This window comes from Delphinus delphis, chromosome 5 (assembly GCF_949987515.2).
Source record: "Delphinus delphis chromosome 5, mDelDel1.2, whole genome shotgun sequence".
Classification (NCBI taxonomy): Eukaryota; Metazoa; Chordata; class Mammalia; order Artiodactyla; family Delphinidae; genus Delphinus; species Delphinus delphis.
In genome coordinates, this window is record NC_082687.1 from 101,248,375 (window position 1) to 101,536,732 (window position 288,358).

Below are 288,358 nucleotides of genomic sequence, written 5' to 3' on the forward strand. Positions count from 1 at the left end.
GAAAAGGTTTGGCTGGTATGGAAAACAGTATGGAGGTTGCTCCAAAAATTAAAAATAGAATTACCATATGATCCAGCAATCCCATTTCTTGGTATAGATACAAAATAATTGAAAACAGGATATTGAAGAGATATTTGCACATCCATATTGATTGCAGCATTATTTACAATAGTCAAGAGGTGGAAGCAACCTAAATGTCAATCAATGAATGAATAAAGAAAGAAAATTTGGTATATCCATACAATGGAATATTATTCAGCTTTAAAAAGGAATGAAATTCTATCATACTATATGACATGGATGAACCTTGACAACTTATGCTAAGTGAAATAAGCCAGTCATAAAAACACAAATAATGCATGATTCCACTTGTATGAGGTATCTAAAGTAGTCAACCTTGTAGAAACAGAAAGTAGAATGTGGTTACCAGGAGCTGAGAGGAAGGAGGAAATGGGGAGCTATTGTTTAGTGAGTACAGAGTTTCAATTTTTCAAGATGACAAACTTCTAGAGATCTGTTGCACAAAAATGTGCAAATAGTTAACATCATTGTGTGATATACTAAAAAGTGGTTAAGATGGTAAATTGTACATTATGTGTATTGACAAAATGTGTGTGTATATACATATACATGTGTGTATATGTGTGTGTGTATGTGTGTGTGTGTGTATAAAATGGTGAGAATCTCACGACCAAATAGGGTTTACCCTAGGAATGCAATGTTGAGATAACATTTGAAAATCAATGTAATTTTCCACATTAACAAATTAAATGAGAAAATTATTTGATCATATGAACAATTGCAGAAAAAGCATTTGAAAATAATTCATAATAAAACTATTGACAAGCTAGAAATAGAAAATTTACTCAGTTTGATTAAAGGGATCTACCAAAGAAAACCCTTCAGCTAACATGATACTTAATCATGAGATATAGAACACTGAAAAGGAAAGGAATAAGTGGCATCTTTAATCCATTCTTCCCTGTTACCTGGGAGAAGCCCCTGGAAAAGACAGAAGACAGGTGACCTAATTCAATTTCCTTGTAAACATAAAATAACAAAACTCCTGACAAAGAATCTAATGGTATTTGCTGACAGGGAAATCCTTACCTATAGAATACATTTTGAAGGATGGATAGTGGTTTACTACTAGGTTGTAGTAAACAGCCTAGAGCCTATGGATTTATGGAGCATTGCTCTCTGGAAAATGTCATATAACTATCTGAGTATAAAATAGAGATGTTTCTCACAGCAATATCTTTTTGGATCCCCCTCCTAGAGTAATGAAAATAAAAACCAAAATAAACAAATGGAGCCTAATTTAACCTAAAAGCTTTTGCACAACAAAGGAAACCATAAACAAAATGAAAAACAACACAATGGGGGAAAATATTTGCACATATTTCATGACTTAAATGGCGCACTGATGTGTAAGTAATGTGAATGGCACTCATTACTTTAAAAAGCACAAGAGGAAATCTAATGTGGCAAAAAGTACCTAGAGGGCTTCCCTGGTGGTGCAGTGGTTGAGAGTCCGCCGGCCGATGCAGGGGACGTGGGTTCATGACCCAGTACGGGAAGATCCCACATGCTGCAGAGCAGCTGGGCCCGTGAGCCATGGCCGCTGAGCCTGCACGTCCGGAGCCTGTGCTCCACAATGGGAGAGGCCACAACAGTGAGAGGCCCGTATACCGCAAAAAAAAAAAAAAGTACCTAGAAAATTCTGTCAATGTTTCTGAAACTGTGCTTGCTTCATTCATGTAATTTGACTACTTGTAGCCTTTAAATTATTAGTAAAGTTTAATACTGCTTAACATTTCTGATTTGGTGTGTCTGCTTTGATAATCTGATGTTTGTGTTACCTCAAATATGTTCACACTAAAATCAGAAACAGGCAAAGATGTGTGCTTTCACCACTTCTATTCATCATTGTACTAGTGGTTCTAGCTAGCACAATAAGACAAGAAAAAGTAACAAATATAAGGCATAAAGATAAGAAAGGAGGAGGTAGATCTGTCTTTATTCAGAGATGACATGCTTCTATATGTTAAATAACCCTAAAAGATCTATAATACAAACTATTAGAATAATAAATTTAGCAATGCCAAAAGATAGAAGGTCAATATACCAAAAGTAATTGTATATCTATATCTTAGAAACTATTGATCGGAAAATAATGTTCAATTCCATTTTGAATAACATTAATATATTTAGGAATAAACTAAATAAAAAATATGTAGTATCTCTCCACTAAAAACTAAAATAATTATGGAGAGAAATTAAAGAAGACTTAAATAAATGGAGAGAGGTGCCATATTCATGAATTAGAAGACTCTATACTGTTAAAATGTCACTTCTCCCTATATTTATCTAAAAATCCTAGCAGACTCCTATAGAAATTGAAAAGGTGATTCTAAAATTCATATGAAATTGCAAAGAATTAAATCTAGCTAAAATAATCTTGAAAACGAAGAACAAAGCTGAAGGACTTACACTACTTGATTTCAAGGCATTATATTAAAGCTACAGTAACCATAAATAGTCTCATATGTATGGTCAATTATTTTTGGCAAAAGCACCAAAGTTATTCAATGGAAAAGGATAGTTCTTTCCGTAAATTGTGCTGGAAATACTAGATATCCATATCCACAAAAAACAAAACAAAACAAAACCCTCAATCTCAAACCATATAAAACAAAACAAAGACATAGAAATGAATCATAGATATAAATGTAAAAGCTAAAACTATAAAACTGCTAGAAGAAAACAGGAATATACTTTTGACCTTGGATAGGCAATGATTCTTTGTTATGACACCAAAAGCAAATAACCATAAAGGAAAAAACTTGATAAACTGGATTCTATTTTAAAAAAAGAAGTTGGGGGCTTCCCTGGTGGCGCAGTGGTTGAGAGTCCGCCTGCCAATGCAGGCGACACGGGTTCGTGCCCCGGTCCGGGAAGATCCCACATGCCGCGGAGCAGCTGGGCCCGTGAGCCATGGCCGCTGACCCTGCGCGTCTGGAGCCTGTGCTCCGCAAAGGGAGAGGCCACAACAGTGAGAGGCCCGCGTACCGCAAAAAATAAAATAAAATAAAATAAAAAATAAAAATAAGTTGGATTTCATCAAAATTAAAACTTTCTACTCTTCAAAAAAGACTGTTAAGAAAATAAGAGGCTAGAGTTCCTTAAAAAACTAAAAATAGAGCTACCATATGATCCTGCAATCCCAGTCTTGGTATATATATGGAGAAATACATAATTTGAAAAGCTATGTGCACCCCAATGTTCATTGCAGTACTATTTACAATAGCCAAGACACGGAAGAAACCTAAGTATCCATCAACAGAGGAATGAGTAGAGAAGATGTGGTATACATATACAATGGAATATTACTCATCCATAAAAAATAATGAAATAATGCCATATGCAGCAACATTGATGGACCTAGAGATTATAACACTAAGTGAAGTGAGCCAGGCAGAGAAAGACAAATATCATATGATATTGTTTATATGTGGAATCTACAAAAAAAAAATGATACAAATGAACTTATTTACAAAACAGAAATAGACTCATGGACATAGAAAACAAACTTATCATCACCAAAAGAGAGGTAGGGATGGATTAATTAAGAGTTTGGGATTAAAATATACACACTACTATATATAAAATAGATAACCAACAAGGACCTATTGTATAGCACAGGGAACTCGACTCAATATCTTGTAATAACCTATAATGGAAGAGAATGTAAAAAAAGAATATATATATATATATATATATATATATATATATAACTGAATCACTTTGCTGTATACCTGAAACTAACACAACATTGTAAATCATCACTTTAATAAATATTTTTTAAATTAAAATTGAAAATTTTTAAAAAATTTTAAAAAGAGATACTTAGGCTTGAAACTGTCACATAATGAAAGCAAATGTATTTTTCCTCGACTTATTAAAATTATCAGAATAACAAAACAGAAGAGGCAAATCTCAGGTGGGGAGAAAATATTGTACATATATTAGATATATATTTCTTATCTAGAAAATATAAAGAACTTGTACAAGTCAATTATAAAAAGACTTGAATAAACACTTCACAAAATAAGAAATATATAAATGGCCAATAAATATATGAAAAGATGCTTGACATTATTAGTTATTAGAGAAATGAGAACAGTTGAGTATGGTTGCCCCTGGAGAGCCAAATTAGAGAAAGGAGATAAGGAAGAAGGAAGATGACTCTTGTTTTCCATTGTAAATGTTTAGTACTATTTGACTTTCCAAAACTAGGGGACTTTTTAAAGCAAACATTATTTTTTTAAATGAGCACATCCTATGAATCCAATGTATTAGTCTGGTCCTTATAGGAAACAGAACTTATCCCAAATGTTCAAACCAAGAGCTTTTCATGAAAAGAATACTTAAGAATAGGCAGGGAGAAGGAAATAATGGATGGTGAAATACCCATAAACCAGAAATAGTGGGAACCTGTTACCTTGCTTTGGGCTGATTGGAAGAGAGGAGGAAACAGAGGTGCTGGAGCCGTCAGACCTGGAACAGGGGAGGGGGAGTGGCCCAGATGGAGCTGCAGTCATGGAAGGACGGGGCTACTGCCAGATATATGGCACTGTAACAAATGGGAAAATATCCAGATCCCTCAAATCTCCTGCCAGGGACTCTTACTGGCCAAACCCAGTTTAAAGGCAGTAGGTAGTATAGTCCACAGGTATCAGCATCCCAGAACAGAGCAGTCAAATAAGGATGGAGAATGGGTTGGAGAACAACCAGCAAACCAACAATTCCACATTTTAGATACCCCCTTGAGAAATTCTTGCACATTTGTGATGAGATGTGCACAAAAAGACATGAACAAAGATGTTTTCTTTAGTATTGTCTATATTAGCAAAACGTTATGTTCCCTTGGAAGAAAACTATACACCCATGAAGAGGAAAGAGCTAGATGCTATCTTTCAAACTAAATAGGTCTCAAGAACAAATATATAATATTCTCTCAGTAAATTTTTCGACTACATAAAACAACACCATATATTGTTCATGGGTACATGTAAAAAGTAAAAAGTATGACTCATGGATTGTGTGTGGACACATTACATATATGATATGGATACAAGGAAATGAGACTGGGAAGATCAAATGATACTAAACTACATTTCAAGAATCCTAATATATGAGCAGTAGCAAGAAGAACTACAATCCTGCAGCCTGTGGAACAAAAAACACATTCACAGAAAGAAAGACAAAATGAAAAGGCAGCGGGCTACGTACCACATGAAGGAACAAGATAAAACCCCAGAAAAACAACTAAATGAAGTGAAGATAGGCAACCATCCAGAAAAAAGAATTCAGAATAATGATAGTGAAGATGATCCAGGACCTTGGAAAAAGAATGAAGGCAAAGATTGAGAAGAAGCAAGAAATGTTTAACAAAGACCTAGAAGAATTAAAAAACAAACACCTAGAAGAATTGAAGAACAAACAAACAGAGATGAACAATACAATAACTGAAATGAAAAATACACTAGAAGGAATCAATAGCAGAATAACTGAGGCAGAAGAATGGATAAATGACCTGGAAGACAGAATGGTGTAATTCACTGCCACAGAACAGAGTAAAGAAAAAAGAATGAAAAGAAATAAAGACAGCATAAGACACCTCTGAGACAACATTAAACATAACATTCGCATTATAGGGGTCTCAGAAAGAGAAAAGAGAGAGAAAGGACCCAAGAAAATATTTGAAGAGATTATAGATGAAAACTTCCCTAACATGGGAAAGGAAATAGCCACCCAAGTCCAGGAAGGGCAGAGTCCCAGGCAGGATAAACCCAAGGAGAAACATGCCGAGACACACAGTAATCAAATTGACAAAAATTAAAGAGAAAGAAAAATTATTGAAAGAAACAAGGGAAAAATGACAAATAACATACAAAGGAACTCCAATAAGGTTAACAGCTGATTTCTCAGCAGAAACTCTACAAGCCAGAAGGGAGTGGCATGATATATTTAAAGTGATGAAAAGGGAGAACCTACAACCAAGGTTACTCTACCAGGCAAGGATCTCATTCAGATTTGAGAAACAAATCAAAAGCTTTACAGACAAGCAAAAGCTAAGAGAATTCAGCACCACCAAACCAGCTCTACAACAAATGCTAAAGGAACTTCTCTAAGTGGGAAACACAAGAGAAGAAAAGGACCTACAAAAACAAACCCATAACAATTAAGAAAATGGTAATAGGAACATACATACTGATAATTACCTTAAATGTGAATGGATTAAATGCTCCAACCAAAAGACACAGGCTCACTGAATGGATACAAAAACAAGACCCATATATATGCTGTCTACAAAGGACCCACTTCAGACCTAGGGACACATACAAACTGAAAGTGACGGGATGGAAAAAGATATTCCATGCAAATGGAAATCAAAAGAAAGCTGGATAGCAATACTCATATCAGATAAAATTGACTTTAAAATAAAGAATGTTACAAAAAACAAGGAAGGACACTACATAATGATGAAGGGATCAATCCGAGAGGAAGACATAACAATTATAAATATATATGCACCCAACATAGGAGCACCTCAATACATAAGGCAACTGCTAACAGCTATAAAAGAGGAAATTGACAGTAACACAATAATAGTGGGAGATTTTAACACTTCACTTACACCAATGGACAGAATGTCCAGAAAGAAAATTAATAAGGAAACACAAGTTTAAATGACACAATAGACCAGATAGATTTAACTGATATATACAGGACATTCCATCCGAAAACAGCAGATTACACTTTCTCTCAAGTGCTCATGGAACATTTTTCAGGATAGATCATATCTTGGATCACAAATCAAGCCTCGGTAAATTTAAGAAAAATTGAAATCATATCAAGTACCTTTTCCAACCAAAATGCTATGAGACTAGATATCAATTACAGGAAAAACATCTGTAAAAAATATAAACACATGGAGGCTAAACAATACGTTACTAAATAACCAAGAGATCACGGAAGAAATCAAAGAGGAAATCAAAAAATACCTAGAGACAGATTACAACAAAAGCATGATGATCCAAAACCTATGGGATGCACCAAAAGCAGTTCTAAGAGGGAAGTTTATAGCAATACAAGCCTATCTCAAGAACCAAAAAAACTTTCAAGTACACAATCTAACCTTATACCTAAAGGAACTAGAGAAAGAAGAACAAACAAAACACAAAGTTAGTAGAAGGAAAGAAATTATAAAGATCAGAGCAGAAATAAATGAACTAGAAACAAAGAAAACAATAGCAAACATCAATAAAACTAAAAGCTGGTTCTTTGAGAAGATAAACAAAATTGAAAAACCATTAGCCAGACTCATCAAGAAAAAGAGGGGGGCTTCCCTGGTGGCGCAGTGGTTGAGAGTCCGCCTGCCGATGCGGGGGACACGGGTTCGTGCCCCGGTCTGGGAAGATCCCACATGCCGCGGAGCGGCTGGGCCCGTGAGCCATGGCCACTGAGCCTGCGCGTCCAGAGCCTGTGCTCCACAACAGGAGAAACCACAACAGTGAAGAGGCCCGCGTACCAAAAAAAAAAAAAAAAGAGGGACTGGACTCAATAAAATTAGCAATGAAAAAAGAGAAGTTACAACAGATACCACAGAAATACAAAGCATCCTAAGAGACTACTACAAGCAACTCTATGCTAATAAAATGGATAACCTGGAAGAAACGGACAAATTCTTAGAAAAGTATAACCTCCTAAGACTGAACCATGAAGAATTAGAAAATATGAGCAGCCAATCACAAGCAATGAAATTGAAACAGTGATTAAAAATCTTGCAACAAACAAAAGTCCAGGACCAGATGACTTCACAGGTGAATTCTATCAAACATTTAGAGAAGAGCTAACAACCATCCTTCTCAAACTCTTCCAAAAAATTGCAGAGGAAGGAACACTCCCAAATTCATTCTATGAGGCCACCATCACCCTGATATCAAAACCAGACAGAGATACTACAAAAAAAGAAAATTACAGACCACTATCACTGATGAATATAAATGCAAAAATCCTCAAAAAATACTAGCAAACAGAATCCAACAACACATTAAAAAGATCATACACCATAACCAAGTGGGATTTATCCCAGGGATGCAAGCCTTCTTCAAAATACACAAATCAGTCAATGTGATACACCATATTAACAAACTGAAGAAGAAAACCTATATGATCATCTCAATAGATGCAGAAAAAGCTTTCAACAAAATTCAACACCGATTTATGATAAAAACTCTCCAGAAAGTTGGCATAGAGGGATTTTACCTCAACATAATAAAGGCCATATACAACAAACCCACAGCAAACATCATTCTCAATGGTGAAAAACTGTAAGCATTTCCTCTAAGATCAGGAAGAAGACAAGGATGTCCACTCTTGCCACTATTATTCAACATAGTTTTGGAAGTCCTAGCCATGGCAATCAGAGAAGAAAAAGAAATAAAAGGAATACAAATTGGAAAAGAAGAAGTAAAACTGTCACTGTCTGCAAATGACATGATACTATACATAGAGATTCTTAAAGATGCCACCAGAAAACTACTAGAGCTAATCAACAAATCTGGTAAATTGCAGGATACAAACTTAATGCACAGAAATCTCTTGCATTCCTATACACTAATGATGAAAAATCTGAAAGAGAAATTAAGGAAACACTCCCATTTACCACTGCAACAAAAAGAATAAAATATCTAGGAATAAACCTACCTAGGGAGACAAAAGACCTGTATGCAGAAAACTATAAGACACTGATGAAAGAAATTAAAGATGATACAAACAGATGGAGAGATATACTATGTTACTGGACTGGAAGAATCAACATTGTGAAAATGACTACATTACCCAAAGCAATCTACAGACTCAATGCAATCCCTATCAAATTACCAATGGCATTTTTTACAGAACTAAAACAAAAAATCTTAAAATTTGTATGGAGAAACAAAAGACCCCGAATAGCCAAAGCGGTCTTGAGGAAAAAAACGGAGCTGGAGGAATCAGGCTCCTAGACTTCAGACTATACTACAAAGCCACAGTAATCAAGACAGTATGGTACTGACACAAAAACAGAAATATAGATCAATGGAACAGGATAGAAAGCCCAGAGATAAACCCATGCACCTATGGTCAACTCATCTATGACAAAGGAGACAAAGATATACAATGGAGAAAAGACAGTCTCTTCAATAAGTGGTGCTGGGAAAACTGGACAGCTCCATGCAAAATAATGAAATTAGAACACTCCCTAACATCATACAGAAAAATAAACTCAAAATGGATTAGACACCTAAATGTAAGACCAGACACTGTAAAACTCTTAGAGGAAAACATAGGAAGAATACTCTTTGACATAAATCGCAGCAACATCTTTTTTGATCCAACTCCTAGAGTAATGGAAATAAAAACAAAAATAAACAAATGGGACCTAATGAAACTTAAAAGCTTTTGCACAGCAAAGGAAACCATAAACAAGACGAAAAGACAACCCTCAGAATGGGAGGAAATATTTGCAAATGAATCAACGGACAAAGGATTAATCTCCAAAATATATAAACAGCTCTTGCAGCTCAATATTAAAAAAAACAAACAATCCAATCAAAAAATGGGCAGAAGACCTAAATAGACATTTCTCCAAAGAAGCAATACAGATGGCCAAGAAGCACATGAAAAGCTGCTCAACATCACTAATTATTAGAGAAATACAAATCAAAATTACAATGAGGTATCACCTCACACCAGTTAGAATGGGCATCATCAGAACATCTACAAACAACAAATGCTGGAGAGGGTGTGGAGAAAAGGGAACCCTCTTGCACTGTTGGTGGGAATGTAAATTGATACAGCCACTATGGACAACAGTATGGCGTTTCCTTAAAAAGTAAAAAGAGAACTACCATATGACCCAGCAGTCCCACTCCTGAGCATATACCCAGAGAAAACCATAATTCAAAAAGACACATGCACCTCAATGTTCACTGCAGTACTATTTACAATAGCCAGGACATGGAAGCAACCTAAATGCCCATCAACAGACAAATGGATAAATAAGATGTGGTACATATATACAATGGAATATTACTCAGCAGGAAAAGGAACGAAATTGGGTCATTTGTAGAGACATGGATGGATCTAGGAACTGTCATACAGAGTGATGTAAGTAAGAAAGAAAAAACAAATATTGTATATTAACGCATATATGTGGAACCTAGAAAAATGGTACAGATGAACTGGTTTGCAGGGCAGAAATAGAGACACAGATGTAGAACAAACGTCTGGCCTCCAATGGGGGAAAGTGGCTGGGGGGGGGGCGTGGTGTGTTGAATTGGGAGATTGGGATTTCCATATATACACTAATATGTATAAAATAGATAACTAATAAGAACCTGCTATATAAAAAAATAAATAAAATAAAATGAAACACTAAAAAGATGCACTTTCAGTCTGGTCTGGTTTAAGGGTACTTTGTCTTTATTTCATAGGAGAAAATTAATAAATAAAATCCTCTGAATAGTTCAGCCCTAAAAAAAAAGAATCCTAATATGTGTCAAATTCTCTTTTAAGCACTTTAGATGTACTGTTTCATTAAATCTTTTCAGCAAGCCTGTCAGTCAGTGGCCATTATAATCCCTAATTTTTATAAAATAAAAGTGAAGCACAGAAAAGGCCAACTGCCTTCCAAGGTCCCTCACTCATCCTTTCCTTAATTCAGAAAATAGTGAGTTCCGTGCAGTGTCAGCCACTGTTCCAGACAGTAAGGTGACAGCAGGGACAAAATTATTCCCTCCTCCAGCTCACCTTCCAGGGTGGGAGAAAGACAATAGACATAAATGATAAAGTCTAGAGATTATAAATTATAAAGTCTGTTAGAGGAAATTGTGTCATGGAGAAATGAATTAGCAGATTGTGAGAGTCCAATGGTGCTGGACTGTTGGCAATTTTAAATCGGGCCATCAGGGAAGGCTCTGCTAGAAGGTGACATTAAATAGAAACATGAAGAAGATGACATAAGACACGTGGATTATGCGGCAAGGGCAGTCCAGGCAGAGGGAACAGCTGGTGTTAAGGCCTGAGGGAGGCACGTGCCTAGGAAGTTCATGGAACAGCCAAGGGACCAGCCTGTCTGTCTGTCTGTCTCTCACACACACACACATTTCACCAAAATGTCCCAGGTGCCTCTAACAGTGCCTGGCATGTAGTAGGCACTCAATAGATATTTGATGAATGAATGAATGACTAGCTGAGAGGGAGAATAGTAGGAATAAAGACAGAGAAGGCATAAGAATTGGACCATGCAGAACTTGGAGCCATTGTAAAGGCTGGCTTTGACTCTGAGTGGAATGGGCAGTCCCTGGAGAGATTTGAACACAACCAAACTTCAGTTTTAAAAGGATCACTCTGGCTGCTGAGTTGAGAATAGACTGAAGAAGGATGAGGGCAGAAGTAAGGAAAGCAGTTAGGAGGCCATTGAAATAACCCAAGCAAGTGATGTTGCTCTTGAAGAGCAAGCCACTATGATGATGATGCACCAGTCATTAAAGAGGATGCTTGATCAAACTGGTCCAGTTCTATACCCCTGGGGACCAGCAAAAAAGGAAAAACAAACAAACAAACAAAAAAAACTACACTTCATATGGAGGATAAATGTCCAAAAATAGTTAAGAAAACTTTAGTGGAAAAAATAATAGTGGGGAGCAGGTAAGGAGGCAATTTTGTTTTACTAGATTTTCTAAAAAGCATAAAGCCACTGTAACTAAAACATATTAGAAGTTCACAAATAGGGAACTTATGCTGTGATAAGGATGGTATTACAAGTCAATGGGAAAAGGGTGGTTTGTTTAAATAAAGATTGCTGGAACAATTGCCAGTCAAACAGGGAGGGAAAGTTAGATCCTTCCTTTCATCTACATAAAAAAATAATTTCCATGAGGATTGAAATACTTAAAAATGTATAACAATAACTATTTAGAAGAAAACCTATGAAAATATTTGCATGCCCTTGGCATTTGTGGCAGTGGTATGTGGCAGTGGGTGGGTTTCTTATGCAAGACAGGAAACTCAAAAGAAAAAAAAGGAAATGAAGAAATATTTGACTATGTAAATATTTTAAATACAACAAAACGACAATAAGAAAAGTCAGAAAACAAAGAATAGACTGTGAAAAATCTTTAAAGCACATCTATCAGATAAATAATTCCAGCATATCCTATATAAATAGCTCCCGTAACTTGACAATATAAAGACAAAAAGCCCAACTAAAAAATTGTCAAAGGATAAAAATGTTATAAAAGGGGAAATTCTGATGCTCATAGATACATTAAAAAGAAGTTCAACTTTACAATTAGCAGGGACATTACAATTAAAGTAACAATTAGTTAACATTTTGCCAACAGGCGGCAAAAAGTTTAGAAGAATGTTACATCCAGTGCTAATTGAGGGGGTGAGGGGAGGGCAAGCCGGAAATTCTATAAATTGTTAATAACAATGGGCACTGGAATTACTGCCACTTTTTGAAAATTAATTTGGCAAACTGTGTTAAAATTAAAAATGTATGCATCCTTCTACTCACCGATTCTAGTTCTGGAAATTTATCCTACAGAATTAAATTGTATAGAATTAAAAGTATATTTACTAAAGTAGGAAGTATAAAGGGTATTTATTGAAGCACTGTCTGCCAAGCAACAAAGCAAAAAAATTAAAATTCATTAGTAAAAGGATGGCTAAAGTAACAGGATTGTATCCAGCCTGTGGAGTATTATGTAACTTTTTAAAAGAATGTTTTAGCACTGTATCAGTTTTCCTATTAGAATATTCATTATGGGTTGTAAGCGATCAAACCACCTTGCAGAGAAACACGAATAGAATTATTCTATGTCTATAAAAAACAACTACATCCCACAACATGTATCTGACTATCTTTTTATATTATGGTTATATAAGGATGCACTAGAGGTTATTAAAATCTGATAGAGGTGGTAGAGGAACATGTTTGAGAAAGGAGAGATGGTTTTGAGACAGATGAGAGAGGAAGAGACTACAACATAAAAAATACCCTGGCATTGTGCAAGAGAAAGAGTAAACTAGAAAATTCTATTACTAGAAGAGCAAATGTGTAAAACTAAATATGAATGTTGACAAGGCTAGTAGGTAACATGGAAAAATGGGAACACTATCTTGATTGGCTACAAAAAAAAAAAAAGCCATCCTTTGATACCAAACCTCATAATGCATCCCTCAAAATGGTGTTATGTATTTCCTCAACTTACTAACAGCAGCACCTCTCTGCAATGTCTCATGATACTTGCAAGCAATCACCATTCTTCACTTCCTGAATCTCTTTTCAAATCTACACACAGTGTATATCCCCCATATTTTCTTCTCTTAAAATAAAAATTTAAAAAATCTGAAACCTAAACTGCTAGCTCTTTAGCTTTATTTATTTATTGGCTGCACCACACATCTTGCGGTATCTCAGCTCCCCGATGGAACACTGTCCCGTGAGTGAAACTGCCGAGTCCTAACCACTGGACCTCCAGGGAATTCCCTAGCATTTTTAAAGACTAATTTTTTATGAATTTGGAGAAACTCAGCTTCAGTTTGAAACTGAAATTTAAAAACATTATCCAAATTCCTTAAAACAACCACATTTAAAATAATAGCTAAAATTGAAGTCTGTATGTAGAAAAATAAATAGGATTCACCTTTAATAATAAACTAAAATAACATAGTGAGCATCTGCTATTTATCAATGGTTTTATCAACTTGTTTAATCAATAAATAAGATGCAATGTCATCTTATTTACTCTCTGTAGATAACTTGTGGCGGTATCCGTGAGGTAGATTTTATAATTCCTGACTCAGATCTTATGATTATGGCTCCTTCCATGCTTATGGCCAAGTGTGAACAACTAGGAAATCTCTGTCCTTAAAAATACTGTAACCCTCTAATTAGAGGTCCCGGACTGATGGGTAAAATGTTGAATGGAAATGTTACTGTCCCTGAGACAAGTGTATACAGTATATATTTAGGTGGTTCACAATCTGAAGATGAAGCCCTTTCTATGTGACTGAAGAAGAGCCCTGGCAGCTGCTTCTGGAAGTCTCCAGCCTCTCTGTGTTTGCTTTCTCCTGCCCCACCACATCCTTAACCTTTATTAAAGCTCTATGTGAATATACTCTGTGGGGCCTTGGGAGTCCTTTCAGTTATCCAACACCACTGCACCCTGACTCACACTGAACACTGAGCTTTCACTCAACTAACTTGTGTGGAAACCAACCATGCCCCATTCTCACACAGTTATTGGAAAATGGTTGTCATAGCGGTTAGGAATGAAACCAAGCAGGACCCTGTGGGACTCCTAGGCACAAAAGGAAATAGACTTCATTCAGCCTCCATGACTTTCCCTGAGTTCCAAAGGGTGGGTTCAAACAGTTGCTAAACATGAAAGGGAGAGGATGTGGAGACAAGGGACGAACAGTCAAGAGAAACTACAGTGCAGCCTTGGGGCAGGGTCCTGGTTCCCCCTCGAGGCATATACATAACAATACCTTTGAGCTGTTTTGCAGATACTGAGACCCCCACCAGGTGGGAGGAATTAACTGTGTGCTGCCCACAAGCCCATAGATCCCAGACAGAAGGTTGGAACCAGAAGGTTGGTGATGCTGACTCCCGCTTACCTCACCACCAACCAGTCAGAAGAATGTCCACAAGCTGATCACACCCTCCTCTTTGAACCATTACGATAAGACTCCTCACTACACCCTCCAGGTTGGGACACAACAGTTTTAAGGGCATTTAGCCTGCTGTGGCCCCCTTTGCCTGGCTAAGCAATAAACCTATTCTTTTCTACTTCACCCCAAACTCTGTCTCCAAGATTCAGTTCTGTACCAGGGTACAGAGGCCAAATTTTGGCTACAGTCACATCCTTCAAGGGGTGGTTCCATCCTCAGGTTCAAAAGGTGGGTCCTAATGAGGACCAATTACAGAATTTTCAGAGTCCAATGCAAAATAAAAATGGGATCTTGTTATTCAAAAGTTATGAAAAATTTTGAAATGGTGACAGCACAGCATTAAACCAAGTGCAAGGCCCTTGTAAACACAGGATCCTATGTGACTGCAACAGGTCAGCAGCACATGAAGCCAGCTCTGGTCCTGATCTAACTACAATTAGGGATGCCAGACCGTTCCAAGTCATGAGGAGAAATCTTCCAAGAAGCTTCTAGGAAGTTTTTTTTTCTCACTACCAAGAGCTACACACATGGCCAGAGTCATGCTCTTTTCCCTTCAATCTTTGTGTTGTCTGGAGGAGGTAGCTGGGCTGTTGCTAGTAGCCTAAGGATGACACTGTCAAACCCAAGATGGGAGCAAGTAAAGATGGTGAGAACCATGCCCTTGATCATGGTCTAAAATCTGATCAACCAACCCTGCAGTTCCCCTTCCATTGGACCCCGTGATAGATGAGATTATCCATTTCCTTAGTGATTAAACCTACTTGAATTTGAGTTTTCTGTTCACTGGAAGTGAAACCATCCTTCTCAACTGAATCAAAGGCATCCAAAGTAGCTACTATTATTTCTCATTTTAGAGATGTGAAAACAAAAAGCCAGAGAGGCCATTCTGCTCTATATCCTAAAGTAGATACATGATAGAGCTAGGATTTAGTCCCAGCTCTGCTTTGTACACCTAATTTCATGTGAATAGTGTCACTGGACTTGTGCTATACAGCAGCCCTGCTCTAAAGATGGCTGCTTTTCAACTTCCAACATTTTCCCCTTATAAAGGCAGAGGCCATGTTCAATACTAGAAGTAAAGCAAAGTAATTTATTCAGTTGTGTGATCCCCTAGACTTCTTTTGAAACTTTCCCTATTGATAGAAAAATTCTTAATGACTGAAAATATAAGAAAAAGAAAGATACTCCCAAAACATAATACATCTTCCATTAGGACTGGCTCCATAAGTTACAAAATCCCAAGCAAAATGAAAGTGTGGGGCCCCTTGTTCAAAACATTAATCATTTTAAGACAGTGACAGCAGAGTATTAAGCCAAACATAGGGCCCTCCTAAGTGCAGGGACTCCTTTGACTGTTCAGGTCACACACCCCTGAAGCCAGCCCTGCCTTCGGTTAATTATTTTCATTGAAAAGACAATTGTATTAGTTTCCTATGGCTGCTGTAACAAATTACCAGACACTTGGCCACTTAAAACAACACACATTTATTATCCTATGGTCTGGAGACCAGAAGTCCAAAATGAGCTAAAATCAAGGTATCAGTGGGGCTGGTTCCTTCTGAAGGTTCCAGGAAAATCTATTCCTTGTGCCTCCCAGTTTCCGAAGGCTGCTGGTATTCTTTGACCCATTGCCCCATATCACATAGCCCTTTTCCTCTGTTTCCTTCATCACATTGCCTTCTCTCTGACTCTTGACTCCTCCTGCACCCCTCTCATAGAAACCCTTGTGGTTACCCCATCCCTACCTGGGTAATAAAGGATAATACCCCTGTCTCAAAATCCTTAACTTGGTCACATCTGCAAAGTCCCTTCTGCTACGTAAAGTTCCAGGAATTAGAACAGGATCCCTTTGGAGGGCCATATTCAGTCTACCATACCAATATAATCCGCTTTTTAAGTGTCTAGTGTGCTTCTAAAGCAGCCAAGACAGGTAGTATCATGAAATCATTGAGCTGGAAAGGACTTTTGAGTTCTCTAACTGCTGGAAATTCCCAACTAAATATCTCATGGGCACACAAACTATTTCCAAAATGGAACTTGCCCTTTTTTCTACCCATCAATAGTCCTGTTGCCACTTTGGTATGTGCTATCTCAGCAAATGGTTCAAAAATCTATACAGTTGTGCAAGGCAGAAACGTAAGAGTCATCCTGGATGATTTCCTCTGCCTCACGCCCCATTCCCACCCTCATTTCCAGCTGATCCCCAAGTCCTGCTAATATATAGCCTCAAAATTTTTCTAGAATCTGTTTCATCCCTGCCATTGTCAAGCTTAGGTCCTCATTATCTCCTCTAACTGCTGTCCCTGCCTCTATTTTCTCTCCATTCCAATACATCTTCTAAAGATCTGTAAAAGAGTATTTATTACAGCACTGTTAAAAGCACCAAATAATTGGAAATATCCTAAATTTCTGAAATTAGAGAGCCATATTCATGATATAGTCATAGAATGGAATCCCAGATGGCATTGAAATGGATAAATTGAGTTATGTGCATCAAAACAGATAACAAAACTATGATACTGAGATAAAGAGAGGTAGCAGAATATGTATGTTATGAATATATATACACCCAGATACATATATGTAACATATATACATATACATATGTGTATATAAAGTTAAACACATGTGAAACAGTACTCTGTATTATTTAGGGGTAATACATAAGTAGTAAAGGTACATAAACATTCATCAAAATGATAAACACAAAGTTCAGGATAGGGGTGACATTAGCAAAATGATGGAAGAGAAAGAGAAAGCTCTAGACCCTCTTTCCTCCAATAGACACATCATATAGACCAGTTCCCTTTGTGAGAAATCCAAAACTCGGGATGATATTTTCTCGAGGGAAGGATGGGGACAATGTGTATAGGGAAGGACAGAGGTGGCTTCAGGAATATCTGCAATGTTTATGTTTTGTCTTGTAGGAGGAGGATATCTGAACTAAATATAGTACAGACATTAGGAGTGTCTAAAGCTGGGTGAAAAATATGTGGATGCTTGTTAAGTATGCTTACCATATCTTGAAATATCCCATAATCTAAAAGGAAGTTGAAAGCCCCAAGAAGAAAGAAATTCACATTCTGGCTTTCATGAGTCTCCCAGCATAAATAACAGCTCCTACCCAATCAACCCAGAGTCATCAGGCCCTGCCACGTTCCCTAATCTTCACACTTCATTATAATAAATGGAAGACAATCAAAGATCACTAGACATTTGAGGAAAACTTCTCATTGAAAACAAGAGAATAAAATGATCCCCACCAAAAGAAACTCTTTTAAAAATTCTCAGTAGGGCTTCCCTGGTGGCGCAGTGGTTGAGAGTCTGCCTGCTAATGCAGGGGACACAGGTTCGAGCCCTGGTCTGGGAGGATCCCGCATGCCACGGAGCGGCTGGGCCCGTGAGCCACAACTACTGAGCCTGCACGTCTGGAGCCTGTGCTCCGCAACAGGAGAGGCCGCGATAGTGAGAGGCCCGCACATCGCGATGAAGAGTGGCCCCCGCTTGCCACAACTAGAGAAAGCCCTCGCACAGAAATGAAGACCCAACACAGCCAAAAATAAATAAATAAGCCAAGCATTTGAAGACCTTTAAAAAAAAAAATTCTCAGTAGTATAATCCTCAGAGAGATTAAAGAATATACTGCATTCATAACATTCTATAGAAAAAATTATATATATATATAGGAAGATAAAAATCTAAGAATTCTTCCAGAAAGTAAATAGAAAGGGAAAAAGGAAGAAAATATAAGAGATTGAGAGGCATAGCAGATCAATCCTGACGTTTCATTATCTGAATAATAATATAATAATGAAGATGATGACAGAAATAGATACTATAAGGAAAACAAGAATTTTTTTAAAAAAAAGCAAATTTTAGAATTGAAGGACATAAGTCTCTAGATTGAAAAGCTATATTAATTACACAGAACAATTGATAGATAGATAGATAGATAGATAGATATCTAAATGATAAAGAGAAAATTCTAAAGGTTCCAGAGAGAGAGAAGGGTAACAGTTTACCTATAAAGGAAATAGAAGTAGGTATCAAAGTTCTCATCCACACTGAAGCCAAGAAAACAATAGAGCTTATCATCCAAAGCTTTGATGAAATTTTATTTTCAACCTAGAATAACCCATTGGCATCATATAAGGGATGAAAAAGATAGCTTTAGACATTCAAGGCTTCTGAAAACTTACATCTAAAACTCTTTCTAGTAGGTTATTTGAGATCATCTCTGGCAAGAAAAAGAGTAAGCAAACAAACAAGCAAGCAACAAACAGAAAACTAAGGGATTCCAGTATCCAGGGTTTTAACAAAGGAAAAAGGAAAGAAATGAACTAAGATCAGAGGATGCCCAGTGGGAAGCAGGTATAGACACAAGTGCAGATTAGAACTGAAAGTCAAAAGGTGTCAGGAAGGAGATTTGGGAGTTGGGAGAGCGGGAGGGAACTTTTTAGAACATCCTATTGAATGCAGTGGTTGGAAAAGATTTAAAGTATATTTCTTTTCAGTAATGAAAGAAAACCTGCAAAGAAATTCCATGAAAATCAGAAACTCACAATCATGTAATCACAATTGTGTAACTACTTTGACTTTCCACTTGTAGAGTCCACCTAAAGGAAAGGGACAATGACACTTATGGCTACAGAACAGAATGTAAATGTTCAGCCTTGAAAATGTAAAAATGTAAAAGTTGAGGATGTAGAAACCAGAGGGGGGCATGGAGAGGAGGACAGAGGAAAGGCGCTGGGTGGGGGTGGGAGGCGGTTATCTCCATCATATAAAACTAGGAGCAAAAGTTCTGTCTCTATAGTGGAAAAACAAATTAAAGTGTAAGCACATTATTGCAAATTGCAAGGACAACCAAAAAAGAAAAACAAAGAGAGAAATGATTGTATACGATAATTCCAGGGAGGTGAAGTGATGATTCCTGTAAAAGAAGTAATTCCTCTTTTATCGTTGCAGAATAGAGAATTCCTAAAATTGATAAATCAAAAAAGAACATTATACTCCTGTTATTTAGCCATATGGAACTAATCTTACGTGATAGCCTAAAGAATTAGAAGTGGAGTTAATTAGAAGCCCCTAGAATAATATCTGCCTGGCATGTAGCCATCCTCAGTCAATATTGATTTACTAAATGAACAGTTGAGAAGGGATGGAGTAGTGTGGACCGTTGTATTTCTGTCTTTCTATTCCATTGGATATTTTAGCCATAAGCATGCATGACTTTAAAAGATACAGAGAAAGACAAACACTGTATGCTATCACTTATATGTGGAATCTAAAAAATAAAACAAACTAGTGAATATAACAAAAAAGAGGCAGACTTACAGATATAGAGAACAAACTAATGGTTACCAGTGGGGAGAGGGAAGGGGGAGGGTCACGATAGGGGTTGGGGATTAAGAGGTACAAAATACTATGCATAAAATAAATAAGCTGGAAGGATATATTGTACAGCACAGAGAATATAGCCAATATTTTATCATAACTGTAAATGTAGTAATCTATAAAAATTTTGAATTACTACACCTGAAACTAATATAATATTGTAAATCAACTATACCTCAAAAAAAAAAAACTAATATTATCACACTACATGCTAAAATTTCTATGAAACAAAAAAATGTTATCAAAATTTTAAGCATTAAGGATTTGAACATGAACCTCTCCCAAAGAAAAATAAATTCACTATGTTTTAAAAAACAGATATCATGTTTTGGTTTGAGAACAGTTTGTATAAAATACAGATCAAAATACAAAGTACATTCTGCAGTACTGAAAATACAGTTTTCATGAATGGATATTTGGAATTCTTGCATTTTTCACTTAAAATTAACTGACTTCTTATCTATAATTCTCACAGTTTTATTTATAAAATGATAAGAAAGAATTTCCAACTAGTATTTGCAAGTACTTCTCTGCAAATAACACATCCCTGGTGTGGGTAGTCTTTATTTCCAATTAATGTAAAGCCAAATTGGATAAAATTATTATAATATTGGATATAATTTTCTTTTTATTATTTTTAATTACTTGAGGAATCTTGATATAATACCTATGAATTTGGATCACATACCTGCAACTCAGGTCACTAGAAAATCTCATCTTGAGGCTTGAATATGTTGAAAAATTATAATTTTTTACTCCCATTTTCTTTCATTTCAACATCAGCATTCTCTTGGCCTTCTTATTTTGTCTGTTAGCTATTTTGGGTATTCACTAAATAATCTGCAATTATGAAGAAATGGTTCAAAACTTCATACTGATCACCATTCCGCTAGGGAGCAATATCTAGCTGAGTGAATGACCTGCCAGCTGACAGCTTGATTCTGACTGTGCTCATCTGACCATCAGAAACCACGATATGCATGTAGAGCTCTCAAAGTTGTCTGTTTTAAAGGCAGAAGAGAAGATATATCATCCTTTACTCTAAGATTCCAATAAAAATGGTGAGAGGGGCTTCCCTGGTGGCGCGATGGTTGGGAGTCTGCCTGCCGATGCAGGGGACACGGGTTCGTGCCCCGGTCCGGGAGGATACCACATGCCGTGGGGCGGCTGGGCCCGTGAGCCATGGTCGCTGAGCCTGCGCGTCCAGAGCCTGTGCTCCGCAATGGGAGAGGCCACAACAGTGAGAGGCCTGTGTACAGCAAAAAAAATAAAAATGGTGAGAGAATCCCAATGGTAGGAGATGCAATGGTGCTCAATTTATAGCTGGGAATTTTTGAAGGGGTTGGAATGGGAAGAGAAAGATCACTTCTATTTCTTCTGCAGACTTTTCCCTCTGAGTTGTTGCTTCTGCTGAATTATTTGAAAGTGTAGATCATGCAACACATACTGTTCATTCTTCATATCATGTTGGCTCATGCTTTGCCCATTCCCACCATTTACTTTTCCCAGCAACACTGGATGGGTTCACATTGGGTTTTGTTGTGAGTGACAGGAAATCCAAAACAGCAGTGTATTTCCCTCTTAAGTAAATTAAATTGGGATAATCACTGAATGGTAGGTATGGTAGCTCCATGATTGTCAGGAACCCAGGCTCCTTCTACCTTGTTGCTCCACCATCCTCAACAAGTTATATTTACTTTTATGGTCCATAATAGCTGTTAAAGCTCCAGCCATTGCCTCTTCATCCCTCTACTCAAGCCAACAGAATATAAAAAGGGGCAAAGAATTGCACTTGCCTTCCTTTAAGAACACTGCTAGATGTCATATATACTCTAGTTCTACTTGCTTTTCCTTGACTAGAACCTAGTAACATGATCATACCTACCTACAAGCAAGACTTGGAAATTTAATCTTTCTTTTGAGCAGAAAGAAATTGGAAGAGGCTTATTACTAAGAAAAAAAAAGGAAACAACTAGAAGACTCTGCTACCATTGTGATCTTAAACTGAAGGCAAGTGCCCGTGGGCTGCCTATGAATGCTTTATAGAGTGCTCCTAAGGAAAGGAGCTCATAAAAGGCTACAGGTTTACATGCCCAGCTAAAAGTAGGCTTCTTGTAAGGAAGAAGAAGAAAGCAAACATTGGGAGAAAACTGGCAGCTTCCAACATAACCATGAATGCTGAGTTGTGTGTATCAGACTTATCCTAAAGAGTCAGGGCAACAGAGGAAGTTTACATAAAACAGTGAAAAACACTGATTGTAATCTTAAAGTCTGTGACCATCCAACTCCTGGGAATTGATCACAGGTCACAAGGCATCTTAGGGTAAATTCTCCCATCTTCACCCTTTCTCACTTCTCTGATCTTTTCTCTCAAGTCTTCAGAACCTCGAATTCCTGGGAGCAACATCATTCTGCATAAGAAATCAACTCTCAGCTTTAGGTGTGGAAAGTGAGGTCCCAAAGTCAAGATCTAGAATTTTATTTTCCCTAACAAAGACAGTTTTTCCCCAAGAGGATTTCTAGTTCCAGTCGTCTTTGAAGTAATGTTTCCACCCAGTTTAACTTGTTTGTTAAATAAATGAATGGTCCAGATTTTTCTCTACAGGGTTCCTGGATAAAATGGAAAGATAAATTCTGGGTACTATAACCTCCATACTTGTATTCTCAGTATACAAAGGTGAGCAAAATAAAAACGATGTTTGTTCTCATGGGTCTTACCATCCAGTACCATCCAGATTTTGTGAACAAGTGGATCTCAAGACACCTGCCACCCACACATTTCTTAGACAGCAAGAGTTTGGGGCTATATACAAGAACAAGAAAAAAAAAATCCATACGTAAGCTGAGCCTTCCCAGAGTTTTGTCACTCGCGATGCATATGGACCTCATGTGTTTTAGTAAGCAGACTTCAGGAATGAATAACAACAACAGTAATAATAATAGCTATTATTGTCTAGAAAATATTTCCAGTTCCCCGAGGTGCATGGTAGAATAGCCCTCCTCTGTCTCTTGCAGCTAGGTGCGGTCACGTGACTTGCTTTGGCCAATTAAATGTGAGTGAATGTCATTTGCCACTTCCGGTTGGAAGTTTTAAGAGTCAGTGCTCAGGTAAGCCAAGCTTTCCTTCTCCTGTTTTGACAACTGACGGCACATCAGCTGGCGGCTGCTTTGTCAGCCTGGTTTGTGGACTAAAGATGTCAGGGAGCCGAGTCCTCAGCTAGTTGAAGATGGATATATAGTATAAGTGAAAAATAAACCTTCGTCTTTTTAAGCCACTGGGATTTGGGGGTTATTACTAGAATGTAACCTAGCTTATCCTACTTGACGCAATAGCCAAATTATCTATGCCTCTCAATATGAACATCGTTTAAAGTTTTTTACAAAAGTTAACTCATCTCATTCTCATATGAAGCAGATACTATTATTATCCCCATAATTTTCCCAGATGAGAAAATTTAGAGATGAAAGAGTGGATTCGTAATTAAGTGTCAATACTCTCGCACCTGAGGATTCTAAGTCTGCTTTCATGCTCTGGTCACTCAGACCACAGTTTTTCCCTCTTGAATTAATAAATAATCACTCAACTATCGTGGGTGCCTGTTAAGTGCCAGGGTCTCCACCTTGGGCACTGGGAATACAAGAGTGAACGAGACAGACAATAACTTATTTTGTAGTGGAGGAGAATGAAAAGACTCAAGTAAATGAATAAAAAGTAATTTCAGTTCATTATGAAGAACATAAAACACAGAGATGTGACAGAGTGAGGGGAAATTACAGTTCTGTGAGATGAAATTGTTAGAAAGGTGGTTTTTGAGTTGAAACGAGAGAGATGAGAGACGTGGCAGGCAGAGGGAACGGGGCAAGGGCCTTGAGACAGGAGAGGCAGGTGCATCAGCTGTGCAGAGGGAGGGAGCCAGTGTGGCAGACAGCAGAGGCTGAGGAGCGGGTAAGAGATGCTGCTGGAGGCTGTGCAGGAGTGGAGGGTCCCGCAAGAACTTTGCAGCTGAGGAGTGACTCGACCCCATCTGCTTTGTGGAAGCAGCACTCTGGATGCTGCAGTATGGTGAGCTCATCCTCCACCCCTACCCTTTTTGAAACTCCGGGCGTCTACTGCGTCTGGCTAGAACGCAGCCTGAGCCACGAGCGACCATGCGCTGAGTCTGAGAGTACAGCCCACCCGAATTACTTTACCCTGTTCCGCGGGTCACCCGCTCGGACAGTGCAGCCCTGTCCGATTGCTCTGAACGTTTCTCAGCTGCCCCCCCCCCCTTTCTGTACCCATCCCCTCCCCTAGGGACCAGCCCGCCTCTGCACCTTGCTTTGCCTAGGGCTGATCTAGGCCGGGGACGCTGACGACTCCACCCAGCTTCGTGTTGGAAGACGGGCCTGTTTTGTGCCCGGTGCCTCAACAACCTGCAAAACACCCGGCACGCGTGTCCTGGTGGGACTTACGGCCCAGAGGCGGCGGCGCACACTTATTTATTTGTAAGTCTAACAAAATGTGGGGGGTGGAGGGCTCATCAGGAATGCCTTTAACCCCGAGGCATTCTGGATCTTCCAGGGCGACATTTGCATTGGTTTAAATGCAAATGTTGCGATTGCTGCAAACCTCTGTCGGGAGAACTCAAGGGAGGCCTCACTAAGGCCGGCGCCTAGCGCTACATCGAGTCCTCGGAGATCTCGTCCAGCCCCCGACGCTGACGCTCCCACTCCCGGGACACTAAAGAAACAAAAGCAAAGCAGCACAGCGCGATTCTCTCAGGAGTGGGGTCAGGGGGGAGGGCGGTCCGCGGTCCGGAGGCGCCCGGGCTACTTCCCCGACGGCCTGCAGAGCGCTGGGCCGCCCGTGCGCCGGCGCGGGGTAGAGCTCTACACATGCAGAGCCACAGAGCAGCGACTCCACAGGCCGCCGGCAGTACTGCAGCACGGGGCGCTGGCGGGCTGGGCGGGGCGGGGCGGGGCGGGGGCGACGTCCCGGCGGCCTCCCAAGGCTCTACCGACCGCGCATGACCGTTGCGCTGCTCGCAGCTCCTGGCCTAGCCCACCGCGCTGTACCGCGGCTCCGGAGGCGGCGGCGAAGGCCGTGGAAGCCGGCAGCGCTGGGGAAGGAGGCAGCGCCACAGGTAGGCACGAGGCGGCTGGGATCTGAGCCTAACCCCAGGCGCCCTCCGCCCCGACAACCTCCATCAATGGTTGCCCCAGTTACTCCCTTACAGTTGAGAAAAGCGTCTCAGAGACCCGCAGTAAGTTGCCCAATGCCACACAGCCGTTACAGATGAGTAATGGGACCGGGATTCGACTCTGCAGCCTCCACTCCCTGCGCCCCAGGACTGGGAGGATAGCTGAATTTGGGTATTTGTGCTTGGAGACTTTGGGCAAGGAGGCCTTTGTCCCACTTTAACAGATGAACAAACTAAAACTAAGGCTCAAACTTACTAGACATTTTTGAAATATTTCAAAATGTTCAAAAACAAAAAAGCCGCTTCCTTGGGTCTCCTGTTTATTCATGGCCTTTATGTGCCTGGAATTTACATGTCTTTGTCCTCACCCCTCCTCCTCAAACACTAGCACGAAGTTCCTGACCCGGCTGTTAGAGACCTGGCCCTTTCCAAGGCAAAATGGGGTCAGGTACCTTTCTCTGAGACACTGGCAGAATCCGAGTTAATGGCTCCCTAAGATCCCAGGGTTTGTAAGCGCCTAGGATGATCTAAATCTACACCGCCCTTCCTTCTTTCTCAAACACCCCCAGCCTGTGCCCATCTCAGGGTCTTTGCCCATGCTCTTCCCTGTGTGTAAAGCTCTTTTCCATCCTCCTGTGCTGGGCCCTACTCATGGCTTAGAGTTCAATTTCAGAGCCTCTTTCATTGAGCCTTTCATACCATCCTCTCTCTTGCTTTGCACTCCCTTCCACATCACCCCACCCAGTTTTATTTCACCCCCGCCGGCCTCTAGCACTCCCTAATATTAATTATATATTCCATTAACTGTTTGAGATCTACAGCCCCCAACAAAATGAATGCTCCCAGAAAGCAGAGCCTTATCTTTTTCCTTACTCTATCCTCAGATGTAGCCTGCACCTGCACTAAATAGGCACTCAACAAATGTTTGTTGAATGAATAAGTAAGCTGCCAGCCCTTACCCTCAATGCCTGGTCTTGTTCACATGTCTTCCCTCCTCTCTCCTATATGTTAGGCAATCATATCTGGGAGCTTGTATTAGTTTCTTAGGACTGCTATAACAAACAAATTTATTGTATCACAGTTCTGGAGACTAGCAGTCTGCAGGGCCGGGGTCCTTCTGCAATCTATATGGAAGATGCTTTCTTGGTTTTATTTTTCAGCTCTGATAGCCCTAGGCATTCATTAGCTTGTGGCAGCATAACCCCAATCTTGGCTTGTCTTCACCTGGCCCTTTTCTCCCTGTGTGTCTCTGTTTTCATATGACCTTCTCCTCTGAATCTCTTCTCTTCTTTTAAGGATACCAATCTTATAGGATTAGGGCCCACCTAATGATGTCACCTTAACTACCTCTGCGAAGACCCTATTTCCAAATCAGTTGCATTCACAGGTGTGAATTCCCATTTCCATTCACTGGGCTTTAATATCTTTTGAGGGGATATAACCCAACCTATAACAGAGGGTGATCCATGGAACACTGAAAAGGGATTTAGGCAAACTAAGCTGGAGGATGGGGAAGAAGACAGGAAGGGTAGCCCTAAGTATAGGACTTCAAGGGTTTCTACAGGAGTGGCTTCTATCCCTCCCTGCTTGGCCCTTTTCCAGGCTGTAAACACCCCATTTCCAGACCCTCCACAAAGCATTGTACCTCACTGATTGGGCTCCTGAGAAATATAAATCTGTCAGAACTATGCTAAGCCTGGACCTGCCTTCTGCTGTTTAATGCTGACAATTGCTTGTGAGGTAGGTCCTATTCTTCACTGAATTTTACGGGAGAAACTGAGGTTCAGCCAGGTTAGGGAGCAAGCTCACAACTTGTGTGTGCTCGAAATGTATAACCAGCTCTAACTCCAGAGGCATTTCCAGGAGATCCAGAGGTACTCTTTTGTCAGTTCTATGTGACTCAAGAGGGCAGAACTGTAATGCATGAGTGTATGTTACACGGAGAGGCAATGATTTGGGCTAAATTTCAAGAAAAATTTTTCTAACGCTTAAAATTAACAGTTTTTCTGATTTGGCTCATTTTGCCACCAGAGATTTTCAGGCAGTGGCCATTTTAGATTCTCAATGCCCTTCCCAAACCCACCGCACTCTTGAGGGTGACTTTGAACTCTCTGCTCCATTCTCTCTGTTATGAACTGGACATAAGTGTAATTTTCCGAGAAGAGCTCCACTAGCTTCTCTGAGCCCTAGGAGATAGAGAACCAGGAAGCGCCCTTATCAGCAATGACTGTGGCAGCATAGCACAGGGGTTAGACCTCGTGTCGGTGTTCCATCCCTGGGTTGTCATTCTCTCTGCCCAGCTCTTGTTATTTCAGTGGTGGGCATTTTTGTCCACTGCTGGTCCTGTGGCTGACACTGTCATCCTGAACTCCACTTCTCCGTGTTGAAAAACTGTCCCAGCCCTGCATCTCCTTCCTGCATCTGGCCCATGTCTATGCACCCTGACCTCTGGCCTCCGACAGGAAGGTGCTGGAAACCAGCCTTGCTCCTTCCGGAGCCTTGAAATAAACTTTTGGCTGTTTTTCCTGAAGAAACTTCTCTCCTCTGCCATAATCTATTCTTAATAGGAAGAAATTGCATTTTGTAGGGAGCGGCATCCGAGTCACTGAGTAGGGGGACTCTAGCAATGCGGTCCACTTCTTTCCTTAGGGAGGGGTCTATTCTAGGTATATTTTCCTTCTGGAAGGTCGAAAGTGAGCAGGGGGGAGTGGTTCCCCCCACACACGGTACTAGAGTCCAAGAAGCAAGAGAAAATGGTGGCATTACGTAAGCTCACTCCATCTCCAGGTTCTCCCACAATCACTGTCTCGTCCGACCCTCGAAACAACCTACGTGGTAAATAAGGCTCTGGGCTTCAGGTCTGATCTTCCCCCACCTTTAAAAGTGAAAATATTGAGACTCCGAGAGGTCAGAGGACTTCCTCGCCCAAGGTCGCGCAGGCTTGTAAAGGAGTCAGGAGAGTTGGGATTCGAACCTGAGTCTTCAAGGTCATTTCGTTCACTGCTGCTTTCAAAAGAGAAAGAATTTGGACGCTGGAGATCTGAGCTCCTTTTCTGCTCCTGGACTTTAAGCTCCACAAGGGCAGGGAGCAAAGACCCCCTCCGCTTGGACCCAGCGCGGGCACACAGCAGGGGCCCACCACCGCTCTGCTGGGCCAACAATGGAAGCAGAATCAGTTCTTTTGCAGGGAGGCCCCGGAGCTTGCGGACATCCAGGCCAAGCATGGACATTGTGCGCAGTGGATGTGGACGCGTTCGGGCGAGCTCTGAGTCCAGGACCAGGGCTCGGCTGGGTCTTGGGCTCCGCGCCGCGCTGAAACCTGGTGAGGGCGGGCGCAGCTTTAGGGACCTCGGGCGCCAGCTGCGCTCCAGCCGAGCCTCTGCACGCACACTGCGCACGCGCGGCGCCGCCAGGCTCCGCCCCCCGAGTAGGGACCTACAGCGGGCGGCCGCGGAGGCGGCAGCGGTGGCCTGCGGCCGGCGGTGTAGACGCCCCTTCCCGGGACCCGGACCCGGCTCGGTGAGTGGCTGAGTGGGAGGACTAGGGTGCCGGGTCCGCGTGCGCGGGGCAGGCGGGGCCGGGCGGGGCCGGGGTGCGGAGGGGTGGCGCGGGGCCGTGCGGGGCAAGGACAGGACGAGGCCGCGCCGGGCAGGCAGCCGGGGCCAGGTGGTGCGGGACTCGGCCCCGCGTGCCCGAGCCGCCGGCCGGCGTCTTGGCAGGAGGCCCCGGGGCAGACGGGTCTCGGCAGCGGGCCCCGGGCTGGGTGCGGAAGAGAGGGCGGCGGCCTGGAGGGGAGGGGAGGGGGCGCCGGGCCGGGGGTGGGGGGAGGGGACGCCCGGCAGGGGGCTCTCGCCGGGCCGGGGACAGGGAGTACGGACCTCGGGGTCCGGGGGTGGCGGCGGGTGCGCAGCCGGCGACCCCCGCTCGGCCGCCTTTGTGCCGCGGCCGCGACCCTGTAGGCTCGCCCCGAATGCGCCGGGTCGCGACCCTTGGCGGCGGCGTCCGGGCTGCGGGACGGCCGGTGTGGAGCCGCCGAGCCCGGCCTCCTCCGCCCGCCCCCAGCGTTTTAAATGATGCATCTCCTGGGAGAGTTCCTACCGGTCGGCTCCGAGCAGGAAGTGTCGTCAGGAGGCCATTTTTAAAGCCTCCTGAGGGCCTAGGAGGTCAGCGTTGACGTGGTCCGGTTTTCAGTGGTTAGAAGAAACCCCTGCGATCCCTGGAAGGGGCCCGGACGACCCCTGGGGACGAGGCTGTAAACCCACTGTATCCGCGCCTTCCCTTCCTAGCAGCCGCGCTGTGAGACGTGGACGGCCTTGGATAACGTGTACCGTCGGTGTGTGTGCCAACAATAAACTTGAAAACCAGACTGGCATTGTCTTTCCTTGGGAGTTTTGGGGCATGTGCCCGGGGATGGGCTTGCCCATCTTTTGGTGGTGAGGGTGTAAAGGGAGGATAAAGATGAAGGTGTGACTCGGTTCTAAATGCTGATGTCACTCTTTGTGGGATCTCCCCCATCTCAGCTGCCCTTTTATCTTGTTGCCTTGGGGTCCTTGGGCAGTTTGAGGCCAGGAAACCACGCAGGGTGCAAAAGAATGAAAATGCCTAAATCGGAAAGGGAAAGCCAAAGGAGAGAATGAAAGAAAACACTTAAATTCCTCTATATATGTTGGTTATTCCGTGTATCCCGTGAAAATACGCTTGACTTTAAAAACTGGGATAATGAACAGTTGATCAACCTAACATGAAAAATTAGAAAGTGAAATACTGAGCACTGTGTCCTGATTAAAAACAAACGTCTACACAGCTCAACTGTTGTGTTGGATCCCTTAAACATTATCCCTTAAGCTTAGAATTGAAGTCACCAAGAGTGAGAAAACCGTGGTCTCCAGGAGCAGGCAGTACTTCCTATAAAAGAGCAGAGAGAATCAGAATGTATTTCTTTATCTCCGTCTGAGTCAGGTATGCAAAGTTCATTCCAACCCCTGATGTGTGTGCACAGCAGGAGATACTGGCCCAGCAATTGGCGATTTAAAAACCAATATCCCAATATAGTCTATTTAGGTAGAATACAAATGTTTGGCTTTTTTAAGTTATATCGACGTTATCTTTAACCTAGGATGCATTTTTTAATTTTTTTTTCTTTCTTAATCTTGGATCTAACATAGCCTTGTAAAATAACACTTTTGTAGGTGTCCAGTTTTGTTGTGCTGTTAAACATTCATTGTAAGGTGCGTTGTGAAAACAGACAAAGGAGGGCATTATTTTATTTATTGGGCCTCCTCCCTGATTTTTAAAAATCCAGTAATAGCAATTAAAAAACACACATCTGTCTACTGGTCTATTTGCTTTAAAGGAAGGGGATCTGGACCAGTTTAAGAGGAAAAAAAAGAACAAAGAACATTGTTATTGTCGCCAGGAAGGCTGATGTTTCTTTCATTCATTGACTCCATTCAGCCAGTGCTCATTGAGTGCCTTGTGTGACCAAGCCCTGTGCTGTTGACTGTGATAAACAGGGTCCTCACCGGTGATGTTTCTCAGTCTTGATTGTTCTCAAGCTGCCGGGCATAGACTGCGTTTTCTTTGTTCACATATTCAGACTTGGCCAGCTACAATCTCCATGTTCCATCCTGGGAGTGAAAGTGGCTAGAGCCCCCCAGATGGAGACATCCTCATCATAGGGTGGGGAGTGGGGAGGCATCAGAATCACCTGCGAAGAATTTAAGGCACAGGCCCTGAGCCCACCCCAGCAAAAGGACAATCTGATTCATTCATTCACCTGAGTCCTGGGAAGCCTTTCTGCCCTTTTCTTTTAAGCTCCCTTGCTTGAGAAGCACTTTGGGGGCTCATTCCCCTTATTTTCTAGAAAAGTGCATGAAGAAACCAAGGCTACACGGGCCCAACACTTAAACCCAAGTGTCTGGCTTCTGTTGCAGGGCCCTTTGTGCGCTGCCTTGCTGCCTCCCAGGGTTCTGAGCGTAGAAGCCTATGCCAGGGCCTGAGGTTGACACCGGCTGGGACTCGGTGCCTGAGAAGAGAAGGAAGAGCCCATGGGACTCTCCGTGCTTTTGACTCAGTCAGCAGCTCAGTGGCTCCGGGCAGGCAGTAAGAACAGTGCCCAACTATGACTGCAGTTCACAGCCCTCACACAGCAGGGTAGCAGAAAACACAGAATTTAGTCTAGATGCCAGCTGACCAACTCCATGACCTCAGAAAAGCCACAGTATCTCCAGATCTTACAAGAAGCAGGTAATTGGAGGTAATTGGTACTTTGAGGAGTAATGGATGTAATGTATGAATCTGCCTTCTCACACACCCCTTCCACCTGACTTGGGCCACGGTGCTCCAGGATTGGCAACACAGCCAGCCACTGAGAGCATCCCGATCAGGTCACTAGTGTAGCATTTACCACTTTACTGAAACCACCCGTTCCCCTCTCTCCATCTCCTGATCACACTCCTTAGAGACAGCAGCCTGCGGCGGGTGTCGGGTAAACAGCCCTGGCTCATGCCCATTGTACTCACACCATGCCAGGCGCATTTCAGTTTCCAAGAATCTGCAGAGTGGTTACTGCCCTTACACACTCCACAGACAGCATCAGTGATGATGTTTCCAAGGTCAAATGGCTAATAAGCAAGGGTAGGAGCCAGAGTCTCCCTGCCTGCTCACACCATTACAGTTCAAGGCAGTGGCCTTGCCTCCCCTCCAGGCACCCAAGGGTGGATTGGATTGGTATATAAAAGATTGCATAGGAGTGCTGATAATGGCCCTGGCCATTCCCCCATATGCTCCTCTCTACCTGTAATGTCCGGTAGTGATTCTCAACCTTGGCTGCACATTAGAACCACCTGGGAAGCTTTTAAAACTCCCAAAGCCTTCCACCCAACACAGTGGAGCCCAGGCATCATTATTTTTAAAGCTCCCCAGGTAAATTCTCTGTGCAGGAGGGTGACTAAACATCATAGGGACCTCTTTAAATAAGTTTAACATCCTGAACATATTATGACAAGTTGATTACCTTAATTCAGCCAAGGTTAAGAATCACTGATTTAGAATTATCTCAATTCTTCTTTGTTTAATTATAGTTTTTATTAAACTCTTGCTCCATTTCTTCTACAAAATTTTGATTTTAAGGCAAAAGTGGGGGGGTAGTACAAAGACACATTTGTCCTTCATTTTTATCACCTTTAGAGGCCTGAAGTTACTAGGTGTGTTTAATAACATAGAATTTTGTAATATTGCTTTTGTAGTACTACCTTGTTTTTACCTTTTTTCAAAAATGCTAACAAGAGCATATTTGCCTCTTAAATTTTTTTCCATGTATAGAACTGTAAGTTTTAGACTTTAAAAACTCTAGCACTAGTCATGTTCTTTCTTTAGAAATGTTGTCTCTTATTTAAACTATTAAAAAAAAGCTATAATAATAACTTCCTTTGTTCTCTGGTGTAGTTCCAGTTCACGTGCTCAGAAGTGTCATTCAGTCCCAAGGTAACTCCCTTTGTAGACTGGAGGGTGGGAGAGAAGATCCTCACCTCCAGCCAGAGCACTCAGCCAGAGAGACCTTTATCTCATTAGGCTCGTTTGTTAAACTAAGATTCTGCTTCTCTGGGATTACTGGACTCTTCTACATTGGAAGGAATCTTAAACAGAAAAATGTTGACTTATTTGTTGTCAAAACATGTAGTTTGCCTGCCCAGCATAAGGCTACCTGCTAGCTGCGTTATACCATTTCCTCACATCAGCCATGTAAATCAGGCATTATTCCCATTTTACAAGTGAGGAAACTCAGGCTCAAAGAGGTTGAGTCCAGAATGACACGGCTTCTAAGTCAAAAACGTTGGTTTCAAACCTTGCTCCTGAGACCCCAAGGTGATTGCTCTTTTCACTCTATTGCACTTTTCATCTGGAAAGCTGAGGAATCAGAACAGGGGCTCTTGTTCAGCCTTCTTGCCTCTTTGTGTGCTGCAAGCATTACACTTGGTTTCAGAAGGAAATCTAAGATCTCAAAGGTGTACATTTGTCAGCAACATTTGGAAGTATTTTTTGCCATCAAGACGGCCATCAGTTTTCAGTTCAGTCATTTCAAGTGCAAGATAGATTAGCAAAAAGAAAATACTTCATTGATGTTTTTCATTGTTTAGATCTCTTTACCATTCAGTTCAATTCTGATTCTTTGTAATTGTCTGGAAAAGTTCCCGCTGAGTGAGGCAACCGTTTCTTCTTAAATACTAACTTAACTGGAGAAACGTTGGCAGTTTACATACCTAATGTTGCATTGTTTCACTGATCAGGTATCACTCGTTTACATGCTAATGGTCATTTAGGGGTAGAATGTTTTAAAATTTTGGTTACTAGGAAACGTTAGTTAGACTAGCCTTTGCTATCTGTGGCTAAATAGACAAAAGGAGCAGAGAGAATTTTGGAGTGCATGTGCCACCAGACTGAGGGCTTTGCATGCATGATCCTAGTTTGCTTCTCCTGATTACCCACTAAGTTTGATGATATTAAAGCCTATTTCCTTTCCTGACGATAAGTAGAGAGAAATCACTTGCTTAAGGACCCAGCAAATAAGGGGCAGAATCAGAGTTTAAACGACAAACCTGCCAACTCCATTTTCCCTCTGCTCCTCATGGGTGGAGCAGCTATACATTCCTGCCCTAGCCGTGGATATGGTAGAAGCCACAATGCAAAGATTTCTGGAAGAGCTTCCTAAATTTGCTTCAATGTCCAGAAGATACAGTCAGTCAACTAAAATTTGCTGAGTTTGCTGGGCATCTCTCATGAACAAAAGCTGGATGTGATGATCCATGTAGCATGCACATGATTCAATTGTCCAGCCACTTTTTTTAAACTTTTCTCATTAACATCTGGTGTGGGGACACATTCATTTGCTACAGGGGTAATTCACAGTTCAACTGGGCTTGGAGAGGAAAAGGTCGTTCGGTAACTATCAGTAGATTATATGTAAACCTAAGTTGTAATGAGCACTCTTGTAGTTAAAGCATCTTTTCCATGGTGATTATAATCACCTGTTGGCCCCTTTGCCACTAAGGCAAGGTGGATGGTTTGGCCCTAGAGGTAAATTATCTTTTAGACTGTGCAGCCAAGCAAGTATAATTAAAATTATAAAATGAGATTCACTGTGTATTCCAGAAAAAGCAATTCCCAGGCAGCAAAGAAGCCTGTATTTTAGCCCCTTGGACTAATTATGTGATAGGCATTATTTCTTCTATTTTCTTCATAAAAAAGGGAGAAGAATACTCTTAATAGTTTTATGTGTAAGTAACTTATATAAGCACTTATAGTCACACTGTCCCATTTAATCCTCACGACAACCTTGTGAGGTAGGTGCTGTTATTGTCTGGTTTACAGGTGAGGATTCAGACGGTTTGCTCCAGGTCAGACATCTAGAAGGCAATGGGGCTGGGATCTGAAACCCTGTAATCTGACTCCGCAATCTGTAGCTTTAAACACTATTTTCCTGCTTACTGCTCTTCTGATTCTGTTGAGCACTTGATGTTTTCGGTATTTAGAAGTCAAATGCTTCCTTTTTAATAAAAACTTACACAACCTTCATGATTTTTATAGCCCTAAATGTCACTGGTTTCTAACAAACTGTTTTTCTCCATCTGTCCCCATGATAAATTTTTAAGAAACCAGGTCAGGTAAGCTCAGAGGCAGAAGGAAAACCCACCAGTAGTGGATGCTGCCCTTAGGCTTTTTCCCCAGAAAAGACAAGACTCAGTCTAGAGGAAGCACATTTGTCACACATTGTGCCCCTCCTCTCTGTGTGTGGAAGCTGCCTTTGTCTGATGCTGGAGATAATTCTGCGTTAAAAAGCTCACTTTTTGCTGTTTAAAAGCAGACAACTTAACATTAAGTAGCTATTTTATTATTGTGTCCAGAGTTAATAATATTAAGTATTTTCTGTGTTTTCGAGAACCTTCCTAAATGAACTTTAAAAAATGTACGTCTCTAGTTCTAGGAGGTCAGATGCAGAGGTTTTGTAACAGGTGTTGTGAGTGTGGAAGGTAGGTGATCACCGACACTGGTGTTAATCCTGATTGATTAGTGCCCCCAGCACCTCGCACACACACGGCCCTTTATCTACAGTGTTTCATGTAATCCTTGGTCATCAGTCCACTGGACAGTAATCTGCCAAGAGGACCCAGCTTCACAGGTGGTTGTACATGAATGTGAACCAGGGAGAGAAAGGTGTATGGAGGGAACAAGGTCTTGGGAGCCCATTTACTCAGGTGTGTCCAAGTATAAATGCCAACATCAAAGCCATCTGAGTTCTTATGTGCCACTGCGTCCATTTACCGCTGTCTTGGGGTGCTACATCTGAGATCTTTTTCACCCACAACTAGCTCCACATGTTGCAGTGGCCAAAGAGACCTTTGTCTGCTTGTTTTGAAGAAGCCTGACATCTTTGTCACCTGGACGGAGGGAAGTACCAAGGTAGAAACATGCGTTATTTTGAGAACGGTTTAAAAGCCAAGAAGGCACTTTCAAACAGGTGATGTAATTGGGTCATGGCCTAGTGTCTTGCCTCCCTGTTAAACTGCATTTGCTAATCACAGCCTCATGCTTCATATTGACACTTGTTTCTGTGGATTCCTAATTCAAAATAACTGCTGAGATGGTTTTGCAGAAGCACCACCAGGAGGCTTCTGCATTACCGAGGCACCAAGCAGGCTTGGTTAGTTCTCTAGAGAGAGTTCTCCTGCAGCAGGATGCTCTCCTCTTCTTGCTAAGGTATGTGATTTTATCGTTCAGTCTGAGATTGCAAGTCTTCAGTTCCAGGAGGAATGACACCTCCAAGTTTTAAAAGGATTTGGAGAGAAAATGGCAAAACTGCCTTTTGTGATTTTTTTTTTAAAAGAGCTGGTAAGCAGGTTGTACCAGGCAAGTAAGTTACTTTCTTTTCTTTCCTCCCCCTCTTTTCTTTTTCCCTCCCTCCCTCTTTCCCTTCTTACCTCTTCTTCTCTTCCTTCTTTTCTCTTCTTCTTCTTCCTCTTCTCTTCTTCTCCCTCAGAATTATGAGGCTGGTAGATCAGATGTGTACATATCGGCTGGTACGCACCTCTTGTGAACAGAATTGAGACAGGAAAGGAGCAGATTAATGACTGGTCTATCAGGGATTAAGTTGTTTGTAGCTCCAAGGTCAGGATATAAGGAAGTTACAAGAAGGTTGGTTTCAGTTTTATTTAAGGGTAAATTCTGGCCAGTAACAACTATGTGAAAATAAAATTAGCTGCCCGAAGAGAGAAGGAGTTTGGCTCATGGTAGTATTAGAGCATCAACTGCATGACCAACTGATGAAGATGTTTTAAAGGATTGAAATGTTGCTGGAAGTTTCAACCAGTGATTTCTGATGCTGGCTTTTCATCAGAATCATATGGAGTCCTTTTACAAACCATAAATGTCTCTTCTCCTTCCCTCTCCCACTAAGATTTAGATTCATGAGCTTTGGGATGAAGCCCAAGAATGTCTATTTTAGCTCTGATTCTGCAGCTCCTCCAGATTCAGGAACCACTGGACCAGATCCCCTTAAAGCTGCTTTTCAGCCTCTGCATTCCTTGGGCCAGTGGTTTTCTTAGGCTCTGGTTGCAGCCATTGCTTCTTCTATTTTAGCAGGACGGAGATGCCCACTTGAACATGTTGACAATAGTAGCATTTTTAGATGATAAAAAGTCTGCAACTTCAGGGCTAAGCATTCATCTATGTGAGCACAGATGAGTGAGCAGATAGAAATGGGCGGCTGGCTTGAGGTCACTTCATTAGTGCAGAAGTTCTGGGTATCACTTCTGTCTCCTTTCACTAAAGCCAGTTTACAAATCCAGAAAGTGAAGTGCGTCAGCTTCTCCCAGTGACTCATTTGAAAGCTCTGCCTGCTGTATATGTACCAGGAGTACAGAGGAAAATGACCGTCCTTGTCTTTGCCCATGCCTGTCAGTTTGCAGTTTGAGGCATCCACATGTCCTGTCCTGTGCACAGTCCCCCTGCATAGGTGTGTGTTTGAACATTGAGGGGATAGGTTTGCACCTTGCAACCCCACAGGCCTCTGCCCGCTTGGTGTGTATTACATACACACTTGGGTGGGGCAAGTCTGATTGTGTCCCTAGGTGCTTGTGATTGCATGCTGGGAGTTGTTTTTGAAAGGAGGCAACTGTCTTTTGCAAAAGCAAAATAGGAAAAGATACTACTGCAAAAGAAAATAAAGATTGTCATCAATGTGGTACGTTCTTACGGTGCTTTCCAAAAATGTTTTTAAAGGCAGGTTGTATGCTAGATCTGGATACGCAATAATTGTTTCTCTCCACCCCACAGCAAGACCTTCTGCTCCCCCAGGTCGGCCTTTCAGACTTACTTTGTACAGCTCTTGGCCTGTTAGCAGGGTGCCAGAAGGAAGCTGCTAATTCCCATTCGTATCGCTGCCCATCGTTGAACAAGCACTTACTGAGGCCTCTGTGCGCCTCTTGACATTCAGGGAAGTGTTTTAAAATTTTAAAAGTGTTGTCTTGTATTCTTTAGCGTTTTAGTCATCATGGCAGGACTGTGGAAGAGGTTAGATAAGTATCCGTAATTCTTATTGCCAGATGAAAAAACTGAGGCTCAACAGGTTGAAAGTGGTTTTTTTAAGGTCATAAAAGAAAGGCTTTTAGCAGGTCCCAAACTGGAATGGTTTTTGTTTAGTTCTGTGTATTCTGAAAAAAGAATACATAGTTACAGATAATTACCTATCTTTATGTACAAATCACTGCATCACACATATTGTGGTATTGGCTCTAGAAAACAGGAGCTGCATTCCAGGCCGCCTTTCTCCCTCCCCTGTGTCCTTGCTGCCATGGTTTCACCCTCTGAGACTCCGGTCCCTGTAGCCGCCGGAGGCAGTGGCTGGAATATAGATCAGATCATGTCATGTTCTGTTGCTGCTCCAGTCTCTCCCCGGGTCTCCTCCTCACGTGGGGAGAAGCCACATCCTTATGATGCTGCACCATAGATCTTCCCCTGACCAGTACCCTCCGCCCTTCCTTGCTCATTGCCCCCCAGCCTCAGCCTCCTTGCAGTTACTCAAGTGCTCCAGGCCCACTTCCCACAGAGCTTCCTCCTCCCTCAGCTTGAAACGCCCTCCTCCCAGGCTGCCCCGAGGTCTCTGCTCCAACATCAGCTTCTCTTGAGGCCCTTCCTGACTCTCCACGCCCCAGCCCTACAACTTCATCACATAGTTACACCCTGTCCCCCTTGCCTGGCTTTATGGTTTGTTTTCCCCAGTCACTTGCCACCATCTGCCAAATAAATATACAGTTTGTCTTCCCTCTCTGTACCATTGTGAGAGGAGGGACGGATTTGCTTCTGGTCACTGCCCTGTAGCGCCTAGAACAGTGCCCGACACCTGATAGATGCTCAGTAAGATGTTGAAGGAATCAGTATTTGTCTACCTAGTATTGTCAGGATAGTATTGTCTTCTTACCACTTGTGAAAGCAAATGGGGCACATGAGAGAGAGAGTTGGGATCCACCCCATAACATAGAAACAAATGGACACCTGAGTGGGAACCCTGGCTCTACCACTGGTAAACTTGTGTGTTTAGAAACTAAAATGCCAGCCTCCTAAGGTTTTAGTGAGGCTGTTATGAAATTATACCTGTGAAGTTGCTAGAATGCTCTCAGTGACCCTTAAAAATAACTCACTCAGCAAAGGCTATTCTGAATGACTGCCATGATTACCCCAGTATATCTATGTTTATGGTTGGCCTAAAGTAATGACTTTTAGAGGGGCGGAGTTTGAAAATGTTTTCAGTTTAGGCTGGTTATTTGCCAGTTCTGTTGTACTGTGTATCACTGTGTTTCAAGATAGTAGGTCAAGATTTAGCATAAAATCCCCAAGATCACTGAAATATTAGGGTAAATTTGGAAATACGTTACCTAAACCTTAAGTTCATGTATTAATGATGCTTTGTGATATCATTTTTTCCCCTTTAGTGTTGCCTGGAATATCAGAGAATTGGAAACAGTCATATTTTGGGATCATGACCTACTCTGGTGGTTTGTGAAAAAAGATAATACGTTCCTGGGAAGCCAGCTACAAAGTATACTGAAGGATGCTTCCTAAGAGTTTTATCATGTCTTTCTGGATTTCAATGGCCTCTTTTTAGAAATGCAAATGAAGAAGATGAAGGATAGTGGACAGCAGTTATGGACTACACAAGTGGATGACGGACACAGTTCCTTGACCATGTCGCCCAAACAGCCTAATGCTAATCGAGCGACTCGCCCAGATAGACAAGAAGCTCAGACTCTTTTGTATCAAGTCTCTGAGGCAGAGGCTGCCACGATGACCGTTGCTACATGCGTAAAGTGTAAAAGTGTGTACAAGATTCCGCTTCAGGATCTGAAAAAGGATACTGGCCAAAGCCAAAAGGAGGACAAATATGTTTGCTTCAAATGCAGCCTAGGTGTGGCCCCTCCCCATTTCCATTTTGTGAATAATCACAGTGCTACTCACATAGGAAATAAACCAGAAACCATCTCAAGTTCTGTCAATAACAAATTTAGGGTAAGGAACTTTAAGCCAGGCAAATACTATTGTGATAAATGTCGATTTTCCACGAAGGACCCTCTGCAGTACAAAAAGCACACACTTCAACATGAAGAGATTAAATTCATTTGTTCTCACTGCAGCTACATTTCCTACACTAAAGGGGAGTTTCAGAGGCACTTGGTGAAACACACAGGCATTTTCCCTTATCAATGTGAGTATTGTGACTATGGTGCTATTAGAAATGACTACATTGTCAAACACAGGAAGAGAGTCCACGAGAAGGCTGGTGGAAAACGGCTGCCCAAAACCATTGCCAAGCTGGAGCCAAAAAGAATCAGTGCCTCCAAGCAAAACCCAGAGCTTTTAAAAGCTTCCGGTCCAAGGACTGCGTTTCAAAATAACTTGTCAGATCAGCTTTCAGCGTTCTCCCTCCATTCAAATAAAGACAGAATGCACAACATAATGTTATTACCTGAATCAAAGGAGTACCAAAAAGATGTCGTGTGCATTCCAAATAAAGTGACGCTGTCAGAGCCCAGTGAAGTCAACCTGTTTGAGAACAAAAGTGTGGAGGTGGAAGTGTTATCCCCTGCAAAAGAGCCTGTTCAGCCGGGAATGCCATTAACGGTTGTGGCACCAGCGGAACTAATCATCCCTGCAAACTGTTTAGCCCAGTTGATAGATGTGAAGGTTGTCAATGGAACACAGCAGCTTGTGCTGAAACTGTTTCCTCTGGAAGAAAGTAATTGCCTTGCCGCTGGTGGGGGTGATGGAGGTAATTCTGAACATGTGACTAAAGAGAAAGATTCAGGCGAACAGGAAAAAATGGCTTCTGCAGAACAAACAAAGTCACTGATGATCGAAGGGAATGTTGGAAAACTTGCAGGCATCAATAATCTTCAATCATCAGTTCAGAAACAACTTAAAAACGTGAAGTGGGTAAGGTCTTATGACTTTTTCACCTCAAATTCTAGCATGTGCAGTGGTGGAGGATCCTTTCTCAACCCTGATAGAGTTGAGGGTTTGCAGAAAAAAGGTTATACATATCCACAAAGAACTGCTCTTCCTTCCATTGCCTTAAAAGGTCATTCTCCATCATCTCTAATAAAAAATGGTATTTTAAGTGGTCTTGGAACTACGTCAAACTCTTTTCCATATAAAGCTGCCTTTTCTTTTACTGAAGATAGAAGAAATTTACACAGTGACTCACAGCAGTTATTTCCTCTTGCTGCATCGCCTGCAACCATTTCCTTCTCTGGAGAAAAGGACTCACTGCCCCTAAGTAAAAAGGACGTGGAATCTAGAAATGAGATCAGTTTTCCTGTAAAAATGGTTCCCCCTAATAGGAAGCTGAAAGATAACCAGACACAGGAACACAAGGCAGTTTCAAATACTGGCCAGATTTCCTCTCAACATAAAAGTGAGTATTTACACATAAATGTAACGGGAGAAGATGGAATCAGACCTCAACAGTCTGGGGATAAACCTTTGGATTTAAAGAATTCTGTAAAGGCTAATGACTCCTTCGAAGGCCCAGTCATCTCATCAGTGTTTTCTCTGAGCTCTGGATCTGAAAACGTCCCTGAGGGCGTTAAGTGGAATAGTTCAACATCCAAAATAAAGTCAATTGAACTCTTGCGCAGAAAGATAGCCCAGTTAATTGAATCCTGTGGCAAGCCTTCATCTTTGGCTGCAAGTAATGCACATCGTCGTTCTGTAGGGAAGGCATCTAAGGTCACTTCGAAAGCTGCCTCTGAAGGTATTCAGGAAATTAACGTGTCATTTACCAGCACTGGCTATTCTGCAGGTACTCTCCCGAAACCTCAGGATGACGTTGGTATTAATGGACAGCTTACTCATCAGCAGATATATCCGCACCTTGTAGAAGGCAGCAGTGGGAAAACCGAAAGCGGAGTAGCCAGGAAGCCACATTTGGCTCCTCCAGTATTGATCCCGAAGGGGGCTGTGCTGAGGGTTCTTAATTCCTCTGAGAATTCCCACGTTATAGAGGCTACATGTGAAGCACCTGTCAGCATCCCCTGCAGTGAGACACAGTTAATAAAACCCATTCCGTTCTGCCCAGTGAAACAGACAGACTTGGACTTACAGTCTTCGACAAGTGAAAGTGGGCCGGTAGACATGTCCCAGAATCATGATCTATCTCTTTGGGCTAAATCAAGAAAAGAGAGTGCAAATTGTAGCACCATGGTTAAAAAAACTGGACTCCTGCATGGACAGCAAGGAAGCGGTGAAATAAGTAAGCAAGGGAAACTGTTTTCCAGAAGTCTTCCTGTAAGTAAAAATAAAACCAAACAAGTCAACTCATCCAAGAAGAAAAGCAAAATTCAGGCTGATCCCAGCCGCTGTTTCAAGGATCCTTCCATTTTTCAGGTTGCAAGACAACTTCGACTGATAGCAGCTAAACCAGACCAGTTGATCAAATGCCCCCGTCGGAACCAGCCTGTCATCGTGTTAAACCATCCTGATGTCGACTCACCAGAAGTATCCAATGTGATGAAGGTAATAAACAAGTACAAAGGCAACGTCCTCAAAGTGGTCCTATCAGAGAGGACTAGGTGTCAGTTAGGCATCAGGCGGCATCATGTCCGGCTGACCTACCAGAATGTGGAGGAAGCCAATCAGATAAAAAGGCAAATGATGTTGAAAATGAAACTTAAAAAAGTTCATAAAAACAACTACCAGGTGGTGGATTCCTTGCCCGATGACTCATCACAGTGTATATTTAAGTGCTGGTTTTGTGGACGGCTCTACGAAGACCAGGAAGAGTGGATGAGTCATGGCCAACGGCATTTAATAGAAGCAACTAGAGATTGGGATGTTCTTTCTTCCAAGGGCAAATAAGTGAAAAATTGCTCTTGGAAGAAAATTGTTTTTCTTACTTTTAATTGATTCTGGTTTGGTTTGCTTGGTTTTGTGTCCCTCCCTGACTCTAGGATAATACAGACTGCAGGGATGGGAGGTTGGTTCAGTCTTCAGGTCTTCCTGGGAATGTGGAGAGCCTGGCGTCTGAGCCTGGTGACTGGACATCAGAAGGTGTCTGTGGCCCCCGAGGAAGTGCACACAGATTCACGTGTGTGCATTTGTCTGGGGCGAAGGGAAACTTTGAACAGATTTTCAGTGGGATCTGAGACTTCCCTTTGGTCAGCAACCTTTTTCTGCATAGATAAAAATCATTTTAATCCATTCGGAGGGGCAAGTTTAGAATGTTTTACACATGCTCTTTATATAACAAAATGCTACTGAAGAATTAAACCCAGGTCTTGGTGTACACATCCACTTATTTTTTTTTTTTGCATTAACTCATCTCCTGAATATTTGGTACATAATGGAAAGTATATTTTCTACTTTGTTAGTTATCTTAAGTTTGGTTATAGAAAAGTGGCCCTTCTTTGAAATCCCTCACCCACTCTGCAGTGTTGCTAAGTGTTCTCTGTAGCACAGAGAGTTGGGCTTTTGTTGACCCTTTTAAAGAATAATTCCAAAGGTTGGCCTGAATTTACTACAACAGCAGGTGTTGTTAGGGGAAGAAAGGAACATTTTCAGGCTTTTGCTTTATTTTTAAATACCTTGATTTATGACAGCTGGGGAGGGAATGTGCCTTTTGGGGGGAAAAAAAGGAGAAGAAAGGGTCACAGAGGGAGAATATCTAAAATTATCTCCTGTTTGCCCTTACCACTCTCACAAAAGTCAAGTAAGTCATCAATTTAAAATGTGAATGAACAGGCATCTTTCAACAGAGATAAAGTTTGGGGAGACAAATCAAGATAGATAGGATTGTGACGAAAGTTGTAGCTTTAATGAGACTATCAGTTTTCATTTGGGAACTCATCGCAGACCACGGGTGGAACTTGCACACTGTTTTCTTTCTTCCTTCATCACCAGTGGATCACAGACACTGTTCCCCACCCCTGCCAGGTCTTATCCTGCTCTCCCTTGGTGGGTTTTCTGAACAGGCCCTCCTGTGAAATGAGATAGCTTCCCTGCTCACCTGTCCCTTTCCCTTGCTTGAGGCCCCTTAAGGTTTTCCCTGATGAAAATACTAAAAACAGGCAAGAATCAAGAAAATGAACACCTCCCACCACCTCTGTTAAGCTTATAGGAACACTGTCCCTGGTTTTCATCAGTGCTACCAACCTGCTTCTAATTTATCTCAGCCGCAGTCAGGCTTTCCCTGTTGCTCACCTTCCCTGGGAAGCAGCTCCAAGAACACTCCAGCTACCCCTCCGCCAGCAGGAGTCAGGACTGGTGCTGGTCTCCACAGCACCTTCCTGTGCACTAGAAAAAAGCCCACCCTCTGCACCGTTGCGGCTGCTTGGGCAGATGGATGGCTTGACAAAAGCAGCTCAGGCTGGGTTCTAGGCCTCCCTTGCCCACCCAGCGGGGAACCAACCATAACGCAGAGCACTCACAGCACAGCTACAAAGCAGCCCCAACTCACGTGTTTTCCTCCCTTTTAAAGACTCCTTCCTTAGGGAACTGAGGGCAGCGAATGAAACTGGGGGCTGTTACATCTGAGAAAGGCGTGAGTGAGATTTCTGTTGTGTTGGGTAGTCAGTTAAGAGACTTCCTGATTTTTCTTTCCACGTGGGAAAGTCTTAGATTATCCTCTGATACATCAGATTGTAATTCTTTGTAGTTGGTTCTCATTACAGATATTCAACGTGGCTTGTGTATAGTTTAATACATGATCATTAAGTTGATTAATTGGTTAGTTTTTATTGAAATTTAAAACTTGGGTTTTTTATATGTGTATATATATATGTGTACACATATATTTTTTACCATATGAAAACTTGCAGTAGCTAATTTTCTGATTTCCTATTTTATAATGAAGTTACGTGGGCTGGAAAAATATAAAACATTTTATATTCTAGAAATAATTTATTTTGGAAGTACATTTTTATAATGGTCTGATCTCATTTTTAGAAAATGAAAGCACAGTAAGTGATGGGTCTGATTTATATGAACAAATGGGAGTAGAAACCCCGGTGGATCATTGCAGTACAGTATTTAGTCCCGGTGCATTTCTAGATGGTGCTTTTTGGGAACTGGATTGTGTGTACCGCTTCAGTACATAAAGGAGAGCATTCTTAAGTTTTATCCATGCGTAGATCTGTTATTCACTCCCCACCCCAGCCCCCATCATGAAAGAAGGCTCTTAAGGTGTTGAGAGGTGAAGAAAAGGCTGTGCTTTATTATTTTTCTCCTTCTATACCTCACTGCTTAGTAGCATCTTTCCTGAAAGGCTAGACCATGACCTTTCAGGAAAGATAACCATGAATCAGGTCAGAGTGTTAAGTGTCAACATGAAACATTTACACTTTGCAGCATCAACTGTTTTTCAAGTATTACCTAAAACTCAGCTTATGTACTTGTACAGAGGAAAATTTTGTGAGTAGAATATGTAGCTAGGCTTTTTGAGATTTCCAGAACTACAGTACTTTGTAAGGAATTCAGAGGGCTCCTGGAAGTCATAAAAAAAAATGAGAAAGCAAAAAATGGCTGTCTTCCCTATATAAAGAACTTTAGAAAATAGCTTGTTAACATGTAGCTTAATGTCATGAAACGAACAAAATTGGAGAAGGTAGGGGCAGAACTGTGTTGAGTATTTGTCTACTCTTTCTTACCTTGATTTTGAAGGGTCTCTACTCAGTAAATGTTACTCATAGTACTTACTACTAAAATCATTTCTAACTTATTTTTTAAAATAGGTTTTCTTTGGGGGATAAGAAATGAGACAACATTGTTATATTTATGATATGACAGTGAATTTTTTTTAAAAAAGTATACTCAAAATAGATTCTGTTTTACTCAAGTTTTTATCCCCAGTCCAAAACACTTTGTGAGCCCCACTCATGGGCCAAGTGCTCTTGGTTAAGCTAAACTGAACACAATGTATTAACCCTCAAAAGTTCCATCCCTCTTTCTTAAGCCACCCCAGAAAATGAAGACGTGATGCCACTCAGCCTTTGGAATAACTTTTGAATCTGTTAACGTCAGTATGAGCAGAAAACAAAACATTGCATAACATGTTTTAAGCATTATTAAAAAGTCCTGCATTAACAGTTTGTGTGTCTGCTGCTCTGATTTTGAAACACGTATGTATATAGATAGAGAAGTTGGCATAAATTTTGTTAAATAAAGCAACTATAAAATTTTCTCTGTTCTTTCATTTCAAATGTTAAGCAAGTTGGCTATTAATTATACAGCCTGTCTTGTGTGATATATTTCTGAACCACATAAAGGCATCATTCTACATAATACAGGCGCTTTGAATTCCATAAAGGTATATTTTGAATTTGATGCACTGCTGGTTAACTAAGCATACCCTGAAATGAGGCCAGGTAACTTTGTTTTGCTTTGGCTTACATTCACAAGAGATGAGATGCTGGTTTGGGCAGCAGTGGCGATTTTCATGCCATGGTCATGTCATCAGAGAATGTGTGTGGGTCCTGCCCTCCATGTGTAGCCTCTCAACTAAGTGGGGCTTGGGTGGAAGAGTTTCCAAGTAGTCAGTGAGCCTGCTGGGCCATTTGAGTGTAATTGCATGGCTAATGCCATCTATCCAAATACCATTGATTGTTTAAATCTGATTCTACACATACTTCAGAAGAAAGAGTATGAGGATATTTGGAGAGGGGCATTCAGTCCCTCATCTCATTCCCAGCACCCAAGGAGTCCAAAAAAGAAGAGCCTTAGACTTCAGTTGAATATTGGCAAACCCTAAGGAAAAGATAAAGAGGAGATGATAGGAATTGCTGAAATTCACCAATTTGGCTTATTTAGTATCTGAGTTGAGATGAGTCATCCTCTAATCCTATAGATCTAGTCTAACAACTTGTCACCTTTGGCTGGTTATTTAGGGGAGTAGCAATCAGAGAAGGCAGCAGAAGCCTGGAGGGGGATTTGTATCGGCCTGGACTTCAGGGCTGGCTATAGTGTGACTAGAATAGGGGAGGGGCAGAAACTGACTTCAAGGCCAAAGAGCTGGGAAATAGCAGTCACTAATCCACCTTTTATCGTTAAGAAAACTTAAGCTCGGAAAGGTTAACAACACCTGATTCACCAGGTTTACATGAAGATGAGTAAAGTAATGGATAGGACCGTGTTTTGGCAGGAAGCACTGATACCCTTTGTATCAGTAAAGCTGATACAAAGGGTATCTGTAAAGCTCTTTGCTTTACAATATATAGAGCCTTTTCTTGCCACAGGTGAGGCTCAGCATGCGTTGCTTTCCTGAGGTTCCAACGTGTATCAGGCATATTCATTGGGATGAGACACCGTATTTGGAGTTAGTCTTAGAGCAGTGCTGTCCAAGAGAAATAATATCCATATATGTAATCTTGACTTCCTACTAGCCACATAAAAGAGTAAAAAGAGCAGATGAGATCAAATGTTTTATTTGACCCAATACATCTAAAATACTATTTAAGCATTTTTCAATCTCAACATAAAATCTATTGATATTTTCTCTAAAAACAGAGTGTGTATATAATATATATATATATTCTATATACACACTTTTTTAAAGTCTTCAGAAATCCGGTATATATTTTAAACTTAAAGCATTTTTCAATTCTGATGCTAAATTTTCAGTTAAAATGAGATGTAGTCCTACCAAAACACTTAAGTTGTGTTCAGTGGAAAGAATTTACACTGCCTCAGTTTTTTTAATTAAATTAGAAATTCAGGGAATTCCCTGGCGGTCCAGTGGTTAGGATTCTGTGCTTCTACTGCAGGGGGGAATGGGTTCAATCCCAGGTCGGGGAACTAAGATCCCACAAGCTGCGTGGTGAGGCCCCCCCAAAATTTTTTTTAATAAATTAAAAATTCAGTTCTTCAGTCACCCTAGCCACATTTCCAAGCGTTCATTACCCATATGTGCCTAGTGTTTATTGAATAGGACAGGACAAGGGAAAACATACTGTATTGTAAATATTAGCCTACTTGTCTGGTTTTCTTGATCAGAAGGATCGGGTTTCATTTATGTGTCTCTAAAACTAGGGCAGGACTTCCCTGGTGGCGCAGCGGTTAAGAATCCACCTGCCAATGCAGGGGACACAGGTTCCATCCCTGGTCTGGGAAGATCCCACATGCCTCAGAGCAACTAAGCCCGTGTGCCACAACTACTGAGCCTGCGCTCTAGAGCTCGTGAGCCACAACTACTGAACCCACATGCCACAACTACTGAAGCCCGCACGCCTAGAGCCTGTGCTCGGCAACAAGAGAAGCCACCGCAATGAGAAGCCCGCACACTGCAACTACAGAAAGCCCGTACGCAGGAACAAAGACCAAATGCAGCAATCAATCAATCAATCTATAAAATAAATAAATAAAACTAGGGTAGGCTAGGCTAGGTTTCACTCACTTTTAGGGAATGCCAGTTCTGCTCCAGGTTCTGTATTAACGCCCAGCAAGCAGTTTGATTTCTAGATCTATCTATACCTTAAAGAAATGGTTGCACATGTGACTTTTTGAGGTTATTATTTACTTTGCAACCTTAGTTGGTCAACCAAACAAACGTTTATTTCTCATTCACACTGTATCCACGGTCTGTCAGGGACCCAGTCTGCTGGAGGGGCCTCTCTTGTAGCTGCACCATCTGAACCACTTGGGCTTCTCCATCACCATGACAAGGAAGAAACAGGAGAGGGTCTTGCATGGGTGGAAAACAAGGCACAACACTTCCCCTCATAACCCACTGCCCAGAAGTGGTCACACAACCTTCCAAAGGGGCTATGCAGCCCCACTGTGCACAGAAGAAAAGAACAGCCTATCAACCACTGATGATTTCTGACCTGCTGGATTGTAGGGTGAGTGCTGGAGGTGTGTGAAGGGCAGCTGCTTATGCGGAAGGCAACCTGCCAATCTGATGGTTGTGAAATGGTAACAGTCTGCTAAAAGTTGGTGAAGGTATGGAGAAACAGGAACCTCAACATACTATTGGGCAATATCTAAACTTGAAAAAGCAGTGTATTGCTTTTGTTTGCATTTCCCTGATCCCTAGTGAGATAGTATACTTTTGCAAATGTTTATTGGACATTTTCATTTTCCATGTATGAACTGCTGGTATTCCTTACCATTGAACTATTTATTTTAAACTTTTAAAAGAAAATATAGACACTCCTAAAAATCCATAAAGAAAAAAAAATGGTTTCCTTTAGGTTTGGTGCTTCTCGTGCTTTATTTTAGAAATTCTTCCTTACCTTGAAGTCAAAAAGATAGTCTATCCTACCTTGAGGTCAAAAAGATAATAAATTTAATATTAAAAATAAACTTCCATACAATAGTGGACATAATAAAATACAAGCTGTCAGTTATAGAGTTTGTAAAAATCTTTTTCAAAAGGATCTAGGTCCAATTTTTTTAATATGAAACAATACCTGAATCCTATTAGATTCATATACTCAGAAAAGTCAGTTCCAGGTGAATTACTAACTCAGTCGTCCTAACACCCATTATCGGGAGTCTATGCTTGTCTCCCTGCGTGTAACACTCCCTCCATATATGCAGGTTCCATATCTGTGTGTTTCTATGGCGGGGTCTCTGTGCTGCTGCATTACACTGTTTCTTGTGATCTTCAAAGTTAATTCGAATGAGACGGTTTACCATTGACAGAGGTATATACAAAATGAGAAGACTCTTCCTAGAAGATATTCTAAGGCTATTCTTGGCTCTTTGCTATTTCATGTGCATTTTAAAATCAGCCCACCAATCCCTGTCGAGATTTTGATTGGAAAAGCATGGATCTTACAGATGCATTTGAGGAAGATTGTCATCAGTGGTAACGTGACTACCATTTAGTCTGATAATTGGTTTGAAAATGTAATAGAAATAAAGTTGTGCTGGACAATAATGTTTTATCATTTATTCCCTTTCTTTTTGAGAAAAGTTCTCAGTCACAGTAACAATAAGAACTATAGTTTGCATAATCAGCCATGAAGGAGGAAGAAAGAAAGAGAATTCTAAGAGGTTAGCAAAATTGCCAAGTGCAAATTCAATATTTTAAAAATCAGTTGGGTTCCTATACATCAGCTCTAATAGGAATGCTCCTCTCACCTCTTCTATTCAACAGTCTAAGAAAAGTCCTAACCAACGTAATAAGAAACTAAAAATTAAGATTGAGATCCTTGTATTTTCTACGTAAACAATAGATTGAAGCTTAAAAGAAAGACGTGGGAAGTGACAAAAGTTCTTTAGAGTTTCAACATTCCATTTAAAACATAATTTTTGCCTCAGGTTTTTGGAAGGTACATTTTATCAGCTTAAGGCAATTCCCTTCTAACCATAGGGATTTTTTCCAAAACTAAATTTATATAACATGTTTGAGTTAATTTTTTCTTTAAAATCCTAATGTCGTATATTATGACATTTTTCTCATGTTAAATCTTCCTCGTATCCCTGGGATTCTATTTACATGTATACACTGCTGAGTTTACAGATTTAATACTAGAAGCATTATATGAGTGATATTGGTCTGTAATTTCCTCTACAATTACTGTCCTTATACCATTTTTACTATTATAGAATGGGTTGTGTCACTTTCCCTATTTCTCCATTTGACGCAAATTGTCTCAGAGGAGAGAGATCAGTTGGTCCTTGAAGTGGTAAGCCATCTCACCAGTAAAAACATCTTGGACAGGCATCTTTAGCAGAGAAGGAAAACATGGATGGGAGAGGAGAAGTTTGGAAAGTCTCAATACTGACTTGATGTCTGTAATGATTATATACGTTTTCAGGTTTTCCATTTCTTATTAAGTTGACTGTGCTACTCCTTTCTGTTTAATTCCATATTCCTAGAAAAATGTAAACAGTAGTCATGTCCTTTTGATGTTTAAATGCAAGTAGAATGATGCATCTTATATTATTACATGGGACACACAAATCCATGTGCCATTGTGTACAGAAAGTGCATTCCCCATTTACGGAATGATTTAACAGAGGTGGTAAAGTCAGTCTCTTGAGAAGGTGTGCATTAAATTGTTCTAAAAAGATTTCATTCAGTTCATGAATGGAGCCCATGAAACCTCAAAAAACAAGGTTTTATTCATCCTGGCCATGCTTGAGGACATGTCTTTATATGGGTTAAGAATAGAGCTAGAAAGGAAATGGTGCTTTTCAGGGAATGAACCTTCACCAAGTTGTAGGGGACAGTCACTGTGCTGCTATTGTTAAAGTGTTCATGTCTTCAGATGTTTCTCATGGCAGTGGTCATTCATTTTTCACTGTCCCAGCACCTGATATTACCCAGGCTCAACCCACTGGCAGTACTGTGGCTTGCCTAATCTAGACTGTATTTGGAATATGCTCACCTTTAGGGGACCTAGGGTCCCAGACAAAAAGCCTATTATACAAAAGAGTTGGCTGATAGCAATACCAAGCCTACACTAGTTGGGATAATTGGATAACAAACTCAAATTTGTACTGGTTTAAATTCAGCCAAGATATATGTATCCTCATGTGAAGTCCACTGCAGGTTGGGCAGCATTCCTGCTCACCTTACCTTGGGGACCATATGTTTCAGATGACAGAGTACAAAATAGAGGAGAGAAGAGTAGAGGAGAGAGGGCTGGCTCTCAATTGCCTCAGCTAGGAGGTGACACATGCCATGTCCCCAGAGATCCATTGGGTAGAATTAGTTCAACAGCTTCACGTAACTGCAAGGGAGATTAGGAAATATCGGGGAGCGCCTGGAATATTTGGTAAGCAACAATTTACCACGATAACTGTGTGACTTGGAGCAAGTAGCTCAACCTCTCTGTGCATCAATGCATATAGCATTAGCCCCAATTTTACAGCCTAAACTAACATTTTGTATCTTGCAGGATTATTATGAGAATTCAAGCACCCAGTGTGGTGTCTCAGATACAAGTGTTTATGTACTTATCTGTTAAACATCTTTTCTGGGGAAGACTCACGTGATCCTGATATCACAGTGACTATCAGAGCAAGATTCTTGCCCTCACATTGCCTAAAACTTACTACTCAAACTCGGGTCCTTGGACCAGTAGCATCCGCATCACTTGATACCTTGTAAGGGCTATGGAACCTCTGGTACCATCCCTGACCTCCTGAATCAGAGTCTGCAAGTCCCTGGGTGACTTATGCATATGACAGTCTGAAAAGCACTGGTCTAGAGCACTGCCCCTTCATTTCTCCTTTCACCCAGCTCATTCTTTGTTTCCTTTTTCAAGAACACCTGCTCTGATTCTCTCATCAATCACACCCCCATCCGAGGTTAGGGATTAGGCGTTGCCATGGCATTGCTACTGCTCTTAGAATATGAAAGAGGGAAAAGTGCTCACAGGTCCAGCGTGGGAGAGACTTCCTCTACATTATCAGAGAAGGCAGCATATGCAGGGTTATAATTAATGGTAATATAAACCAGGGGTGGGGAGGGAGGAGCCAGCAGGGAGGAAGACAGCGGGGAGTTAAAGGAGAGGGTCCTTAGGCTGCACAAGCTGGGCCCTGAGTCACAGAGAGAAATTCAGGTTGCAAAGAGGTGACCCACGATGCTGTTGTGGTCCAGTTGGTTAAGAGCTTGCTCAGAACTCCTCTCCTGAAAGCTGACTCACTGTGCCGTCAACTTATGGCTGGTTTACAGGCTAGCTGTGACTGAGAGCAAGACTTCTCAGGGCCTGGTGAAGAGTAAGCTTGTGATTTGAACTCTATAGTTTGGTATCCTGTTCATACAAATCAAAAAGGATCTCACTAAAGTACAGAATCTTACACAGCAAGTCTCCCCGAGCCAATGCTGCTGTTCCAGGGACCACGCTTTGAAAGCCTAAAGTTCTCTTTTATAAAAACAGAACAAGCAACAGCTGTCGGTTCAAGCAGTTTAGAGCCTTGCTGCTCAAACATTCTTATTTATTCTATGAAATGATACAGAAAGCAATTGTATGCCTAACGTTGCAATTTACCACTCTTTAAGCACAATAGATCCAACCATAAATTCCTCGATTTCGTCTCAATCATTAAAGGATGAATAGTGAATCTGATTGTGGAGCAGCCAGCTCCCTGAGATCTCAGCAATGCAGACAGGCTGATCCTAAGAAATCTGTGCCTCATGCCTCCCAGTCCCCCACCCCCACCCCCGCCCTAAGGATTTTGGTCCTGGAGGCTCCTACTAAGGTAATTTGAATCACGGACCGGTCTCACCTAGGGGTTTTGAATAATACTTTATAATGAACTCCTAGAACCAGCATTGTGTGGCTGGGCTGCTCTTGGAGATCCCCAAGCTCATCTCATGGTTTTAAAAATCCCTAGAGAATTGGACTTCCCTGGTGGTGCAGCGATTAAGAATCCGCCTGCCAACGCAGGGGACACGGGTTCGAGCCCTGGCAGATCCCACACGCCACGGAGCAACTGAGCCCGTGCGCCACAGCTACTGAGCCTGTGCTCTAAAGCCCGTGAGCCACAGCTACTGAGCCCGCGTGCCACAACTACTGAAGCCCGCGTGCCTAGAGCCTGTGCTCCGCAACAAGAGAAGCCACCACAATGAGAAGCCCACGCATCGTAACAAAGAGTAACCCCCGCTCGCCGCAACTAGAGAAAGCCCGGGCGCAACAAAGACCCAACGCAGCCAAAAATAAATAATAAATTTATTTTTAAAAAAAATCCCTAGGGAGTCCGGCAGGTGCTTCAGGGCCAAAGAGAAGGCACTAGAGTCACCATCCCCTACCCACACTCCAGCCAGGACCTGCCCTCCTTGTCGCTGTTGTTGTTGTTCTTAATTTGTCTCTGAACTTTTTTGAGGAACAGAAGGAATTCGACCCTTTGAAAAACAAATTTCGCTTTTACCCTTTGTTTTAGAAATCATAAACCTGGCAAGTCCCTTCATTTTTTCCCGTCTCAATATCATACAAATTGCTGTCTTTGAAGGGGATGCATATTATATTTAGAAGGAAAAGGGAATGATTCTTTCCACTCTTTATTCCTTTTGGTAGACATTTCACTAAGAAATCCATGGAAGGAAATTATGATTTTTTTTTTTTTTTTTTTTTTTGGCTGCACCATGAGGCCTCTGGGATGTTAGTTTCCCGACCAGGGATTGAACCCGAGCTGTCAGCAGTGAAAGCACGGAGTCCTAACCACTGGACCGCCAGGGAACTCCCCGGAAATTATGATTTAGAACTCAGAGGTTTCTCAAATTAAATGAAAGAAGACATTGTTGGCAGTTATATTTGCTGGTAATTCACACCAGCGTTCCCTAAAACTGGAAGTTATCTGTATGTTCAAATACAATTAAAATTGAGATTTGAAGGAAAGCTAAAAATACTAAAAAGCTTAGCCATAGTAAATATTTAAATGGGACATTTATTTTAAGAGCACGATACTTTTGTTTTTTCGGTACGTGGGTCTCTCACTGTTGTGGCGTCTCCCGTTGCGGAGCACAGGCTCCGGACGGATCTCCCCGGACCGGGGCACGAACCCGTGTCCCCTGCATCGGCAGGCGGACTCTCAACCACTGCCCCACCAGGTAAGCCCTAAGATACATTTTTCACCTCTAAAATGTCGGGGGTGAACTAGATCATCATAATAATGCTATTTATCATTACCATTATTATTATCATAATTGGGTAGAGCTGGAAGGGCCCTTGCCACTTTCTGTACGTCAAAACCCGTTTCTCGGGCTTCCCTGGTGGCGCAGTGGTTGAGAGTCCCCCTGCCGATGCAGGGGACACGGGTTTGTGCCCCGGTCAGGGAAGATCCCACATGCCACGGAGCGGCTGGGCCCGTGAGCCATGGCCGCTGAGCCTGCGCGTCCGGAGCCTGTGCTCCGCAACGGGAGAGGACACAACAGTGAGAGGCCCGCGTACCAAAAAAAAAAAAAAAAAACCGTTTCTCGATGAGCTTTCTGCTGTGTCGCCCCCGGATTAGGCAGACACCTGCCATTCGCTGGCACAGCTGGGTAACTGCTGGCGTTTTTGCCTCAGAGCACACAGGACACGCCCCTCAGTAGGCAGGCGGGTACCAGTGAAAGAGAACCCAGAGGTGCTGATCCCCCTCCCTCCGCTTTATTCCTTCTCCCGAATTCACTCACTGCATAAATCATTTCTTTTCCAGCAGGGAGGAGTGAGTGGGGGGCAGGTGCGGAGGAAGACTGCCAGGAAGGGTCTTCGCTAAAACAGCGCTCAGAGACAATGCGAGGTTTCCCACTGTGCTAGAAATATTCCGGTTTGCCCCTCCACTACCCTGCTTTGTGTCCAGAGGGGCTGAGCTCTATGGATGGAAATAACTGGACTCCCTTACCCTCTGGCTTGCATTTGGGTTACGGGATAAAGAGGTCAGAGTATATATTCCTCCAGCTCCCTCACTGCCAAGTTCCCCTTTAGAAGTGCCTATGATTTTCTTCCCAAAGCCACAGCCAGGGACAGAACTAGTTTTGTAGGGTAGAAGTTTACGCAAATTTTGGACACTACTTAAGAAAAGAGTACGAAATTAGGTGTAAAATGATTATCTTTTTAGAATGAGAAGAGAAATTACAACTTTTCAAATCTTAAAAAAGTCTTAAAAGTAACACAAATTTCAAAAAGTCTATATGGATGAAAAACGTTGCCAGCAATCCAGTAAACAAAGGATGTTGCAGCCAACAAACCTGCAGCCCACTGTAGCCACCCCCAACTGTGCACCCTGAGGGGATTCAGGACGGAGAAAAGCAGGATACTGGCCCCAGATAGCTGAACTGCAGATCAAAGGCATGATTTCAGAAAGCCCAGACTCTTGCATCTTCCCATATGTAGAAAAGCGATAGATTCATTAACTTGAGATGTCTGGTTTTTCTCAAATTAACAGTAATCTGTTGATGTTCTGATTACCTGGTTTTTGTTACAAACTCCTCTATATCCTGGCTCCCCTCTTGCCTCTTTGGAGCAGTCCCTCAGAGACATTTGAGAGACTGTATTCCTGGCCAAAGTCCTCAGTTTTGCCCGCCAAATAAAACATAATTCTCAACTTTTAGGTTAAGTGTTTTTTTTTTCAGTCGACACGTACATACCTCCACAATACCTCTTCTGTAAGTTTTCATCTGCCTTCTCTTTATTACCGTGAAATTTCATTACCTTCGTAGTATTTTCAATAGAAAAATCCAGAAAAATAATTTGATCTATTTTTTAGCTGTTTGAATACTGTCATCAAAGCATTATTAACATGCCAAACTTTTTTTTTTTAATGGGACTAGAGTGAAATAGAATTTATTTCTGATAGGAGAATATTTCTGTTTAGACCGGGGTGTGGGGGGGGGGGCGGTCAATGCAAACTGAACCCTCGCTTATAATTTTACATGTCTGTTGGCTGGAAGAATTTTCACAGACTAGCATCTGGCTTTGTACATTTCAAATTCCCTCTGTCCCTTTCACCAACCACATGCTTCTGGTGGTGAGGGTCCGTCCATAGGACACATTCTATGGCCATATAGCCGTGGTCTTGCAACTTTGTGTCACAATAGCTGGGTGAGTTATCACCGAAGGTGCCAGGAGTTCTTCTGGAGGCCATTTCTATATGGCAATGCTTATAATAACTGTCCGTGGAAGTGACTGGGTCTGGTGAGATATAGGTATGCATTTCACCAATTAAACATACACTAGACTCAACATCTCCTTAGCTAAATTTAAAACACTCCACCCAACAGGAAGGGAAATGTGATGAAGGCAAAGTCCAAGTGGAAAGAGACAGAGATCTTAGCCAACTGTGGTTTAAATATCCCACTTTTGAAACGTTTACAAAAGCCTATGACCATGGGGAACACACTGCTAGCCTCACTCTCCAAGGCCTTAGAAGGGACTGAGGTCTTAAAGTTCAAATCTATTGCAGGCCCTGCCTACAACTGCACCTCCCTCTGAGTTCTGGTAATCACCACCTCCCTGCTCCTTTAGTCAAGTCTCCTCGATCATACTCTTAAATATGCCATCTGTTTCCTGCCAGGATCCATCCTAATGCACACCCCCAACCCTGCCCAACAGTGGTAACTAAAGAGTCAACACTTATCAAGTCTCCAACGTCCCAGTCACTGTGCTGAGACCGTGACCTGTATCGATACCAACCCAAGAACGTGCTACAAACACTGTCAAGACTTAAGCCTAGCCTGCCACTGAGGAGTTTTGTGACTTTGAGGCTTAGACAGTTCAAACAACTTGACCAGGTCCCTTGCAGGCAAAATCAGGATAATCTGTTACATAACTCTATGAGTTTGGGTAATATTAAATGGGGGTAACAATGTAAAGCACTTATCACACATATTAGAGGTGGGTGAGGAAATAGATCCAGTGAAGGAAGTTGAGGAACAGCAGCTAATGTATGAAAAGGAAACCAGGAGAGAAATAATGCCATGGGCAAAGAGACAAGAATAAGTATGGGGAGCTCTCTCCTCCGAGAGAGCACAGTGGAAGTCTCTAAATCCCATGAACCGGTTTCAATTTTCATTCATTTATTCAAGGTCTACTTATTGAGCGCCTACTAAGTCCCAAGCATTGCTAAGCTGAGGATCCAGTGGTGAAGTTCACACCCTCATGGTGCTCACATCCTGTGAGCAGGTATGGGCAATACATGCATCGATTTGTTTACTTAATCTCTCCTTCTTCCTAGCAGCTCTCCACCTGAAATTAGAACAGGGTAATGTTTGCAGAGGAATCAGGGAGAAGAGAGTGAATTATTTTCTATATGGTGTTCAGGGAAAGCCTCTCTGAGGAGGTGACATTTGAGCAGAGATCTGAAAAAAAGCAAGCAAATGAGGTACACAGATACCTAGAACGAGACCACCATTCCCAATACAGGAACAGCAAGGGACAGACTCCTAAGGCTGCTTCCTTTGCATCCTGTTGTCGACACACAATGAATAAACTTATAGGGAGGGCCTTTTCCAACTCTCTTTGGCCTTTTCCCTGAAAGTATCCTTTGGTGTATTATTCATGAATCACATTTTTTTTTCATCGCCGCATACCTTCTAGAAGAAAGAGCACTGCACCAGGAGCAAGAAACCCAAGCAGGGCCCTGATCCCATCAATAGCTCGATACACAGGAGAGGGTGTTCTTTTGGCCACCCCCTCCCATCATTTCCTGGGCACTTGGCAAAACTCTACCGGCCACTGTTTTGTTAGCTGTAAAATAGATATATTATGTGTTTCAGAAGGATTAGTGGCTTATGAACTGCACGACCTGAGTGGCTTAGCTGGGATATAAAGGATGGCTCCCTGTGTCCTTTCTGGTACCGTCACCTCTCTCCAACCAAGGGTCCCCAGTTTTCTTCCTCATCCACCTCCTCTGGTTCCAGAGAAGGAACAGAGGAACTTGCCTTCTGGGTTTTTCCTTTTGACAAGAAGACAAAATTTCACCATGAGTGTAAACCTTGCTCCAGACATCAGCTCTGTAAGACCACACTCTACAGAGTTCTAATTAACGTGGGCCAGGTGAGCTAACTATGGATGCAGGACCAGGCGACTAAGGATCCACTTGAAGGTTTTCATGTCAAACTTCTGCGCTGTATTAATTGGATGTGTCACTACCATTACTTGGGCTTATTAGTCAGACTGCACGTGTGCCCACGGGGAACAAAATCGGAGGCAATTATGTCCTTCTTTTGGTCTATCGACTGTGATGGGTTTTTTCCCAGCTCTCATACCAAGAGCTGTACAACCTTTACAAGTCCCTTCCTTATGCTCGTTCTTTAATATTTCATCTGTAATATGAGGGGCTGGATATGTTTGTCCCCAAGATCCTTGACACAGTTTAATTCCTCTTTCAGCCTATTTTTACACTTCATAATTCCATTAGCTTGTGTTTTCCAAATGTGGTTCCACTGTGTGATTTGGGGGCCGTCTGTCAATTCTCTTAGTATCCTGTTTTTGTTCTTGTTTAAATTTACAGGGGAAAGTGCATTTGGAGGCACTCAAGGATTTTGTAGACATTATTCTCAGAGTATGAAGAGCAATGCTAATAAAACCGCTCTTTGTATTAATCCCTCCAACAGCTCATTAGACATTTCTAACACATTAAATTAAAACTTGTTGTTACTCTTTCACTTTTCTTCACTATCCAGGCCCAGACTTAAATACTGTGAGTCTCTGGCCACACGAGGACTGAGTACTGAGGCTGGGCACTTCACACCTGGTTCAGGCCTATGGGTTAGTGGGCAGAGGGCTCTGTGGGAGGGCCAGTGGCTGCTGCAGAACTGTGATGGCAGAGGGTTGGTGATTCACTTATTCATTCAACGAACAGTATTTATCCAGTGTTTCCCCAAAGGGGACTCCTTTGTCATCATTTTTTTTTTTTTTACCAATTTTTGAGTCCTTAGGGACAGATACTGATGTGCACACCCAAATTAGGGGCAATTTGAGAGCGGATCACGAACAGTTAGGTCAGCTGCAGAAAGGAGACTGACCAAAGGACACGGAGAAAGAGAAAACACCCTTGAGAATTCCCTGGAGGTCCAGTGGTTATGACTCCGTGCTTTCACTGCCCTGGGCCCGGGTTCTATCCCTAGTTGGGGAACTAAGATCCTGCAAGCTGAGTGGAACAGCCAAAAAAAAAAAAGAGAGAGAGGGAAACCACTCTCTTCTTATCTCTGGATGAGTGGAGGAATGTGGAAACAGTTTTCCCCAGAAACAAGAAGGAAGGGCTGAGAAGATATTTCAAAGGGCTGAAATGAATTTTAACAAAGGGTAGAGTTCGTGAAGAATGTTCTAGACAGCAGAAACAGCATGAAAAATGCCCAGTGGTGGAAAAGTGATTACATGTTTGAAAAACAGACAGTATGCTACTCAGCTGCTAGAGGGTGGATTTATTCTCTCGAGATTTTCTGGAGATAAACATTGTCTTAAAGCATGTGTTTATTTCCAGATCTTAATGCCGGCTCATTTGAGATAAAAATACCTGATGCAATAAAGACATTGATTTGAAGTACATTTCACACTAGCAGCTATCTCAACTGCCAGGAAGGAATTAGAATCTTCTCCGGAGTCGTCCAGCTCTAGATGGAGCGTTCACTGCCGTGTGGCTGGAGAGGTGCTAACATTCCATTAATAAACCTCCTTCCTTCACCTGTAGCCCACAAAACACTTTTCCTTGCTTGCTCTTCTCCAGGAAGACAAGAAATGCAGATTAGGGGAGAATCAGCTCAAAACCCAAACCAAATAGTTAAGCTCTTGGACAAGTTCTTGGGTGACAGAGTTTAGTTAGGGTGGTCTAACCTCTTAGGGTGATCCAAGCATCACTTCTCAGGTACCCCTGTGAGCCACGGACTCCAGAACACAGGTGAACACGAGGAGAAACGGGAGTTTGAGGAAGTGGGCTGGGAACACGAATGCCATATTTTAACTTCATTCTCCTCTGGGTGACGGCCCACTCCCAAACTGGAGACCGGGCGTCCTATGTCTCCTGCTCTGGCTTCGTGGTTCATAACCTGCATCAGGTGAAAGAAGGAGGGATTGAGAATTCACCGCAACTAGAATCCGCATGTCCTGGAAGCCTGTCTCAGAGCCCCTTCTTTATTTACCCCCATCCCTATTTTCTAAGGACAGTGAACCCCAGGGAAATTCCTGTGTGTGCTGGGCTGGGTGATGTCTGGGAAGATGCAAACCAGAGCTACGGGGATACGAACTGCTTTACTTAGAAGGGGTTATGGTGAGAGCAGGGGAAGAAGAGGGGATTGGAGGAGGGGAGGGGAGGAGGGCTTGGTGTTAAGGAAGAGGTAGGATGGCTGGTTTGGGAGAGAATTTGGGGAGAAAGAATAGAAAGACTTAAAGGGGTGTTTGTGTGAAGTCTGTCACGTTATTTTTTTTTTAAGTTTCACTACTTCAGAGATCAGCTTTTTTTTTTTTTTTTAGCATTTATTTATTTATCTGTGGCTGCGTCGGGTCTCAGTTGCAGCGCGCATGCAGGCTTCTCTCTAGTTGTGGCGCGCGGGTTTAGTTGCCCCGCAGCATGTGGGGTCTTAGTTCCCTGACCAGGGATCAGTCCCTCGTCACCTGCATTGGAAGGCGGATTCTTAACCACTGGACCACCAGGGAAGTCCCTGTCATGTTACTTAGATTGTAAACCCCTTTCCTTCTTACCACCAAAATGTCGGTAAAGTTCTTACTGAAGCAGCATGGAGTTGAGGGGCCCCTTGTGAGGCACTGAAACGCTGAGTTTTGCTTTAAAGAAACAGCAAGGCCAAAGGAGGCTTCCCATAAGGACAAGGAATTATTTTTTACCCTCCCAGCATGGGCTAAATTACCAGCTGATCTCAGCTGGGATGAAGAATCATCCTGGATCCTGAACACAAGAGGTCTCAAGCCTGGGTAAGGTGTGTTGGCCGGGTTGCCTGTGGTTCTGGAGAGACATGAATTGACATGAAATCACCTCTCACTCATAACCAGTGCCTGGAGTGAACAACAGTGAAGACCTTTTCTCCATCCCCTTCCTTCCTACCGCCGGTCAGGACATCTGGGTGACTGCAAGCAACACCGACCCACCTGGTTCCTCTCCTGCAGGCCCACACGTCTTTCTGACCCCACCAGGACCACCCTCAGAACCAGACAAGAGGGCGCCTTCACTAGGACCTGGATTTCGGGGAGCCTCAAATATCACAAACACAAAATGTGCATGAATTTATTCACAGAACAAGCGGGAACCTCAGTCACTTGGAACCCAAGCTGGCAAAGTGTAACCCGTACCTCTCAATGTCCATTCTCATGACCAACACCATTCAGGCCCCAGGGAAGATGCCTCATCTCCTGCTTATGTTCTAAGAACAGAAGGTGGTTGGTCCGAATGCCAGGTCTGTGGGTTATTGCTTCGGAGACTACTTGAATGATGTGGACGATTTGAGCTGTGGATGCACTTGGATAACTTATCTAATTCTTCTGCTCAGAAAGCAGGAATGTAGTAAATTCTTTCATAACAACCAACCAGTTCCTAGGATTGTAGAACATCCATTTTATTGCTTCTCATTATGCATGTGATCCCAGAGGTATTCACAAATTACCACGGCACTTAGAGTTAAACATGGTGTCTGAAAAACATTTCCCAACATTAAACAATTCATTTTGCTCCTATATTTTAGTAGATATGGATCTAAACGTGACGTGTGTGAAGCATGATACACGTGCTATGCTTTGGTGACTAAATGGATGTTGAATATTAGATTTGCAGTTAGTTTTATTTTCATTAAAAAAAAGATTCAATTATATTTTTAAATTAAATATTTTCCTGCATTTAAGTAACTTAAAATTTTATCTTTTTATTTTTCATTTACTTTTATAATTAATATTTTTAAAAAATTTTATTGAAGTACAGTTGATTTACAATGTGTTAATTTCTACTGTACAACAAAGTGCTCAGTTATACATATATATATTCTTTTTCATATTTGTTTCCATTATGGTTTATCACAAGATATTGAATATAGTTCCCTGTGCTGTACAGTAGGACTTTGTTGTTTATCCATCCTATATATACTAGTTTGCATCTGCTCATCCCAAACTCCCAATCCTTCGCTTCCCATCACTCCATGCCCCCGGGCAACCACAAGTCTGTTCTCTATGTCTGTGAGTCTGTTTCTGTTTCGTAGATAAGTTCATTTGTGTCATATTTTAGAGTCCACACGTAAGTGATATCATATGATATTTGTCTTTCTCTTTCTGACTTACTTTGCTTAGTATGATAATCTCTAGGTCCATCCATGTTGCTGCAAATGACATTATTTCCTTTTTTATGGCTGAGTAATATTCCACGGTGTGTATATACCATATCTTCTTTATCCATTCGTCTGTCGATGGACATTTAGGTTGCTTCCATGTCCTGGCTATTGTAAACAGTGCTGCAGTGAACATTTGGGTGCATGTATCTCTTCAAATTATAGTTTTCTCCAGATATATGCTCAGGGGTGGGATTACTAGATCATATGGTAGCTCTAGTTTTAGTTCTTTAGGAAGCCTGTATACTGTTTTCCATAGTGATGTACCAATTTACATTCCCACCAACAGTATAAGAGGGTTCCCTTTTCTCCACACCCTCTCTGACATTTATTATTTGTAGACTTTTAAATGATGTCCATTCTGACCAGTGTGAGGTGGTACCTTATTGTAGTTTTGATTTGCATTTCTCTAATAATTAGTCATAATGAGCATATTTTCATGTGCCTATTGGCCATCTGTGTGTCTTTTTTGGAGAAATGTCTATTTAGGTCTTCTGCCCTTTGTTTTATTGAGTTGTTTGTTTTTTGTTATTGAGTAGAGTTTTGGAAATTAAGCCCTTGTCGTTCGCATCATTTGCAAATATTTTCTCCTGTTCCGTAGGTTGTCTTTTTGCTTTGTTTATGGTTTCCCTTGCTGTACAAAAGTTGTAAGTTTGATTAGGTCCCATTTGTTTATTTTTGCTGTCATTTCTATTGCCAATGATTAATATTTTTAAACTTTATTTGAAAATATGTGAAAATTCTTTTTTTTTAACATTGATTTTAATATGGTTAGGTCATTTCAGTCAACAGAATACAAAGTAGGAGAAAATCATGATTATGAAAGCATCACTAGCAATTTAACTTGAGTTGAAAGGGTGACAGATAGTATGGAATGCTACTTAATCATCTATAAGTCATGTTTATGTTTATTACACATCTGAACACTGGCAGATCATCAGCAGAAATGTAGACGTATGTGCAGAATTAAATTTGATTATCTTTGATATTTTGCTGCCGGTCATATAAAGCCATAACTTTTCACATATTTTTTAATTTTCTTGTTATGAAGGTATACTTGTCAAAATAGGAGGATAGAACACACCAATCGAGCTAACAAATTATTAAGTAAATAACTTTTAAACACTTGCACATGTGTATCTGAACCCCTCTTTTTCTTTTGTATGGGGACTGGCTAAAACTGGGGCAGACCAGTTTCCCCCAATCTGACCTGGAGCCTCCTTGGGCTGTAGTGGAGAGATCAACCTACAGCTGGTTCACTCAGTGGTCAAGTTCTTTGCCTAATGATTCGTTTGCTTGAACTGTAATCCTTCTTTGAGTGCTTTTGCATCTTTTTGACTTACTGCTCTTTCACAGGTGGCAAAACGAAATAAAAATATTCAGGCATTTAAAAAATTAAAGATAAAATTCCTATCACATGCTTCATATGATGACTACATGTGAGTGTGTATTTGTGCATGCATTAGTTTCCCGGGGCTGCCATAACAGTGCCACAAACTGAGTGGCTTAGAACAGAAATATACATTCTTTCACAGTGCTGGAAGCTAAAAATCCAAAATCTGGATGCTGGAAGGACCATTCTCTCTCTAAAGGCCCCAGAGAAGAATCCTTCCTGTCTCTTCCAGCTTCTGGTGGCTGCCAGCAATCTCTGGGGTTCCTTGGCTTGTAGATTCATGACTACAATCTATGCTTCAGTCTTCACATGGCCTTAGTGTCTTTGTCTCTGTGTCCAAATTTCCTTCTTCTCTTAAGGACACCAGTCATGACGGATTTCGGGCCCACCCTAATCTAGTATAGGGGGAACACAATTCAATCCACAATGCATATATGCAAAATGTGTGTAGTTCCTCTGGTATCCTTGAAACTTTCAGTCTACAATCTGGCTTTTAAAATAAACAGACAGTATGTATTCCCTTGCCTCAGTTTGGGAATGTTCCCCACCTCGCCTTCTGGCCAGGTTGTCTTATTTAGCTTTGTGTAAACGACATTAAGAGATGCATTTTAAGTTTAGTGTTGCTCAGCAGCATTTGAAAATTAATCATTTCAAGCTAGGGAAAACCCTCCTTTTCCCTAGCTTTTCCAAATCAGTTTTTTTTTTCCTGATTTTCCTTTTCTCTTCCAAGTTGTCCTTCAAGTCTCCATGTCAGGTTCTCCAAGACCACAGGTTCAGTGATATACAGTTGTATCTCTCCCTCTCTCTCTCTCTCTCTCTCTCTCTGTCTCTCTCTCTCTCTCTCTATATATATATATATGATTATATATCTCTATATCTATATATGTAGATGTATATATATGCAGTTTGACAAACAGTTGTTACATGGCCAAGATGTAATGCAGTGAAGAGATACAAAACAAAACCAGCAAAAGGAGCAGGCGCATGGGGCAAATTCCAGACAACGCCAGGCGGAAGCTCCCAAGAGTCTGCTGCTCACACAAGATACGTGTAATGCCTCCAGCAATGAGTTGTGACCACACACAGGGAAGCTCACTATTGACTCAAACACCATTCCTGATCAAAACCCTGGGCAGGGCTTCCCTGGTGGCCCACCTGCCAATGCAGGGAACATGGGTTCGAGCCCTGGTCCGGGAAGATCCCACATGCCACGGAGCAACTAAGTCCGTGCGTCACAACTACGGAGCCTGTGCTCTAGAGCCCGTGAGGCACAACTACTGAGCCCGCGTGCCTAGAGCCCGTGCTCCGCAACAAGAGAAGCCACCGCAATGAGAAGCCCGTGTACCGCAGTGAAGAGTATCCCCCGCTCGCCGCAACTAGGGAAAGCCCACGTGCAGCAACGAAGACCCAACGCAGCCAAAATTAAATTTTAAAAAAATGTGTATTGTAGTGAGTTGAATTACAAAAAAAAAAACAAAACAAAACCCTGGGCAATGAGTTGATCAGACAAAAACAGCTGCTCACTTGTGAGCAATGGAGAAATAAGCTCTCTGTCCCACCAGCTGCTATTGTATTAAAATCTAAGGTCTTACACCCTGGCTAAGCCCAAAGCCTTGACCTCGCTCCTTACTCACTACATTCCCAGCCACCAGAATTTTCATCTCAAAGTCCCTGGCTTTGAGGGAACTCTGAATCAAGATACTAGTGTTATTAATTGGCCTTCCTAAACCCCTTTTATCCACTCCCAAACTTGGAACCAACTGAGAGACAACACAGAAGTCAGACAGAGGGTGTGAAACACGTCAGCTTCACCACTGACACCACTAGATGGGAGACTGTGCTTCAAATGTGTGGTCACAATGGGCCTCCTGATGTTTGACATGATATAGAGATCGGACCCCGAGTCCCTGACTGTCCTGGATGAATACGGTCTTCTCGTCCAGGATGAGTCTGACCCTGTAAGGGCCCGGCAAGAAGAAGCAGAAGGTATGCGTCTGTGGGCAAAGGTGAATCAGAAAACAATGTGCATCAGGATGGTGACCAAACACGCTCAGTTCTCACCCTAAACATGACAGGACTGGCTCTCTTCCTCCTCTGGGCAAGGATGAAGGTCAAGGGGAAGAGCTGGAGGTGTTCCTCATACATTTCTGGGGAACAGAGCAGAAAATCCCTTCTATGTGTGGAAATGTGAGAAATGCGGGTAAGAGTGGCAAGATATCCATCTTAGGGGAAACACATATAATCTGAAAAGGGACATTGTAGGACCAATCTTTCCAGTTCCTAGGTGTTCAAAAAGGTGTTAGGCGTTCCTGGGAGCCAGCACTCTGTTAGATGTTGTATATATCTTATATACTTTTCTCCTCCCAACAGCCTTTACAGGAAATAAATATTAACCCTTACTAGGCGGGTGACCCTGGGAATGTTATTTAACCTGCCTGAGTCCTGGTTTATTCATTTATAAACAAGACAGACAGGCATTCAAACTCATTTCCAAATTCACTGCTTTTCTCTTTACAAAAGCCAAGCAGCTTTCAGAGGTTTGATGCATGAAACAAACTGAGCTCGTAAGACTTCTTCCCTGGGCATTCTAGTTCCAACTCAGTAATCCTTTATGTTGTTCTCACCTAGGAACTGTGCATCGACCCTCCATTCACTGAGGGTTAGAGAGGGATTGAAAGGCAGAGAAGTTGGCAGGAGCCAGTCGTGAACATTCCCCTAAATGCACATTTTTGCAGAAAGCTTTAGACTCTTCGGTCGGGCCTAGTAAATGCGCTGTAATAAAAGATGTTGATTCCCTGTTCACAATCCATTATTCCAAGGTCAATGAACAATGAGAAAAGAGCTGCTTTTATTGGAAAGAAAGGGGCTGTCTATCAAGTTAATTCCATTCCTCCATATTCACATGCCCTATCTCTTCCCATATGTCACCTGTCGAGCCTAATAGGGTAGAAGCAGACTGGTATAATAGCTCTAAATTATGTGTATTGGGAAAACAAGTGAAGAACAGCAAGTAAAAGGATCCAAGGAAATTAATATGGTTGTTGTTCAATTCTAATGCTCCCTGTCAGAGGCTGAGGAGGAAAATAACTAACATTTCTATTCAACTCAATTCAAAAATTGTTAGGGACTGGAGATGCAAAGATAAAGACACCATCTCAGCCCTCAAGGAGCTCAGATGAGAAGGTGAGTCTGATGATATAACGTATGCTCCGAAGTAACTCAGAAGCAGCCCCACCTCCAAGCCCAGGGGTGTTGGAAGGACTTCTGAAAGAGAAAGAAGAATTTAAATCTGAACTATTTGTCTTGTCTGTGGCCAAACACAAATGTGACAAGTTGTGGAATTCGGATTGGAACTTTCAGTTATGAGGCTCCAAAACCCATTCTACCCAAAAGAGTACAGAGATTCCCTACAGAGGTCCATAGGTCCAAGGATGTACACTGTTCCCAGATGTTTTCTCCTTGAAAAGTGGATTTCACTTTTAAATGCACACTTTCTTCTTTGCAGTAAGTAATGTCTTTACTCCATTAAAAAAAAAAAAATCATTAGAAATCCTCTTGTATGGGATCCAGCGATGGATTTTAGTGGGATCTAGAAACCCACGGAATTTAATACAAAATTACATTTGTGCATGATGGACTTCTCTTCTGAGAAGAGGTTTCATAACTTTCTTTGGATTCTCAAAGGAGTACATGAGCCCCAAAACCCTAACTTGGCAGATATATTTATTTATTTTGGCTGCATTGGGTCATTGCCGCACGTGGGCTTTCTCTAGTTGTGGCGAGCGGGGGCTACTCTTCGCTGCGGTGCACAGGCTTCTCATTGTGGTGGATTCTCTTGTTGCAGAGCACAGGCTCTAGGTGCACAGTCTCCGTAGTCATGGCTCAGTGAGGACACAAAAAGAAGTCTGCAACCAAGAAGAGAGACCTCACCTGACCATGCTGGCACCCTGATCTCAGAATTCCCGCCTCCAGAACTGTGAAAAATAAATGTCTGTTGTTTATAAGTCACCCAGTCTATGGTATTTTCTTATAGCTACCGCACTAAGACATTTTAAGTTCCCCAGAATCAGACCCTGCCACGAGGATTTGTGTGTCAGTCATTTATTAAAGATGTGCTCCCAAAAGAAACTGAAAAAGGGGTTGGAGAAGCAGGACATGGAAAGGAAGACTCAGGCAAGGTGTGATGTCAGGCAATGTCTTCTGGAGGGAGGCTGGTATGATCCACAGGGGAACTCTGGAGTATCATGAAATATATTACTAGTAATTCTATTGCTCATCTGATAATTATTTTTTAAATTTATTTTTTGGCTACGTTGGGTCTTCTGTTGCAGTGCACGGGCTTCTCATTGTGGTGGCTTCTCTTGTGGAGCACGGGTTCTAGGCACGTGGGCTTCAGTAGTTGCAGCACGTGGGCTCGGTAGTTGCGGCACATGGGCCCTAGAGTGTGTGAGCTTCAGTAGTTGCGACGCACTGGCTCTAGGGTGCACAGACTTCAGTAGCTGTGGCTCACGGGCTCTAGAGCACAGGCTCAGTAGTTGTGGCGCACAGGCTTAGTTGCTCCACGGCACGTGGGATCTTCCCGGACCAGGGCTCGAACCCATGTCCCCTGCATTGGCAGGTGGATTCCTAACCACTGCGCCACCAGGGAAGTCCCTGATTTGATCATCTAATAGCAAACACTGTCTGTGCATTTACCATGTTCCAGGAGCAGATCTAATGTGAATTTGCCTACTGACTCTGTGGATGAAAATGGTGCCTGCCATATGAGCAAACAAGAATGCTGCAGCCATCAGCCACTACCATCGGCCTGATGGTGAGCCAGAGGGAACTCAGGATGGAAACAAATGGGCTCCCTCACCCTCCCCACCCCCGCCCCTGCCTCTGAGAGTACACCCTGAAGGGACTCAGGATGGGAAAGCACAGGATACTGGCCCCAGATAGCTAAAGCACGTAGCAAGGGAATGATTTCAACGAGCCCACTGCAAAAGGCGCTAACCTGGTTAACTTGAGATATCTGGCTTTCTTTAATATCTGGCTTTGATGCTCCGACTACCCGTTTTTTATAGCAAAAGCGTCTATATATCCCTTACCTGGCTCCTCCCTTACCTCTTCAGAGCAGTCCCTCAGAGACATCTGAGAGGCTGCCTCCTTGGCTTAAGTCCTTAGAAAGTCCACTGAATAATATCTAATTCTCAATTTTTAGGTTGTGCATTTTTTTTTCAGTCGACAACTCTTTCCATCAAACCTCTGAAGTAGGCACCAATAGTATACCCACTTTACAGAGGAGGAAACTAAACAGAGGGAGGATAAATATCTTGTACAAGTTCATATACCTAGCAAGAGATTGTTCTAGCCCTCAAATTCAGACAGCCTATCTCTGGAGCCCATGCACGCTCTTCACCTCTGCGCTGTGTATTTGAATATTACAGACTGGGAGTGAAAGACCTTGATTTGTGCTCCAAGACCAACAGTTCATTTATCGTATGACTTCGAGTAGGTAACTTTTGAACAGATTGAAAATACAAGTAAGTTACCATCACTCTCTTTTGAGGACTCGAGTGTTCAAGAATCCAGGTGCAGACAGACCTGTCTTTCCTGTGTGAAGATGAGGCTACCAGCACATCATCACAATGGATTATTTTTTCCTAATTTTCACTATTCCTGGAAAAAGAATGCATAATGCATTCAAGTCACATATCAGTGTGTTTTGAGGACAATGACATCCAAACCACTTTCTGTACATCTCTTGGGGAACATGGTCTCCTTTTTTGTGTTTAACATCATTTGTTGCCTCAGATTCTTTTGTTGGCAAAGGAAGGCAGCTTTGCAAGTGGGGCACTCATCTCTTTCAGCAAAATGTACTAGGTTGTGAAACATAACTTTATTAACATAGTGAAGTTGATAGTTTCCATATAGACCTAAGTGAAGTAAATGTGGTTTAGGTTCTGGAAAGCTCTGGATAAATATTGAACGGGTTTTGGAATAATGGCTTTGTTTACGGGACTTTTATGCATTCATCTGACTTGTATTCATTTAAAGTCATTGCCATGAACCTTATGTCTTAGAGAAAAGTTTGCTCACCACCTGGCTCTGAATAAACCACATCATTAGTCTCTTGATGGAGGTAAATAGGTGATTATGGATTAGTCAAAGAGTACTGGTGTGCATTTCCTCACCCCAGCCTTTCACAGTAGACGGACACTATGAGGATTCACGAGGAGGAATGCTGATGCTTGATTGGGTCAGATTTCATCACTTGGTCCCTGGGATGTCTCTGCAGTCTATTGTTGATGCCGTTCTTGTTTGTAAACTGGTTCCCTGGCTCTAGTCTTTCACCTTCTCCTCTGCATTATGGCAAAGTCATCTCTCACAAGTTCCCCTTCCCTTCACCCACTACTGGCTCCCATTGGGCCAAGTCCTGGCTCCTGAGGGTAACCCACCAGACCCCTGTGTCATGGCCTTGCATCCTTGCAAAGTCTCGTTTTTCTTTTTGCAATGTTTTAAACTTATTTTGATATAATTTCAAAATTGCAAAATGTTGCAAAAATAAGGACTCCAAAGAGCTTTTACCCAGAGTCACCTATTGCTTACATTTCCCCCATTTGTTTATTTTCTCTGTGTGTGTATTTAGATACACATATATGTAAACATATGTGGATACACACATATGTAAATATATATGTGGATACACACATACTCTGAAATAGTTTAGAAAAAGATGTGTAAGTTGAAGACATCAAAATCCTTTACCCCTAAGTATGCCCATATGTATTTCCTAAGAACAGAAACATTTTCTTACATAACCACAGTACAGTGATCAAACTCAGGAAATTTAATATGGATTTATCTAATTTGTAGCCCATACTTAAATTTTCATCAGTTGCCTTAATGTCTATCAGGATCCAATACAGGATCACAGGTTATATGTGCTCTTCTTGTCTTATTCTTTCATAGTTTTGAAGAGTGAGGGTCATTTTTGGGGAGGTAGAGAATCTGTCAAAGTCAAAAAACACAACTTAGGTCTGAGGTTTATTCATGATTCAAGTTATACGCAGCAGGAATACGGTAAGAGCGATGTGGTGTCTTTCTCAGTGCCTCTCGTCAGAAGGCACATGACATTGCTTTGTCCCAATATTGGTAATGTTAGTTCTGATCAATTGGTTAGGAGGTGCCTGTTCGATTTCTCAACATTAAAATTACCATTTTCCCCTTTGTAATTAATAGGTAATTTGAGGGGAGACACTTTGGGACTATGTAAATATCGCATCAAACTTTCATCCATTAGTTCTAGTCTCCAATGCTGATTTTTGAATTCCGTTTCTTCTCCCACTCCCTCGTGCAAAGGTACCTTATCAGGGCTTCCAGAGTTCTGGCTGTTTCCTCCTTCCTAAGTTATAATGATGCCATTAATATGGCAGGTCGGCATGCTTTAATCTTTATTATTTCCTTCCTTATGCTCACTCTGGGCTTAGTTTGTTGTTCTTTTTCTAGTTCCTTGCGATGTAAAGTTGGGCTGTTTGAGACATTTCATTTTCCTTAATGTAGACATTTATCACTAAAACTTCTTAGAGCTGCTTTTGCTCTATCCCAAAAGTTTTGGTATATTGTGTTTCCATTTTCATGTGTCTCAAAGAATTTATTCTTTGACCCATTGGTTTTCTGGAAGTGTGTCATTTAATTTCCACATATTTGACATTTTCAATTTTCCTTCTGTTATCGATTTCTAATTTCCTATCATTGTGGTCAGAAAAGATACTTGATATGGTTTCAACTTTATTAAATTTGATAAAACAGGTCTGTGACCCAACATATGATCTATCCTGGGGAATGTTCCATGTGCACTTGAGAAGAACATGTATTCTGCTGCTGTTGAATGGAATGTACTATAAACAGAATGTTAGGTGCATTTGGTCTGGAGTATTATTCAAGTATGCTCTTTCCTTATTGACTTGCTGTCTGGATGATCTATCCATTGTTGAAAGTGGACTCTTGAAACCCCCTACTACTATTGTATTGCTGTCTAAATATCTGTTAATATTTGCTTAATACATTTAGGTGCTCCACTCTTGGTGCATAAATATTCACAATCATTTCATCCCGTTTATCATTATATAATGACCTTCTTTATCTCTTATCTGATATAACAACAGCCACCCCTGCTCTCTTTTGGTTACCATTTGTATGAAAATATCTTTTTCTATCCCCTCATTTTCAGCCAGTGTGTGTCCTTAAAGTGAGTCTCTTGTAGACAGCATTGAATCTTGTTTTTTTGTTCATTCAGCCACTCTGTGTCTTTTGATTTACATTTCCAGAAACTATTGATAAATTAGGACTTACTATTGCTATTTTGTTAATTTCTAGTTCCTTTGTTTTGTAGTTCCTTTGTTCCTTTCTTCCTCTTTGTCTTCCTTTGTGATTTGTTGATTACCAGCCCCCTGCCCCCCTGCCCCGCCCCCCCATGCTTCCATTCCTTTCTCTTTATCTTTTGCCTATTCACTAGAGATTTTCATTTGACCTTTATAGAAATTCTATGAGGTGGGAACTACTAGCATTCCCATTTTATATATGAGAAAATGAGCACAGAGGCTACGTATATTCAAGGTTATGTGGCTAAAGAATGACAAGACTAGGATATAAATCCATGGGATCTTGTCCCAGATTTCAAGTGCCATATGAACTACTGGAAACTAAACAACCTCCTGCGGAGGTGGAGCCAATACTATGATTACTGGAGTCCTCTCCCTGTTAAACTCTATGCAAATACGGAGGAAATCTATCAACACACAGTGACATGATGTCTTTGGCTTCTTTGTATCAAAACTGTGCTCATGGAATGAACTCCTTAGGATTTCTAGATTTAGTAAGTAAAAATACAGATGCCCAGTTAATTTTTTTAGTATAAATATGTTCTATACATTCTCTGGAACATGCTATGAAAAGTAGCATTTTATCTGAAATTCAAATTTAATTGGATATCCTGTAATTTATCTGGGAACCCTACCTTAGCTACATCTAGTAGGTACATCACTAAAAGTTACTCCATGCTTTTTCCTACTGAACACGGCCATATACCTGATAAGGGGCTAATATCCAAAATATATAAGAAACTCATATGGCTCACCAACAAAAAAATTAAATCCAATTAAAAATGGCAGAGGAACTGAATAGACTTTTCTTTTTTCAAAGAAAATACACAGATGGCTGATAAATGGAATGTTGCCTGCCATATCAGTAAACAGGATGTCACAGTCATCAGCAATTGTAGCCACAGTGAATGGTGAGCCGGTGAGTCCTGAGGGAACTCAGGAAGGAAACAAAGAATACCTGCCCTCTAGCAGCCATCAGACTGCAGCCACTCCCCACGGTGAGCCCTGAGGAAACTCAGGACATAAAAACGCAGGGTACTGGTCCCAGAGAGCTGAGGTGCATACCAAAGGAATGATTTCAGTGAGCCCAGACTCTTGCATCTTCCCATACACAGAAAAGTGCTAAATTCCTGAACTTGGGATATCTGGTTTTCTTTAATTAACAACCATCTTTTGAGTTCAGACTACCTGCCCTTTGTGACAAAACTTCTGTATAACCTGGCTCCCCACCCCTTCCTCCTCAGAGCAATTCTCTCAGGGTTACTTGAGATGCTGCCTCCCGGGCTTGAAGTCCTAAAAATTCCTGCCGAGTTAAAACATAACTCTCAACTTTTAGGTTGTGAATAATTTTTTAGTCGACAGCCAAGATATGGAAACAACCCAAGTGTCCTTCGACACATGAATGGATAAAAAAATGTAGTGCGTGAGGTTGTGTGTATATATAGTAGTGTATAAGGGTATACATACATATATATATATATATATATATATACACACACACACACACACATAAACATACACGTAATAGAATACTATTCAGCCATAAAAAAGGATATCTTGCTATTTACAACAACATGGATAAAGCTGGAGAATATTATTTTAAGTGAAATAAGACAGAATACTGTATGAAAATACTGTATACTTAAGATTTGCTAAGAAAGTAAATCTTAAGCGTTCTCACCACACAGAAAAAAGGTAACTATGTGAGGTGATGGATGTGTTCATTAGCTTGATTGTGGTAATCATCTCACAATGTATATATATTAAATCATGTTGTACACCTTAAAAATATTACATTATACGACCTAAGTATATGTCATTTTTATTTGTTAATCATACCCCAATAAACCTGGGAAAAAATTTAAAAGATTAAATGAATTAATACATGTAACACACATAGATCAATGCCTGGTGCATAGTAAATTCTCAGTAAGTGGTAGCTATTACTATGTTCTCTGTGTTTATACTCTGCCATGACTGGAGGAATCCTGTCACTTTTTTCACTTCCTTGCCTCAAATCTCTTTAGAAGAATGGGGTGGACATGGAATTGATTCCAAAGGTGCTGGTGAATTTAATTAACTTCCTTTATTTCTCCCTAGTCTAAAGGGCAAAATCATAATAACAGCTAATGTTCATTATATACTTACTGTGACAGATGTTGCACTACAAACGGTACATGGGTTGTTGGGAGGATTAGAGGCTGGTACCATTATTATCCCAGTTTTACACAGGAAGGGACCCAACCTCAACACCCAGCTGGGAAGTGGCCAAGCTCAGGAGTGCCCCAGCCCATCCACTGAGACTGAGCTTCCAACTACCATCCTGCCTTCCAGGACTCCATTGGTTTCCCCGCAACCCTCATCAGGTCATCCCTCCCTTTCCCCAAAAGGCCTATTCAAATGCTACTTGACCTCTAAAGTTTAGTTCTACCCTTTCAAGTTAGTCTTAGTGGCCTACGCAAGGCTATTCTGACCTCCTCTTTGATAATCTGAGTCTCGTCCTTTGCAAAATGAGGTTAAGGAGACAAGAATGAAAAGACAATGGTTTTGTTATTTTTAAGGACCTTCCTTTTAGGAATTTAATCCCTGCTATTTCCTACAATTACACACAAGATGGCAGTGTTCAATTAGTCTAAAGGAAAATCCTAGGCTCTGGATAGGCAGTATAGAAAAAGGCATTTAACCAATTCTAAATTGCTCTCAGACCCCTCAGAACTTCTTGGAGGTACTTGGTCAACAATTGTGGGACTTCCCTGGTGGTCCAGTGGTTAAGACTCCGTGCTCCCAATGCAGGGGCCCTGGGTTTGATCCCTGGTCAGGGAACTAGATCCCACACGCGGCAACTAAGAGCCCAGCCCGCGTGCTGCAGCAAAGATCCAAATAAATAAACTTAGAAAATCAACAATTTCAAGTGGTGCCGCTATATTCTGACAGCATTCCTGAGAGCTAGCGGGAACGTGGATTAGCTTCACAGGAGCGACAAGGAAATTCAAGCAGGGCAAGTGCAACGGGAAAGTCATGATCTGTAAGCGGCTGGCCTAGGACCAGAGCCCAGGTCTTCATGGTCACTTATGTAAACCTGTAACCTGAAAACTGGGTTAGCCTCTTGGTGGGGTTGAGCCAAAAGACACAACCAAGTCAAAGATTGGGAGAAGGAAGGATTTATTACTTGCAGCAAGTAAGGAGAACACTGGGGATCTTTCCCAGAGCAGTGTCTCCCCAACAGCAAAACTGGGGAAGTTTTAAGCCAAGGGCACATGTATATGCATGAAGGGGCTTGAGCAGAGGAAAATTCAGCATAAAATTGGGGCAAACTTTAGTTGAAGTCTCGAAGGTCAGAAAAGGTCAATATCATCATCTCTGAGGCTCCAGTTGGTCTGGTGGTTGGGAGGTGAGGGGTAGGGGTGGTGGTTAAATTCTGGAAAACAGCTCAAGAAAGTGCTTCAGGCTAATTTCAACCAGCAAAGCAGAACTGGGGGTCTTTACAAATGATTCATTATCTTTGCTACTGTTACTTCTCTTGCCTGTTAACAATCGTTTGTTCTTTTGTTCCCTCAAGATCTCTATTACTGAGACCTGTTCAAGGATAAGCATTGTGGCCCAACTTAGATCACAAAATGGCTTAGGCCAGAAATGGCTTCTCTTGTGTCAAAAACCTATAACTGGTTCTTTTCCTCTGGGGGGCCCCCTACCCTATCTGCTCACAAACTGAAGGAATATTAAAGATAGTAAATGTAGGGAGAAAAAATAAACAAAAACAAAAAACCATGTGTTCTGTGTGGTCAAAGTATCTCAAAATACCTGTTCTGAAGGCAGTCTGATGACAGTAGGTGGACATAAATAGAACAAACCCAGCAAAACCAGGGAGAAGTCAAGTCCTGTGATTCATCCACCACCATCCTTTTTTTCTATACTAATCATATGTATTACATAAACATACATTATTAACCTCATAAGAAAGTGAAATAGCTTAAAATACGTAGAACTGTTTAAACCAAAAATTGAGAGGAAAAATAGCCTTAAGTATTTATCTAAATGTAGGGTGAGGCCACTCAAGGTGGCTGTTCTCTTGCTCTCTGTACATCCCCTGCCCGACCAGTGCCTGTTTCACCTACACCTAAGCACATGACTGACCTTCCTACATACTTGCCCCAGGCCCCAGCCAGTGACTGTTCTCATCAAAGGGGTGGTGAGGGGCGTGCCCCTCTACTGGTTTCCCTGGTAACTAATGAGCCCACCTGACATCAATTCCCCTATAACCTGTAATCTCCCCTTCCCCCTGGAGTGAAGACTGCCACCATGTCCTGCCTGCCTTCTGCAGCACACGGTGGAGTGTTGCTCCAGGACCTTGCTTCAGACATGTAAGCTCCCCCATCCATTACACCACTGATGTCTCTGTTGCTGAGTCCAGGCTCTTTCTTCGGTCTTGTAGGTGGGCAAGCACAGGGCTAGTAGGCCTGCAGGGTGCAGCCCAACACTAAGTATTTACCATTTGCAATTATTCCTTCCTGAAGAGTCAGGTTCACCTTAGTGTTTTTTCTCTTCAACCTGAAGAATTCACTTTAGCATTTTCTGTAGCGTGGGAGTGTGGAAATGCTGACAACAAATTCTCTTAATTTTCTTTCATTTGCAAATGTCTTTTATTTCATTTCATCCTTGAGGGACACTTTTGCTTGATATGGAATTCTAGGCTGATAGCTGTTCCTTTCAGTACTTTCAGATGTTGTTCCCTTGTCTTCTGGTTTCTGTAGTTTCTGATAAGTCACTGATCACTTAAACCATCGTTCCCTATATGTATTATACATTCTTCTCTGTATGCTTACAAAATTCTTTTTATCTTTGGGGATCAGTAGTCTAAGGTGTGCCTAGCCCAGGTTTTCATGTGTTCATTCTATTTAGGATTTGCTGAGCTTCTTAGATCTGTACATTTATTTATATCTTTACCCAAATTTGAAAAAAGTTTGACCATCATTTCTTCAAATATTTGTCCACTTCTCTCTACTTTGCTTCTAGGATTACAATTACCTGTATATAATTGCTCTTTTGATATTGTCCCACAGGTTCCTAAGAAGCTTCAATATTTGTCAAGTTGTATAACTTCTATTGCTCTTTCTTAGAATCTAAGTTATTCACTCTAGTGGCTTTTACTGAGTTTTCTTTTCTCTGGAGGCTTTTCAATGGATTTGGTTGAAAGTAAAAAACCTTGACCCCTTGACCCCAGCTCATTATTCTGCATTGAGCCATTTCCACAGACCTCAGTGACTAATCTCAGAAGAAAACCAAACTAAACCAACCAAAACAAAATCAATACATGCCAACAGCTATTCACAAACTCACAGATCAACTTCAGATTCATTCTCAAGGAGACCACAATCATGATTGCAGCGGTTTCCAAATTACTGATCCCCTCAAATATTCCCCTCTCCACTAGGTAGTTAAGTGAGAAATTTGGATTAAAAAAAAAAAATCTAGCATACTCACCTTCTCTTACTTTCAATTGTCTCTTTAACTAAACCAGTTTCTGCTTTGATAACCCAGGTAAAATTTTAGTTTGTCCTCTTCCTGCAAACCTTCAAAAGAGAATCAGAAGGTGTGGACAAAGAATGTCACCGCCATATCAGTAAACAAAGGATGTTGCAGCCATCAAGCCCTCAGCCACTGCACCCGCCCAGACTGTACACCCTGAAGGGATTCAGGATGAAGAAAGGCAGGATACTGGCCCTAGATAGTTAAGGTGCGTATCAAAGGCATGATTTCATTGAGCCCAGACTCTTGCATCTTCCCAAACATAGAAAAGTGCCAAATAAATTAACTTGATATCTGTTTTTCTTTAACAGTAATCTTTTGATGTTCCGACTACCTGTTTTTTACAGCAAAAACTTCTATATATCCTAGCTCCTCGTTTTCCTCATTGGAGCAGTCCCTCAGAGACATCTGAGAGGCTGCCTTCAGGGCTAAAGTCCTCAGCAAGTCCACCAAATAAAATGTAATTCTCAAAATTTAGATTGTACTTTTTTTTTTTTTTCAGTCGACATAGGGTAGAATATAACTTCCACAAAGTCCTGGTGATGGAAGTAGGAGATACACGTTCTCCGTACTCTTCATGGTATCCTCTGGATTCTCTCTTAACATCAGAGTGATGGATCTGGGCTGCTCTCTGGACTGATGACCTCAGAGAAATGAATGGTCATATTGATGAGGGTTCCCCAGAGAAAGAACCAATAGAATATATATGGATATATACAGGAGATTTATTGTAGGAATTGACTCATGATTATGGAGGCCAAGGAGTTCCACAGTCTGCCACCAACAAGCTGCAGAATGAAGAAAGCCAGTGGTGTAATTCAGTCCAAGTCTGAAGGCCTGAGAAGAGAGGATGGTGTAAGTCCCAGTCTGAGTCCAGAGGCCCGAGAGCCAGGTGTATTGGTGTCCAAGGGCAGAAATAGATGGATGCCAATTCAAGCAAAAAGCAAAACTGCCCTTCCTTTACCTTTTTGTTCTATTCAGGCCCTCAGTGGATTGGATGATATCCACCTGCGTTGGTGAGGGTGACTTTTTAAACTCAGTTTACTGATTCAAATGTTAATCTCATCCAGAAACACCCTCACAGACATACCAAGAAACAACATTTCACCAAATATGTGGGCATTGCTTTGCCCAGTTGACACAAATATTAACCATCACACTGGTCCTGTCTGGATTTTTGGTGGACTTGATGCTCGAATGTGTGGTTCCAGGAATTCTCCTTTTGTTGAAGGCCCCTCTTACTAGGAACAACCACTTTATATCAAGCCTCGATCACTCTGCTTTCCCTGCCAGCTCTTCGGTGCCCCATCATAGAAGATGCTCTTTCCACGACTATGAGCTGCTAAGGTCATCAATTGGCTGCCTCTGTCCAACCACTATTCACGATTATACTGGAACTGGCTGCATGAGGTGCTTCCTCTAGGGTTTACAGCCTTCATAGAACTCACAGAAGTGAGTCACTTCCAACAGTTTGCCTTGCAGGTTCCTGATCAACCCAGGCCAGTCATTCCCCACTGCTCACGAGTCCATGTATAGCCTTACTTCAGGCCACTTCTCTCTACATCAAGTCATTGACCAGCTGCACAGGCTAATCTGTCCACTTTCAAAGGCCACCTCTGAGTGAGGCTGTGGCGCCCAGCAGTTTATTTTCCACTTGCACCAACATTCCATGCCGATTTAATCAAGGCTGAGCTTTTCTTCCTGCATTAGAAAGTCTGGGAGAAATCCCTCAAATCAGGTCAGAGATGTAAGCTGAGAGAGCTTATTCATGTCCTCTGGACCTGCTCGATCCCAATCCCATGTATCATTTTATTTGTTGTTCATTTCTACTAGGCCTGCCCAACCTTATGACTTAGCGTCTGACAGTGCCCATTGTGGGCATTTCTGACCACGTGACTGGGATTCACAAGACTCTTGCTCTTCATGGGATTTTGGTTAAATTTCTAGCTCCGATAACCTGATAAGGTGGTATATCAATGATATTACTCAGCAACATTGTTTATGGTAAGCATGACTTTGATTGGTGAACCAAATCTGGACTTTGAGGAACTATCAATTCTTGACAGGGATACCATAGTTTGGGTTTCCCTGCATGCAGGGACTCTTGTAACCAGCACATGGGAACCTGGAAACTATACCAGTGGTTTTATTGCAAGAGAGCTGGGATCCTGTGTAGAATGAAGCTTTTGAGCCTGAGCAGTTCCTGTTCTTGCTCAATGTGGATCCGAGTGTGCGAACCTGAGTTATTCCAGGTGGCTACATGGACTGCTCTGTGGAATATTAGAAGGAACTGCACTGGAAAAGGAATGCCTGATGCGGCTACCCCGGCAAGGTGTGGTTTCTGTCCCGTGTCCTTCTGAGTCAACAAAAGTGTGTGAGTCTGAACATTTAGTACAGCTCATCAAGGCCCTCTGGTGGACATGGCAGGTTACATAGTCACCTCGTATCCCACGGGGCCATGTATCGTGCTCAGTTGCTATCAGGGCATGAGCCCAGAGCCTCTCATGCTTTGCCATAATAGGAAAACACTGAGGATGGGGGCCAGGTTTGCACCATGTGTGAATTCTAAGGAAACTCCCCACAGCAACAGCTGGAACAAAATACAGGTGAGGTAGAGGGGATCTGAAGTGGCTAAAAAGTTTCTAGTTCACAGAATTATAGAAGTTGGACATCAGGGATTGTGTTAAATAGCAGATTAGATAAGGCTGAGAGAAACAGTGAGCTAGAAAATGAAGCTGAAGAGATTACAGTGTAAAGACACAGAGAAGTGGAAATATGACAGAGCCATCAGGAGACGTGGATGATTAAGTAAGAAAGTTTTAAAATGTCCCTCTGGAGCTACAGAAAGTTATAACTTAAAACACAGGGCAAAGGAAACACTACTTGATACTGAAGGGTTAATGACCAAGAGTTTTCACAGCTAATGAAAAACACCAATCCATACATTTGTGAAGCTCAACCAATCCCAAACAGATAAAGGAAATAGAAATTTATCACCTAGACACACCCTAATGAAACTGAAGACAAAGGAATAATCTTAAAAAAACAGCCAAAGGGTAAACCATTATTATTTACTGAAGAAATATAAATTGCTATTTTTAAGCAGCAATATTGAAAGCTAGAAAACAGTGAGTTACACCTTTAAAGTGACAAGGGAAAATAACTGTCAATTTAAAATATATGTTTACTAAAATCATCTGAAAAGACATGTTCAGATAAAAAATTTACCACAAACCTAACCTCACTAACACAAATTCTGGAGAATTCCTTCAAATTCTCAGAAGGAAGGTGACAGAAGAATGGTTTACAATACAAACAAGGAAAACGGCAATTGTACTGGTAAATTTAAGCAAACATTGACTATGTAAAATAGTAATAATGTTTAATCTGTGGTGTTTAAAAAAGTGAGATAACTAAAATAGGACATAGTGTCACATAAATCAGGAGGGAGTGATTGGAGTTAAAAATGCTCTCCATACCCTCTATGCTCCAGAGGAAGATAAAGATAACGGCTGATTTTAAGCATGTTCAGTTAAAGCATTTCTAGGCTACCCCCCCGCAAATTGAAATAGAATATCATGCTTCTGGTAGAAAGAAAACAATAGACTGAAGGGAAAAAAATTCAAAAAGGTGGCAAGAGGAGGGAAAACTAAAAAGAATTGAGACAAGTATGGAGCACAAAATAAGTATAAATGTATCATTAATCACAACAAATATGAATGGAGTAAAATCTCCAGTTAAGCTGGAGATTACTAGACTTGGGGGGAGGGAACCCAGTCCATGGTACTTTCCAGGCCTACGTTGTCTGGCGGTGACCAGGGCAAAGAGGGGCATGAGGCACAAGGGAAGAGCCAGGCACTTGGTTGCCAGAATAGTCAGGTCCCAGGGTCCTCTGTGTGGTACAAGCAACAGGCCTGGCAATTCAGGCCTCAAGGAAAGGACACTGCTATGGCTTCTGGAGAGTTCCTAGTCAAAGACTAGGTGAAAGGGAAGAAATAGCCCTGGCATTCCAGGAACTGCAGCAGCCCAGGTGGAAGTGATATATCAGTAGCCACTGATTAGCTATCAGAAAGTATGGTTTTATTCACCCACATGGCACTGGAGATGGTTCTTCTCCAACATGGGCACTTGTTCTGCCCTAATTAGAGTCCAAGACTTTTAGGGAGGAATTACATCTGCCTCCAGATGCAAAAGGCTTTACTACATTAGTACAGAAGGCCAGGAGGGGGCCACATTTGCAATTATGTTAAATTAAAAAAATAATAATAAATAAAAGAGGAAGGTGTTTGGGGAACAGAGGTACTCTGGGTACCTGAGGGGCTATTATAACCATTTCTATTTTCAGCTACTAAACAGGCCTTCCAGAGGCTTAAGGGTCCATCCACCTGTGGGAAAACCATGGTGATTACAAACTTAAAATGTTTTTTTTATTGTTTCAAAACACAAGAAAGTAGAAGAAATTAATATAATGTACTACTGTGTTCGTATTTAAATTATTTTGCTATCTTTATTTAAATATTTAAGATATAAAATAATTTCTATTTGTAAGATGTTCCCTTCCCTCACCTGTCTGCCCCACTGGAACCACCATTAAACACTATCTCAAGTTTATTTTAAGTATAAAATTTACATGATTTGTGTTCCACTAGGTAATAATATTATTTCATATATCTCTTTTATCCCCTCTTAGTGCAAGTTAATCGTATTGCTTTGGAACTCCCTAACTCTCTTTCTTGAGTTTCTGCAAGAGAAAAGGGAGAGACTTAGCTTAAACCCCTTAGCACCTGGGTCAGCTACTGGATAAAGAACACAGATATGCAAATGACCATCAGACCCAGTATTCATGATCCTGAAAGGCTGTATGGAACTCTTCAACCCAAGATTTAGCAGGCTTTAAGATTTTTAGGTGAAGGGAATCAAAATAATTACATTTTAATTCAACTTCACATAATAACATGGAATCCAATTAAAGCATTTGATAATTTAAATTGCTCTGTGAATTTGGGTTTAAAACATAGTTAAATGTGTTCTCTTCACAGTGTGAAGTGAAAATGGAAAAGTTTTAGTTTATTTCATGCAAGACTTTTTTTTTAAACAAAAAAAATGTTACATTAATTCTTAACACTTGCCTCATAAGTCAGATAACTATTATTACTTACATTAACCTTTAAGATTATATATGTAAACAGGTGTTTAAATTGAGTGTAATTAAAACTATTATCTTCATGAAATAAAAACCTCTTGGAAACTCATACTATACTGCAAATTATGTAGCTCTAAGAATTATTCCATTTACCTTAAAACTTAACTAGGATACTGTCTTATACTTCTGACAAATTCTTAACATCAGAGATTGTATTGTTCTTTAAATTACATTTATTTTCTAAAGTTCCTAGTTGACTTTGGTAACTCAGACTACTACAATACTGGAATTATCAGTTAAATTTGTTTTCTGGAGATTTCTAAAGAAATAATTCAGAGTAAGAGGAAATAACGTTCATAGCCATCACCCTATTTCCATGTGTGTTTTCATGCATTCTTATCCACATATAAATGTATCCTTTCTTCATAGCACTCAAGAGGATGAAAATCAGTGTGCTATAAACACTGACTTAAGACTATGTGTGTGTGTGTGTGTATTTACATCTATATCAAGGTACACTTAATAAAGTTAAGAAAACAATAATTATGTTCAATGGAGAAGAGATTATGGGTAAATCAGAGAAAAGAAATTAAGTTGGATAAATATACTTTCCCTGGAATTTCAATTTGTTTAAACAGTGGATGCCTTGGGCATTGTGTTTTTCTCTCACATACTCCTGATTTTTTTCTTCTGGGGCCCAATATAATGAACAAAGAAATCAAAGAGGTACCAAAAGGAACAAAGGCACTTGGATTCAGCAGGCAGTGCTAGGCTCCCACACACTGAAGGAGGAAAGGAATTTAGTTAAACTGGTAACACACTCAAATGAGCCATTCCTGAAAGGAGTACAGGAGCAGTTGAGAACGAGCCTTTAGGCATGTATATCACCACTGCTGGGAAGGTGTGGTGGAAATAGATGCTCCCCAAGGCCTGGAATGGTCAGAGGCAGAATTAATACACACAGCTATGTGACAAAAATATCAAAGGACCTGGTAGAGTTAGTTGGAGGGGGAGGTATAGACCATAGAATCTTAGGAATAAAAATGGTGATAGGATACTACTTGCCTGATCTGCTGAAGGAGCATGTGGCAAACACCCAAAATATGATTATAAGAACCCAAGGAAAATATACTCTGGGATGCTAGTGTGGGGAAAAACGTTTTAAATAACATTATTCTAACAAAGACTGGGATGCAGCTGGCTGTGGTTGCTCATGGCCAATTGTGTCTCTCTCTCTCTAACTCAATATTCAGTGCTATCACACTGGGAGCTTTCAATCAACCAGGGTAGGAGCATTTACACCATGCAAACTGGCAAACACTACAAATTAGAACTGTTTTTCCCTAGAGAGCTGCATCAAACTTACAAGCTTTTGCACAGCAAAGGAAAGCATCAACAAAATGAAAAGACAAACTATGGAATGGGAGAAAATATTTGCAAATAATGCGACCAACAAGGTGTTAATATCCAAAATATACAAACATCTCATACAACTCAATATCAAAAAAACAACCAAATCAAAAAAATGGGCAGAAGACCTAAATAGATATTTCTCCAAAGAAGACATACAGATGTCTAACAGGCATATGAAAAGATGATTAAATTGTTAATTATTAGAGAAATGCAAATCAAAACTACAATGAGGTACCACCTCACACCCGTCAGAATGGCTAAGTCTGCAAATAACAAATGTTGGAGAGGATGTGGAGAAAAGGGAACCCTTGTACAGTGTTGGTAGGAATGTAAATTGGTGCAGCCACTGTGGAAAACAGTATGGAGGTTCCTCAAAAAACTAAAAATAGAGCTACCATATGATCCAGAAATTCCATTCCTGGGTATCCATCCAGAAAAAACAAAAACACTAATTTGAAAAGATACATGAACCCAATGTTCATAGCAGCATTGTTTACAATAGCCAAGACACAGAAGCAACCCAAGTGCCCATCAACAGATAATTGGCTTAAGATGTGGTGTGTGTGTGTGTATATATATATATATATATATATATATACACACACACACACACACACACACACACCAGAATATTACTAAGCCATAAAAAAGAGTGAAATGTGCCACTTGAAGCATTATGGATGGACCTAGAGAATATTATACTTAGTGAAGTAAGTCAGATGGAGAAAGACAAATACCGTATGATATCACTTATATGTGGAATCTAAAAATAATACAAATAAATCTGTATACAAAACAGAAACAGATTCACAGACATAGAAAACAAACTTAGGGTTACCAAAGGGGAGAGGGAGGGAGGGACAAATTAGGAGTATGGGACTAATAGATACAAACTACTATATATAAAATAGATACGCAACAAGGATTTGCTTATATAGCAAATTAGGAAATTTGCTATAGCATAGGAAATTATATTCAACATTTTATATTAACCTATAATGGACTATAATAAAAAATAACTGAATCACTTTGCTGTACATCTGAAACTAACACACTATTGTAAATCAATTATACTTCAATTAAAAAAAAAAATCACTGGCTACTGGTTCTCTGAGTGGTTGGGCGTGGTAACTTCTTAAGGCAAGGACTTGCTTTTGCCCAAAGGCAGTTCTCTGGAGGAGGAGGCTTCAGTGAACCTTTAGCAGCCAAGGCTCCCAGCAGCAAGCAGGTTTATAGGATCTGGGAAGGACACCAATAGCATTTGCACCAATGTGTCTCCAACTTCCTGTAAACGGTACTTAAACCTAGGTGCTTGATCCAGATCAGGTTCTATCTTTGGTAAGACTACGTATAAGAGAGTGCTACGTGCTTCCTCCTGCACCACATCACAGGCCACCTTGTATCTGCTTATCTTACAAAAACTTAATGCACAACTCCGGTACTATTAAATATTTCTGCCAGAAGTCTATTTAATTATATTGTGAGATAAGTTGGTTTAACAAAGAGTTTGAGTGTGTGGTTTCACTTAATTTAATAGTGAAACCCAGCAGGACCCTGTGGGGCTCCTGGGGACAGAAGCCTTCCATTTCTTATTTGTAGGTCAAGGGATGTACATAACAATATCTTGAGCTCTTCTGCAGAACTAAAACCCCCAACAAGTGGAAGACACTAACTACTTAATGAAGCATTCCTCAGAGAAGATCAGGAGACCACCCGAAGCCAGATTAAAGGAATCATGGAGCTCATCAGGAGATCACCTGAGGCCAGATTAAAAGAATGAAGGCCCTGTACACACTCTGTTCCTTATCAGCAACCCCACCCTTGAGCCATTGCTATAAAACTCCTCATCAAATTCCCCCAGGTTGGGGGACACAGTTTTTCAGGGCATGAGCCTGCTGTGGCCCCCTTTGCCTGGCAAAGCAATAAAGCCATTCTTTTCTATTTCACCCAAAACTCTGTCTCTGAGATTCAATTTGACACCAGCACATCCATAGGGTATATGTTTTTATGTATATTTTATACCTCATTATAATCCATATGAACGTATAGTACTTGTGTGAGAAAATCTGTTTTCTAACAACAAAGCTGGAAAAGTGTGTGCATTCTTTCAGTTTCTTCCAGATGACTGGGAAGGAAAAATCTAACTGGCTTAAATAAAAAAAAATCATTAAGTCCCTCACTTAACTGGAGAGTCCAAGACAAAGTCTCCAGTGCAGTTGGATCCAAGATCTCAAACATGTCAGAAGTCATTTGTACTGGCCCCATATTATGTTTCCTCTTTCTGAGGCTGCATTGTCAACCAGAATCATGGCATTCGGGAGACTTTCAACATTATCAGGTTTACATCTTATTCTCCCTTCGATCCCAGCCGATTGGGTGTCATTCTTCCCAGAAGTCTAGTAGGAACTGAGTTTTGTTGCTTGTGGTAATTTGCATCTCATAGGATGGGATTATCAAAACAGCTTCACAAGAAGCTCATATCCAAGATCTAAAGCTGCATTAACAATTTCAAGGATAAGGAAAACCATGAGTCACGAGCAAAGCAGGGAGAGATTCAGGAGCACCAACGTCTCACCCATGTCCCTTCTTGCCACCTTAGGACCTTCTCTGACCAACATTTAGCAGGCGAGGTCTCTAAATGATGCCTACACTCATACAACTTACGCGGACAGGGGGTTTCATCATGAAATGTCTATTTTATATTCCAATATTTATGCAGCCTCCATGACACGTTTATATGCCCCATAGACTCACAGATTACCAGCTTTAGAATAAGCAATTCTAGATAGATTGAGAGTCCAGATAAAAATATTCTGTGGATAAGGAATCTCCTAGAAAAAAAATTAGTGGTTTTCCAGGACGTTTACAAAGATTTGACCAGCTCACTACCTTTTTTTTCCAGAGGTGTTTCCCCATGAAATAAAGAGAATGCTTTGCAGACCTGCTTATAACCACTTCCTTCCCACTAACATGTAACTGAGCCCATTGGTATGACCAGGAGCTAAGATGACCTGGTTGATCAGGACTAGATTCTTGACTTGAACTGAATCAGCTCAACCTAAACACATGGAATGAGAGAAAGCGGGGTGCTGGTACCAGAAAGAGGGCAATGCATGCTAAGGAGGCAAGAAGAAAAGGTGTCCCCCACCATGTCCTGACAAGGGTCCAGGGAGGTCTCAGTACACAGACAGATTTTCTAAGAAATCTTCTCTTTTGTCATGAGGATTTGCAAAAGAGCAGGCTCTCAAAGCTCAAGGATCTAAACTCACAGTTTAGAAAAGCGGTGTGAAACCCATGCTATTGATTTAATCCGTGGATGCCATGATCACAATCTCTCTCCGGCATCTCATTTACTGTAGGTTGGTCTCATGCTATGATGAGGCTGTATGGAGTCTGGTCCCAGTGGATCCAGCATACTGTAAGCCCTCAGACCAGCGTACCATAAGCTAGAGATGCTCCCTGGGGTTCTCACAGTAAAATAAAAAAAAAAAAAAAAAGCAAAGCCACACCTAGAAGAGGTGTCATTTGTGAGTATATACCACCAGACCTTCTAGGGTTGGGAGGGCCCAATGTAACAAGCTTACCACCACCTAGCTAGCTGGTTTCCTTGAGAAATGGTGTCATACTGCGGGGGCAGGGGGGGTGGCAGTGGTCAGTGTCAGTCTCCATTGTTGGCAGGTTGGACAGTCAGTGGCTGCGATTGCTAGACCAGCCTTGGGAAGTGGAAGCCTGTGCTGTTGAATCCATTCATAGATTCTACCTCTGTCACTGCAGCCACTTCGTTCATGTGCTCATCTTGCCTGCACTGGAGCGGCCAACACCATGGGGGACCTGAACCATTTTTTCTACTTCATTGTTAAGTGATGGATATTTTCTGGAGATTTAACATGCAGTTAAAACTCCTTTATGTCCACCAACATACCGCAACCCCAGACCTGCTTGTCCTCGATTTTCCAATCTTTCTCTTTTTAGGCCTCTGCCCAGATGACCAGGCCATATAACCCGGCTCAGGAGTCCATATATATGCTAACTTCAGACCACTTCTTCACAAAGTGAATGACTAAGTGAACCAATGTATATAGCCCAAGAGATAGAGCTGCTTGGACCCTAGCCTGGATCTTCTACAGAACTCATTCCTGCTCTGGGCTCCACTCAAAACGGGCAACTTCTCATGTCACCCAATGTCTGTACTTGGACAGTATTCCCATGGGTGTAATAAGCTCTCTCCAGAGCCCGAAGAGATCGATGAATCATTATACTTCCTTCTTTGCGATGGGATGTGAAAGATGGAACAATTTCATATTTTAGATGGTGTGGTGCCCATGGAAAAGGACCCACTGCAGGAAACATGACTGAAAGCCCCAGATACTGCCTATTTGGGCCCCCAAGTACCACGTTCAGACTGAGGCCATGCTTTCCACCAGCTGCTCCCAGCCAGCAACAGAGCTCAGTGAGATACTAGTGCTCCCCCGCCCCTATTCCTGCCCAATAGGAGAGTCCCCAGTTGGGACACACCTGCTTGGAGATTCCCCCATGGGCCTAGCCTGCAGTCTTAGGCTCTTCCCACCCCATCCTCCCTCCTCCCCTCTCTCCTTTCCTACGTATCGTACCTGCATTGAGGACTGAAGATGCTCCTTGCTTCCTCCTGCTTCCTCTTCCTCCATCTTTCACAGGCATTTCTCCCAATAAGTCTCTTGTACATATAACCCATTTTGGCATCTGCTTCTCAGAGATCACAAATTGTCACAACTGAAATAGTCTGGCATGTCCCTGACTACTAGCCCCCCTTTTATAGGGGTCTGTGATTGATGTGGAGAATCTTTGCAGTGATTATGTTCTATCCTCTGAGTGCACGTGTATCATCAAGGCCACCAAAGCACTGACCACTTCTAGCTCGTCGTAGGTCAGTGTGATGCTCTGCAGGATATCTGGACAGCCCAGATCCCTTCTGATTATGACAGAGAAATGAAATGAGATGCCCTTGAGATGAAACTGTAAACATATACTGCTGTCCAAGTGTTGGTAAACTTCAGCCCACAGGCCAATTCTGGCTTGGCATGTGGTTTTGTGGGGGTTTTTTTGAATTTTATTTTATTTATTTTTATACAGCAGGTTCTTATTAGTTATTTTATACATATTAGTGTATATATGTCAATCCCAATCTCCCAATTCATCCCACCACCACCACCATCCCCCACCACTTTCCCCCCTTGGTGTCCATATGTTTGTTCTCTACATCTGTGTCTCTATTTCTGCCTTGCAAACCGGTTCATCTGTACCATTTTTCTAGGTTCCACATATATGCGTTAATATACGATATTTGTTTTTCTCTTTCTGACTTACTTCAGACTGTATGACAGTCTCTAGATACATCCACGTCTCTACAAATGACCCAGTTTTGTTCCTTTTTATGGCTCAGTGATATTTCATTGTATATATGTACCACATCTTATTTATCCATTCATCTGTTGATGGGCATTTAGGTTGCTTCCATGACCTGGCTATTGTAAATAGCACTGCAATGAACATTGGCGTGCATGTGTCTTTTTGAATTATGGTTTTCTCTGGGTATATGCCCAGTAATGGGATTGCTGGGTCATATGGCAGTTCAATTTTTTTAGTTTTTTAAGGAACCTCCATACTGTTCTCCATAGTGTCTGTGTCAATTTACATTCCCACCAACAGTGCAAGAGGGTTCCCTTTTATCCACACCCTCTCCAGCATTTGTTCTTTGTAGATTTTCTGATGATGCCCATTCTAACTGGTGTGAGGTGATACCTCATTGTAGTTTTGATTTGCATTTCTCTAATAATTAGTGATTTGAGCAGCTTTTCATGTGCTTCTTGACCATCTGTATTGCTTCTTTGGAGAAATGTCTATTTAGGTCTTCTGCCCATTTTTTGATTGGGTTGTTGTTTTTTTAATATTGAGCTGCATAAGCTGCTTGTATATTTTGGAGATTAATCCTTTGACCGTTGGTTCGTTTGCAAATATTTTCTCTCATTCTGAGGGTTGTCTCTCGTCTTGTTTGTAGTTTCCTTTGCTTTGCAAAAGCTTTTAAGTTTCATTAGGTCCCAATTGTTTATTTTTGTTTTTATTTCCATTACTCTAGGAAGTGGATCAAAAAAGATGTTGCTGTGATTTATGTCAAAGAGTGTTTTTCCTATGTTTTCCTCTAGGAGTTTTATAGTGTCTGGCCTTACATTTAGGTGTTTAATCCATTTTGAGTTTATTTTTGCATATGGTGTTAGGCAGTGTTCTAATTTCATTGTTTACATGTAGCTGTCCAGTTTTCCCAGCACCACTTATTGAAGATGCTGTCTTTTCTCCACTGTATACTCTTGCCTCCTTTGTCATAAATTAGGTGACCATATGTGCGTGGGTTTATCTCTGGGCTTTCTACCCTGTTGCATTGAGCTATATTTCTGGTTTTGTGCCAGTACCATACTGTCTTGATTACTGTAGCTTTGTAGTATAGTCTGAAGTCCGGGAGTCTGATTCCTCCAGCTCCATTTTTCTTTCTCAAGATTGCTTTGGCTATTCGGGATCTTTTGTGTTTCCATACAAATTGTGAACTTTTTTGTTCTAATTCTGTGAAAAATGCCATTGGTAATTTGATAGGGATTGCATTGAATCAGTAGATTGCTTTGGGTAGTAGAGTCATTTTCAAAATATTGATTCTTCCAATCTAAGAACATGGTATATCTCTCCATCTGTCTGTGTCATCTTTGATTTCTTTCATCAGTGTCTTATAGTTTGCTAAGTAGAGGTCTTTTATCTCCTTAGGTAGGTTTATTCCTAGGTATTTTATTCTTTTTGTTGCAATGGTGAATGGGATTGTTTCCTTAATTTCTCTTTCTGATATTTCATTGTTAGTGCAAAGGAATGCAAGAGATTTCTGTGCATTAATTTTGTATCCTGCAACTTTACCAAATTCATTGATTAAGTTTTCTGGTGGCATCTTTAGGATTCTCTATGTATAGTATCATGTTATCTGCAAACAGTGACAGTTTTACTTCTTCTTTTCCAGTTTGGATTCTTCTTATTTTTTTCTTCTCTGACTGCCATGGCTAGGACTTCCAAAACTATGTTGAATAATAGTGGTGAGATTGGACATCCTTGTCTTGTTCCTGATCTTAGAGGAAATGGTTTCAGTGTTTCACCATTGAGAACAATGTTGGCTGTGGGTTTGTCGTATATGGCTTTTATTATGTTGAGGTAGGTTCCCTCTATGCCCACGTTCTGGAGAGTTTTTAATCATAAATGGGTGTTGAATTTTGTCAAAAGATTTTTCTGCATCTATTGTGATGATCATATGGTTTTTATTCTTCAATTTGTTCATATGGTGTATCACATTGATTGATTTGCATATATTGAAGAATCCTTGCATCCCTGGTATAAATCTCACTTGGTCATGGTGTATGATCCTTTTAATGTGTTGTTGGATTCTGTTTGCTAGTATTTTTCTGAGGATTTTTGCATCTATATTCATCAGTGATATTGGTCTGTAATTTTTTTTTGTAGTATCTTTGTCTGGTTTTGGTATCAGGGTGATGGTGGCCACATAGAATGAGTTTGGGAGTGTTCCTTCCTCTGCAATTTTTTGGAAGAGTTTGAGAAGGATGGGTGTTAGCTCTTCTCTAAATGTTTGATAGAATTCACCTGTGAAGCCATCTGGTCCTGGACTTTTGTTTGTTGGAAGATTTTTGATCACAGTTTCAATTTCATTACTTGTGTTGGTCAGTTCATATTTTCTATTTCTTCCTGGTTCCATCTTGGAATTTTTTACCTTTCTAAGAATTTGTCCATTTCTTCCAGGTTGTCCATTTTATTGGCATAGAGTTTCTTGTAGTAGTCTCTTATGATGCTTTGTATTTCTAAGGCGTCCATTGTAACTTCTTTTTCATTTCTAATTTTATTGATTTGAGTCCTCTACCTCTTTTTCTTGACGAGTCCGGCTAAAGGTTTATCAATTTTGTTTATCTTCTCAAATAACCAGCTTTTAGTTTTATTGATCTTTGCTATTGTTTTCTTTGTTTCTATTTCATTTATTTCTGCACTGATCTTTATGATTTCTTTCCGTCTACTAACTTTGGATTTTGTTGGTTCTTCTTTCTCTAGTTCCTTTAGGTGTGGGGTTAGATTGTTTGAGATTTTTCTTGTTTCTTGAGGTAGGATTGTATTGCTATAACCTTTCCTCTTAGAACTGATTTTGCTGCATCCCATAGGTTTTGGATCATTGTGTTTTCATTGTCATTTGTCTCTAGCCTAATGGCAGCCATTGCATGGATAGTTATGATCCCAGATCCAATCTCTAGCTAAAGAGGGTCAGTCCTTTAGAAAACAGGGCTCTGCAAAGCCACAGAAAATATATCCAATAAAGTCTCCAAATCCTTCCCCAAACAGACCTAACAAAATATTTCCTATCTTCCTAGGAAAGGATTTATTATTGATTGGTCATAGCAACAGTAACTACCAGAACAATTTTTAAATCTAGCCCAATAGATCCATGACAGTTTTGCATCAGGAACTACACACCTACAAGCCAGCCAACTGAAAAATAGTCCCCTGAAAGTCAGTCCATGAACCTCCTTCTGAAAGTCTGTCAATCACTCAACTTTTTTCAACCGCTGTGTAAGGTTCTCTCTCTGCTTATTTATGGAGACACTCCGAAGTATAGCTCTCCCTTGTTTAGCAAGCAATAAATTCAGCATTTTGGTTCAAATATTGAGTGGCAGCATCTTCCTTTGATAGGCTTTTTTCCAGAATAAATCAACACTAAAGAAAGGGAGTATGCAGACCTTCGAGGCCTGTTGGGTAAAGGCTCTGAATTGGCAATGATACCCAGGGATTCTAAGTACCATTAAGGTTCTCAGGTTAGAATAGGTTTCTGGAGCCCAGCACAAAAAATGAGTCATGGTAGTACTCGTTCTCATGGTGATTTCAATTGGAATGCAAAGCAAAGCCACCATGTAGTTATTTATACAGTCCCAAATGGATAATTAAGATGGTTATTCTTAATTAAGTTGTATAACCCTTTGTTTACCTAACTAGTAGAATAAGAGCCATCCTTGCAGTAAAGGCCAAGTGGAAGCCTTTGACACTTCCTCCATCCCCCAGGCCAAGATGATAATTCAGAAGCAATATTGCATCCCAAGAGTATATGCGAAGATTAATGCCCCATCAACTGCTTAAATGCTTCAGAGGTTACAGTCCCCATCATATATCCTTTTCAATTCACCTACATGTCCCTTGAAAAACAATAGTATAGATTATGGTGAATGGTGGTGGATTACCATAAATCTAATCTAGTTGTAGGCTTAATGGCAGCTTAATCTGAGTATTAATATGGTAAATGTGATTTTATTCCAATCCTCACCAGTAGAAAAGCTAAAAAGCAAACATACCATCTTGCCGAGATTTCCGTTGACACTCCTGATCTCAATCACAATGTAATCCTGCAGAAACCTGGATTGCTTGACATTCCATGAGATATCATGCAGGACCTTGAGTGCTGGATGTTAGTTGTCAGCTCTGCATTGCAGAGTAGAAGCCATGTGTACAGCAAAGACATTCTCAGAATGACCTTTTCCCAAACCTCCTGATATGGCAGACAGACTCCAAGATAACCCCCAAGCATCTCTTCCTTCTGATATTCACACCTTTGTGAACTGCAATCCCTGTGAATGTGAGTGGGGCCTGTGACTTGCTTCTAATAGAACACAGCAAAGGTGAGAAGTTGTACTTAAGATGGTAACAACCTTCTTGCTAGAACAACCTCTCCCATCAAAAAGGCTTTCATGGGCTTCCCTGGTGGCGCAGTGGTTGAGAGTCCGCCTGCCGATGCAGGGGACACAGGTTCGTGCCCTGGTCCGGGAGGATCCCGCGTGCCGCGGAGGGGCTGGGCCCGTGAGCCATGGCCACTGAGCCTGCGCGTCTGGAGCCTGTGCTCCTCAACGGGAGAGGCCATAACAGTGAGAGGCCCGCGTGCCGCAAAAAAAAAAAAAAAAAAAAAAAAGGCTTTCATGAAGCAAGCAGCTAGGTTGTGAACTACTCTACAGAGAAGCCCAAAGGACAATCAACTAGGAATTTCTGGCCAACGGTGAGCAAGAAACTGAGGCCCTCAGTCCAACAGGCCACAAGGAACTGAACTTCACCCACACGCACATGAACTTAGAAATGGATCCTTCTCCAGCCGTAACTTGAGATGAGATTGCAGCCCCTGCCAACCCCTCGACTGCAACTTTGTGCAATTCCAAAGCAGAGGACTCATATTCCTAATTCACAGAAATTTTGAGATACTGTGTTGTTTTAAGCTGCTTATACTATGGTAATTTGCTACACAGCAAGAGACAATGAATACACATGCCAGTATGGTTTGGAGTTGAAGTTTGCCGATGAAAAGATACGGAATACAAGAGGTGTGGTACTAGAGCCCGTGGTTTTGCAAACTTCTCCATGAGCTCCAGCTTCTAAGATCTCTTTGTAAACTTCTATCTGTCATTATGGCAGCCAGATGTGGCAGCACCTCAAAAATTCTGAGTTCCAACTTCTTCACCCTTACCACCACTTCTGGCTAAAGCCATTAGTGAATTTTCCCCCGATCCTCCAGCCACAGCCTTCCAGACATTCACTCTTCTAGTTCCTCCTATACTCATGTAAATTTTAGTTCCTATAGTATTCCTATGATACGGACAGTGGCTCTATTTTTTATCATAAATGCTAACATATACAAATAATTACATCAACTCAACCTATTTCTAACAAACTTTCCTTAATTATGTTTGCATGAATTAATGTTATATAAAATATAATGGTTTAGATATTAGCTATCAGAGGACAAGATGGCTTGACTTAAAGCAGGAATGGTATCCAAGGCTATTCACTAATTAGTGGGTAATCCCACAGCTTCCCTCCTTATGGCTCTAACCAGAAACCACTCAATGTTGGACGCAGTATAGACTTTGGATTACATCTTCGCCCTCTTGTGGCAATTGGTAGCATTGCATGCGGAGAATCTTCATTTTTCCTTTTTCTGTTTTGGGAACCAGACATTAAAGACTAGCACATTCAGAAGCAATTACATATTTGAGGAAAATTAGAAAGTGACCATGCATGCCTAGGGAAAGTCACAGGCTCAGAAAAGACCTTCATTTAAACCTTAAGCGGATCCTTGGCACAGAGACAGTCTATAATGATAAAAAAAAATGAACACACAAGAATAACAAAAACAGCTAACCCTGTGGAAGGGGGAGAATCAGAATACAGAGAATACAAACTTACATTATTAGATTGAAATGCTCAGTTTAACAACAACAACAACAAATCATAAAGCATGCCAAGAAAAAAAAAAGGCAATATGGCCCAAAGGGGGGAAAATTAAGCCAACAGAAACTACCCTGGAAAAAAGATATGAGGGCAGATCTATCAAAGGTTTTAAAACAACTGTCTTAATATCATATGATATCGTTTATGTATGGAATCTAACAAATGATACAAATGAACTTATTTATGAAACAGAAATAGACTCACAGACATAGAAGAAAAATTATGGTTACCAAAAGGGAAAGGTGGGGGGGAGGGATGAATTGGGAATTTGGGATTAACATATACACACGACTATATACAAAATAGATAACCAACAAGGACCTACTGTATAGCACAGGGAACCGTACTCAATATCTTGTAATAATCTATAAGGGAAAAGAATCTGGAAAAGGATACATATGTATAACTGAATCACTTTTCTGTACACCTGAAACTAACACAACATTGTAAATCAACTATGCTCCAATATCAAAGAAAAATTTAAACATCTTCTTTGACTTCTAGGACCATCTTTCCTCCTCAAAAAGAGCTGGAGCACATGGAAGTACAAGCAGCCCTTTGCTGGAATGTCCCAGCCCACCATAAACCTCTTAGAGAATGCATCAACAAATTCCAGCCCACTGGACACCTCTTATAAAATGCATCGACGAGAGGAGGTACAGTCCTCTTCTTTCTCTCCCATTCCTAGAGGTGGTTCCTTTTGGCCTCAACCGAAGGAGGACACTGAAAGGGGGAGGGAAGACCACTCCCTTTATAGGGCCATGTCCTGAAGGTCAAACACAGCTCATACTCCATGGCCAGAATTAACTATCTAACCTCAGCCAATGAAAGAGTAGGGAAATCAGCTTTATTCTCCTTGACCCATGAGGCACTAACCTCATTGGGCAAGACAAGTTATAGGGGTATATGCTCCTTTCTGAGATCCCCTCCTCTGAGATCCCCTACAATCTTCCCCTGGACCAGATAGTACAGGGCAGATTAATTACCTAAGGGCAGCCAAAGCAGAAATCCAACTGGGAAAGGACACCACACACGAGTCATCAGATTAAGCTGGAGGGACATACCCTCATTTCCACTTCAGTGTGGGACTGCCGTGCTTTTAAAAAGGAAGAATCGAGTCACCTCATCAAAACTGCTTTTAGCAAAAAGACAGTTTACCCTCTGCTCATCTTTATTACATACGTGCTGGGGGAGAGGCAGTGGCCCTCATAAACCATCTCTGACCAAGAAAGGATTCTAAGAATACTTTGCAACAGTGCTTGAGATCCCAAAGAGAGCTTCCTTCATCTAAGATGGCAGTAGGAAATAAAGAGAAACTTTTTAAGTCACATGAGAAGTTACTGCTTTGTAAAGAGCTGAGTGGGAAATAATCACACCTTCGGTGACTCACCTAACCACTTGGTGACCACAGCCAATGACTCGTGCCAGGAAATAGAGAGTTTACGTCCTAGGTCCTACCTATGGCCCCTTGGGTTTAACCAGGAACGCAGCTATCACCTCACTGCTCCAGACAGACCCACAGCTACAGAGCACATGAATCCCCAGATGCTCAGTGGCTGGAGAAACACAGGAAGGACCAGCCCACTTCTCTCAGGAATTAACAGGGAGCAGCTCCCATACTAAGCGCTTTTTCTGCTGAGAAGAAGAGGACTGTGTGTTTTGGGGAGACGGCCCACACAGGCTCCTGTGTGTCTGATATTTGCCATGTTTAAGTATTACAATCTGTTAAGTTTTTCTAAACCTGGATTTTGCTACTTTAAGAGTTGGTTTTGCATCTTGAAGGGACTCTTGGTACCTTCGCACTTCTTGGCCACCTCCTGGAAGAAGTGGCCCAATGCCTCTAGTGCCTCATCATCGCAGTCGAAATAGAAGCCCAGAGAGGAGCAGGTCCAGCAGGTTCGCAGATGTAGGACCAGGAGGTGGACCCCAGCCTCCACTTCCGTGGAATAATTCTGATGAATCTGGGAGTCATAGGTGATTGGCAATAAGGAACTAAGCTCAAAAATTGGTGTTGGCTGGTCCTAAAGGCAGGGGATAGCAGAGAGGATGGTTTTCAAGTTTGTGGCTGGAAAAGAGGTTGGAGGGAGGGGTCATAGGCTGGAACAAGGGGTGTCCCTGGTACTGTCCCATCCAAACACTACTGAAGGGTCCGATTGGACGCATGGCTATGCGTGATTCTTTGCTGACCAAACAAGCCTGTGTGAAGCAGGAACCTCACTGGCCTTCTGAAGTACAGAGCTGCCAGGAGAGGCAAACCCATCACCCTACCTCCTGATGGACGGCATGTTCTTTTTAAACAATAGTCCTCGCACTGTTCATTTTCCTCTTGTAACAGCCATTCCCTCGGGACCTCTGGGCCATTCTCCCCAGAAAATCATCACCAAGAATAAACCAGAAAGGGGCTAAGACCCAGAAGGTATGGCCAACAGCTGTTTCTCCCACCCAGAAAGTGTCTCTGGCTCATGGTTTGCAGACCAATATAAGTATTTTCAGCCACATGAGACCGTGGGACTGTGATGGTTTCAGCATCCTGCCCATATCTCCTGGATGAGTCTTAGCTGCCCACAACAGAAGGTACAATGTTGTCCACGATAAGCATGTGATATCCCATCAGTCTGGGACATTCTCGTTACTATTGGTGCCAAAGACTTTCATAAGAAAAAAAAAAAGAGCACCCAGCTCCTACCTTCTAGCATTCAGGTCTTCTCTTCCTGAGCATATATACTCACCAACATGCTAGATTTAAACTATTTCAATTTTCTAACTGATTGAGACGATGTCCACCTGGGTTGAAGAACTTTTGTACTGAACCTGGATGTCCTCCAAAGCCGGGAGCCCTCACGTTCTGCTCCTTGAAATTTCCCCAGAGGAAGCAGAGTCACCACAAGAACACAAAGTTCCAAGAAACTACATAAAGGGCACCAGATTCTAAAGAAAACAACCTATACTCTATAAAGAGATTAATAGATCAAGAAGTTAAGATATTCAATATTCTCAAAGACACAGGGGTGGATATTAGCCCAAAGAATTCAGACATAAAACATAAAAGGAAATATTCAGCATGAATACCGTATTGTGTAAAGCTATGTGGGATCAGTAATAGAATGAACATGGCTGAAGATCAGAGGAAGAACTCTCAAAAAGCGTCAGGAAAAGACAAAGGCTAAAGCATAGAAGACGAAGGGACAGAATGTTTTCATCTCTCTCACTCAAACATTCCCTTCCTCAGGGTCCCCACAGTGCAAGGGAGAGGGTAATAGAAGACATTCATGCATTTGGGTTCAGGGTCCCATCCATGGCCACGGATCGTGGTTAATTCACTGTGGCCCATGTTGGCCTCAGACAGCTGATCTGACTCTGAATTACACCAGACCTCATTAGGAGTAGAAAGAGGTAACAGATTATTTTCTAAATATATAATATACAGAAGAACTATTTCCATCAGCATAAGATGCCTTTCTTATTAATGAGAATGCAGATTTAGATCCAGATTCTACTGAGAAGTCAGGACTGAGTGTGGAACCAAACCACACTTAAACATAGGCATTTCTGAGAACTAAACAGATGACCTGGAACATTCAGGGTTCGATTCCTGATGTAGCATGGAGAATTGCAGAGAAGATCATAAAACCTTGAGAAATAGCTCCCTGTCTCTCCTAAAACCATCAATGCTGAAGAACCACAGGAATGGGTTTACAGATGGAAACCATTTTTTGAGAAGGCGGTACAAGGGGAAAACACCCTGTCACTGAAGGTGAGGAGGGTCCCCTGACAAGGGCAGGCACCCGCCACAGGATTTGCCTAGAGAGCAGAAAGATATAGACCTCGTCTCTGCATCACAAGATAGCATCAGGCAGGAGTTTTTCTAGTGGTTTAAGTCCTTCAATTCACCTTCAACCAACTCCCGCCAACAAAGAAAGTCAGGGCTGGTTCCGTGAAGGGGACACACCTGTGTCAAGACAGCCTGGCAACCAGGGTCAGAGCTCAACATGAGGTGATCAGGGCAGAGGGGGAAGTATAATATGCTCTATAATATTTTAGACCAGTTCATGATATGTAAGGGAGACCTGACATATAGGAGGATGTAATTTTTCATCCTTAAACAGTACATTCTCATCTGTTTTTTGAGGTTGACAGAGAATAAATTTTAAAAAGACATCATCCTTTCGATATCTGTAAGTCTCTTTTGTGAATAAATTCATTTGTATCATTTTTAAGAATTAGATTCCACATATGAGTGATATCATATATTTGTCTTTCTCTGACTTACTTCACTTTGTATGATAATCTTTAGATATCGAAAACAAACTTAAGGTTACCAAAGGGGGAACGTGGTGGGAAGGGATAAATCGGGAGCTTGGGATTAACATATACAGACGACTATATATAAGACAGATAACCAACAAGGACCTACTGTATAGCACAGGGAACTCTACTCAATATTCTGTGATAACCTATATGAGAAAAGAATCCAAAAGAGAATGCATATATGTATGTATAATTGAATCACTTTGCTGTACACCTGAAACTAACACAACATTGCAAATCAACTATACTCCAATAAAATTTAAAAAATCAACAAAACAAGACACCATCCCGTGAACATAATAAAAGTTAATTATTAAATTTGGCACTTTCAGCTATGTAATTCAGGAATGCCCTGCAGGGGGCGCAGGCGGGTTAAGACTGGATGGGATCTAGAGGGCATGTGAAAGATCTCTTGCCATGAGAGGGAAAAAGGCTTCTCCACAGAAAGACGGATGGGGGCTTCTTGTTTCAGTACGCACTGAATCTGCTCTTCTGCTAAAAGGGACATCCAGGAGGTTGGGCATTCTTCTGGAAAGATTGGGCTAGTGTGTGCCACACCCTCAACCTCTGTCCACTTGTTTTCACACGGAGCCACATCTCAGTTGCACAGGAAAATTGACATCTCAGGCTGCTAAGGTGACCACAAAGAACTTGGCGGGTAGAGTTGATGCATAGGGGGGACAATTCTCAGATTCGCGCTGCGTGGATCCTCGGAGGGCCCCCTGTGGCATTCGGCCCCAGTCACCACTACAGGCGACCAGCTGAATACAATACACACCAGTGACTGTTCCATCCTATTTCTGATTGACTACTCCCTTCCCTGGGTTTCCTGGGATCACTTCCAAATAAAGTTCCAGATGCAGGAGTTTAAAGGACTCCCAAAGATTGTCATATTCCAGTCCTCAGAAACTGTGACGTTGTTTTGTTATGTGGCAAGAGATAATGAAGATAAAGAAAATCCTGACTCTGAAGATCTAATAGAGGGGCCCAAGACAAGGAATACCGAAGGCCTCTAGAAAGAGGTTAAGGCAGGGAAACAGCTCATCTTCTAGAAAACAAGAAAGGAACACAAGCCTGCAAACACCTGATTTTATCCAGTTATGCCCATTTCTGACTTATCCTCCACAAAACTGAAAGATAATATTGGTTTTGATGTAAGTGGAAACTTGGTGGGGTTTTTTAATAGCAACAATTGGAAATTAATATAGTATCTATCCAAAATTCTTACTTCACATTCTTTATTGAGGGTAATGCATACTAACTCACTGGGGTTTGCTTCATACTTCAAATTTTAAGATTAACTATTCTTTCCCAGGCAGCATTGACAAAAAAATCATAAGTATACCAACATTTCCTTAGTATCCCAACGTATAGTATTGAGAGTATATTATAAACAGTGTTCATTTAAACTTCAAATGTAGAGCATGAATGCCATGGAAGACTTAAATTATTAAAACCTACCCAAGAAAAAGTAGATTTTGAATATCCAGGGTTTTTATGATAGACAGTACACATTTGAAACCTTCCCACAAATTTTTCTCTGGGCATGTCTACAGAGGCTGGGATGCTCTGTGATATATCTTATGGGACGCTTGTTTTTTTTTTTTTTTTTTTTTTTTTTGCGTTATGTGGGCCTCTCACTGTCGTGGCCTCTCTCGTTGCGGAGCACAGGCTCCGGACATGCTGGCCCAGCGGCCATGGCTCACGGGCCCAGCCGCTCCGCGGCACGCGGGATCCTCCCGGACCAGGGCACGAACCCGTGTCCCCTGCATCGGCAGGCGGACTCCCAACCACTGCGCCACCAGGGAAGCCCGGGACGCTTGTTTTTAACACAGCACAGCAGTGAGATATTTTAGTCAAAAGGAGACCTTGTGAATAAAAGTTGAGAATCACAGGAGAGAATGCAAACTCCATACCTGTCTTTGCAAAGTCTAGAGCCCTCTCCTGAATGCGGCTCTTCTCAGGCTAACTCTGGCCACACAGTGGAATGGAAGGTGACTCAGTGACCAAAGACAATACAGCCTGGGTCACATGAGAATGGGTGCTCTGTAGGGACAGACAGACACACCCAATGACAGGTCCATAATCTGGGTGTTTAGGAGATAATCTACCACCTCTGGGACCATCTTCTCCCTTCAAATGTAGCTCATGGTCACGAGAGGCAGAGTAGACAATTCTGGGATCTTAGTTCAGTCACATCACCTGGAAAATCCATCAGCAAGACCCTCAGTGGGCACTACTCTGTTTGCACTGACATTCACAGAGGGCGTCACACCCAACCTAGTCAATAAGGAGGACATTGGAAGAGGGAGGAGAGACTATCTCCTTTTAGAGGGAACAGTCATGAAGATGGGACGTCATCCCTTCACTCATGTGACAGGACCAGATCTTATCTACCAAACCCAAGCTGACTAAAGACAACAGGGACACCAACTTCATGCAAGTTCATTCACGAGGAACATCAGGACCCTGGAAGTTATAGGAATAGTCCCCCTCTTTAGTTCAGCTCGAAGTACAGCTGTTTTCTTCTAAATCATGCCACATAGGGAAGCTTAGAAAAAGTGAAACCAAAAAGAAATCCACTGGAGAATGATCACCACACCCCTGTCATCCCTCCTTGCTGACATCTCTATTCTTTACAGATTTCACTCTAAGCTAGTCGGCTAGAAATTCAGGTAAGGAATATACTTCTTATTTATAGTTTGGTGGGGAAGTGCTTTGCATAATTAAAAGAAAATGGATCTCTTCACTAATAATGTCTCCTGCAAGGACATAATTTATTCTCTTTATCTACATTATTTTCATTCAAATTTGGAGGTGGAGGTGGGCAGTGATCCTCATAAGCTCTCTCTTGCAGGGAAGACTCCTAGGAACATGCAGCTCATGGTCACAACCTAGGCTATACATAAAATCCTACATATCTTATTTACAGGTACGCTCACGGAACAGAGGGAGCAATGCAAGGATCATGTCAATAGAAAGCACATAGTAGTATGTAACCAGACTTGAGAGCAGCTACATCGAATTGTAAAGGTAAATGTATAATATCATCTGTGCTAACGTCTTATACGAGTGTTTGAGGTCATAAAGTTGGCCCCCTTAATAAGATGATACAGAAAGAAACTCTGAAGTTTCATAGGGAAGTAATGCTCTGAGAATAGTTGTAGTGGAAATCAGAAGCTCATTCAACCAAGGTGGACCATCCTTCAACAGGACTGAGATCTGATACATGTTCAAGTTGATCTCTTCCCCCCAAATATATTTTCAGACACAATAAAGAAAAATAATGGAAAATGGAAACCAGAGATCAAGGAAGGCTGTCATGTGTAGGTACCACTACATTAAGACATGGAACCCACACCAATGAAGACAGTGCACTGCCATGGGATCAAGGGTCAATGATTGAAGAGCCAACGATGAGAGCTCAAGGATATGAGTCTTGGGGAAAGACCTGAGTGGCCCAGGCCCAACATAAATACTGCCATGTAATCAGCATCCAGTGGATGTGTCCAGGAATAAATTAAAGCTGAACTTCCTTTCAGGACATGCAAAAGGTCAATGGCTTCACCCAGAGCTTCACTAATACTCATGGATGAAGAAGATCACTCTGACCCATAAGAAACAAGAGGTTCAGGCAGACAAGTGTTAAAGGATGGCCTAGACTGTGTCCAGCAGGGATGGCAGGATGACAACGACACCCCAAAATAAAACCTGGATGGGTGGAGCGAAAGCAAAATAGTTATGGAAGCCTTTACCGTGGTCAGTCAGCACAGTCACTAGTCCAAGCCTGCCCTCGGGTGAGACACTGCAGGCAATGCAGCAGCAGAAAGGTTTCAAACCCATCTCACACGTCCTTCTGATTCAATCCTAGGAGGTTAAATGGAAAGCAGCACCTCCTAGTACAGGCTTCACTAGAATGCTTGGGGCTGCAGGAGGAGGTGCAATGTCACAGTGTGGAGTAAACTCTTCCCTCCACAGATGAGCAATATTTGCTCATATTCAAGGGACTGACATTTCTTAGAAGCTCAAAGAGGGTGTCCAAGATTCACTTACAAAAACTTAAAGGTAGTGTCCTTTTTAGTCATAAACTAATATTAAATAAATAGGAATATAATGAATTGTACCTTTGGAAGGGGAAGAGGATGTCCATACACCATTAGAAATGTGGATATTTTAATATATCTGTCACTCATAGGAATGGAACCTGACACCTCACTATCCATTCCACTGCAATACAGGAATGAGATGTTGTAGATTTCTTCCACAATATTTTTCTTAGCAAAATTATATGAAATTTTAGCGAATATGCCAACATGGCCTTAGCTTATTGCATGGAAAGTGATGTTAAAAAGACAAAGCAGGGCTTCCCTGGTGGCGCAGTGGTTGAGAGTCTGCCTGCCAATGCAGGGGACATGGGTTCGTGCCCCGGTCCGGGAAGATTCCACACGCCGCGGAGCGGCTAGGCTCGTGAGCCATGGCTGCTGAGCCTGCACTTCCAGAGCCTGTGCTCCGCAGCAGGAGAGGCCACAACAGTGAGAGGCCCGCGTACCGCAAAAAAAAAAAAAAAAAAAAGGCAAAGCAATATTTCTCATAGAGATCAGGGTAAGAAAATCTAATTTATTAGCATTCCAGCGTACTTGATTCTGGATGACATTACTGAGAGACAGAGATGACAAGAGAATGGGATTAGGGATTGGATGTCAGAGACCTCAGCTATGGCATAAGAATAGCCTTGCTTGAGTAGACTTATGTGTCCCTTTTCTACTAAAGAAAACCTCAGGAGGTTGGCATTTCTTGAAATTGGGTGGGGTCTGTGTCAGAGAACAGGGTGCTCCATGACACATCCTCTAGATCCTGTTTTCAGCACATCTGTGGAGGACAGCACCACACCCGTTGCCCACATTTCACCAGGAGACCTTGTTGTGATGGGTCAGGTTCTGTCCTAAAGCTTTCCCCAAAGTCTTCCAAGAGAGCTCAACACAGGCACAAGGTCCTTGTTAGATGTGCAGGAAGGAAATTACCTCAACCAATGGGGTGGATGGAGTTGGTGGATGAATCCTTGGATTCCTGTCCTTCCAGGGAGGACATCCTGTAATATATTCTACATGGTTCTTCACAGTTCTTCACAGGGTTCCCTTGGGAATGCGACACCCACCGGGGGAGGTGACAGCTCAGTGCTGTGCCTGTTACTGGCCATTATCCCCATCCGGTCTCACATTCACACCTTCAAGCCCCATGTGTTACCTGGGATCACTTCCAAATAAAGTAACTGGCTCAAGTCCAGATCTCAGATTCAGGACTCCAAGATTCATACTAAGACATTCAGGTTTCACTTTCTATTTAAAAAATGAGAGCTCTTAACTATTCTTTCATCATCATGAATGAAGCAGCTAGAAGGGCCTAAAAAGGGGGCCCAAGAAATATTAGGAAAGTTTAAGGAAAATGATGAAAACAGACATGACAAAAACTTGGGAATCAGAGTAAGGAGAATAAGACTGATTTTAATCTCCCTTACTTGTCTGGGACAATCTGGAACTTTCTTTCCCAGACCTGGTTATTATCACTAAGTCTAAACCACTTTCCATTCCATCTGCATGACTGGTGTCTTAAGCCTATAAAACTGGGCACATAGGAATGGGTGCTCTGGAGGGATCAACAGACACCCTCTGACAGGTTCCTGACCTGAAGGTTTCAGACTTCCTGACTTCCACGACCCTCTCCCCTCCAACCCTCCAATGCAGATCAGTACCATAAATGAAAAAGTAGCTCTTTGATGGATTTCCCAGCACACTGGCTACTTCTTAGAAAATACAACGGCAATGATGCTTCAGGAACACCCCTCTCATTTTTCTCAGCCATTCATAAGGTGGTCACGCATAACCTCAGCTTTGAGGACACTGAAAGGGGCAGGGGAGACAGGATCTTGAAGGTCAGATGTAATGCATACCACATGACCAGAACTTAAATAAGTGACCCCAGCTAATGAGAAACAGCAGGGAAATCAACATCAGCCCCAAACACCAACCAATTCCTCACGGCAATTATCAGACATAAATTCTTCATATCCCATATTCATAATTCTTCTTATCCTATTAGTGGAGTACCCTAGTGAGACAGGAGTAAAGTCAGATACTTTAAAAAATGGCATAATCAGCTACATCAAAATGACAAATTCAAATGTATATTATCACTAGTACTACTTCTCTCTGAAGGAGTGGTTGAGAAGCCAAAGTGAGCCTCCTTCAACAATCTAGGATGGCAGTGAGAGTTGGAGAAATCTTTTAAGATACATTGAGGTTACAGCTTTGAAAAGAGCTGAGTGGAAAATAACCACATCTTGGGTGATTCACCTAACCACTTGGTGACCACAGTCAATGACTCACACCAGGAAATGGAGAGTTTGCGTCTTAGGTCCCACCTATGGCCCCGCGGAATTATCCAGGAACGTAGCTATCATCTCACTGCTCCAGACAGACTCACAGCTATGGAGCACGTGAATCCCCAGATGCTCAGTGGCTGGAGAACACAGGAAGGACAAGCACAATTCTCTCAAGAGTTAACATGGAATAAGTTCCACATAAAATGCTTCTCCTACTGTGAAGATGGGAGCTGTGTGTTCTGGGAAGAACTTCCCACACAGGCTCCTGTCTGATGTTTGCCATCTTTAATTGTCATACAATCGGTTAAGTTTTTCTAAACCTGGGTGTTTGCCACTATAATTGACAGACCACCTTTGTTCAGAAAAGAAAACCAGATACCCACGAATGAGTTTTCAGGAGACCTTCCCAGAGATGTGGGTTAGTGAAGAAAGATAGGAACTGGGGATGTGTTACCTGCTCCCTCATCTTCCTGCTGAAGGACCCACAGTCTTTCATGGTCATCTCAGCTTTGGACAAAGATGTAGGAGCTTTTATCTTCCACTGATCACGGTTTTTGAGAGCAAGTGTGAGAGGTTACAATCTTCTAGTTCATTTTGGCTAAGGCTTTCTTCACCCTACATAAGGAAAACTAACTTTCCATCCTGAAAGTGACACAAAGTGATCAGTCACCAGCAGTAGGATCAAGGAACAAGAGGCAAGTTATGACAAAGGTGAATAGCTGGAGTGGAAGTAGTATGAACATGCCCCATCTGTATCAAATAATGATAAGCTGCCAGCAATGGTCAGTATAAAAAAGAAAACTGAAGCACTTTACTGGGAGCCAATGGGGAGTCCATTGAATGAAGCCATAACATGCTAAGACAGCCCACTATTGAAGACTCAAATAGGTTGATAACTCTGCTCTCTCAGGCATGAGCAAGAATTCCAAATACATACCAGGAGGTAATAACAAGCTCAGAAATCTATTCCCATGAAATCATTAGGAACTGGAATTCCACCTCGGCACAACTGTCTAGGCTGAATTGGTCTGGTACCTTCGGTAGTGGGTGTCAGAACACAGGGTGCTCCAGACTCAGTGGGTTTGTCCCTGAGAACCAAGTATACTGAGTCCACTGGCTGAATTCTCACCAGATTTACTGCTAGAGGAACAAAGATTCATGATTCTTTGTACTTCAGACTAATGATGTCCTTGCTTCCCACAGGCTTGTTGTTGAGCAGAGCGGCCAGGAGAGGCAAATCCTTCTCCCTCTCTGCTGACAGACAGCATGTTCTTCGTGAAAAAGAGGCCTAGCATTGTTCATTTTATTATAGCCATTTCTCAGGACCTCTGAGTCATTTTCCCCAGAAAATCATCATCAAAAATAAACCAGAATGTGACTAATGCCCAGATCGTATAGCCAACAGCTGCTTCTCCCGCCCAGAAAATGCCTGTCTCTGGCTCACAGTTTTGGGTTAAAGGTCAGTTATTCCCAGCTGTGTGACACTTGGGATTGTGATGGTTTCTGCCCATGTCTCCCAGATGAACCTTAGCTGCACACAAAAGAAGGTACAGTGTTGTCCTTGATAAACACTGTTCCCCTCCTGTCTGGGACATTTTTATTACTATTGGTGCCAATGGCTTTCAGTAAAAAAGCTTGGGTGTCCAAGTTTCTAGCACTTATGTCTTTGCTTCTTCTGGGAAACTTTCAAGGAGCAGCACCCGAGACATTCCAGGGTCGGAGGACAACCAGGTACAGTACAAAATGTATTCAACATAGGTGAACATAACCTCAATCAAAAAAACTAGCATTTTAAATTGAGCCTCTCCTCTTATGTATTTGCTCAGGCAGAAGAGTCACTACAAGAATTTACAGGTCCAAGAAAGCCACCTTAAGGGCATCATTTCTTAGAAAGTTGAACCTATACTCCATAAAGAGATTAATAGATCAAGAAATTCAGGTATAAAGTCAGTGTCCTCAAAGACACTGAGATGGATATTAGCCCAACAAAGCAAGAATATAAACAAAAGGTAGATGGAAATATTCAGCATAAATATAGCACTGTGTAAAGACACATGGAATTATAATTGAATGAACATGGCGGAGGACCAGTTGAAGGAACTCTTAGCAAGGCATCAGGAAAGGCAAAGGCTATAGTGTGAAAGACAAAGGGACAGAACTTTTCATGACACTTGAACATCTCTCTTCAGGGGCCCCAGAGTGTAAGTTTTTTATCTTGTTTCTATTGAGAAGTTGGGAGTGAGTATCAAAGTAAACCACATGAACACTGGCTTTTCTAAAAATAAGGAGACCTGGAATATGCAGGGTTCAAACCTGATGTAGTCAATCTCGGAGCATGGAGGATCTCACAGAGGATCAAGAAACCCTAAAAAATAGCTCAACGTCACTTCTAAATCCACTGCAGAAGAACTGGGCTTACAGATAGAACAATTTCCGATGGAACCACCCAGTTTTACAGAAGGCAGTATGAGGGGAAAACACCCCATCATGAAAAATGAGGAGTGTCTATGGCCCCTGACAAAGGAAGGCACCTACTCTATGACTTGTCTGGAGACCAGGAACCTACAGAACTTGTTCCTGCATCACAGGAAATCATCAGGTAAGGGGTTTCCTAACGGGTCAAGTCTTTCACTGTCAACTCACCCCAACAGAGAAAGTCAGAGCTGGTTCCATTAAGAAGACACCTGTAACAAGACATTCAGGTAGCCAGGTTTGGAGCTCAACATGAGATGATCACGGCAGATGGGAAGTGCTTTCCTCTAAAATATTTATCTGGGAGCAATTTATGACATTTAAGGGAGATCTGACATATAGGTAGATCTAATTTTTCATCCTTAAACAATACATTTTCATCTCTTTTGTAGTCAAAAGAATGAGTTTTAAAAAGACAAATCAGGGCTTCCCTGGTGGCGCAGTGGTTGAGAGTCCGCCTGCCGATGCAGGGGACGCGGGTTCGTGCCCCGGTCCGGGAAGATCCCACATGTCGCGGAGCAGCTGGGGCCGTGAGCCATGGCCGCTGAGCCTGCGTGCCCGGAGACTGTGCTCCGCAACGGGAGAGGCCACAACAGTGAGAGGCCCGCGTACCGCAAAAAAAAAAAAAAAAAAAAAAAGAGACAAATCATCCTTTGAACACAATGAGAGCTCATTGTTTATTTCTGGCAATCTAAAGTATGTCATACAAGAAGCAAACCCTGCAGATGGAAGAGGTGGAGATAAGCCTGAATGGGGTATAGGGTGTGTGTGTGAAGGGTTTCTTCCCAGGACAGGTGAAGTCTTCATTACAGAAAGACAGATAGGGAGCTGCTTGTTTCAGTGGGCACTGTACCAGTCCCTCTTCTGCTAAAAGGGAAATCCAGGAAGTCAGACATTCTTTGGAAAGATTGGTTGGCCTCCTGCCACATCTTCACTTTCTCCATCCACTTTGATTCATACAGAGCCACATCTCAGGTGCACAGGAGACAACACAGGCTAGTAAGTTGAACACAAAGAGCTTGGCAGTGTTGGTGATTAAATGACTAGACTCTTGTCCCCAGGAGCGACAATTCTCAGATGTATTCTACAGGGATCTTCAGAGTGTTCCCTAGGGGATTAAGCCCCAGTCCACAGTAGGTGTCCAGCTGAGGCCTCCTTTGGTGTCAATTTCCTGTACCCCATTTCTGATTCATCCACCCTGTCACTGGGCTTCGTGGGCTCACTTTGAAGATTAACATTCTATCTATAATAACACAGTATTATATTCCTGGATCAAAAATAGTATTTGGAAAGACAAAGGAAAACCACCGATAGAATCCAACAAAAGCAAATTAATCTCCAGTAATTGGAATACTAAGATATTTGATTCTGTTAGGAATTACTGAGAAGCATAGACGGGAACAAGGAATCAGAGATATAAGGAATCTTTCTTAGGATAATAAGACACCATCAGTAGACGTATGTCAGAGACTTCAGCTATGGAGTCGGTTAAGTCTCACAGCAGTACGACTGATCTATACTTTTCCTACTGAGAGGAAAACCCAGGCATATTGGCGTTTTTTGTTTTTTTTTTTTTTTCTGAAATGGGTAGGCATTTCTCCAGCGTGTGCGATGACCCATGACAATTTCTAAACCTTGTTTCAACAAAGCAGAGCAGTGAGGCACACTCCTCTGCTTTTGCACTGACATGCCTAGAGAGGTCACACCTGGCTGAGTCAAAAAGACGCTGGAAGTGTGAGGAGAGACCATCTCTTTTCAAAGGGAAGGATCTTGACAGCATCGTCACAGACAGAATTGTCTATGCATAAGTTGGATCACTCATCTCTTCCAGGGAAGCTGTAGAGTATGACAACTCACCTGGACATCCCAGGTGTGCAGGGAAGGAAGTTCCCCCTTCAGATGTAGAAATAAGAATATTGGGTAGACAAAGGTAAAAGACCAAGGTCTTACCCAGCAAGGGCTCAGGTGGTGGGCATTACTGCCTATCTTCTTAGCCACCCACAGACTTCTGGACAGAAGTCAAAACAACATATCTTTGTAAGGATTCCCCTCTGAACATCAGTGCAGGATCTAATGAGGCCATGTTCTGGAATTAGGCTCTGCCAAGATTTGCAAATAAGGAAAGTGGTGGAAAAAACATCTCAGTCTCCCTCTGGAGGCAACCATGGGAGTTTCAAATGGGAAGACAGAATGGCTTCATTTGAAATAACAACAGCTGGAGAAGGTGGAATGTCAGAGGACAGATTATGCTATTTTGAAAGGAAAGCTTGGAAATGGTTCAAACACAATTTTTCCCAGCAAACAAGCAAGACAATGCAACCTCCATTCCCTGTATAAGCAAGATGAAATCTCTCCTTTGGATGTGACTGTTTCTCTTCCTAACACTGTGATGCCTTCAACTCAGCTGGCAAATGGTATCTGAGAAACATACATTTTGGGGTACATGATAAAGGGTGGGTGTTTTGAAGGAAACAAAATATACATAATATGGTATGTTTCTTTGCTTTGCAGATTACAAGCACCCTACCTACTGCCAGGACCATCTTCTCCCATCAAATGTAGCTCAGGTTCATGTATAGGAAGTAGCTCTTTGCTGGGATGGACTAGCCCAGTGGACACCTCTTAGAAAATGTACCAGCAAGAATGCTCAAGGGACACACTTCAGCTTTAGCTCTTCCATCCCTAGGGGGGTTCAATCTTAGCCTTGTTCAATAACAAGGATAATGGAGGATGAGGGGAGGTCACTTCCTCCACAAGGGCATGATCCTGAAGGTCAGTCATCTCTTTTGCTTACATTCAATGGCCAGTACCTAATTATAAGATAACAGCTAATAGAAATAAAACAGGTATATCACCTTTATTCAAGTTGACTCATGAGGAACACGTGTGCCTGTGTAAGTTACAGGCATACAAGTTCCTTCTCTCTGGCCCCTTCCTCAGGGCAGCTACCTCTGAGAGCTTCTCCTGGATCAGGCAGCACAGAGATTCGGAACAAAGTCATCCAAAGCACAAGTGAAACTGGCAACAAATGACACACCAATCATCCCATCTTCCAGACGTGCCCAATTTTTAAATAATTCATTGATAGTCTAAGATTTTGGGGAAGGGGTATAACCCCCGCAAGCCCTCATCAGTAGAAGAGAGTAGTGCTTATTGGACGAAGAAAGCAGGTCTCTTCACCAACACTTCCTCTCCATAAAAGCCAATTTTCTCTTCCTAAACTATGATATTTTCATGAAAGTTAGGTGGTGCGGTGGGAGAGGGGGTATCGAAAATATCTACGGCCAAGGGAGAATTCTAGAAACACACAACTTTCAGCATACCACCAAGATTTAAAGGCATAAAATTCCCCAGATCCTATTCAGTAGGGGTCCCTACTGAGACAGGAGGAACATCCCTAAGGTCCCTTCCATAATAAAGAACAAGAAGGATCTAAAAATAAAGAGCAGGCAGAGGTGAGGAAGGACAGCTAAATCAAGATAGGGGTAATATGGTTGCGCACTAGTGCAAACTGCTCCCTGTATGAGTACTTGAGGTGGAGATGGGTCTTTCTACAACTACCTGATGAGTGGAAGAGAGGAAACTCTTACCTCCTGAAAGATACTGCTTTGAGTTGGCGGTTTGGGAAACATCCAGAGACATGATGTGTCATATTCAACACTAGAGGAGACCTCCATTTGATAGCACATCCCGGGAAATGTTAAAATCCTGACGTAAATGTCAAAATCCTGACGTAAAACAGATGGTCCAGGATACCATATTACTGTTCCAACAGAAGCATGCCTCCTGGGAACATGGTCCCCAGACGCTCAGCGTTTGGAGAAAACAGTAATGACAGTGCTGGCATCATCGAACAGGAATAGGCCCCCCACACTGAACTCCTCCCCGATGGTGATGATCAGAATTGTGTGTTGTGATTCAAAACTCAGTGTAGTTCATCATAGTACTAAAGAAAAACTACACGATCATTTCAGTAGATGCAGAAAAAGCATTCAACAAAATTCAACATCCAGTCTTGATTTTTAAAACTGTCAGCAAACTTGGAAGGGAAGGGAACTTCTCCAACCTAATAAAGGGCATCGGTGAAAAACACACAGCTAACATATACTTAGCAGTATAAATACTTTTCTCTTAAGATCAGGAAAAAAAGCAAGGAAGTCCATTCTGGGGTCTCTAACCAGTGCAATAAGGCAAAAAAAAAATGAATAAAAAGGCCTCCAGACTGGAAAGAAAGAAGTAAAACTATCTCTCTTCAGATATCTCATTATTTAAAATATTGATTATATGCTGAAATAATAATGTATATGTTTTGGGTTAAAATATATTTTATAAAAGGATTGTATGATTTAGAGAGATGCCTCAGAACTGCTCTTATGAGTAATTTTTCATCAATAAGAGATACAGTCATTTAAAAAAATGTTCTGGGTGTCTCTCATGGTAATTGACAGACTCGTTTGTATCAGGAAAGAGAGAATAAACATTTCAGGAGACCACTCCTAGGGATGTGGGTTCATGATGACTGGAGGGACTGGAAATGAGCCCCTGCTCTCTTATTTTCTTGCTAAAGACAGCTGCTGATTGCATGCTATTGCCAGCTTTGCACAGAGGAACAGGGCTCCTGTCCTATACTGCCAGAGATCTCAGGAAGCAATATAGGGGGCAGTTTTATTTGAAGACATCTTTCAGCCTATGCTAAGGAAGAATTCAGTTTTCATTCTGATGGTGCACTGGTTTAAATATCATGGTGACCAGTTACTAACAATATAATGCAGGGACCAGTAATAATGAAAACGAAATAGCCTGAGTAAACCTAGACTTCACAGCCTCCATCCTTGAACATTTAATTTTGAGATGTAAGAAGTTAAGGTCAGCAAAATAAATGACAAAAATATCACTGGGAACCAGCTGACAGCACAGATAGGAGTATAGCCAGATGAGACATTATTCTATTAAGTCTAAACTCTCAGGAAGGAAGAGAAAGTCAGATTAGACATGAGGACACAATTTCACATCCAGACATTTATTTTCCTGACGCAAATCACACTCTCCCAGAAGAGACTCCAGGCTAGGAAAAAAAAAAAAAAAAACCTGTCTGGTCTGGACACAGAGTACCCTGGGCTCATCACTGAAGAGCAAGTAGACTGTCAGCTCCCCTGGGGGCTCCTCAAACTACTGTCAGAGAAGCCAAGGAGGGGCGGAACTGCTTCTGCTCAGAGTTGGCCTGTGGGCTCTCTGCTTCCCAGTAGCTTATGGGTCAGCAGGGCAGGCCCAGAGAAATGGAACCCTTCTCACCATGCACCAGCAGCCCAAGTCTATCTGACATACATTCTGAAAGTTATTTTCTCCCATGGCATCCATCCTCCAGGATCTCAGAAACATATTCCCCAGAAACATATCACCAGGCATAACCAGACAAGCGTTAAGTCTGGGAAGACAAGCATAGCACACATCTCAAGCTAGAAAATACACCAGACTCACGTTTTTACCTCAAAAGATACATTGAAGCTCAAGCAAGGTGTCATTGTGGTGGCTGGAACAGGTACAGAATTCTGCTCCACGTTTCCAGACTGGGTCCCAGCTAGGCAGAGCAGAAAGTGCAGCTACTGACCACCATGAGCACTCTCCCCTCAGCTTGTCTGGGTCGATCATGTTGCTGGTGGTGTCAAAAGCAAAAAGGTTAAGGGACGTCTAGCTGCAACCTTCCTGTATTCAATCTGCTTGTCCACGTGCACTTTCCAGCAGGAATACCCTATACCTTGTGGTCTAAAAGCAACCATCAGCTTAGCGAATAGGTTTACATCCAACTTGGGTGGACCACCCTTCAATAGGATGGAGATCTGATTCATGTTCTGGGATGATCTGTTCCCCCCAAATATATTTTTGGACAGAGTAATCAAAACCTGTGGAAAAAGGATCCCACAGATTAAGGAAGGCTGTCACCTGAAGGTGCGACCACATTAAGGTATGAACCCATTGGAAGATGATCTCATGGCAGCGTGAAGTGTCAGAGACCTGAGATCAAGGTGTGCACCTTGGGAGAGAACCTGAGGGACCCAGGTCGTAGTACAGAAAATGTGTCACATGAGGTACATCTAATTTTACATCCTGAAACAATCCATTCTCATCTATTATTTTGAGGGGTTAGAAGAGAATGAGTTTTTAAAATGGAAATCATCCTTTGAATACAACGAGGTAAATTATTGCTAATTTTCGGCAACCAAAGGTATATAGGCAGGCTTTGCAGAAGAGAGAGGTAGGGGTAAGTCTGGATGGGATCTGGGGACTCTGTAAAACTCTTCCTGTGGTGGAGGCTTTTCCCCTCTCCTAGGAGGATGGTGAAGGAAAGCCTGGCTTCTGTAGCCACCGCACCTGTCCTTTCTGCTCAAAGGGAAACCCAGGGGCTCCTGGAGAGATGGGCTGCCTCTCCCAACACCTTGCCTTCTCAGGCCCTCGTTTTCATACAGTCAGATCTCGGCTGCACAGGGGATAAATAGGAGGTAACCACAAACAAGGTGGCAGACAGAGGGTGTGTAAATGACTGGATGCTTGTCCCTCAGGTGAGTATTACAATGGTATTATAATGAGAGGTATATAATGGTATTGAGAGGTATTATAATGGTTCCTCAGAAAGTCCCCTGGATTGAGCCCAGTCACTTCTATGGTGACCAGCTCAGTAGTACCCAATCCAGTGGCTGCTCCTACCATCCCCCATCTCCGGCTCACTCCTCCCTTCCCTGGGCTTCCTGGGATCACTTCAAGTACCAAACAAAACAGACAGTGAAGTAGACTGCTGAAGAAGTTCACCCCCAAATCCTCAGACTCTTGAACATGTTATATGACAAGGGAGAATTAAGGCACAGATGGAATTAAGGCTGCTGACCTCAAATTAAGGAGATTATCCTGGGCACCATGTAATCACAAGGGTGATGAAGAGGATAAAGTAGAAGCAGGATTTGGGAGTAGAACTGAGATCTGTTTCAAGATGCAAGGTGAACTTTGATATTCAGAGTCAGGACTTCTTTTTCTTCAAAGATGGGGTCCAAGGTATGAAAAGCAGGAAAGCCTTAGAAGGTGGAAAAGGAAACAAAACATCTTCTAGAAAGCCAGAAAGGAGCACAACCCCAGCAAACCTGATTTTATCTGAGTCACACCCATTTCAGACTCTGATCTCCAAGACTGAAAGATAAAATAGATTTTGATTTCAGTGGAAACTTGGTTATTTGGTACAGAAGCCATAGAAAATACAGTACCTATCCACGTATCTTATTTCAGATTCTACATTCAGTGGAATCCATACTACCTCCCTGAGGTTTATTTTACATTTCAAAAAATAGGATTCATAAATATTGTTTCCCTGGCAGCACTGATCAAGAAGAATACAGTCATAGAAAGTGCAACATACCTTCTTAGCAGCCCAACCTCCAGTATGGAAAGGGTATTAACATTGTTCATTGAAGGCATTTATGCTTCTACAGCACTTGAAGTTTACATTCAAAGACTTAAATTACTAAAGTTTACCCATGAAAAAATAGATATTATCCAGGTTTTCTGTGAAAGGCACTAAATATTAGAAACCTTCCCACAAAGTGTTCTCTGGGTCTACTTAACTACCTTCTTGGATTCTGCCATAGGTTGAAGAAATATACTAATCATATGCAAATTATTCTTTTGAAGAGGAAAAGCCTGAAGAGTTTTCAAAAGGGCGCTTTTCCCTGATGACCAAGGGGACTAAGACGCTGGTCATCCTCAAGTTTTCCTGCAAGTTCTTTCTGACACATGGCTCTGCACCATCTCTATCCTCCCCTGGGACAGCCACCCTAAAGGCCCTCTGGATCACCTGGCCAAAGAAACATCACCAAACACACACCTGAAGGTGCTGAGCTCTTGGAAAGCAAGACCACCTGCTGTTTGCTCATCACACAAGGCAGAGCTGGCTCACAATCTGGTCCACTGGCCTGGCAGGCTCAGGATCTCAACACCGAGGTGACGGGATTGACTCAGAATCCTGCCCACTGGCTTAGAGAACATGAGCCTCCCTGCCCCCAGGAGAAGGTGCTGGTGTTGAGTGATCAGCACTGTCCCCAGACTTTCTGGGACGTGTTTCAGTTGGTACCGAAGGCACTGAGAAAGAAAGGCAAGGCTTCCACTGTGAGCTCCTTGCATTCAAGCCTTTGTTTCCTTTGGGCACATTTCCGAGATGCAGCACTTACCAGTGACTGTTCCGAGAAACGACGAGAACAGATTTAAATCTGGCCCATCAAGGAACACCTGCTGCTCACAAGTGGATGCTGTGACTCGGAGGAGTCTATTCTGCTCAACCGTCTGGAGGGAATTAGACAGCAGAGACAGAGCCCCAGTGCCTTTGTAGGTGGTCTAACTGACACTGATGACACATCAGCTCCCAGGCATCAGGGAACAGTGTCTCCTCCTGTCTGGAGTCTACAGGCTAGAAATAGGAAACACACTTCTTAGTGCTCCCTTAGTCTTGGATGCCCAGTGAGCAGGGGTCACATGGGGATTGGGAGTTGTGCACCAGACCTGCTACCACTGGCAAGGCAGCTGTTCCTTGTCTAATAAAAAAAAAATGGTTGGGTTTCAGGTCTCCATATGCAGCCACTTCCAAGTCCTAACGGAAGGGAAGGCCAGAGGGTGGGATGTGGGACAGGATGACCCTGACTGTAGTAAGTGGACTTCAGTTTACAGGGGCTCAGTCTCTGGCACTGGACTGAGAACTCTCCTGGCTCTAGGCTGTGGAATGACCCTGCATGTTGGAACAACCTGAAGCAAAGAAGGTGAAACTTGAAGACACCTCTCAGGACAGAGATGCTCTGCAGAAGCCAGGCAGTGATTGTATCAGGACCACACAGGATGCTCCATCCACGTCTCAGTGGCAAGCCTTCACCTGGCCCCGTGAAATTGAGCCTGTGTTACCAGCAGTTGCCAAAACAGTGTATTTTGGCCCCTATTACTGAAGCACCTTTTATATCTACAAAGATGTATCTGATTCTGTTAGGAAACTCTTAGTATATTGGATCCAATTTTACAGTTTTCATGGCCTGGACAATAAAGCCCTCAGCCCAACTAGACAGTTATGAACTACAGACATTACCAGAGGGCTATTGTCCGTTCAGTCTCAGTGCTCACCTTAAGCAGATGAATCACCATAGGAACCAGAATTGCAGCTGGAAGTGCCCCTCTCTGGGACCTCACCTTATGCCCTGAATGTAGCATGTGTGGGAGAAATGTAGATCTGGCTACACGAATCCTCTGGGGTGGGGGAGGCCCCAGTGTGCCAGGCTCCAGGAGGGACTTGACTGTGAGTCAATCTGGGAGGAACTCTGAGTGTGAAATGAGGACATTACCCCTTGAGCATCGGAAGAGAAGAATGCCTATACTCCAGATTATTAAGAACACTGTTTTCATACCTTCTTATGTGTCCACTCTGTAATTACTGGTGGAAAAATTAGAGAATGGTAAGGCAAAGGAACAGAAGGTTTTCATTTCAATCACTCAAACACCCCACCTCAGAGGCACCCACAGTATAGGGTGGAGGAGGTACAGACTTTCAGACTTTTAGACTCAGGGTTTCCTCCACGGTCTTGACTAGTATTCAAACACTTAATGAACCCACATTCTCAAATTCATCACTGCTAATGGAAAAAGGAATCCATATACCAAAGAGGCTGCCAGAAAGGAGAAGAGTCTTGGTAGATACTGGAGTCTCCACCCTCAGGAAGACCTAAGATCTCTTTAAAGGACTTCTAACTGTGGGATGAATTGGGAAATTGGGATTGACATATATATACTACTATGTATAAAATAGACAACTAATGAGAACCTACTGTATAGCACAGAGAATGCTACTCAGTGCTCTGTGGTGACCTAAATGGGAAGGAAATCTAAAAACAGAGGGGGTACATGCATAACTGATTCACTTTGCTATACAGCAGAAACTAACATAACATTGTAAAGCAACTATACCCCAATACAAATTAATTTTTTAAAAAGGACTTCTAACTGAATCGGGACCACCCAGAATAATCGCCCTTTTGACAGCTTAAAGTCAACTGATTTGGGACCCCAATTACATGTGAAAACTCCATCATGCTTGCCATGCATCATGCTTGCCATGCACTCCATCTAATTATGGTCCTAACACCAGGGGGCAGAGAGCCTGGGGCCATCTGAGAATTCTGCCCACAACAGCAAGTTCCCTGCTAGTACCATTTTACTTAAGCCACTGACAGCAGTGAAAACCACACTTTCTGCTCTCCAAGGGACACCAATTGAGGCAAGATGTGAAGTGTAGGAAGGTAGTGACTTCAGAGCCCACATGACAAAGGAAACTGAGGCAGACAGAGAAACTTAGAAGTGAACCCGCTGATTGAACTACTGTATACCCCAAGAAGTCTTCCCAGCTGTAAAGACCATGCAGCCCCAATGGGCTCACTGTGGCTTTACTGACAGCGAATTGAAGGATGTCTCCACCCAGATTGGCTACCAACCCTCAACCCTGATAGGCTGCTAATTCAAGCATGGCTGCATCAAATGGAGAAAAGAGTAGCACAAAATTGAGCAATGATCATCGAACGCACCAACCAGACAGTTTCAGAGCAGAAAGAAGAGGTTTCCTTACACAACTGCAAATATTTGCCCTGTGAGTCCTAGAATTTCTGATGCTTATGACCCTGATATGTCCACACTTCCGGCACCTGGACGGGCTGACGCCTCTATTTGGAATTCATCATGGGATTCTCTACCTCAGGATGACCAGCGGACACGTCTGGGGATCACAGGACCCTGATGGATCTCCATTTTATGAGACAGATCAACTTGCACAGCCCTACCCTCTCAGGGAAGATGATCCCAGCATCCTAGATAATATCTCTTTGCATTGTCCCACCTGATAGGAGGTGCCACCCATCTTCAGTATGGCTTGTGATCCAGCTATGCAAATCCTGACAAAGGACTGATCAATAGAATGACATTTCCAAAATCTTTAATGTGTACTTCTGAGTCTAAACAAAACAGAGCTCAAGAAATTATTTCAGTTTAAGAAAAAAAAATTCCCACCTCATCCCTTCTTCCATACACAGACCTCTGGACAGAAGTCAAAGCAACAGTGCTTTGGGAAGACTCCCTTTAGAGCATCAGCACAGGGTCAAGTCAGGCCATGCCCCTGGGCTAGGCTCTGCCAAGATTCCCATACAAGAAAAGTCTCAGTCTCCCTTCTGACTCAACCACTGAGTGTCCAATGGGAGGACAGGATGGCCTCATTAAAAATAATGGGAGCCGGGCTTCCCTGGTGGCACAGTGGTTGGGGGTCCGCCTGCCGATGCAGGGGACATGGGTTCGTGCCCCGGTCCAGGAAGATCCCACATGCCGCGGAGCGGCTGGGCCCGTGAGCCATGGCCGCTGAGCCTGCACGTCCAGAGCCTGTGCTCCGCAACGGGAGAGGCCACAACAGTGAGAGACCCGCGTAACGCAAAAAAAAAAAAAAAAAAAAAAAGACAGGCGTAACATTATCAAGGTCCCTTCCATAATCAATGGCAGGAAGGATGTACAAATAAAGAGTAGGCAGGTATGAGGAAGGGCTGCTAGATGAAGACAAGGATAATATGGCTGAGCACTGGTGCAAGCTGCTCCTTGTATGAGTAATTCAGGTGGAGATGGTCTTCCTGCAACCATCCAATGAGTGGGAGAGAGAAAACTTACCTCCTGAAAGACACGGCTTAGAGTTGGTAGTTTGGGAAATAGTGACATGATGTCATATTCAATACTAGAGGGAGACCTCTATCTGATGGCCCATCCCGGTAAATGTAAAGGGTTAAAACCCGGAGCACTAATGGTTGGACCCAGGGGTTTGTCCAGCACACATGATATCATCTTACTGCTCCAACAGACCTACTCCTTCTGGCCACGTGGTCCCCAGATTCTCAGTGTTGGAAAAACAGTAAGAACAGTGCTATCATCCCAACAGCTAACAGGAAAAGGCTCCCCCATGCTGAATTCCTCCTTCATTGTGATGATCAGGATTGTGTATTTTGGAGAGATGTCTCAAAACTAATCAATTAGAGATTTTTCATTATTATTATTTTAGAATTTTGGTTTTTTTTTTTTGGCTGTGCAGCTTGCCAGATCTTCGTTCCCTGACCAGGGATCAAACCTGGGCCCCGGCAGTGAAAGTGCTGAGTCCTAACCACCGGACCGCCAGGGAATTCCCTGAGATTTTTCATCTTTAAATGATAAAGTAACTTTTCCATTTTTTTCTGGTGTTTCCTATGATAAGGAACAGACTTCTCTGTGTCAGCTAAGAGATCCTCAGCACAAGCATTTCAGGAGACCACTCCTAGGGATGTGGGTTCATGATGACTTGAGGGGCTGGAAATGAGCCCCCTGCTCTCTTACCTTCCTTTGAACACACCTGCAGCCCCCATACCACTGCCAGCTCTGCAGAGAGGAACAGGGCTTCTGTCTTCTACTGCCAGAGATTTCAGAAAGATTGGTGTGGTCATACCTCACAGTGAATTTTGACTCACAGACGTCGTTCAGGCTATGCTAAGGAAAAATTCAATTTCCATTCTGACAGTGCACTGGTCTAAATATCATAATGACCAGTCACCAGCCATAGAAATCAAAACCAGAGACCAGTAATGACGATGATGAAATAACCTGAGCAAATCGAGACTTTTAACGTCCATCCTTGGACATTTAATTTTGAGCTGGTAAAGGAAAGGCCAGGAAAATAAAGGGGAAAAAACACACAGATTCAGCTGACAGCACTGATACAAGTTGTAACTCGATGGGACATTATTATAGCAGCCCACAATGAAAAAGACTGAAACACTATTAAGATTTTTTTGTCATTGGTGTAATGTTTTAAATTCTTGGGGCTGGTAGGAGGATCCAGTAAAGCAAAGGATGTAAAAAAAGAAAAAAGTTCTCAGGAAGAACACTCAGAAGAGACATGAGGACCCAATTTCAAACATTTTTGAAACATTTGAGGACATTTTCATGGTGGGAATCACTATTTCCCAGAGGAACTCAGCCCGGGCTAAAAGGATTACACTCCATTTCCAGGTGTAGTCTGAAAACAGAGCGCACTGGGTTCACACTGGCTTCACTACTGGAGACTAAGTGGACCCTCAGCTCCACTCAGGGCTCCTAGGATTTTACTGCCAGAGAATCTAAGATGTGGTGGGAGTAGTTCTCAGAGCTGGCCTGTGAGGTCTTCCCTTCACATCTGCTGATGGTCAGCAAGTAGCCCAGAGAAGTGGAACCCCTGCCACCATGCATCCACAAACAGCAAATCTGACACACATTCTGAAAGTTATTTTCTCTCATAGCATCCATCCTTCAGGACCTCGGAAACATATTCCCCAGAAAAAAATGTCACCACGCACAACCAGTAAAGGGATATGTCTGGGAAGGCACAAACATAACATATATCCCCGCCCAGAAAATATGGTAGACTCATTTCTATCTCAGAGGATACACTGAAGTCCAAAGAGGGTAACACTATGGTGACAGAAAGAGTTTCAGAATTCTGTTCCATGTCTTCAGACAGAGCCCAGCTACCCAGAGCAGAAAGTGTTGCTGCTGACCATCATAATCGATATCCTTATTTTGGCTGGGACAATGTTCTGGTGGTGCCCAGGGCATGGAAAGAAAACTTCAGGGGCATCTGGGTGCAACCTTCCTGTATTCAAGCCTTTACTTCCTATGTGCACTTTCCAGAAAGCATGTCTGACACCTCAAGGTCTAACAGCATTCCATCAGCTTACAAATAGATTTCCATTAACCCAGGTGGACAATCCTTCAACAAGATGGGGATCTGATACATGTTCATGATTGAGCTCTTCCCCTCAAATACATTTTCAGACACAGAAACCAAAACCAATGCAAAATGGAAACACAGATCAAGGAAGATGGCAGATGAAGGCCCCACCACATTAACATATGGAACCTATACTGATTAAGACAGTGCACTGCCATGGGGTCAAGTTCACAAGATTGAAGAGCTAGCTGAGGGGTATGAGCTATGGGGAAAGACCTAAGTGGCCCAGGCCTGTCACAAATGCTGCCATGTAATCAACAACCAGTGAATATGCCTGGGAGTAAATTGGAGCTGAACTCCCTTACAGGACATCCAAAAGGTTAATGACTTCACCCAGAGCTCCACAAATACTCATGAATGCACAGAATCCTTCTGATACATAAAGAACAAGAACGTCAGTCACACAAATGTTAGCGTACGACCCAGGATGCGTCCAGCAGGGCTGACAGGACGAGAATCACACTCCAAAATGAGATTCCTCAGGCAGCTGTGGAAGTCTTTAACCTGAGGAAAGGGTTGGACTTGTGACAGCGCTGATTAACAAAAGTAGACCCTGCAGGCAGTGCAGCTGCAAAAGGGTTTCAAACCCATCTCACACGTCCTCCTGATTCAGTCCTAGGAGGTTCAATGGGAAGGCAGCACCTCCCAGTCCAGGCTTCACCAGAATCCATGGGGCTGCAGAAGAAGATGCAAATGTCATAGTGTGGTATAAACAAACTCCTCTCCACAGACGAGCATCATTTGCTCATATTCAAGTGAGGGACAGTTTTGAGAAGCTCAAGGATTGTGGATGAAACTCCCTTACAAAGACTGAAGGTAATATGATTTTTTTATAATAAACTAATCCTAAACGAATAGGAACATGGCAAAGTGTGTTCCTAGAAGAAGATGTCTATGTAGTAAAGTGTATACCATTAGAAATGAGTCACTGATAGATTCCATCCCTGTGAGAATATTTCAGTATAACACCTCAATATCCATTCTGCTGCAATACAGGAATGAGATATTGTAGATTTCTTTCACAATATTTTTTCTTGGCAAACTCATATCAAATTTTAGATAATATAACAACATGATTTTATATTCCTGGATGGAAAATAATGTCTGAAAAGAAAGGAAAAGCACCCTTAGGAATCAGGGTAAGAAAACAAATCTCATTTATCAGTGCTCTAAGGTACTTGATCCTGGCTGACATTGTTCAGAGACAGAGATAACAAGGGAATGGGATTCGAGGTCTAGAAAGAATCTCATCTCAGGAGAGGAAAATAGATGCCCTCACAAGAAGATGGATGATGGAGACCTCAGCTGTGGTGTATGAATAGCCTTGCTAGAGTAGACTAACATGTCCCTTTTCTACTGAAAGGAGAACCCAGGAGGTTTGTCATTCTTCTGGAAAGTGTGGCTGGGGTTTGTGTCAGAGGACAGGGTGCTCCATGATACATCTTCCAGACCTTGTTTTCAGCACATCTGTGGAGGACAGCACCACACCTGTTGCCTACGTTTCACCAGACGACCTTGCTGTGATGGGTCAGGTTCTGTCCTAAAGCTTTCCCCAAACTTTTCCAAGAGAGCTCAGTGCAGGCACAAGGTCCTTGTTAGATGTGCAGGAAGGAAATTACCTCATACGGTGGGGTGGATGGAATTGGTGGTGAATCCTTGGATTCCAGTCCTTCCAGCGAGGACATCCTGTGATACATTCTACATGGTTCTTCACGGGGTCCCATTAGGAGTGAGACACAGGGAGAAGTGACAGCTCAATGCTATGTTTGTTACTGGTACTTCTCCCCATCCAGTCCCACATTCACCTCACTAACTTGTGTGCGACCTGGGATCACTTCCAAATAAGATATCTGGCCCAAGTGCAGGTGTCAGCTTCTGAACTCAAGGAGTTGAACTAAGACATTAAGATTCCACTTCTTATTTCTAAAACGAACACGCTTTCGTTTTGTTGAAATGAATGATGAGAACAGAGTGATGCGAAGAGGGGGGCAAAATGATGGAGAGTTTGAGGAAAATAAGGAAGACATGACAAGAACTTGGAATCGCAGGAAAGAAGATGACTAATTTTAATCTCCCCTACTGTCTGGGCCATGCTACCATCCTCTCTCAGACCTGGCTGTTATTAATTGAACTCTGATCTTCCCATTCCATCTGTGTTGACCTATAAAACTTGGGGCACATTGGAATGTTCACTCTGCAGGAACCAACAGATATACCTACTGATGATAGGTACCTGATTTGGACATCTCAGACTTCCTTTTCAACTCTCCAGGACACACTTATCCCCTCAAATGCAGATCAGGACCATAATGCCAAAATATCTCTTAGCGAGAATGTCTAGCCCACTGGATACCTCTTAGAAAATACAACAGCAAAAATGCTCCGAGCATGCCTCTCCCATTTTTCTCTGTCATTCTTAAAGTAGCCACTCATGGCCTCAGTCTTGAGGACATTGAAAGAGGCAAAGGAAACCACTAGCTTTTACAGGCAGGATCTTGAAGGTCAGATATAACTCATACCACATGACCAGAACTTGATTTCCCTGCTGTGATTCTTTAGCTGGGATCAGGGAACTATCTTTATCCTAGTTGACCCCAGAGGAGCTAATGTGATCCAGCAAGACAACTTATGGGGATAAAGGCTCCTCTGAGGTCTCCTCCTCAGGTCAGCTACCTCCACAGTCTTCCCCTAGTTTGGGCAACACAGGGTAGATTAATTACTAAAGGTGGTCAAAGCAGAAATCCAATTTATAAAAGACACCATAAACCTGTCCCCAGATTTAGAAGGAAGGGACATACCTTCATTTCTACTTCACAGGAGAATTGCTGTGCTTCATGAAAGAGGAATTTTGTCTCTTCATAAAAACTGTTTTTTAACAAGGAGACAATTCACTCTCTGCTCATCTACATTTTATTGGCACTAGTTAGAGAGCAGTGCTGTTGAAAAGCCATCTCTGACCAGAAGAATGCTAAGAAACACATCTTCACGGCCACCACCAGATCTAAACCCAAAAAAACACCTTATGGACATTATCAAACCTAAATTCACACCTAGAAGTGAGGGACCCCCATAGGACAGGAGTAAAGTCACCAAGATACCTCCTATTTATTATGTAAGATAAGGAAAAGTAGCTACATCAAAACGACAAAATGTACATTATCACTGGTGTTAACTGTTGTGAAGGAGTTGTAGAGATCTCAATGAGGTCCTCTTTATCTCACTGGCATCATACATTGTCAAAGTTTTAAGTCACATGAGAGATTTAAAAAGCTCTGAAAAGGGCTGTAGTGGGAAATAACCACACTTCGGGTGATTCACTAACCACTTGGTGACCACAGCCAATGACTTGTGCCAATGACTAGGCAGCAGAAATTTACATCCTAGGTCCCACCTATGGCCCCATAGGACTATTCAGCCAAGCAGCTATTATCTCACTGCTCCAAACAGACCCATGGCTACTGAGACCATGAATCCCCAGATGCTCAGTGGCTGGAGAACCCAAGAAGGACCAGACCAGTTCTCTCAGCAGTTAATAGGGAAAAACCTCCACATAAAATGCTTCTTCAACTATAAAGGTGAGGGCTGTGTGTTTTGTGGAAGACGCTCACAGGCTCCTATCTGATATTTGCCATCTTTAAGTTTTGCCACTATAGTTAAGACTATCTTTGTTCAGCCAAAGAGAATCAGACACACAAGCAAGATAGTTTCAGGAGATGCTCGTAGAGATGTGGGTTAGAGATGAAAGATAGAAATTGAAAATGAACTTCCTGCTCCCTCATCTTCCTGCTGAAGGATCAACAGCCTGTCATGGTCATCTCAGTTTTGGACAGACACAGGAGCTCTTATCTTCTACTGACCAAGATTTTTTAGAGCAAGTGTGGGTGGTTACAACCTTCCAGTTCATTTTGTTTCTAAGGCTTTCTTCATACTACATAATGGAGGACTCACTTTCCATCCTGAAAGTGGCACACATGAAAGTGACCAGTCACCAGCAGTAGGATCAAGGAACAAGAGACAAATGATGACAAAGATGAGTAGCTGAAGTGAAGGTAGTCTGAACAGCCCCATCTGAATCAATTAATGATGAGCTGCCAGCAAAGGTCAGTAGACAACAGAAAACGGATGCATAGTACTAGGAGTCAAGGTGAAATGCATTGATTGGACCAGACCATGCCCAGACCATGTCACAAAGCCCAACATTGTAGAAGACTCAAAACAGGCTTATAACTCTGCTCTCTATGTCATGAGTAAAATTTTGGAATACACACCAAGAGGCCATTACAAGTTCAGAAATCTGTTCCCAAGGACTCATTAACAACTGGAACTGAGGACCTCAGATATTTTCCCAAGGAAAGCATCAGCAAGAATAAACCAAATAGGCTAATGTTCAGAAGGTATGACCAAGAGCTGCTTCTCCCACCCAAAAATGTCTGTCTTATTTTTGTGACAAAGGACAGTTATTTCCAACAGTGTGGGACTGATGATTTCAGAATTCTGCCCATGTCTCCCAGACAAGCCTTAGCTGCACACAAAAGAAGGTACAGTCTTGTCCATGATAAGCACTGTCTCCCATCTCTCTGGAACATTCTTACTACTCTTGGTGCCAAAGGCTTTCAAGAAAAAAGGCTAGTGGGCATCGGATATCAACCTTCTAGCACTTATGTCTTTATTTCCTCTGGGAAAATTTCAAGGAACAGCTTTGAGAGCTGAGACACCACAGCTTTGGAGGACTTCCAGGTAGAGAACAAAATGTATTCAATCCAGGTGGACGTCACCATAGTCAGTCAGAAAACTGAAATATTTTAAATCTAGCATACCAGTGAATATATATGTTCAGGAAGAAGAGTCACCATAGGAACTCAAAGATCCAAGAAAGTACTTAAATGGCACCATATTCTAAAGAACACTATACTCTATCAAGAGATTAATAGATCAAGAAATTAACACAGAATGAACATCGTCAAAGACACAAGGGTGGATATTTCCCAAAGAATTCATGCACATAATACAGATAGAAATATTCAGGATAAATATAGTACTGTGTAAAAATACATGGAATCAAGAGTAGAATGAATGTGGTTGACGATCAAATGAAGGAACTCTGAAAAGGCATCAGGAAAAGATGAAGGCTAAAGTATGGAAGACAAGGGGACAAAATTTTTTCATGTCACTCACTCAAACACCCTCATTCCAGGGGCCGCCAGAGTACAGGGTAAAGAACACAAATGCATTCATGCGTTTGTGTTCAGGATCCCATCCATGGCCATAAATTGCTGTTAGTGCACCTAGAGCTCCTGTTGTGCTCAGACAGCTCATCTAACTGAGTTACAGCAAACTTCCTTAGGAACAGCAGGAAGTAATGGACAGTTGTTCTTTATATGTTTACAAAATATATTTCTATCATTATAAAATGTCATCCTTCTTAATGGCGGCATACATTTAGATCTAGATTCTATGGAGAAGGCAGGACTGAGTGTGGTACTAAATTAGACAAATTGGCTTTTTTAAAAACTAAAGAAACCTGGAACATCCAGGGTTGAATTCCTCATGTAGTCAATCCTGGAACATTGTGGATCATACAAAGGATCAAAAACCCTGGAATTAGCCCTTTTGTTCCTCTTCTAAATGCATTAATCCAGAAGAACCATGGGACTGGGTTTACAGAGGGAACAATTTCAGATGAAAAATCACCTATTTAGAGAAATTGGACCAAGGATAAAATAACCAGTCATGGAAGAGAAGTAAGGTTCTGTGGCCCCTGACGAAGGCAAGCACCTGCAACATGACTTGTCTGGAGGCCAGCAAGCTACAGTCTCTGTCTCTGCATCAGAAGAAAGCATCAGGCAAACTGTTCAAGTCCTTCAATTCACCTTCAATCAACTCACCCCTAGAGGGAAATTCAGGGCTGCTTCCATTAAAAGGACACACTTGTGTCAAGCGAGTCTGAGAACCAGGTGTGAAAAATGACAGGCATGAGTATTCAACACCAAGGGAAAAAAATACTTCAAATTTGAACTGCTGTAAAATTTCAGAATACCAGGAAGAGAACAGTTAATCCTAAGATGCGAAAAAGAGGCCACATGAAACATTCTTCCTATCTTCACTCAGAATGGTATATGGAGAAAGAGGGCTAGGGCCCCACAAGGAAGACTAAGGCCATAGCCTCCTAAAATTGTAACCACTTGAGATTTTGAACATCTAAATAATGTTGAGCATTTAAAAAATATATCCATGGAGTAGCCAGCAATGGTGAATAATAGTTTACTCAAAGCAAGAAGATGGAAAATGGACATTTGAAATGCCTTTCCCCGCCAAAGATTCCTGAGTCAGATCTAAAGTTCTGCAGGTGTCTGAGCATCAAGAGGAGAGGGAAGCCTTGAACAGAATTTGTAGGGAGCAACACTTTTGTAACCACAGAACTTTCCTGCTTTATACTCTTATTCCTCCTTTACCCTCACACCCCAACAAGATAATCAGGGCTGGTTCCATTAAGAATACACACCTGTATCAATACCTCCAGGAAATTATTTTAGGAGCTCAACCTAAGACCATCAGGGCGGAGAGAAAGTGCTTTCTCAGAGGTAAGGTCTATCAGTAGGCCAGTCCTGCACACAGCATGGGCATTCTGGGACTGAACCTCAGTCCTTCACCCCCTCCCCCTCCCAAGGAACCCCATGCCACAGATAGCTGAACTCCTGCCACTTAAGAGCCATGGGTGTGGGTGTCTAGGGGAGAAGATCTAGTTGACCCGGGCCCATGATAAACACTGCCCATGTAATCGACATTCACTGAGAACTGAATACATATAAATTGGAGCAGTCATCTCCTCTAGGGCAGATGTATAATAAGACAACTAACCAGGACCACTCCAAATATGCAAAAAGATAGGACCCTTTTTAGAAATGTAGGAACAAGAATATCAGGCAGATAAAGTTAAAGACCAAGTTTGTGTCTATCAAGGGCTCAGATGGTGGGCATTACCCCACCCACCCCAAAAGACCTGTATACAGAAGTCAAAACAACATAGTTTGCAAAAGACTCTTTAGAGCATCAGAGCACACACCCTGGGTTAGATTCTGTCAATATGAGGTGGTAAAGAGGGAAGAGATATGGGAACATATGTATATGTATAACTAATTCACTTTGTTATAAAGCAGAAACTAACACACCATTGTAAAGCAATTATACCCCAATAAAGATGTTAAAAAAAAAATGAGGTGGTAAAAAAAAATCTCAGTCCTTTTGTCTTAACCATGGAAGTTTCAGGTGAAAGAGAGAATGGCCTCATTAAAAATAATGGGAGGTGAAGGAGAAGGTGGAAGTTTAGAGGACAGATTCCAATCTTTCCTTTCCAAATAGCACACATGGTTGCAATGCCATTTAATTCCAGCAAGAAAACAAGGCAATGAACCTCCACTCACTGCCTGGACAGCAGGAAGCCCCTCCTAGATGGGGCTGTTTCTCTTCCTAACACTGTGATGCATTCAATTCCAGCTTGCAAATGATGTCTGAAAACCATCATCTTGGGGTACAGGGTAATGAGTGGGTGCTGTGGAGGCACGAGCACAGACTATAGTATGTTCCCCTGATTTGGAGGTGATAACACCCTAACTCCACCTCTAGGACCATCTTCTCCCGTCAAACGTGGCTCAGGGTCATGTATAGGAAGCAGTTCTTTGCTGGGATGGACTAGCCCAATGGACATCTTTTAGAAAATGCTCCAGCAAGAATGCGCAAGGGACACTCTTCTGCTTTAGCTCTGCCAACCCTAGAAGGGTTCAATCTTAGCCTCAGTCAATAACAAGGATAATGGAGGACAAGGTGATTCCACATCCATTAAAGAGCATGACCTGAAGGTCAGTCATCACTTCCATTTACATCCAAGGTCCAGTACATAGCTAAGTGACAACAGCTAACTGAAATGAGACATGGAAATCATCTTTGTTCAGACTGAGTCACGAGGAACTCAGGTGGGCCTGTCAGATAAGCTATAGGAAGAATACAAGCTCCTTCTCTATGGCCCCTCCTCAGGACAGTGACCTGTAAGGTCTGCTCTTGGATCAGGCAGCACAGGTCAGGTTACCTCCCAAGTACAAACCCAACTGGCAACAAAGCACACAATGGCCGTCCCATCTTCCAGTCATGCCCAATTTTTAAAGGTTTCATTCAAAAGACACTCTAAGATTTAGGGGGAGGGGTGTAAGCCCCACACACTCCTCAATGGGGGAGAGGAGTGCTTGAGGGAAGAAGAGAACAGGTGTCCTCACCAGTCCTACTTCTCCCCAAAAGCCAGTTTCCTTCTTCTAAACTATGGCATTTTCATGCAAGTTAGTTTGGGGGCGGGCAAGATAGCTATGGACAAGGGAGAATTGAGGAACAACTTTCAGCAAGTATCTGAACAGCACACCATTCCTCAAATTCTATACCGTGGAAGCTCCTAAGAAGACAGAAGAAATATCACCACGGTCCCTGCACACAACCAAAAAAGGCAACCCTACAAACACCCGATTTTATCCAGGTAACATCCATTTCAGACTTCTGATCTCCAAAACTGTTAAATAGAACTGGTTTTGATTTAAGCCAAAACTTGGTCATTTGTTACAGGAGCAATTAGGAATTAATATAGTACTGTTCGAAATTCTTACTTCAGTTTTTGTATTCAGGGAAATGCAGTGCTAACTCACTGGGATTTACTTTATATTTCAAATAATAGGACTTATAACTATTCTTTCCTTGGCAGCACTGATCAACCGACAATAGCTATAAAAATAGCAATTTATCCTTCCTTTGGTACTGAAAAGATTATGAACAATGTTCATTTAATTTAAACTCCTAATGTAGAAGCAGAAATGCCTTTGAAGACTTCGATTATTAAAGCTTATCCAAGAAAAAGTAAATATGGAATATCCAGATCTCCTATGAAAAAATTAAGTATACATTTAAAACCTTCCCACGAAGTATTCTCTGGGCCCAGATAACTCACTTCCTGTATTCTCCATGAGATCAGACAGAAATATACCAATCACGTGAAAATTACACCAGGTAAAAGAAAAAAGTCAATTTCTCCAAATAGCTCTCTTCCCTGACAAGCAAGTGGGTTGATGAATATGCTGGTCCCATTTTCAACTTCTCTAGCAAGTTGTTTCTGAAAACCAGCTTTGCACCTTCTCTACCTTCCCTTTGGAGAGTCATCCTAAGACCCTCTGGTTATCTCAAAGAAACACCACCAAACAAAACCTATGTGGACTGAAATGAAGAAAAAAAAAAACCTCTCCCTTCACAGGGGCCTCCACATGCAGGGTGGAAGTACATATTTTCAGGCTTTTGGGTTCAGGATTTCCTCCATGGTCTTGACATGCGATTTGAAAACCTATGAACCTACATTCTCTGTCAGAGTCACTACAACCAATGGGAAAGAAATGTACAGATGAAAGAGTCTATCATCTGACGGTTCCACCACTTTAAGATGCTGAACTTAGAGCATTAGTCTTCATCACACTGCCGTGGGGTCCTCCTTTCAACGTTTATCATCTTGTTACTAACAGTCCAGGTACGTCAGCCTTGGGGGCAAGACTGGATAAGCCAGGCTCCCAGTACACACTGCCAATGTAATTAGCATGGACTTGTCCAGGAAGAAATTAAAACTAAACTCTCTTTTTCAGCGTCCAGAAAGTAAGACCCTTGCCTGGTCAATCTCAAGTACTCTGGAAGGGAAGAACCCTGTTTCTGAGACATACAGAAGAAGAGAATCAGGCAGAAAAGTTGAAGATGTCCTAGGCTGTGACATGGGAGGATTGGCAGGATGAGGGTCAAACAAAACCTGCATAGACACCTGTGGGAATGTCAAAGCCTTAGCAGCCTTCACCTTGGTCCATCAGCACAGTGTCTAAACCACTGTGACACTGGGTTAGACACTGTAGAGAAGGCGGCAGGACAAGAGTTTCAAACACACCTCACCCCTGTTTCTGATTCAATCCTGGAGTTTCAAAAGAAAAGGCAGCGCTTCTTAGTCCAGGCTTGATTAGAATTCATGGTACTAAATATAATTCCCAGAGTTGGAGTTTAAGTACTTCCCTCCACCAAAAAAAAAGTAAAAAAAAGAAATTCTACCAATAAAATTTATACAATTAAAAAAAAAACCCAGATGGATCATATTTAAGAGAGAAGTAGACATTTCTTAGAAACTCAAGTTCTGAAAAGGGTCATTTACCAAACTTAAGGGTAATAGAACAGTTAGATAGTACTGTGCCCTAAGTGTTAGGAATATAACAAATTGTGTACCATTAGAAATGCAGTAATTGATATATTAAAATATTCATACAGGAATGGAAACCTAAGATCTCAGTATCCACTTCATTGTGATACAGGAAAGAGATATTGTAGATGTTTGTCATGGAATGTTTCTTAGAAAATTCATTATATCCAAGCCAGATTGAATTTTAGATAAAACAAGAACACAGTGTTATGTCATGGATGGAAAAGAATATTTATAAAGACAGACAAAACCACTTACAGGATCCAATGAAAGTAAATGAATCTCCAGTAATCAGAATTCTGAGGTATTTGATTCTGGCAGACATCACGGAGAGGCAATGATGGGACAAGGCATAAATGAGATTAGAGGTCTATAAAGAATCTCTTCTCAGGAGAGGGAAAAAGACACCATAATAAGAGTATGAATGTCAGAGACATGAGCTATGGAATCAGAATAGCCTTGCTTCATGTGGTCTGAGGTTTGGCATTCTTCTTGAGTGGTAAGCGTGGCAGAGACTGGTGACATCCTCTAGACCCCTTCTTTGAGCACAACACAGCAGTGAGATGATATTTTAGATGCAAGGAGACATTATATTTTGGAGATACACAAACAAAAATCTCTCCCACCTTTCCTGGCAAGCTGGGAGCTCTTTCTCCTGAATGTGGCTCTTCTTAGACCACCTTTGAGACACCATTTATTCCACGTGTGTGACCAGGGGCTGAAAGACAATATATCCTGGGTCACATGAGAAAAAGTGCTCTGTGGGGACCATACACACAATGATAGGTCCCTGATCTGGGTGTTAAGGACATCATCTTCAACCTCTGGCATCCTCTTCTCCCTTCAAATGTAGCTCAGGGTTATGAATGGGAGAACAGATCTTTGCTGGGATGTCTTAGTCAAATGGACATCTCTTAGAAAACCCATCAGCGAGAATGGTCACAGCACATTCCTATGCTTCTGCCATTCTTAGACAGAGTCACTTCTAGCCTAGTCAGTAAGGAGGACACCAGAAGGAGGAGAAAATACAACATTCTTTTCAAAGAATCTTGAAGATCAGAGAAGTTTGCTCAATCCCATGACCAGACACTCTTTACATGACCCCAGCTAACTGAGGACAACAGGAACTTAAACTTCATACAAGGTGACTCATGAGGAATGTACATGATGAACCTCTAAGTTACAGAAGTAGTCCTGCTTTACTGTGACCCTCTATCTAGGACAGCTTGATGTACAGCTGTCTTCTCAATTAGGTAGCATAGGAAAGTTTAGAAAAAAGAGGCTCAACACAAACGCGCTGAGGATAAACCACCACTCCACTGTCATCTTTCCACTGAAACATACCTTTTTAAAAAGTTTCATTCTGGGACTTCCTTGGTGGTGCAGTGGTTAAGAATCCGCCTGCCAATGCAGGGGACACGGGTTCAATCCCTGGTCCGGGAAGATCCCACATGCTGTGGAACAACTAAGCCCATGCACCACAACTACTGAGCCTGCGCTCTAGACCCCACGAGCCACAACTACTGAGCCTGCATGTCACAACTACTGAGGCCCGCACACCTAAAGCCCATGCTCCACAGCAGGAGAAGCCACCGCAGTGAGGAGCCTGCTCACTGCAATGAAGAGTAGCCCCAGCTCGCTGCAACTAGAGAAAGCCTGCGCCCAGCAACAAAGACCCAACGCAGCCAAAAATAAAACAAATAAATTTATTAAAAAAAATATGTACTATGTGAAGACAATTTTAAAAAATAAATAAAAAGTTTCACTCTAAGCTAGTCTGCTAGGATTTGGGGGTAAGGAATATATCTCTATCTTCCAGTTTGGTGGAAGATTGCTCTGGAAACATATAATAGGAAGTACTTCTCTTCGATACTGTCTTCTAAAGATACAATTTACTCTCCAACTCAACATCACTTTCCCTCAAATTTGGACGTGGTGGGGGTGGGCAGTGATCATCATAAGGTATCTTATTCAGGAAAGAATCCTAGAAAGAATTCAGCTCTTCATGGTAAACAACCTAGACTACACACATAAAATTCTCCATATTTTATTTATGGGGATCCTTGTGGGACAGAGGGAACAATGTCAAGGTCATACCTATAATAGAACAGCCACATGAAAATGGAAGGGTAAAATGTATGGTTTAGCATTGGTGCTAAACTCTTGCTTTATGAATGGTTGAAGTCAGCATGACGTCCTCCTTATTCTAGATGATGGGAAGAAATGGAAAAAACTCAAGTCCCATTGGAGATTAATGTTCTGAAATAGTTGTAATGGAAATTAACCACATCATGAGTAATTTTTCAAAATAGTGGATCTCCTCTAACTGATGACATATCCCAAAAAAAGAACAGGGTCTAAGTTCTGGAATTCCACATGTGAGCCCGTGAGATTATCCAGCATGAGTTGATGTCATCTTGTTTATCTAAGCCAAGGGGAAATTAACCCTCCATAGTGTTTCAAAATATAAAGTTGATCAGTCTTCTGTCTCAACCAGTAGAAATAAGGACCAAGGTCTTAAAGGCCAGAAGTCATTATATTACATCAGAGTAAACAGAATGTAGTTATGGACTCAGCTGCCTGAGAGACAGCAGGAAAATTAGATTTTTTCAGGTTGACTCTGGGAACTCATGGGCCCCTTCAAGACAAGTCATGGGAACACAGGATCCTCTCTGAAAACCCCTCCTCACATCAACTACCTACATATCCTTCATCTGGATCAGGCAGTACAGGGCAGGTTAGTTTAAAAGGACGTCTGAGCAGAAGTCCACCCAGGGAACAAAAAACCCACATAGTGGCCATCAGATGTACAGGGAAGGATACAGCCCCATTTTTCACTGTGTGGTTATTACACTCATCTAGAGCAGGAGTTGCAGAAGATGGTATTTGTAAGGAGACCAGAGAGAGATTTACCTTTCTCTTCATCTACCTATATTCATGCAAGATAGGAGGTGGGATGAAGTGAGAGAGTGGCATGGACATACATACACTACCAAATATGAAATAGATAGCTAGTGGGAAGCAGCCGCATAGCACAGGGAGATCAGCTTGGTGCTTTGTGACCACCTAGAGGGGTGGGATAGGGAGGGTGGGAGGGAGATGCAAGAGGGAGGGGATATGGGGATATATGTTTATGTATAGCTGATTCACTTTGTTATAAAGCAGAAACTAACACACCATTGTAAAGCAATTATACTCCAATAAAGATGTTAAAAAAAAAAGATAGGAGGTAGAGTGGTCATCATAAGCTCTTTGACAAAGGAATCCTAAGACCAACCAACCAACCAACCAGGAACTAAAAGCAACAAAATTCTCCATATAATTCATGGAGGACCCTAATGAAACAATGTTGATGTTGCCAAAATACATTCAACATTAAAGAGTGAAGGCAGATGAGGAGGAGAAGCTATATCCACATGAGAAGGAAAAATCACTAGCACTAACTTGTCATTATATGAGGGGTTGAGTCCCAGTGAAGGGCTCCCTGTGCAGTTATAATCACAAACACGAGGGCAGCGCCACCCAGCTCACTCCGCACATCAACAGCTCTGGGCTCCTGGGGTAGGTTAGACAGAGCAAGGTTTTAGGGAAGGGTGCTAGGTTCTGTTGCTCTATAGCAAAGTACCACCTACTTAGTGGCTAAAACCAACACTCATTCATTATATCACTGTTTCTGGAGCTCAGACATCTGGGCACAGCTTAACTGGGATTTCCTCAGGGTCTCACAAGAGTCAAGCAAAGGTCATAGCTGGACTGCATTCCCATATGGAAGCTTGATTAGGCAAGAGTCCACTTCCAGATCCCTCAGTTATTGGTAGAATCATTTCCTTGTGACTGTCACATTGATCAAAGCCACAACGGGGACAGTCTGCTCATACTGGAACCTCTTCCCTCAGGGAAGACTTAGGATCTCTTTAAAGAACTTAATTCGGTCAGGCCCACTAAGTATAATCTCCCTTTTGACAGCAAGTACAATACTACTGATTTTAGACCCCAGTTACATTCACAAAATTCCATCAACCATGCCATACAAGATAATCTAATTATGGTCATTTTCCCTGCTAAGAAGATCTTTAGTTAGCCAGTGACAGTGGTGAAAATCACATTTTCTGCTACCCAAGGGAAAAAAAAAAAGGCACAGGATATGTGATGTAAGAATGTTGTGACTCAGTCCACAGGACAGAAAATTGAGGCAGACAGAAACTTAGAAGTGACCCAGCTGAATTAACTATTGCACTCCCAAAGGAATCACATCAGCAAAGTCAAAGTGTGCCCTGATGTAGGAAGGTACCTGCCAAATGATGTGTCTTAAGGCCAGCAAGCCACAGACACTGTCCCTGCATCAGATGAAAGCATCAGGGAAGGAGTTTTCCTAACTGGTCAAGTCCATGGTGTTGGGAAAACTGGACAGCTACATGTAAAAGAATGAAATTAGAACACTCCCTAACACCATACACAAAAATAAAGTCAAAATGGATTAAAGACCTAAATGTAAGGTCAGACACTATAAAACCTTTAGAGGAAAATATAGGCAGAACAGTCTATGACATAAATCACAGCAAGATCCTTTTTGACCCACCTCCTAGAGAAATGGAAATGAAAACAAAAATAAACAAATGGGACCTAATGAAACTTAAAAGCTTTTGCACAGCGAAGGAAACCATAAACAAGACAAAAAGGCAACCTTCAGAATGGGAGAAAATATTTGCAAATGAAGCAACTGACATAGGATTAATCTCCAAAATTTACAAGCAGCTCATGCAGCTCAATATCAAAAAAACAAACAACCTGATCCAAACATGGGCAGAAGACCTAAATAGACATTTCTCCAAAGAAGATATACAGACTGCCAACAAACACATGAAAGGATGCTCAACATCACTAATCATTAGAGAAATGCAAATCAAAACTACAATAAGATATCATCTCACACCAGTCAGAATGGCCATCATGAAAAACTCTACGAACAAAAATGCTGGAGAGGGTGTGGAGAAAAGGGAACCCTCTTGCACTGTTGGTGGGAATGTAAATTGATACAGCCACTATGGAGAACAGTATGGAGGTTCCTTAAAAAACTAAAAATAGAACTACCATACGACCTAGCAAACCACTACTGGGCATATACCCTGAGAAAACCATAATTCAAAAAGAGTCATGTACCACAATGTTCATTGCAGCTCTATTTACAATAGCCAGGACATGGAAGCAACCTAAGTGTCCGTCGACAGATGAATGGATAAAGAAGATGTGGCACATAGATACAGTGGACTATTACTCAGCCATAAAAGGAAACAAAATTGAGATATTTGTAGTGAGGTGGATGGACATAGAGTCTGTCATACAGAGTGAAGTAAGTCAGAAAGAGAAAAACAAATACCGTATGCTAACATATCTATAGAATCTTAAAAAAAAAAATGGTTCTGAAGAACCTAGGGGCAGGACAGGAATAAAGACGCAGACGTAGAGAATGCACTTGAGGACACAGGGAGGGGGAAGGGTAAGCTGGGACAAAGTGAGAGAGTGGTATGGACATATATACACTACTGAATGTAAAACAGATAGCTAATGGGAAGGAGCCACATAGCACAGGGAGATCAGCTCCCTGCTTTGTTACCACCTAGAGAGCTGGGATAAGGAGGGTGGGAGGGAGATGCAAGAGGGAGGAGATATGGGGATATATGTATACGTAGAGCTGATTCACTTTCTTATAAAGCAGAAACTAACACACAATATTAAAGCAATTATACTCCAATAAAGATGTTTAAAAAAAAGAATGTATATACATATGTATAACTGAATCACCTTGCTGTACAGCAGAAATTAACACAACATTGTAAATCAACTATACTTCATAAAAAACTTTAAAAATTCTTTTGTTCCCTAAAAAACAAAAAAGAATGAAATGAATTTTATACAATTAGAAAAGTAGTAACTGACATTAAAATATTCACACATGAATGGAAACCTTAAATTTCAGCAATCAATCCACTGCAATGTAGAAAGGAAATCTATGGAAGAAATCTACAGTATCAATTTTTGGAAAACATTACATTCAAGTCAGACTAAATTTTAGATAACAGTGTTACATTCTTGGAGGGAAATGAAATATATTTGGAAAGAAAACAAAATTACCCAAAGAAGTCGAATGAGAGCAAATGAATCACCAGTAATCAGAATTCTAAGGTATTTGATTCTGGCAGACAACTGAGAGGCAAGATGGGGACAATTCTGAATAAGAAGAGGAATCTATAAGGAGTCTCTTCTCAGGAGAGGAAAAAGACACCATCACAAAAAGATGAATGTCAGATATAAGCAATGGAATTGGAATAGACTTACTGTACTAGGACTAGTCTGTACTTTTCCTGCTTAGTGGAAAACCTAGGAACATTGTCATTCTTCTGGAATAGGTGGAGATGTCAGCAGAGGCTGGGGTACTGTGACATCCTATAGAATTTTTGTTTAACACAATACAGCAGTGAGATATTTTACTTTAAAGGAGACATTACGTCTAAAATTTAAGATTTACAGGAAACAAGCAAGGCAAATCTCCCTACCTTTCTCGGCACACCTAGAGCCTTCTCTCCTGATGTGGCTATTCTCAGGCTAACTCAGAGCCACTATCCACTCCACCCTGTGGCCAGTGGCTGACGACGATCCATCCTGGGTCCTATGAGAATGAGTTTTCTGTAGGAACAGATAGATACATTCAATGACAGGTCCCTGATCTGCTATTAAGGACAATCTTCTACCTCTACAACCATCTTCTCCCTTCGAATGTAGTTTATGGGAGAGTAGATCTTTGCTGGGATGTCTTAGTCAAATGGACATCTCTTAGAAAACCCACCAGCAGAAATGTTCAAGACACACTCCTCTACTTTTGCTCCACCATTGCTATAAGGGATCACACATATTGCCTGGTCAGTAAGGAGGACATTGGACGAGAGAGGTGAGACCATTAAAGGAATAAAATCTTCATAATGGAGGTCAACAATTAGATGAAGAAAATTCAGATCTTAAGAAAGAAACAGAGAAAATTAAAAGAAATATTTCAAGAATACTCTGAAAAATAAAGGGCATGAGTACTCAACACCAAGGGAAAAAAAATACTTCAAATTTGTGTTGCTGTGAAATTTTAGAATACCAAGAATAAGAGAAAAGTTAATGCCAAAATAAGGGAAAAGACTACATGAAACATACTTTCAATCTTCAGACAATGGCATAGAAAGATGGCTAGGACCATGCCAAAAAGACTCTAAGGCTATATCCTCCTATAACATAGGAGGATAAAATAGCCTCCTATAAAATAACCCCCTGAGATTTTTACCTTCTAAAGAACATTGTTGAGCATGTAAAGAACATATCCACTGAGATGCTGGCAATGGTAAATGATTCTTTACCCAAAGCAGTAACAAGGAAAATGGACTTTTGAAATGCCTTTCTCCACCAAGGTTTCCTGAGACAGGTCTGAAGTTCTTCCCTCAAGAGAGGGAAGCCTTGAACGGAATGTGTGGAGAGCAGCACTTCTGTAACATTTTAGGTTGTCACTGCCCTGAATGACTGAAGAAACAGAGGTAATTCTCTCTAGAGACAGAATGTTTCCATTTTCACTCATCCCCCTGTTCTCCAAAGAGGCCCTTAGAGGGTGGTTCAGGACCCTCTGGCATTTCTGCCCAGTGTCCCCTCCAGGACACTAGGCAGGTGACAAGCACCTATGGACCTTGCTATTCTTGGCAGCTCATCTGTACATTCTGAGGTTATGACAGAAGACTTCATGAGGAGGAGCAAGGTGCAAGTGAGGAGACCCATGTAAATTATGCTGTAGGAAATATGTATGTGGATAAGCATCTCCAAGCTAATTGAGAATGTTAGTATCTTATATATTCAGACAATATAAAGGAGAAATCAGGGCCAATTTATCAAATATAGAAGGAAAGGTATACTTCAGGATCAATGGCTAGACTATTTTAAGAACTAAAAAATAAAATATGCAGTGTTGAGTTCCTGACCTAATCACTCCCAAGACATGGCTCACCCTGAGAGGATCAGGAAACCTGAAACATCTCAGTCTCTCACCTAAGGAAAGCCATTACTCAAAGAGAAGCCCAGGACAAGGCTTTTGGGTAGAGTAACTTCATGATGCAGCCCATTTACTTCTAGAAAAAAATCAGCTCAGTGCGACACTGCCCAATCAGGAAAGATGAGAAGTGGCGAGTAGTATCTACCCTGAGTTCTTCCTGGAGGCTATGAGCCTACAGAACTGTCTAAGTATCACAAGAAGAACATCTGTAGAGAATATTCCTGCTTTACACTCTCATTTCTCATTTATGCCTTCATACCAACAAGGAAAAACCAAGGCTCATTCCATTAAGAGGACACACATATGATAATACCTCCAGGCAATCAATAGCAGCTCAACTTAAGACCATCAGGGTAGAAGGGAAGATGCTTTGTCAGAGGTGGGATCTACCAGTGGGCCAGCCCTACACACAGCATGGGCATCCTGGGCCCTGAAGCCCAGCCCTTCACCACCACCCTTCAAAAGGGAGCCCATGGCACAGACGGCTGAACACCTGTGACCTAAGAACCATGAGTGTGGGTTTCTGGGGGAGAAGATCTAGATGACTCAGGCCCATAATAAATACTTCCTGTGTAATAGACATTGAGAATTTAATGGAATTTAGGTTCTTGTCTCTAAAAAACATAAGTGGATCATGTTTGAGAGAAGTAGATAGTTCTTAGAAGCTCAAGGAAGAGGAACCATTTCCAAAACTTAAAAGGTAATTTTAGATCATATTCTCCTCTAAACGACAAGAATATAGTAAAGTGTGAACTATTAGAAATTCAGTAATTGACATGTTAAGGCATTCACACAGGAATGGAAACCCAAAACCTCAGCATCCATTTCACTCTGATGTAAGAAACAAATGTAATGAATTTCTCAATAAAACTATTGTGGGAGAAATCTACAATAGCTAAGTCAGATTGAATTTTAGGTAATACATCAGTGTTCTATTCCTGAATGGGAAAAAATATTTGGAAAGAAAGCAGATTAACCCCCAGTTATTGGAATCCTAACTTGACTCTGGCAGATTACAGAGGTAGAAATAGGATTGAGGCTAAAGGGATTAGAGGTCTATAAGGACTATCTTTTCAGGAGAGGGAAAAAGACACCATCACAAGAAAATGGATGTCAAACCTCAGCTACGGAATCAGAATAGCCTTGCAGCAGTAGGGCTGATCTGTACCCTTCCTCTCGAAAGGAAAACCCAGGAGCATGGCATTCTTTTGGAATTGGTGGGCATTTCTAGCAGAGATTGGATTCCCATATGACACATCCTCTAGACTCCATTTTTTTTTTTTTTAGCACAGCACAGCAGTGAGATGCTATTTTAGTGAAAAGGAGGCACTGTGACTAAAAGTCGAGAATCACAGGAAATAGAACAGGACAAACCAAGGTATAGTAATACTCTTCCCTGACCATGACCCTCTCTTTAGATCTGAATCTGGATCAGGCATCACAGGGAAGCTTAGAGAAAAGGTGGCCCGCACAGAAAGCCACTGGGGAATAAGCCAACACAGTCCACTCATTCTTTCTTGCAGACATGTCATTTTTTTTTTTCTTAAAGGTGTCACTCTAGGCTAGTGTGCTGCGATTTCAGTTAAGGAGTATGTCTCTTTCTCACAACAATCACCCACTGAAGTAGAAATGAAAGTAGAAGAAGGAAATAGGTCTCCCCCCAAACTCTGCTCTCTGCAAAGAGATAACTTCCTCTCTCCTACTCTACATTAGCTTCATTCAAATTGGGTGGTGGAAGTGGTGGTCCACAATCACAAATGGTCTCTCCAAAGAATAATCTCAGGAACATACAGCAATTCATGGGCATCAATTTAGACTACACACATAAAAATTCCCATATACTATTTGTGGGGGAGATCCTCATGAGATGGCAGTAACAATGCCAAGGTCATACCAATAACAGCACAGGTAAGGTGTAACCAGGTGTGAGGGAACAGCAATGTCAAAGTGGACAGTAAAACATATGATGTATCCCTAGTTCTAATGTCTTGCTGTACAAGTGCTCAGGTCAACGTGCAGTCTTCAACCATCTATGATGAGAAGGAGAGGATAAGAAAACTTTGAAATCACATTGGAGTGTAATTCTCTGAAAATATTTGCAATGGAAACTAACCACATGTGTAATTTCTCAAAATAGAGGGTCACCTCTACCTGATGACCCATATCAGGTAATGCACAATTAAGTACTGGGAACCCACCTGTGGACCCATGAGACTATCCAGGACCAGCTGCTATCATCTTACTTTCCTAAGCCAAGGGAGAATTAACTTTCCATCCTGAGTGTTTCAAAATAAAGGTGACTAGTCTCAGTAGAATCAAGGAACAAGATTCTGAAGGTCAGATGTCACTACTGTTTACATACGAGAACCCCAGAGTAGGCAGAACTTACTTATGAAACCAAGTTGAATAAACCAGCTTTATATCAAGTGACCCCAGGGATACATAGGCCCCTGTAAGAGAAGTTTGGGAATACAGGCTCCTCTCTGTGGACCTTTCATCAGTCCAGATGCCTTCACAGTCTTCTCCTGGATCAGGCATCACAGGGCATATTAACTAAAGGGGGCCAAAGCAGAAATCCAACTGGGAAACAAGACACCACAGATCTGTCATTAGATTTAAGGTGGAGGCACACATCCCTCATTTCTACTTCAGTGGAGGATTGTTGCTCTTATGGAGAGGACGAAATCGGTCTCTTCACAAACACGCTCTTCTACAAAAAGAATTTATCCTCTCCTCATCTACATTATATTTTTGCAAAGTGGTGAGAGAAGGAACGTCATCATGAGCTATCTCTGGCCAAGGAAGAATTACAAGAACAAACTACCAACCAGAATCTAAAAGTGTAAATATCTTCATATGCTGTTTCATGGAGGACCCTAATGAGACAATGGTGATGTCTCCAAGGAACCTTCAACAACAAAGAGCAGGTAGGGAGAAAACAGTTAAGAGCAGCTACATTAAAATGACAAAGAAAAAGATGATTTATCAGTCGTGCTAACTTGCCATTGTATAGGTGGTTGAGGTCCCGATGACCTGTCCAACAATCTAAGTTGGCAGAGAAAAAGAAAGCTCTTAAGTCTCAGGAGAGGTTATACATTAAGAAAGGCTAGAGCAGAATATAACACCCTTCTGGGTTGTCTACTTAATTAACTGGTGCCCAACAGCCAGTGGCACATGCCAGCAAATGCACAGAGCTTAAATTATCACCCTACCTATGGGCCATGGTATTAAACAAAACCGAATGGCGTCATCTTACTGCTCAGAACAGACCCATGTCTACCAAGCAGTCTCCAGATGCTTGGTGACTAGAGGATGCAATGAAGAAAAGCTCAGTTCTCTCAGAAGCCAGCAGGGATTTTCCCACAATGAACTCCTCCCTGATTGAGATGAGACTGTTTGAGAAGAACAATCCTGAAAATTCCTGTCTAACATTTTCCATCTTTGGGTGACACACAATCTGTTGGATGTCCTCTAAGCCTAGGTTTTCCCCAAAATAACTTACAGACCCCCTTTTAATCAGGTACTTAACAGTCACAGGAATATGAGCATTTCAGAAACCCTCCTGGGGCTGTGGGTTAGTGATAATGTTTGGGGTAGGTGACTGGGAATGAACTCTCTGCTCCCACATCTTCCTGGAACACCCATGGTCTTTCATACCCATCTCCGCTTTGGACAGAGACACAGGAACTCTTCCTTCTGATAAATTTCAGAGAACAAGATGGGTGTGGTTACAACCTTCCAGTTAGTTATGACTTTAAGATTTTCTTCTACCTATACAAGACTAACTTTCTATTCTCAATGTGATACAATATCAAGGTGACCAGTCACAAGCAGGAGGACCAAGGAACAATAGACAAGTGATGATGAAGATAAAAGAGCCAGAATAAAAGTAGTCTGAATGTGCTCCCATCCTTGGATGGGCAATGGTGAGCTGCCAGCAAAGTCAATATGACAAACAAAACTGGAGCATCTTATTTTGAGCCAATGTGGACTCCATTCATCACAACAACCCAACCATTGAAGACAGACACAGAACTCTGCTAAGGAAGGAGGAAACGTTTGGAATACACACAGAATGCAATTACACACTCAGAAGTCTGTTCCAACAATAATGATGAGCAACTTCAATTCCCCCTTACAAAATTGTCAAGGCTGAATTGATCTTTCAGGGTAGTCATGACACAGAGCATCCCAGACTCACAATGGGTTCATCCCTGAGGACCAAGTAGACTCACTAAGTCCAGTGGTTGAATTCTCACCTGCTTTACTACTAGAATAAGATATGGAACTTCTCAGCCTTCACAAGCTGCCCAGTGAGGTCCCGGCTTCACAGGTACTTGTCGGTCAGCAGAGCTGCCAGGACAAACAAAACCCTTCACCCTGTACATTGACAGCAGCAAAACTGGGGAAAACCTTTAGCATTATTTTCCTCTTATTAGGTATAGTATCCCCCACGAGCTCTGATTCAATCACCACAGAAAACATCACCAGGAATAAGCCAGAAATGAGCTAACGCTCAGAAATCATGACCAACAGCTGTGTCTCCCAAGCAGAAAATATCTGATCAGTTTGGGGCAAAGAGTCAGATATTCCCAGCAGTTTGACACCATGAAACTATGACAGCTTAAGAACTGTTCCCTGTCTCAGAGACAGGACCTGGCTTCCCAGAGGAGAAGGCATAATGTTGCCTATGATGAGCACTGTCCCCCACCTGCCTGGGACATTCATGTTACTACTGGAAATGCCAGAGGCACTCAGAAAAACTACAGAGAGCATCCAGGGCCAAGCTTCTGGCATTTAGGTCTCTGTATCCTGTGGGGAAAATTGAAGGAGCAGCTCCTAAGACATCACATCTTCTGAGGACATCCAGATACCATATAGTTTGACATTCAACCCAGGTGGACCTCTGACAAGTATATCTCAAGCGTCTTAGCCAATATATATGTTCAGGCAGGAGAGTCACCACAAGAATTCACAGGACAAAAAAAGTCACCTAAAAGATGCCGTCTTTAAGAAATCTGAACCTATTATTGTCAATGAAGAGAATTAAACAAATATCAAGAGACATAACAACAAGTTCATTTCTTCAAAGATATAGAAGCTGATTAGTCAAATAAAGTGTGAATAGGAAGTCATAAAACATGGAAATATTTAGCATGAAATATAGTACTGGTGCAAAAGTATATGGGATAAAGACAATCAACATGGCTGTAGATCAGATGAAACTTTTCCAGAGGCATCAAGAAACTACAAAGTCTAGAATGTAGAAGACAAAGGGCCAGAATTTATTCATTTCAATCACTCAGACATCCTACATCTCAGGGGCCCCTCCCAGTGCACTATAGAGGGAAGTATAAGACTTTCAGGCATTTGGGTTCAGGGTCCCCTCCATGGCCCTGAATGTGTGGTTCGAATACCTATGGACCCTGCTGTGCTTGGACAGCTCATCCAACTGTCTGGGTGAATGAAAACATGTGAAGAAATGGTAGTAGGTAAGACAACACTTCTTTTCTACACTATATATTTAGAAAATTTATTTCCTTCAATATAAGATCCATGTCAACTGGAAGGCAGGTTTTGATCCAGATTTAATGGAGAACTCAGGACATCAAAATAATTGGCATTTGTGAGGACTGAAAAGAGACCTGGAAGATCCACTGTTGAATTCCTGATCTATTCACTCCTAAAGCATGCTGGGCCACTCACAGGATGGGCAATCACTAAAATCTAGCTTATTCTCTCTTCCTGGAAAACCCTTAATCTGGAAGGATTGTGGGATTAAGCCTTTCAGATGGAACCATTTTTAACATGGAACCCATCAACTTTGACAGGAGGCACAACAAGGGAAAACCACCCGGTCAGGAAAGATAATGAAGAGTGACATCTGTCATGAGCACCTACCAGTTGATTGGTCTGGATGCCATGAGGCTAGAAACCTTGATTGCGGTTCACAGGAGAGCATCAAGCCAGGAGTTCTCCTAGTTGGACAAATCCCTCAATTCACCTTCAACCAACTCACCCCAATGAGGAAACTCAGGGCTGGTTCCATAAAGGCACACCTCTGTCAAGACCTCCAGGCAACCACTTGGAGATCTTAGGATCTCAACATAAGATCGGGGCAGAGGGGAAAGTGCTTTCCTTGTCTGTCACAGAAGGGAACTATAACAGGCTCAGCCCTGCACATAGCCCAGACATCCTGGGTCCTGAACTTCAGTCTTCCTCACACCTACCAGGAGCTCAAGGCACAGAAGGCTGAACACATGTCTTTGAGAACTACAGATGTTGGAGTGTAGAGGAGAAGACCAGAGTGATCCGGGCACACAATAAGTACACCAACATTCAGTGGAACTTCGATGAGGGTAAAAGGAATTGAAGTTAGGTGGTGTGAAACCTCACCAGGACCATTCCAGATACTCTGGCTTGGGAATGACCCCCATATGGATGCCTAAGGTACAGGAATGGTCAGCATACAGTGATCAGAGGATGATAGGACCATGTGGAACATGGGTAGGATGATGGCGGGTGGGGATCAGCTTCTGGCACAGCTGAAGACAATGTCAAAGCCAAACACGCCCTGGCAGCAGCTTCCATTTGAGATCAATACAGGGTCTGCTCGATCCTGGGTTAGCCTGTCAGCAACTGCAAGCAGAAGGGTTTCAAACAAATCCTTCTTCCTCATTCATTCTAATAAGAGTTTTAAATGGCTGGACAGGTGAATTGCTTGGCTCCTTAAAACTCGTGGAAGCTAAAGGAAGGGAAACTTTGGAGGAGAGAATAAGTTCTCACACACGCACACAAAAAGCACATCAATCACTGAAATTTGTGTGACATGTAGGCAGTTCTAGGAGCTCAAAGAATGGAGAAAAGGATACTTTAACAAGCACTAAATGTTAAGATTTTAGATCATACTTGCCCCTAAACAATATATACAGGTATGTAGCAATTAAATGCAATAATTGACATAATAAACTAGTGTGGAAATCTAAACCCCCCTAACCTCCACCACATTCCAATGAGGAAAGAGTTGTCGATTTCTTTGAAAATATTTATCTACAGCAACTTGTAACAGGTAAGAGATCTGACATATGAGGTAGATCTAATTTTAGATCCTTAAACACCACAGTCTCATCTATTTTTTGCAGTAGAAAGAGCATGAGATTTAAAGAGACAAATTATACTCCTCCCTGAAGAAGAGATTAAGATCAAGAAATTGAGATATAGAGTTATTATCATCAAAATACTCTGTAAAAATATGGGATAAATGATACAATAAATGTGGCCGAAGATTCAGTTTAAGAAACCTCCCAGAAGCAGGAGGAAAAGGAAAGGCAAAAGTGTGGAAGACAGTATAGTTTCATTGCAATCACTCAAACTCCCCTCTCTTAGGGGCCGCCAGGGTGCAAAGTAGAGGATAGTACATACGTTCACGGTCCCATCCGTGCTGGACGTGTAATTCACCCATGGTGCCTGCTATGCTCAGGCAGCTCATCTGGCTGAGTTATAGAAGATGTATCAGGAGTAGCAGGAGGTAACAGACAAGTTCTCTGTGTCATGTTTACAAAGTCATCACTTCTATCAGTATAAAATATCATCTGAATAATGGGAATGCAGATTTTGATCCTGACTCCATTTAGAAGAACTATAGCACATTAATAATTAGCTGTTGTGAGAGCTGAAAAGGAAAATATCCAGTGTTGGATTCCTCATCTAGTCAATCTTGATTCACACTGGACCACTCAGAATCACAAAAACCGGAAAACTATTTTCTCTTCTAAAACATTAATCAAGAAGAACCACAGGACTGGGCTTAATGATGGAACAATTTCTGATGGAAAACACCCATTCTTGAGAAGGCAGTACAAGGGGAAATTGCCCCATCAAGAAAAATGAGCAGTGTTCTGTGGGCCCTGGGGAAGGCAGGCACCTGCCACATGACTTGTGTGGGGGCCATGAGGCTGCATTGTTCCTGCCTCACAGGAAAGGGTCAGGCAAGCATTTTCCATAATTGGATAAATCCTTCAATTCATCTTCAGTCAATTCACCCTGATAAAAAATGTCAGGGCTGGTTCCATTAAGAGGACACAGGTGTGTCACAACTGCCTGGTAACCTAAGATGACCAGGGCAGAGGGGGAAATGCTATCTTTCCAGAGATATGATCTACCAGGGGCTCAGCCTTGCACACAGTGTGGACATTACCGACCCCTGAGCCTCAGCCCTTCACCACCCTGCAGAGAGCCCATGGCACAGAGTAAGACCGAGATCTGGACTCACACATGTGGTAGAGGGAGGTCACCTGAGTGACCCAGGCTCACAGTAAATCCTGCCCTGGTCATCAGCATCCCTGGGGGCAAAATGGAGTGCTCGCTCCCCCAGAACAGACAGGTAGTAAGAAACCCCACCTGGACCATCTGAACCACCTAAATACTCTGGCTTGGAGATGACTCTCGTATAGGCACCAAAGACTAGGAGTTTCTGGAAGACATGGGTCAATGAAGGACCTAGGCTTTGACCCCCATCATCCCAGCCCCTGCTGGGCAAACACCACACAGCTGAGGGAGAAGCCAGAGCCCAGCGCACTTGGCCAAAGCTTCCTCTAGAAGCAGCACAGGGTCTGGTCCATCCAGGCCTAGGCCTGCCAGGGACTGCCAGCAGGAGAAGGAGTTCAACACATCCCCTTTTTCCTTCTCATGCAATCTTAGGAGTTTTAAGTGGGGGAGTGGGGGAAGGCAACGTGACCAGACTAGGTTCACAAGAATTAATGGGAGCTGAGGAAGGTAGACTCTCAGGAGAGAAGAAATTCTTCTCATTAAAAAAGCATCAATTGTTCCAATTCGAAAGAGATGTAGACATTTCTTAGAATCTCAAAACTGAAAATACTTAAGAAAACTAAATATTAACGAAATAAAGATTTTAGATCACATTCCCCCCTAAACGGTAGAGGTATATAGCAATGAAATGCAAGAGTTGACGTACGATAGTATTTACATGAATGTGAAAACCTAAACCTGCTGATCTCCATCACATGCCAACAAGGAAATCAGTTCTCGAATTTTTACAATATGGATCTTAGAATGATTCATGACTTGTAAGGGAGATCTGCAATGAGGTAGATTTAGTTGCACATCCTTAGTATACTCTCATCTGTTTGTGGAAGAGAATGAGCCACCCTTGAATACAATGAAATGTTGTTAATTTGGGGCATCCTAAGATATTAAATACAGGCAGACATTGTGGGAGGCTGAGATGGGAACAAGGCTAACTGGGATCTAAGGAGGTATAAAAAAGACTTCCCAGAAGAGGGGAAAGTCTCCATCGCAGGAAGATAGAACAGGGAGCATCTTGCTGTAAGCAGCCCTGAACTAGTCCCTCTTCTTCTAAAAGGGAAATCCAGGAGGCTGGCATCCACTGAAAGGATTGGGCTGCCCAGTGCCACACGCTGACCCTCTCTGTCCCCTTGTCTTCATACAGAATCACATCTCAGAAGCGCAGGGGAACAGATGGCTCGGGGGAGGGAGTAACTGCAAAGAACACAGCAGATAGTAGGTAAATGGCCAGACTCTTGACCCCAGGAGGCACAATTATGAGATGCATTCCACATGGCACCTCACGGGTCCCAAGTGGGGTTGAGTACCAGTCACCTGTATAGGTGACCAACCTAATAACAACCCCTTCAGAGCCTATTCCCTTCAACTGGTCTCAGGTTTCCCCTTCCTCTGGGGTTCCTGGGGATCACTTCCAAATAAACTACCATGAAGTTGATAAAAGCATGCCCCAACATTGTTAACATCCTAATCCTGGGAACCTGGAAACACATTATGTTACATGGTAAGGGGGAGTTAATCAGAAGAGGAAATTAAGTTTGCTAATCAGCCGACCTTAAACCAAGGAAATTATCCTGGATTATGCAACATGGGCCCAATGTATTCACAAGAGCAAAATAAGGTGAGTGAGAGTCAGATTTCAATATTCACTGCCAACTCTGAAGTTGAAAGAGGGTCAAGAATCTGAAGATGAAAGAAGAGACCACAAGCCAGCAACTTCTGGGGGCCTCTAGAAGGTGGATAAGGCAGGGAAACAAACTGTCCCCTGCCACCACCACCAAAAATGATGTAAACCTGCCAACACCTTGATTTTACCCAAGAGAGGCCCATGTCAAACTCTTGATCTCCAGAATTCTAAGATAAAATTTGTCTTCACTTGGGCCCCTAACCCGGTGGTCATTTAGTTACACAAGCAATAGGAAGTTAATACAGTGCCTGCCCAAAATTGGTATTTCAGGTTCTACGTTCAAATGAATCCATACTAGCTCACTAAAGTTTATTTCAAACATTTGAAAGCCTCATAGCAACATATCTTCCTAGCATCCCAACCTACAAATGAAGGTATGAAGAGTGTTCAATTTGAGTCTTTCAAGGCATTTATACCTATGCATTTGAAATTTAAATTATTAAAACTTATATACAATAAATATTGAATATTCAGTGCTTCTATGAAAGGTACTAAATACACAATTGAAACCCTCCCCAAAAGTATTATGTGGGCCCAGATAACTTCCTTGTAGGATTCTACTACCAGTTCATCTAGAAACACACCACTCATGTAACAAATTATTCACAAGAATAGAAAAAGACAAATTTCTCTAAAGGGCTCTCTTCCCTAAAACTAAGCGGATTGTCTAATACTTCTGGTCTATTTCTCTACTTCCCCGCCAAAGAGAACGAGATGCTATGAGAGGCCTTGCCTTTCAGGGTGAACTGCAAGGTACCTGCTTCACAGGAACTATGAGTCGTCAGAGCTTCCAGAAGAGGTGATAAGTTTCTCACTGTGCCCTGACAAACAGCCCTGAGTCTTCACTGTCCTCTCCTAGGGCAGCCGTGGTCCAGGCTCCCTGACTACCTCCCCAAAGACACCTTGAAATCACAACCAAAAAGTGGAAGCCCCGGGGCTTCCCTGGTGGCACAGTGGTTGAGAGTCCACCTGCCCATGCAGGGGAGACGGGTTCGTGCCCCGGTCCGGGAAGATCCCACAGGCCGCGGAGCGGCTGGGCCTGTGAGCCATGGCCGCTGAGCCTGCGCATCCGGAGTCTGTGCTCCACAACGGGAGAGGCCACAACAGTGAGAGGCCCGCATACTGCGAAAAAACAACAACAAAAAACAACAACAACAAAAAGTGGAAGCCCCGGAAAGCAAGACCGGCAGCTGTTTGCGCATCATGGAAGGTACCACCAGCTAACACTTAGAATCCTGGGCTGTCAGGCTGTGGGGCAAACACTGGGGTGATAGGATCGACTCTGAAACCTGCTCCTTGGAACACTGAAGCCTTCCTGCCCAGAGAAGGTGCTAGTGTTAACCAAGACCAGTACTGTCCCAGACTTTTTGGGACACATTTCAGTTGGTACCAAAGGCATCAAAGAAAGGCAGAAGTTTCCACTCTGTGCTTCCTGTATTCAGACCTTCACTTCCTCTGGGTGAATTCCCAAAATGCAGCACCCACTAGTGACCACTCTCAGAAAATGCCAGAGCTGATTTAAGTCTGTCACCTCCAAGAATGACCTCTGCTCCTCACAAGGTGAGCTGTGCCTAGGAGAGTCCATGATCTGCTCCGCAATCCAGGGGTCACATAAGGATGGGGGTCAGGGACCACCCTGCTAAAACTGACAAGACAGCTGTTCCTTGTCCAAACACAGAAGAGTTTGGCTCCAGGAACGTCCACATGCAGTTGCTTCCCCAGACCAGAGAGAACAAAGGTCAGAGGTGGGTTGGGGGCAGGATGACAGTGCAGGCAGCCTGTGACAAGTGGACTTCACATTTCAGTCTCTGGAACTAGGCTGCTGAGTAGTTTGCAAGGTCCAGGTTAAGCAATGATCCTGCACAAGTGTAGCGCCTTGATGAAAATACTAAAGTGAAATTTGAAGTGCCTCTCACTGCAGAGCTGCTCACTGGGCTGGGCAGTGACTTTCAGGATTCCAAAGGATGCTCCCGTCACGTGGCTCCAAGCATCCACCCACCCTTCAGGAGGTTCTAGCATGTGTTGCCATGGCTTAGTGAACGAGGGCGTTCTTCAGATCCACAGGACTGTCGTGACTTATATGTGGCATGGTATTGGAGCTGTAATATCTCAACTCTTCTGAAGGGAGATGCTTGCTTTTAAGCATTTTAAGAGACTGCTGACCACTGGGGCCTCCAAAGGACTGTCTGGAAATGATTAATGTCCAAGCTAGAAAAACCCTCAGAGGAGACTGTTCTTAGATGATGATGGGACAGATTTATGCCTCTCACCTGGAGTTGCTGCCTCTTTCACCAGATAAAGCAGGACTCAGGAATCTTCTTTGACAGCATCTGCTTACCATGCAATTCTTCCCTGGGTAGCAGCTTATGCTCTGAAGCTGGGTTCTCTGAGGGCTACTGTTGAGGGAGCTGGGGTGCTCTTGGTGGTGCTGACCACCTGCTGCTGACCCATCATTTCCCTGCATAGAGCCCACACCGCAGACCGTCTGCAAATAGAACCCCGAATATACAACTCAGCATCCTCCATGCAAGTCAGGCGGAAACTCAGTATTTCTCTTCACTATATGCAAGAGAAGGGCACTTGACTGGACTGAAAGATGCTCAAGGCCCCATACTTTGGCAAAGCCTAGTTCTGTATAAACTTCTTATACATTGGATGAGATTGGCAATTCTTGTGGCCATAAAAGCAGCATTTGAGCCCCATCAGGAAAGATATCAAGACTGGACACTGAGTCGGGAATATCAGGTCAGATTTAGCGCTCAGCCCAGGAATCAGAGCCCCATGTGCCATGCCCATAAGAAGGTCATCCTCAGTGCACCAAGGTATGCAATTCCGAGAGCCACACACAGGGGTTGCACTCGTGCTCTGGGTCAGGAGAGTCCAGAGGACCAAGCTCAATAAGCTCAGCTACATTGTACAGATAAGGGCTGGGAGGCAATTACCCCAGAGGACCCATCAGTCAGACCCGAAAGTCTCACACATTTCTGAGCATCAAGAGAGGAAAGACTTGAGTCTGGATTTGAGGGAAACAGCATTTTAATAATCCCTTGGGTTGTCGCTGTCCTGAATGATTATATAAGGAAAGCAGAAACAAGTTAATATGACAGTGCTTTCATTTTAAACCCTCAAATGTCCCTGCCAAGATTTAAGATAAATGCTCGGGAGCTTCTAACATTTGAGTTGTAGGGTCCCCTCCATGGCACTGGGCAGGGGGCCTGCTATGCATTGATTGGGCAGCTCATCTGATCCTCTGGGTTAGAGAGAACTTTGTGAGAGTTGCAGGTGGTCAGTTGCTTGGAAAGTCATTTATAACTATCAGCATAAAGTATCATCCTTATTAGTTTGTAGATTTTGATCCAAATTCTCTTGTAAATCACGGTTGCTTTATCCTCACTGGACCTAGGAATACATGTCAGGTTCTTGGCTACTGTGAGAACAAAAAAATGGAAAGAAATGAAATACCTTTCATTTCTGTGTTTCTGATCTAGTCACTCCTGAAGCATACCGGATGCCTCCAGGATCAGAAAACCGTTTTTAAAAAATCTCTTCTGAAATAATGCAAGCTGCTACTACTCAAGAGAGGCACAACTGATTTTCAGATGGAAGCACCTTAATAAGGGACCCACCTGCTCATCCAGAAAACAGCACAAGACAAAAACGCCTGCTCGTTAAGTTGCGTGGGCACCTAGCACCATCACATGGCACATAACTTCTGGTGGCCAACAGGCTACAGAATCTGTTTCTGCACAAGAACATCAAGCAATGAGCATTCCTAGCTTGACATTCACTCAGTAGTCCCTCAACCCACTCACTGCATTAAGGAATGTCAGAGCTGGGGTTCCGTAGGGGGCACATACCTGTGTCAAGTCCTCCAGGCGATTGGGTTGCAGCTTCACCTGAGATTAGCTGAGGGGCTGGAGAACAGCCTGATCCACTGGGAGAAAACTCAGACTCAAATCAATGGGTTCCTGACTTCAGCCCTTCACCACAAAGGGAAGAAAACCAAACACCCTGAGTCTGAGAGCCAGAGGTGTGGGAGTTAACACTGATGACCCAGCTACACACCCAGGTTAGGTTCTGCCAAGGATTGCAAGCAAGAGAAGGGGCTTAAGAACATGTTTTTCTCTTCCCTGATTCAGCCATGAGTGTTTTCAGAGGCTAATCACAAACTTGAAAGACTGGAAGGAGATATTCATAGGGTACTTTGGAAAGCTCCAGCATATTTCTGGGACTTCAGAAGGCCACACACAGGTACATGGCTGTGCACATACCCAGGAAAGACCTAAGAAAGCCCTAATCTCTTACTTCTTGCCAATCTTGAGACTCTCACGTGGAGAGTAAAGGTTAAGGTAGAGTTACAACTGCCAGATAATTAAAGGTGTGGTTCACATACACAGCACTTCATCCACAACTGGAAGACTTATTGGTCCAAAACGTTTAAGGAAATAGCTGTTTTAATTGTTAGGTGATTAAGGTAATTGAGCAGAGAGTTCAGTGGCTTACCAATTAAGCCACTGAATTATGACCTTGCAGAATTACTCAGAAAAGTCACTAAACAATCAGCAACAACAAAGCTTGGATTAGAGGAATCTAATCTCCAGAGTTGCCAGTAATGTCCATAGTTGCCCATTTTAAATATCCAATTTAACAACAAATTGAGGCATGCCAAAAAACAAAACAAACAGGCCCATACACCCGGGAAAAATTCCAATCAGTAGACACTGTCCCTGAGGAAACCTAGATGTTCTACTTACTGTAAAAGAAACTTAAATCTGCTATTTTAAATACATTCAAAAGGTAAAGGAAATCATGTGTAAAACTGAAGTATGAGAACAATGTCTCATCAAGTAGAAAATATCAATAGAAGTTTTTAAAGAATCATATGGAAATTCTGGAGTTGAAAGATGCAAAAACAAGTTCATTTGAAAAGCTCAATTGCAGATGCATTCTTCCACCAGCCTATATCTACTAACTTGGAGATGAGTTGATTGAGATTAGTCTGAACAGAAAGAAGTGAACAGAGCCTCAGACATCCGTGAATATCAGCATTAAGCATACCAACATGTACATAATGGCAGTCCAAGAAGGAGAGGATAGAGAGAAAAGAGCAGAAAAAATATTGGAAGAAATGGCTGTAAACCTCCCAAACTGATCAAACCTTGACACATCCAGGAAGCTCAATGAACTCCAAAGTAGGATAAACTCAAAACTAGACACATCACAGTCCAACTGCTGAAAGAGCATTGAAAGCATCAAGAGGAAAGCAGCTCATCACATACAAAGGAGCCTCAATAAGATTAATGGCTGATTTCTCAAACACCATGGAGATCAGAAGGCATTAGAAGCTCATTGAAAATGTTGAAGGAAAGTGACTTTCATGAATTCCTTACCCAATGACACTATCCTTCAAACATAAATTAATACACTTCCAGATGAACAAAACCTGAGGTGACAATCCCCTCTCTTGTCCCACTTTCCCATCCTTGACTAGACCAGTTGTGTTACAAAACAGGGTAATTCTAGAGCCCATGTTTTCCCAATAATGGCTTCTTTTCAGACTCACAGCATGGGATAACTCGGCTCTCAAATTGATGATCCCCTCAGTCAATCTCTAGTTTATTCTTTCACAGAAAGGAATGCCAGAGAAACTGAGAGGAATGAACATGAACTCAAGTAGGCCGGACTGTCTCTGCTGACCATTCCTGCAGGAGAGGAGGCACAGTTATTCTCCTCTCAAGAGAGGTGCTAGTTGGTGTGGAAAACTGTTTCATTTGCACGCCCCTCCCTTATGATCCTTTCAAGTAAGAGGGAGACACTTAAGCACTTTGGCACTTGCTCTAAGTAGTCAGACATCTGAGTCAATACACAAGAAGAGATTGGATTTTAGTTGACTCTATTTAGAGTGCCTGCACTTGGTCCTGATGCAATCGAAGTGAAAAAAAAAGGGATGTGTTTCTGACCAGGCAAATTGCAAAAACAGGATTACAGTGAGCAAGACTGAGGGTCATTTGTAGAAAAGATTTATAATTGAAAAGTTCTTTTGGATGTGGCTCCTCTCTTGTATGGGACCATCAAGTTCCTCCTTGCTCAAAGTCTGACTGCTTCGTGTAGTTGGACTGCTCACTCCCACAGAGCAGGCTGAAGAAATAACAGGGCAAACCCAACAAAGCACCTCCCTGTTTGGAAGCCCTCAGTGGAATTTGGTCATTAAACATATTTGGGTCTCAGAGGAGCGCACACGCACAGAGCTACTTCCACCGACCCCCAGACCTGTGAGGACGAGAACAAACAGTTCCCGTTGTAGACCCCTGAGGTTTGGGTGCTGGCTGACAAGATTCTCTCACAGACAGCTTTTGAGTCATTCAGCACTGCTGCATGGAGTTGTGGTTCATCCTCAAGTACTAGTTTCTCCCTGGAAGGATGGGTTTAAAGGAAGTCAGGTGGGCACCCAGTACAAACAACTCCTGGACAAGATAGCCTGGCACAAAAGCCCTCTGGACTTTACTGCTAAATTTCATATTCTCTAGAAACCAGGTGGGAGCCTACAGCATTCTTTCACCTATGTATCCAGGATGGAATTGGCAGCTAAACAGACAAGTTTTATACAGAAATAGATTCTTCTGAAAAACATGACCATTTTATTTCTTCATTTTATACATCCATTTAAAGTATTGATTCTGGGAATAAACGAGGATTATTGGTCATATAACACTGACTATCAAGCTTTGTTTTTCATGTAAATAGTTCCCTGTTGTTTTAGTTACTTAGAGGACTGGTGGATTTCCCAAGATGACATCCAGGCTGGTAAGGTTTTTCCTCAATAAAGTAGGAGCCTTTCACTTGAAAATGCTACTCTGAGGATCTACTATTAGATAAGTGATAGGTTCTACTAGGCATTTTCGCTGGTTTTCTTTCTATGAGAGAAAGAAAGAAAGAAACTTGCTGAAAAATGCATCACTTTGTAGAAACAAAGGATTACACTTGAATACAAGTGAGCTGTCTAACTTGACCCTCCTCAGGGACTCTACAGCCAGGGTTGAAGTCATGAGCACGGTCCTGGAATGCAAAGGCAGATGAGATAACTCTTCCCTCCCCACCAACATACACAACCTGGAGCAGTGGTAGGCTAAGAAGTGTCTGTAGATGTACCCTCAAGTTTTGAGATTCTACCAGAAGATTATGACCAGCTGCAACTTCCCATGAGAGGCAGGAGGAGATAGCAAAACTCTCAGTATAAGGTAATAAAATTTCCATAGTAAATAGTGCAGTGCAACTGATTCTGTTAATTTTGTTAATATTGGTTGTGAACTTAGTTTTTACCTTTGGTCAAGACAAGAGAGTAAGACACATTCCAGAGTAGAACAAAGAACACCCTGGGACACAGTAACTAGGCCACCCTCCAGTGTCAGCCAAATGATTGAGAAAGGTGGAATTGACCATATCTGACTTCAAGAGAAAACCCTCCTTCTGGTAAATGTCTTTCCCTATTGTTCCTAGAAGATTCCTGTGTGTATTACGGGTCACCTTACCCTTGAAGGGCCCCACCCTGTTATCAAGATTTTCCCTCCCTTCCTCCCAAGTATTTGGTATAATTAACATGCAATATTAGTTTCAGATATACAGCATAATGATTCAATATTCGTATGTATTGTGAAATAATCACAGTAAGTCTAGTTAACACCGGTCACTATATATAGTTACAGAATTTTTTTTCTTGTGATAACTTTACAGTTTACTCTTCGCAACTTTCAAATATGTAATAAAGTATGAAGTATAGTTGCCATGCTGTACATTACATCCTCACATCTTATTTTATAACTGGAAGTTTGTACCTTTTGTCTTTCTTCAGCCATTTTGCCTATAGCATACCTCGCCTTTAGCTAAACACCCATCTGTTTTTTCAAGATTTCAGATATAAGTGAGAACATATGGTATTTTTGTTGCCCAAATTATAGTTCCCAGGGCTCCAAATAAAGCTCTTTGTTTTTTGCAGACTTGAATCTGATTGTTAGAAGCAGGAACCAAAGTGACTCACTTCTACCTCCAGCGCAGCCCCAAATGGGAATAATTCCCCTATAAGAGCCCCTTGGACTCTGTCATTTCCTTGTGATTTGGGTCATGACTTACTCATGGTCCCAGACTCCCATTTTGGCAGAGGTACTAAATGCCTTTCTTTACTTGGGTATCCTCTGTTGCAGGCTTTATCTGGAAAGGGAATCCTTCATTGTGGTAAGTACTCCCTTATGGGGAGTTTGGTTTCTAAGGGCACTGCCAAAGGGCAGCTGCTGTGCAGAACTCACTCATCTTAGGTTTAAAACCTACAGGCCCTCCTCTTGTAAATTTGTTGCTTTGGATTTAAATCACCTATGACAACTTGAAACTGTCTGCCCACTTTCGGCTCATTTGAGACTTTTAAATGAGTTTATTTGCATGCTCAATTGGAGAAAAGGTTTAGAACAGGACAAAAAGAATGCAAATCATATTTCAACTGGTATTTTCAGGCCTCCAAACATAATAGTGAATCCACTATTGCTTCCCTCAGAGAAACCAACTCGCAATGATCTCAAAGGATTTCCAAATTGGAAAAATCCTCTGAGGCTTCTGAGAGCTCTCTCTCCTTGGCTTCCTCTGCTCCTTCCTTTTCCTCTCAGTGTCCATCACAAGGCTCTCCTCCTTGCTGTCCATCTGTCTCTGAACTTTTTATAACACTGAGATTGACCCCCCCTACAGAAGGCTAGTCATATTGTCCTCCTGTAATGACAGCCCCTTTTAAAGCCAGGTCCAGTGAGGATGGCCCCAAAACAATCACATACACCCCCTGGACTAAGGCAGAATTACATGCTAAGGACTTCCCAATGTTGAAGAGGGTTCCATTGAGTTTGCCAGACAATTTGGCCTCCTCCCTGAAACATATCAGCCTGGCTATTCAGATTTAGACAGAACCTCACACACAAGCAGATATATTAAAGAATGGATGGAAGATGTTGATTGGAAAGATCCTACTGGTGATATTTCTAGAGTAGGCACAAGGGGACAAGCAGATGTTCAAACGTTGGCTAATAATCTCCACAACTTCCCATTCTATTTCTTAGTCACAAAGAGTAGCATGTTATTCAAAAGTGCATCTACAGTCTGATGAAGTGTCTATGATCATTATGGCGATTTTGAAAAAATTTTCAAATTTCTGCCATTAAGGACCTGACAGATAACGCTGCCAGTTTATTTAACACTGTCAGTTTATTTAACTCTAACATTACAGCAGGATTATAAGGTGAATTCCTATCTTGATTTCCACTCAGTTTTCCCTCCAGCCACTGACCACTAAGGAATGTCAGAGCCCGGGTTCCATAAAGAGGACAAGACGTGACAAGTTCTCCACGCAACCTGGGTTGCAGCTCCACCTGAGATCAGCTGAGAGTCTGGAGAACAGCCTGACCCATTGGGAGAAAACTCAGACTCACATCAATGTGTTCCTGACTTCAGCCCTTCACCACACCAAAGGGAAGAAAACCAAACACCCTGAGTCTGAGAGCCAGAGGTGTGGGAGGTGACCCTGATGACCCAGGTCAAAATAAATATTGTGCATGTAATCAACTTCCGTTGGGTCTTGCCTGGGGTAAGAGATACAAAAACACTCTTCCATAGAAGCAAGAAGGTCAAAAACCTCACCTGGATGATCTCAAGTACTCTGGGATGAGAAGGAACTTCGAGATCAAAGGATCAGGATTGTCAAGAAGATAAGAATGAAAGGAGGACCTAGGCTTACCCAGTAGGGGCTTGGATGAGGAGGGTCCCAACCTGCCCCTCCCTCACCCATATGCATACATCCCTGTAGGCAAAAGTCCAATTAAAATCGCTTTTGAAACATTACCATTAGAGAGTCAGGAGAGAATCAGGTTCAACCACACTCCCGGATTAGATTCTGCCAAGGACTGCAAGCAGAAGAGGGTTTTAAGAACACGGTGTTTTTTTCTCACTGATTCAACCCTGTTTTCAGTGGGAAGAAAGCACACAGGAAACCAGGTCTCACTACAGAGGATGAGAGCTGAAAGAGTTGGAAGAATGTTAGAAGAATTACACTCTTCCCACCAAAAAAAGCACAAAATGCTCAAATCAAATAAATCCTGTTCTAGAACCCAGAGAGAAGGATATTGTTCAAATAATGAATGGAAAAATGTTAAATTCTCAGATTATATTTCTCCCCATGAACTAAGAAAGTGAGGTGTGTACCACCAGTTGACATTAAACTAATCATGCAGGTCTAGAAACCTAATACATGAGCAGCCATTTTATCCCAATGAAAAAAAAAATGAGTTGTAGATTTCTTCCAACACATGACTTACAAAATCTCATCATCTAAGGCAGATCTAATTAGAGATCATTAAACAATGCACATGCATCTCATAGCAGATTTAAAACACATGAGACTTAAGTAAAACAATCCTTAGAATCCAGTGAAAGTAAAATATTATCCCATTATCAGAGTTCTGAGACATTTTTTGTCAGGTACTACTGGGAAGTAGAAATGGAGGCAGTACTTAATCTGAAGAATCTATTTGTAGGAGAGGAAAAGCCACCATCATAAGAAGATGGATGTTGGGACTTCAGCTATGGAATCATCATAGCCTTACTCCATAGGTACTGAGCCCATCCCTCTTTCTCTGAAAGGAGAGCCTAGGAGGTTTGACATTCTTCTGGGATGAATGAGGGGCAGGGGCTAGGCATGATCCATGCCACATTCTTTGTGCCCACTTGTTTTGGGCACAGCCTGGAGGACAGCAACATGCCTGCTGCCTGCATCCCGCTGCGAGCTCCTGATTCAATCTGGTTTTCAGCCCTTGGGATTTCAAAGTCTCGGAGGGATGCTCAGCGTCAGGCATACTGCACATTCCCCATTTCAAGCAGCCCTGATGGGAGCTGCATTGATAGGACTGCAAAAAGTCATCATTGAGACCGCTCCCAACTGAGTAAGACTCGTTTTGCAGCTCTGATTTCTGAGGAAGAACGGAATTCAGAATCAAAATGAGGAGCCACTTTCAACCTCAGACATCTCATCTCATGGTGCTGAAGAGCAACCTCAACCCCTTGTGATGCCAACAGTCCAAGCTCTGATCTGCCTCCCTCTGTGGGTTAGCCAGGGCACAGGGCACCTCAGAAGCACAGCGATCTTATCACTGAGGACCAAGAGCAAGTACTATGTCCACTGGTTACATTTTCAATGGAAGCATTTCTGGCTCATAATTATGCCTCATTTAAGCCCAGCACGTGGTACTATGGTGGCAGGAATAGTTTCAGAGCCGTCTGCTCCGTAAATCTTGGATTGGTCCCCCGCCTTCTCAGAGAAGGTGTTGATGTCGACTATCTGAGGCACTGTCCCCAGCCTGTCTGGAACAACCCTATTTCTGCCAAAAGCATCCATTTAAAGAATTGCAGAGGATACCTAGTTACAAACTTTCTGCATTCAGTCCTTTGCTTCCTCCATGTGAATGTACAATGCTACCCCTTGAGACATCACAGTCTCCCCAGAGCAGAGAGCCAAGTGTTTCAGAACCCTGAGGAGAAGATAGTGCCCCGAGGCAACAGTCAATATCCCCCATGTAATCTAGTTCCAGTGATAATTGTCTGGGGTAAGTTGAAGAGCTAACCTCTTCCAGGTGGCAACTGTATAATGAGAAACATCACCTTGACCATCCCAAGTACTCTAGGATGGAAAAGAACCCCTTATTGAGACAAAGGAATAGGGATGTCAAGTAGACAAGAGCAAAACATCCACAAGGCTCTATCCAGTATGGTCTCAAGATGTGCATCACACACCCCCTACACACAGAGACCTGCGATCAGAAGTCAAAGCAAAATAGTTTTGTAAGAATTTTCCCCAATAATGTGAGCACAGTGGAATAAGCACTTCCAGAATGGTAGAGGAAGGATCTCTAAAGATCTTCCTACATAAAAGCAGTGAGCAAAATGACAAAACTGTCAGTTAATTTTTCCAGTACTCTGGAAGTTAACCAGATGCTTGCAACAATCCAAAGTGTTTATTTCAGAAAAAAATGTACCTAATAATTACTAAGAACAGTGAGCTTTTTGGCATTCTAACTTGTCTTTTTCCAGTCTTCTCCCCAACTCCACAGTAGACTTGAAAACCAACAGCCTCACAACCATTGTAGCTGCAAAACATGTCAGCCTATCAGCCTTTGTAGGGGCAAATTGAGTCTGGATCTTCATAAGAATCCCTTGCCTCTGAAATTAGGACAATTTGACCTGTCTAGCACTACCCAGTAAAAGCCCTATTCTGGGACTGGCTTTAGTTGACCTTACTTAGAGGTGGATCACTGAAAACAGTACTATTCCCAATGTTCTTATAAAAAAAATGTTTTTTGACCCATCTGGTAATGCTACATCTGTGTTAAGAGACAAGAGGATGATGGGGGAAAAAAAGAAAAAAAAAAAACTTGGAAAGAAAGGAAGGAGATGTTCATATGAGCTTTGAAAAAGGCTCCAGCATTATTTCTGGGACTTCAGAAAGCCACATATAGGTGCATAGCTGTGCACACACCAAAAAAAGATCCAAGAAAGCCCTAATCTCTTACTTCTTGCTGACCTTGAGGCTCTCACAGTGGAGAGTAAAGGCTAAGGCAGAGTTACAAGTGCCAGATAATTAAAGTTGTGCCCCACATACACAGCACTCCATCCACGACTGGAAGACTTGTTGGTCCAAAGCATTTAAGGAAACAGCTGTCTAATCGTTAGGTGATTAAGATAACGGTTAAATGGCTGAACATGCAGAATTAAGATAATTAGTCAGAAAAGCCAGGAAAACAAACCCTGGGGGTAAAGGAATCTGATCTCCAGACCTGTCCATCATTCAAAATATCCAATTTAACAAAATTGAGGCATACAAATAAATATTCTCATACACAGGGGAAAATTTAGTCAGTAGACACTGTCCTGAGGAAATCCAGGTTTGTACTTACCATAAAAAAAACTTAAGTGAGTTATTTTAAATACCTTCAAAGAGGTAAAAGAAATCATGTGTAAAGGAACATGAGAACAAATGTCATATCAATTAGAGAAAGTCAATAGAAATGGTTTTTAACGAACTACATAAATTCTGGTGTTGAAAAGTATAACAAATTCACTTGAGGGACTCAATAGCAGGCATGAGCTGGTAGAAGAATGAATCAGCAAACTTGAAGATAGGTTGATCCAGGTTATAGTCTGGGAAAATAAGAAATTAACAGAGCCTCAGACACCTATGAATATAAGCATCGAGTATTCCAGCATATACATAATGGTAGTCCAAGAAGGAGAGAAGAATATTTGAAGAAATGGCTGTAAACTTCCCAAGGTGACCAAACATTTGACACAGCCAAGAGGTTCAATCGCCTCCAAAACTGGATAAACTCGATCTACAGGTAGACTCATCATAGTCCAAATGTTTAAAGACAGAACCTTGAAAAGAGCAAGAGAAGAGCAGTGCTTCTCCTACAAGGGAGCCTCTATAAGATTAACAACCTATTTCTCAGAGATCATAGATACAAGAGGGCACTAGAACCACATTTCCAAAATGCTGAAAAAGACTTTCAAACAAAAATTCTTTACACAATGAAACTATCCTTCAGAAATGGATTACCACTTCCAGATAAACAAAAACAGATAACTGAGGTGACAATCCCTTCTCTTATCCCACTTTCCCATCCTTGACTAGACCAGTTGTGGTACAAAACCGGACAGAACCCACATTTTCCCTATAATGGCTTCTTTTCAGACTCACAGCCTGGGATAACTTGGCCCTTGAATTGATGGTCCCTTCAATCAATCTCTAGTTTATTCCTTCACAGAAAGGAATGTCAGAGAAACTGAAAGGAATAAACATGAATCGAGCAGGCTGGAACGGCTCAGCTGACCATTCCTGCAGGAGGGGAGGCATAGTTACTCTCCCAAAGTAGGAGCAACTTGTGGTAGATGACGGGGTGTGGAAACTGTGTCACTGGCAAGGCCCTTCCTTAATGATCCCTTCAGTTAGAGGGAACCACTTAAACACATTGGCACTTGCTTTAAGTTGCCAGGCATCTGTCCCTGGGATAATACACAAGAAGAGATTGGATTTCAGTTCACTCTAAATAGAGTACCTGACCTGGTCCTGATGCAACCGGAAGTGGAAAAGAGGGAATGTTTTCCTGTCCAGGCAAATTGCAAAAACAGCATCGCAGTGAGCAAGATCGAGGGTTATTTCTAGAAAAGGTTCATAACTACATAGTTCTTTTGGATGTGGCTCCTCTCTTGTATGGGACCATCAAGTTCCTCCTTGCTCAAAGTCTGACTGCTTCGTGTAGTTGGACTGCTCACTCCCATAGAGCAGATGAAGAAATAACAGGGCAAACCCAACAAAGCACCTCCCTGTTTGGAAATCCTCAGTGGAACTTGACCATTAAACATATTTGGGTCTCAGAGGAGCACACACGCACAGAGCTGCTCCCACCGACCCCCAGACCTGTGAGGATGAGAACCAACAGTCTGTTGTAGAGCCCTGAGGTTTGGATATTGTTTGCTAAGTGGCTCAGAAGCTGTCCAAGAGAGTATCTTGTCATCCAGCACTGTCTCATGGAGTTGTGGTTCTTCCTCAAGTACTAGTTTGTGTATTTGTGTCTCCTGTAGTTCCTAAGGCTCCAAAAAGTCTTTGTTCTTTGAAGACTTGATCCTGCTTATCAAAGCACATTTGATGAGTGCCTTGATTCTGACTGTTTGGCTCCCGCTTCTGACACCACCAAGACTAAGTGACTCACCTCTACCTCCAAGGGCTTCCCCAGACACAAGTGAGGTGCCTACAACAGTCCCTTGTGCCCCATCATTTCCCTGGTGGCTTTGGGTCATGGGGGTAGGTCATCTTGGTCCAAGCCTCCCATTTTGGTTAAGGTTCTAAGCCTTTATTTGGGTGACCTCTGTTGCTGAGTTTATCTGGAAAGGGAATCCTTCATCTTTGGAGAGTACTCAGTTACAGGGAGTTTGGTTTCCAAGGGCACAGCTTATGGGCAGCTGTCGTCCAGGACTCTGGCTCATCTTATGTTTACAACTTACAGGCCCTCCTCTTCTCGATTTGTTGCTTTGGACTAAGATCACCCATGACAACTCGAAACTGTTGGCCCACTTGCTGCTCATTTGGGATTCCTAAGAGAGTTTATTTGCATGCTCATTTGGAAAAAAATGCTACAGGACACCACAAGAAGAATGCAAGGTATATTTCAGTAGGAATTTTGAGTAGGAATTTTGAGGCCTCCAAACAAAATAGTGAATTGCTTCCCTCAGAGAAACTAACTCAATTATCTCAAAGGATTTGCAAATTAGAAAAATCCTCTAAGACTTCTGGGAGCCCTCCCTCCCTGCCTCCCTCTGCTCCTTCCTGTTCCTCTCAGTCTCCACCACAAGGCTCTCCTTGTTATCCGTCTTCCTGAACTTCCTTTGATAACATCGAAATTGATCCCACACAGAAGGCTAGCCACATTGCCCTCCAGTAATGACTGCCATTTAAAGCCAGGTCCAGTGAGGACGGCACCAAAACAATCATATACCCCTTGGACTAAGGCAGAATTACTTGCATAGCTAAGGACTTCCCAATATTACGAGGATTCCATTGACTGTCCAAGACAATCTGATCTCCTCACTGAAACCTATCAGCCTGCCTACTCGGATTTATATGAACTAATACATCTGCTTGTGGGAGAGCTTATGTCTAAAGTAGGGATGGAAGCTATTGACTGGAAAGATCCTACTGATGATTTTTTTAGAGTGGGCACAAGGGCACAAGCAGATGTTTAAAAGTTGGCTAAAGATCTCCACAAATTCTCAACTATTTCCTAAGTCTGTTGACTGGTGTGTTGTTCAACAATGCATGAGCCTGATGAAAGTGTCTGGTTACGGCCATTTTGAAAAATTCAAAACTCTGGCGGTTTCATCTGTCAGGTCCTTAATGTCAGTCTATTTAACTCTACCTTTACAGCAGGGTTAAAAGATACTTTAAGTACCTTAAACAACATTCCTTAACATGGATTATTCTGACACCTCGTGAATGTGCTACTCTAGTTGCACAGCTTTCTCAGGCTCTTGCCCAAAAATCTGAAGAGAAAGCTACCAGAGCCACAGATTCTCAGATCCAAGGGGCTCAACTCAAACTTTCAGCTGAAATAATTGTCCACCAAACCAAAATTTGAAGGCTTTCTTGGTACTCCTAAGGATGTATGCCATTATTGCAAGAAACCAGGACACTTTAAGACAGCCTTCATCTGATAGAAGAATTAGCATGGGGGGGGACTTCAAGACAGGGGAGGAATAAGACATGGAGATCACCTTCCTCCCCACAAATACATCAAAATTACACCTACATGTTGAACAACTCTTACAGAACACCTACTGAACGCTGGCAGAAGACCTCAGACGTCCCACAAGGCAAGAAAATCCCCACATACCTGGGTAAGGCAAAAGAAAAAAGAAAAAACAGAGACAAAAGAATAGGGACAGGACTTACACCTCTGGGAGGGAGCTGTGAAGGAGGAAAAGCTTCCACACACTAGAAAGCCCCTTCACTGGCAGAGATGGGGGTTGGCGGGGAGGAAGCTTCAGAGCCACCGAGGAGAGCGCAGCAACAGGGGTGCAGAGGGCAAAGCAGAGAGATTCCCGTACAGAGGATCAGTGCCGACCAGCACTCACAAGCCCGAGAGGCTTGTCTGCTCACCCGCTGGAATGGGTGGGTGCTGGGAGCTGAGGCTCGGGCTTCGGAGGTCAGATCCCAGGGAGAGGACTGGGGTTGGCTGCGTGAACACAGCCTGAAGGGGGCTAGTACACAACAGCTAGCTGGGAGGGGGTCCAGAAAAAGCTCTGGACCTACCTAATGGGCAAGAGACCATTGTTTCAGGGTGCAAAAGGAGAGGGGATTCCTTCCCTGTCTACCCACAGAGGGCAGAACACCGCCTAAATGAGCTCCAGAGATGGGCATGAGCCATGGCTATCAGCTCAGACACCAGAGATGGACATGAAACCCTAATGCTGCTGCTGCAGCCCCCAAGAATCCTGTATGCAAACACAGGTCACTACCCATACCCACCCTGGAAGCCTGTGCAGCCGGCCACTGCCAGAGTCCCGTGATCCAGGGACAACTTCCCCAGGAAAACACACGGCACACCTCAGGCTCTTGCAACGTTACACCAGCCTCTGCTGCCACAGGCTCGCCCTGCATTCCAATTATAACTACCATAACCCTCCCTCCCCACAGCATGAGTGAGCCTGAGCTCCCAAATCAACTACTGCTTTAAACCCATTCTGTCTGGGTGGGAACAGAAGCCTGAGGGCAACCTACATGCAGAGGTCAGGCCAAAACCAAAGCTGAACACCAGGAGCTGTGTGAACAAAGAAGAGAAAGGGAAGTTTCTCTGTGCAGCCCCAGGAGCAGCAGATTAAATCCACACAATGAACTTAATGTACCCTGAATCTGTGGAATACCTGAATAGACAGTGAATGAACCAAAAATTGAGGCGGTGGACTTTGGCACCAACTGTAGACTTGGGGTTTGCTGTCTGTGGCTGATTTGTTTCTAATTTTTGTTTATATTAGTATAGTTTTTGGCATTTGTTATCATTGGTGGATTTGTTAATTGGTTTGGGAGCTCTTTTATTTTTTTACTACTTTTTAATTTTTTTATTTTAATTATTTTTTAATTTTAATTCTTTTTTTTCTTTTCTTTATATTTATCTTTTTTTTTTATTTTTCTTTTTCTTTCTTTCTTTTTTTCTCCCTTTTCTTCTGAGCCATGTGGCTGACAGGGTCTTGGCACTCCGGCCTGGTGTCAGGCCTGAGCCTCTGAGGTGGGAGAGCTGAGTTCAGGACACTGGACCACCAGAGACCTCCCAGGCCCATGCAATACCAATCAGTGAGAGCTCTCCAAGAGATCTCTGTCTCAACACTAAGACCCAGCTCCACCCAACAGCCAGCAAGCTCCAGTGCTAGAAGCCCCATGCCAAACAACTAGCAAGACAGGAACACAACCCCACCCACTAGCAGAGAGGCTACCTAAAATCATACTCAGTTCACAGACACCCTGAAACACATCACCAGACGTGGCCCTGCCCACCAGAAAGACAAGATCCAGCCCTACCCACCAGAACACAGACACCAGTACCCTCCAGAACCCACTGAACCAACCTTACCCAATGGGGGAAGACATCAAAAACAATGGGGACTACAAACCTGAAGCCTGTGAAAATGAGACCCCAAACACAGTAAGTTAAGCAAAATAAGAAGAGAGAAATATGCAGCAGATGAAGGAGCAAGGTAAAAACCCACCAGATCAAACAAATGAAGAGGAAATAAGCAGCCTACCTGAAAAAAAATTCAGAGTAATGATAGTAAAGATGATCCAAAATCTTGGAAATAGAATGGAGAAAATACAAGAAACATATAACAAGGACCTAGAAAAACTAAAGAGCAAACAACAATGAACAACACAATAAATGAAATTAAAAATTCTCTACAAGGAATCAAGAGCAGAATAACTGAGGCAGAAGAACGGATAAGTGACCTGGAAGAGAAAATAGTGGAAATAACTACCTTAGAGCAGAATAAAGAAAAAAGAATGAAAAGAATGAAGGACAGTCTCAGAGACCTCTGGGACAACATTAAATGCACCAACATTTGAATTATAGGGGTCCCAGAAGAAGAAGAGAAAAAAAAAGGGTCTGAGAAAATATTTGAAGAAATTATAGTTGAAAACTTCCCTAACATGAAAAAAGAAATAGCCAATCAAGTCCAGGAAGCACAGAGAGTTCCATAAAGGATAAATTCAAGGAGAAACATGCCAAGACATATATTAATCAAACTATCAAAAATTAAATACAAAGAAAAAATATTAAAAGCAGCAAGGGAAAAGCAACAAATAATATACAAGGGAATCCCCATAAGGTTAACAGCTGATCTTTCAGCAGAAACTTTGCAAGCCAGAAGGGAGGGGCAGGACATATTTAAAGGGATGAAAGGGGGAAACCTAAAACCAAGATTACTCTACCAGCAAGGATCTCATTCAGACTCGATGGAGAAATTAAAACCTTTACAGACAAGCAAAAGTTAAGAGAATTCAGCACCACCAAACCAGCTTTACAACAAATGCTAAAGGAACCTCTCTAGGCAGGAAACACAAGAGAAGGAAAAGACCTACAAAGGCAAACCCAAAACAATTAAAATGGTAATAGGAAATACATATCAATAATTACCTTAAATGTAAATGGATTAAATGCTCCAACCAAAAGACATAGACTGGCTGAATGGATACAAAAACAAGACCTATATATATGCTGTCTACAAGAGACCCACTTCAGACCTAGGGACATATAAAGACTGAAAGTGAGAGGATGGAAAAAGATATTCCATGCAAATGGAAATCAAAAGAAAGCTGGAGTAGCAATTCTCATAACAGACAAAATAGACTTTAAAATAAAGACTATTACAAGAGACACAGAAGGACACTACATAATGATCAAGGGATAAATCCAAGAAGATATAACAATTGTAAATATTTATGCACTCAACATAGGAGCACCTCAATACATAAGGCAAATGCTAACAGCCATAAAAGGGGAAATCTACAGTAACACAATCACAGTAGGGGACTTTAACACCCCACTTTCACCAATGGACAGATCATCCAAAATGAAAATAAGGAAACACAAGCATTAAATGACATATTAAATAAGATGGACTTAATTGATATGTATAGGACATTCCATCCAAAAACAACAGAATACACTTTCTTCTCAAATGCTCATGGAACGTCCTCCAGGATAGATCATATCTTGGTTCACAAATCAAGCCTTGGTAAATTTAAGAAAATTGAAATCATATAAAGTATCTTTTCCAAACACAACACCATAAGACTAGATATCAATTACGGGAAAAAAACTGTAAAAACTACAAACATATGGAGGCTAAACAATATGCTACTAAATAACCAAGAAAACACTGAAGAAATCAAAATCAAAAAATACCTAGAAACAAATGACAATGAAAACACAATGACCCAAAACCTATGGGATGCAGCAAAAGCAGTTCTAAGAGGGAAATTTACAGCAATACAATTGTACCTCAAGAAACAAGAAACATCTAAAATAAACAACCTAACCTTATACCTAAAGCAATTAAAGACAGAAAAACAAAAACAAAAGAAAACCCAGGTTAGCAGAAGGAAAGAAATCATAAAGATCAGATCAGAAATAAATGAAAAAGAAATGAAGGAAACGATCGCAAAGATCAGTAAAACTAAAAGCGGGTTCTTTGAGAAGATAAACAAAATTGATAAACCATTAGCCAAACTCATCAAGAAAAAATGGGAGAAGACTCAGGTCAACAGAATTAGAGAGGAAAAAGGAGAAGTAACAACTGACAGTGCAGAAATACAAAGACTCATGAGAAATTACTACAAACAACTGTATGCCAATAAAATGGACAACCTGGAAGATATGGACAAATTCTTAGAAAAGTACAACCTTCCAAGGCTGTTTTCTATTTCTTCCTGGTTCAAACAGACCAATCACAAGCACTGAAATTGAAACTGTGATTAAAAATCTTCCAACAAACAAAAGCCCAGGACCAGATGTCTTCACAGGTGAATTCTATCAAACATTTAGAGAAGAGCTAACACCTATCCTTCTCAAACTCTTCCAAAATATAGCAGAGGGAGGAACACTCCCAAACTCATTCTATGAGGCCACCATCACCCTAATACCAAAACCAGACAAAGGTGTCACAGAAAAAGAAATCTACAGACCAATATCACTGATGAACATAGATGCAAAAATCCTCAACCAAATACTAGCAAACGGAATCCAACAGCACATTAAATGGATCATACACCATGATCAGTGGGGTTTATCCGAGGAATGCAAGGATTCTTCAATATATGCAAATCAATGTGATACACCATATTAACAAACTGAAGGATAAAAATCGTATGATCATCTCAATAGATGCAAAAAAAGCTTTCGACAAAATTGAACACCGATTTATGATAAAAACTCTCCAGAAAGCAGGCATACAGGGAAATTACCTCAACATAATAAAGACCATATATGACAAACCCACAGCCAACATCATCCTCAATGGTGAAAAAGTACACCATTGTACTTTTTTTAGAGAAAATGGTGAAACCATTTTCTCTAAAATCAGGAACAAGACAAGGATGCCCACTCTCACCACTATTATTCAACATAGTTTTGGAAGCTTTAGCCACAGCAATCAGAAAAAAAAACCAAAAGGAATCCAAATTGGAAAAGAAGTAAAGTTGTCACTGTTCGCAGATGACATGATACTATACATAGAGAATCCTAAAGATGCTACCAGAAAATTACTAGAGCTAATCAATGAATTTGGTAAAGTAGCAGGATACAAAATTAATGCACAGAAATCTCTTGCATTCCTATACATTAATGATGAAAAATCTGAAAGTAAAATTAAGGAAACACTCCCATTTACCACTGCAACAGAAAGAATAAAATACATAGGAATAAACCTTCCTAAGAAGACAAAAGACCTGTATGCAGAAAACTACAAGAAACTGATGAAAGAAATTAAAAATGATACAAACAGATGGAGAGATATACCATGTTCTTGGATTGGAAGAATCAACATTGTGAAAATGACTATACTACCCAAAGCAATCTACAGATTCAATGCAATCCCTATCAAACTACCAATGGCATTTTTCACAGAGGTAGAACAAAAAATTTCACAATTTGTATGGAAACACAAAAGATCCCGAATAGCCAAATCTATCTTGTGAAAGAAAAACACAGCTGGAGGAATCAGGCTCCCAGACTTCAGACTATACTGCAAAGCTACAGTAATCAAGATGGTATGGTACTGGCACAAAAACAGAAATATAGATCAATGGAACAGGATAGAAAGCCCAGAGATAAACCCACACACATATGATCACCTTATCTTTGATAAAGGAGGCAAGAATATACAATGGAGAAAAGACAGCCTCTTCCATAAGTGGTGCTGGGAAAACTGGACAGCTACATGTAAAAGAATGAAATTAGAACACTTCCTAACACCATACACAAAAATAAAGTCAAAATGGATTAAGGACCTTAATGTAAGGGCAAACACTATAAACACTCTTAGAGGAAAACATAGAAAAAAGAGCCTTTGCCATAAATCACAGCAAGATCCTTTTTGACCCACCTCCTAGAGAAATGGAAATAAAAACAAAAATATACAAATGGGACCTAAGGAAACTTAAAAGCTTTTGCACAGCAAAGGAAACCATAATCAAGACAAAAAGACAACCCTCAGAATGGGAGAAAATATTTGCAAATGAAGCAACTCACAAAGGATTAATCTCCAAAATATACAAGCATTTCATGCAGCTCAATATCAAAAAACAAACAACCCAATACAAAAATGGGCAGAAGACCTAAATAGACGTTTCTCCAAAGAAGATATAAAGATTGCCAACAAACACATGAAAGGATGCTCAACATCACTAATAATTAGAGAAATGCAAGTCAAAACTACAATAAGATATCATCTCACACCAGTCAGAATGGCCATCATCGAAAAATCTATAAACAATAAATGCTGGAGAGGGTGTGGAGAACAGGGAACCTTCTTGCACTGTTGGTGGGAGTGTAAACTGATGCAGTCACTATGGAGAACAATATTGAGCTTCCTTAAAAAACTAAAAATGGAACTACCATACGACCCAGCAATTCTACTACTGGGCATATACCCTGAAACAAACATACTTCAAAAAGAGTCATGTACCACAAGGTTCATTACAGCTCTATTTACAATAGCCAGGACATGGAAGCAACCTAAGTGTCCTGTGACAGATGAATGAATAAAGAAGATGTGGCACATATATTCAATGGAATATTACTCAGACATAAAAAGAAATGAAATTGAGTTATTTGTAGTGAGGTGGATGGACCTAGAGTCTGTCATACAGAGTGAAGTGAGTCAGAAAGAAAAACAAATACCGTATGCTAACACATGTATATGGACTCTAAAAATAAAAAAAAAAAAAGTTTCTGAAGAACCTAGCAGCAAGACAGGAATAAAGACACAGATGTAGGGAATGGACTGAGGACACGGGCAAGGGGAAGGGTAAGCTGGGACGAAGTGAGAGAGTAGCATTGACATATATACACTACCAAATGTAAAAAAGATAGCTAGTGGGAAGCAGCTGCATCCCACAGGGAGATCAGCTCGGTGTTCTGTGACCACCAGAGGGGTGGGATGGAGACGCAGGAGGGAGGGAGGGGATATATGTGTATATAGCTGATTCACTTTGTTATACAGCAGAAACTAACACAACATTGTAAAGCAATTATATTCCAATAAAGATGTTAAAAAAAAAAAAGAATTAGCACGTAAAGGACAGAAAATATCAAAAGCTTCAGTTTTTTAAAATGCAGGTGAAGTATTTAGACATGTGATATTCAAACAGGGTGCTACTATTAGACCCTAACTGCATTGGAGGTATCCTGTCTTTCTCTCCCTGAAACCAAGATATAATTAAAAGGACTTTTAGGATTAGCAGGATACTGTAGAATTTAGATTCCAAATTTCTTTATTATGACTCAGTCTTTATACAGCGTCTTTAAGGCTGAACAAGCAGAGCCTTTAGACTGGACCGAGGAATCTGGAACTGCATTTGAAAGGATCAAGGATAGCCTCCATGACCCCCCCCCCCCCGCTTTAGGGCATCCCAATTATAAATCGCCTTTCTTCTTTGTACATGAAAGAAAGAAACACTGGGAGTCTTAACCCAATGACATGGACAGAGACCTGTTGGATATTACAGTCAACAGATAGATCCAGCGGCCAAAGAACTGCCTCCCTGTATGCAAGCAACTGCTGCCACAGCAAACATATCACAGGCTGTTGAGAAAATTGTCATGGGCTCCCCACTGACAGTATGCATTCTCCATTCAGCCAATGGCCTACTTAATCTCACACTCAGAGTCTACCAGCAGACCAACTTCTTACAAAATCCTTTTGCTGTCCTCTCCAAATGTAACTCCTGCTCACTGCAACACCTTGAGTCCTGCTACTTTTCTCCCTCTTCCATACAAGGGAACTCTTTATAACTGCTTGACATTGACCAGTCAGATTTACAGAAGACACCCCTGGATAATACAGAAAGAATCTGGTTTACTGAAGGGTCATATCTAAAGAAAAGAGCTGGACATACAGCTGGATATGCTACAGTATCTTTAACTGAAACTATAGAAGCTAAACCCTTATTGGAGGCCACTTCTGTCCAGGAAGCAGAGCTTTTTGCTCTAGCTTGAGTTTGCTTTTTAGCCAAAGACAAAAAAATTAACATACATACTGATAGTATATATGCCTTTGGTGTAGTTCACGATTTTGGTGTGCTCTGGAAACAAAGGTTTCTTGACCTCTTCTGGGCAGAAGATTTAAAACATGTTTTAAAGAGATATGGGAACATATGTATATGTATAACTGATTCACTTTGTTATAAAGCAGAAACTAACACACCATTGTAAAGCAATTATACTCCAATAAAGATGTTAAAAAAATAAATAAAAAATAAGTCATCAGAAACCTTAAAAAAAAACCTTATGGATTCCATCCTGAGGCCTAAATCTTTGCCTATTTCAAAAACTTCTGGGCATTCTCTGGCAAACATAGAGGAAGGCAAAGGAGATCCCTTGGCTACTGCTGCTAAGTCTGCCGCCCTCCAGACTCCTGGTAGAATTAGCCCTAACTCCATTGCCTCTGAAGCTTTTTGGAGTCATAAAAGATAAATATGTGGTGGCTCAACAGTTGGCTACCCAACATGACAAAGAAAAATGGGTAGAAGAAAGTGGCAGGTTTGATTCTAAGAGGAGGCTATGGATTCAGTCCTAATGGCCAACCTGTTCTCACTGATTGCCTAGAAGTACAAATCTTGAATCACACACAGAAATTAACTCACTGGAACACTGATAACAGGTATCTTGAGGAAAAACAATATGACTGGAAGCTATCCCCAAAGATGGCCTCCTGAGTAACAGAGATGTCAAATTTATTCTAAATATAACCTAGAAGTCTATTCATACATCTATGGGACATTTTTCTCTCCCCTGGGGACTCTTGGAGATATGGCAAGTGGACTTCAGTTGTCTCCCTCTCAAGGGTTTAAATATATTCGGTAGTGATTTTAGTATGTTCTCTCGCTGTGTGGAAGCATTTCCATGTTGCAGAGTTACAGCCATGGCAGTTAGTAAAGTGCCATTGGAAAAAATTATCCCAACTTGGGGAATTCCCTCTGAACTATGTAGAGACAGAGGCTCCCACTTTACAGGACAAATTTTAGTCTGTAACATTTGGCCAATTATGCGACGCTTTCACTGAGCTTACCTTCCCCAGTACTCTGGATTGGTAGAACACATCGATGAAATAATTAAACCTCAGCTGGCAAAATTAGTTGACTCATTTAGGCTGCCTTTGCCCAAAGTACTACCTTTGGTTTTGCTTAATCTAAGATCTACTCCCTCAGAAGAAAATAGACTGTTTTGCTTTGAAATTGTTACTAGCAGGATCCATGTGAATAGATGAAGGAAGGAATATATGAAGCTACTATGATTAAAGGAGACCTCACCTACTGCCAAGGATTAACTAAAGCCCTGAAATTAATACAAAGCTTGTAGAGCAACTTTCCATAGTACACTTCTGGGAGATGAAGACCTATAACATCATGACCTCTAACCTGGCAACTATGCCTTGGAAATGACACCTTTGCAAAGATGCCCTCCAACCTCCTTCGTGGTAAACTTACCAGGTATTGTGAACTAACTCTTGTGCCACTAAACTTAAGGTCATTGACTCACAGATTCATGTTTCTCATTTAAATAAGGCACCACCTCCTGCCTGGATTTCACAACCACCTAGAAGGCTGAAACTAAAGTTAACCAGACAAAGGCCAGGATAATGGAAGCAGGCACTGTCTGTCAACAGCTTTTCCAAGATTTGGGACAAGACTTGTGTAATTTTTTGCCTTTTTCCACCTATCAATGCTTTTGATTCAAATGTTTTTCTCCTATGGGCACAACAGTATGCTAGTTTTAAAAGTGAAATTGGATTTGTGGGTAACTACCATTAGCCAGCACTTCGGGGTAACCCGGGTAGATATCTCTACAACAAGTATTCAACTAGCTGGCTTTAGCAAATTTCATTTTAGAAGAAAGGCCAGTAGTACCTAGCAACCACAGATTCACTAACTGGAGCTCATACAAATGGTCAATTAACCAAACTTTAAATGACTCTGTACTCCAGTATCTGCTTTCTCTTCATGCTACCAAGTCCCAATCTAAGAACTAGACTAAAACTGAAGAATGTCACCTCTTGTCTTCTGGAGGGCACCATTCCCCAATTATGGGATGGATTTATATGGTTGACACTGGGCTATGGACAACCAAGTACCAAAGCCCCACTATGTTGGGAACAGCTCAACCATATAAAGATGAACTTACCTAAGACCACCCAACATCTTCGATGATTACATGATTCTTATACCACATCACTTTAAAAGCTAGTGATTGATTTGGAACTGATTGGGATAGACGACTCAGTATTTATTGGGTAGGCCCCAAATGGAATCCAATGGACGTGTAGAACTAACCTCTGGCCTTGGCTCCCTCCCAGGTGGATAGAAGGTTGTACCTTACAATTTCCTTGAGATCAAGGGCATATCTGCATGACCTTCAACATGGCCTCTATTGAACATAACTTAAAAGATGGGCTAGGTCAGTCTTTCACTAGTGGGATCCTCACTGGGACTTGAGGATGTCATTAGTCATCTAGAAGCTTTAACCAGATTTACCCAAGAAGCCCTAAATGATAGCCAACAAGTTCTAAATCTTTTAAATTCTGAAGTATCTTTAATAAGGCAGTCTTACAAAATGAGGTGGCCCTTGACATTACAGCCTTACACCCTTTCAAGATAGTACTTGTGCTATAATACAAACTGAATGTTGTGTTTTTATACCAGATGAATCATCTAGCATTACCCACTTAAGTCATATGAAAAAGCAAATAAATGCAATGAATGATCAAATACCTAGACTTGGAGAAATACTAAAAAGTTCATTTGGCTCAGGTGAAAATAGGCCAAAATCTTTGCTTATGACATTACTATTGATTCTTGCAATATTAATTACTGTGTGTATTCTTTAAGTTGTTACAGCTTTGTGTCTCTTGCTGCTGTACTATGATCCCTTCCACAGGAATTATGATAGCTTGATGTCTGGAGATTAACCACTCCTAGGAGTTCATGGATCTTCATTAGGAGGAATCTCATATTTTGAAGGCCATCTAAGACTCACATCCCAGATGGCTCCTCGTTACATACCACTCACACAACCACCTCTTTCCCCAGTCATGGGACATGACTCTGGAAATGAGCCTTCCTGGTGCCAAGGAAGTTGATGCCTATGCCAAATAACCAAATGGTTGATCAGTGCTTTCCACAGAAATATCTTGATCAAAAGGAGGAACTGTGAAAAGGAAAACCAAAATGGAGTTGGTATCACTAAGAGAGCTCTCCAAAATGGAGCAGGGAGGCCATTAAGGAAGTGTGACTTATGCACATCTCAGCTGTATAGAATGTGACCTCTGGACCACTTATTGTCCTAATGAAGTCATACAGAGTATCAGCCAGAAAAGCAAGATGCTTTTCAGACCTTTACCATAAAATAACTCATGATTCCTTAAGGACAAATATTTCCTGGCTTGCAAAGTCAATCCCAGCTCTCTGCAGGCAACTTTAACAACTCACCACTTTTGTCTTTATAAGTCCTGACTCTTTTCCCTGGAACATTCTTTTGGTTTTATCCAAATCTGTACCCCCAAACTGTAATTCTTAAGGCCCCAAATGAACTCTTATTCACAGCATTCTGCTTTTTATGTTGTTGTCAGATGTACGTACAAAAACTGTACAACTGTAGTAAGATCAACCCACTCTAATGACCCTGGACGTGTATTTAGTTCTCGTTCTTCTGCCTGCTGCTATGGAATATCAGTTACCATTCTAGGCTCTCACTTGTCCTCCAATTAGTGGTTGTGGGGAGGAAGAAATCTTCTACACTTGTAAGTTTTTCTGATGGGTCTGAAGATTAAGTGACATAAAGTTAATAAGAAAAAATCAAGTTTAATAACATGTATACGTGGACAAGACCCAGGAAAACCAAGAAATTCACCAAAATGCTGAAGCCTTCACTTTAAATAACATCTTCAGCTAAAGACAAGAGGATGGAGGTAGTAGCTTGGGACTTGAAATTGGAGGAAGGCAATTCACATGAGGATAGAAAAGCATGTGTCTGATAAAAACAAATGTTTGCTGGGCCCTGAAGAAACAATGGGGCACAGGGTTGACTTTGATCTCTAGACCCTGCCAGGTTCTCCCACCACACCTAGCCCATATTCTTTGTAGGTAACTCTGGTGATGGTGTTCTTCCAGGAACAGGCCCTTTATCTAATTCTTTAAGGAAGCTAAGGGGGAGGTAACCAGAAAAACTTCCTGAACCTTCTGTTTCTTAAAAGTAATCAGGCTAAATTAATTCTCATGCCAAAGAGATGTTTTATGGTGGCAAATTTTGCTCCCCTACATGGGGATATTGTTTCTCCAGTCTCAGTGCTGACCTTACTGCCTTCAGAACAAAATCTCCTCCCCAGGCACATGGTCCCCTGCAAATCCTCAGATGTCCATGATCTGTAACTCTGCAGGTGGTAACCCACCTCTCGGCTCACTTGACCTTGACGGAGACAGAGTTGCTCAAACCTCAAGTCCAGCCTTGGGGTCTAGCATATGAATCCTGAGAGAAAACTCTATCTAGAGAGTGACTATTGGTCAGTCAATGGCACTGACCTGGTCAATGAACAGGACCTGAAATAGGCTTGGCCAGGAGAATCCAGGCATTTGTCAAAACAAAGCACAGCAAGAACTAGCACTGGGTGTTAATTTCACCTGACACGTCCTCATACTTTTAGATGGGGCAAATAAAACCAGTGAAAGGTTAGTGCGAGGTAGAATAACCTAGTCCAACTGCAGATTCAATTCTGGAGAGTTAGAAAAAGTAAGTGTTACTGCTTAATGTCTTGAGACTAATATCTCATGCAATCTCAGTAGAAGTGCAGAAATCTTGAATGAGAAAAGAGGTCATTAAGGGCTTAGAACTCATGTCTGTAATTAGTGAGTTAATTCACAGGTTGTGAATGTCCTCAATAACTCTTGCCCTACACCCCTATCTTGGGGGGCTGTCTATGTAATAAAAAATTGAAAAACTCCTCAACAACCCAATTACTTAACTTTTGGATTTTGGGAACTGAGATTGGTTTGCCAAAGAAAAGTCAAAAGATGACACTGGGGGCTTCCCTGGTGGCACAGTGGTTGAGAGTCCGCCTGCCAATGCAGGGGACACAGGTTTGTGCCCCGGTCCGGGAAGATCCCACATGTCGCGGAGCAGCTGGGCCCGTGAGCCATGGCCACTGAGCCTGCGCATCCAGAGCCTGTGCTCCGCAACGGGAGAGGCCACAACAGTGAGAGGCCTGTGTACCACAAAAAAAAAAAAAAAAAAAAAAAAAAAAAGATGACACTGATCCTTAATTCTGGTTGTGCATCACTACACCAATGAGGACTCGTCAATATAACAAGTATGGTAAGGCAATTTGCACCAATTGCCAACCGCACAAAGATGGACTAAAGCTTTGAAGAAGTCTACGTCTAGAAATTAAACTCTGCAAAATGACAGTAACTCAGCCAAAGAACCCTGAGGATCAGGCTTTGATGAATTCTTGTTAAAGACTACAGCCCTCACAATGGAGCTTTTCTGAATGTCATTGTTTATATGTCATTGTTTCTGCATGAAGTCCTGACAATGGCTTCATTCTGCAACCATCTCCAACTCTGAAGCAATATTTGGGTTCAGGGCCCTTGTCACCATTGGCAAAGCCACTTCAGAGGGAAGACCCACTGTAGGTTCAAGAGTCCAAGTTCTTTCAGAATCCATTTTGAAACCCCTGCAGAGTAGCATTTATTTTTCATCCTTGAAGTCAACACTCCCTGAATCACACTGAGAAGTCACCAAACCTGTATGACAGAACTGGCAACTGATGATCTAAGTCCAGATACTCCCAGCTCGCTGCACCCTGAGCTCTGAGGCCTGGGAGGGCCCGTGTTTGAGAGTCTTCCAAACCTCTAGACAGACCTTCCTGTCCCCTCCCCCCTTGCTCTGAAATCCCCAACTGGCACTCAACATGCCTCCACACCTTGTTCTCAGGTCATGACCCTTCCTTCCCCTCAGATGCACAGTGGGATTTCAGGGACACACCCCTACACTCATTTACCATTCTTCATTCACAGCAGTTGACCTTAACTACTGCCTAGACCTCCGTGACATGCTTTTCCCAAAAGAATTGAACTCCTGGGGTAGGTAGCCACTGGAATGCGGTTGGATCAACTTGCCAGTTGAAGGAGAAACAGCCTCAGTTTCCTGGTATTCAGCTCCTGCTGGATGAAATGCTTTACTCAAAGACCCTTCTTGCCTACCAAGAAATGAGAGTCAAGGAAGTTTCTACAAAGCTCTCAATAGTAGAGGAAGCATTCAAGGCAAGACCCAGATGAGTTTTATGGCTGCTCTATTGTTTACTCAAGCAAGAAAATACTAGAGAACACAGACTTCACTCAGAAAACACATTTAATATTGGAAAGCACTGACAAAGGATGGGTCCCAATTATTTTATTGGGGGTGATGGGGCCAGCCATGCTCACCTGCTTGGAGTTTCTAAATTCTGGTTCCAGGTCAGCCATTGAGCAAATTTCAAATATAACGTCTTTACACTACAACACTCCACCATAATGCAAGTCCTTGATATGAAGAGAATGATGCTCAAATCACTTGTGCCAAAGACCAGTAAAGGAATAAGAAAAGGAAACAGAAGGGTGTTATTCCCTGCAAGTGCTATACATTCAGGGAAGATCCCCACATGCTTAGAAATGCTTGTGATTATTTTGTAAAAGATCAGAGCTTAACAGTCCTCATTCCCCATCATCCTCCACAAGAAGGTGTGGTCCTGCCCAGGTGCCCTTTGCAAAGCTTTGTCTTCACTTTCTGCATTCTTTCCACAAAACAGCAGACCAACACAGACAAGAGCCCCACAAGTGTGAACTCAGAATAAGCTTCAATAGACCAAGGCATCCATGAAATACAGATATCTTAACTTCAATGGCAATTGACAACTAAGATAGTTCTATTTCTTTGTACAGGATAATGTTAAGAAAACACTGGGTCCTGACACTTTGGTGGGAGAAGCCCCTGGGGCCTACACAATTGATGTCGTCTTAATGCTGCAGAGAGCTGTATTCAACAGCTGGAGGTGACCCTAATGGAACTTCATTGATCAACATAGAGGTCACCAGACCCTTGGCACAGATGAGCCACATACATAGAATCAAGCTAAAATATCCCTTCCATGTCTAATAAGGTTCAGATACTTCTAACTCTTCTGAAGCTTAAAGAACATGATCTCAAAGCTGAAAACAGCCAAGTCCCTTACCATAAAGTTAAGAAAAGTACGTACTTCAAGTAAAGATGATTGGAGGTCAAAGTTCAACCTGACTAGGTGACGTTCCCTCTAGAACAAGAGGCCCAGGGTGAAGTGAGCCACTGTTCTTTGTCTGCCCATGTGACTTTATTTTTGGGTTCAACATGAAAGGGGAAGATAAATAGATGTATTATGAAATATCAGGGTAACAGAGATCCTCAGAAGATGGAGGGTAAAGACAGCAACCTTACAGTAATTCATGGGAGGGACTGTGAAACACTCAATCTTTCAAGGATAAAGGCATGTTCCCCTTTTTTCCATAAAGAGCCACCCAGCTCTATGTTCCATGGTTCTGGACACTGGGACCCCATCACCATGAATGCTATCATGTCTGTCTATGAAGGATCTGCTCAACTTTTCACACTCAGGCCATCTGGAGCCAGGCTGGGCCCCAGTATATGTTTAACCATATATCGGTCTTTGCTTAGACCCCTCAGCCCAGGGCAATCTACCCTTGATGCTAGTTCTAGATGTGTCTCTAGAGATGTGTTCTAGATCCCCTCATGGTCACCCAGTTCTTTTATCATGTATCATACTCCTGGATTTCATCTGCTGAATACTGAATCAGCCCACCACCCAGTCTTCTGAGGTTCCCTAGAATAGTCTTGGCCATGAAGCTTCAGGGAACAGACTTACAAGAGCGTCAGACAATGTTCAGTTTGGAGCCAATGGAGAGCAGGAGAAGACGTGCATGATGCAGCACAGGCTAGTGTGGAAGAAGAAAGTCCATCCTGAGGGGACACAACCTCTGAGCTCTGCAGGAGGGTGTTCTAAGGAAAAACATGAATAGACCCTATGGTCTGATTTCAAGAACCCCCTCATGGAGAACAAGAAAAAACTTTCTTCTACCTTGAGTACCACAAACACCTAGAACAGAGCCATATGCAGAGATGAATTTCAGTCAAATATTTGAGCAAGAAATGTAAAAGGAACCATAACATTATCTAAAGGCACCCTTCACCCTGGCAAAGTCCTCCTAGCAATCCCAAGACATCTCCAAGTTTTATCACTGAGAAGATGCATCCTAGTAAAATAGCCTGGATGCCAGCAGATCCATCAACTGCTTTTCCAGTAACATCTACCGATAAAGCCCAGTCACCACTCTACCCTCTCCCATCAGCCACTCTGGCCTACTGCTTCTACCCAGAGTACAGAATGGATGTATACCTCTGGGCCATCTCCAGGAGGCTTGTTAAGATACTTCTTGACACCAAGCACAGAAACCCCTGACATTAACAAGGACGTTGAGAACCAAGTTGTAGTCATCTGTCTATACAGAGAGACCACTTAATCAGAAGCAGGTACATTCTCATATCTAGATTCACAACTGAAGGTCACTAAGCTCTGTTAATGGCATGGACAGGTCTTCAGCACTGATGGTTTTGGGGTGAGGGCATGATCCGACTTTCCAGCTATGTTAGCAGTCTCCCAAATTACCCAGACTTTCCTCATTAAGTGAAGGTAGTTAAGTATCCAAGAAACAAACTATGCTTCTTTTCAAACTACTTATGGTTAAGACAGGAGTTCTGGGTGATTCTTCTGGAAGAGATGTTGTAGGCAGAGTAAACTTTTCACCAAAAGTTGACCACTAGCTAGTATCAGATAGTCCCCAGGGAGGAAGTGACATTCCTGGTGAGCGGTGGTGTGTTCCTGGGATTTGGTTGATCCACCCTGTTCATCTGATATAATCAATTTGTGTGTGGCAATGGGTGAGGTGTCGCACAGAGCTACAGAGAGTCCCCAAATAAAGACTTGGAGCCTAGCAAGAAGATTGGGGGCTGTCTCTAGAAATGGGACAAAGGACCCAAAACCACGCAAAGGCCCTTGATATCACTGTTTCAGTACAACCACCTCTATTGATTTTGGCTGCTTCTTATGCCAATCAGAAGGGATTCATCCAGATTTGCTTCCAACCTGGCAGTTCATCCCCTGAACTTTCCTTGAAGGACCTGTGGCCCTGGAATTGAGACTCACAGACCTAACAGGATGTAAAAGGAAATTTCACTAGATGAGGATAACCCCAGGACAAAAAGATCTGCCAAGATCTGCTTATTTCCAGATGGGCACATGATACACATCCTTCCTGAGATGTCTGCAGTGCTGCACCACTGATAATCCCTGCACTGGAAGTGCCAAGATGCTCATCCCCCTCTGGGAATGGCCCTTACTCCAATGAGAACTGCCTCAACCAAGACTCTGCCCCTTCCCTGGGGGAAGTCACATTCCCTGGCTGCTCTGAGCTATCCAGAGGTCCAGCCATGTTGCTCAGTTCAGGGCAACTCTGGAGGGCCATTCTTGCTCCAGAACTCCTCATGGGGCTGGTTGAAACTTCTCTTGAGGATACACAGTTGAACTTCTCCTTCTGCCCTATCTTGCTGTCTTTACTTCCTTTCCAGTGCTGTTCCCAAGTGCATTCCCCATAAACCTAATGCATGTGAGTCATCATCAAGGAGTCTTTTCTAGGGAAGCCAAACCCAGACACTTGACTTTTCACATGTCTGTTTTTTAATATTTAAATTTTTAGGTCACATAGGAAATGAAACTTTTGCTGCTTAACGAGTAAACCATCATCAGCCCCCTGGGTTTACTATTGCACAGTGATGATACCGTTATTTGGAACTAAAGGTTCTGCTTGGCTTATATTATACAAACCAAATTGAAAAAATTGAGGACCACCCACAGCCTCCCTAGCAGACATGCAATCTCACTGTGTGCCTCTTTTCATATTGCAGGATTGGTGCTCTTTTAATCTGTCCACTAAGTCTAAAGCATGTTCCAAAACTTGACAGTTCTTTGATCTTCATTGTTAGCCTAAGTTGATAAGTAGTTTTTCCTGAGAACCCAGGAAGGCTTGGGGAATTGGGGAGAAAGTTCTCTGTAGACATGACGTTCTCCTTCTCCAACTCTGGTAGGCAGAGGAGAAATGAAGGAGGGAGGCAGAGAGCCATCATTTACTGGATCATACTGGTGATGGAGAGAGGATGGTCCAGAACTTTCTTTGGTCCTTTGAGGAAGACAATAAGGCAGCTGGCAACCACCACTAAAGCCTATAGGACTGAAGTATCCTTCTCTTGTTCTCTAGTAAGCTCTTTAGAATGATAAAAGCTCCAGTGTATGTGCATTACCAACTGGGAGTGGATAAAGCCATAAATTTGCTATGGTCCTTCACCAAGTTACTTCCTAGAGCACTTAAAGGAGAGAGGAGCCATGGAGTTCTGAAGCACCTCCTTGCTCAGAAATCCCAGGGGAAAAGTTCAAAATCCTGTGATCCAAGACCTCACAAGTGTCTCCTTGTACAAACTCCAGTCATTATGGCATGTGCCACTCCATTATATTTTGTGTATGAATGGCAATAAGTATAGACCTATCAATAATCACTTTAAATGTCGATGGACTAAACGCTCCAATCAAAAGGCAGAGGGTGGACGCTTGGATAAAAAACAAGACTCGTCTACATGCTGCTTACAGGAGACTCACTTCAGAGCTAAAGACAGATTGAAAGTGAGGCGATGGAAAAAATTTCCTGCAAATGGAAATGACAAGAAAGCAGAGGTAGCGATACTCAGACAAAATAGACTTTTAAAGTATATAACAAAAGACAAAGAAGGGCATTACATAATGATAAACGCATCAATACTAGAGGATAACTCATTAACATAGGCACCTAACAGATGCACAAATAGGCCTTCTTCCTATAACCCAGAGAGATCCTCTCAGGCTCTTCAACGTGGGCAGGAAACAAGGTTTTCAGCAATAGGACTGGGGTGAGGAATGTTTCACTTCCATAGGGCAGTCCAGATACCTGCCCAAGGGATGTACTTCATCTCAGTCATGGACAGGGATGCCTTCCTCCACCTTAAGTCTGCACTGAACACAAGTCAATTAGGAACCAAATAGCAACCCAGAAGTTTTCTGGCAGTGTGAATCCACCCAAGTGAAGGAAATGATGTCATTTCATCAGACAAAGGGTCAGCCGTCAAAGGTCTGCTTGATGTGAGCACAGAGGCTGAGTCCAGCCATCTCCCTCACATTTGCCAAGGCGTATGTCAGCTTTCACAATGCAAATCCCATCCTGAAAACACAGTCTGACACGTGACTCTGTTGCAGTGCTTTATGTAAAGGATGTATGTTTGAATTCAGTCTGGAATGAGATGTACCTCTGGCTACAAAATGGTCCCAGCTATCCAAGTTCCAAGCATTCAAAGGCTCCACCCTAGGCTATTTACATTTATGCATGTCATTATCCCTTAAAAACTTATTGGAGGCTACATGATTGTCTTTAAGCCTCATGATAGCAGGCAACCTCACAGATGATTTGAAAAACTTCTTGAACCAAAGGGAAGGAGTAGAATTTTTAGTTGACAAATAATAGACTGTATTATTCAAGGTGATGGTCTAGGAAGGTAAGACGTTGACATGGAATGAAGTCATCTTTAGGCCACTTAGGCACAGAGGAAGATGGGGAAACTGAGGTACTATCTTCACAGCTGCTTCAATGCTTGCCCCAGCAAGAAAATTCCAGAAGCCCATAGGCTTCATTTAGAGACACTTCAAACAGATTTCAGTACCCAGCTGCCTGGTAATGGGGTGTCATCTCCAGGGGCACTGCTACCATATTAATTGCTCTGCAGCTCAGAGGGGCTGGATTCTAGATGCAGCTCAGTCACTGAGCAGAAACCAAATTGAGAATTTTAGTCTCTGAAGGACGTCAAATGTGGCAAGATGTTATGGTGCCAGTTTTTAATGGAGAAATTTGTACAACATTTTCCTGTATCAAGGGACAGATCATGAAAGTATAAGGAAAACCAAAGACACCCGAAGTGTCCTAGTTCCCTGCAAGTGTCACACAGGCTCAGAAGTAGCCCCTGGTTGTCAGTAACAGGCTAACTGCCTATAGGAGTGACAGGCCTTGTCCTTGTGCTTCATGACCACAATCACTCAGGCAAGGTTTACAGAGCCACGTGTTTCCCAGTGTAGACTCCTTATCTAGATTCTCATTCCTTGGAGATGAGCTACCCGGATGCCATCCCATAAACAGGAGGCCTAGCCTTTTCAAGGAAAAAGACACTGAACACGAGGATTCTCTAAGTTTGAAGCCATAGCCAAAGACACCCAAGAGGTGACAACCTCTAGTCTTCAATTCTCTACAAATAAAATTTAGAGAACAGAACAAAAATGGTTGTCACTCCCTTAAAGCCATTCTAAGACCCCCCCAAAAAGCCCACTGGGCTGTACTTAATACTCAAACTTCATTAGAACAATTATTATCACGTATTTGCCAACATTCATTTTAGTCATGGGCCATTTTATCCAATGATACATCTGTTTACGCATAGCCTGGCCTGTTGTCAAAATAGAGGCCAGCCAAGGTATCTCCTCCCCTCCACCCCCAGATCTGCAGAGAGTCTGAAGTTTCAACTCCATTGAGCAGACTTTTCAAGCCCAGCTCCCAGCACCCCAGATCTGCCAGCACTCAGGGTTACAATCCTTTGCCCAGACACACCCACCTCACGCTGGCCCCTGGGCTTGGTTTAGGAAATTCCAGGACATTTGTTCAACTCAAAGGTAATACCATGTCTCCAAGTATAGGAATTGCTGATGACCAGCTGTCCCAAACACAAGCCCTTTTCCTCATCCAGCCCAGCCATGACCTGTACTTCATGGTTAAAAATGAAGCAGGCAGAGAAATTCCCTCTCTTCCTGAAGAGATAAGTCCACAAACGTTCCATGAAAGAATCCTTCCTTCCCTCCTTTCCTCTAAAGGAGTCTTTCTACTGGCGTCATAGCCCTCTTCACCCAAAGGTCAGGCAACACTAATGCTCAGGTAAACTGAAGAGATACCCAGCAGCTTATGAAGATGGCGCCACCACATCTGACTTGTGGACCATATACTGATACCATCCAGGCTTCCATGTTTCCACATGGATTAGAAATAGTCAGTGAGCATTACAACACAAGAATCTAACCAGAGGCAGATCCAGAAGAGCACAGCCTGGAGCCATTCAAGACACCCAGGGATCGAGTCAACTCCAGGTACCTCCTCATGGCAAACTGATTGTCACTCTTCAAATAACCTCGCCACCACATCAGGTCTCTAAAAAGTGTGAAGGCTGATGTTCTTTTGATGTAAAGAAAATGTGTCTTGTATTCTAAACCTCCCCAGACAGAGGATAGATCTTTGTGAATGTGACCTTTATTCTATCTGCTACAGTCTGAGGACAAATGTGTGAACAGAGCTATAGTCAATGGTTTCATTGGCAACTACTTCATTTATGGTTAAAGAAAAAGAAAGAAAAATTCAAGCAAGGAGTAAAGACCTCGAGTCAGGCACAGCTTCTTGGCTTGGAAAAGTAGGCGATTACACCTTGATACGTAGTGGGCAGCTCACTGAACCTAGGCCTTAGGACCTTTTCCTGCCCAGGCCCTGCTCCACCCACCCCCACACTGGCTTGACAGTAAGGCAGTTTGCACCTAGAGTACCCACTGGCAGAAGGATCTGCTTCTCTGAAGTCAATTTTCTCACAACTTGAGAGGGGGTTGGATGTAGGGCTGATTACCACCTAAAGGCGCCACAGGAGTCAGGCAGCTCTTGCTGACAACCCCACCCTATGGTGGTCCCTAGGGCATCCCTTTTACTATGATCTCCCATACCTGGGGCAATTGTTAAGGCCCAGTGAGCAGGTCACTGTTTTGCATTTCTATCCATCCCGCGTCTTGGGCTGGAACCCCAGTTCTCCTAAAGAAACTTGGATTTCTAGATTAAGAACACGTCCGTGACAATTAGTGTCCTGCCTCAAAAGAACTGGAACTGGTCCTCCAGGACTCATGTTTGGAAGACAATCAGAAAGGTTCTGGAATATGGAACAGAGCGGTGCTTTGGAGAACTTCAGTAATGAGACAAGAAAGGCTTCCCAACACAGAAGAACTTTGACCACTGGCTCAAGATGACCAACCAGAGGACTTCTTTTGTGTGCTTACTCCCTTGGCCGGTAAAAACAGAAGTCACCCTGCATTTGATCAGAGGTCTTTGTGATTCCTTGTTTCAATATGACATTCGGAGTCCCAAAACAGATGACAGTGAACTATCACAGCTGTCATGGAGGTATGATCTTTATTAGTAAAAAGCACTACTTCTGGCATTTAGCATGCATCTCCTGATCTAGTGAATACATTATTCAATCCCCAATGAAGAGAGTATCAATTTGCTTTCTCATGGGAAAGTCAGCAGTATACATTCATAGCCTCATCCTAGAGTTATGTCAACTTTCCTACTCTCTACAATAAAATCTACAGAAATCTTGATTATATTGGCATTCCAGATTATGTTGGCGAGAGCGGCCAAGATGGGCGAGTAGGAAGACGCTGAGCTCACCTCTTCTCACAAGCACACCAAAATGACATCTGCAAGAAGACCATCAATGAAAAAGACTGGAACCTATATTAGCGTTGCACAGAAGATTCTGCTGGTCTAGTTTATTACTGACATTGTTTTGTTAGAATTGAAGACCTATGTGCCAGAATGTGGTAGGTAAACCTACAAAGATTCAGGGCCTGCCACATCACTGATGCTTTTAAGTGTCTAGGGCATGCAGGACATCACTTCCTACTTCCAAATTAAAGGAAAATTTACTGCACCTTTTATCTCCTACCATGAAGGAAGTGTAACTTCAAAATTGGTAGGCCTCTTTGGATTGTAAATACAGCATATGTCACACTTGGGAATACTGCCCCTAACCATTTTTCAGTGGGCTCCAAAGCCTGCCAGTTTTGAGTACCTGTGGTCTGGCCATTCAAAATACAACCTGACAGATCTCAGTGTTAGCCACACCCATGGTAGGAATAGATGCAAGTTCCTGCAGAACTCAACAGGAATCTTGATTATATTGACTTTCCACAAAAGGTCTTTCTGGTCCACCTTATCACTGGTGTTATATTGTTAGACCTGGAAATCAGAAGTATCAAGTACTCTGGAACACACCTATGGCCAGAATGTGAGAGGTAACAGCAGACTCCTAAGATTGCAGAAAAAGTTCATACATTTGCCCATAGAAAACTTAACTTGGAAATCGGCTCCTAGTATAATACTGAGACTTAATAGAGACTGAATTCCTAGCCATGAAACATCAAGTATGGGTTTAGAACTTCCCATGATGAGCTGGACGCTGTAAGACTTAAAAGCATAAGGCCCGATGGGCACCAGTGTTACACAGGTAATAGTATATTTGTGGAAAGCAAATCTAAGGTCACATTTAAGTTACAAGAACAAATGACTCCACACCCCCATCATCCCCTATCTCTGTTGCACTTATACCTCTCAGCTCACACCTGTGGCCCCATGAAGAAATCCCTGTGACAAGGAGAGAAAAGTAAAGCCCTGGTTCATAGGCAGATTCATTCAATATGTAACAATGAATTGTTAATGGATGGCTGCAATCTCATGACTCCTTAGAGGATACCCTAAGGAACATTGAGGGAGAATTCTCCCAGTGGGCATGAGTTCAATCAGTACACTTGATCATTTCTTATGAAACGAGGGGGTCTAAGATGGGTATTTCTGAATACCATGCATTAGCAAGTGGGTTGGCTGGCTGCTCAGTGTCCTGGAAGCAGCAATATTAGAAGATTAGAGACAAGGAGGTCTGGGGAAGAGACATGTAGAAGGACCTACGGGAATAGGCACAAGGCCTAAGTTGTTTGTTTGTTTGTTTTTTAAATCAAAAGGCAGTGCCGGGCTTCCCTGGTGGCGCAGTTGTTGAGAGTCCACCTGCCGATGCAGGGGACACGGGTTCGTGCCGTGGTCCGGGAAGATCCCACATGCCGCGGAGCGGCTGGGCCCGTGAGCCATGGCCGCTGAGCCTGCGCGCCCGGAGCCTGTGCTCTGCAACGGGAGAGGCCACAACAGTGAGAGGCCCGTGTACCTCAATCAATCAATCAATCAATCAATAAATGGCAGTGCCTACCAGATCATTCATCACAGATGTGCTCAGTAAGTGGACAGGATGACTTGTCCAGAAGTCAGCCGGTTTCTGTGCTCAGCCCCCTAGTTGCTTGCAAAAAAGTCTACCCATTTCATGGGTCCAATATCATGGCTCCCTCTCAAAGCCATTCTAGCTACTGCCATTGTTTTAAAGCTGGCCTGTCAGCAACAGAAACAGATGTTAAACATCCATATGGTGCCACCCAGCCTCTTGCTGGCAAGGTGATTACATCTGACCTCTCCCCTCCTGAGAGAAGCATCCATCCTTCTGTGATAATTATTCTGGATTTGAATTTACCTTCCATGCCCTGGCACTTCCGTGCACAGTGCCTGTGTTAGCACCATTAGGGGCTTCCAGAATACCTAACTTACTGCAGAAAAGCCCATATTAAGTCACCTGGAACAAGCAATCCATCTTACAGAGACACATGATTACAGAAACCTTGATTTTATCATATATTAACAAGAAGCTGCCAGACCAGCATGTCACTGAAATGCCCTTTTACCTGTCCAGGTAAAGAATCAGTCTGACGATGAACTGCAGAGATGGGGTGTTCTGAAAGAAACCCACCGCACAGATCTCCATTTAGGGAAGGACGTGCTGCTTGATAGGGAGCACAGCCAGCAAGAGCCTCCAGCTAGCTGTCAGTCCCCCAAGGGCAGCCCACATCCAGGGGCCAAGTGAGCCAGGAGTAGAAGTCCCAGCCGTACCAGTCTGGTGTGGGATGACTAACAGAAGATGCCTGCCATGGCACTCTCCACCTCGTTCTTGGTCCATCTTCCATCCCAGTCTGACTTCTGCCTAGACCTTCCTTTGCCCCTCTGATCAATACTATATACTCCAAACCCTTGCATTCCTAAGTCAGCATCTCAGAGTATCCTTTCCAGGAAACTCAACTGCACAACCACCATGAAATATCGGTAGCAGTAGATTCAATGTGGTCCAATGGGTGTAAGGAATCATACTGGTGATTCCTGCTTTCATAGTCCACCCGAGTTTGCTAACAGTTCAAGACAGGAACTGCAACTTGAAAGCATCATGCTCATCACAATGGTGTTGGTGTACTTTGCTAGCAAACTAGTGGCCATTAAATGATGCTGTGTCTCCAAGAGCTAGAATATAGGTCTGGGAACCAAGGAGTGGAATTAAGTTTCTCCCTTGTCTTAACACCCAGTGACCCAATTGGGAAATCTGTGCTTTCCATCCCTACAAGTTAAGTTCAGCAGGTCTAGAGGTCCTAGATCTAGATGCTTATACCAAGGGACACAAACAGTGCTCTTTCGCCAGTAGACTATCAAGGTTTTCTGCTACATGAGAGGAAAGGGAAAAATGATTCATTGGAATGTTGCTTGGTTCTTCCACACCCAATGTTAAGCATAAATAAGCAATTGCAGCAAACATGGAGTGATAAGGTCACCAGGGGTTCAGACCTCTTAGAAGTGAAGGTCTTGGGCACTCACCAAAATAAGCAACTTAAACCAATGGAAGTGTTGGCATCTAGGATTGAGAGTAGAAGGATATAAATATTACATCTTATAATGATGGTCCTTATAGACAACCTGCAGCAGTGACTGAAGATCTGGGTGCTCATAGCTGCCCATCACAGGTAGACATAGAGGTATACCACACAGCTCTTTTCTCGAAAGAGCTTGCTGTCCATCTGTGAGGAGCATGGCTACCCAATAGCCTCCAGCTGTTAGCCCACATTCTTGGAGTGGCTCCAAGCCAACGATGGAGGGAGCCTAGCCATTTCCATCCAGTGTGGGATTCCTCAAACTGGTCCTCTGCTCCAGAGCTCCCTGTGGGACTGGCAGAAAATGTCAGGGACACATTATGGTCTGACAGCTCCCTCTACATAATCCTGCCTCTTCCCCTTTTTCACAGGTGTTATCCCCCAGTAAATCTCTGGCAGTCCTAATTCTCTTGGCATATGCTTCCCAGAGGATAATAGTACAACCACTGTAAAGCATCAGCAGCAGTCTACTCAACATGGTCCAAAAGGTAGGAAGAATCAGGAATGTGATGCTTTCCCCCAGTCCACCCAAGTTCACCAGCAGCTTCGGGAGACCTCTCCAGCACATCCATGGCTTCCCCACCTCAATGCCCGCACGTGTTTGCCTGATTACTTTCTTTGGTACTACGGGAGCTCACTCTGCCACAAAGTGGAAACTACAAGGGAGTTAATGTTCTTGAGGGTGCTCACTCCCCAGCTAATGAAGGAGAGATAGTCACTGAGTGACTGTCAACCACCCCATCACATAGGGGTGTTACCAGATGAGCATTACACAGTACCATATATCAGAGGCTCCCCAGTGGGACTGAACCCCAGATGCCCATAGTAGTAAACCCACTTTAACACAACCTTTGACATTCTCTTTCCCCAGTCCCGCTTTCCTCACTTTCACTTATGCTTCCTGGGATCACCTACCACCCGTATCCTTGTCTCAACATCTGCTCTCTGAGAAAGGCAAACTAAAAAGTCTGAATTTTGTGAGATTACAGTCAGATTGAGCCCCAAATTCAGTGACACTCTGTTAGGAATGCAGGTTTGTGCCCTCCCCACCCCAATTCACATATTGAAGCACTAATTCCAGTGTGAAGGCATTAGGAGGTGGGGCCTTGGGAGGTAATTAGGTTTAGATGAGGTCATATAGGTGGGGCCCCCATGATGGGATTAGTGTCCTTCTAAGAGGGAGGAGACTAGAGTTCCTTTGCGTTCTACCTTCTGAAACACGAGAGTCATCTGCAAGCCAGGAGGAGAGTTCTCACCAGGAAGCCAATCTCCCGGCACTTTAATCTTGGGCTTCCCAGCATTTTCATCCCTTTAGACCCAGCAGGTCTCTAGCTTTTCAAACTTCCCTTGCCTCCACCTGATCCCAAAATGCTACAGTGCTTCAGCTACACTCTCCACAGTAGTGTTTCCAGATTCATATCTCTGCTTCTCTGGAAGAAGTCTGGCTCTCAGTGAAGGCTGCCACTGAACAAGGGTGGAGATTGCACTGATGGAGAATGCAGCCTCACCCTCCCTGGCACTGAGCAGAGGTGTGTGTGTGCCTGTCCCCAAGCCCTTCCTGTTCCTCCCTGAGTCTGATCCGGGAGGCTCCCCTCTCAAAGTTGATATCTCAGACAATCTCCCAATCAGTGCACGAAAAAAAGACAATTAATGTTCAAAAGAAAAAATTCTGTTTGCAGATCAGAGCAGCAGCTAAGCCAAGTGTGAAAGCTAACATTTTTAGAGCTAAGGAGCATTAACCACAGGAATAGTTTAACATTTTGTAAAGATCCTGTTTGAAGTTTTTTTTCTGCTTGCCCTTGTATGTCCCTTTAGGAGGTCAAGACAACTTATTCTGTCCTTACCTCTGCTGGTAATATACTTGGAGTGCCCTTAGGCTGTTAATGAAACACAGACATCGAAGTTGTTTGCCAGATTCCTGGAATAGTCCTGAAGGATCTTTGTCCTTCTGATATTTAGCCAGGCCTGGCCTATGGAATCTCGACCTGGGAGCCTGGGGCTGGGCTCTCACTCCTGGTTCTAGTGTCAACAGGAATCCTCTTTCTAGAGGAAGCAGTTTACTGGCAAGTTAAACCATAAGCTTAAGAAATTTCTCTCAACAGTAGAGGAAGTCTGGATAGATTTAGATTTTCCTGAAAGCCTAGAGATTGAAATGTAGTTATGCACCACTGGGTATGTTACCAATGTGCGATATATGTAAAGTATGTTTCAATAAATGCTTTAGACTTTGCTAGAATCACTACAAATAGTTGCTGGATATCTATATTTGAGTCATGAAGTTAGAATTTTATGGTTTACCCCTGTACCCTGAATACTCAAAAATCAAAGATTTAGACTCAAAGTAAAACACGGTAACTGCTACCTCAGATTACTCTGATTTGTCATGTTAGGCTTTCTGAATTTGTAGAAAAAGCCTAACTGCTTCTTATATCCTTTAACAATTTCTGGTGCCTTCGTCAAGTTCAATTTTAAAATCATGGTTCAAAGGGAAGTTTCAGGCTTTATATTAGTATTTTAGATAAGAATTTCTCATCACAGATGAAAATTTATACCTGAGGCCACATGAGTAACATCACAAGGTGTTCACAATCTACAGGATTCTGAAGAAATGAGCTTACCTGCTCAGTGCAGGACCCTGGGCGAGCCAGATCCCAGGCTGTCTGGCAGGAGTGGAATCAATTACGCTTCAGAAGGTAGGTGAGCTTGGTATAGGGGGAGGCAAGTCACACAGGATCAAGATTCCTCGAAGGAAAATGGGGCAAGAGCAAAGATGGTTAGGCAGAGGAAAGATTCCCCATTGATGTCCTCAAAACCCATTCTTTTTTTTTTTTAATTAATTTATTAATTTATTTATTTTTGGCTGTGCTGGGTCTTTGTTTCTGTGCGAGGGCTTTCTCTAGTTGCGGAGAGCTGGGGTCACTCTTTTTTTTTTTTTTTTTTTACATCTTTATTGGACTATAATTGCTTTACAATGGTGTGTTAGTTTCTGCTTTCTAACAAAGTGAATCAGTTATACATATACATATGTTCCCATATCTCTTCCCTCTTGCGTCTCCCTCCCTCTCACCCTCCCTATCCCACCCCTCCAGGTGATCACAAAGCATGGAGCTGATCTCCCTGTGCTATGTGGCTGCTTCCCACTAGCTATCTACCTTATGTTTGGTAGTGTATATATGTCCATGCCTCTCTCTCGCTTTGTCACAGCTTACCCTTGCCCCTCCCCATATCCTCAGGTCCATTCTCTAGCAGGTCTGTGTCTTTATTCCTGTCTTACCCCAGGTTCTTCATGACATTATTTTTCCTTAAATTCCATATATACGTGTTAGCATACGGTATTTGTCTTTCTCTTTCTGACTTACTTCACTCTATATGACAGAATCTAGGTCTATACACCTCATTACAAATAGCTCAATTTCGTTTCTTTTTATGGCTGTATATATGTGCCACATCTTCTTTATCCATTCATATGATGATGGACACTTAGGTTGTTTCCATCTCCGGGCTATTGTAAATAGAGCTGCAATGAACATTTTGGTACATGACTCTTTATGAATTATGGTTTTCTCAGGGTATATGTCTAGTAGTGGGATTGCTGGGTCATATGGTAGTTCTATTAGTAGTTTCTTAAGGAACCTCCATACTGTTCTCCACAGTGGCTGTATCAATTTACATTCCCACCAACAGTGCAAGAGGGTTCCCTTTTCTCCACACCCTCTCCAGCATTTATTGTTTCTAGATTTTTTGATGATGGCCATTCTGACTGGTGTGAGATGATATCTCATTGTAGTTTTGATTTGCATTTCTCTAATGATTAATGATGTTGAGCATTCTTTCATGTGTTTGTTGGCAGTCTGTATATCTTCTTTGGACAAATGTCTATTTACGTCTTCTGCCCATTTCTTGATTGGGTTGTTTCTTTTTTTGTTATTGAGCTGCATGAGCTGCTTATAAATTTTGGAGATTAACCCTTTGACAGTTGCTTCATTTGCAAATATTTTCTCCCATTCTGAGGGTTGTCTTTTGGTCTTGTTTATGGTTTCCTTTGCTGTGCAAAAGCTTTAAAGTTTCATTAGGTCCCATTTGTTTATTTTTGTTTTTATTTCCATTTCTCTAGGAGGTGGGTCAAAAAGGATCTTGCTGTGATTTATGTCATAGAGTGTTCTGCCTATGTTTTCCTCTAAGAGTTTTATAGTGTCTGGCCTTACATTTAGGTCTTTAATCCATTTTGAGCTTATTTTTGTGTATGGTGTTAGGGAGTGATCTAATCTCATACTTTTACATGTACCTGTCCAGTTTTCCCAGCACCACTTATTGAAGAGGCTGTCCTTTCTCCATTGTACATTACTGCCACCTTTATCAAAGATAAGGTGACCATATGTGCGTGGGTTTATCTCTGGGCTTTCTATCTGTTCCACGGATCTATCTTTGTGTTTTTGTGCCAGTACCATACTGTCTTGATTACTGTAGCTTTGTAGTATAGTCTGAAGTTAGGGAGCCTGATGCCTCCAGCTCCATTTTTCGTTCTCAAGATTGCTTTGGCTATTTGGGGTCTTTCATGTTTCCATACAAATTGTGAAACTTTTTGTTCTAGTTCTGTGAAAAATACCAGTGGTAGTTTGATAGGGATTGCATTGAATCTGTAGATTGCTTTGGGTAGTATAGTCATTTTCACAATGTTGATTCTTCCAATCCAAGAATATGCTATATCTCTCCATCTCTTTGTATCATCTTTAATTTCTTTCATCAGTGTCTTATTTTCTGCATACAGGTCTTTTATCTCCTTAGGTAGGTTTATTCCTAGATATTTTATTCTTTTTGTTGTAATGGTAAATGGGAGTGTTTTCTTGATTTCACTTTCAGATATTTCATCATTCGTGTATAGGAATGCCAGAGATTTCTGTGCATTAATTTTTTATCCTGCTACTTTACCAAATTCATTGATTAGCTCTAGTAGTTTTCTGGTAGTATCTTTAGGATTCTCTATGTATAGTATCATGTCATCTGCAAACAGTGACAGCTTTACTTCTTCTTTTCCAATTTGGATTCCTTTTATTTTCTTTTCTTCTCTGATTGTTGTGGCTAAAACTTCCAAAACTATGTTGAATAAGAGTGGTGAGAGTGGGCAACCTTGTCTTGTTCCTGATCTTAGTGGAAATGCTTTCAGTTTTTCACCATTGAGGATGATGTTGGCTGTGGGTTTGTCATTTGTGGCCTTTATTATGTTGACGAAAGTTCCCTCTAGGCCTACTTTCTGCAGGGTTTTTATCATAAATGGGTGTTGAATTTTGTCAAAAGCTTTCTCTGCATCTATTGAGATGATCATATGGTCTTTCTCCTTCAATTTGTTAATATGGTGTATCACATTGATTGATTTGCACACATTAAAGAATCCTTGCATTCCCAGAATAAACCCCACTTGATCATGGTGTATGATTCTCTTAATGTGCTGTTGGATTCTGTTTGCTAGTATTTTGTTGAGGATTTTTGCATCTATGTTCATCAGTGATATTGGCCTGTAGTTTTCCTTCTTTGTGACATCCTTGTCTGGTTTTGGTATCAAGGTGATGGTGGCCTCGTAGAAGGAGTTTGGGAGTGTTCCTCCCTCTGCTATATTTTGGAAGAGTTTGAGAAGGATAGGTGTTAGCTCTTCTCTAAATGTGTGATAGAATTCGCCTGTGAAGCCATCTGGTCCTGGGCTTTTGTTTGTTGAAGACTTTTAATCACAGTTTCAATTTCAGTGCTTGTGATTGGTCTGTTCATATTTTCTATTTCTTCCTGATTCAGTCTTGGCAGGTTGTGCATTTCTCAGAATTTGTCCATTTCTTCCAGCTTGTCCATTTTATTGGCATAGAGTTGCTTGTAGTAATCTTTCATGATCCTTTGTATTTCTGCAGTGTCAGTTGTTACTTCTCCTTTTTCATTTCTAATTCGATTGATTTGAGTCTTCTCCCTTTTTTTCTTGATGAGTCTGGCTAATAGTTTAACAATTTTGTTTATCTTCTCAAAGAACACGCTTTTAATTTTATTGATCTTTGCTATCGTTTCCTTCATTTCTTTTTCATTTATTTCTGATCTGATTTTTATGATTTCTTTCCTTCTGCTAACTTTGGGGTTGTTTTGTTCTTCTCTCTCTAATTGCTTTAGGTGCAAGGTTAGGTTGTTTATTTGAGATGTTTCCTGTTTCTTAAGGTAGGATTGTATTGCTATAAACTTCCCTCTTAGAACTGCTTTTGCTGCATCCCATATATTTTGGGTCGTCGTGTCTCCATTGTCATTTGTTTCTAGGTATTTTTTTATTTCCTCTTTGATTTCTTCAGTGATCACTTCGTTATTAAGTAGTGTATTGTTTAGCCTCCATGTGTTTGTATTTTTTACAGATCTTTTCCTGTAATCGATATCTAGTCTCATAGCGTTGTGGTCAGAAAAGATACTTGATACAATTTCAATTTTCTTAAATTTACCAAGGCTTGATTTGTGACCCAAGATATGATCTATCCTGGAGAATGTTCCATGAGCACTTGAGGAAAATGTGTATTCTGTTGTTTTTGGATGGAATGTCCTATAAATATCAATTAAGTCCATCTTGTTTAATGTATCATTTAAAGCTTGTGTTTCCTTATTTATTTTCATTTTGGATGATCTATCCATTGGTGAAAGTGGGGTGTTAAAGTCCCCTACTATGATTGTGTTACTGTCGATTTCCCCTTTTATGGCTGTTAGTATTTGCCTTATGTATTGAGGTGATCCTATGTTGGGTGCATAAATATTTACAGTTGTTATATCTTCTTCTTCGATCGATCCCTTGATCATTTTGTAGTGTCCTTCTTTGTCTCTTCTAATATTCTTTATTTTAAAGTCTATTTTGTCTGATATGAGAATTGCTACTCCAGCTTTCTTTTGGTTTCCATTTGCATGAAATATCTTTTTCCATTCCCTTACTTTCAGCCTGTTTGTGTCTCTAGGTGAAGTGGGTCTCTTGTAGACAGCAAATATATGGGTCTTGTTTTTGTATCCATTCAGCTAATCTGTGTCTTTTGGTGGGAGCATTTAGTCCATGTACATTTAAGGTACTCATCAATATGTATGTTCCTATTCCCATTTTCTTAATTGTTTTGGGTTCATTATTATAGGTCTTTTCCTTCTCTTGTGTTTCTTGCCTAGAGAAGTTCCTTTAGCAGTTGTTGTAAAGATGGTTTGGTGGTGCTGAACTCTCTCAGCTTTTGCTTGTCTGTAAAGGTTTTAATTTCTCCATCAAATCTGAATGAGATCCTTGCTGGGTAGAGTAATCTTGGTTGCAGGTTTTTCTCCTTCATCACTTTAAACATGTCCTGCCAGTCCCTTCTGGCTTGCAGAGTTTCTGCTGAAAGATCAGCTGTTAACCTTATGGGGATTCCCCTGTGTGTTATTTGTTGTTTTTCCCTTGCTGCTTTTAATATGTTTTCTTTGTATTTAATTTTTGACAGTTTGATTAATATGTGTCTTGGTGTATTTCTCCTTGGATTTATCCTGTATGGGACTCTCTGTGCTTCCTGGACTTGATTAACTATTTCCTTTCCCATATTAGGGAAGTTTTCAACTATAATCTCTTCAAATATTTTCTCAGTCCCTTTCTTTTTCTTTTCTTCTTCTGGAACCCCTATAATTCAAATGTTGGTTCGTTTAATGTTGTCCCAGAGGTCTCTGAGACTGTCCTCAGTTCTTTCATTCTTTTTTCTTTATTCTGCTCTGCAGTAGTTATTTCCACTATTTTAGCTTCCAGGTCACTTATCCGTTTTTCTGTCTCAGTTATTCTGCTATTGATCCCATCTAGAGTATTTTTAATTTCATTTATTGTGTTGTTCATCGTTGTTTGTTTCAACTTTAGTTCTTCTAGGTCCTTGTTAAATATTTCTTGCATTTTGTCCATTCTATTTCTAACATTTTGGATCATCTTTACTATCAATATTCTGAATTCTCTTTCAGGTAGACTGCCTATTTCCTCTTCATTTGTTAGGTCTGGTGCGTTTTTATCTTGCTCTTCATCTGCTGTGTGTTTTTCTGTCTTCTCATTTTGCTTATCTTACTGTGTTTGGGGTCTCCTTTTTGCAGGCTGCAGGTTCATAGTTCCCGTTGTTTTTGGTGTCTGTCCCCAGTGGCTAACGTTGGTTCAGTGGGTTGTGTAGGCTTCCTGGTGGAGGGGACTAGTGCCTGTGTTCTGGTGGATGAGGCTGGCTCTTGTCTTTCTGGTGGGCAGGTCCACGTCTGGTGGTGTGTTTTGGGGTGTGTGGGGCTGTATTATGATTTTAGGCAGCCTCTCTGCTAATGGGTGGGGCTGTGTTCCTGTGTTGCTAGTTGTTTGGCATAGGATGTCCATCACTGTAGCTTGCTGGTTGTTGAGTGAAGCTGGGTGCTGGTGTTGAGATGGAGATCTCTGGGAGATTTTCGCCATTTGATATTATGTGGAGCTGGGAGGTCTCTTGTGGACCAGTGTCCTGAAGTTGGCTCTCCCACCTCAGAGTCACAGCACTGACTCCTGGCTGCAGCACCAAGAGCCTTTCATCCACACGGCTCAGAATAAAAGGGAGAAAAAGTAGAAAGAAAGAATTAGTGAAAGAAAGAAAGAAAGAAAGAAAGAAAGAAAGAAAGAAAGAAAGAAAGAAAGAAAGAAAGGAAGGAAGGAAGGAAGGAAGGAAGGAGGGAGGGAGGGAGGGAGGAAGGAAGGAGGGAAGGAGGGAAGGAAGGAAAAAAAGAAATAAGATAAAGTAAAATAAAGATAAAATATAATAAAGTTATTAAAATAAAAAAATAATTATTAAGAAAAAATTTTTTTTTAAAAAAGGACGTATAGAACCCTAGGACAAATGGTGGAAGCAAAGCTATACAGATAAAATCTCACACAGACACATACACTCACAAAAAGAGGAAAAGGGGAAAAAGTCATAAATCTTGCTCTCAAAGTCCACCTCCTCAATTTGGGATGATTCGTTGTCTATTCATGTATTCCACAGATGCAGGGTACATCAAGTTGATTGTGGAGATTTAATCCGCTGCTTCTGAGGCTGCTGGGAGAGATTTCCCTTTCTCTTCTTTGTTCGCACAGCTCCCGGGTCTCAGCTTTGGATTTGGGCCCGCCTCTGCGTGTAGGTCGCCGGAGGGCGTCTGTTCTTTGCTCAGACAGGACGGGGTTAAAGGAGCCGCTGATTCGGGGGCTCTGGCTCACTCAGGCCGGGGGGAGGGAGGGGCACGGAGTGCGGGGCAAGCCTGTGGCTGCAGAGGCCAGCATGACGTTGCACCAGCCTGAGGCGCGCTGTGTGTTCTCCCGGGGAATTTGTCCCTGGATCCCGGGACCCTGGCAATGGCGGGCTGCACAGGCTCCCCGGAAGCAGGGTGTGGATAGTGACCTGTGCTTGCACACAGGCTTCTTGGTGGTGGCAGCAGCAGCCTTAGTGTCTCATGCCCGTCTCTGGGGTCCGCGCTGTTAGCCGCGGTTCGCGCCCGTCTCTGGAGCTCCTTTAAGCAGGGCTCTTAATCCCCTCTCCTCGCGCACCAGGAAACAAAGAGGGAAGAAAAAGTCTCTTGCCTCTTCGGCAGGTCCAGACTTTTCCCCGGACTCCCTCCCGGCTAGCCGTGGCGCACTAACCCCCTGCAGACTGTGTTCACGTTGCCAACTCCAGTCCTCTCCCTGCACTCCGACCGAAGCCCGAGCCTCAGCTCCCAGCCCCGCCCGCCCCGGTGGGTGAGCAGACAAGCCTCTCGGGCTGGTGAGTGCCTGTCGGCCCTGATCCTCTGTGTGGGAATCTCCGCGCTTTGCCCTCCGCATCCCTGTTGCTGTGCTCTCTTCCGGAGTTTCCGCTCCGAAGCTTTCCCCCTCCGCCACCCGCAGTCTCCGCCCACAAAGGGGCTTCCTAGTGTGTGGAAACCTTTCCTCCTTCACAGCTCCCTCCCACTGGTGCTGGTCCCGTCCCTATCCTTTTGTCTCTGTTTATTCTTGCCCTACCCAGGTACGTGGGGGGTTTCTTGCCTTTTGGGAGGTCTGAGGTCCTCTGCCAGCGTTCAGTAGGTGTTCTGTAGGAGTTGTTCCACGTGTAGATATATTTCTGGTGTATCTGTGGGGAGGAAGGTGATCTCCACGTCTTACTCTTCCGCCATTTTCCCGGAAGCTCCGAGCTGGGGCCACTCTTCATCGCAGTGCGCGGGCCTCTCACTGTCGCGGCCTCTCTTGTTGCGGAGCACAGGCTCCAGGTGCGCAGGCTCAGTAGTTGTGGCTCACGAGCCCAGTTGCTCTGCGGCATGTGGGATCCTCCCAGACCAGGACTCGAACCCGTGTGCCCTGCATTGGCAGGCAGATTCTCAACCACTGTGTCACCAGGGAAGCCCCAAAACCCATTCTTGAGTCCCCAGAGTTTCCCGCCTGGCTGCTGGCTGAGGGGAGCCCTTTGGCACCACCTGGTGGCCCGAGAGCATCACAACAGCAGACATGGAGAGCAGAAGCCTGTGGAAGCTTGACATTCTGGTCTCCCAAGCCCACCCTGAGAGATGCTATGCTCCCTACGAATATCAGACCTTGACCTAGACAACTGAAATCCTGGAACACCCCTAAAACCTACTCAGCACTAGGGTAGGCCTGGGCACGTCTTTTCTCTAGCTGCATCTTCTCTGCTGGCCCTGCATCAGCCTCAGGGCTGGGCTAGCCCTGACTAGGCTCACCACATGACCTCCTGGCCAGAGAGCACCAGAGCACAGACCCCTAAGGAGCTCCCAACCACGTCCAACTTGAAGCAGCTGGATGAGCCAGAGATGCTGTTCACAGGCAGCAAGACATGCTAAGATGAGACAAGCCCATCTCTGGAGAAGCTGGAAATGTGTTCTCTTTAACATGAAGGCACCCAGTCACGTCAAGCTAAGCAGGGCTTGGGAGAAGTCCTCTCCCAGATCCAACCTGCAGGTGGAGTGGTCCTGGTGACCAGGGCCTGACATTATCGTCCCTACTTAGATAGTTTCTATGCTCACTGTTTATCAGACCTATGAGTGACATGTGTCACCTGCTTGTCACAGTCAGCATCCCGTGACCACCTCTAATACACCCGACTATCTTAACTGCCTCAGGTGAGGCTTGGAGAGCATTTAATCAAGAACAAATTGCACGGAGTCAAGGAGATGGTTCTGCGTACATATTACGCTATGCTCACTATGTATGTTTATGTCTAAGTATGTTCCTAATAAGAGATCCTAAAATTCACTTTGTCGGGCTTCCCTGGTGGTGCAGTGGTTAAGAACCCGCCTGCCAATGCAGGGGACACGGGTTCGAGCCCTGGTCCGGGAAGATCCCACGTGCCGCGGAGCAACTAAGCCCATGCACCACAACTACTGAGCCTGCGCTCTAGAGCCCACGAGTCACAACTACTGAAGCCCCATGCCACAACTACTGAAGCCCGCACGCCTAGAGCCTGTGCTTCTCAACAAGAGAAGCCACTGCAATGAGAAGCCCGCTCATCGCAACGAAGAATAGCCCCCGCTCGCAACTAGGGAAAGCCCACGTGCAGCAACGAAGACCCAATGCAGCCAAAAATAAACCAAATAAATAAATTTATTTTAAAAATTCACTTTGTCATGCAATAACCAGAGGGAATTAAGTAATTTATATAGTTCATTCCTTTCCTTAGCAGTAATGTGTGAAGAATAAAGGGTCAGAAATATGGGGGCAGAGCAGCATTTATACTTTCCATTCCAAGTCATGGACGAGGACAGTCTAGTTTGAAAGCCCATAACCCTGCCCAAGTTGGCAAAGCTGACAGGTATTTTCCAAGGATGGCTTCAGTGTACATTTTGAAACTACAATATACCCACAGTACAAGAACAGCAAAAGTGAATTGCCTAACGAGCCAGTTAAGGTGGTGATTTTGTCAAATCCACTCACTGCCATCTGGCAGAAGTGATACATTTCAAAGTTTCACAGACAAAAACCATGATCCTTAATATAAAGCCCTTGTTATATACAGGTAAGTCAAAGGGCTTCATGTAAATGTTTACTCTTCAATCACAATTTACACTATTGGGGTCGCTCTCACCTTCTGAAATGGCCCACACTCTGTCTATGGAGTGTGTCTCTCTATATAAACATTTTCACTTAAAAAAACCAATTTACACTATTGGAAGCTCAGAAAGTCAGGCCACATATCACAGATGACCCTGAAGAACTTGGTTAACCTGCAGATTGCTTTATAGCCCTACCCACCTACACTTCCCCAAAGCTGCATCATGGCCCAGCCCCCAGCAGTGCCGGCACCTGACTACCAAATGGAGACCAGTAGGGGACACATGTGACAAGTTCTGGCCACTCTGACAGCCTCCTCCCCTCTGTGAGAGCAAGGGGCTCAATCCTCTCCTCAGTCTCTCGGCCAACAGCTCCCTCTGGCCAGAGCCCCTCAGCACAAGGACCGGCACCCCCTCCTCTGCAGGCCCACAGACTATGTTTCAGAAGCAGGAATTATTCTAGGAGAGTGAACTCAGACTCAACAGGGATGGAAACTCCTTGGAGATTCTCTGGGCTCTGAGGGGCACAAGCCCAGGGGTTATAAGGATGCCCCATGTTTAGTGCTGGGGTAGAGAGGGCAAGCCGTTGGGCAGTGCACATCCTCTCCATTCTGCACGGCCACTCGGGTGGGCACACTGGCCCCCATCAGGTGAACACACAGCTTGTACTTGAGGCTGACCTTCAAAGAAAGGGCTTAGGAATCCAACTTCTCTTTACCAGCAGGTGCCCCAGACAGTTGTACCAAGTTATCAAAAATGCCTCCATGGCCCCCACAGCCCTTTCTGGGTACTTCTCTGACCAGGAAAGACAGGTCCAGCCACAGAAGACCATCCAGGACCCCCAGACTCAGTCACTCCAGGGCAGGTAGGTGGTGGAAGGCAGGAGACCACACACCAGGATAGCTTCACAGCTACACCTCATCTATGTGCTCCACTTCATTGCATTTCCCTTTTTTGTTTTTAAACAAATTGCAGGTTTGTGGCAACCCTGCATCGAGCAAGTATCAGCACCATTTTTCCAAAAACATGTGTTCACTGCATGTCTGTCACAGTGTGATTCTCACAATATTTCGAACTTCATTATTGTATTTGGTACGGTGATCTCTGATCAGTGATCTTTGATGTTGTTATTATAATTGTTTGGGGACACCATGAACTGCACCCATATAACTGTGTTCTGACGGCTCTACCAACTGGCCACTCCACCGTATCTCCCCCTCTCCTTGTGCCTCTGAATTTCCTGAGATACAACAGCATTGAAATTAGGCCAATGAATGAACTCTTAGAGGCCATTGTAGGGTTAAATGAAAGGAAGAGTCGCATGTCTCACCTTAAATCAAAAGCTAGAATGATTAAGCTGAGTGAGGAAGGCATGTCAAAAGCTGAGAGAGGCCGAAAGCTACTAGGTCTCTCGTGCCAAACAGTTAGCCAAGTTGTGAATGCAACGGAAAAGTTTTTGAAGGAAACTGAAAGTGCTTCTCCAGTGAACGCGAACGCACAAAGAAAGTTCAACAGCCTTATTGCTGACATGGAGAAAGTTTTACTGCTCTGGATAGAAGAGCAAACCAGCCACAACATTCCCTTAAGCCAGAGCCTAATCCAGAGCAAGGCCCTAACTCTCTTCACTATGAAGTCAGGGAGGTGAGGAAGCTGCATAAGTTTGAACCAACAGGCAGAGGTTGGTTCAGGAGGTTTAAGGAAAGAAGCCATCTTCCCTAACTTAGAAGTGCAAGAGGAAGTAACAACTGATGATGGAGAAGCTGCAGCAAGTTATCCAAAAGATCTAGCTAAGATCACTAACGAAGGTGGCTACACTAAACAGATTTTTTCAATGCAGAAAACACAGCCTCATATTAGAGAATTGCATGGCTGAAGAGAAGTCAATGCCTGCCTTCAAAGCTTTAAGACAGGCTGACTCTTGTTCGGCACTCATGCAGCTGGGGAATAAGTTGAAGCCAATGTTCATTGATGATTTCAAAAATCCTAGGCCCCGGGGCTTCCCTGGTGGCGCAGTGGTTGAGGGTCTGCCTGCCAATGCAGGGGACACGGGTTCGTGCCCCGGTCCGGGAAGATCCCACATGCTGCGGAGTGGCTAGGCCCGTGAGCCATGGCCACTGAGCCTGCGTGTCTGGAGCCTGTGCTCCACAATGGGAGAGGCCACAACAGTGAGAGGCCCGTACCGCAAAAAAAAAAAAAAAAAAAAAAAAAAATCCTAGGCCCTTAATTATGCTAAATGGACTCTGCCTGTGCTCTGTAAATGGCACAAAGCCTGAATGACAGCATATTTTGTTAACATGGTTTCCTGAATATTTTAACTGTTGATACCTACTGCTCAGAAAAAGATTCCTTTCAAAATATTATTGCCCATTGAAAATACACCTGGTCACCCAAGAGCTCTGATGGAGATGTAAGAGATTTATGTCGTTTTCATGCCTGCTAACAACATCCATTCTGCAGCCATGGATCAAGAAGTCATTTTGACTTTCAAGTCTCATTATTTTAAAAACATTTCATAAGGCTATAGCTGCCATGAGGAGTGATTCCTCTGAATCTGGGCAAAGTACATGAACTTTCTGGAAAGGATTCGCCATTCTAGATGCCATGAAGAACATTTGTCATTCGTGGGAAGAGGTCAAATAAACATTCAAAGGAATTTGGAAGAAGTCGATTCCAATACTCATGGATGACTGAGGGGTTCAAGACTTCAGCAGAGGAAGTAACTATGGAGGTGATAGAACTAGCAGGAGAACTAGAGTGAGGTGGAGCCTGAAGATATGACCAAATTGCTGCGCTCTATAACACTTTAACGGATGAAGAGTTGCTTCTTAGAGAAGAGAAAGGATCTACCTGGTGAAGATGCCATGAAGACTATTGAAATGACAAACGACTTAGAATGTTAACAGCAACTTAGTCAATGAAAGCAGCAGCAGCAGAGTTTCAGAGGATTGACTCAAGTTTTGAAAGTTCTATGGGTAAAAAGCCAAACAGCATTTCATGCTACAGAGAAATCATGAAAGAGAGTCAACATGGCAGGCTTCACTGTCGTCTTATTAAGATATCGCCACAGCTACCCCCCAACTTTCAGCAATCACCACCCTGATAAGTCAACAGCCATCAACATCAAGGTGAGACTCCCCACCAGCAATAAGGTTATTACTCACTGAAGGTTTAGGTGGTGGTTAGCAATTTTTAGCAATAAGTAATTTAATGTACATGCTATTGCACACTTAATAGACTACAGGGTAGTCTAAACAACTTTTATCCACAATGGGAAACCAAAAAACGTGTGACACTGATCTTCGCTTTTTTGTGGTGGTCTGGAACTGAACCTGCAGTATCTCCAGGTATGCCTATAATGCATAGAACTGGCCCCCTTCCAGGATCCCTGTAAGGATGTAAACTTTTAATGGCCAGTCAGTCCAAAGAACTTCTAAAAGCATGATAAAAACTCTCCAGTCTTGATTCTGAAAGATGGGATTAAAACTAATATTTCTATTTTTACTCATCACTAGATAGACCCTCTACCCCCAGGTATCGAGGACAAGGCCTGAAAAGATTCCCCCAAAATCAAAGGATAAGCATCATGGTGAACCACTCAAGGCTCAAGACTGGCTGCCTCAGGGAAGTCAGGCATGTTCCTAAGCGTTGCAGAGTACAGCAGGAAATCTCGTGAGGCAGAAACAAGATGCTATGGAAGAGCTGCAAAGTGGTTTCTATTTTCTGCCATTGGATAAGGAGTCACTGGCTTCAAAATCTGAAACTACTTAACAGGGAAGATCTTCATATAAGAATTCATTGAGAAAAGGACTGAGCTTTCAGTTCTGTTGACTCTTAACAACAAATGATCCACAAGTGTCCTTGAAGAAAGAATCTTGACCCCCTGAATGGATGGCTGGGCTTCCTCTTCCAGAGGTTAATGTAGCAGATATGACCTTCCTAGATGTTCAGCTTCAAGTATGAAACTACAAGGAGTTGATTTTGTCACCTGTGGGGGGTCTTATTCCAAAAGGACCTTAGGACCTTATGTCTTCTACATAGAAGCGCCTCAAGAACCAGTTCATTGTTTGACAGCTCTTCAAAGTGCTAAGCACAGAATTACCATTTGACCTAGTCATTCCTGTTAAACACTCAAAAGAACTGAAAACATGGATTTCAGCAGTTACCTGTACACCAGTATTGACTGCAACATTCACAAGAGCCAAGATGTGGAAACTCCATTATCCATCAACAAGTGAAGAGAAATAAAACTTGGTATATCCAGGCAATGGATTGTTATTCAGACCCAGGGAAGGATTGGATTTCTGACACATTGCACAACGTGGATGAAATTTGAAGTTATTTAGAATAAATAAGTCAGACAAAAGGACAAATGCTTTGTGATCAAATGACATGAAATAGAGAATAAGTAAGTTAATTAATAGATTAGAGGTTGCCAAGGGCTGGAGACGGGGGGGGGGGGGGAATGTGAGTCATTGCTTAATAGTTGCAGAGTTTTTGTACAGTGCTGAACAAGTTTTCAAATTACCCTAACAATATTGTACAACCATCAGTAATGATTGCCACCGATTGCATACTGATTGTAATGCTTGTATACTGTATGCTTAAGATAGTTCAAGTGGCGAATTTTATGTTGTAGGTATTTTATCACAAAAGATGTTTTGGGGAAAAAAACAGCTCACCTACTTCAGGATGAGATAGCTAAAAGCTCAGCTGTTATAGACAATGTTTCTATGCCCCCTAAAGTTCATATGTTGAACTCCTAACCCTCAGTGTGATGCCCCCCTAAAGTTCATATGTTGAACTCCTAACCCTCAGTGTGATGGTATTTGGAGGTGTGGGGCTCTGAAAGTATTAGGCTTAGCTGGGGTCACAAAGGTAGAGCCCCATGATGGGGCCAGTGCCCTTTGACTGCTAGGAAGAGACCAGAGTGAAGAATCAAAGAATCAAAAGGAAACCCCAAGTGTCCTTAACAGATGAATAGAAACGAAGGATGATACATGTATGCCAGGTCTCTTTCAGACATTAGAAAGGAGTAATGTTGACGCATGTAACAAATGTGGATAAACCTCAAAGATTCTAAGTGAAGCAGACACAAGGACACGATGTGGCCTTATTCCACTTGTACCAGAGCGCCCTGAGGAGTTTCCCCAGCTGTGTGGCTCTTTCACGTGCCTTGAAGCCACACATCTCACCATGAGGACATAAACCCAGGAGCCCATGAGGAGGCAGCCAGGACCCAGACACCTAGAAAGTGCCATCTGGTGACAATTCAGAAGGCATCTCCCTGTAAAACCAAGGGTAACCATCAGCTAGAGCCATTAAACTGTAACTTGCTTCACCATCTGTAAGATGCCCTCACGGGTCAACTCGCTTTGTTTACCAAAACGTGCATATCCTCCCAGCATCACGTAGTCTAAAGTTAGAAGACCCTTTCACCACCCCTACAGATAGTATCTGACATAGGATTCAGGATGTTAGTGTACAAGTTGTTTTCCAAGAACTTGGAGTCAGCTGTTGTCTAGTTCCAGCCCCAGCAGTTCAGACTGGTTAAGAACATCGACCCTCCAAATGGGCATGTGCGAGTGTCTGAAGGATGGCCTTTTGACATCAAAGGGCCAAAAACTCCCTCAGATCCTACTGCCATTTTCCAAATATGCATCCCATGAAGAAGCCTGTAGCTTAGCTGCACCTGCGCAGGACAGTGACTACCTCACCTTTTCCTTATTTCCAGTCACCATTCCCCACGCTCCCCAGGCCACCCTGCTTCTTTGTCCCATAAATACCCTGAGCCCCTCCCCATTGGGGACGTGGATTAGAGATTCATCCTGTCTCCTTGCTTGGCTTCCTCAGGGACAAACCCTTCCTCTGCTATACGTCTCTGCATCTCAGCGTTTGGCTTGTGGGGCTTCGGGCTAAGGATCCCAGTTCGGTAACACCCGTGCATCAGGCCCGAGTCCACATTTGAAGACTCTTCCCCTTATTCTCAGTAACCCAGACATCCTTCCCTCCACCTCCACTTAAAGGGGCAACATTTGCCACAAAAAGCACCTGGACATGCGAAAGCTGAGGGAACAGGACCCTTGAGAAACATGCCCCTTACAGACAGGAGGCAGGCGTTTCTGGCACCCAGGGGTCACAAGACAGCCCCCGTGGGGCCAGTGAGTCCTGTCCAACCAGGGACTTAGTGAAACCACACCCCACCTCCTCATGCAGCAGCACGGGCTCAGTCCTGCCTCAACACCTCGGGTTAGGCTACACCAAACTTTTGGTGGGGAAGGAAGGAGCTAAGGAAAGCCTGCTTCCCTGTCCTTAGTGAGCTCACAAGAGAGACAGCAGATAAGGCCCAGTGTGATCCTGAAGCAACAGAACCTATGGAACAACTGAGCCGGATCACATAAGAGGCAACACCCAAGCACTCAACACCCCTGGGAGGCTCCAAGGAAACTTCATGCTGAGCACCAGAAACACCGCTGTTATCAGCACATCGTCCCTGCCTTCGGGGAGCTTGCAGTCTGGCAGAGACTATAGCTGAGAAGGTACAACTTTGACATCAGGTGACACGTAGCAGCAAGTCCTGCAAGTTCACCATCATGGCATCCGAGCACTGTGGGGCACCGACTCCAGGGAGGGAGGGTCCCACTTCCACTGGGACCCCTACAGAAGCACTCCCCTGGATCCTGGCTGCAGTCCACACTGTCTGCCAGCCTCTCTCCCCATCACGGCTCCAGGACACCACCCTCAGTGCTTCTCCAGATTTGCTTAGTACACAAACCTGGCAAAAGAAAGTAGAACTCATTCTGAAAGACTAAAACTAAGGCATATCATTAAGTACCATGCAAAGGGCAACTAAGAGGCAGAGGCATTCAGTGATGTTATCAGACTTCCAGACGATGGCCTTGACTCCTGTCACCAAGTTCCCTCTCCCAAGGCAGGCGTTCTCTGCCTCCTGGTGTTTGTAGTCTTTTACGGCGGGTAGGAAAAGCCAAACCTCCCGTACGCATCTGCCCCAGAAGCTCTCCCAGCACAGCAAAATGCTTCTCACACATCTCGCGGGAAGAGGCTGACCCATCCTGGACCACGAGGAATGTCCATTTTGAGGCCCCCAACATCTGCCCAGGGCAAAATTCCTAGGTTTAAAAAGAGATTCTTCAGTTTAGGAAGTCCTTTGTCTTGCTCTGACCTCAAGCTCCAAGGTGCCTCTCACTCGTAAAGACACGTGTGGGAAGAACTCCACGTCCACTGGAGCGACTGCCCCCCAAACCACCTGCCATAACCATCCCCAGCACCACCGCCCTAAGCAGATAGCCAAAGTCCCCCGTAAGTCTGGACTGCCATGCGCCAGGGCGTCAGACTTTACCAAAAATTCTTGAATTTCTTGTCCCCGATCTTTTTTTCTAGGTGGTCCAGGAAGCCCATTCGGACTGTAGCCTGTCCTGGGCCCCAGGGTGCAGCCATCAGAACTTTGCAGGCGGCAGGTGTGGCCACCCTGCTTGGCGTGTTCAGAGGCTGAGCTGTGTGCCATTGGGGGTGCTGAGGGCCCAGCAGAGGACACAGCTCGTCCTATTTCCAGGAGTCTGAACCTTGGACATTTTGTCCTGGGATAAGGTTCCCAAACGTAAGCACATGAGAAAATGAAGGGCTGGAGAGGCCATTCCTAGGTCTTCTCCCCCATTTCAGCCAGTTACCATGAAGTCAGCAGCATCCTACAATGTTCACCTACATCCCCTTCCTTCTGTTTAAGGGGAAACACGGCAATCCCATTACAGCCAAGGAAACTCGGTATCCGTTTATCGAATCTTCAACTACACCCACCCACCACGCAAACCCCAGCACGGGCTCACAGCTCCCTCCCTGTGGTGTCCTTTCCCAGCTGTTAGCACCACCTCCAGGGCCCCTGTGCCCACCTGCCTCAAAAGTCAGGACATTCTCTGCTTCTGCAAGGTGGTCAAGGTTTTAAAATCAGAGTTTGTTGCTTGGCAGTTCCAGACGTGTTTTCTGGGTGGGGCCTGTGAAGCCGTAGCTTGGTTTTAGCTCAGGGTTGTCATTCCCATAGGGAGGACGTGGCCCAGGGCCCACCTGGAGCCTGGAATCTCTGGTAATCTCTCGGGAGGGAGCCATTTGCAAAGGGATTTACTGCGAGGGGCAGCTGGCACCCTTCTGCCCATCTCAGCCAGTTGACCCAACTCTCCCAGGATTGGGTCTCTGATCCCCCCATCACACCACTGTCCACATTCAGGCACTGCCAGTGGGAGGGACTGGGGGGCCCACCTCATCTGGGGGAGGTCCCACGATGTGGGACCACAAGAGGTAAAGCCAACCTCTGCAGCTTTACCCTCACAACGGAGGAGTTTTAAAAGGAGGCATTTGTTCTTATAGTTCTTTTGGATTTAACTTCATCTGAGCCCATCACAACCCGGTAGCATCCAGCTCCCCACAGCCAGCCTCATTTCTCACTATCTCACCTACCCGTAATTTATTGCGCATGCAATTCAGTAGCCAACACCAAGTCATATTTGGAAAGAGGACACGAACAGACCAGCTAACAAGACATCTCATGATTCAACAGGAAAGTTGGCCAGCCTTGTGTCTGTCTCTATAGCCCTCCCAGGCCATCTCCACCCAGAAGGGAGGTTTCTTCATCAGCAACACGAGAGCATTAGCATGACAGATGGCCAGCAGAGAACTGACCAAGGCACAGAAGAGCAACTTCAGCAAAGACCAGGGTGAGGCAGTCCCATCGAGGTGCCAGCAGCACGAGGTGCTGTCCCCACAAAAGTCAGATTCCTGGCCACGAAGACTTCAGAACAATTCACATAGGACCCACCTTTATTTTCTATCTTAAACTCAATGTCTTCAGTATAACCCACTGAAGAATAGATGCTGTGACCTGAACGTTAGGATTCGTGGCCCACCTAAATGGGCCATGCCTGGGGTTGTAGAGGATCGGCATTTCGGACCATTAAAATTTAATAGGATTTTCATCACTGTCTCGCAAAAAAATCTCCATGCCGAATCAGACCAACTTATCTACAGCAAACGAGAGCGAAACGTTAAACCCCAGTGAGGTTTGTGCAGCAGGATTCACACTAACTGAAAGGCTGACGGTACCTCCACGTGGATCCCCTTTGCCCTCCAGTGAGGCTTTGGACACACATGAAAGGAGAGGACTCATTATGTTCAGTGAGCGGATGAGGTTTTTCTCCAGTGTGAGCCAATTTTTCCCCAAAGGATGTAGCGAGATGGGAACCGACAGGATTATTCTCCAAGGTGGATAATCACATGTATCCTAAAGGATAAGCATCCAAGGTGCCCCCACATTTACTGCGTTTGGAGAGTCACTCCCATGGGACCACTAGCCCCACATTCCCTATAGTCCTGGTGTTTTCTCGGGTGTGTTTTGGGACGAGTGCTCATTTAAGGCTGTTCACATGGATGAAATTCAGGGAATTTCTCCAATGACAGTTACTCCATCTCCTATGGGATAAGGAACCACTGAATCCGAGTTACTGCATGAATTCGTAGGGTCTTCGTCCAAATAGGATTGAAACTGGAGCCGGAATCATATACCCAGACCAAGACTCCATCCCCCAGCTCAGGCATCTGTATGCTAACGAAAGATCCAGCAGGGCTCTGTTTTCTTTGAATTCCACAGCCAGGCCCCCATAGCCTATTGGTTCTTATCACCAAGCCTAGCAACCCCTGCATGACAGGCAGGGTCTGAAGAAGCTTAGCACATGTAGGGTATAAACATCTGCTACTCTGAGATTGATAGTTTGCTTCAATGGGGTCCTGAGACAACTGAATCAGCTCCCCAGCTACTCAGGACAGGGGACAGTCAAATCCTGGGCCGGGGAGGCCAAGACTTAAGGGTGGAGCCTCTATGCTCCTGATCTGCTCATCTGTTCTGGCTCGCAGAGAGCAGGCTCTGAAAGTCAGCCAGCGATGTATCCCTGAGCAGGTTTTTCTGGATGAATTCTAAGCTCAGGGGTCTATTTCACTAGGATCACCATCTGGAGGGCTCTGTAGAGCTCACTACGCCACACTCCTTCCATCCCACACCATCTTAACAAGTCTGAGTTTTCCTACTGAGCACGGCCCCAGCAAGAGGGGGCCAACCAAGGCATCACAGAGACTCATTCAGTACACGACAGCCAGCTGGGCTCCTTTCTGGGTCACAAGCTCTGGTGCTGTGTCCTCCTGTCACTACCTGCTTTCAAGCCTCTTTAGACCCCGACAAGGAAAATCTGCTCCAATCCTGAGCTCTGCTTAGACTGAGGTTGCAGACAAGTGTGCCTCAAGTGAGTCAGATTAAACTCCTTTTCTGTTTTAAACCCAGATGGAGCCTAGCACCTCAGGACACTAGTCAAGGCCACGTTTGATACTCCAGCTGTTCTGAAAGCCAGTCATAGCCATAAGAGCCAGTCATAGCCATAAGCCAGTCATAGCCATAAGAGCTGCTAAACTTCAGCCAGCCAGCCATAAGCCAGTCATAGCCATAAGAGCTGCTAAACTTCAGCCAGCACGGACACAGAGCCGTACTCCGGCATACGCAGCCCCCGTCTACGCCAAGGAGCATCCAGAGCAGCGAACGCCAGCAGCCCCTCACAGCCACACCAGGAAGCTCGTTCTTTTTTTTTTTTTTTGCGGTACATGGGCCTCTCACTGTTGTGGCCTCTCCCGTTGCGGAGCACAGGCTCCAGACGCGCAGGCTCAGCGGCCATGGCTCACGGGCCCAGCCGCTCCGCGGCAGGTGGGATCTTCCCAGACCGGGGCACGAACCCGTGTCCCCTGCATCGGCAGGCGGACCCCCAACCACTGCGCCACCAGGGAAGCCCCGGAAGCTCGTTCTTACAGGCTGGCCTCCAGCTTCACCTGGATCATGAAAACAAGGCCCCTGGTGAGAAGTTAATGCCTTACCAGCCCAGAGTCTGAGACAAGTTCTCCCCACAGAGCTTCGCCATTACAAAAGGGGCTCATCTATGTGTCATTAGTTCCTGCAGGGCACTGCCTTCTAGAAACCTCAAGGGCAAGGAATTGAAGGTTGGATTTGGGCACCAAAGGTCCACCCCACATACAGGAGGCCTGGATTGGGTGAGTTTACAGGAGGAGAAGTATACTGCAGGACTCAGTGCAGTCACGGATCCAGCACCGAGAAAGCCAGAAGCCAGGGCCTGGAAGACCGTGACAGGCACTCAGGCAGGAGTCTGGTGAGGTTTCCCTGCCAAAAAGCCTCAAAAGGTTTGCCTCAATTTGCATACTGTAACCCCTAAAGTGATGCTGTGCTCCAAAGCCATTTCCCCTAAGAGATCCTCATGGGTCATAAGAGGTAGGGAGCTGCCCTGCTCATCTGAATTCAGACTCTTCCATTGGTTACAGACTACCTTCCTGTTATCTCCCCATGAGTAATCCAATCTCATTTGCAGGATAAAACCCTCGCCAGTGCAGTTTGTCTCCAACACCAGACCGACCTTAGCAGTCCTTACACAGCCTAGCAGAATCAGCCATTTAGCTGATTTATCTGGGGCACACAGCACAGCATCTGGAACATAGTAAAAACTTAATAGATGTGTAGTCAGTGTGGATTTTGCCACACGCCTGGAGAGTAATTCTACAGTTTACAATGCACCGTTATCTACTATCTGCTCGAAGTCTCAAAATACTATTCTACCATTTATAGAAGTTGGATAGACAGTTGGCAAAGCAAGACAGGCAAGAAGCTAGAAATATCCTGTGTCACAGTACATCCGTGAGGCCGAGACTCGTTTGTACGTTCCATCCAATAAAGGATCATCTGAAACAGTCTAGATTCCTGTCCACAGGGCCAGATTCAAGCTTGGGTACCTTGATTCTTTTGAGCTAACCTGGAATTGAACATAAACAAAACCAAACCTACCTAAACTGAGTTGTGTGCACAGCTGCTGATGATCAAGAATTGCTGTTTCATTTAAATGTCTTACTTGTTGTCATGTTAGTGATCTAATTTGCCATGGGAATGAAAGTATTTTTATGGCCAAGATACCCACCCCCTTAGTCTGGAGCTCACTTATCGACACTGAAAGTCTTATGTGCTATCCCAGCACTATTTTTTTTTTTTTTTTTTTTTTTTTTTTGCAGTATGCGGGCCTCTCACTGTTGTGGCCTCTCCCGTTGCGGAGCACAGGCTCCGGACTCGCAGGCTCAGCGGCCATGGCTCACGGGCCCAGCCGCCCCGCAGCATGTGGGATCTTCCCGGACCAGGGCATGAACCCGTGTCCCCTGCATCGGCAGGCGGACTCTCAACTACTGCGCCACCAGGGAAGCCCCCAGCACTATTAACTCAGCCAATTCCCTTTACACTGAGCATAACTTAGCTCATCATCATTAATGAGTCAGCCGTAGAAGGAACTGGTTGATTTGCTACCTAATCAGATGTAGCTTTATGGGAAATAATTTTGGGACTCTACATCCTCGAAAGTTAAAGACAGTTCTTTCTGTCCAGGTTGAGATGTTAGACAGCTGTGCCTTCTAAATTTAGATGTTTGTATCAAGTGGGGACAATGCAAGACAGAAGGTACTCATTTTTTCTCAGGACCATGTCCCAGGGCCCACCTCAGGGCACTCAAGGAGAACTGGTTCTTCTAGCTGCCGGTAGTTATCATGACACAGCCAAAGACCACTGCCCAGCACAGTGCGCCCAACAATGCTCTTACCCTGAAAACTCTTCATCTATTAGTGTTAATGACCATGGACCCACATGTACATCTCCCCCACATCCATAGCTGGGACTCTTCCATGGACCTGAGGAACTAAATCTTTCAACAGTCATGGGAGATTTAGCTGCATGATGTCATCTACTCCATGAAAATTATGGTCCAACCGCAACTCTAAGAATGTCACTATATGTTTAACACACAGTGTGTTTTAGAAGTTAGTTTTAAGCATTACCAAAAGATACCAGACTACCCGCAAGCTGTTCTACTCCTCACATGGCAGGGCCCCTGGAAGCCCAAGCTTACAACTGCAAAGCATGTTGTCAGATCATCTGCTTGGTGGCCTAGCTTTTAAGTGACTAGATCACCTACCACCCAATTGCCCAAGCCAGAAATCGGCCATCACTGGGCTCCTTTCCTCACCCTGAAATTCCATTGCCTACACGTCTTTATCTACTTCCTGTCCCCATGATACACCCCACACACTGTAAGTTTCAATTAAGGTCACTTCTCTCAGAAGATATTTCAACACCTTAGGAAAGTGAGGAACCCCATGCCCCGTGTCTCTGTAGCACCTCCAGCTACAGATGACACCCAAGATGCTATTCTTCCAAGTTATGTACTTCCAACAACTGTATCTGAGCAAGGTTATGCTTCTTCCCCATGAGGAGCTCAAGTTTTACAAAGGGATAGAAAGTATTCCAGGGCCTAGTGCACACTAGGTTTTCTATTTGTGTCTAACTTTTCAACGCCCATGATTAATGCAATGGATATTTCAACTAACAAACATGATCCCATGAGTTGACACAGGCCAAAATTTTTTGGAAACATCCTTTAAGTATGTTTTCTTAATTCCACCCACGATCAAGGGTGATACTCAATATTTTGACACTAGATAGTGGAGTGGTTGGGGGGTGGGGAACCCAAGGGAGGGTTGAAATAAACTTCCTCTGAACCAATCCTGAACTATCATGACAAAGTAAACTGACATCCATTCAATGGCTGACTCCACACTTACTCTGCCTGGGATTAAGCACTTACAATTTCCAAGTTTTAGACGTTCACAGTGGTGTTCCTGGGAACATTTCTCTTGATTCTACCACTCCTGGAATTAAACGACCTCTTCCCGTTGGTTTCTAGTGGTGCAGTAACTGAGAATCACTTCAACACCCACAGCACACCAGGCAGACACCGGGTGCATGGATGACTTGCAGAAGTCATGCTGCCTGACCTACATAGTCTCGATCCTGCAGGAGCAAGCCTCCCAAGGACCCACAGTCATCCTCCCCAGCATGTCTATAGCCTCCAACTGTGGCCAACACCGCAGCATCCTCCAGTCTTGGGAATTTCAAAGGGACACAGATGCGCCAACCTCCTGAGAAACGACAACTACAGCCCAAAGATTCATAGGACTTAAATGGTATGGACATGCCAGAGGAGACTGCAAGCCTCTTGAAATTAAAACCAGATGCCAACCACTCCCAGACGTACACTAGTGGTGCTGCCTAATGCACTAACTTTGGAGATAAATAAGCTGAGGCTCTGACACCAGCCTCACCCTCTGCAATCTCCCTTTGGAACTACCAACTTAAACTTCAAAGTTCATGTTGTCTGCATACAGAGGCCCTTACTATCCAGTCCCAACAATGCCATCAGTAGAGACTGGAGCCCACACAACCAGGGACAAGAAACGTGGGCCTTCTCCAAGCCCAGACTCAAGCTGGGGGCATCGAGGCAGAGCTGTCTTGGGCGGCAGACACCACCCTCCCTCTGCCCTTGGAAGCCGAAGTACTTCATGGCCACGCCAGCCAGGCTGAGGAGTTTGGCCTCCTCACATCTTAGAGGCAGACTAGAGAAACAACCAATATATGTGAAGCAGGTTTGGAGATGGCCAGCAGTGATGCCCCAAGGAGTCAGAGGCACTGGCCTGGAGTAGGTGTTGGCAGAAGCCAGGATGAATTTCTAGAATGTTTGGGCAGTCCAAGATCCTCAGTTATCTGGGGCAGGGGTTGGAGCTACTCCTGCAGAATTGGGACTTGAAGACACCCTGCACTCAGTTATGGAGACTCAGAATTTTTCCACGCCTGCAGTGGCCAGGGAGAATGACCCAAGTGCTGACCAGACTAGAATGCAAGGACACACCTGGGAAGCTTTCTGCAGAAAGCGAAGCCCCCTTGACCCAAGGCTCCATGTCATCACCAAGGGCACCAGCATGACTCTCAGACCAGACACTCCACAGTAACACAGGATGCCAAGAGATCCTGCAGCCAAGTGCCTGCTTCCTGGGTGCCACCCGGACAGAACAGTGCCCAGAGCCCAGAATCACAACCGACCACACATCCAGCCAGAGACTGTTGGGTCATCTGGCATCAGGATTGAGAGGCAGAAGCACTTTGATTCTGAATATTTGCCCAAAAAGGGCAAACCTTTTCAAATGAAGTATAATTGACGTCATCCTTGAACTTGCCTGAAAGAGCTACTGGTTTCTACCATTTCCTGGAACACGATCGAGTAAGTTGCCTATTCAAGAACACAACTGAGGCTGACAAGTGTTGGTCTGTCCAGTTTAGCCCTTTCTCATGTGCTTAGAACAGCTTGGGCTCTGGAGAAGGCAGACCCAAGTTTGAATCCTGGTTGTGACCCTTGCTTTTGAACTTGGGCCAAGTCATAACCCTACCCAAGAGCATGCAAAAAAACCAGTACCTGACTCATAGAAAGTGAGTGCAAGGGCAGAAGTCTGTTGTTCCAGAAAGGGAACCAGGGAGGCTGGGGTGAGGACAGGACTCTGTCACCTGTCCTCAGGGCACTTCAGCCACCATGCTGAGTCTCAGGCAGCAGCGGAAAGGCAAGTGGGGCTGTGTTAGTTGTATGGCTCATGGGAGTTCTTTGTGCAAAAAGCAAAGGGGAACAGGGGAATGGAGTGACTGCTGCCCTGCGGGGAGGAGTGAGTGAAGTACTTAGGCCCAAGTCTCTGAAACCAGGTGTGCGGGGCTCCTCTCCTGGATCTTAGAAGGATCAGATAATGGAGGTTGTTGTCTATGAGGTGATGGCTTAAAGAAATGAGGATAGGCCAGTAACTTGAGTAAGGAGAATATATCCCCTGAGCTATGTTTATTAAATCTAGGCCGAAGCTATGCAGTGCTACTAAGTTCTCAGAAGTACATCCACTGGACATAACCTCAAAGGGGAAAGTTTTGTATGCAAGGTTTCATAGCTTGCAAGGAATTGCAAACTCTTACAGAACTAGTTAGAGGTGTTAGACACTCACCTGTTTGCAAAGCCCAGAGCCCTGCCAGCCTGTGAAATACTGTTTCTTGTCTTCAATTGAGCAGCCCAAGGAGGGACCCAGTAACAAGCTCACACACAGGGTTGGAGGTAAGAATTCACTTCTTGCTCTTGCCTTGGAAGAACTTACAGAGGTTAACACTCATAGGTTTATATAGGCGGGTCAGGGTTTTGCATTATTTATCCTCTGACAAAGGTGTGGAGGACAAAAGCAGAGCTTTTGCTGTCATGGCCCTCAATAGTTCTCCCTTCTAGGAGGGCAGCCCCATGCCCCACCCCAGGTTTCCAGGACACAAGGTGGGTACCATGTAGCTAAGTTTGCCTCATGCGCCTTCACCACCCCAGTTCATAGCTAATTGGACTATGGTTGTGAAACTGAGGACTAGATCCATTAAACTGTACTGTAACTTGCTTAAGTTGTAACTTGCCTTTACTCATCAAGCTTGCTGTAATTGTTCTTGCAAATTGCATCCCCTCCAAGTTTCACGGAGCCTAGACTTATCAAGAGATTCCTTTAACTGCCCCATATAGATAACAGCTGACACATGGGTCAGTAATAGTGAAGAGTTGCCTAAGTGTTTTTCAGGAACTTGGAGCTAGTTCTGGCCCAGCTCAAACCAGTCAAGACCACTGACCATTCAACTGGGCCTGCGCGAGTGTCTGATGGATGACCTTTTGCCGTCACAGGGCCAAAAACACCCTCAGATCATGTTAATGTTTCCATTTTCTGAACACGAGTCCCGTGAACCATGCAACTCAGATACACGTGCAGAGCAGTGATTACCTCTTTTCCTGCCTCCAATCACCTTCCCCTGCGTCTCCAACCACCCTATACTCTTCACCCATGAGTATGCCAAGCCCCTCACCTTCAGGGAGCCAGATTTGAGGTTCGTTCTCCAGTCTTCTCTCACTTGGGGGCCTCCTGAATAAGCCATTTCTCAGCTACAAATCTCAGCGTCTCAGCATTTGGCTTGCTGTACTCATCAGGCGAATGAAACTGGTTCAGCAACAGAGGGACCCTTGATCCAACCTGGGCTCAATTATCGGGGAATCTGGAAGTGAGGGTCTGCTTGTGAAGCAGACTGAAGGTGATGGCAGTAAGACTCGCTTAAGGTAGGAGAGATAGAGGCGATCGCTTCCAGGGACACTTTATATAGATGCTTCCTGAGTGTGGCTTACCTGAGCTTGTTTACACGTTACAGAGAAGGACCCAGGAAAAAGTAAGATTCCTAGAGGAGCAGGGCTAGTAATAGGGAGGTTACCCTAGTGCACAGCACATCCCGACATCCCCTTCCAAGAGGTGGGCCAGTCCAACCCTGAGCTCCTGGAGGGAGCAGTGCCCACCCTGCTCCCTGTTCCTCATTGCAGCACTTGCCATGGAGCTCTTTTGCAGGGGCCCAGCGCACTCGAACAGGAAGGAGATCCCTTTCCTCAGAGACTGACGTGAGAACACGAGTGTTCAAAGTGAGCAAGCAGAAGTTCAGAACGGCTGTCCAGCTGCTCCTTTGTTTCTCCCCAAAGCTCTGTATAGACTCCCTGTATAGACTCCCAATTTATGGAGGAGGCAACACGGGCTGAGGCAGATTCCCGTAGGGCTGCACATCCTGAGCCCTCGTTTTCACTGCAAAGCAGTTGGCAGAACCAAAGGGGGCAAAGGTAAAGCCTCTTCATATACACATCTAGAGCCAGACTAAGGGTTTCCTCCGAGTTACCCAATTCAGGTAACTGCAACCAGTTTCCCCAAAGGCAGCCTAGGAGTTTTCCTGGAGAAAGACTTAAGGAGTTGCCCCAAAGTGCATGTTTTTAAGAGACACTATTTTACGTGCTTTGGAATTCAGTGCAAAGTCATGTGATGCTCTTGGGACTCATTCTCTCCAGGATGAGAATCAGCAGCTTCCTTTAGCTTGTCTGGTAGGCCCTTCACTAAGTATTGGAAAAACATGGTCCCCGTTCTCATGATGTTTACAGCGGGGGCAGGGGTAAGCAAGCTGGATTAATCCAGCAGGCACAGCAACAAATGTTAAATGCTGCTTACATAGTTTAAGAATTCAGTTGAATGGACTCTGGCCTTAAACTGGGGTGTCAGGGAAGGCCCGGAAACAGGTGCAGTAGCCCCAAGGCAGGCGCTGTGCCAGCGGCAGAGCTGAAAGACTCGGTCAAAGAGCAGCTTGAGAGCCACGCTAGATCAGATTTGGTGAAGGATTGAATGTGCGGGTGAGAATGGGTGGATAAGGTTTCTGACCAGTGCAGCTAGAGAGATGGGGTCACTGGTCACTGCAGGAAGGGACCCCCCCAAAGGAGTCCGGTCTCATTCGCTTTGGTTTGGTCCTAGGCGGCTTCTCTGGGACATTCCCGACGTGCCAGAAGGCAGTTTCAGAAGTGAGGGTCTCAAAAGTCGCTGGACTGACACAGCAGTGAGTCACCAGAGTACAGTCGTTTCAGGGTCCCCACTGGAGGCCAAGGTCACATTGTTAGGTGGTTGTATTAAAGGCGTGGGTGAGTAGGAGAAACCGAGGAGAGCTGGAAACACAGCTAGCCACATCTCAAGTATCAGAGCCCTTACAGCTGAAACAACCAGACCAGGATCACCCCAGAGAAAAGCACCCTGCATCCCTCTTCCTTCCAACTGCCGCAACTCCCTGCCAAGTCACAAGTCACACTGTCTGTGACTTATGTTTTATAAAGGCCAGCATCCCCACCACACCCAAACTTTTCTCAAGCCCCCAGACCAACCTAATTTACTTGTAAGCTAAAAGAGCCATAGAGCCTAGTATCCTGCCAGGGGTTTGGAACTTAATTCTAAGTAAGTTTGCTTTATAGTCTCATTTTCAGCAAGTCCAATGAGGCTTTACCTACATGCATAAGGGCTTGAGGCTGAGGCCTAAGTTTTACTTTCAAGTCAGTCCTTGCATTACATAGATGCCCTAGGAATGAACTTAAGTTATCACACCTGCTCTTAACCCAGTCCCAATAAGGGTAATAATTAAATCCTGGTTTCTCAGAATAATTAATTACAGCTCCCACCTGGAGAACACTTGTTTTTCATTTCTGCTTTAGAAATCTCACCCTTATGTACAAAGACACAACATTTCTAGGGTCCTTCAATTCACAAAACTACCTTCCCATCTACCCTGTGCCAGGGACACACTCCCGACAAGAATAGGGAACAGAGCATCAGGAATGCACTTGCAAGGGCTGGAAGATTGCAGTTCAAAATAAGGTGGTCAGGGTAGGGGACTTTCACTGAAAAAAATGACGCGAGCAGAGCATTTAAGTACTTTTCAGAGTAATTCCAGGTAGCGAACAGAGGTGGGGGGGACCCCGCAGGTGCAAGAGCAAGCTTGGGGCACTCCTGGGGTACCAAGGAAGCTGGGGTGCTGCAGAAAGCAAGAAAGGGGGAGCAGAGCTGAAAGCAAAGGAGAGTACGATGGAGTCTTATGGAACGCACCACACAGGGCCCAGCAGGCCATGTTAATCCCTTAGGCTTCAATTTTGAGATTCCAAGCACCTACAAGTTTTAAGCTGAGGAACAGATTTCATCCTCAATTTTCAAACCAACAGGCTGCAGTCGGGAGAGCAGACTAAGGTGAAGGTCGGGGAGCAAAAGCCAAGAGACCAGATAGGAAATAGCTGAGTTAACACAGGTAAGACTTCAGGGCTCTGCAGGCCTATTAAGTGCAGGACGCAAAAAATGAACCTGGATGCAGTTTTAAAATAGAGCGAACAGGATTTCCCAGTGGATTAGATAAAGTCAAGGATCACCCCGAGGTTTTCTAGTTTGGGCTTCAGGCCCTTTAGCATATTCTCACACTTACCCTCCTCCCCCCCAATTCCGATGGAAAGACAGCCCCCAGCCCCTGCTGAAAGGTGAGGTTCAAAGTATTAATAACACCTCAGAACCCTTGCTTCTCCCCTCGCAACGAGCCGCTGCCTCGATATTACAAGTGGAAGCTCCCTTTCCCTTCTGCTTTCTTCATTAGAAAATGAGCTCTAGTTTTTTCTTCGAACGTACATCCCCTTTGCTCTATGGCTTCCTAGCTTTCTAAAAGGAAGTATTGAGAGAGCCCGGCCCTGCAAGGTACATCCCTAAAGTTCCTCCTGCCAGCTGCTTTTTTCGAGGATGGGCGACTCCCAGTTAGTCTCGCTTTAAAAAGAAAGCAAGAAAAAGCACTCTCCTATGTTTACAAATCCCAAGCTGGCGCCTCACAGCTTCTGCAAACAGCAGGCGCCCACCCGGCCGGAAGGCTGGCGGCTCGGGAACGCCCGCTACGCAAACACAGGCAGGAAAAAGGCTTCCCCGGAGCGCTCCGCTGCTCTCAGCGCCCGCAAAACTTCACCAAGAAGCAACCTCGAGTACCCCAACCTTCCGCCCACCCTTCCCCAGCGACCCCCACCCTCACAAACCTCGCCCACCAGTTCCCAAGAGCATTCTGACGCCCAGTGCGGCTGGCCCCGCCCTTTCACAGGGCCTCGAGTGACGTCACTTCCGGGAGGCGGGTTGCCCTGGGCGGGGCCCGCGCGGGGGGAGGGGCGCGGCCAGGTCCGCGCAGGCTCGCCGGGGCCGCAGCCTCCGAGCTGAGCGCTTGACTATATATGGTCAAAGCTGGGGGCGAGCCGCGCGCGGGGCCGCGCTTCCGGGTTCGGCGCGTCCTCAGCGGCAGCGCGCAGGGCAGGGCGCGAGCCGGCCTCGGAGACCCGGCCTCGGACCGCCCCCTCCGCGCACCGCACGCCCGGCGCCGCCTTTCGGCCCCTGTCCCCGGTTCGGCCTCGGCCCCGTCTGATTCTCGGCGCGCGCGGCCCCGGAGGCTCTCGGCGAGCGCTGCGCGGTAACAAGTGGGCAAGGATGCCGTACGAGATCAGTAAGTGCCGCGGCCCGGTGCCCCCGGGATGGGCTCCGGCCCTGCCTGGACCCCTCGGCCATCGGCGGGGCGCGAGGAGCGGGCGGCTTGGAGGGGTCCCCGGGGCGCGGGGGAGGGGTGCGGGCGCAAGCCGGTGAGCGACCCGCCACCCTCAGGGGCACCGCGCGGCGATCCCCGGCCAGGGGGACGCCCCAAAGTTGGCGATGCGGTCGGAGCCCCGCGGAGCCCCCTCATCCCTGAAGGGCCTGGTGGAGAGCGCGGACCAGGAAGTCGCGCCGTCCCCTGCGCTCCTTCAAAGTGGCGACCGCCCCTCCGGGTAGAGGCAACAGGTGACCGGCTGAGACCGGCCCAGGGCCCCTCTCCTTTTCCCCCTCCCCTCCCCTCCCCTGCTCTCTGGCCTCAGCCCGGCGGGGGGCCGAGGCAGGGGCTGCCCCTCATGTGCCCTGCTGCGTTTGTGTCTCTGCAGAGAAGGTGTTCGCCAGCCTCCCCCAGGTGGAGAGGGGTGTCTCCAAAATCATCGGCGGCGACCCCAGGGGCAACAATTTTCTTTACACCAATGGAAAGTGCGTCATCCTAAGGAACATCGACGTGAGTACCTATCCGCTTCCCCTACCAGGCGCTAGTTTCTTCCCTGAGCGCAGCTCCTGGGTGAATTCTTCCCCTTCCACCACCTCACCGGCTGCTCAGCGGCCTGGGGAGAGGACGCCACGCCCCCTCGGCCTTGGGAAGACACCTAGGAAGCCCAGGAAGACACCTTCAAATTTATACAGGCCCAATTCTCTTTCTTCGTGGGGAAGCTGAGGCTCAGATTAGTTCAGTTCAAGAGAAGAAGGGCTCTGGGTTCGAGGGGTGGGACCTTGACCTTGGGGTGGTTGGTGACTTGGCCTCGCTGAGTCCCAGTTTTCTCATCTGTAAAATGGAGGTGATGAGATGAGGCTCCCCTCCACTTCCCCCGTCTGCCTGGGCCTCCTGAGTGAGATGCTACATCCCTCCAGCCCAGCATGCCTGGCAGACACCCAGCACTGGTGAAATGGCACTCGTGTGTAATCATTTCACATCCAGGGTCCCCCCAGTGTGGCAGAGCCCGGACTCACAGCCAGGCCTCTGCATTTCAGCCTGATCTTCCACCTACAAATCTGAGCCCCAGTGCAAAATCAGGAACCAGTGTTTTCCCATGAATCATCTGCATGGGCATCCTGTACCCAGGCTGAGAATTTTTCTAGAGCCCACTCCTTGGGAAATCCTGGAAATTTTCCGTTACTGCTCTGTAATCATTGAAATGACCCAGTCTGCCGGTCAGTCTCCCGGCTGCTAGGACGGCACGCAGAAATCTTTCTTCTGCCTGCCTCAGCTGAGTGGTGGGGTGGGGTATGGAAGCCAGAGGTACCAACATGACCATTTGGGGGTGTATGGGGGGGTTTCTCTTGAGCTTGGGGTGGGGCCTTGTGCACAGTTTGTAGGTGGGTGATTTTGATTGGCGATGCCCCCAAGGGATGTCAACTTAAATTCGCATGTGTTGTGCATGATTACCCTTGGGGGGTTGGAACTGTCGCTTTTGAGATGCCCGTGTTCTCAGGAACCTCAGGGCTGGCTGAGGGAATGAAGGGGCTCTGTGGGCCTTGGTTTCCTTGTCTGTGAGAGGAGAGGCCCCTGTGTGGAATGAGGTACTTCTGGCTCTGCCCCCATCTCTCTGGTCAAGCCAAGCAGTCTGCTGGGAGACAGAGCTCCATTTGGCAGTTCTCCCTTGCCCAGGATGGCTGAGCACCTCGCAGAAGAGGGGTGGGTGGGTGTGAATGTGCCTTGAAGGTGCTAACAGCTCCTCTTCTAGATACGGATTCCTAGAAAGTGTATCCCGCCTTGCTCAGAACTGGGGGAAACATCACCAAGGACTTAGATCATAAAGATCTGGAGGTCTCCAGAGAGGTCCTGAGATATCGAGAAAATAAAAGTTGAGATGGCCCTTAGTAGATAGATACTCACTTGTAGTTTGTCAAATAAAATGGGCGAAAGTGTTCTCAGGGATACAGTGCAGTGGAATGAATGCTTGGGTTTGTCCCTAACAAGTCACACACACATCGTGGCAGGCTACACTCACTTCCAGATGGGAGACCTCACATGAAGACCTACTGTGTGTCTGGTACCATGAAAGGTTCTTAACCTTCAGCATCTCCTTTATACCCTGCCCCGCCTGCAGTAGACCCATTGCTCAGAACTGGGGTCAGGCTCCGCGAGGTGAAGGTAGCCAGTAACGGGAGCTGCTTCCAGCGGAGAAGCTGTTTACAGCCACAGACAAGCACCCTCTTTGCAGGAGGCATCCCCTGACTTGTGGAACCCATTCTGCTTGTTCTTCTGAGCTTTCTATTCTTATCAGTACTCCAGAGTTTACCATTCTCTTTTGAGGGCGCATCTGCTTTCCTTTCCCATCTATTTGTAAGTTTCTACAGGGCCACCACTGGGATGCCGATGTGTTCCTTCCTCTCTGTTCTGGACATACATCAGGCATTTAGGCTTTTGTTCAATGGGGGTGGGCCACTGGTACTTGAGTAAAGGTGGGTACATTTTTAATTAGGGCAGAGTACCCCTGGGAAAAAGACATGAATCTAATGAACATTCCGGAAATAGGAAGGAAGGTGATCTGGTTGGAATACAGGCTCAGAGTAGAGAAGAGACATGAAAGGGAGGAGGGGACCAGATCGTGGAATGTCCAACAGATGTCTGATTGGCAGCTCATACTTAATGTGCCCAAACCATATTTGGGTTTCCCATGTGTCTGTCCCCAGAACAGCGATGCCACTCCCCAGCTGGTCAGGCCCCAACCTTGGACTTCTCTTTAGTTTCCCCTTCAATGCCGTATTTAGTTCTTCAGTGAATCCTATTGACTCTACATTCAAAGACTTAAGAATCTGACAGAACTACTCATCCAAGCTACCATGCTCTCTCTCGCCTGGATTGCAAAAACAAAAGGCCAAACTGGTCTTCCACCCTGGCCCTCCTCTAGTCTGCCCTCAGCACCACGGCTGGGCCAGTTGTATTAAAATATGAGCTCAAGTTGCTCCTTTGCTCTCCCCGACCCACCGAGGCTGATAGGGCCTTGCTGTCCAGCCTTGCACCTTTGATCTCACCTCACTGCTCACCTTCTCCCGCGGGCTCCAGGCACCCCGGCTTCTGTGCTCTCCCTGGAGCACGCTCCAGATGGGTCTCAGGACACGGGCATTGCTGTGCCCTTTGTCTAGATGTTCTTTCTTCAAATAGCTGCATGGCTCGCTCCCTGTCTTGCTTTATGTTTCTGTTTAGATGTTGCCATGTGGCAGGGGCCCCTCCTAAATAGCGCTCCCATCCTGGCCTTCTCTGTCCTTTGGTGCTAATGGTGCCTTGGGAGCCAGCCAGCGAGCAGCCACCCTAACCTGCTATGTCCTGGCCTAGCACAGTACCTGGCATGTAGTGGGTGCTCAGTAAGTCATTTATTGATTGAAAGGCCTTGAAAGCCAGGCTGTGTCGTGGAGATAATAGGCAGCCACTAAAGGTTTTACTGCATGGAAGTAAGAAAGGCTTAGCCTGGTTCAGGCTGCTGGACCTAAATTGTGTGGCATCTACCTTTATTAACACCAAGCAGGTATCAGACCCTTGCTGACCTTCCACTTGGAGCCACGGCTGTCATTCACTTTATTTCCTTAAAAGTTGTTTTGTGAACCCAGCATAATGGCACTTCTTAAGCTGGTAGAAAAGAGTGTTTCTTATCTATTTTCTTTCAACACATCCGATTGCCACACCTTGGAGAGGAAATTCTCCACAGTTAAAAGCATGCAGTGATGTGGCTGTTCAGAAAGGAGTATTCCAGAAGGAGGGAACCTGATACATTCTTAACTCTAGGCCTGCATCACCTAGATGTAGTCTGGGAAGGTTCCTCCCAGTGGCTATGAAGGAGCCTGTTCATATTCTGAACCGCCCAGGATCACTTCCCTGTAAAACAGCTTTGGCAAGTGAGCCTCCCGGCAGAGGCCCCTCCACTGCCAGAAGCAGCCAGCAGATTTGCTACAAGGGCAAGTTTGGGGCTTGCTTTTTAAAATACCCAGTCCCTAAATTCCAGAACTAATATATATATTTTATACACACACACACACACACATATGTGTATACATACACACATATGTGTGTGTGTGTATATATATTTGGAAAAAATGATTTATATAAAGTTAAACTCCAGGGAGCGCAGTGTTTGTAGCAGTTTGATGTTGCTCTGCTTCCAGTCACAGGATCAGTGGACTCATCTTGAACAGAATATAGACCAGGTTGGGAGGTGTTGAACTTGAGTGCTGAGTTTCACGCAGAATGATCTGCTGCCAGTCATGTGCAGAAGGGCCCCCTGTGCGTCCCCTTCAGGTGGGGGAGAAGGACTGACCTCGTCCCTTCTGTCCCATTGCACGTGCCTCCGAGTCCCTGCCGAGTGCCGCCGCCCCGCGGGGAGCGCAGACACAGAAGACCCGCCTGCGCGGAGCTCGCTGCTTCGGGTGGGAGTGAAACGGGCCCCCGGGTGACAGGAGGAAGTGGCGTGTTTGATTACCGCCTGGACAGAAAGCCAGCAGCAGGCAGCACACGTGTGGATCCAGGGCAGGGAGAGCACTGAGGAAACGGGCTCCGAGAAGGCCCCGGAGCCGAGTGGAGCCCGAGTGGTGGGGACGTGCCTCACTGGCTCCCAGGCCAGTGGCCCTCAGGTGCTTTGGATGTGACATCAGTGTCACCCCCTCCCCCGCCCATTGCCAATCGTGGTGCGGCCCCCCACGTGTCAGCTGGCTCCGGGTGGGCACTTCCATTTCTCTCTCCTCCACCCTTCCCCCTCCACCTCCTTTACTTGAGCCCGAGTTAATCCTGTTACAAGTATTTATAAGCACCTGCTTTGTAGTGAAGCCCATGCCTAGTTCTGGAGACACCCCAGCAAAAGCCTGTCCTCACGGAGCTTGCAGTCTCCCAGGGAAACCAACACTCAGACGGGACTGATGCTGAGAGGAGACGTGCCGTGAGGACTTCTGAGCAGCTGGGGGCCCAGGAAGGGACCAGTCAGTGGAGAAGGGGTGGCGAGAGGGCCCCACACAGGTTGTGGAGTTTTGTGGCTGGAGTACTGGGGTTGGGGGGAGCAACAGGCAGGCAGGAGAGGGTGCGGGGCTCTGGTGCTGTGGGCCGGGCGGCTCTGAGACAGCCCGGCCCTGACCAGAGGCCACCAGAACCTTGAAAAGTTTCAGCAGATAAGCAGTGCGGTAGAGAACTGGTTCTGTATCTAACGGAGGCGGAAGGGAGGCCGGTTAGGAAGCTGCTCTAAGATTAAGGCATCATCAGCTGGTTCATCCGATCCTCGGTCTTGGTGTTGCCCACACACATTCCATCTTGCCGAGCCCTGCCCGCAGCCACAGTGCCCAAGATTAAGTCAGTGGTTCTCAGTGAAGTGGTTTCGCCCCCGCTTCCACCCTGCTAAGGGATGCTTGGCAATGTCTGAAGACATTTTTGTGCTACTGGTATCTAGTGGGTAGAGGCCAGGGTGTTGCCAAACATCCCACAATGCACAGGGCTGTCCTGCAGCCCGAAGTGTCAGCAGGGGTGATTGAAGAACCCAGTAGGTAACATTCTAACGCACCAGGTTAGCGCTTTAAAAGAAGTGTGTCCTGAGTGCTTTGGGAGCAAGAGGGAAGGACCAGCTGTGCCACAGAGCCGCAGGGAAGGCTTCTGGAGGAAGGGCACTTTTGAGTTGGGTTTTGGAGGGTGAGTAAGAGTTCTCCAGGAAGGGCATTGAGACAGCAGAGATGGGGGGAGTCTAGACAGGGAGTACAAGTGCATGGAGGTTGGAAGAAGTGGTGAATCAGACCTGGGCCCTGCCCTCTGTGGGAAGCTTTGCGGATATAAGAATGACATGTAGTCCAAGGAAGAAAGTACTAAGGGCAGTGGGGAGGGAGGTTAGGGAAGGTAGTGTGAGCTTTCTGGGCTGGGAGAGATATTTCCAGCTTGGAGCATCAGAGAAGGCTTCTTGGAGGAGGTAACCTTTGCTTGAGGTTAAAAGATAATTAGGAGAAGGTTATCTGGGACCGGGAAGTAGGGAAGATATTCCAGACTGAGGCAGATAAAGGGAAGAGTCACAGCTAGCGATCTGATAGAGGAGGGACGAGGGCGGAATGGGAAACAGACTTTGGACTGTAGGTCCAGACGTATGGCTGCGTTCCTCTGGGTGAGAGGGAGCCTTGAAGGTTGAGCAGGGCCGGCTGATCGCACTGTGTATGAAGTCACTGGTTCACTGCTGGACCCTGGGCCAGCCCAGAGGAGGTGCAGGTGCGGGGAGTTCTTTGGAGGAGTGAATGTACAATGCTTGGTGTGTTCTCACCACCCTCTGAGGCACTGTGATCAGGCTGAGCCTCTGGATTCGGACCTGCAGCTCTGGAAGCGCAGAGGTTTGTGGAGCTGCCTGGCAGCGGGGTCGCTCTGTAGTCATTCGAGTTGAGCCCTTGTCGCCGGTGAGCAGAGGGCCCTGCAAGTTGTGTTTGCTGCACAGGTCCCACCACCAGCGCCTGCTTTTAGGAACTGGCTGTGTTTAGAAAGCCAGTGCTCTGGAAACTTAATCCTCCTGAAGGTCGTGCTCACTTTGCCTGGTTTGGAGGAGGCCCAGGTCCTTCTCTGGAGGCCTCCGCAGTGCCGTGTCCCGCAGCTTCAGTGGTTGGGCGGCCTTCCCGATCCGTGATATGTCCATTGGGTTCACAGGGGGCCAGGTGTGCCGTGGCAAGCCGCCATGCGCTGTGGCCGGAGCCACCCCTTAACCTTACCTGTAAAGTGCGGTGGTGACCTCTGACATCAGCACCTGAGCCTCAGGACAAAGGAACGTGAGAGAGCCTTGAGGGGCTCTTTTACTGACTTCCCCCCTGTGTTGTGGAAAGGTGTGGGGGGAGATTGCTTAGCTTGCTGCTGGGCGGGGGCTCCGCGCACAGGTGGGAGGTGGGTGTGGCCTCCTCCTCCAAGGCACCTGCACTGCTGGGCCCTGAACCAGCCCTCTGCAATGATGCGATCAGAGTTGGGACTTAGAGCCTGGCGGATCAATGGAAGGCAGAGGGGTCAGTTCGAATGACATTGTCAGGATATTGTCCCGGTCCCAGGAGGGGCAGGAAGAACTGGATGGAGTCTGGGTGGGGCAGAAAGACAAGGTGGGGTTGAGAGCTGTTGCAGAAGATGGGACAGGGCTGGGGCAGGCCTGTGGGGTTGGGGAGTCACAGGTTGGGGGCAGGGCAGGGACAGTCACAGGGTAGAGGGTGAGGGGCAAGGCTGAGGTGAGCCTGGGGTCTCGGTGAGATGACAGGTTTTCACGGGCTCTGCCTGCCTCTGCCCATATCTGCTAGAGACCCACGGGCCTCAAATGCCAGGGCTTCCTCCTGGTTTCTGCCTGAAGTCCCTTGTCCCCTGATGGGGGCAGGGCAGGAAGGAAGTCCCAGGGGAGGGGCACGCCAGCCTCACACCCTCTGGCAGGGCAGAAAACCCAGCCCCGCTCTGAAGGTCTCCCCGCGGCTCCTGGAGTTGGCTTCCTTCCCTTCCTGTCTCATTCCCCGTTCCCGAGTGCTTCCCCAGATAAACTGCACACCCCAAATCCTGTTCTGCCTGGAGACCGTGGAGGGGGGAGGGGAAGAACTGCTGCCCACCCTGAGTGTCTGAGTCCTGACCCTGCTGGTCTGTGATGAGCCTGGCCTGCAGTGGACACGCTGGGCACAGGGAGGCATCATCTTTGGCTCAAGCAGCCAGCCTCCCTGTGTGCGGAGCAGCAGGGAGGGGTTGCTGCTGGCCGGATGTATTATGTTCTTTATGTTCAGCCTGGAGAACTTGCCCCCAGTTGTATTGGGAATACGGACGAGGTGCTGTCTCATCCAGCCCGGAGCCTGCTAGAAGGCCGAGCCTGCTGGGGATGACCCTGGGGTTTCACTCACCCTGACCTTTTAAGGGCAGAACTTCCTCCCAGAGCAGCTGCTTACTCATCTTCCACCAGCCACCCACTCACCCTCTAAGGGCAATGCCAGGCTATACATCCAGCATGGGCATTGCTCTCAGGGGGATGGCTTTCCCATCCGTAGTGCCCACATGTGGGTGTGAGAGTCCTTGGTCAGCCTCGAAGTGGACAACTGAACAAGAGCCCTTGTGGTGGCCTGGCCACAGACCGCTTTTGCCAGCTTCTCTGTGAGGGAAGTTGTCTCTGTTAGAATGTTCGGGTACAAAGGACTAACCTGGGCAGGGACAGGTTGGGTTAGACGGACGTTTAATGGATCCTGGGGGGTCATCATTTTATTGAGGCGTAATTTAGGACAATAAAATCCATCCGTTTTAAGTGCACAACTTGAGTTTTGACAAACTGATACTGTCCCATCACCACCGCCATGATCATGGTACAGAACGTTCCAGTTACTCCCAAAAGCGCCCTCTTGCCCCTTGCACTCTGTCAGCCTCTCCACCCTCCCCCCAGACCCTGGCAGCCCCGACCTGCTTTCTGTCACTGTGGGCTTACCTTTCCTACACTTTGATCAGAAAGGAACCACGCAGTGTGTTCTCTTTTGCGTCCGGCTTTGTCACTTAGCGTAGGCTTTCGAGGCTCCTTCCTGTGGTTGAGGGTGTTTAGCTGTTTGTTGCTCTCTGTTGGCCGAGTCGTGTTCCGCTGGGTGAACATTGCGGTTTGCTTCTCCAGGCACCTGTGGGTGGATGTTTGGGTTGTTTCCACTTGGGGGCTGTCACGAACCTTCAACCACGTGTGTCTTGTGGACATGCGCTTTTCTCTTGGACAAATACCTAGGAGTGTGGTCGCTGCGTTTTTGTATAAGTGAATCTTCATAGATAACACGCTGGACTATTTTCTGGCTGTATCATTTTGCATTCCCACCAGCAATATATAAGCATTCCAGACTGTACCCCACCCATCCTTGCCAGTGTTGGTGACATCAGTCTTAATTTATTGACTCTAGTGAGTATGTCATGGTTTCTCATTGTAGTTCTGATCTGCATTTCCCAGAAGGCTAACGACATGGAGCGCTTTTTCATGTGCCTGTTTGCCATTCAGAATATCTTTGGATGCCTGATATATTTCTAATTTCATTAAACAAATGTTTATTCTGCAATGGATTAATTTATGAACCACATACATACTGTATCGTATGATGCTGAGTGTTAAGTCCTAGGGGGAAAAGGACTATGTAAACTTTTTTCCTCAAAAAAAACACTTACTGAGCATCTGTTATTTGCCAACTGCTGTGATGGCTAAAGAGATAAATGCACATGAAGCAGGTCAAAGAAAAGTTGGAGGAGAGGGCAAGAAGGCCAGGGACTGGTATGTCATAACTGCCTTAGGGACGTGTGAACTGCTTTGCAAGCACAGGAGAGAGAAGCACAGGAGGCTTCGCGCAGATTTCCCCTCAGTTAGGCCTGATAAGTGGGTGTTAGCAGTCAGGGAGAGGCGTTGCTGGCGAGGGCACGGCGTTTACGGAGACAGGGGGCTTACAGGAAAGGCAGGAGTGTGGTTGCCGGGGCTAGATCTTAGGGGGCGCTTCTCCGGGCTTACTCTGGTGGGATGGGGGGCGGGATCCAGTGGCCGGGAGGCTGAGTAGAGTCCAGGCCTCTGACCTTGTCGAGGGGCATAAGGAGGGGGTGAGGGGGGAGACAACGGGGTGGTCGTAGAGGTGGGGTCAGTTGGGGGTCAGGTTAGGTGTGCCTGCAGCAGCCTCCCTGGGACCCGATGTGTCCACAGCCTGTGGGAAGCTGCCTCTTTTCCACGGGCACTTGGCTCGCGGAAAGCTGTCAATGGGTATCAGGGATTAGATGGCTCCGTCTTTCTTCCCTCCTGGGAGGAGGCTCGGCTGTGGAGACAGATGGAGAGCATCTCACAGCACATGCTCCAGGTTTGCTGAGAACCGTTGGTTGTGTGTGCAGGGGTGGAGGGAGTGCCATGATCTACTTAGAGTAAATTCTACGTTGAAACCTTACTGCTGAGTAGCAGAGATGCTCCTGGTCCCAGATGCTGGCCCTGTTCTTGCTGCAGAGTCCAGCCAGCCTTGGATTTGTGCCACAAAAGGCAGTTTCCCAAACAAGGGATTTGGACGAGGAGAGGCTCCTGGCTGCCTGCCCCCCTCTGTTGCCGCATCTCCAGGCCAGAGGCTCTGGTTCGGGTCAGACACTGCCTGGCAGCCTGTGATAGAGTTGGTTCTGAACAGGGGAGACCCGCTTTGGGGGAACTGGACTCAGAGAAGGCAGCAGCAGCCGGCAGCTCCCCAAAGTGGGAGAAAATGAGAGTCATAGGTTTTTTTCTAATTTTTTCTAAGTTTCTAATGAAACTTGTATTTCCTGTATATATTTCACAAATACATATTTGCTTGTACTCTGGCAAGGAAGGAAAAGCAGACAAAGGCAAGAAAATCACCTCGAATTTTATAAAATAGTTAAAAACTACCTAGAATTCTATCACCCAGGCAGGTAAGTATACTTCTGGGATTTTTTTATGGAGGTTTTGACTTCAGTATTTGTGTGTGTGTGTGCGTGCGTGTGTGTGTGTGTGTGTGTGTGTGTATTTTCCCACCCAAATCCATTAATCCAGAGAGCGGAAAGCAGTTTGCCTGCTTCTTGGTTCCCTGTGTTCATTCTGGTCTCCTCCCTGCAGAACCCGGCCATTGCTGACATCTACACGGAGCACGCCCACCAGGTGGTGGTGGCCAAGTACGCGCCCAGCGGATTCTACATCGCCTCTGGAGGTACCTGTCTGTCCTCACGCATGGCTCCTTGGTCCATGTGGTGTGCCGTCCCCCTCCCCCCAGTCCTGGGGCCAAGCTGGGCGCCTGGCTTGGGAGGGTGGGGGGTGGAGGAGGCAGGGAGGAAGAGGGAAGACCCTCCAGGATGGGGATGGTAGGTGGGGCGAACGTGATGAGTTTCAGTTGGGGCTGACAAGGAAAGGGTAAGCCAGCAAAAAGCCCCTTTCCAGAACTCTAGCTGTCCGTGTTCCAGCTGGTTGCAACTCGGAGGTCAGTGGAGATGCTCACGTGAGGTTGGCTGGAGGCCTCTGCGGGCAGCTGTACCGTGATGTGTCGGAGCCCATTTTGTGGGTGTGTGTGTGTGTGTTTCTGACTTGCAGCTTTGTCTCATGTCACCTTTTGCTGTTCCGTTCCCTGTACCGAGCACACCGCCAGCCTCAGGCAAGCACTTGTTCCATTGGTGGTCAGGGCCTTGGCTCCATCCAGCCGGGCTGGGCAAGAGGAGGGACATGAGCTCATCACATTGTAGGATGCTCTATTCACCCGATTCCTCGAGGCTGGTCTTTTACTATTTACAGATGAGAAAGGGAGGCACACAAGTTAGCGTGGCTTACCACGAGTCTCCCATTCGTTCATTCGTTCATTCATACACTCAGCGGATGTTGGCTGTCTTGTCTGTGTCCAGCCTGGTCTCAGGCCCCATGAAGAGCTAGGTGGATGAGCTGATGTGGGCCTCGTCAGCCTCCCTGGAGAGTGACAGAAATGAGCAAATTGCTGAAAGAACTAACAGCCGGTGGGGGAGGGCCGGGATCATACACCCCGCTGACCTGTTGTCTACAGTGCCCTCACTCCCTGCATGGCAGGCAATGCAGACCTGTCCCGGAAGGGGCCGCCCCTTCCTAGCTGTGCAGCCTTCCTTAAATAACTTACCTTTGTGGGCCTTAATTTTCTCTTCTGTAAACTGGGACTGTTAGTTCCTACCAGATCGGTTTGGGGAGAACCCGGTGCAGCAATGCATGTACAATGCCTGGGGCAGCCCTGGCACTGGTGGGCACCACAGGGGACCGTGGTGTCTGTCACTGAATGCCCGGACGCACCAGGGTGACAGGCGTGCTGGCTGACGGTTAATGCTGGCCGCCCGGGGTTGTGTGTGAAGGGTTCGGCCAGGAGCTGGCACAAAGTGGTCACTTAATGATTTTTATGTTTAGACCTACTCTGACTCCATCTGTAAAACTTGCTCTAATTTATATGCTACGATTTACTCTAGCCCTGTGATTTCCCCGCCCCCCACCCCTGCCTGCCAGCAGAACTCCCCTTCGTTTAAAGCGCCGTGATTTGGGCCTGGTGCCTCCTAAAACCGTGTCTTCTCAGGAGAGAAGTGTGCTTGGCACAGCTTCCCTGGCTGCTCTCTGAGCTGTGGCCCGGCTGCTGAGTCACTCACGAGCCCAGGCCTGCCCTCCGGTCCCCAGGCAGGTAGTTTAACCAGACAGGAATCACGGTCTTCAAATGCTGGTACAGAGACCGTTGCAAAGGACAGTCCACAGAAGTAAAGGCTCCATCTGACGTTTTCCTCTCGTACAAGCGCCCTGACTTGGTGGGGGAAGTGAGGGAGGTTGGGCTGCAGGCAGGCGTGGGCGGTGTATTTTATGTTTCTAGCGAGCTGGCCCTTTGAATGGAACAAAGACTACAAAACATTTACTGCAGAGATTAGGGCTCTGGGCTAAACATAAAAATAGTGTGGTGTGTAGGGTTTGGAGATGAGGTGCTGTGCCCTCTGGCTAAGTGGGTTACCCGGCACCCGGTGTGCCTGGGGTGGGGCTGGGGTCCCTGAGGGCAGGGGTCCCCGTACCTCGGGAACCCTGCAGTCACTCCCAGACCGGTTTCCAACCTCAGATCTGTGAGTCTTTAGATCCCTGTAAGTCTGGCTGGTCCACATTCTGCAAAATGATCGAACCTTCTGGAAGGCCTGTGGGAGGAGCCCATGCCAGGGGCTGGACCCCCAGCTCTGAATGAGACGGCAGTCTGTGCCCTGGGGAACCCTGGGTCCTGTGTGATGTTCTCAGGGTGGAGCCATTCCGGGGCCCGATTTCCCTTTCTAGGGGATCTTCCCAGGCTGCGGGGTAGAGGCTTTCGTGGATAGGGTTCTCCGTGCCCTGAGAAGGATGTGAGGGTTGCTCAGGTGAGGCACGTGGGAGGAGAGACCAGGCTGCAGAGCCAGAGCAGGTGTGAGCAGAGGCCGCCCCCGCCGCTGCTGCCCCAGCAATGCTGGTGTGTGTTCCACACCAAGGCGGGGTGGGGGGCAGGCTCACCATGAACGGCCGTTACCGGATGCAGCTTATTGTCCGGGAGGAGACCTGTTCCCAGTGGTGCAAGGAGGCCTTGTTGGAGGGAACGCTGTCACCGTCTGTCCCCTTGCACTGCGGTGCTTTTCTCCGTAGTCCTGTAAGTGCGTGGACGTGTGTGTGTGCGTGTGTGTGTGTGTGTGTGTGTGTGTGTCTGCCAGCAGATGCCTGGTCTGTGCTGCGCCCCCAGCACCTGGCACAGGGCCTGGTACCCAGGTGCACCTTGTCAGGGCCGCCCTCATCAGATGGGGCCTGAGTGCCTGGTCTCCAAGCCCCACTGTCTGTTTTCAGCCCCAGCTGCTTCTGAAAAGAATCAAATGCATGAGTTGGGCCCATCAGAAGAGGCTGATGGTCCGGGCAGGGAGACAGTGGGAGAATGACTAGGATGCCTGGCCTGGAGGCGGGCTGAGCTGAGGGAGGTACAAGCGGGTTGCCCGTTGAGTTCAAGGGGTGGAGAGCGGCTCCCTGCTGTCTAGGGGTGGGGAGGGGAACGGGCTCGGCCTTGTGCCTGCAGACACTGTGTTCTCCATGACTCCATGTAGCGCCCTGGGCTGACCTGAGCACGGGGACCACACAGCCTGGCGTGTGCGTGAATGTGAGCACACGCGTGAGTGTATGTTTCTTTCCTGCACACACAGTGCTCCTTTTCTGGCTCCGGCCTCTGCCCCTTCCTTTTCTTTCCCCGTTGGCCCATTTGTTCAGCCAAGGGACTTACCTGGCTCGGGTCAGCCTTGGAGCTCGCCTCGGGCCGCGTGCCAGGCAGTCTGGCTGCACCTCATCCGGAGACCAGGGCCCCCGGGACCCCCTCGTGAGTGCTGTTCACAGGGAGGCTAGCGTCTCATCTGTGCCACGGCGGACGTGAGCCCCACGTGTTTGCCCACGGGGAGGGGTCTCCAGTGGCTTCTGCAGAGCCTTAGTTAATTCACTGACAGTTAGAACTAACTCTAACTCGTTACAAGTGTTTGCGGTGTCCTGGGGGCTAGTCTAAGGCTTTATACGTGTTGACTCATTTTATCGTCACAGCAGCCCTCTGGTGGCATGTTATCCCCCCTCTTGTGGATGCAGTTGTAGGTGGTGTTTTAGGCCTACAGAGCCGTGTGGGGCAAGGGCCATGTCTGCAGCCAATGCCCACCCTCGACTGGACCCGAACAGAAGTTGAAAGCTGTTCCCACTGGAACAGTCTGTAGACCTTGCGTTCAGTGCTAAAGTGGCCAGGGGTCCTGGATACAACTCGAGCTTACATGCTGGGGGGAATTGGCCCAGACCTACGCGGGGCTGAGGTCTTAGCCTCAAGAGTTAGTTTAAAATGCTCCACTTTTCCTCCTTATTTGGGAAGTCAGTGCTCAGTTGGGAAGGGGATGTGTCGGGGTTGGTGCTGGGAACTTGGTGATGGGATGGTGGTGGGAAGAGAAGGGGGTGTTACTTTATCACCGATCTGCTGCAAATGCTGCAGTGAGAACAGGCCTGGCGTCAAGTTCTGCCTGTAGCGAGACTCCTTCCAGCAGCCACCTGCGTGTCTCACAAGAGGGTCTCACTCATGGCTCAGCCATGAGTGGTGGGATGGTGCCTTGCTCTACTGAGTAGGGGCTGCCGATTGCCCGAGGCGGGGAAGGAGCTGGGAGGGGAATGGGGCCTGCAGACCCAGGTGGGGCCCCCGTGCGGGACCCAGCATGCCCCAGGCTGCCCAGCTGCACACACAGCAGTGCCCTCGTTTGTACTGGTGACTGCAGCCCCTGCACGGAAGATGCAGTGTCACTAGTACTGTCATGTTTTACAAATGAAGATCTTTAGTTCCTGAGTGTCCCGGGGCCCGTATGCCAGTTAGGGAACCCTCCAAGGAAAGGAATACAGTCATATCCCAAGCTGCTTCCTGGGCGGCGGGGAGGAGTGGGGGGTTGCCACCGTGCGTCCCTGGGCTTCCTGACACCCATGCAAGGCTTGAGATCCCTGTGATGCCTGGAGAAATGCAGAGACCCCCTGTTGGTCCTCATGGAGGCAGCAGGCTCTGATTGACGGTGGCTGGGTGTTGTTTATCTGATGAACACACACGCCTTCTCCCAGCTACGCCCGGCCAGCTCCAAAACCCTGGGTGGTGCTGGGTGGCCATGCCTTGTGCCCACGTGGCCCCGGCACAGTGGTGAACGTGGCTCTCGCCGCCCTGTTGTGTCTGCAGATGTATCTGGGAAACTGAGGGTCTGGGATACCACGCAGAAGGAGCACCTCTTGAAGTATGAGTATCAGCCTTTCGCTGGGAAGATCAAGGACATTGCTTGGACGGAAGACAGTAAGAGGATCGCAGTGGTCGGGGAAGGAAGGGAGAAGTGAGTCTGGCCTCGACCCCTCCTGCCTGTGTCCCTTGCTTTGCTTTCTTTCCCGCACGCCCCCGGTGGGAGGGGTGCGTTGACGTCGGTGCAGCTTGGACTGGTGTGTGCTGAGTCCTGTGGGTGCTGGGCTTCCTTCAGGGTGGACTTCGGCAACACACAAGGGAAAACCACACGTAACCACGGGAACCCCCAGGGTTTGTCTCCGGGCCCAGGCACCTTCTCTGATCTGATGTCCTTGGCCCTTCACCTCCCAGAACCCCAGCTGTCCTGCCCACAATCCAGGCAGCAGGAAGCAGGAAAGGGAGCAGGTGAAAGCGATGCAGCTCCTAAGAGTGTTATCGGGTCCCTCCCAGCAGCAACGCCACAACCACACCTGCCGAGAGTGAGGCCGGATGTGTTCCCTAGTTGGGCACACCCCATGGCCACCTTACTGAGGAGGGAGGAGGGGGCGACAGGACGCTGGGTGGGCGGCTCTGGGGGGCTGCTGCACTCACAGAGCCAGTGACCAGCAGGGTCAGTACCGCAACCCAGGTGTCTTACTCCGAGTGCAGTCAGGGTTCCCTCCCCGGCACCTCTGCCGCCCTCAATCACTTGTACTTGTCAGACACATATCTTTGTTTCCCTTTCCTAGAGGCTCCTCGTAATGTGTGTTCTGATAGGTGTTCATTCTTCCATAGCTTTTCTTCAGGTCATTCCTGTTGGTCACAAATGGTAACCCAAACAATACATTTTCGTTGACTGTAGACTGCTGGCTGACAGCAAGGCAGCATCTCCGTTCTAGCAGGGGATGGTAACCAATGTGTTTCCTGGTCCCCAGCCCAACCCCAACCCCCCCCATCCACTCCCCCGCCCCCCAACCCTTATTAAAACTGCTGTGAAACTGATGAAGCCTCGAGCTGTTCCCTGGCAGGTGCTTTTAAGGCACCTTCATGTGGGAGGCTCCTTGGGTCTGGGCCATAAGACACAGACGTGCAGTCCCTTCCCAGAGGCACTTGGGACTGCTTCTGCTTGTTCTCCTATCCTTCAGACAAATCCTGGGTGCTGTCAATGTTGGCTCTTTTGGGGAGCGTGTATGAAGCACAGTTGTGAGCAGGGCTGCCCTGCCAGCACCACTGCCCTCTGACTGCTGGGGACACAACTGCCCGTGGTGACCTTCCCAGGACTGACTTTTCTCTCCTGTGACTCCCCTCCTGGGTAAAGGTTCGGAGCCGTCTTCCTGTGGGACAGCGGCTCTTCTGTGGGCGAGATCACGGGACACAACAAAGTCATCAACAGCGTGGACATCAAGCAGAGCCGGCCATACCGCCTGGTGACCGGCAGCGATGACAACTGCGCTGCATTCTTTGAGGGGCCACCATTCAAGTTCAAGTTCACAATTGGCGTGAGTGGGCTTCTCCGGAGGGTGGTTTTCCGGTGAACTTTATGGTTTGTATGTGAAGCCAGTGGAGTCTAGACCTGTCAGAAGCTGATGGCAGAAGGTCACGGGCGCCCAGCATTAATGCCAGGATGGGGCGGGGGTCGCCCTGGGATGATGGGTGTATTTCTGGGTGGGGGTAAGCACAACTCTGATGCTGTGAGACCAGGCGAGCATCCTGGCCCGGAGGTGCCTTGTTAGAAAGGGGAGCCCAGGCCCAGCGGCAGCCTGCCCTCTAGTTGCACCAGCTTGCGATCCACTGAGCCACCAGAGTGGCAGAGGAGGTGGGCTTCCAGGGATATCTGGTTTTGTTCCCTCCTCTACCTCCCCGGGAGAGATGATATGGGCAGGGTCACACCGGTAAAGTGACACAGGGTGAGCAGAGTTAGGTGCTTTGCCTGTGGGTATGTGCTCTAAACACCCCAGTGGAGTGACACAGGTTTTGGGTATAAATGGCTCGGGGCCTCAGTCCCAGCTCTGTACGTGCTCCCTGACTGAGGCAAGTGCCTGAACCCTCGAAGCCTCACCATTCCCATCTGCAAGATGGGCATGGAGACATGGACATGAGAGCATTTTAACCATGGATTTGATCTGTGCATAGGGCCCGCAGGCCCAGAGCGGCCCACGATGCTTGTTTCCTGACCCGGGGTCTGAGGCTGGAGCACAGAGGAAGGGCGCCTGGCAGGGGATGGCCCTCAGGCCGGTGTCATGGCAGCCATGGTTCTGAACCTGCCCTCCCAGTTTGTCTTGTGAAAACACTTGAAAGGCAGCCAGCACCAGAGGTGGAGGTGGAAGTGACCGCGCTGAGCCGCAGCGCGGAGGATGCGCGGTGCTTTACGGCCAGCTGTTTCCTCTGGAGGCGGCTGGGCTGGGGTTGGCCAAGGTCTGGGGGCGTGTCTCGAATGTTACTGGCTGGCTGAGGAGTCCTGTTAACTTTGATGACAATGCAGTAAAGCCCAAAGAGCAGGCAGGGTGTGGCCGGGAAGGCGGTGATGGTCCTCAGTGGGTCCCCAGGGGTGGTCCCTGGGGACAAGACTTGGGCGGTGGGCAGCATGTCCAGACACAGGTAGGTCTCGGCTCAGTTGCAGAGGGGCTCTCCAGGTTACCTGTTTGTAGTAAAATGGGGTTGGATTCATCCCGGGGCCACCGAGTGGGGCCTGGCTGGCTTCTGCGCCCTGCAGGGCGGGCAGCCTGGAGTCCCTCCCGACACCCCGCATCTCCCAGAGGCTGACTCCGGGGCTGCTGCTCATGGGGAGGTGGTGGTACTATGTTGGAGGCCATGGTTCAAGGTCGATGTGTTTTTAGTGGGATAAAGTACCCTGGGACACCGGTGAGTCAGGCTGAGTCAAGTACATGGGCTTCCTGCTCGGCGCCCAGGGGAGGAGGGAGGGGAGGTTTCCTTGGCAGCGAGAGGCCATCCCAGCTCGTACCCGTGAAGTAGCCCTGCTCCCCACGCCCGCCATACGTGTTCTGTTTAGCTTCACGTGGCCATAATCTGGTCTGTGGATGGGCGGGGCTCCTTTCCCTGTCCCCACCCCCCCAGAAGGATTCATTTCTTCCTTGCAGATGTGGGTTAAACCCTGCACGGAGCGGTTCGGTGGCGGGTGACTGGAGCCAGGATTCGAGTCCAGAGTTGTCCCAAATCTGTGCCCCTCACCACCCTGCCAGGCTTTCCCGTGTGCTCACTTGGGGACTTGTCCAAAGGTTCTTCCTCTTTCCGTTTTCCTTTCTTTCATAGATTTTTTTTTTTTTTTGGCAGTACGCGGGCCTCTCACTGTTGTGGCCTCTCCCATTGCGGAGCACAGGCTCCGGACGCACAGGCTTAGCGGCCATGGCTCACGGGCCCAGCCGCTCCGCGGCATGTGGGATCTTCCCAGACCGGGGCACAAACCCACGTCCCCTGCATCGGCAGGCGGACTCTCAATCACTGTGCCACCGGGGAAGCCCTTCCTTTCTAACTTGAGAGCGCTGCCCTCACCCTGTGGCCCTGGCAGGCACCTGTCTCCACGGTGGGCACACAGCTTGTCCCCAGGTTTTCCTGCGTAAGGACCTAGTGAGAGATCAGAAGGGGCTGTGGACCAAGAATGGGGGACATGGGGTGGCAGCCCAGTGCTGCAGGTGGTGGCTCTGCGGCCCTTCAGCTGGCCGTGCCTCTGGGCCCCCGGGAAACGGGGTGAAGATGACCCTCCTCCAGTGGCCCCGCAGAGCTGTGGGGACGACAGGAGAGATGCTGGTGGACGTCTCAGTGTCCGTCAGGAATTGTTGGGTTTCTTTCTGCTGGAAAGGACTAACAGGCTCATTTGGCCTCAAGCAGGAAGGACAGGAGGACACTCGGGTCCCCACACCCACCTGAAAAGCCTTGTAAGACGCTGACAACTTGAGATCAGCCTGTGACTTTTCCGTGTAACTGCCCTAGGCCCTCACGGCCGCAGAGTAAAGCTGTAGCATGCAGGGCTGCCCTTCCGTCCCGTTCCAGCTCCTGCCACCTTCCTCTTGACCTTGTTCAGGACCGTGGGGTAAGGGGTGATTATGTTAGGAGCACAGAGGGGTCGAGTTCAAATTGCTGCCTCAAAAAGGAACAAGTGGTGTTCCGAATTCCAGTACAGACCAGAACAACTCCAAGGAGGCTCAGCCCCGCATGGAAGGAAAGCAGTGGGGCGGCCGTGTGGAGCAAGTCAGGCCACCCGTCCTCCCTGCTGGCCTGAGTGCAGGGGTCCAGTTGCTTTTCCTTCTTGTTCATGAGTTCGTTAGCTTAAACCAGCTTCTCATGGTGGCAGAGTGAGAGTGAAGACGAAGCTGATTCATGGCCCAACTTTAGCCAGACTGCCCTGGTTCCCGCCTGGTCCTCTGTCCTTGTTTACCTGAACCTGAAACGGGCTGAGAGGCTGTAGGAACACCAGGTGGAAGACGCTTTCCCCTGGAATTAGCCCCAGTCCACCTGGGGCAGTGACTCCAGGGTCACAGGGGACCGGCTGTGGGACAGAGGCCATGGACAGCACGGTGTCCACCTCTGGTGTCCTGTGCGCAGGGGTTTAGGTTCCCCTTTGAGGCCCTAAGGGTGGCCTGAAAAGAAGTGGGCAGGTGGACCTTGCCTCTCCCGTGGAGCCTTCTTCCTGCTGAGTGCATTCCTGTGATAGACACGTCTGGATGTGTAGTAACAGGCCCCACTAAGCGTCTCTAGCTCACCCGTGTGTCTGTGCACCTGGCCCGCTGTGGCCTTGGGCGAGTTTCTATGCCTCTCCAGCCTCTGCGTCTTCCTCTGTCAGGTGAGCAGGTTGGCTGCCCAGGTGACCGCAGACACTCCTAGAGGGGGCACCTCTGAGGGCTGTGTCCACAGTACGTGGGATAGCGTGTGTCTGATGAAATGATTGCTCAGAGCAACAAGTGTCAGGACTCTTTATTTGCCCTGGGCCTGCTTGTCAGTCTGTGACCGTGTGATCTGGACTACCTGCCGCATCTGCCCAAGCCTCTGAGAACAGGTCACCCAACCGCACCTGGCGGAGAAGGGGACGCCTGGCCTTCCCTCCTCCGCGCGGGTGGGCTGCACAGCCTGTCACCTGTGTGTCTCACACGTTACCTGACGGGGAGTTACACTTCCTTCTAGGAATCTCTGTCTCTGCTGTTATTACAAGTATCACCTTCCTAGACAAGTAAAATTTGAGCTCTAACATGCAAGGTTTTCTGGTTGTTTTTTTCCTGTTCCCTGTGTCCTTACAACAGGGCAGAAAACGGAAGTTTGAGTTGAAGTGTGTATCAGGTGCCCGCCTTGCACTAGCTCCAACACACCCGCACGCACGCACGCACGCACACACACACACACGGCCCCTGTGCCAGCTTTTCAGAAAGCTGTGTGTGCGTCTGTGGTTGTTGTGCCGGGAGGTCAGCAGGGTCGGTCTCCTTCCCGGTGAACTCCTGAGCCGATGGCAGGGAGTGACCCGGCAAAGCTCCGTGGGTGGTCAGTGGCCCAAAGAGGATTAGAAGGAGCCTTTCATGCCTTCATCAGGTCCTCTTTCTCCAGGGGAAAGTGGTAACTGGGCAGGCAAATCTGCTGGGTGACGGGAAAGGCAGGGCGAGGGATGCGGTGCTGCCCTTCCAGGCACTTTAAGGGAGGACCTCGCAGAGAGAACAGGGAGCCCGGTTTAGGAGGGTGCGGTGGCCTGAAGGAGGGCGAGGCAGCGTTCCAGGTCGGGGTGGACGCCCACTTTTGGAGTGCGGACCGTGGAGGCACATGCTGCTCTCGGTAAGGCAGCGGGGTGCTGGGCACGGGCGTCTGAACTGCTTGTCCCTCCACAAGCCTGTGACGAGGGAGCGTGGCAGGTGGGCACAGGGCATTTCAGCGTGAGGGCAGGAGTCCTGCTGCAGGGCACAGCTGAGGCTGGTGGAGCCGGGAGGGCTCCCAGGGACACCTGAGCTGACGGGCTGGTCACGCCGTGGCGCCCGGTGGTGCTGCGTCCCTGTCAGTGACGTGGGCTTGGGTGCATTACCTAATGATTGCTAATTGCTCCCATCTCGGGTTTCTCAGTGCTGAGGGGGAGGGGTAATGACAGGGTGAGGGAGGTAATGATGAGGGGACAGGTGATAACAGGGTTGGGGGTGATTACGGTGGGGAGGTTCCAGCCAGAGCTCTGCTTGGTTGTGACTGAGGCCGGGCGGGACAGCCCCACCCCCGGAGGTGGCCGCCTGGAGTGGTGCTGCCCCTCCAGGACGGTTAGCAGGGACGGGGGCCAGGAGCCCAGCCCACTCGTCTGAACCGCCCCCCCATGATATTTCCCCAAGCCCGTTCCTTCCTGGTCCTCCGGCCTCCCCTCCCTGTGGACCGGGCTATTTTTAGCCCTCATTTTTTTGGTTAATGGGCTGTTCACTGTTCCTCCCTTTAAATGGGCTATTTCAGGAGCAGACATCAGTCTCCTGCTCATTTGGCCTCTTGGCTCGAGTTGCAAGAAAACCTGACAGGGAGAACTTTCTAAAGCCACAGCGCCTGGTCCCCAGGGTGGGCGTCTTCCCTGTCCAGTCTGAACCCCGGGAGCCCGTGTTGTTCTGGGCCTGGGGAAGGGCACCCTGCCCCTGGCGGGGAGACAGACGACAGACACGTCCACATGCGTGACGTCCCCTGTAGCTCCAGGGGCGCAGAGGGGGGCAGGTGGTCAGGGGAGCGGGGGCAGTGGCGTAAGCAGGGTGGCTCTGGCCTGGTGTCTGTGCTGGCCCCGCTGTGGCACCCTGACCCCTGAGCTGGGTGGGTGGGGGGGCCGGTCCTGTTCTCTCAGGGAACCACTGTGCCTGGAGTTTGACGAGTTGGAACTGCAGTGTAGCCGAGGGTCCCTCTGGTTCACGGCGTGTTCCTCACGCCGCCCACCGCAGCCCCCCTTCAGCCCCGTGGTCTGCTCCACCCAGGGGAGCTCTCGGCACCCTGGTCCTCGGGGGGTCTGGCCGGGGCTCCGTCCGTCCCAGGGAGCCGGCCCCAGCCTCCTCCCCCGGAGCAGCAGGGCCGGGTCAGCCAGTAGATGTCAGGACAAGAGGACCAGACGTTTGGGCAGTTGTGTGGGAGGTTTTGTCACTTAAGAGCTTTGCCTTTGACCTCCTCCAGGAGGAGCTGTGTCTGCCTGTCCATCCTCCCCTTCCCCCAGAGTGGTTCTGGGGGGATTGGGAGAGGCCTGGGGGCTTTGTCTCAGCAGCCCTCCCACCACGGGCTCTGAACCACCCGAGGGACAGAGGGCCCCGGGCCCTGGCTGTGCAGCTGGCTCCCCGCCCGGCTTGCCTGCCTCCTGGCCAGGGCCCGGGGCCAGCTTGCTCGCGTAGAGAGCTCTGGACGAGAAACCGTAGACTGGGCTCTCAGAACCCAGCCTCTCCAGGCTCCTGTCTCCTGTAGAAGGAAGAGTGCCCGAGGCTCCCCAGGGCCGCCCGAGGCTCCCCGGGGCTCCTCGAGGTGGTAGGATGATGGGTGAGTGACAGTCATGGGGGAAGAACAGTCAGAGGGCCTGAGAGATCCCAGTTTGGAAAGATCATTGCTTTTGTTGCGTTGTGCGCCTCCTGGGAAATGGCCGTCCTCCAGCTCAGAACACAAACCCTAGAGCAGGAAAGCTCGGCCGTGGAAGCAGGATAGATGTACCCGAGAAACCAAGAAGGCGAAACAGGCCTTGGCTGTGGGGGGATAACCCAGGCTCTGCCTCCATCTTCACGTGGTCTCCCTGTGCCTGCACCGAGTCCGAATCTCCCTCTTCCCATAGGGACACCAGTGGTGTTGGATCAGGGCTCACGCTAAGGCCCTCATCTCACCTTGAGTACACCTATGAAGACCCTGTTTCCAGTAAGGTTACATTGACGGGTACTGGGATGTCAACCTACCTTTTCAGGACACAAGTCAACCCATAACGTTACACAGTCAAACACATGCGGTTCCTACCACCCCAGCAGCTCCTGTTTTAAAATTGTTGGTGGTTTACCTTGATGGGTGCAGGTGATGCACTTTGAGTTGAATTGCTTTTCCTGCAGGTTGGGCGTCCATGGCTGCAGGGGCAGTTCACCCCACGCACCTTCAGGAGAGTTGATGGCTAACGCTTCCTGCGTGCTTGCAGGTGGGGTGGGAGAGCAGCCAGGCTCTGCATGGGTGGCTGGTGGGGTTTTCAGAGGATCATTCTCTGATGCAGACCCTTCTTGACTGAGGAAAGAATGAGTTCATTTACTTATTCAGGTAACAGAATCGCCCCTGGAGATCACATCTCCTCAGTCACTCAGACTCTTGTTCCCACAAAGGTCATCACCACTGTTTAATTTCTTGAAAACCTCAGTTTGTTCAGCAAATGCCCGCTGAGCACCTGCCGTGTGCCGGGCCTGGGCCAGGCCCTGGGGACTCGGGGATGAGGCCTCACGGTCCCGGCCTCATAAGCCTAAGGGTTCCGGCCTTGAGCCCCCTTCCGGGGCTGGAGGGCGGGTGGGGGCGTTACTGTCTACGGAGCTCAGGGAGCACGTCACAGCGGAGGGAGGCCTTCCAGGCAGAGATGCACCCGGCCACGGCGGGCGGGCTGGGACTCACGCTGAGCTCTAAAATCTTCCATGGACTGGCATCCACACGCGTGGTGGTTGTGGACCGCGTGGTGCATAGAGAGCTTTCCTGAACTGCCTGTCACCGGATAACTGTCCCACTTCCTGCAGGACCACAGCCGCTTCGTCAACTGTGTGCGGTTCTCTCCTGATGGGAACAGATTTGCCACAGCCGGGGCCGACGGTCAGGTAAGGGCTGCGGGTCCTGGAGGGAGGGGTTCGTCTCTTGGTCCTCTGCGATGGTTCAGAACAGGCAGACTTAGTAAAGCTGGTGTCGATGTACAGTTCCCTCCTTCCCCCTCCTGGGATGCAGCTCAGTTAAGGGGCTCTGTCCTCAAAGCATGGTAGACCCGTCTCTCCATCTCTCTCCTTTTAAAGGAGCTCGAAACTCATCTGTCTCTAGATTCTTTGTTGTAAGAGCCACAGTCTTGATGCCTCCCTCTTGATGGTGGAGCAGGAATGAGGAGCTCATTTAGCGTGCCAGCATGCTGGGCCTCCACACACGCACGCCTGATCTGCATCTATTTGTGTTTCCTGAAAGATCTACATCTATGATGGGAAGACGGGGGAGAAATTGTGTGCCCTGGGAGGAAGCAAGGCTCACGATGGCGGCATTTATGCTGTAAGTATGGGTCCGTGTTCACAACGTGGTCTGTGATCGTGGTCGGGCTGTGTCTGCGTTTATTGTCATCTGTACACACGTGTTAAAGTTGGAAGCTTGAGATGGGGGGTTAGAAGTAGGGGAAGTGGCAGAGACCTTCAGGGTCACGTGGGACACGGTGGCGTGGCCTGGAGAGGCCCGTGGCCAGGATGCTCATCCTGTCCTTGCCCTGGTGTGTCCCACCACCTTCTGGGCCATCCTCCCTGCTCAGAAATGGGGGCTGTGGACAAGCTGCTGTCTGAGTCTCTTCCGCCTCTGCAATGCTTGACCCATGACCACGTTTGTTTGAGTAGGTCAGCTGGAGTCCCGATAGCACCCACTTGCTTTCTGCTTCCGGAGACAAAACGTCTAAGATTTGGGACGTCAATGTGAACTCTGTTGTCAACACGTTTACCATGGGCTCCAACGTTCTGGACCAGCAGCTGGGCTGCTTGTGGCAGAAGGACCACCTCCTCAGCATCTCCCTGTCCGGCTACATCAATTACCTGGACAAAAACAACCCCAGCAAACCTCTGCGGGTCATCAAGGTATGGCCGGGCTCTGGAGCTGCTGTGTGTGCAGGGGCTGGCTGGAGGGGAGGTGGGCGCCCGGCCAGACGCAGGGCAACTGAGGTGAGGTGAGGCCCAGTGGAATGGCAGAATGCTGGTTGCTTTGGGGATGTGAGTTTAGCAGAGGCGGGAGGCCAGATGCCACGTTCCCCTTTGAGCTACCGTGAAGCTGGATGCTCGGGGCCTGGGGTTCAGGGCAGCAGCGCGTGCCCCTGCTGTCAGGGGGGATCAGCCTCCCCCAGTTAGGAGGCCACTGGCTGTGTCCGCTCGTGAGGCAGGACCAGGAAGATGCTGAAGCCCAAGACAGGGCACGTCATGGGGCATCACTGCAGATGTGGGTGGCCAGCAGGCCTTGGAGCTGGGCCTTGACAGTGTGCGGGGTTTGAACGTGGGAACGGGTGTGGGCAGGCACTTGTCCTCTGTGGTTAGAGCAGGGCAGGCATGAGGGGGTGTTGGGGAGTGGGAGGAAATGGACAAGTCGGAGCCCAAGGTGCCGAGGCGTGAGGTTTGGGCAGCAGGGAGTGATTGGAGGGCCTGCCTCCCGTCCTCGTCTCCCAGAACGGCTCACTCAAGGTTGGCTGATCACCAGGGTCTGCCCTGAGTGTCCCCTCCAGTGGGGACTGTTCCTTGCCGCTCCGTCAGCCCTGGAATTTTTGGCCTCTCGGGAAATCGCAGCCAGACTAGAAGCTCCTGTGTCCTGGGGCCCTGCTTGGGCACTGCCCTTTGCAGGCCTGCTTCTGCTGGAGGGTGGGCTGCGGTGGGAACTCGGGGTCGGCCTCGCCTGCTCTGTCACCCTGGACGAGCTGTGCCCTCAAGGGAGGGGTTTCCATAGCCCAGCTCCACGCTGCACCCCGTCCTGGCAGCTGAAGCTCCTGGGGCCAAGCCCCAGTGCTTCCTCACAGCCTGCTCGCTCAGCTGCCTCAGGGCTCTGCAGACAGGCTCTGGGAGACGGCTGGGCCCTGCAGGCTTGGGGTTGGCCAGCCTGGGACTGTTCCCCTCAGGCCCAGTGAGGGCCAGCTGCCCGGCCCTGCACTGCTTTGTACATCCCATCCCACAGTCTCTGAGGTCGCGGCCCTTGTGCACTCGGTGTGCAGATGACCTTGCCCAGAGGAAGGGGCCGAGCCTGGCTGTCTGCCCCCTTAACCCTGTGTGACTAGCTCGTGAGGCCCAGGTGGGCTCGGTGCCTGCTGCATCCCATTCAGGTGGGGCGTTGCTGACGGGAAGGGCTGATCCAGAGCGACAGCTGCTTCAGCCCTCAGTGCTGGCCCTGCACCCTCTGCTTCCACAAAGGTTTATCTGACTTGGCCCTGAGGATGGGGCCATTGGGGCCACTTGCTCCACAGGCTTCCAGCCCAGTGTGATGAGTGTAAAGTGAAGGTGTATACATCCTGGCACAGAGCCCAGGGGAGCTGGGAGGGGTCCCCGGCGCAGTCACTTCTCTGGGCCTCCATGCGATGGGGAGAAATTGCTGGAGAGAGTCAGGCGTTACTGTCCACCTGCTTCCTCTGCCCAGAAGAGCAGCTCCCCGTGAGCCGCCCTGATGCTGGGCTCGGGTGGCTGTCCCAGGCATCGCCCCATGTCTGCTGGCGCCCTGGGAGTGATGGAGGCCTGGGCCTGACTGCTCTCGCTGATGTCACTGTCGCCGACAGCATAGGTGCTACTAGCCAGGCTCCTGTCCCCCACCCGCAGGTCAGCTCAGGAACCTCATGGGCGTTTACAGTTGTCAGAGAAAACATCCCAGCCCTCCTGCCGCACATGTGTGAGTCCCGAGCAGTGTTTGGTGCTAATGTCGGGCTGTGAGTGAGCCCAGGAACAAGCTGGAGTTAGAAGAACATAGTTAGAATAGCGGTTCTCAGCCCTGGCGCACGTTGAGATCACCTGGGAGCTTCCGCAAAGGGCTTGATGCCTCTGTACGGGCCCAGTGGGATGCGGTCAGAGGCCAAGACCGTAGGGATGGCTCTTAGGTGCCGGTACTTTTAAGATGCACCCAGGTGACCCTGCGGCTCAAGCTTGAAGGGGCATCAATCACCTGAGCCAGGCTGCTTGTTAGAACACGGTAGGTGGGCGACACCCTGGCGCTCAGAGGGTTCATCTGTGGGACACGGGAGAGCTCCATTCCTCACAAGTTCCCGGCGAGGCTGCTGCCCTTGGCGGGGGGCGTGCACAAGTCGCCAGGCATCTTGTTGAGCGCAGGTTCTCAGTCTCCAGGCTGCATGGGGCGACACTCCCGGTGAGGCCAGCACTGGTCTGAGGACCACGCTTTTACGTAGCAGGGCCAGTGGGTTGCTGCCCTGTGGAAAGGACTCGGGGTCTGTTCACTGGTTCTCCCGTCTCTGAGAACGGTGTGTACCTTTCTCTGAAGATACACACCACACTGTGGCAACAGTCAGCAAAGCTCAGAGGGACCCGCCTGCCTCTGGTGAGGGGAAAGAACTATGATTAGACCAAACCTCCGGGTTGTTTCCATCCGAGGAGCAGTTACGGGGGAGGTTAAGTGCCTTTCTTGAAGCAGACAACTGGTTCTAAATGAGTGATCTGGGCCCACCATGTTGCCGGTCGGGGAAATTGTGGGGCCCCAGCCCTGGGACAGCCTCCGGGGGAGGGGGAGAGCTGGGAAAGAAGAAAACTCACGAGCCAGGGGCTGGAGCCGGAGCCGCGAGCTGTGCTCCTGGGTAGAGGACGAACCGTTAGCAGCACCTGGGACCTCCTGGGCCTCCGAGTGGCCTGGGGGTCCCCCTGCCTGCTTCTGCAAGGGTTGGTCCCTCCCAAGACTACTCCCCACTACTGCTGCTTCCCCTCCGGTAGGGGCTCACCCTCTGTGGCCGTTTCCTCCTTGTGTGGGGAGGGAGGGTAGCTGGGTCCGTCTGCACAGACCGGGCGCGCTGTTGGGGCTTCCACTAGACCCCCATCCTCCACCCAGGTCGGGTTGAGTGCCTCGGTGGGGAGGCCCGAATGTCGAGGGTTTGAAGGGTTTGTCAGGTGGTCGCTCAGCTTGGGGCTGTTTCGGGCCCACCGGGGCTGTGGCATTGAGGGCTCTGCCTCCTCTCCCAGGGGCTTAGCCGGTGGAGAGCATTTGACAAGCACAGGCAGGATGGCATGTCCTGAGTCACCCCCCCGCCTGTCTCCTCCGCAGGGCCACAGCAAATCCATCCAGTGCCTGACGGTGCATAAAAACGGCGGCAAGTCTTACATCTACTCTGGGAGCCACGACGGACACATTAATATCCTTTGACTCACAGCGCTGGCTCTGGGGCCCCTGGCAGGAGAGTCGGGAGTTTCCTGTTCCCACGGTGCCGGAGGCGAGGCCAGCCGGCTGGCAGCCACAGCGCTCCTCTGACCGGTCTTGGCTGCCGGGAGGTACCGTGTCCGTACTCGGGGCCTCCAGCTCGGGGCCTCCAGCTCCAGGCCACGGCCTTGACCTGGTGGGTCACGTAGTGCGGCCTTGAATGGTTTCTGGACCTCCCTGAACTTGAGCTGCTTCTCCCCGTCTGTGACCTGGTGTCGGCCTCTTCCCTCTCACGAGCAGCAGCAGAGTCGACGTGTGTTAGAATCCCAAAGGACTTAGAGCCTTTTGGGAGAGTCCCTTTATTTTAAAAATGGGGAAAGTGTAGCTCAGATGCCTCAAGTGCCTTCCCCAACGTTGCACCGCTTGGCGACGGCTGAGCTGGGCGGGAACCGAACCCCCGCTCCCCGCTGAGGGGCTTTGCAGTCCCTCTGAGATGTTCCCGGCAGCCCTTCCAACCTCCTCCTCCCAGGATGGCGAGCGTGGGAGGGGTCGTGTGAGGGGCCCGCCTCAGTGCGTGTGTCATGGCTGCGAGAGAGGCCTGCCCTCGTGCAGCCTGGCTCCTGGTCCGTGGCTGCCCTGCCTCCTGGAGGGGCTGTTCCAGACCCCCTGCTTCTCCCACCTCCGCAGACCTGCCTGGTCTGTAGGGTTTCCTCCCTGGGAAGGTCTCCCTCAGCCCCGAGGGAGGAGGGCAGAGAAGTCACCCTCCACCCCATCATACGTAAGGAGATGGTACAGCGGAGGGTCTTGCCCAGCGTTCTCCCTCCTGGAGCCGCTCCTTCCTCCCCACTCATACGTTAACCTCCTACGGTATCGATGGCTGGCGGCCCCTTCACAAGACCATGTCAGGAGTGGAATATACGTGCAGCTTCCTAAGGGAACAGTCTTCGGTGCAAATGACACTCATTTGTTGATGTAAAAAGAGAACCTTGTAACTTAAAACACCTCACACCTGAGCCCCTCGAGCTGAGCGTCCACACGCTGGCCCTGCCCAGGTGGGTCAGCCCCAGGCCCATTTACCCGGTGGCACCTAGGTGGCCATCGGCTGAGCCACGGGGCACAGCCAGCCTCCTGCTGAGGACCGTGGGCTGGACAGCAGGCTAGAAAGAGCCGGGGGAGGGGGGCTGTGTTTTGGCCCAGTTACGCAGGGTCCCAGGGAAAGGTATCTTCCTTCTGAGCCCGCTCTCAGAGGGAGGCGCTGTGCTGTTGCATTGTTACAGGGCAGCGCAGTCCCGTGAACTGCCCGGTTCCTGTTCTGAAGACGGGCGGACTGTGTCTAACTGGGTGTGTGGGGTTGTAAATGGCCTACTGGCCCTCTCCCCAGAACGTCTGCTGCCTGAAATTCGGAGTTGGACATGCACAAGGAGTCCCCCAGGCCCGGGACAAGGGCCTGGCTGCAGCCTCCCTGGAGGGCTCGTGCCACGCCCTGGACGTCAGCCTCTTCCTTAACCGCTGCTCCACATTACTGGGATTCAGAGACGGGGGAGAACGACTCCTTCGCCGGGAAGGGCCACACGAACCAGGTGTCCAGGATGACCGTGGATGAGTGCGGGCAGCTGGTGAGCTGCAGCATGGACGATACGGTGCGGTACACCAACCTCACGCTGCGGGACTACAGGTGAGAGCTGCCTGGGGCCAGTCCGTGCCCCTCCCTGAGCACGTCCCTGGTGAAGCCCTCTGAGGGGCCGGGCCGCTGCCCTGAGCCTCGGCTCATGAGAGGACCCGGGGCAGAGCCACGGCCTGGTCACCCGGTCGCAGGGGCCCATTCACTGAGCCTTGGGGATGCCACACTTGCCAGTTACGTGGAATTTTTCTCCATTTACCATTTTCAAGAAGTTCTTTGCATGTGCAACTTTTTTAGTTTGTGTTTTCATAGTTTTAACCAAAAGTAAAGGTAACACAATTTTCACCAATTAGAAGTACCAGGTTTTTTAAATTTTAATTGCCCTGAAGAGGAAACTGGTTATGACTGCGGGCGGGTGGGGTCAGAGCTCAGTTTTGTCTGTACCCGAGGAGTTCCGGGGTCTCTAACTGGTGGACGTGGGCAGAAGCCAGGACAGGGCAGCTGTGGGGGCGGCACTTGGCACAGATGCGTAGGAACAGGGAGTGATCCCTTCACTTCCTCTCGCCACCCCCTTCCCCTCGTCCCAGCCCCCATCATGACTCCGCATCTCTCTCCCAGAGGCTGAGTCTTCCCTTACCCGCTCCTGTGTTTTAGCAAAGGCTCATGCAGTAGAGATCAAGGTGGAATTTCCTTGAGTCACCCGAGTGCTGTGGTCCTGCAGTGAGTGTGTATTTACACCCACCCTGTGCCCCTGGAGACTGAAATAACGACTTCCTCCTCTCCACAGCGGACAGGGAGTCGTGAAACTGGACATCCAGCCGAAGTGCGTGGCTGTCGGCCCCGGGGGCTACACTGTGGTCGTGTGCATCGGTCAGGTATGGCTCCCACCCGGGTTCAGTTCAGGCTGACGCTGCGCAGTGTCTGGTCCCCACGTCCCCTCTCAGGCGCATTCAACCCCGTTTCTACTGAGCCCCGTTTGCGTGTGCTGAGGGCTTCCCACGTGTTCACTGAATCCTCTGGAGTCCTATCAGTCAGGCATGGCGTCATCCCCACCTTACAGGTGAGGAAACCAAGGCACAGAGAGTAAGTTGCCCAAAGTCTGCGTCTAGCAAAGGGCCGAGCTGGGATTTGAACCCGGGTAGCCTGGTGAGAGCCTGCGCTCAAGGGTCACGCACCCTGCACATCCCTCGCCCATGAGGCCCACGAGAGGCACGGCCCAGGCAGCTGTGTCCGTTCACATTCGAATCCCAGCCCTGTAGCATTGGGGTGGTGTGGCTTCGGGCATTTTCCTCACCCTCTCTGAGCTTTAGTTTTCTCATCCCTCGCAGCTCACGGGGAGGATTATGAGGAAGTGTGTGTCGGGCTCCTTGTGCCATCTCCATGAGTGAGGAGGCTGATAGTGACCGTGACTCCCTGAGGCCACGTGATGGGCGGGTGGCGTAGAGGGCCGCCCCTCAGCACAGGGGGGTCTGGCGTTCAGCCCCGCAGCCTGGGTTCTATTCAAGGCGGTAAGGTCTCTACACGCCATCTCCTGGAATTTCTGGAGCGAAGCACCCTTGACTGAGACCCAAGCCTGACCCACTTTATCCACGATCCTGCTCTGCAGCAGACGCCATCTGTCAGCGGGCTGGGCATCCCAGTGTGCAGATCAGAGAAGGCAGGTGTGACGGAGCCCCCGCCCACTGGCACAAGTGGCAGACCCACCGCCGAAAGCTGTCATTCAGATCCGCCACCCCTCCTCCATTCTGGGAGCTTCAGTGCTTTGGGGAGAGTGGATTCCTGTGTGTCCTAGATAACACGAACCTCCTGTCAAGCAGTTATTGCAGACAGCCTGGGCAGTCAGCAGGGGCGCAAGAGGAATCAAGGGCCGTGAGCGCCTTAGCAAGTGGGGGAAAGACTGGACGAGGACCTTCTAGAAGGACGGGCGGGAAGGCTGCCGCTCCATGGAGGGGGCTCCCCCAGCCTCGTGTCTGAGCACCTGGCCTGTAGGTGAGAGGTGAGACCTTGGGCTCTGCGGCCTTGCTCGGCCTCCCACACTGGCCTCAGATTCCTGTCTGGAGCTGCGGTCGGGACAGGCTGTGGCCTCTGAGGCTCACGCTGGGCTCACGTGGGGAAATTCAGGGAAGAGCCGCCTGGGGCTCTGCTCGGGAGGGGCTGGCGAGTGCAGGGTCCAACCCCCAGGTTCCAAGGAGTCCAGGGCCCACGGGGTCAGGTGTGACCATTGTCCTGTGATGCACTGTCTCTGCCCTGGTTCCCTAGGGCGTCCTGACCCGAACTCCCCATGGCTGGTCACAGGGTCCGCACAGTGTCCTGGAGGGGCCCGCGATTTTAGGTCAGGGGACAGCCACGTTCAAGTGTTGCCTCTGAGGCAGATTTGGGCCAGTGCCCTCAGGCTTCCCCTGTCAGGTGTAGGTGGGTAAGTGCGCTTCCGGAGTCGGGCAGGTGATGCAGGTGAATGTTTCTCAAGGTGCGTTTTCTGTAGCAGATTTTAGGGAGGCTGCTGCCGCCCATCCGCCTGGTGCTTCTTTGCCTCCCCTACCCGACAGCACAGGCCGCAACGCACCCCAAGGGCGGGGAGGGGCCTGCTTGCCCTTGGGACAGCTGGTGGTTTGAGCAGGGATGTGATGGGGTGAAGCCAGAGCTGTCACAGAGGCTACCCTGTTGGGGACGGTCCAGTGAATTAGAACCAGGAGGGTGTAGCGAGGGGCGAGAGGGGGTGAGGACGTGGAAGGTCACCGTGCCAGGCGGCCTTGGGCTGTGCGCCAGAGGGCAAAGGCACACTGTGGCTGCCAGGGCGGGGCTTTGGGACCCCATGGCCCTGAGAGCTGCGGGGCTTGCATCTCATTTGCTCCTATTCACCGGGAGGTGACCCTGCCATGCCAGGGACAGACACACCGCGCTTAGTTAGGCGCGTGGCTCCCACACGGTGGGCTGTAGCTGCTGTTTTTGTTTGCCTTTGCTAGGCCCGGTGTTTATTGTGAGCCCTGCATTCCGTCTCCATGACATCTAGGCACTGCTGGGTTCTTACCCCTAGGAGGCCAAGGCTCAGTTCAGTTCATGAACCGGTGTGTGTGACCCATCCCATCCCCTCCACCCCGCCAACCCCAGCAGCAGGGGGCTGAGCCGGGCCATCAGGGCGCCTCAGTGGGGCCTGCACACCCGGGCGCTCAGCCCCGTCCATGGACCGTGTGCTGCCCTGTCAAGTAGGAGGGAGCCAAGGCAGGTGCTGCCTGGGACGGCGCAAGGGGGTGGTGCACTGGGTGCCTCGGGCCACTTCACCGTGAGCCGTCTGTCCTGTCCTCCCTTCCCTTCCGGGGCTGAGGGCTAGCAGAGAGCCTCGCGGCGCTGTTGCCTACCTGCTGTAGTCAGCACCTGGGTTCCCTCCCAGCAGGTGGGGTGCCAGCCCTGTGTCCCTGGGCTGCGGGGACTCACGCACGGACATCATCAGTTTTTTCACACACCACGGGTCAAGGTCGCAAAGGGTGTTTTTTGGACCCGAGAAGCCAGAACTTGGAAGTCTAGCCTGTCCTGTTCATTTCCCGTGTCAGCTTATAGCTTCACCACTTCCGAGGGCTGCGTCCTCTTGAACCCGTGAGAACTCGGCTCTGCAAAGATCATTTATCACATTCGACGTAGAGTTGGAGGAACCAAAGTTCAGGCGTCAGATGGCTTTTGACGAAGCCCGTGCGGGTGGCGATAACAGCACCATTCATATTGACAGATGAGGGAGAAACACCACAGGGCCGGGGCCAGTCCCACTTAGTGTGGCTGGAGCCCCAGCCTGGCCCCCGAAAGGTTGAAGATGGAGCCCAGCCCGGGCCTGGGCCGTCGGTCCTGGGGCCTCTCTCTAACGGCTGCCTGTGTGTTTCCCAGATCGTCCTGCTGAAGGATCAGAGGAAGTGCTTCAGCATCGACAGCCCCGGCTATGAGCCCGAGGTGGTGGCTGTGCACCCGGGTGGCGAGACGGTGGCCATCGGGGGTGCGGTAAGGCCCTGTCCCCACACCCTCCGCCCTGGGGTATGTGGCCGGGCTGGGGGCGCTGTGAGCTGTGTGAGTGCCGGGCTGCCTCAGGGCAGGAGGGATGGCGGCGGGAACCAGCTGGGGTGCCTCCTGCCGCCCAGGTGAGAGCCTCCCTGGGCTGCCCTGCGAGGCCACCCTCCCGGACCCAGGCTGCCAGCCCCAGGTGACACGGCAGCCTCCCGGGAGACCAAGGGTCCCGGGCAGTGAGGCGGGCTCTGCTGGGGTGCGGGTACAGGGCAGGGATGCCTTGGCCTGGGGAGCTCGTGGATGGAGCACGTGTAAAAGGAGTTGCGTCCCAACCCGGACTCGCTGGGCTCAGGGAGGCGACAGGAGATTCTTCACACCCGTGAAGTGGAGTGCCAGCCTGAGGGTTTCAGTTCCCCTTGAGTCTGACTTCCTGTTGCCCGCATCCTGGCTGCTCCTCTGTCCCCTGCTCTTTCCCCTCATTTCCTGGCCCCCGAGGAGAGATGCCTGGACCCTACGAGGGTGGGGCATTTGCTAGGAGCCGGGCTCGACAGAGCAGGGAGAGGAGCCTGGTGCCTAAGAGCACCTGCCGGGTGTGGGGTACAGGGCACCGGCAGATGGCTCCTGGCGAGGACAGTCAGGGCAGATGAGGGGCCCTTGTTGGAGAGGTAACTCGTGTACAGGTGCTTCTCAGAGCTTGGCCTGTGGACGCCTGCGCTGGAACTTACTGGAGTTTTTGTGGGAAGAGCAGACTCGTGAGCCCCCAAACACGCAGAATCACAATTGGGGGGTTCTGCGTTTTAATGTAATTTTAATGTAATAATTAAACTTATCTTAATGTAACTCTGCCCACTGTGCCTGTGCAACCACGAGAGCTGCCGCAGGGCTGTAGGAGTTGCCCTCTGGTGCCAGGGGGACAAAGGAGCAGCTCTCCTGGCACAGGAGCCAGCACGTGGGCAGGTGGCCGAGCCAGGGCAGTGGTTAGGAAGAAAGGCGCTGCTGCTTATTGATACCCTGGTGCCTCCCTCCAAAAAGAAGGACGTCAGGGGAGCGTGTGTTTGTGTGTGTGTGTGTGTGCGCGCATGCGTGCGTGTGCGCACGCACTCACGTGTCAGGAGTGACTCACTGCCCCTCTGTCCTCCCACAGGATGGGAACGTCCGCTTATACTCCATCCTGGGCAGCACGCTGAAGGAGGAGGGCAAGCTCCTGGAGGCCAAGGGCCCTGTGACGGACCTGGCGTATTCCCATGACGGCGCCTTCCTCGCCGTGTGCGACGCCAACAAAGTTGTCACGGTCTTCAGCACTGCTGACGGCTACTCGGTGAGTGGGCAGGCCCCCTCCCTGTCTCCACACTGGGCAGTGCAGACGGCTGGAGGGGGCCCTGGCATCTCTCCCCTGTCATCACCGACCGGGCGGGTGCCCAGGACACGCAGCTTCGTTGCTCCTAGAGCGTGAATGACGTGGGAAAAGGAGACTTACCCTGCAGTCCAGCAGTTTGTGGGCCCGGGACAGAACAGCTGTCAAAAGGTTAGGGGCCTGGGCAGCAGCAAGGCTGCTGTGGAATCGGGCTGGTTTGCTCACTTGGGCGGCAGCAAGGCTGCTGTGGAATCGGGCTGGTTGGCTCACCTGGCGGCCTGGTTCAGTGACTTCTGGAGCCTTATTTTTCTCTTCTGTCAAAAGGCTTAGGCTAGATTTTTTTTTTTTTTCCCTTGAATCTCACTGCTGCTTCAAGTCCTATAAAGTGTGAGCGCTGGTCGTCCGGATGTGGCCTTGCACTCAGGGGCGGGTGGGTTCCCTAGCGGTGTATGGGTGAGAGAGAGGACCCGGTTGCCAAGGCCCTGGAAGCTCATCCCGCTCTGAGCAGGACAGCCAAGGACACTGTCGTGTGAGGTGTGAGAGTGCCCATGTGTCACCAGCCAACCCTGCTGGGCAGTGTTAGTCGCATTTCACAAACAAGACTGCACTCTGGAGGGATTCGGTCACCCGCTGGGTGTGACTGGACCACAGGGCGTGGGGCAGATGGAGCGTCCTCCAGTCCTTCCCGTGGAGTCAGCCTAGCCCCCTCCCCCCAACCTCCAACACTTAGGACAGTTTTGAAATCTACAGCGGAGTCAAAAGAATTTACCACCTAGATTCTACCATTACCATTTTACTATGTCATGTTATCCATCTAGTAATCTAATATTTTAGTGCATTTAAAGTAAATTACAGGCATCTGTATAATATATCAGCCTACATATTATTAACTAGAGTTTAGTAGTTTTATCTTTGGCTGTAAAATTTACATATAATGAAGGATGAGTGGGAACATAAGTATACACCAGCGCTGTGCATATGCCTGCACCTGCACTACGCCCACACCTCCATTAACATAAAGAACACGTCATGTCCCAGGAGGTTCCTTCCACCTCAGTATCACATTTATCAGATTCTGCGTTTATCACACTTTAAGCAATTTCATTTGCCCCCTCCCTAGGCTGAGAGCTCTGTGCAGGCGAATGGGCACATCTGGCCCATGTGATAGATGCTATAAGGGCAGCCCTGGAGTCCCGGGTCCTGGGGGGCACGGTGGCTACTGTTTGATCTTGGGCTGCCCCTTTCTGTGCCTTCAAGCAGTGGGCACCCTGGGGTTGTTACAAGGAGTCAGTGAGTTGGTGAGAGTTTCAGAAGCCAGGCACAGAGAAAGCGTTTCATGAGCACTGGCCCTCGTGAAGGTTAGGTGACGTGCTGCCCACTCACTCTGGCCTGAACCCTGACCCGCTACCTGTTTTTAATCTGCACCCAGGAGAACAACGTTTTCTATGGACACCACGCGAAGATCGTCTGCCTGGCCTGGTCTCCAGACAACGAGCACTTCGCCTCGGGCGGCATGGACATGATGGTGTACGTGTGGACCCTGAGTGACCCCGAGACCAGGGTCAAGATCCAAGGTGATTCACGCGCCCTCCTCGGCTCCCCAGGCAGCTCCGGAGAGGTGTCCCCAGGGCTCGAGGGTCTCTTCTGTGCTTCAGGGAGGTGGCCTCACGGAAGCCTGGCGCTCCAGCAAACATCAGCTCTGCTGGTCTGGGCAGAGGACGCCTGTGTGCCCAGCGTGAAAGCAGGTGGTCTCGGTTTCTGGGACACACACTGAGTAAAAGGGTTTTCCTGGCATCTCCTTTGTCTTAGTCTGTTCGGGCCTCTGTCACAAAATACCCCAGACTAGGCAGCCCCTAAAGCACAGAAGTCTACTGCTCACGGTTGCGGAGGCTGAAGTCAAGGATTGGGTGTCAGCTTGGCCGGGAAAGGGTCCTCTTCCAGGTCACAGACTTCTCGTCAAGTGTCCTCACGTGGTGGAAGGGGCCTCTTGTATAAGAGCGCTCATCCCACTTGTGACCTAGGTAGGCTCCTCCCAAAGGCCCCACCTCCTACACCATCACCTTGGACATTAGATTTCTAATTTAGGAATTCCGGGGGGACACAAACATTCGGACTGTAATACCTGCTTTCTCCCACCCACCCCACCCCCCTTCAGTATAAACTCATAACTGGGTTCTCACTCTAGGACAGTAGTGTCCAATAGAAGTATAACAAGAACCACACGTGGACTTGACGTTTTCCTAGCAGCCGCATTTAAAACAGAAACAGGTGAAATTATTAATAGTAAGTTTTATTTAACCCAACATATTTCCACATGTGGCAGTAGCTCACTTCAGGGGCACTGTAGTCACATCTGGCTCATGGCCCTGGTGGGACCCTAACCCATCCAGGGTGGATCTCAGATCTCCTGTTCCCGTGTCACCATCTCACATGGGCTCTGGTCCCTTTCCATCCATTCTTTACCTGGCAGGCAGCCTTTTGTCTTGAACGTAAGTGGGATCCTTTCCTATTCAAAAATTTTTCTGTTTCAACCCCACAGAGCTTTTTACCATGCCCAGAAGGGGGAGGGAGGGGACCAGCAAGCTGACCCCAGTGGGTGGGAAGGTGGTTGGTCCAGGATGTAGGAGGGGACAGAGCAGACTCAGATGGGCCATCCTGGTCTCCACAGAAAGCAGCAGTTTTGTAGTAAGACTCAGACTCGAGCAAGTTCAAGAGGCAGCAAGAGCTCGCAGGGTAGAGGGTGGAAAGTCCGGTCCTTGTCTGGGCCGTGGGGTCACAGGTCACTGGACGTGCATTGGCCTGAGGTCGGGCTGTTGTGTGCACAGGTACCCCAGCCTTGTGTTTCTCAACGTTTTATTCCTCATCTCCCCATTTTAACACCACAGATATACTGTGCACTGTTTGTGTATTGTCTGTACATTGTTGCTTTATGCATAGAAAGACTTGTTCACCCCCTGTGGGGAGGGGCAGTTTCGCCTCCAAGGGGCGTTTGTGGTTGTCAGGACTGTGCTGGCGCTGGGAGCTGCAGCCAGGATCGCTGCTGGTCAGGGAGTGTCAGTGGTGGGGGGCTGAGAACACCTGCTTCCCCTCCCATTACCCAGACGCTCCCCACTGAGAAGAGGAAAGGGGTCTGGTTGACCAGGATCCTGCTGGGTTTCTCGGTGGCCCTGTGGGTGATCTCGGCCCGGGTTTCCCATCTTCTGGTCTGAGGTACCTGTGGGAGCAGAGCTCCTGGGTTTGGCTCAGAACGCATGTTCTTTCTCCCCAGATGCGCACCGGCTCCACCACGTGAGCAGCCTGGCCTGGCTGGACGAGCACACGCTGGTCACGACCTCCCACGACGCCTCTGTCAAAGAGTGGACAATCGCCTACTGAGGAGCCCTCCTCGGGACCAACGGAATCAGGGACTTGGGTTGAACGCAGCTCCACAGTCACTTCTGTGTCCCGCCCTTGCCCCGCCCCCACCCTGCCCCTGGGGGAGGGGCCTCACCTCGTGCCCGCCCTCGGCCCCGCCCCCTGGGAGGACCCTGCCTCCTCCCCGCCTGCCCGCCTGACCCGCTCGCAGGGTGATGCTGTCTGTACAAGTCCTTCTGAAAGCTTTAGACGGTGACAGTTTGCACATGGAAAATAAAGTGAGCACTTCAACCACGTGTGGCGCGTGACTCAAACCCACCGCCTGCCCACGCAGAACATTCCAGAGGCAGAGCCTCCAAAGCACACAGACTCGCCTGTGGCTCGGGGAGGGGGGGGGGGTTGCATCCCCTCCCACTCCCCACCTGCGGGTCCTTCCTGGCTGGCAGGGCGGATGCTGTAGAGCAAGTGGTGCTCGTTCAGGGCCAATGGGCGCAAATGGAACCCGTGTTTCACTGTCAGTTTCTGTGCTTGATTTTGAGAATGGAATCGTGGGGATTTTTTTTTTTTTAATGTATCTTAACTGATGTCTCTCAGTGTTTACGGCGCTGCCTCTAGACTTTTAGATCCCTAGTTAGCAAGACGGGGAGGCATCCTGGTCACCGGTTCACTCTCGTGCTTTGATGTTTTCCTGTCTTTCTATCCCCCTCTGTTCCCAAGAGCAAAGATTAATTTAAAGGCAAAGATGGAGTCACTGTAAACTAACCTGTCCTCATTTACACCTTCCTTTTCTTTTCCAGTGCAGAAATTAAAATAAGTATAAAGCACGGTGATTTGGAGTTTCTTTGCGAATGTCGGAATCACTGGTAAAATGCTGGCACTTGTGAAAACACTTCGAGCGCTTTAAGAGTTTAGATGGAGAAATAATTAAATACCTTTTCTCTTCATTGTGGGTCGCTGACTTTGTGTGACAGGGACACGTGGGGGCGGGGGACTGGGAAGCTGCTTGGAACCCCATGGCTTGGGTATCTCACCAGCCTGCAGCCTCAGGGGATGGTTCGGGAAGGCATGGGACCTAGGGATCCCCTCCCATCCTGACTCCCCAATCACTGTGTGACCTGGGCCATCACACTTCTCTGCGCCTAGATTTGTGAACTGAAAGCACTGGACCAGGTGAGATTGATCCATCCTGCCTGATTCTCAAGTCCTGTGGCAGTTAGGGACTTTTCTGGTACTGCCTTCGAAAATAAGGAATAGTATGCATTCCGATGTTGAAAAAAACTAAATTCCCAAGCATTCAAATTAATAATGGTAAGACTGGGCTTCCCTGGTGGCGCAGTGGTTGAGAGTCCGCCTGCCGATGCAGGGAAAACGGGTTCATGCCCCAGTCCGGGAAGATCCCACATGCCATGGAGCGGCTGGGCCTGTGAGCCATTGTCGCTGAGCCTGTGTGTCCGGAGCCTGTGCTCCGCAACGGGAGAGGCCACAACAGTGAGAGGCCTGCGTACCGCCAAAAAAAAAAGTAAGACTATCTTATTCTTGGCTAGAAAGATAACATCATAAAGTTGTCTATAAATTTGCAGTCCCGATAAAAATTTTCCCCCTTCTGTTCTCTTATTGCCTCTACAGTTCATATATAAAAAGAAGCTAAAAATGGAAAAGAAGTTGGGGCCACCACAGGACACAAAGTACAGGACTGTGCTTTGTGTCCTGTGTGTGTTTGGACTGGGGCCAGGTACCTTTCACATCAGTGGGGAAATAGCTATTCAGTAAACTGTGGAGAAAACTGGTTAACAATCTGAAAAAGTAGGATTACTTGTTTTGTCCTTACACCAGATGCAAGATCTAAAAGTAGATCCAAGTTTTGAAATTTAAATCATGGAGTTTAAGAGTGCTGGAAGAAAACATGCAACCTGTATAGTCACACAAACCTGAGTGTTTCTAAAAATGACAAAAACGGTCAAGGAGAAAATATTGGTACATTTGACTTTTTTTTTAAATTTATTTATTTTTGGCTGCATTGGGTCTTCATTGCTGCGTGCAGGCTTTCTCTACTTGCAGCAAGCGGGGCTACTCTTCATTGCTGTACACAGGCTTCTCATTGCAGTGGCTTCTCTTGTTGCGGAGCACGGGCTCTAGAGCGCAGGCTCAGTAGTTGTGGCGCATGGGCTTAGTTGCTCCGCAGCGTGTGGGATCTTCCCGGACCAGGGATCGAACCCGTGTCCCCTGCGTTGGCAGGTGGATTCTTAACCACTGCACCACCAGGGAAGTCCCTGACTTTAAATCTACATTGAAGGAGGAAGAAAAAAAACACCATAAGATGTTAAAATATGGCAAATGACACCCAATACCTTCAACACGTGCCAGACAAGAAGATACGTAAGTATGTTTGATGCTTGGTGTAATTTTTTAAATGGGAATTACATGTTTACCATGGGAAAATTTTCCAAATATATGACCAGAAACTCAGGATAATGCATATAGACTGACCACAGTTATGAAAAAGACACTAGGATCAGAATTTAAAAGTGTTGGGGGCTTCCCTGGTGGCACAGTGGTTGGGAGTCCGCCTGCCGATGCAGGGGACACGGGTTCGTGCCCCGGTCCAGGAAGATCCCACGTGCCGCGGAGCGGCTGGGCCCGTGAGCCATGGCCGCTGAGCCTGCGCATCTGGAGCCTGTGCTCCGCACGGGAGAGGCCACAGCAGTGAGAGGCCCGCATACCGCAAAAAAAAAAAAACAGTGTTGGGTGTGAAAGGCCCATGGGAGGGGTGAGGAGGGTGCTCACCAGCCAGCCCTAGGGCTGCCTCCCTCCCTCAGTCCCTTCACTCATAGACTAGAGATTTTTACAGAAGAGCTTGAGTACACCCAACACGCCATTCATTTCAAGGAGGGAGGCATTTATACTCAAAAACCTTAACAAGAAAACAATGTGGAAACAAAGAAGCCACTTCTCTCTATCTTTGGAGAGAGAACGTAGCCTTTGTGAGCTAACAGTTTGCCGGTGATCTGTGCTCACAGCCCAAGCCCCAGCTCACATTCCTTGTTTGGGGAGTGGGGGGCAGGAAAGCTGCACCCACAGGGGTGACCCAGCTGGGACCTGCCCTCCACACAAGGCAGGGGTGATTGCTTTGTGCACCAGTGTCATTTCCTCACTGGTGCAGGCCAGCTCTGGTAGTCTGGGAGAGTTACGAGGATCCCAGGACCTTGCCAGGCTGCCTGGAACCGTGCTTGATCTGAAATCGATCAGCAATGCCTGGCAAGGACCCACACCTGGAGGGGGCGGCACACATCTATCCTGCTCGGTTTGCCAGCTCAGGGCTGAGCACAGACTTGTACTTGCCCTAGCGAGGCAATGTGGGAAGAAAGCTGAACTAAGTCAACGATCTAGGATTCTGTCCCAGCTCTGCCACTTTATGGTGTGACCTCGGGGCAAGTCACCATCCTCTCCAAGCCTTCCTCTTTGTTGGTGAGATGAAGTTCAACTAGAAGAATGTTGACTCCTATGGGCCTCTTGGGGAGCACTGCCTTTCTTAAACAACCATGTAGATAACATGCATCTGAACAGTTTGGTCAATTTTTGAACAGTGCGTCTGTGTGCATCCCTGTGCTGAAGATGAGGATGTGCAAGAATGGAGTTCCCTGCTACCAAAGATTGTTTCCGTGTTTACTGCTGACCACTGGTCACTGCATTAACATCGTTGTATCGATCACCAAACCAACCAACAGTTGGGTATGAAAATACTTCTCCAAGTGACTCCTGTACTGGAAAAAGCATGTCTTGGGTCCTGCTGTATATGATTGTGCCCAGTGTGTGTGTGAGACCCTAAGCCTGTTACAGCTTCACGTCACCTACCTGGACCTCTGAGGCCTGGGTACCCCCCCTTGTGATATAAACCAGTGCAGTGACCTATGGTCTCTTGAGAGTCTTGAAAATTATTAGAGACACCAAAGAGCTTTTGATTAAGTGGATTATATGTGTCGATATATACTGGACTAGAAATTGAACACCAAGGAAAAAAAATAGTTATGAATGTATGTATCTAAAATTAACAATTATAAACCCATGCCATGTTAGCACACCTTTAAGAAAAATAATTATATTTTCCAAAACCTAAAAATAAAAACAGTAGAAGAATGACATTGTTTTTTATTTTGGAAAATGTCTTTAAGGTCTGGCTTCTCCAATCTACAAAATACATCTTTTAGTTGAAGTCTATGAAGAAAACGTGGCCTTGCACTGATACACAGTTGGAACAGGGACAAGTATTTGAATAGCGTTTTCAGAAAATTGCAGATATTCCTCTTTGACACCATACCAAAACTCGACAAGTGGAAATTTCTTAAAGGTTATCTTCAGGGTGGAATCTGAAACCATTGTCAATGAACTTTTTGTACTTTGTTATGTTAACATCCACTCTGAATGCATCTTTGATTCATGCATAATTTTGTAACATTCTTTAACTATTTGAAAAATACTGGTCCATGACTTATGCAGAGCTTTCCAATGTTAACACATTTTGTACAATATCAAAAAATCACATTTGTTCAGCTCATCACCAGCCGCATCAGAAACATCGTTAACTATTGGGAAGGAAGCTGTCCAGCTCACGGAACTTAAGAATTCCAAAGGAATAACCTAGGTCCTTGGGTATGTCTGTTCCCTGGGGTCCTCGCATAATCTCCTGTCTTGTTGTCTTGGTTGAGGTCGAGTGGCTTCTGCGTTTGGTCTCACCTTCCAATAGGAAGAGGCACACAGGTGGTCTTTAGGGCCTGCACACCCATAATTTCTACTCCCATTTTAGGGGGACACAGTCATCTGACTACACCTACCTGCAGGGACCGGGATGGCTGGAGTAGGGGGTAGGGGCTGGGAAATGTAGCACCCCGTGCCCAGCCACTCAGTGCCATCCCTGGATCTCCTCCCTGCTGGGCGATTTCCTTCACTGTGTCCCACTACGTGATTTGGAGGAAGGAATGCTGGACCAGAAGTAAGGATGCCCAAATTCCACGCCTTTCTCTCACGTATCAGCTGGGCAACTTTCACCTCAAACAAATCACCTCCCTGGCTCTCAGTTTCTCCATTTGCTCATTCATTTCTTTATTCAAATAAAGTTGATGTTTTTTGAGCATTGTGTCTGGTACTGTGTTAGGGACTGGGGGAAGAAAAGGATTAAGAAGAAGAATATTAACTACTACTATTTATTGGGGATCATGAAAAGGGCAGGCAATGTGCTAATCACCAGATAAAATACAGAAGACCCAGTTACAACTGAATCTCAGATAAGCAACAAATCATTTTTTAATACAAGTATATCCCAAATATTGTGTGGGCATACTTACACTAAAAAAGTATTCATTGTTGATCTGAAAGTTATATGTAACTGGACATCCTGTACTTTTTTGCTACGTATGTTGTTATTTTGCTTAATTCTCACAATAGACCTATGTGGTGTGTGGGTGTTATCCCTACATAACAGATGCTGCAACTGAGAATTATCAGCTGGGTAATTTGGGGCAAGTGATTGAACTCCTGCAGAGAGGAGAATACAGACTTGAAATTGGATCTGCCTGGAAGTTCTTTAATATGTGAGAGTGCAGAGTCAAGACCAAAGAGTAGAAGACACAGGGAGACTAACTGCGGGTCTACAGTGGGATGGGCTGCCTTCGAAGCAGTGAGCTGCCTGTTCCTGTTTGTGTGCTGGAAATGGACGGCAGCTCAAAGGGTTAATTGAAGATACTTGAATGAAGTGCTATTTGGAGAGGTGTGAGTGGGGTTAAGGAGATCATGAATGGGTGGTGAAGCACCCAGGAACTCACTCAGCAGGACGCTGGGCCTGAGGGCACATGGGGAGGCACTAGTACCAGTTCACAAACAGAGCGGCAGTCAAGAATGGGAGTGGGGTATTCTTGGTGCCTCCCATTGGCTAAACCCAACAGGAGCCAGAGGGCATGGTTCCTCCCCTCCCTGGCTCTGTGACTGTCCCCCTTAGCAACAGCTTTCAGATGCTTAGATAGGACAGAGCAATCAGGGAGTAACAGGGGGCAGTCCTGTGTATGCCTCCAGGAAACCGTCACTGTCCCAGCTCCCACCCATTGGCTCTGCCATCTTTAAATTGTGTCTTTCATTCTCATGCTGTTGCCTCATATTCTTTTAGGCAGCTCTCCCTCCAATGTCATATCTGCATTCCAGGAAGGATGCTAAAGAAGAAAGATGGAGGAGGAAGAGGTTGTCCTTGTATCAGGGAAGCAAGACTTCCTAGAATGACGGCTGCCTTCCAGTTGGGTCTCATGAACCAGAATTGGGCCACTGCTCCGTGTAAGGAAAACTGGGGAACGTGTGTCTTAGTGGGACACTTGGTCGCCCTGAACAAAACTGACAGAGCCATTTTGTGCTTCACCAAATATGGGTTGGTCCCTACGTTTCCAGTCTCCTTGCAGTTCATTTGGGGCCCTGTGGCCAGGAGGGGGAGTGTGGGCACTTCAGGCAGAGACCGTTCAGTGTTCATCCTCCATCTCTATTTCCCCGCACTGACCTTGGCAGCCACATATTCCAGACAGGCTTGTCTTAGATGGTGGAAGACCACCAGACTTGCAGCAGACTGTGGTGTGAACAAGAATTAAACTTTTATTCCACCCACTAAGATGTCATTTTTTGTTACCACAGCACAGTTTATCCTAAGCTGACTTCTCAGAAAGAAAAAAGAATGGGATGCATATTGGGGCTATTAGCAGTGTCTATGACACCGTGAGTCAGTTTCCACGTCAGTAAAATGGGGATACTAATGGTACACATCTCATAGGGCTACTCATGAGCTACTCCAGGGAAAGCCCTAAGTCAGTGCTTAGCCCACAGTAAACGCAATAAATATGAGACATTGTTGTAGATACAGAAGGCAGTTAGCAAACTATAAATGGTACTTATTGTTGTGAATGCAGGACACAAAATTAATATCCAATTAATGATAATATACAACACATAGTGACCTGTGCCCCAGGAGGAGCCCACGTGAAGTCCAGGGGGAATTCGAGGAGGAAAATCAGGGTGGGCTTCCTGGAGCAGGTGGTCCCTTGAGGCTGTGGAGGATGCTTTCAGAAGGCCCAACAGGACTCAGGATGTGACATTCCTGGAACATATCCAAGGCGGGGCTTAATATCATCCAATGTTCTTCCTTGGATTCATTCCTTCCTTCTGTCTATGGAGGTAAGCTATTACAAACTTCACAGTCTTTTTTTTTTTTTAATTTTTATTGAAACATAGTTGATTTACAATGTTGTGTTAGTTTCAGGTGTACAACAAAGTGATTCAGTTATACATAAATATATATATATATAATTCTTTTCAATTATAGTTTATTACAAAATATTGAATATATTGGGTGGGCCAAAAGTTTCGTTCATTTTTTTCCATAAGATGGTTCTAGGAGTGCTTGGTTGTCTTTAACTTCCTCTGAAACAATTTTGTTAGATTGTATGTGACAGCTGTCATATCAGCATGCATTTAAAAAAAAACATCAAAATTGGTGAATTTTTGTGTAGCCATTTTAATATTGAAGATGGAAGGAAAAAAGCAACATTTTCGGCATATTATGCTTTATTATTTCAAGAAAGGTAAAAACGCAACTGAAATGCACAATAAGATTTGCGCAGTGTATGGAAAAGGTGCTGTGGCTGATTGAACGTGTCAGAAGTGGTTTGCGAAGTTTCGTGCCAGAGATTTCTCGCTGGACGATGCTCCAACCAGTTGAAGATGATAGTGATCAAATCGAGACATTAACTGAGAACAATCAACGTTATACCACAAGGGAGAGAGCCGACATACTCAAAGTATCCAAATCAAGTGTTGAAAATCACTTGCACCAGCTTGGTTATGTGAATCGCTTTGATGTTTGGGTTCCACGTTAGTTAAGAGACAAAAACTTTCTTGACCGTATTTCCGCATGCGAGTCTCTACTGAGACGTAATGAAAATGTTCTGTTTTTAAAACAAATTGTGATGGGCAATGAAAAGTGGATACCGTACAACAATGAGGAATGGAAGAGATCATGGGGCAAGCAAAATGAACCACCAGCAACCACACCAAAGGCCGGTCTTCATCCAGAGAAGGTGATGTTTTGTATATGGTGGGATTGGAAGGGAATCCTCCATTATGAGCTCCTTCCAGAAAACCAAATGATTAATTCCAACAAGTACTGCTCTCAATTAGACCAACTGATAGCAGCACTCGATGGAAAGCGTCCAGAATTAGTCAACAGAAAACGCATAAAAGCGTCCAGAATTAGTCAACAGAAAACGCATAATCTTCCATCAGGATAACGTAAGACCACATGTTTCTTTGATGACCAAGCAAAAACTGTTACAGTTTGGCTGGGAAGTTCTGATTCATCCATCATCTTCCCCAGACATTGCACCTTTGGATTTCCATTTATTTCGGTCTTTACGAAATTCTCTTAATGGAAAAAATTTCAATTCCCTGCAAGACTGTAAAAGGCATCTGGAACAGTTCTTTGCTCAAAAAGATAAGAAGTTTTGGGAAGATGGAATTATGAAGTTGCCTGAAAAATGGCAGAAGGTAGTGGAACAAAAGGGTGAATACGTTGTTCAATAAAGTTCTTCATGAAAAATGAAAAATGTGTCCTTTATCTTTACTAAAAAACAGAAGGCACTTTTTGGCCCACCCAATAATTCCCTATGCTATACAGTAGGTCTTTGTTGGTTATCTATTTTATATATAGTAGTGTGCATATTTTAATCCCAAACTCCTAATTTATCCCTCTCCCTACCCCTTTCCTCTTTGGTAACCATAAATTTCTTTTCTATGTGAGTCTACTTCTGTTTTGTAAATAAGTTCATTTGTATGTATCATTTTTTTTAATTCCACATCTAAGTGATATCATATGATGTTTGTCTTTCTCTGTCTGACTCACTTCACTTAGTTTGACAAGCTCTAGGTCCATCCATGCTGCTGTAAATGACATTTCATTCTTTTTTATGGCTGAGTAGTATTCCATTGTGTATATATACCACATAGTCTTTTTTTAAAATTTAATTTAATTTAGTTTTATACAGCAGGTTCTTATTAGTTATTTATTTTATACATATTAGTGTATTTATGTCAATCCCAGTCTCCCAATTCATCCCACCACATCTTCTTTATCCATTCAACAGCCGATGGACATTTAGGTTGTTTCCATGTCTTGGCTATTGTAAATAGTGCTGTAATGAATACTGGGGTGCATGTATCTTTTTGAATTATAGTTTTTTCCAGATATACGCCCAGGAGTGAGACTGCTGGATCATATGGTAGCTCTATTTTTAGTTTTTTAAGGAACCCCCATACTGTTCTCCATAGTGGCTGTACCAATTTACATTCCCACCAACAGTGTAGGAGGGTTCCCTTTTCTCCACACCCTCTCTAGCATTTATTATTTGTAGACTTTTTGATGATGGCCATTCTGACTGGTGTGAGGTGATACCTCATTGTGGTTTTGATTTACATTTCTCTAATAATTAGCTATGTTGAGCATCTTTTCATGTGTCTGTTGACCATCTGTATGTCTTCTCTGGAGAAATGTCTACTTAGATTTTCTGGCCAACTTTTGATTGGGTTGTTTGTTTTTTTGATATCGAGTAGGATGAGCTGTTTGTATATTTTGGAAATTAATCCCTTGTCGGTCGCATCGTCTGCATAAGCTTCATATTCTTTACTATTAAAATCCCTGTTTTTTTTTTTCTATTGTTGCGTTAAGTCCTAGGTTTCCGTGAGTCTGCTGTTTTCTGAGGTACCCCTAGCTATCATAATCCTGTCTAAAATCAGGGGCCATTGGCATCCAATTAGCAGCCACCAGGAAGCAGAATCTGAGGGAAGATAAGGAGTTGTTTTCATCGGTTTATTGAAAGACAAGATGCTTAGGGGTGCGGAGCTTAGAAAATCTTTTTAGGTAATGATGCAAGTTAAAGAGTTGGCAACAATATAGTACGTGCCTTTCACTTGTTGAGGGTCCCTTTTTATTTTGAAAGAGCTAGGGTTTTGTTGTTACGTAGAAGTGCTTACAACTCCACGATCCTAATAGCTTAAATCCCTTAAAAAGAACATGAATCAGGTATTCGGCTTTTTCATTCATTCATTCAAAGTCCACTCAACCTTTTATTCGCTCATTTATTTGACTGACTATTCATCAAACATCTGTTAGGTACCAGGCAACACACTCAGCCTTGAGATCAGACCGACGTGGTTTGTCTTGTTTCTCTCCATTTACAGAGTGTGCGGGGGAGAGTTTAGACAAATGAATCCAGGGCAGGAGGGTTGTGGTAGGGGATGCTCAGAGTGCCATGGGTGTCTAAATAAGGGATGTGAGATCCAGCCTGGGGTGGGTGGAGATTCTAGCCCACCCCTCCAGCTTTATGAGATCCTGGATGTACAGAGCCTGGTTCCTTTCCCACCACATCCCAGCCTTCTCCCATCTCGGGAGCCCTGCTGTCTCTGGTCTCTGAGACCCTGGTTGTAGTGTTTGGCTAAGAACAGCAGAGAGCAGCTTGAGATCACATCTCAGAGGCGGGGCCGACCTGCTGGAGGCACTGAAACAGGGAAGGAAAACTGGCTCCTGGCGGAGGGACCAAGGAAGCCACGCATAGTCAACACTCCAGGACAGTCCTTCTTCGGCCTCTGCCAGCAGGAAGCCCTGGTTTTTGGTCTCCTGACCTCAGAGGAGCTGGCTGGGTCTGTGTCATCCGAAAAGGACGGTTGGCCTTTGTTGTCAGATCCAACACGCTGGGCGCAGCAGGAGGAATACCATCTCTTTCATCTCCTGCAAGCTATTCTTTGGTTAAGAGCCATGGGCTGGCTATCAGAACGGAGGAAACCCCTTTGCAGTTGTTTAAAATGAGCAAAAGAGACAGTCGCTCCCCACAGGGATAACCCAAGGTCCCAAGCAGATACCTTTTCACCAGCAAATGAACGGACCTGATTCTAGCTCATGGCTGGGGTGGGAGGGGGCTCAGTTGATGAGGCAAAGTGACCTGACTTCTCACCTTCCCAACCCCATCAAACATCCCTGTTCTCAGCTTCTTTCTCTTGGGCAAAAGAGTAAATTGCAAATATTTGTCCCCAGGCAGTGCCAAGGGCTGGTATTAATTTCTCTTTCTCTCCCCTTCTCCAAATCACCTAGCTGGTATCTCAATGTAAGCACGTTTGTCCGCACTTATACCCCAAGGAAAGGTGAGATAAAGGGAATATGTTTGCTCACAAAATAGGGCTTTCAATGAAGTAGTGTTTTTCAGTGTGGTCCAAGACCAGCTGCATCAGAAATTCCTTATACAAATGTGGATTACACTGTGTGGCAGTGTCTACCAAAATTAAACACATACCCACCCTGTAGCCCATCAATCCCACTCCTAAGTACATACAAGAGAATGGAGCGTGTATGTCTAACAAAAGAATGGATAGGAACATGTGAGCGGTGCTGTTCAAAAGAGCCCCAGACTGAGATCAACCCAGATGCCCACCAACAGGACCACAGAGAATAAATTGTGGCTTATCCATATTCAGCAATAAAATTCAACGAATTACCGATACAGACTCATAAACATGATGTTGAACAGGATAACCTAGACACAGAAGAGGGAGTCCTACGTGGTTCCCTTTATAGGAAGTTCAAACACAGGCGAATCTGAGTTGACAGAAGTTAGAATAATGGTTACCTTCTGCGGAGGTGGGTAAGGGCATCTGGGGTGTTGAAACTGTCCTGTATCTTGATCTGAATAGTGATTATACAGGTATATACCTATGTATAGGTAGATAGATCGATCGATCAATCAATCAATCGATCGGTAGATAGATACCTATATGGAATTTACCTATGGTATACTACGGTTATGTACATACCATACATTCATAGGTGTATACATATGAATCGAGCCCTATGCTTAAGATTTACAAACTTTACTATATGTTTCACACACACACACACACACACACACACACACACACTTCCAGCCTCATTCCAGACTTACCAAATCAGAATCTCTCAGTATGGGTACGTGGGAATCTGCATTTTGTATCCCTGGTGGTGTGAATGCCCATTGAAGGTTGACTGCCAGTGATGTGGGCTGTATAGATGGTCCACAGATGGTGCTTTGTCCCCCAGAGCACACCTCACTCCATTTCCCATCTGGCTTGGAATATTACAAGACTTCTGCTCTCACTAGGGAATAAGGTTGGCATGAGATTTCTCCCTTCTTAAGGTCGGGTACTAGGATCCTGTGAACAAGAGTGTCACGGTCTGTACCCCAGGCAGAAGCCACACTCTCAGGGAAATACAGACTAGGAACTCTTCTCTGCTTTTTTTTTAAAAATTAAAAATTAAAACCAGCTGTTTTGGGGCTTAACTGGTGGCGCAGTGGTTGAGAATCTGCCTGCCAATGCAGGGGACACGGGTTCGAGCCCTGGTCTGGGAAGATCCCACATGCTGCGTACCAGCTAGGCCTGTGAGCCACAATTACTGAGCCTGCGCATCTGGAGCCTGTGCTCCACAACAAGGGAGGCCGCGATAGTGAGAGGCCCGCGCACCGCGACGAAGAGTGGCGCCCGCTCGCCGCAACTAGAGAAAGCCCTCGCACAGAAACGAAGACCCAACACAACCATAAATAAATTAATTTTAAAAAAACCCAGCTGTTTCCATCCTTCTACTTCTGAGTGGGCACATATGTATTTTAAACGCATAATCAGTCTGTGTATGATTTTTGATTCTGTCCTCTTCTCTCCATGTGTCATAATCCCCATGTTCATCGTTATTAACAAAAACAGGCGGGTGACATTCGCCAAGTGTCTAGAATACATAAGGCTATTTTCCTTATGTGATGTCATTGGATCCCTAAAACAAACCTAGGAACACACCCAAGACTTGAAAGGATCCAGCAACTCCCTAGAAGTACACGGCAAATAGGTGATACAGCTGGGATTTGACCCTGATCTGTCCAACTCCACTGAAAAATTGCTGTTGCTTTGGTGAGAAGAGTCTACTAAGGATTCCTGTCTTGTTTTAGTTTGTTTTAACTTTCAGCCATAAGAATTTATCCTTGTCATTAAAAGTTATAAGCAAACGTCATCTTAATATCTGCATATTATCCAACAAGTGGATGGTTAGAGCACAATATATGTAATCATTCCACTAATATTTGTTGGATAAGGTCATCAAGAAGACATGACCACCAGCTGACCCGTGAGCTGGACCCAGGCACTTGGAGGCTGTCCCCCACCACTGCGCCCTTCTCCTGTCCTTGGAATGTGTGTTTCACTTGCCTTCCCTGCTCCCAAAAGTGCTCTAAGGCTACAGCCTTGAAATAGAAATGTGGAGTTGAGGCTACCCTAACTGGGTATGTGACTGACCCCAGTTAAGGCATCTTTGTAAACTTGTAAGATTCTGGCTGGCGGGTGCAGAAATCTACTGATCTTGAAGCTGCCCGGACAAGCCTGGTAAGTTTTCTCGGTTATCAAGCCTGACACCTACCAATCTGAGTGGTCTGCTTTGTTCTTGGGTCTTTCCCTGCCCTCCACATTTGGGGCTGGTTTCAGATTTCCATTTTTTGCCAGAGCAAATGTCTTGATCAACGTGTTTTCACATCAGTCATTGCATTGAGGATTGTTGCCTTTGGATAGATTATTAAAAACGAATAACTAGGGCTTCCCTTGTGGCACAGTGGTTGAGAGTCTGCCTGCCGATGCAGGGGACATGGGTTCGTGTCCCGGTCCGGGAGGATCCCACATGCCATGGAGCAGCTGGGCCCATGAGCCACGGCCGCTGAGCCTGTGTGACCAGAGCCTGTGCTCCGCAACGGGAGAGGCCATAACAGTGAGAGGCTTGCGTACCACAAAAAAAATTTTTTAAAAGATGTTAAAAATGAATAACTAAAACAAAGACTATACACACTTTTAAGACACGGGAACTATTTTGCCAAACTACTCTCTGACAACATTCTACTCATTTGTGTTCCTCTCCACAGTGAGCAAGGGCCTGTGTTATTCTGTGCTTGCCAACTTTGGGTATCATAACTCAGCCTAACTCCAAAACCAACTTGGCCAATACGGCACCGCAATTCAACTGGCCTCCGTGAAGCGGATCATTTTTAATCTATTTATTATTTTTGTTTTTCCAGATATGAATTTCTTAGTCTGTTTTATATTTTGCCATATTCCATATGTTTAGAAGCAGGTCACAGGTTCTATCCACGCTCAAGGGAAGGAGTCCCATAAGCACACGAAAGCCAGATCATGGGGATTCCTTAAGAGTGTGTCTGCCCAGGTGGTCATATGGGTGTTCATTCAATTATTTTTAAAATTGTATGAATATAGATACAATTGTGTATATATATGTGTGCGTGTGTGTATGTATATATTATACATAAGATACATATATAAATATGTATATGAGATTTTTTCACAATTAAACCTTTGTTTCACAATTAAAATTTTTTTTTTAACTCTGAAGCAGCTTTTTTTAAATAAATTAGTTTGGATCCGAGTGCGCCCAGGCACAGTCAGGCAAAAAGCATCTCACTGCTTAGGTGGCTGTGTCTGAATGAGCTCTTTATTTTCACACATGATTTCCACCGAATGTTGACAATCACCAGGAACATATCTGGGTTTTGGATATGCACCAAGTTTTTGCTAAACTCCCATATTAATTCTAAGAATTTTTATTTCTATTTTCTTAGATTTTTTAGGTACACAATGGTGACATGTAGGAACGATGCCATTTCTTGTTTCCTTCTTCCCTGAGGCCGTAACCCTGATTTACATCTCCTGAAGCGAGTTCCTTAAAACTTTAACCTTCTGAGTCAGATAACTCTCAGATGGTTTGCTCCTGCGCTGGAGAAGCTGCCTAACCTCTCTGTACCTCACTTTTTCTCATTTATAAGAATCTTCTTCATAGGACTATTGTGAAGATTCATAATGCTTACTTGTAGCACAGCATCTGTCTCAAAGCTTGATACATGTTAGACAAAGTGTGATTATTATTATATTGTAACAGGAACGTTAAAATGACAGGGAGGGGACACCCCGGTTGTTAATCCCAAGCTTGGTGGTGGAGCAGACATATATTGACATATGGCAGATGTTATGTCTCCAGGGACTGAGCGAGGTGCTTTCCAAGCATCTTCTTAACCAACAGCCTCAGGTAAAACGACCATCCCAGCGGCTCGTAACTCCCTTGAAAGGAAGCGGAACTCAAACTCAACACACTTTGCTGCAAAGCCCGTGCTCATCTCCACCGGGCGATCCAGCAGGGGGTGAGGTGGGGGATCAAATGTTCATTCAGCCCAGAGGCTCCCAGCCCTGGCTGCACACTAGGAATATCTAAGCATCTCTAACAACACGTGAACGCCTGAGCCCCGTCTCAGACCAAGTGGATTGGACTTTCCAAGCGTAGCTCTGACATCGGCATTTTTCAAGGCTCGGCAGGTGACTGTAATGGCCAGGTCTGAAAACCACTGATGGCCCCAGTATGGCATCTATAACATTGACCTTTCAGGAGGTAATCATGGAAGCCTGGCCCCAAATTCCAGGTGCACTTTAGTGCATCCTCCCCCGCTTCGCTGTGAATTAATTCGTCCACTGATGCCTGTTATGATTAATTTTAGGTGTCAACTTGGCTGGACAACAGTGCCCAGGTATTTGGTCAAACATCATTCTGGATGTTTCTGTGAAGGTGCTTTTTTGGGTGAGACTAACATTTAAATCACTGGACTTCAAGTAAAGCATTACTCCCTATAATGTGAGTGGACCTTAAGAAAAAAAAGACTGACCTCCTCTGAGCCAGAGGGAATTCTGAAGCAGACTGCCTTTGGACTTAGACTGCAAATCTGCCCGGGTCTCCAGCCTGCCCTTGGGATTTGGACTTACACCTCCATGAATTACATGGGTCAGGTCCTGCTATAGACACACACATCCTAATGGTTCTGTTTTACCGGAGAGCACTGATACACTGCCATAATGAAAACTGGCCTCCTGTTCAACACAATCATAAATAAAGTACCCCATTCCCACTCTTCTTTGTAAAACCATGACTAGAGAATGAGTGTTATGGAAGCACAGGATTTTCAGTCTAAGGGAGAATAATACAGATTGCTTGGTCCAACCGAAATAGAGGCACAGAGATGGAAATAGCCCTGGGGTGGTTTTGTTCCTCAAGAGACATTTAGGATTGTCTGAAGACATTTTTGGTGGTCACAGTGGGGTGGGAGTGAGGGACTGGAGATGGGGGTGCAAGGTTGCTATTGGCATCGAGTGAGCAGAGGGGCAGGGATACTGTTAAACATCCTACAACGCACAGAATTATCCAGCCTAAAAGACAATAGCACCAAGGTTGAGAAGCCCTGGGTTAGAATGGCGAAACACTTAGTCATTAAGGAAATTCACTTTTCACCCTGTGGAAGGAGGAAGGTTGCACTCAAATCAGGAAGGAGCCCTAATCTGATTGACAGACTGGAAAAACAGGCTGGGGGAATTATTACTGAAAAGCCTACAGCACATCAGGGAAATTCTGAAAAGGTCAGCTCTACCTTGGAGGTAGGATGGAGAGACCAGCCAGTGGGAACTTCCTGGGCACGATGTGTGGCTCGAATTATCTTCCTAAGTGGCCGTGAACTCAGGTCTCATTTTGGGGAGTTCTGGCACCGGGTCTAAGTGCGAGACTAGAGGTGGTGAGTAGCTGTCTTTGTAACTGCTGTTGCTGTTCTAAGTATCAGAAGCAACCTGACAAACTTTCTGGGGGAGCTCAGTGGGGAGAGCTAGGATGCCAGACTTCTGGTCTTCTCTCTGCCAAGAATGACCTTTTGTATTGACTCTAAGATGCGCATGACCTCATATTTTAACTTCTCAGAACTTGGAATACATCCAGGTGGCAGCAGCTGTGTGTGACGCTCAACACAATGCCAAACGCAGTCAGCCCTCCGTAAGGGCTTATTAAAGAGTTCATGAATAAGTGGAAAAAGCGAATGAGGTGGTAACGAATAAATGGCATTTTGGTTCCCTCATCTATAAAACGGGGATGTCAAAACATTGAAGGTAGCTGTGGGAATCCAGTAACATGGATGACACGGTAACGTCATTGCAAAAGGTTAAGTGTCCTTTAAAAACTCCAGATGTTCTACTCTCTTGTGTGTGTTACATCCCAGAGGATGTTTCCAGGATGACGTTAAAAAACAAAGAAAAACAGAAAGGTAGGGCTGCACTGAGATGAATGTATATTAACCTCAGGGAAAGAAACACGCATGTGACTGACGGCATAGAAGCATGGTTAAGGGCATGTGAATATCCAGTTAAGCATTTGAATTTACGGCCAGTTCCCCACAAGGCAAGTGCCACGCGGCTACCTTTAATCAAACACATGAATCCCCTGAGTATATGAATAGAGGAGGACACAGAAGAGAGGGTGAGAGCTGCTCTGTTCCATCAGACAGCGTTGGTGGATCTGGGTCAGCCCTGGGCACCCAATCCTAAAACAGACCCAGAGAAATTACAGGGACCCGTCAGTAGAGGGACTTCTGATCCTGTTCACGTATTCATTTCTTCATTAACTCATTCAGCAAATAGCTATGAGTTCTCTATTTCCTGTGGCTGCTGTAACAAATTACCATGAACTCAGTGGCTTAAACACCAACTGATTTTTTAAAACTTATTTATTTTTATTTATTTATTTTTGGCCGTGTTGGTCTTTGTTGCTGCATGCAGGTTTTTCTCTAGTTGCGGTGAGCAGGGGCTACTCTTCGTTGCGATGCACGGGCTTCTCATTGCAGTGGCTTCTCTTGTTGTGGAGCACGGGCTCTAGGCACACGGGCTTCAGTAGTTGTGGCTCACGGACTCTAGAGCGCAGGCTCAGTAGTTGCAGCGCACGGGCTTAGTTTCTCTGCAGCATGTGGGATCCTCCTGGACCTGGGCTCGAACCAGTGTCCCTGCATTGGCAGGCAGATTCTTAACCACTGTGCCACCAGGAAAGCCCAACACCACCTTATTATCTTACAGTTCTGGAGGTCAGAAGTCGGACACCGGTGTCTTGGGGCTAAAATCAGGATGTCGGCAGGGCTGAGTGACTTTCTGGAGACTCTAGGGGAGAATCCATTCCTTGCCTTTTACAGCATCTTGAGGCTGCCTGCACTACTTGGTTCATGGCCCCTTCCTCATCTTCCAAGCCAGCAATGGTAGGTCGAGTCCATTTCGTGTCACATCTCTCTGACTCTCTTCTGCTTCCCTTTTCCACTTTTAAGGACCTCTGTGATTACATTGGGACCACCCAGATAACCCAAGATATTCTTCTTATTTTTTTTTTAATTTTTTTTTTTTTGCGGTACGTGGGCCTCTCACTGCTGTGGCCTCTCCCGTTGCGGAGCACAGGCTCCGGACGCGCAGGCTCAGCGGCCATGGCTCAGGGGCCTAGCCGCTCCACGGCATGTGGGATCTTCCCGGACCAGGGCACAAACCCGTGTCCCCTGCATCGGCAGGCGGACTCTCAACCACTGCGTCACCAGGGAAGCCCTATTCTTATTTTAAGGTCAGTTTATTAGCAACCTTAATTCCATCTGCAACCTTAAATCCCCTGCGCCATGTGACCTAACATAGTCCCAGATTCCCGGGATTCACAAGTGGATATCACTGGTGGGGAGAGAATTATGGTGCGTCCCACAAGTTGCTAGGCTGGGCTTGGTACTCTACTAAGCAAAACTGGGATAAATCAGAGATGTTCTCTTTCTTCATAGGCAGTGTACATCCTAGAGAGGAAGACAGATATAAAAAAAGTAGTAATACATACCAGTAGCAGTAAGTGGTAAAGAAAACATAGTGTGGCCCAGGGATGGAGAATTAATGAGCATAGTGCCACAGTTTCCACTGGCATGTCACGGAGAGCTTCTCTGAAAAGGAAACATCTGAAGACCTGAGTGTTGAGGAGGAAGCTCCAATCTGGGGCCAAGTTTCAGGCAGAGGGAAAAGCAGATGCCAAAGCCCTGAGGCACGTTCAAGGAATTGGGATAAGCCAGCGGTGCTGCTGGAGCAAGACAGAAATGGGAAGAGCAGAGGAAGATCAGGGTGATGACAGTGGCAGGGGTCGCATCATTGGAACATTGTAGATGTCTGGGTTTAATTCTAAGGAAAATGGGAAACCACCGGAGGCTTTTAGGAAGAGTAACAGCACGCTCTGATTGACATTTACAATGATCAATTTTATTGTTAAGTGCAACTGGATTGCAGAGGAGGAAGGGTGAGGCACAGAGAGCTGCTGGGGAGATATTGCAGAGATGCGGGCCAGAGGTGGCGATGGCCGGCCGGGGGTGGAGTGATGAAAACGGGCAGCTGTGGGGTCTGTTTTCATAGTAGAGCGTGTAGGATAGATCAGGTGTCAGGTGAGAGCGTTAACAAGGGATCAAGGAGGGTTAGACTTTTGGCCTTAGCCACTGTGGGTCTGTATGCACCACTGACTGTGATTGATGGTGAGGCTGGAAGGAGAATGGGTCTGGGGTGAGAAAAACTAATGACTTCTTTTTTGGCCACAAGGCCTCCTTAAAGGAAGGGTCTAGTTAGCTGGGTGAAGAGGTCCTTTGGGTCAGGGGTTCATAGCGCTCTCTTCAAACGCTTGAATGCCTGTCGTGGGGATTAGAGTTTGCCTTGATTCTCTATGCCCTTAGATGCCAAAGACCAAGCCCAGTGAAGGACAGCTAGAGAAGCAGATTTCAGCTCACCTGGACATCTCATCACGGACGTGGTATAAGCTGTAGGATCCAAGGGACGAGCACACAGCCCTGCCTCTGCTGTCACTAGCAGTGCAATTGGGACAAGTTATTTAAACTGCTTGAGACTCCATTTTAATATCTCTTAAAAGATAGAGGTAATGCTGCTTTAACACTAACAATCATAGCAAACGCTTACACCAAGTTTTACCACGGAAGGCCCTATTCTAACAGCTTCCCAGGTATCAACTCATTTGCCCCTTACAGCAGCCTGATGACCGAGATGCTGCTGTTGTTGCAGAGGAGCCTCCAGAAGCTGAATTACTAGCTCAGGGTCACAGAGCAAGTAAGGGATACGTCATGGTACACTGTACAATTTCTACAAGATACAGAATGGAATATGCCTATCATTACCAAGACCTATCAAAAGTGTTCACCAAAACACAGCATGTATGATTTTTAATTGTTTTGGGAGTGGTGCGATGCCATGCAGTTTTAGGATCCAATTTCAACACGATCCCAACCGTCTGAAATTGTGGATGGAAACTAACAAGTCAGTGTATAACGAGAATCAGTGGCAAAGCGGTTCTGCATTTAGATTTTATATTTATTTATTTATCTATTATTTTTGGCTGTGTCAGGTCTTAGCTGCGGCATGCGGGATCTTTCATTGAGGCACATAGGCTTCTCTCTAGTTGTGGCACACGGGCTTAGTTGCTCCCAGGCATGTGGGATCTTAGTTCCCCGACCAGGGAAACTGCGTGCTCTGCATTGGAAGGTGGATTATTTCTTTCTTTCTTTCTTTCTTTCTTTATTTATTTACTTTTGGCTGCATTGGGTCTTCGTTGCTGCGTGCGGGCTTTATCTAGTTGCAGCGCGCAGGGGCTAATCTTCTTGTGGTGTGCGAGCTTCTCATTTCAGTGGCTTCTCTTGCTGTGGAGCACAGGCTCTAGGCGCAAGGCCGTTAGTGGTTGTGGCGTGCGGGCTCAGTAGTTGTGGCTCGAGGGCTCTAGAGCGCAGGCTCAGTAGTTGTGGTGCATGGGCTTAGTTGCTCCGCAGCATGTGGGATCTTCCCGGACCAGGGATCAAACCCGTGTCCCCTGCATTTGCAGGCGGATTCTTAACCACTGGGCCACGAGGGAGGTCTGGAAGGTGGATTCTTAACTGCTGAATCACCAGGGAAGTCCATGCATTTAGATTTTAGAATCAGTCCACAGATTCTCTCAGACCACATGTGGAATGTTTTGTTCCATTCTGAGGGCTTCTCTGATGAGAGGCAACCTGAAAAGCTGAAACTCACTCAGAGGAGCTGTAATCCATTCAGTGATCTGATAAATTTGATCACGTCAAAATGGAGGATGTCTTTTGAATGAAAGGACATGCAGGGCAAATTCATGGATGACAGATTGGAAGAAAGTGCTTGTAATGTCTAAAACTGACATGGGGGCTTCCCCGGTGGCACAGTGATTGAGAGTCCGCCTGCCGATGCAGGGGACACGGGTTCGTGCCCCGGTCCGGGAAGATCCCACATGCCACGGAGCGGCTGGGCCCGTGAGCCATGGCCGCTGAGCCTGCGCGTCGGGAGCCTGTGCTCTGCAACGGGAGAGGCCACAAGAGTGAGAGGCCCGCGTACCACACACACACAAAAAAAACCTGACATGGGATTAAATCTAGGATGCAAAGGGAGTTCTGAAAATCACCAAGAAGTCAATGGACCTATGGCGAAGGATATTAACCAGCAAATCGCAAATGCAGAAATGGGAAGCCTGAGCAAGTCTTTGGAGAGATTCCAGTGACGCTGATTTCCAGAGGCTCGCCCGTGAAACCAACATGCCTGTTAGATGGGCTGCATCCAGAGAGCTGGTGATTCACTCACCAAGTGGAGGCTCTCGTGCGTGAAGCACGGCTCTAGGTGTTTGGGGTAGAGTTGTCCCAGCTCTTGTGGCAATGACAATTCAGCAGGTGATGCCCCATGTTGGTGCGGGTGCAGGCCTGGGGACCAGCCCCACTGGAGGTGGGGATGTGGCTGGGGGAAACTTCTGGTGCAAACGTTCTCAAATTAAGTACACTCATTATCTAGGACAAACTCACACAGGTCCATGAGAGGACACGTATGTGAACCCTGGCTGCTGTGCTGGAAGAGCTGAAGGCCATCTGGGTCTCCATCCCTTGGGTAATGCTTTATATATGTCATTAATTTCCCATCAGTCCAGGGAAACTGGTACTATTTTCCCCGTTTTACAGATGAATGGACTGAAGGTTGTAAGATTAAGTAACCTGGTCAGGTCATACTGAGGTTCCAATTCCAATTCTGTCAGACCCCTAAATCAGTATATTTGTCCACTAGACCACCCCCTTCCCGACAAGAAATAAGAGGTGGAACTGAAAATCCTTCTTTCCCGTCACCATTGCTGTTCCTTCCATCTTATATCCTTTCCTTCTTCCTTTCTAGATAAAAGCAAGAGAAAACATAGGCATTGTAGAAAAAGAGCTCTGCTGGAAGTTAGGGTGAAGGAGTCACTTTGATCTCCTAGAATTCTGACTTCAGTTAAGATTCTTACCCAACCTCCTATGATGCTTCAAGTAACAAAAATTCTTAAAAGAAAAATAACGACTTAACATATATTAAGCCCACGTACCAGGCTCTGTTCTAAGGACTTTACATGTGTGTGTCAGTGCATCCTCATGGTGACCCCGTGAAGCAGGTGGGATGTTTATCGTCTCCACTTTACAAAACCAGAGAGGTTCAGTAACTTGCCCAAGGTCACACAGCTGGGCTATAAACCCAGGCTGCCTGAATCTGGGCGCCACACTTCTAGCCACCTGAACTTTGTCTGGGAGGCTGTGCAGTGACCCGGGGCTGCTAGCCTGGTTTGGCTCCCTGATAACTGCATTTTGGATGAATCGTTCAACCATTCTTGGCCTCGGTTTTCTCATTATAAAATGTGAGTAAAAATAGCATTCCCCTCCTAAGGTTGTTGTGAGGCATAATATCTGCAAAATAATCAATAAGTTAGTCATTAAAGTTTCATAATCATTGAAATGTACATCTATTCCCTCTAGGGATCAGTGCTAAATGCCCCAGAACACGAGGGACCTCTCATGTGAGGGACCTCTTGCCCTCAAGCAGGAGTGGGTGAACCTGGGATGCTATGGTTGGTGCATGGGCCCTTTGGGGTGGCCAGAGGAGCCCGAGGGAGTGGATGCTGGCGGGTGACTGCATTTGAAGAGAAAAGAACAGGAGGGTGGACTGAGATCCAGGCCCTCGGCAAAAGGACAAAGTGAGCTCAATCGGCTGATGTGTGCCTGGGAATCCATCCAGGAGCCTCGCAGGTAAAGCAAACACGAGAATCTGGATGCTTGGATTGCAGGAAGGAAAGGCACAGGGGAGACCCCTAGGCTGTGTTACTGGACAGATCTGAGTTCCAGCCTCACCTCATCTCTGTCCTCGCCATGTGACCCTGGTGGATTGCTCAAGCTCCCCTTGCTCAGATGGGGATCTCAGTGGTGCCCTGCAGGCTGGCTGGGGACTCGGTGAGATGAGCTCAGGTGAGTAGCTGGATCTCCCCTCCCTCTGTGGACCCAGGGACGTAGGGGTCTGAGTCCAGTTGGGCTTGGACCAGATCTTCCCCTATGACCACACACAATGAAACGGACTTCCTTGCCTCAGTTTCCTTATTTCTTCTTTCCAAAAACAAGAAGGAAAACTGATGATGTCACTTGGCAAAGTCTCCCACATGGGTTTCAGTCTATGCTGTTATTTTTTATAATAAAGCCACACTCTTTTTTAACTTGATTCCTAGAAGATCAAAATGAATTTTTAAATGAAATGTCAAAATTTGAAATTGAAAGAAAATAACGCCAGATAAAAGAGGGGAAGGCTCTAAAATTTTATTTCTTTGTTTCTCTGTGTTCCTGCCTTGCCCCACCACC

The 288,358-nt window shown here is 45.1% G+C and overlaps 2 protein-coding genes and 1 long non-coding RNA gene across 3 annotated transcripts; 2 read left to right on the plus strand and 1 right to left on the minus strand.

Moving 5' to 3' along the window:
• The first annotated feature begins 28,809 nt into the window (after positions 1 to 28,809).
• ZNF518B (zinc finger protein 518B) lies at positions 28,810 to 46,334 on the plus strand. Its single transcript, XM_060012807.1, has 2 exons — positions 28,810 to 28,889; positions 39,356 to 46,334. Exon 2 carries the CDS (start codon positions 39,531 to 39,533, stop codon positions 42,774 to 42,776), a length of 3,246 nt encoding a protein of 1,081 aa, XP_059868790.1. The 5' UTR covers positions 28,810 to 28,889; positions 39,356 to 39,530; the 3' UTR covers positions 42,777 to 46,334.
• On the minus strand, positions 29,823 to 196,250 carry LOC132426077 (uncharacterized). The gene is made up of 3 exons (XR_009519590.1): positions 195,873 to 196,250; positions 36,347 to 36,455; positions 29,823 to 31,077 (listed from the first exon to the last, which is right to left on the minus strand). It is a non-coding gene; the product is annotated as an uncharacterized lncRNA (long non-coding RNA).
• Positions 196,251 to 225,889: 29,639 nt separating this feature from the next.
• WDR1 (WD repeat domain 1) lies at positions 225,890 to 265,534 on the plus strand. Its single transcript, XM_060012809.1, has 15 exons — positions 225,890 to 226,099; positions 226,566 to 226,687; positions 236,754 to 236,844; positions 241,357 to 241,504; positions 242,708 to 242,888; positions 250,071 to 250,148; positions 250,501 to 250,581; positions 250,914 to 251,147; positions 254,302 to 254,389; positions 255,913 to 256,069; positions 256,803 to 256,890; positions 259,889 to 259,999; positions 261,147 to 261,320; positions 262,786 to 262,930; positions 264,625 to 265,534. Exons 1-15 carry the CDS (start codon positions 226,084 to 226,086, stop codon positions 264,729 to 264,731), a joined length of 1,821 nt encoding a protein of 606 aa, XP_059868792.1. The 5' UTR covers positions 225,890 to 226,083; the 3' UTR covers positions 264,732 to 265,534.
• The last annotated feature ends 22,824 nt before the right edge of the window (positions 265,535 to 288,358 follow it).

Coding starts and splice junctions, on each gene's coding strand:
- ZNF518B (XM_060012807.1), top strand. CDS start 39,531: ATGCAAATGAAGAAGATGAAGGATAGTGGACAGCAGTTATGGACTACA.
- WDR1 (XM_060012809.1), top strand. Junction 254,390..255,912: donor GAGCCACGACGGACACATTA/ATATCCTTTGAC, acceptor CCGCTGCTCCAC/ATTACTGGGATTCAGAGACG. Junction 256,070..256,802: donor CTCACGCTGCGGGACTACAG/GTGAGAGCTGCC, acceptor TCCTCTCCACAG/CGGACAGGGAGTCGTGAAAC.